This window comes from Bos taurus, chromosome 18, assembly GCF_002263795.3.
Source record: "Bos taurus isolate L1 Dominette 01449 registration number 42190680 breed Hereford chromosome 18, ARS-UCD2.0, whole genome shotgun sequence".
NCBI classification, from domain to species: domain Eukaryota; kingdom Metazoa; phylum Chordata; class Mammalia; order Artiodactyla; family Bovidae; genus Bos; species Bos taurus.
This window is the reverse complement of record NC_037345.1, coordinates 7,345,389-7,633,746: the sequence shown is the minus strand read 5'-3', so window position 1 is coordinate 7,633,746 and position 288,358 is coordinate 7,345,389. Positions and strand designations below refer to the sequence as shown.

The 288,358-nt window shown below is 44.1% G+C and overlaps 1 protein-coding gene and 2 pseudogenes across 2 annotated transcripts; 1 reads left to right on the top strand and 2 right to left on the bottom strand.

Annotated features, from left to right (window-relative positions):
* The first annotated feature begins 80,212 nt into the window (after nucleotides 1-80,212).
* Nucleotides 80,213-250,189, top strand: CDYL2 (chromodomain Y like 2). Of its 2 annotated transcripts, NM_001163785.1 has the most exon segments (7): nucleotides 80,213-80,265; nucleotides 191,585-192,173; nucleotides 222,397-222,614; nucleotides 232,849-233,021; nucleotides 238,871-239,081; nucleotides 240,841-240,984; nucleotides 243,535-244,422. In NM_001163785.1, coding segments are annotated over 7 exon segments (1,518 nt in total). In that variant the 5' UTR covers nucleotides 80,213-80,241; the 3' UTR covers nucleotides 243,694-244,422.
* LOC132342783 (craniofacial development protein 2-like) lies at nucleotides 100,662-102,874 on the bottom strand (annotated as a pseudogene).
* LOC132342782 (EEF1A lysine methyltransferase 2-like) lies at nucleotides 116,053-116,598 on the bottom strand (annotated as a pseudogene).
* Nucleotides 250,190-288,358: the final 38,169 nt, after the last annotated feature.

The following is a 288,358-nucleotide window of genomic DNA, read 5'->3' as shown; positions in this document are numbered from 1 at the left end:
CAGACTTAATTCTGTGTTATAGAATCATGAAGGGCCTGAAAAAGCCACCTGCCCTTTTCAGTTATACTTTTCTCTGTCTTAGGGAGAAAGACTGTATCTTACCCAGGTTTGGAGTTTCATGATATAAAAACCAAGCTTTCAGTTCCTGGTAAATTGCTAACGTGGCCAAAGCAACCCGCCCTTCTGCTTTCTAGATGATCCGGAAAGGTTTTTCAGTCTTTAAAATGTGAATGGAGTGTAGTTGGCTGTGACTGAGTTAATTCTGCCTTAATGATTGATGATGCTTCAAAGCCCCTAACCAACTCCATCTCAGAAGTCGGTCAATAAAACACAAAAGTGTCATAAATGAGAAGGGCCTGGGGAGCGTATTTGGCTCAAGGCCACTGGAGGCTCCTGAGCAGCTCTGGCCTCTCCTCTCTGAGATTCATCATCAAGTCATCCTGCTGCTGACAGTTTGGTTCTGACTGTGGTCCCTTGTTATGGGCTGGATTGTGTCCGTCCCCCACCCCCCGGCCCCCAAATTCAAAAGTCCTAACCCTCAGCACTTCAGAATGTGCCTGTATTTGGAGACAGGTCTTTAAAGAGGTAATTAAGATGAGGCCACTAGGGTGGGTCCTAGTCCAATATGACTGATGCCCCTATAAGAAGAGGAGCTTAGACTCAGATATACACAGAGGGAAGGCCATGTGAAGACTTGGGGCAAGGATGGCCAACTACAGTCCAAGGAGAGGGGCCTCAGAAGATGCTAATCCTGGGGTGTCCTTGGTGGTCCAGTGGTTATGAATCCACCTTCCATGCAGGTTTCCCTGCATTGAACCAGCCATCTGGACCATCATTCTTTTTATTTTTTTAAATAGTATTTTTAAAAAATATCTTGGCTCAATTTATTTTTTTTTCTGCCATACAAAGTCTTTTATTTATTTATTTTTTAACTTTCCCTGGACAGCTTTATTTGTTTATTTTAATTGGAGGCTAATTACTTTATAATATTGTAGTGGTTTTTGCCATACATTGACATGACTCAGCCTTAGGTGTACATGTGTTCCCCATCCTGAATCCCCCTCCCACCTCCCTCCCCATCCCATCCCTCAGGGTCATCCCAGTGCACCATTGGCTCAATTTATTTCAAAATAGGTTTTATCCTTGGGGAACTAAGATCCCACACGCCATGGGGCAATCAGGCCTACACACCACAACGCAAGATCCCACAGCTTGCGACTAAGACCCAATGCAGCCACATAAATAAATATTTTTTAAAAATGGTACAAGGAGTTTGAAAGCTCAGTGAGCATTAAAAAAAAAAGACACTAACCTTGCTGACCCCTTGATTTTGGATTTCCAGCCTCTCTAGCTGTGAGAAAATCAATTGCTGTTGTTTAAGCCACCCAGTCTGGTACTTAGTTATGGCTGCCCTACTTCTGATAGTGGACTGGTACCTCAATCTCTTTCTCTAGGACATACCCCCATCTCCCAGTGCCTACCCCAGTCTGGTCTTTCCAGTTCCTCTTTCTCAGGGGCTGGTGTCATTTGATTGTCGCTTGATTCTCTATATATACTTTTCTGAAGCCAGCTCTCAAGACTTGTGAATATCACAGCTCCTGAATTCCTCGCTGAGATGCTATTGTGGGTTTTGCTTGCCCGTCGTACTTCTTTTGGGAAACCTCCCTTCTCTCATTCCATGTATTTCTAGTAGAACGGTTAGTCATAACATCTGCCTTCTCTCCATTGAACACCCATCTGGACCATCCTTTTTTTAAATGGTATTTTTTTTTAATGTATTTTATTTTTATTTATTTATTTACTTTTGGACTCCAGAGCATGCAGGATCTTAGTTCTCTGACCAGGAATTGAACCCATGCCCCCTGCAGTGGAAGTCAGAGTCTTAACCACTGGACCACCAGGGAAGTCCCTGGAACATTATTCTTGACCAAACATTTCTGAGGGAGAACCTAATGGTCTTGGTGGCCAACTGGATATGAAGAGAGTAGAAGATACCGATACTCTGGTTTGGTCATTTGGATGGGTGTGTGCGGGACTGGGAATGCGGACAGAAAATAAAATTTGGGAAAAGGTGATGAACTTTGACCTTCAATGCCTGAGAAGTGAGCAGATAAAAGTGACGTTTCAGGACGGCTGGTTTTGGACTGATAGGAGTCTGGAGATTGAGAGACCCAGCAAGAGATGATAACTGATCCTAATATGAGAAGAGAAATGATGTCATTAACCAACCACTTCTGCCTAAGGATTGTGGCAATTGCCAGGTTCAGATCAACATGCTTTTCAATAGTGAATCCAATGATATGTTAGGGAGTGGAAACCAGAGAGGGTTCATGATTTTCCAAGATAGAAGGAAGAGAATTTGAAGTTCCCAAGGGTAATCAAGAAGTGAGGAGGTGAGAGAGAAAAATGGAAAGGAGAAGGCAGAAGGAGAACCAGAGATTTGTCTCGGCATGGGGCTCCTGGTGGAGTCATGTTACTGACTTAGGCAAAGGAATCTTAAAAGATATTCCACATTTAATTTTAAGTTCTCTGCTTTGCTCCACCCACCTAAACTTTCATTTCCTCTAAGCACACAAATTTCTTTAGTTTTGCTTTTAAAAGGAGATTGAGGAAGGGTGTGAGTGTGGATACTTTCAGAAAAGCAAGAGCATCTGCAATGTCATAGGACACATGCACTGAGGGTGGTGGAGGAGCTCAGCTGACAGCTGGGTTTCACTTATTACTGTTTGTTATCTGCCTCAAACCTGACCTTACCAGCTGGGCCTGAAACCTTCTTCTAGATTGCTGGGTTCCACTGCACGATGGAGGTCCCTGGCAAGCACTTGTTGCCTCCAAAAGGTTCACCAGTAAGAAGCCTCTGAATGACCCACCTCCCAGTTCCGTCCAGTGGTCTGGCCTGGAGAATACTGCTCCAAAGATAGCACAGAAATTGCCCACTGACACTCTGAGATCACACGGTAAGGGAACTGGCTACACTTGAAGAGGTGAGGTTGACTTTGCAGCTTCAAAAAAAATTTTTTTTTTTCCCAGCCAAGTTTCTGTTCTGCTAGCAGTTCTTGCTTGTGACCCAGAAGCGGCCAGTGCCCCTAGGGAATGATGCTATCTAAACTTCCTCCTGCTTCCTGGCCTCCCCTCCCCCTCCCACTACCCCTAGGCACTTGGGCTTCCCAGCAGCCTCTGTAGACCTTTCCTGCACCCCTCCTCCAGCCACATCCCTGCTTGGAACCCTCATCCTATCAGATGCAGGCCCGCAGCTGGACTGCCGCCAATGGCAGCCATGAATGTTGGCATCGGGCTTAAATCCACACTGGCCTCCCTCCTGCCTGCAGCGGGTCCAGTCTGGTCTTCCTGTGCTGACTTCTCTCTCTGCTCTGGCCAAGGCGCGTGTGCAGAGTTTCTTGGTCCAAATCGCACACTGACAACTGGGATTTGTGTCAGTGCATGCATCCTGAGCTTTGTGGCTGTGAACTCTGGAAATGTTGTCTGTAAGTTCATTTTTCTTTTGTACACTGGTGTTTGTTTGATCCATTAATGAATGCAGCCCTCCACACTTCAGGACATTCTAGAGTCCTCTTTTCCTTGTCTTTGAACGGAAATGATTACTTGTCTGGTTGCCCGGATGTGGCTGGGAGCTGGGCCAAGAATCCCCTTTCATACACACCACTCAGTGCCCACACCCATCCTCAGTCGTCTCAAAAACGCTGACTCATCCCCTCTATCAGCATCATTTGTTCACTTACAAGAATACTGAAACCCACTGGGTGCCAGGGGCTGTGCTAGGTGCTGAGGGCACAATGCCAAAACAAAGCAATGGGAGATACAAATGACCCAACAATTCAGTCCACTGACTTAAGAGGAAAAGATGGGGAACACACCTAAGCCAGCCTTGGAAATTCAGAGACAGTTTTAGGAAGAACTGCCGTATGCATGGACCTATGAAATGCTGGCATTGGGCATTGACAGCTGGCTGATGTCGGCATTGATGGTGGCCTTAAGCCATGCTGTGCATCTCTCATGCCGGAAAATTCCATAATAGCACCACACACAAAGAAACAGGGAAAGACATCCACTCAATGATTTTTCCATTTCTTGGTTCAAAATGTCTTCATCGGCAGCCTCTAAAAGTGTCACGGTAGTTTACTGCTTGTCCCCTTTTCACTTGTAGAATCTGTGCTTTGTAGAGTCAAGACTTGTTCATTGTCCTGACAGATAAACATATTACCCTATGGTAGAGGTCCAATGGGAATGCCACCCGCCCCACCAAGTTCAGCCTCATCTTGAAGCCCTGCTTTCTGGATACTGACCATAAAGTTCCCATCGAATGAGCACTGTGCTGAAGGCAGGCAGACAGGGAAAGGGAACCTATTATTTTACACACACACACATGCAACCAAAGCAGCCAGTAACTTTGGAAAATTTAGTTAAATCTGGAGTTAATTCAGGTAACTAATAGCAGGTGATATTTGTTGAGTGCTTACTATGTGTCGCTTCCCTGGTGGCTCAGCTGGTAAAGAATCCGCCTGCAATGCCGGAGACCTGGGTTTGATCCTTGGGTTGGGAAGATCCCCTGGAGAAGGAAAAGGCTACCCACTCCAGAATTCTGGCCTGGAATTCTGTACATACAGAATTCTGGACTACATAGTCCATGGGGTCGCAAAGAGTAGGACACGACTGAGAGACTTGCATTTACTATGGGTCAGGTTCTAAAAGTTTGATATGTGTGCCCTCGTTTCATCCTCATAACCAGCCAGGGAAACAGGAACCATTAGTGCTCCAGGGTAGAGACAGGAAAACACACAGCCAGGCTGAGTAATCGGCTTCATGTCTCACAGGCAGGGGTGAGAACTCAGGGCTCCTTGCTTTGGAGCTGGGGCTCCTTGCTTTAAAGCCAGGGCTCCTGACCATGCTGACTTTCATGATTTCTCATGCATAGAACAGAGCTCCCTTCAACGGTTTATTCTTCAGGTTGAGAGGATGTTTGGTCCGGGAATCTGAGCAGGAGAAAAGAGCATGGAGAGAGAGTGTATGTGCAGTGGCAGTCCACGGCTGCCTTGTCCTGTGGGCGAAGCTGCAGACCCCCTTCTTACAGAGTCTACAGTGAGCTCAGAGCCACCAGGAGTGGGTGGGTGCATGGGAGCCGAAATCCAGCACCGCTTCCCTCGTTAAGCCCAAAGGGGACGCCCTTCTCCAGTTCCGCAGAGGCGCCAGCTCCCTGGCTCCCCCTCGGTCCTACATGCGCACCTCTTTGGATTATGTCTTTGGCCTCTGGGCCTGTCCCGTGTAGACTGGAGACTTTGTAAGACCAACGCGATTCTGCCCAGGCTCACTCAGCAGCCAGAATCTAACACCAGGAGGTGGATTCAGGTTTCTGACTTTCCTGGGAAGGGAATTCTGACAAGAGCAGGGTCTTAGGGAAGAGAAACAGAAAGAGAAAGAGAGAGGAGAAGAAATAGCAGGGATGATGGATTACTCATTTGATGGATTACTCATCCAATTAGTGATTGGATCACTAATTGAAGCCTTAGGAGAGTGGGACCCCCCACATCCAAGGCCAGGTATAATTCCTAACCCTCTCAGCCCTTCCCAGCTAACAAGGGAGCTGAGTTGGATGAATGGGATCAGCAGACAATTACAAATACATACAGAGCATTTATTGGGTTTCAATCTCCCCTTGTTTACTTGTAAGAAATATTAAAGGGCAAATATGAAACCAGCTAAGTATATCCTTGGAAAGCTAACTTCTCTGGCCAGAATAAGAAATAAAATGTCTATTTCTTTTTAAAAGATTCACTGTGGTTGTTCAGTTGCTCAGTCGTGTTGTGTCCAACTCTTTGCAACTCGATGGACTGCCACACACCAGACTTCCCTGTCCATCACCAACTCCTGGAGCTTGCTCAAACTCACGTCCAACGTCATCAGTGATGCCATCCAACCATCTCATCCTCTGTCGTCCCCTTCTCCCACCTTCAATCTTTCCCAGCATCAGGGTCTTTTCAAATGAGTCAGTTCTTTGTATCAGGTGTCCAAAGTATTGGAGCTTCAGCTTCAGCATCGTCCTTCCAATGAATATTCAGGACTGATTTCCTCTAGGATTGACTGGTTTGACCTCCTTGCAGTCCAAGGGACTCTCAAGAGTCTTCTCCAGCAGCACAACTTTATAATATAGGAGATCGGTGTCTGGATGTGTGCGTGTGTGTTTTTCAGCTGTGCCTGCCTAAGTGTGTCCCCATACTGGTGTGTGACTGTGTTTGCACATGTTCATGTGGGGCTCTCTGCCTGCAGCATCTGTAAGGCACAACATTGCAGTTGCTTTGGAAACAGCATTCTTGCCCTGGCACAGCCGGGGACCACGGGGCGTGGCAGACTGACATGACTGTGCAGCTATGATGCTCTCAGGGAGTTGGAGGCTCTCAGGCAATAGTGCCTTCTCTTGACTCTGTGCATACGCATGGACCACAGGGGGTAGCAAGGTGCAGCAAGGTCTCAAGGAAGTTGTGGAGTGCTCATGTGGAGGCAAATCTGGGAAAGAAGGCCACCTGGCTGTGTAGATGTGCTCTTGGAACCTTATTTTCTGCTCCCTAAGGAATGGCACCACTTCCTCCCGTCAGTGAGATCTCTTTCACAGGAAGCAGCTACTGCTTCTGGCCACCGGGGGACACAATTTAAGGCATCTCAGGGAGCACCCTGAATTTGCTTTACATAATGGAATGTTAGCAGCCACATTGTATTTTGGGGTAAAGAGGTTTTAGGGAATTTCTGCTGGGCAAATGAAATGATTCGGTGAGAAAAAACTTGGTTAGAGTAATGGTCTGTGGGGAAGCTTATAATATAAATATAGATTTATATAGAGCATGTGCTGATACACTTTTTTTATTTTTGGCCTCACTGCATGACTTGTGGGATCTTAGTTCCCCGACTGGGGATTGAACCTGTGCAGTGCTGGTGTACTTTTGAATGAGATGTGTATTCTCACACCTTAGTAAATAATATCATTAAATCATTTAAGGGATGGGAGAGAGGCTCAAGAGGGAGAGGATATATGTTTATGTGGCTCAGTGGTAAAGAATCCACCTGCCGATGCAGGAGATGCAAGAGACGTGGGTGCGAACCCTGGAGAAAGAAATGGCAACCCACTCCAGTATTCTTGCCTGGGAAATCTCAAGGACAGAGGAACCTGGTGGGCTACGGCGCATGGGGTTCCAAAAGAGTCGGACATGACGTAATGAGTGAAAAACAACAAAAACAGCGGGTTCACTTTGGTGTACAGCAGAAACTAACACAGCATCATAAAGCGATTATACACCAATAAAAAATAATAATAGCATTGAATCATTTAAGAAATCTAGGAGCTTAGACAGTGAAGATCCAGGGATGAAAATTCCAGCACGTTCTGACAGAGTTCACAGAGAGTGGAGAAAGTGTTTAACTGGAGAGATAATTGCAACGAAGTGTCATTTGTATGAAAAAAGAAGTAACCAGGTGTGACAGAGCAGGGGAGAGGGAGGCAAAGCAGAGAGAATCAGAGTGGCCAGCTCTCCATCCTCTCCCCAAGCCTGTCCCTTGCTCATACCAGCCTGGGACCGATAAGTCAGGAGAGGACAATGGTGCTAAGAAAGAAATGTCGATGTCAGTGTTACTTGTGTGTGTGGGGGGAAAGAGCCCACAGTAGCAGGCTCTGCTGTATGGTAATGTGACAGATGAAGCACTGACTGCAGATCGGTGTGGCTGTTAGCGACTATGCACATGAATTCGCAAGTGACCACTGTGTGGGCGTGAGAACACGTGTACTAATGATCAGAACACCCGGAGCTGTCGGCTGTTCCTTCTGCAGGATGGCAGGCTCTGTGCAAAGAACTCTGCACCCCTCATCTCATTTAAACCCCACTTATTCTCATCCCATGTTTAGCTGAGAAAATGGCACTTCATGGGGGTTAACAGGCAGCAAAGCTCCAGGTCTTTATGTCTGAGTCGTTTCTACTGTTCCCACCTCAGCCACAGCAACCAGAATGACAGACAGTCTAAGCACATGTGGTTGTAACTGGCCTCTTAGAATAGGACCTCAAGCAGCTTTCTCTCTTTCTCCCCTCTGCCTAGTCAACCCACGTCATGGGACAAGCTCTCTTGTGCCCATGGTGGAAGCTCAGATGGGCCTGCTAGCCTTTCCAGCCATTCGCAAATATTAATACAAAACACCCAGCTCACTTTATGTCCCCAAGATTCTCATCTCAGTAAGGGATGCGTTCAATCCAGGGGAAGGGGCCAAACTCCAGGCCCTCTAACGGTGAAACTTTAGTCCTGGAAGCGGGCCATGGGAGAGGCTGTGTGGTCAGCTTTGCCCCATTTCTCTGCCTTTGCCTCCCTCTGCTGGGTGAGCAGTTTCTGGTCTCTCCTGGGTCCAAGTAATGGAGGAAGGAAGGAAAGGGGTCCCGAAAAGTCTTACCTGCCAGGTCCTGCCTTGAACTTGCTGCTGCTGCTGCTAAGTCGCTTCAGTCGTGTCCGACTCTTAGCGACCCCATGGACTGCAGCCTACCAGGCTCCTCCGTCCATGGGATTATCCAGGCAAGAGTACTGGAGTGGGGTGCCATCACCTTCTCCCACCTTGAACTTGAGGCCACATAAAAATTTCAAATGAAGGGAATAATTTAGCTCAAATAAAAGAAAAAAAAAAAAGAGAGAGAGAGGTAGATTAGTTTTGGAGGAAAGGGGTCCCTGGGAAATAATGATTGTTAATACTATCTGGGCCTCTTTTTCTGGTACCGTGCAAACACATATATAACCAGAGGGGCTACAGTGATTTTTTCCAATTTTATTATCAGGGAAACTGAGGTTCTGAGAAAGAAATAATTTGTGTCAAAGGCAGAGAGCTTGGTAAGTACAAGATCAGGGGTTTGGGCCCAGAGAGTGTGAAGTAAGAACTTGGTCTCTTAACGGCTCTGCTATCTGAAGTTGGAAATCTATCAGGAGAGGAAATTACTACTCCTTACCAACTTGACAATTTTGCCTTCTTTCTTATTCTAGGAAATATTACCAGACTGGATAGCATTTCCTTTTAATAGCTAGTATCAAAGCAAATCTAATGAAAAAGTGTAACCTGAAAAAAAAAACCACTGAAATGGTACTAATTTATGATCATAAAGGGATGTCTTGTGTTTGAAAATAACCAACAACTTCGATGGTATGTAGTGAATTAGGAAAACAAAACAAATCTCAAGAGACTGAATTTGTATAACTAGAAACTATCTCAAGAGAATTATTTCTTGCATTGCATGATACTCGGAGCATATTTCATACGATTGAACTTGCACCCAGAAGTAATTTGTTGTAGGAGATAAGATAGCCTCCCCCGCAACTGGTGACCTGTAGGGAGAGAAGAAGAATGTATCACTGATGATGGCTTTTGCACATCAAGCTGCTATTTCCGTTCTTGGAATTTGTCCCTTTCTCAGTGCTTCAGTTTAGTTGGTGCTCACAGAAGCATTGCAACACTTTCTACATGGTACACTTTCCAAAGCATTTTAGTTCAAGAGACTGAAATTTCTGGGGTGGAAGCGGGCATTTTGGAAGGTGGTGTCTTGCATCTGCCAGTCTTCACCCCTTTGCCCAAGCCGTTCTCTTTGCATAACTTCATTGTCTCTACTTGTTGAACACCTACTCATCACATAAGACCCACAGAGATAGTCACCTCACAGAAGCCTTCCTAACTGCCACAGAAGCTGTCTGCCTTCATTAGACCACAGCGAGTTTTGCAACATTTTACCTTTTACGAGGGGCTTCCCAGGTGGCTCAGTGGTGAAGAATCCGCCTGTCAGGGCGGAAGATATGGGTTCCATCCCTGGGTTGGGAAGATCCCCTGGAAAAGGAAATGGCAACCCACTCCAGTATTCTTGTCTGGAAATTCCATGACAAAGGAGCCTGGAAGGCTACGCAGTCCATGGCGTTGCAAAGAGACGGACATGACTTAGCGCCTGAGCACATACACATCTCGTGTGAGAGCCGCCCATCTTTGTGTCATTATTCTAATTAGAGAGTTCTCTCTTAGTAGGTGGCAGAGTACAGCTGTCGAGCAGAGGTCGCAAGTGATGGCTCACAGCTTGTTTTTGTACAACGCTTGAGGTAAGAATGGTTTTCATAATTTTAATTGGTTGAAAAAAAAAGTCAAAAGACGAATGCTATTTTGTGACACATAAAAATGACATAAAATTCAGATTTCATTGTCCATAATTAAAGTTTTATTGGAGCACAGCCACACTCATTTGCTTGAGTATTGTCTGTGACTGCTTCTGAGCCACAACAACAGAACCGAGTAGTTGGAACACAGACCATCTGGCCCGAAAAGCCTGAAATATTTTCTGTCTGGTCCTTTACAGAAAGCATTTATTGACTTTTGCTCTAGGTCAGATGTCCTCAAATCTTAGTGTGTCTCAGCATATCATGGAGGTGCCTCTGCTGGAACTTGATAGGAATGCAGAGTCTCAGGACCCACCTCAGACTTTCTGAGTCAGAAATTACATGGGTGGGGTCCATAATCTGTGTGTTAACCAGGCCCCCAGTCAATAAATGCTTTCTGTAAAGGACCAGACAGAAAATATCCCATGTAGGATCATCAGTACCATCTTTCTAAATTCCATATATATGCATAATAAACAGTATTTGTCTTTCTCTTTCTGACTTACTTCACTGTATAATAGGCTCCAGGTTCTCCACCTCATTAGAACTGGCTCAAATGCGTTCATTTTTATAGGTGAGTAATATTCCATTGTGTACATGTACCCCCACTTCCTTATCCATTCATCTGCCAATAGACATCTGGGTTGCTTCCATGTCCTAGCTATTGTAAACAGTGCTGCAGTGAACATTGAGGTACATGTGTCTCTTTCAGTTCTGGTTTCCTCGGGGTGTATGCCCAGCCATGGGATTGCTGAGTCGTATGGCAGTTCTTTTCCCAGGTTTTTTTTGAATCTCCACACTGTTCTCCATAGTGGCTGTACCAGTTTGCATTCCCACCAACAGTGCAAGAGGGTTCCCTTTTTTGGAAGGAAATCTTAGTCTAACCTGTGACCTTGCCTTTAGGATGAGCCACACAGATACATCTTTGCTTTATTATCTGTCAAGCCATTAAGCTCTCTCTAAATCTCAGTTTCTTCATCTGTCAAATGGGGCTCATGATAACCAAGTCAGGTTGTCTGAAGGTTCAGAACATGACATTTGTGAAAGTTCCTGAAATATGTTATAGGGCTTCTATAAATGGACATTTCTTTCTCTCCCTCCCTCCCTCTCTCCTTCCTTCTATTCTCTCTCCCTATCCCTCCTCTCTGAAAAGCAACTATACATACTTACTGTCTCACTGCCTCTGAATTGCCTTCCTTCACAAGGCTGCTTGGGACTTTTAGAGCCTTGAACTACTGATTATGTGTCTCCCTCCAGTATGGTGTTTGTCTTATAATTCATGCAAGGCAGGCTGGGAAAACCATTCTTAATTTACTTGAGCACATACTGTGTACAAGCTTCTATACTAATGAATAAAATTAAGATCAAGGACTTAAAAAAAAAAAGAGAGAGGTTGCCTGTCTACCTCTTAGAAGATTTCATGATAAAGGTAGAGGCCAGGGTTTAAAAAATTAATGGTTGCCCTTTAGTTAATTGTAATCAGGTGGATTTTGTCTTCTGTGTCAGGAAGAATGATAAAGGGTGAGTGCTTGAGAAACAAAATCATACAAAATTCTTTTAAGGAACCAGATATGAATACATTTAAAAGAAATACAGCATTTTTTCCCTTGGGTCTGGTTTTAAAACCATGATTAAATTAAGCACACAAAAATATTACATTTTTCTTGGGATTTCTTTCCCTTACAATTTAGCTATTTCTGCTTTACAAAAATTTGTTAGGAGAATCAAATGAGATAATTATTATAATTGTATTGGAAAATTATAAAGTAATGCTTAAATGCAAAGGAGATCAGGTTTCCCACATTAAGTTACAATCTCATTAGAGGAGAAAGTAGTTTATTGGATGAATAGCAAAGGGCACAGAAATTATGTAGAGGCTGGAGGACCCCCTTTATCTCTGAGCCCCTGGGAATCTCTGCACCTTAATTTACCCGTTAAGTTAATTACAGAGAAGACCTTTTAACTTTCTTGCTCTCAGATTTCTTACTGTCTTTCTTTACCTGTGGCAGAACCTGAAAGATGGGGAATAACCTCCCTATGATTCCCTGCACGTTGGGCACAAAATGTGGGGCACAAAATGTTGGTTGTTTACTCTTCCTTGTGGGTTCTCAGTTGCATCTGATACTGTGACCTCATGAACCATAGCCCACCAGGCTTCTCAGTCCATGGGATTTTCCCTGCAAGAATACTGGAGTGGGTTGCCATTTCCTCCTCCAGGGAATCTTTCTGACGGAGGGGTTGAACTCGTGTCTCCTTCATTGCTGTCTCCTTCCTTTCTGTTAACTAGTAAGATGGAAGTGAAATAACCAAAGATATATGTAGGGATGTTGGTCCATGATATGAGCAACTTCTTTGCTGGATTGGATAATAGCTTTTGAATCCTGGGCTAATAAACTCCTGCAAAGAAGCTCAACATCTCTTGTTGCTGCTGCTGCTGCTAAGTCGCTTCAGTCGTGTCTGACTCTGTGCGACCTCATAGACGATTCTTTACCGCTGAGCCACAGGGGAAGTCTTTGACTCTTCTTTACCCCAAGTTAGAAATGGGACTTTTTATCTTTACCTTTTTGCTTTAGCACTCTCCCCCATCAGCTCTTTGGGTTCTTCAGCTGTGGATATACTTACAAGGGCTTGCCTGGTAGCTCAGGCTGTAAAGAATCTGCCTGCAATGCAGGAGACCTGGGTTCCATCCCTGGGTTGGCAAGATTCCCTAGAGAAGGGGATGGCAACCCACTCCAGTATTCTTGCCTGGAGAATTCCATGGACAAAGGAGCCTGGCAGGCTACGGTCCATGGGGTTGCAAAGAGTCACTCACGACTGAGTGATTAACACTAACTATATTTGCAAATCATGTTTATGCTAGTAACTTCTTTCTACCACTGCTTTTAGGCAGTTGGTGTGGTGGTAAATACTTAACAATTGGCTTCCTGGGAAAATGGATGCATATAAGTTTGAACATTATTACTATTACTGACATAAAGGAAGTATAGCATACAGTTTACAAATAAAGATAAAATAAGGAATACTCTTATAAATTCCATAGAGCTGATTGATTTTCGCACAGTGTTTTTGCTGATCTCTGCTGAATGCTTGTATCCGTAGCCAAATTATGGTTGCTACTGATCAGCAAGTGTAGTAAATGTTGGTTGATGTTTTCCTTTCTGTTAACTAGTAATATGGAAGTGAAATAACCAAAGACATATGTAGGGATGTTGGTCCATGATATGAGCAACTTCTTTGCTGGATTGGATAATAGTTTTTGAATCCTGGGCTAATAAACTCATGCAAAGAAGCTCAACATCTCTTGTTGCTGCTGCTGCTGCTAAGTTGATTCAGTTGTGTCCGACTCTATGCGACCTCATAGACGGCAGCCCACCAGGCTCCACCATCCCTGGGATTCTCCAGGCAAGAACACTGGAGTAGGTTGCCATTTCCTTCTCCAATGCATGAAAGTGAAAAGTGAAAGTGAAGTCGCTCAGTCGTGTCCGACTCTTCGCGACCCTATGGACTGCAGCCTACCAGGCTCCTCTGTCCATGGGATTTTCCAGGCAAGAGTACTGGAGTGGGGTGCCATCGCCTTCTCTGAACATCTCCATTTAGAGAAATGCAAATCAAAACTACAATGAGCTATCTATCACCTCACACCCGTCAAGAATGGCCATCAGCAACAAATCTACAAACAATAAATGCTGGAAAGAGTGTGGAGAAAAGGGAACCCTCTTGTATTGTTGGTGGGAATGTAAATTGATACAGCCACTATGGAGAACAGTATGGAAATTCCTTACAAAGCTAGGAATAAAAAAATTACCATATGATCTAGCAATCCCACTATTGGTTCTATACACTGAGGAAACCATAATTGAAAAAGACGCATGTACCCCAATGTTCATTGCAGCACTATTTACAATAGCTGGAGAAAGCAGTGGCACCCCACTTCAGCACTCTTGCCTGGAAAATCCCATGGACAAAGGAGCCTAGTAGGGCTGCAGTCCATGTGGTCTCGAAGAGTCAGACACGACTGAACGACTTCACTTTCACTTTTCACTTTCATGCATTGGAGAAGGAAATGGCAACCCACTCCAGTGTTCCTGCCTGGAGAATCCCAGGGACGGGGGAGCCTGGTGGGCTGCTGTCTATGGGGTCGCACAGAGCACGACTGAGGCAACTCAGCAGCAGCAGCAGGACATGGAAGCAACCTAGATGTCCGTCAACAGATGAATGGATAAAGAAGTTGTGGATGAATAAAGAAGATAAATGGAATATTACTCAGCTGTAAAAAGAATGCATGTAGGTCAGTTCTAATGAGGTGGATGAACCTAGAGCCTATTATACTGAGTGAAATAAGTCAGAAAAACAAATGTCGTATATGAATGCATATATATGGAATCTAGAAAGATGGCACTGATAAACCTATTTGCTGAGCAACAATGGAGATACAGACACAGAGAACAGACTTGTGGACACAATGTGGGAAGGAGAGGGAGGGATGAGTTGAAAAGTAACATTGAAACATATACATTACCATATATAAAATCAGTGGGAATTTGCTGTGTGACGCAGGAAGCTCAAACCCAGTGCTCTGTGACAACTTAGAGGGGTGGGATCCGGTGGGACCTGGGAGGGAGGGTCAAGAGACGTGTATACCTACGGCTGATTCATGTTGATGCATGGCAGAAGCTGGAGAAGGCAATGGCACCCCACTCCAGTACTCTTGCCTGGAAAATCCCATGGACGGAGGAGCCTGGTAGGCTGCAGTCCATGGGGTCGAGAAGAGTCGGACACGACTGAGCGACTTCACTTTCACTTTTCACTTCATCCATTGGAGAAGGAAATGGCAACCCACTCCAGTGTTCTTGCCTGGAGAATCCCAGGGACCGGGGAGCCTGGTGGGCTGCCGTCTGGGGTCGCACAGAGTCGGACATGACTGAAGCGACTTAGCAGCAGCAGCAGCAGCAGCAGCAGCAGCATGGCAGAAGCTAACAATATTGTAAAGCAATTATCCTCCAATTAAAAATAAAGGAAAAAAAGGTAAAACAAATGTCTTTTGAATCCTGGAAGACTATTTCTTAATTTTGAGGGTGATTAGTATAAATATAGGGCTTCCCCAGTGGCTCAGTGGTAAAGAATCTGCCTGCAATGCAAGAGACTCAGGAGAGAGTAAATATCTTCAGTGTTGAAGGTCAAACAGTCTCTATTGCAACTACTCAACTCTGCAATTGCAACACAAAGGCTGCCATGGACAATATGGAAGTGAATAAGTGTGGATGGTTATGTCCTAATAAAACTTTATAAAAACAGGTGGTGGGCCAGGCTTGGTTCATAGGCTACAGTTTGCCAACCTCTGGTACTTAATTTCCTGATTATAATGTTCAGTACTTTCAAAACTTGTTTTTAATCAAGAAAAAGTACTTAAATCTGTAACAAACATCATCTATTTGTTGAATACTTATTATGAGCCAAGCACTGTGGTTAGTTTTGGGAATCACTCACAGAAGATTAACTCTTCCAACTTCCTCTCCACAAAAATGAATCTTAACTGGAACTCGGTATGTAAATAGATAAAAGCTGAACTGTTCAACTTAGAAATATAGAACTCAGAGTCCCATCAACTTAACCACTTTCTGGTCCCACTGGTTTCCCCTGTATTTAACTCTAGGTCTCTACTGGAAACAGCCTGAAAACCATGACCAAATCTTTCAGTTGTACGATATTGACAGTTTTTCTTTATTATGCCACTGCTTTGAATTTTTTTGTACATAAATCTTTGATTTTCTACTTTTCTATACTAGATTTCTAACAGAGAATTTATGAGGCCAAAGGTTATGCCTGTTTTGAAGTCTCTTGCTCTGTTTTGCCAAAACATTTTTCAGTTTGTGCCACCATGAACACTATTATATGAGTTGTGTCCCACCTTTGCCAGCATCCAGTACTGGCATTTAAAAAACATTTGCAAAAAAAAAAAAAATTAAAAAAATCCAACATTTGCAAGTTTGATAGGTAAAAAATATTGCCTTGTTGTTTTAATTTGCATTTCTTTGATTAGTTGAGTGCTGAACATTTTTTCATATTTATTACTCATTTGCATTTTCTCCCTGAATTGATGATAATAGGACATTTTGAACATAATTTAAATGGAGTTTTGAAGAGAGATTAAAAAATCAGTTTTTTATTTTCCTCCCCAGATACCAGACTTTGAATTGAATTGAGGTCATGGTCAAGAAAAGCAGAATTTCCACAGAACTCTCCTAGGTAGCCAAGCCTGTGTTTTATTCTGTATGCATTATTATTCTCAATTTGATAAGATAATATTATTTTTTCAAGTGTTAAAAAACACTCTTTGAAAATGTACAGGCAAAGATTTAAGTGTGAGAGAGAAACAGTAAAGAATAAACAGAAAGGGAAATGAAGCTAGGTCTAATAAAAGAAACTAGATATGTGCTATGGATTGAAAGTTTGTGAATGTGTAAGCCTAACTTGCCAATGTGTTGGGCTTTGGAAGTGGGACGTCTGAGAGACGATTAGGTCACGAGGATGGACTTTCATGAATGCTCTTAGTGTTCTTTTAAGAAGAGATATGAGAGAGATGAGCAACTTCACTTCTCATGAATCAGGCGGTTTGCCACTTCTTGGGGCTTCACTGGTGGCTCAAAGGGTAAAGCGTCTGCCTGCAGTGCAGGAGACCTGGGTTCAATCCCCGGGTTGGGAAGATCCCCTGAAGAAGGAAATGGCAACCCACTCTAGTACTCTTGGCTAAAAAATTCCACAGATGGAGGAGCCTGGTAGGCTACAGTCCATGGGATCACAGAGTCGCACACAACTGAGCAGCTTCACTTCATGAGAGATGATCTCTCTGCCCTCCACTGTGTGAGGATTCTAGATGAAATTCTGCAAAGAAGGAAGAATTCCCTCGCCAGACAATGAATCTGCCCACATCTTTTTTTTTTTTTTTTTTGGCTGTGCTGCATGGCTTGTAGGATCTTAGTTCCTCAAACAGGGATTGAATCCAGGCCCTTGGCAATGAAGGTACAGAGTCCTAACCACCAGGGAATTTCCCTGCCTATATCTTGATCTTAGATTTCTTAACCTCCAGAACTGTATGAAATAAATTTTTGTTGTTTAAGCCATCCTGTTATAGCAACTCAAACTAAGATAGAAATCCATATTTGCCAGGTCCAATCATATATATTACATAGCTTGTAATAAAAACAAAAGCTAAGAAAGAGATTTATTATATTAGCTCACACAATTATGGAGGCTGAGAAGTCCCACAGTCTGTCATGTGCAAACTGGAGACCCAGGAAAGCTGGTGGTGTAAGTTCAAAAGCCTAAGAACCAGAGGGCCAGTGGTATAGATTCCAGCCCAGGTCTGAAGGCCTGAGAACCAGGAGGGCCAAGGGCTGGAGAAGATTGATGTTCTAGCTCAAGTAGTCAGGCAGAGGGCTAATTCAACTTTCCTCTACCTTTTTTTTGGAAATCTATTCCGATCCTCAATGAACTGGATAATGCCCACCTGCCCTGGGGAGGGCTGTCTGTTTCACATGTGCTCACCTTACATGTGCTCACTTTACATGTTTCTGCCTTAGTCTCTCTGCGTGTTTAAATCCTGTTCCTGCTTCAGATTTCTCGAACATCCTCAGGGAGGCCTCACCTGACCCCTGAGGTTAGGCCAGAACTCATATTCTGTGAATCCCTCTACCCTGGGCTTTTCTGGCATCATCACAAAGGTAATTAAATAACTGGTTGTGCAATTCAACCTTTGATATCTGCATTATGGTTGCCATGTCAATTAAGGTAGAAACTACTGGGAGGCAGAATCAGAGCTGTTTTATTGGCCACAAGCCACACCTCACGTTATGCCTGTAAGATGACATCCCAATCCAAGCACGGAGGGAGAGACACTTATGTATATACTTATTTTGAAACTGATTTTTTTTCTTCTCTATTCTCATTAATTCTGCCCGTGATGGTGAAAATGTTATCAAGGCTGGCAGGATACATTATCTTGTGATTGCTACCTTTGCCCTTTGTTCTGGAAGATCCCCTCCACCTCCTTGTGAGCTTTTGGCTCTCTGTCCTCAGCATGTGCTTTGACATGTTGAGGAAGCTGAGATTTAAACATCCTAGTCCTTGATTTCTTTTTCTTGGAGATGGTTTTGATCCCTGTCTCCTGTATAATGTCGTGAACCTCCATCCATAGTTCTTCAGGCACTCTATCAGATCTAATCCCTTGGATCTATTTGTCCCTTCCAATGTATAATCGTAAGGGATTTGATTTAGGTCATACCTGAATGGCCTAGTGGTTTTCCCTACTTTCTTGAATTTAAGTCTAAATTTGGCAATAAGGAGTTCATGATCTGAGCCACAGTCAGCTCCTGGTCTTATTTTTGCTGACTGTATAGAGCATCTCCATCTTTGACTATAAAGAATATAATCAATATGATTTTGGTATTGACCATCTGGTGATGTTCACTGTAAAGTCATCTCTTGTGTTGTTGAAAGAGGGTGTTTGCTATGACCAGTGCGTTCTCTTGGCAAAACTCTATTAGCCTTTGCCCTGCTTCATTTTGTACTCCAAGGCCAAATTTGCCCGTTACTCCAGGTATCTCTTGACTTTCCACTTTTGCGTTCCAGTCCCCTATGATGAAAAGGACATGTGTTTTTTTTTGTGTTAGTTCTAGCAGGTCTTGTAGGTCTTCACAGAACTGTTCAACTTCAGCTTCTTCAGCACTGGTGGTTGGGGCATAGACTTGGACTACTGTGATAGCAAACGGTTTGCCTTGGAAATGAACAGAGACCATTCTGTCATTTTTGAGACAGAAAATTCTTTTCTTTTTAATTCATTTGACTGCACCAGGTCTTCGTTGCAGCATGTGGGATCTAGTTCCCTGACTAGGGATCGAACTCAGGCCCCTTGCCTTGGGAGGCTGGAGTCTTAGGCACTGGACCATCAGGGAAGTCCCGAGACAGAAAATTCTTAAAGAGATGGGAATACCAGACCACCTTTCCTGCCTCCTGAGAAATCTATATGCAGGTCAAGAAGCAACAGTTAGAACCAGACATGGAACAATGGACTGGTTCAAAATTGAGAAAGGAGTATGTCAAGGTGACAAGTATATTGTCACCCTGCTTATTTAACTTATATGCAGAGGACATCATGAGAAATGCCAGGCTGGATGAAGCACAGGCTGGAATCCAGATTGCTAGGAGAAATATCAATAACCTCAAATATGCAGATAACACCACCCTTATGGTAAAAAGTGAAGAGGAACTAAAGAGCCTCTTGATGAAAGTGAACTAGCTGGCTTAAAACTAAACATTCAAAAAATGAAGATCATGGCATCCGGTTCCATCACTTCATGGCAAATAGATGGGGAAACAGTGGAAACAGTGTCAGACTTTATTTTTTTGGGCTCCAAAATCACTGCAGATGGTGACTGCAGCCATGAAATTAAAAGACGCTTACTCCTTGGAAGGAAAGTTATGACCAACCTACATAGCATATTGAAAAGCAGAGACATTACTTTGCCAACAAAGGTCCTTTTAGTCAAAGCTATAGTTTTTCCAGTAGTCATGTATGAATATGAGAGTTGGACCATAAAGAAGGCTGAGCAGTGAAGAATTGATGCTTTTGAACTGTGGTGTTGGAGAAGACTCTTGAGAGTCCCTTGGACTGCAAGGAGATCAAACCAGTCAATCCTAAAAGAAATCAATCCTGAATATTCATTAGAAGAACTGATGCTGAAATGGAAGCTCCAATACTTTGGCCACCTGATGTGAAGAGCTGACTCTTTAGATAAGACCCTGTTGCTGGGAAAGACTGAGGGCAGGAGGAGAAGGAGATAACAGAGGATGAGATGGTTGGATGGCATCACTGACTCAATGGACATGAGTTTGAACAAGCTCCAGGAGATGTGAAGGAGAGCGAGTCCTGGTGTGCTGCAGTCCATGGGGTCACAAAGAGTCGGACGTGACTGAGCAACTGAACAACAGTCCTTGATTTGGCTTCCCAGGTGGCGCTAGTGATAAAGAACCTGCCAGCCAATGCAGGAGACAAAAGACACGGGCTCAATCCTGGAGAATCCCATGGACAGAGGAGCCTGGTAGGCTACAGTCCATGGGGTCACAAATTGTTGGACACAACTGAAGCGACTTAGCACACAGACCTTGATTACCTCCCCACCCACTATTCCTAAAGGTAAGCAGGAAACAACCTGAAGTTTACTGTCATCAAGGGAAAGGTGAAAAGCCAAAGGATTATCACTGGGTAGATCTGTTCACTAGATAAAAGAAATGCAGGTGGAAAGTGAAACATGCTTACCTAATCCTGGAGTTGCTATGGCTGGACCCCTGATACCTAATGTTTCCTTAATTCCACTGAAGTTACCAGCACTTACCATTAAATAACAGCTAGATGGTCAGCCCCACGTGTGGGGAATTCCTGGGGGGTCTTGTTGACTACTCTGTCCTTGCTATGACACAATAATCTAGCTCATAGCCTGAGATGGAGGGATGGAGGCTCAAGAGGGAGGGTTTTATGTATATATAACTATATATATTATATATAATAGAATGGGAAAGACTAGCGATCTCTTCAAGAAAATTAGAGATACCAAGGGAACTTTTCATGCAAAGATGGGCACAATAAAGGACAGAAATGGTATGGACCTGACAGAAGCAGAAGATATTAAGAAGAGGTGGCAAGAATACACAGAAGAACTGTACAAAAAAGATCTTCACAATCCAGTTAATCACGAAGGTGTGATCACTCACCTAGACCCAGACATCCTGGAGTGTGAAGTCAAATGGGCCTTAGGAAGCATCACTACAAACAAAGCTAGTGGAGGTGATGGAATTCCAGTTGAACTATTTCAAATCCTGAAAGATGATGCTGTGAAAGTGCTGCACTCAATATGCCAACAAATTTGGAAAACTCAGCAGTGGCCACAGGACTGGAAAAGGTCAGTTCTCATTCCAATCCCAATGAAAGGGAATGCCAAAGAATGCTCAAACTACTGCACAATTGCACTCATCTCACACGCTAGCAAAGTAGTGCTCAAAATTCTCCAAGCCAGGCTTCAGCAGTACGTGAACGTTGAGCTTCCAGATGTCCAAGCTGGATTTAGAAAAGGCAGAGGAACCAGAGATCAAATTGCCATCTTTTGGATCATCAAAAAAGCAAGAGAGTTCCAGAAAAACATCTACTTCTGCTTTATTGACTGTGCCAAAGCCTTTGACTATGTGGATCACAACAAACTGTGGAAAATTCTTAAAGAGATGGGAATACCAGACTATCTGACCTGCTTCCTGAGAAATCTGTATGCAGGTCAAGAAGCAACATTTTGAACTGGGCATGGAACAACAGACTGGTTCTAAATTGGGAAAGGAGTATGTCAAGGCTGTATATTGTCACCCTGCTTATTTAACTTACATGCAGAGTACATCAAAAGAAGCACTGGGGTGGATGAAGCACAAGCTGGAATCAAGATTGCAGGGAAAAAATCAATAACCTCAAATATGCAGATGACACCACACTTAATGGCAGAAAGCAAAAAACTAAAGAGCCTCTTGATGAAAGTGAAAGAAGAGAGTGAAAAAGTTGGCTTAAAACTCAACATTCAGAAAATTAAGATCATGGCATCTGGTCCCATCACTTCATGGGAAATAGATGGGGAAACAGTGACAGACTTTATTTTTTGGGGCTCCAAAATCACTGCAAATGGTGATTGCAGCCATGAAATTAAAAAACACTTGCTCCTTGGGAGAAAAGTTATGACCAACCTAGACAGCGTATTAAAAAGCAGAGACATTACTTTGCCAACAACGGTCCCTCTAGTCAAAGCTATGGTTTTCCCAGTAGTCATGTATGGATATGTGAGTTGGACTACATAGAAAGCTGAGTGCCGAAGAATTGACGCTTTTGAACTGTGGTGTTGGAGAAGACTCTTGAGAGTCCCTTGGACTGCAAGGGGATCCAACCAGTCTATCCTAAAGGAAATCAGTCCTGGATAGTCATTGGAATGACTGATGCTGAAGCTGAAACTCCAATACTTAGGCCACCTGATGTGAAGAACTGACTCATTTGAAAAGACCCTGATGCTGGGAAAAATTGAAGGCAGGAAGAGAAGGGGATGACAGAGGATGAGATGGTTGAATGACATCACCAACTCAATGGACATGAGTTTAAGTGAACTCCAGGAGTTGGTGATGGATCCGGAGGCCTGGCATGCTGCAGTCCGTGGGGTTGCAAAAAGTCGGACACGACTGAGCAACTGAACTGAACTGAGCTGAATAAACACACACACACACACACACACACACACACATAGCTGACTTATTTTGTTGTATAGCAGAAACTAACACACTGTAAAGCAATTATATTCCAATAAAAATAATTAAAACCAGTGTTTCAGGACTAAAAAGAAATCTAGCTCATAAATTTGTACTTGGTAAAATTTGTCAAATGTATGGAAGAATTAAACTCCTCAATCCATTTAGAATTCATTTTAGTGTAAATTATGATTTAGAGAACTTATTTAAAAATATTTATTTATTTATTTGGCTAGGCTGGGTCTTTGTTGCTGCACGCTCTTTTCTCTCGTTGTGGCGAGTGGGGGCTACTCTCTAGCTGGGGTGCCCGGGCTTCTCATTGCAGTGGCTTCTCTTATTGTGGTGCATAGGCTCTGGGGTGTTTGGGCTTCAGTAACTGCGGCACAGGGGCTCAGTAGTTTTGGCTCACGGACTCCAGAGCATAGGCTCAGTAGGTGTGGTGCACGGGCTGAGGTGCTGCGAATCAAGTGGGCTCTTCCCGGACCAGGGGTTGAACTTGTATGTCCTGCATTGGCAGGCGGATTCTTTACCACTGAGCCACCAGGGAAGTCACTAACTTTATTTTTCCCCCACAAACGATCAGTCTGTAACTTCAACGGCAAATGGCAAATAATTTATCTTTTTCCTATTGACTTGAAACACTGTACTTACAGTATATGAGAATCATGTACATACTTGGTGCTGTTTCTATACTTTCTGTTGTTTATTACTCTGTCTATTTGATCTCATAACCATTCTCTAAGAAATTGTTCTTGATTATTGTTTTTCAAGGACCAGTAAAATATTTACTTATTTTTGTAGAAAGATTTTACTTTCATAAATTGTACAAGAAGACAACACTTGAATATCTTTAAAGCTTAGAGCCAAAGACCACAGAATGTTAAGGCATTCTGTAATACACTTTGGTTAATTTATACAGCACAACTAATCAGTTTATTTCCAATTGTAATGTTCTATTTTAAAAATTAAAAAATAAAAAAATATAAAAAATAGAGAATATATTAAAAGCAAATTCTACTGAAGATGTTTGTTTACTAGGTTAAAGTAATTTAGCAACTTGAGGTAATGTTTTCTCTTTCTCTGGATGATTGTGAGTGAGCTGGGATAAGCTGAATTTCTAGTCTTCTGAAAGGGAGTAAAAGAAATTATGGAGCACATTACACATTTCTGGAATGGCTCCTCCTTCCTCATTACTAATTTTCAAAATCTTCTTGGCTATTTTCACTCATATATTATTCCAGATAAACCTTATAATTATTGTGTCAAATTCTGAAAGGGAAACCCTCCTGATATTTTGCTTAGCACTGAATTACCTTTAAAGATTGGCTTGGAGAATTTTTAGATTTTTGTAATATTGAATGGATTCATCCTGGAATATGATGCCTTTTGAAAAAAGCTCAGTTGTCTTTGATGTCCCTTAACAAACATTTTTAGCTCCCTAAGAGTCCTGCGTATTCCTCCTTTGCACCCTCCATCCTTTGCTCCTTCTTTTCTTCGCTTCTTCTCCTTTCCCCTTCCACCTTCCTGCCTCTCTCCCTCCCTCCCTTCTTTCCTTCCCTCTCTCTTTCTCTCTCCCCCTCATCTGTTGTGAATGCTTGTTTTTTACCCATTAACTTTTAAAAACTAGTTAGGTTGGGAAGATCCCCTGGAGGAGGAAATGGCAACCCATTCCAATATTCTTGCCTGGAGAATCCCATGGACAGAGGAGCCTGGCGGACTAGAGTCCATGGCATTGCAGAGTTGGACATAACTTAGCGACTAAACAACAAACAACAATTTATTAAAAAAATTATCAAGCATTTGTATAGGGCCAGCCTTACTCCAAGTGACTGAAGCCATTGGCATTTTTCTTTTATCATGGTAAAAGATAAATAACACTAAAATTTACCATTTAAAGCATTTTGAAGTATAGAGTTTAGTGGAATTAAGTACACTGACATTGTTGTCCAACATGGATCATCCCAAACTAAAACTATCAGGCCATAGTCACCAGTGTAAACAGACACTTTTGAAAACTTTCCTGTGAGTTTCAATAGCTTTACAATTGATTTGTTGTTTTTGAGATATATATATATATATTTGTGTTGCATGCAAATAAAGAGTCTTGCAGTGGTATATAGAACTTCCACCATGATCTAAAATATCTGAAGCGATTATGGGAATTACTGATTATGGGAATTATTGTTTTGTTGTCTGTTTTAATGAGAATGCCTTTAGTGGCTTTTCGTTTGTTTGTTTTAATGAGCAATATGCTGTTACTTCCTGGCTTGCCAGTTGATACTGATGTGTGCGTGCATACTAAGTCGCTTCAGTCGTGTCTGACTCTGTGCGACCCCATGGACTGTAGCCCGCCAGGCTCCTCTGTCCATGGGGATTCTCCAGGCAAGAATACTTGAGTGGGTTGCCATGCCCTCCTCCAGGGGATCTTCCTAGCCCAGGGATCAAACCGTGTCTCTTACATCTGCTGCATTGGCAGGTGGATTCTTACCACTGGTGCCACCTGGGAAGCCCATATATATATATATGTAAGTACAAATATCTTATTAAACTTGCTAAAATTTGCTTAAGTGGCCATTTCAAAGAACTCATGCTCATATATATCAGTTCTACTTTATTTCCTAGTGTACTAACTTCTCATTTATTGTAATTTCTTACTTCATTTGCTGTAGGTTTATAGCTTCCTGTGTTGGCTGTTTGTTTTTATTATTTCTTATTCAGTAAGAAAAGCATTTAGGGCTATGAATATTCTTCTGAATACAGCTTTGACTGCATACTGTAAAAAGTGCTATTTATTGTTTTGACAGAAATTTTCTAAATTGTCTTGAAATACAGATTTTATTTCCAAACTGAATCAAGAGCTACTTTATAAAGTTTAAAATTCTGCTGGTGATAAAATGGTGATAGCATATGGCCTGTATAAATTCTAGTTTTGAAAAAATCTAGAGATTTTCTTTGGAAACAAATAGATACTGAGTATATATCTTGATATATAGATTTTCCTACTTATTTTATCTTAAAAAAGTATTTTAATCTAACTTTTTGCTCAGTTCTTTCTGAAGATTTTTACAGCAATTCTTATGTATTTTGGTATCAATACATAAAAGATCTTGACTGTGGTTGATTTACTGGTTCTGCCTTTACCAGGTGGTTACATTCTATGTGAGGGAAGTGTTCCCAAAGACTTTGAAAACTGAACACTGATTTTCTAATTGGAATGAGTGTAAAATTTGTATGAGAGGATATTCCTTGGGTGTGTAAACCTTCAACTACTACAATATATCAATATATTTTTGCTTTAATGATTCTTTATTTTTCAGCATTCTTTTGATAGTTTTTTTCCAAAGAGCGTCATGTATCATGAGTTTAAAAAAATTCCCTGTGTAATGTAATATATCTAATTTCTAGTTTAAAGTTATTGATTCAGGGTTACCATGTCAGCAAGGGTGATTGTATTAGAATTTGACATTCTTATAAATATAAAAATAGTTGAAAATGTATATTTAAAAAATTATTGTTTACTACAAATTATTTTTACTGAATAATTTCAAAATTACAAAATCATCTATAGAATGTCTAACATTTAGTGCAGTATGGGTCTCAAAGTAATGACACAGGATAATGGTGTATATTTATTTTCTGCTAACATGGTGCCATCATGTGGCAACTTCAACCATTATCATCATCATTATGATCAGAATGACCATCACCACCAACCATCATTTCATAATAAACACCATGTAATACTTACATATGCAAGGCTGTGTTCTAAATACTTTAAATATGCTATCTCACTTAATACTTGTAACATATAAAGTGGTTATTATTGCTATACAACTTACTTCATTGGAGAGCTCAATAATTTTGCTATGTTTTTCAAGTTTCAAGGATTCTGGGCTTTGCATTATTTCAAATATTGCACAAATATTGCACACAAATTACAATGCTCTTAAGATATTTATATCCCACTACTTAATTCACTTAATTCAAAATGATACAAAATGCAACCTTACTATTTTGCTAGATCACATTACGGAAAGTTTGCATGCATTTATATCTGTATTACAATCTTATTACCATTATTTAAAAGAAATCTTTATCAACAAAGGAAAATGTAAAATGGCGTGTTGTTTTAATTTGCATCTTTTATTGGATTAAAAATGAATTTTTGGACTTTAGTGTCTCTTCTGTTGATTTTCTGCTCATGTCAGTTTTTCATCTGGGGTTTTAGTATTTTGCTCTTTGATTTCTGAAAATTCTTTCTATTTTAAGGAAATCAACTAGTTCTTGAAGTTTAAAGCAACTTGACCAAACAGCTGTGTTTTGTATGATTTTGTGCTTTTTTTTTTTTGAAGTAGAAAAGGAGAGCTTTATTACTTTGCCAGGCAAAGGGGGACACAGTGGGCTCCTGCCTTGAAAATCTACATGTCCCCACTTGGAAAGGATAGTGAGAAGCTTTATAGTAATGGTTCAAAGAGGGTGTGATCAGCTTGTGGACATTTTTCTGAGGGGTTGGTCATGAGGTAAGTGGGAGTCAGCACCATCAACCTTCAGGTTCCAACTGGTCTGGGGTCTACATGCTTGAGGGCAGCATACCATAATTCACTGTTAGCTTCTCCCTCCTGGAGGGGTTTCAGTATCTGTGAGTGTCCAGGAGTCTCTAGCGGAGGGGTGAGGTGCCAGTGGCCTGCTGCAGGGTCGGGGGCACTGAATGCAGCAGTGCGTGCACGAGACCTTTTGAAGGAGGTCGCCATTATCTTCACTACCTCCACCACAGTTTGGTCTCAGGTCAAACCTTGTATGATTTTTAAGTTATGTTTGCTGTAACTTTTCTGCTTGCATTTGCCTCTGAAGTAAGTTTTTATTTAGTTAATAGAGAATTTACATTTTTATCTTATCAAGTCAGTTGCTATTTTCCTTTGTAATTTACTATATAAGCTTTTCTTCTCCATTGAGAGTTGATAAATATTTAATAATACACATTCTATTTTTATGATACAATTTGGTTTTATTTAACTCTTTATTCCACTTAGGATTTCTGTTTGTATATGGTGAAAGGAGAAATTATTAATTCAAAGTGAATCTTTACCCTCCCCTTGCAGTTCTTAGCCTGTTGTGCTAAAACAACTTATTAAAATATCTGTCTGATTTTGAATACACTTATAATTAAATTAATGTACACAATAGATTCTGTTTCTCAGTGATTGGTTTTGTTCCCCTGAGTCCCTTTATCTGTTTTCATATAATATCACACTGTGTATTACACCCCACCCCAGAGATAGCTGTCGGGGCTAGTCTGCCTCCATTCGTGTTTTTCTTTGGTAGCCTTATCTATTTATTTCCCCAGTTTTTATTTTAAAAGACAGTTGCAATGGCATTTAGAACATAGGAACTTCAGGTGGATTTCCGTTCAAATTCAAATCCTGTATTGGCATCTGCCAGCCTTCTAACCTTGGGCAGGTTGCCTCAGCTTCCGCATTTGAGAATAATGGCAATATCTCCCATGAGAACAATAGTAGTATCTTCTCTAAGGACAATAGTATCACCTTCTGCATGGGACCGTGGTGAGGATTAACGGAATTAAAACTCATATGGCACATAGATATATGTGGCATACAGTAAGTTCTAAAGAATACTAGTGATTATCATGAATTTGTCAAGTTCAAAACTCACCCATTTGGGATATTGATTGAAATCGTAGTAAGTGAAACCTAAGCATTGTTTTGGAATGATAACTCCCTCTTCAGGAGCCTTGATTGCTTTATTCAAGTCATACTGAATATTTTACCAATGCATGTGTGCATGCTCAGTCGTGTCTGACAGTTTGTGACCCCATGGACTGTAGCCCACCAGGCTCCTCTGTCCATGGAATTTTCCAGGCACAAATACTGGAGCAGGTTGCCATTTCCTACTCCAGGGCGTCTTCCCAACTCAGGGATCAAATCCACATCTCCTGCATTGGCAGGTGGATTTTATACCACTGCACCACCCGGGAAGCCCCTATTTTATCAACAAGCATTTGTTATTTTACCCACATATAGTGTTCCGGTTGGGTTATTAGTTAACTAGAGAATTTAAGATCCGGGTGGAGAGGGGATTTGGATCATCACCCACCAACATCCTGAAATGAGACCACTGAACTCAGCATTTCCCACCAGTCTCTTAAAAGGATAAGACCCATTTATTGCGTGTGGTTGATAAAGAGGATAGAAGTAGCCTCAGCCATTCCTCTCCCTGATAAGTCTTAACCTAAGGCAAGACCTTAGGCAAGACCTTGCCTTAACCCTAAGGCAAGACCTTCTTTGGTTAGGATGTTCTTTCTGGGGTGAGATGTGGCTGGCTGCAATAGCAATGTGGACTAGGCTTGACCTGGATACTACCAACAGCCTGTTGCTGAGAAGGTCAAGGGTTGAGCACCTCCACCTTCCCACAGAAATGCATTAGAGCTGCACACCTGCTCTAGAGAGATGCAGGAACTCTCACCTTCCCAGTCCTCTGCAAGCTTGTCCCATCAGAAACAGGGATAAACTTGTGCAGATGTTTTACTTCTGGCATCCCCTTATTAGGAATTCTGAAGGGACTCATATCCTTTATGTTACTCAGTTGGTCAAAGTTTGATGCGTTAGAAACTGTAGCTTTCTTGCAGTCAGTCCTTGCAGACCAGTGCAACGTGGTTACTTTTGCTTTCTTATGAAGGACGCGCTTTTCACAAACAAATTCGAAACTCACTCTCCTTTACTTATCTCCCAAGGCTAAATAGCTACATATAAACAGAACTTATTCTACAAATATTTGTAGTTTCCTTCATATGCCACACACATAGTTTTCATTTAGATCTTTAAGTATGCTTAGTTGCTCAGCCGTGTCCCACCCACACTTTGCAACTGCACCAGGCTCCTCTGTCCATGGGGATTCTCCAGGCAAGAATACTGGAGTGGGTTGCCATGCCCTCTTCCAGGGGATCTTCCCAGCCCAGGGATTGAACCCAGGTTTCCCACACTGTAGGTGGATTCTTTACCATCTGAGCCACCAGGGAGGCCCTAGATCTTTTACAGATATTATACTTTTTTTGTTATTATTATGCACTGGATTACTTTTTCCTAGTTCATTCTTACTGATGTTGTAGGAAAGTTATGACTTTTTGAATATATATGTTTTAGCAAGCCACTTTACTGTTTTTTCCTTCTGTAACTTCTATTGAATTAATCAAGTTTTCCTTATTATGTTTCCCCTCTCCTTCTCTGACTTAGAAACTGTACATTTTTTCTATTCTTTTATTATCTTCTTTAAATTTTTAATGACATAGTTGGCTTAAGGTTTAATCAATATCTTTGTCCTCTTTTCAAACATATGAAGACCTCAGAATGATTTAACTCTGATCTTTCCTGCCATCTTCCATATTTTTTATTATTTAGTGATTTCATCTTTTTTTTTTTAAACATTTTCTTTTGAAGTAATTATAGATTCATAGGAAGTTACAAAGATAGTACAGAGCAGTCTCTGTATTCCACCCAGTACCTTCTAAAAGTTAGGGCTTCCCTGATGGTTCAGTGGTAAAGAATTCACCTTCCAATGCAGGAGACACAAGCTCGATCTCTGACTGGGGAAGATCCCACAAGCCACAGAGCAGCTAAGTCTGTGTGTCACAACTATTGAGCCTGTGCTCTAGAGCCTGGGAGCCTCAGCTACTGAGTCTATGGGTTGCAACTACTGAAAGCCTGCATGCCCTGGAGTCTGTGCTCTGTAACAAGAGAAGCCACCACAGTCAGAAACCTGTGCACCGCAACCAGAGAGCAGCCGCCACTCTCTGCAACTAGATAAACGCCCTTGCAGCAGCAAAGAAGACCCAGGACAGCTACAAACAAATAAATGAAATTATTTAAAACGTTGCATCTTAGACAAATAAAGTACAATGTCAAAACCAGGAAGTTGACATCGGCACAATGTTTATTTATAGTTCTACGTCCCTTTATCACGGGTAGGTTTGTATGACAACTACTGTAATCAAGACGCAAAACTGATCAGCCACCATAAAGCTCTCCCTGTGATATTCCTTTATGGTCTCACCCTCTCTTGCTCTCCTACTGTCTCCAACCCCTGGCAATTACTAATCTGTGCTCCATCTCAATAACAGTATCACTTCAGGAATGTCATATAAATGGAATTGTACAGTATGTGACCTTTTGAGACTGGGTCTTTTCACACAGCATAATGTCCTTGAGATCTATCCAAGTTGTTGAGTGTATCAATACTTTGTTCGTTTTTATTGCTAAGTCAGGTCACTGTTATCACCACTGTTTTGTTTTTATTCCCTCCACAAATGTCATTATTATTGCTATTACTCAGATTTATTGATGTGTTTATGAGTTTCTCTACTTACTGTTTCTTGCACGACTCTACTTCCTTCTGAGTTCAACTTCCTACTTCCTGAAAGTACTATAACCTTCAGTAACTCTTGCAGTGAGGGTTTGTTAGTGCTAAATTCTTTCCATCTCTTTTTATTGAAAAGTATCCTTTTTCCCCTTTGCTTTTTTAAAAGAATGAAGTATAAGTTGATTTACAATATTACATTAGTTTCAAGTGTACAGCAAGGTGATTCAGTTATATATGTATACCTATTTTCAGATTATTTTCCATTATAGGTTTTTTATTACAAGGTACTGAATATAGTCCCCTGTGCTCTACAGTAAGTCCTTTTCATCTATTATGTATATAGTAGTGTGTGTCTGTTAATCCTAAATTCCTAATTTGTCCCTCACCTCTCTTTCCCTTTTGGCAATAATAAGTCTGTTTTCTGTGCCTGAGAGTCTGTTTCTGTTTTGTAAATAAGTTCATTTGTATTATTTTTTAGGTTACACATATAAGTGATATTATATATTTGTCTTTACTTAGTATGATAATCTCTAGATCCATAAAGGTTGCTGCAAATGGCAACATTTCATTCTTTTTTATGGCCGAGTAATATTCCATTACATATATATGTAATGGATCACAGCCTTGTCATGGTGAAAGGGCCTGCATAAATTAATTAAGCTCTGAGCCATATCGTGCAGGGCCACCCAAGACGGTCTGATCCCAGTGGAGAGCTCTGAAAAAATGTGACCCACTGGAGAAAGAAATGGCAACTCACTCTGGTATTCTTGCCTGGAAAACCCCTTGGACAGTATGAAAAGGCAAAAAGATATGACAATGGAATATGAGCCTCCCAGGTTGGAAGGTGCCCAGTATGCTACTGGGAAAGAGCAGAGGACAATTACTAATACTCCAGAAATAAAGAAGTGGCTGGGCCAAAGCAGAAATAATGCTCAATTGTGGATGTGTCTGGTGTAGTGGCATCCCACTCCAGGACTCTTGCCTGGAAAATCCCATGGATGGAGGAGCCTGGTGGGCTGCAGTCCACGGGGTCCCTAAGAGTCGGACATGACTGAGTGACTTCACTTTCACTTTTCACTTTCATGCATTGGAGAAGGAAATGGCAACCCACTCCAGTGTTCTTGCCTGGAGAATCCCAGGGACGGGGGAGCCTGGTGGGCTGCCGTCTATGGGGTCGCACAGAGTCGGACATGACTGAAGTGACTTAGCAGTAGCTGGTGTGGAAAGTAACGTCCAATGCTGTAAAGAATAATATTGCATAGGAATCTCCATAAATTGAGGTAAATTAGACGTGGTTGAACAGGAGATTCCAAGAGTGAACATTGACATCTTAAGTATCAGTGAACTAAAATGGACAGGAATGGGTGAATTTAACTCAAATGACCATTATATCTACTATTGTGGGCAAGAATCCCTTAAAAGAAATGGAGTAGCCCTCATAGTCAGCAAAAGAGTCTGAAGTGCAGTATTTGGGTGTAACCCCAAAAATGACAGAATGATTTTGGTTCATTTCCAAGGCAAACAAATCAACATCACAGTATTCCAAGTCTATGCCGCAACCACTGATGCTGAAGAAGCTGAAGTTGATTGGTTCTATGAAGACCCACAAGATCTTCTAGAACTAACAGCAAAAAAAGATGTTCTTTTCATCATAGGGGGTTGGAATGCAAAAGTAGGAAGTCAAGAGACACCTGGAGTTACAGGCAAATTTGGCCTTGGAGTACAAAATGAAGCAGAGGAAAGACTAGCAAAGTTTTGTCGAGAGAGCCTGCTGGTTGTAGCAAACACCCTTTCCCAACAACCCAAGGGACAGTTATACACATGAACATCACCAAATGGTCAATACTGAAATCAGATTGATCATTTTCTTTATAGCCAAAGATGGAAAAGCTCTATATAGTCAGCTAAAACAAGGCCTGGAGCTGACTGTGGCTCAGATCATCAGCTCTTTATTGCAAAATTCAAGCTTAAGTTGAAGAAAGTAGGGAAAACCACTAGGCCATTCAGATATGACCTAAATCAAATTCCTTATGATTATACAGTGGAGGTGACGAGTAGATTCAAGGGATTAAATTGAATTAAAGTTCAAGATCTGGTAGAGAGAGTACCTGAAGAACTAGGGACAGAAGTTCATAACGTTGTCCAGGAGGCAGTGACTGAAACCATCCCAAAGAAAAAGAAATTCAAGAAGCCAAAGGGGTTGCCTGAGGAGGCTTTACAAATAGCTGAGGAAGGAAAAGAAGTGAAAAGCAAGGGAAAAGGGAAAGATACACCCAGTTGAATGCAGAGTTCCAGAGAATAACAAGGAGAGATAAGAAGGTGTTCTTAAATGAACAATGCAAAGAAATAGAGGAAAAGAATAGAATGGGAAAGACTAGACATCTCTAAGAAAATGGAATTTATCAAGGGATGGAATATATGCAAGGATGGGCACAATAAAGGACAGAAATGGTAAGGCTCTAACAGAAGCAGAAGAGATTAAGAAGAGGTGGCAAGAACACACAAAAGAACTATACAAAAAGGGTCTTAATGACCTGTATAACTATGCTTGTGTGGTTACTCATGTAGAGTTGGACATCCTGGAGCGTGAAGTCAAGTGGGCCTTAAGAAGCATTACAATCAACAAAGCTAGTGGAGGTGATAGAATTCCAGCTGAGCTATTTGAAATCCTAAAAGATGTTGCTGTTAAAAGTGCTGCACTCAATATGTCAGCAAATTTGGAAAACTCAGCAGTGACCACCAGACTGGAAAATGTCAGTTTTCACTCCAGTCCCAAAGAAGGGCAATGCCAAAGAATGTTCAAACTACTGTACAACTGCATTCATTTCACATACTATTATAGTAGGATTATGCTCAAAATCCTTCAAGCTAGACTTCAACAGTGTGTGAACTGAGAACTTCCAGATGTACAGCTGGGCTTTAAAAAGGCAGAGAAACCTGAGATCAAATTGCCAACATAGAGAAAGCAAGGGGATTCCAGAAAAATGTCTACTTCATTGACTACACTAAAGTCTTTGTGTGGATCATAACAAACTATGGAAAAGTCTTAAGGAGATGGGAATACCAGATGACCTTACCTGTCTCCTGGGAAACCTGTATGCAGATGTTATGTTAGAAGCAGTGTTAGAACCAGACATGGAACAACTGACTGGTTCAAAATTAGGAAAGGAGTATCCAACCAGTCCATTCTGAAGGAGATCAGCCCTGGGATTTCTTTGGAAGGAATGATGCTAAAGCTGAAACTCCAGTACTTTGGCTACCTCATGCGAAGAGTTGACTCATTGGAAAAGACTCTGATGCTGGGAGGGATTGGAGGCAGGAGGAGAAGGGGACGACAGAGGATGAGATGGCTGGATGGCATCACTGACTTGATGGACGTGAGTCTGGGTGAACTCCGGGAGTTGGTGATGGACAGGGAGGCCTGGAGTGCTGTGATTCATGGGGTCGCAAGAGTCAGACACAACTGAGCGACTGATCTGATCTGATTGCAAGGCTATATATTGTCACCTTGTTTATTTAACTGACATGCAGAGTACATAATGCAAAATGCTGGGCTGAGTGAAGCACAAGCTGAAATCAAGATTGCTGGGAGAAATATCAACAACCTCAGATATGCAGATGATACCACTCTAATGGCAGAAAGTGAAGAGGAATTAAAGAGCCTCTTGATGAAGGTGAAAGAGGAGAACGAAAAAACTTGCTTGAAACTCTGCATTCAAAAAAGTAAGATAATGGCATCTGGTCCCATCACTTCATAGCAAATAGAAGGGGAAAAAGTGGAAGCAATGACAGATTTTATTTTCTTGGGCTCCAAAATCACTGTGGACAGTCACTGAAGTCATGAAATTAAAAGATGCTTGCTCCTTGATAGGAAAGCTATAACAAACCTAGACAGCATATTAAAAAGCAGAGACATCACTTTGCCAACAAAGGTCCATATGGTCAAAGCTATGGTTTTTTTCAGTTGTCATATGCAGATATGAGAGTTGGACCGTGAAGAATGCTGAGAGCCAAAGAGTTAATGCTTTTGAGTTGTGGTGCTAAAGAAGATGCTTTTTTTTTTTTTTTTGACAAGACTCTTGAGAGTTCCTTGGACAGCAAGAAGTCAAACCAGTCAATCTTAAAGGGAATCATTCCTGAACCTTCATTGGAAGGACTGATGCTGAAGCTGAAGCTCAAGTACTTTGGCCACCTGATGCAAAGGGCTGACTCACTGGAAAAGATCTTGATGTTGGGAAAGATTGAAGGCAGGAGGAGAAGGCAATGACAGAGGATGAGATGGTTGGATGGCATTGCTGATTCAATGGACATGAGTTTGAGCAAACTTAGGGAGATAGTGAAGGACAGGGAAGCCTGGCATGCTGCAGTCCATGGGGTCACAAAGAGTCGGATATGACTGAGTGACTGAACACAAATTTGTTTTCTGGCTAAACGAATTTAACCCAACTAAGGAGAGACTCTTCCTTAAGAAAGTGATGACACAAAAGAGGAAGCTTGAATAATGAGTCAGAGTTGGATAGGTTGAGATATAGAAAGTAGGAAGGAAAAAAAATTACAAACAAAGGGAAAATTATATGACAACATGAATTAAGAAATAAGTGTCACATCTGAGGAAGACTGGAGGAGAATCAAGCAGAGGGGAGAATGTTTCCCTAAAGTATGCAGGATCATAGGTTATATAAGATTACTTGAGATTTGATATGTTTTCCAAAAAGCAGAGCCAAAGTGAAAAGTTTAAATAGTTGTAGGTGTTGACATAGGCAACATGATCATTTTTATATTTTAGAAAGACCTCTCTGGTTGCAGAATAGTGAATGAATTTAGATGGGATGCAAGGTGGGTTTCTAGGAAGCCAGATTTGAGGCTCCTATCTCATTCTCAAAAGTTTAATGATGCTTAGCTTGTACAAATTTTCTCTTATTATACTTTTGAGTATTGCTTTGCTATATTTGCTCTTTTTCTGCAAAAGATCCCTTCATTAGTGAAATCTTTGTAATGTGTCCAATTTATCTGCCAACTCCTCTAATATTTTCATTTTCATTCAATATTGCTTAAATAGTTGATTTTTTAAAAGTTCTGTTTAGTGTTTCTCAAATTTGTTCTATCCATCGTTTAATCAAGTTTGGGCAGCATTGTTTGTTTGTTTTCCGTGTCCAATACAGCTGTACTTTTAATTAAAATTTCTTATATCAGTTGGTGGTTTATATCAGTTTGTTCTTGTTTAATAGAAAATATTTCTCTTGTATCCTACTGAACATAAGAGGTGAATCTTTTAATGAATCATCCTTTTACTTCACGAAGTTTGATATAATAAAAGATCATTTATCCAAGAGTCTAAACATGAATATATGATGAAATTATTACATACTTGTTATATCCTTATTTTTTTAAAGAAAAAAACATTTCCCACTTAAAAAAACCATTTATTATAGTAACTGAAGAATGATTTCCTGAAGTGAATGATCCATGGTAACCCTAAGTTCTACTGGGCTGGATCTGTGATGGTGAGATTTGAAATGGGTGGATGAAGAATGTCTTTATCTGATGCCATTTTATACTGTGAAAAACTCATAAATTTCATGGGACAAATGTAATTTATTCCTGAGCAAAAGATGGCTCAGATGTAGAGGCTGAAAGAGAAATCTGAATAAAACAGATTTATTAAAAACAGCAGAGGAAGGAAAAGCAGCTGACGGGTCTTTTCATCAGCACTGTGGCATTGTTCCATTCTCAGTTTTTGTGCTGTTGTGACATCAAACCCTGTTGATAAGAGACTCTAGCCACATCCCCCTCTTCAGATCAAGGAGGATTTCCTGGGAAATAAAAACTTCATTTCAAAGAGTAATTTATCGTTTTTATAAGCCTGTCATTTTTAAAAGGAAATGAGTGTAAAGCAAATTCTCTCTTTGTGTTTGAATTGATAAGTAAAATATGGTTGCTGTGTTCCCATTATTAGATATTAGGTATATGTTATTTTTCCATTTTCAAGTTAATCCAGATGTTTTTCTTGGGTGCAAAGTGATGGCTTCATGTTTAGTATTCTTCCTTTATTTTGCACGAGACATTTATATTAGATAATACTCTCCTAGGATATATAAAACTTTAAAAAATAATTTATTTTTTCTATCCATAGGTGCCATGTAAGATTTTAGGATGCCTTTTAAAAAAATCTTTGTCCAGTCAGAATGTCTGCTATCCAAAACTCTACAAAAAATAAATGCTGGGGAGGGTGTGGAGAAAAGGGAACCCTCTTACGCTGTTGGTGGGAATGCAAACTAGTACAGCCACAATGGAGAACAGTGTGGAGATTCCTTAAAAAACTGGAAATAAAACTGCCATACAACCCAGCAATCCCACTGCTGCTGTGGTACATACACACAATGGAATATTACTCAGCTATTAAAAAGAATGCATTTGAATCAGTTCTCATGAGGTGGATGAAACTGGAGCCTATTATACAGAGTGAAGTAAGTCAGAAAGAAAAACACCAATACAGTATATTAACACATATATATGGAATTTAGAAAGCTGGTAATGATGACCCTATATGCGAGACAGCAAAAGAGACACAGATACAAAGAATAGACTTTTGGACTCTGTGGGAGAAGGCGAGGGTGGGATGATTTGAGAGAATAGCATTGAAACATGTATATTACCATATGTGAAATAGACACCAGTCCAAATTCGATGCATGAGACAGGGCACTCAAAGCCAGTGCCCTGGGACAACCCGGGGGATGGGGAGGAGGAGGGGGGGAGGGGGGTTCAGTATGGGGGAAACATGTACACCCGTGGCGGATTCATGTCAATGCATGGCAAAAGCCACCACAATATTGTAAAATAACTAGCCTCCAATTAAAATAAATAAATTTTTAAAAAATGAAATAAAAAAATCTTTGTACTTGTTTGAAGTTAAGATACTGAAATCTGGATATACCACATTGTTCTGGAAGAGGTCAAATCCTGGACATTCTGGAGAAATGATCTTCCGTTGGAAAAGTCTTTCACAGGAAACTCTTCTTTGAACCTTACTTAGAATTTTACACCTTTCTCTTGAACTTCGGAGCACCTTTTGCTCTCTCTTGATTTCTTATAGCACCTCCAGGTGGACTCGCCATTTAGAGTGTGTAAGTAGCAGCAGAGAGATTGCTGGCTGCCACTATAGCTGGCAGCGCTAGTCAACATTCTGCAACTGTCAGACAAGTAATTTCATCATCTTGTAGATCCAATATTTTCTTCACACAGCACAGTTTTTAAGCAAGAGAGGCAAGTCAACATAGATGGTTTCATGCTTGCAGAGTTGGAATTATCAGGACTGAAAGAGACGGCAGGATGAAACCATATGAAGATGCTCTCAGGCAGATAGGCTCAATATATCCCTTTCAGCCATCCCAAAAGGAGTTTATCACCATCTGTCAGCTACAGAAGCTCCCTCAACTTGCACCCCGCTCTCTCCCCCACCTCTGTCTTCTGTTTACACTTTACTTACACTTTACTTACACTGTTTACACTTTACTTACACTTTTTATCTGGTCCACAGTCTCAAAGTGTTTATCTAATGGAGACCTGATTAAAAAAAGAAAAGAAACAACTGCAATGTTTCTCTAATTCTGATTCAGTAATTCTTTTTCAGTCATCGCAACATTATGTGCTAAATAATCCCATACTTTCATCACTGTATATGGAACATCATACCAAGTCTACTTTCCAAGTGTGATATTTAACCAGATCCAAACATCTTCCTTTGTAAGGTACTGTTTTTCAGTTTGGATCCTTATGACTCATCTGAGCCGACGTGGATTTTTATTTTCTGTCTACTCCTTCTTGAGCGTACCGTAGCATATCACATAGCAATATCTGGTGTTGGGTAGCAATTCGTATTGTTCCTAATCCTCTGAGAGATGTGGTTGCTGGTTGATAGCGTCTCCTGTATCTGAGGTTGACAGTGGCTTTGTGTAGTGTGTCTCACTGTTACTGGTGCACAGCAAATGTTTAATAAAATTTCCTCCAACTCCAAGCAGTTGAGGCAAGATTAAAGGCTTTTGTAAGTAGAGTTATGTTTCAGGAAATGAAGAACTGTGAGACCAATCGGTTTTTAAAAACTGATTTTGAGATGACTGAGGCCCTGCTTCCCAGAAGGGGGAGATGGCTGAGGGAAGAGGGTTCCTCTTTGGAGCAGTGAAAAAATGCTCTCTTAATGGTGGCAATGGACACACAGTGCTTAACAACTGAAAGCCATGAGCCTCGTGGGGCAGAGAAAGGCGAGGAGGGTAAACCAGCAGAGACACGGCGGAATGAAGTTCATGGCATGTTCTGGAAATGGTCATCACTCGATAATCATTTCCTTTGATTAGTAATTTTTTAACTTTGGTTTTTTTTTTTTTTTTTTTGCTGATTTCATTAGATTGCTATTCATTCCATTTTTCATTTCCCCCTCCTTGTTCATTTGAGTATTTTACCAAACTTTTCTGTCTCACTCTGTTCCCTTTTTCTGTGTTCATATGCTGTCTGTATATTGTGATTTGCAAATAAGACTCCAACTCTTTACTCAAGAAAGGCATATTGTTCGCCACCATGGTGTTCTGCTCCCTGCATGTCTCAACCCCATGGGAGACATCTCACTCTTCCTGGAACCTGTCATTTACAATCTCTGTCTCAAGGTCCTCTGACGCTGGCCCCTTGGGTCTCGCTCAGCTCAGAGGGAGGAAACTCAGCAGAGTCTCTGCCTATTGGAACCATTTCCTCCCACCTCCAGTCTGTCCGTGTGAGAAGCTGACAATCTCAAGAGAGGAAGCAGGCAGGAGTGGGAAGGGAAGACAGGTGTGGAACACTCCAAAAGACCTGAAACATTCAATCTGCTCCAGAATGTGACTATCAGATTAGATGTGAGCAAAAGACCTGTAAAAAAAAATTAGGAAAAAATATTAAAATCTAAAAGGATATTTCTCTCCGAACGTGTCACAATTGTTTTTAAATTCTCACTCCATTTTAAGGAAATCAAGAACTGAAAATCAGAGAGGAGGCATGTGGTGTGCTTTATACGGGAAAAATAACACAGAGTCATGCCCTGTGCTGGCTGATACCACACACAGTTATAGCTGTAGCCCTCTGGCTGGTGATAACTGCATTAGGGCAGGCGTAGAACGTTTCCAGCATCACAGAGAGTTCCGCTTCACAGCACTGCTTTCAGGGGTACCCAGTCACAGGTCCGTCTAGTCGAAGCTATGGTTTTTCCAGTGGTCATGTATGGATGTGAGAGTTGGACTATAAAGAAAGCTGAGCACCAAAGGATTGATACTTTCGAACTGTGGTGTTGGAGAAGATTCTTAATAGTCTCTTGGACTGCAAGGAGATCCAACCAGTCTATCCTAAAGGAAATCAATCCTGAGTATTCGTCAGAAGGACTTATGCTGAAACTGAAGTTCCAATACTTTGGCCACCCGATGCAAAGAGCTGACTCATTAGAAAAGACCCTGATGCTGGGAAAGCCTCAAGGCAGGAGGAGAAGGGGAGAACAGAGGATGAGATGGTTGGATGGCATCACCGACTCAATGAACATGAGTTTGAGCAAGCTCTGGGAGTTGGTGATGGACAGGGAGGCCTGGGGTGCTGCAGACTATGGGGTCTCAGACACGACTGAGCGACTGAACAACAGCAACTCACAGAAAAGTTCTCATTTTTCCATTACAAGCATCCGTTAACCAGTGTGCACATGCCTATCTTATATATTTAACATATACGTTGTTTAATGGCATACTGTTTTCATTGACTAAAATTTTTAAGCAATCACTAGTCTCCCAATGTCATCGGAGAATTAGATTCTACCATGGTTATAAGTTGTTATGTATGAAGTGAAACAATTAAATGATTCAGAAGATGGGGGAAAAAGGGAGAATGAACTGTAGGTGGAGTCTGTTTTCTTTACAGAAAAAAAAAATAAGTAAAGGACTTTTTATTTCATTAGAGAGTCCTTACTTTTAGAGTGGACTTCACTGAGGATAGGTGATTCATTCCTTTCCTCCGTGATTCTGGAGGTGAAGGCCCTTGTAGCTGTATAAGCCGGCAGAACAGCAGATTGTGGAGTCTGTCCTGGACAGCCACGCCTGTTCTGTTGCCTGGATGGTCACTCCAGGAAGCCCTCTCAGGATCCCCCAGCAGACTGCACTTTCTATATCAGACTTACTCGTGTTTCTCTTTGACTTGCAGTTTTCTTCCCCCACTGTAAGCTCCATGAGGGGAGGGAGCGTGACTGGCTTTGCTCACCACTGTATCTTTGGTATAAAAGGACATCATTCAGTGTTAGTTGAATGGAAGTGAGATCAACACAAAAGGTTTAAGAGCCTGGTGATCACAGGTGTGCATCAAGTGGGGCTTGTTCCTTTGAGGAATGAGAGGTTGCCCCCCCCACTCTCACCCCAGAGACAAAAGCATATTTCATTGACATTTACACCTTTGACCCCTCACATGTCACCAGATTTTACAACTCATTTACAATAGTGTCTGGGAAAGACTGCAGCCTCATAAATAACTTGGCAAGTTAAGGCTAAAGAAAAACAAAAACAGAAACAGTTGAAGAACTAGTCACTTGTTTTAAAAAACTCATTTCACGATTCATTTTCATTTTTCTTATCAAAGAGGCAGGAAGTTCAGCGTGTATAAATCTTTAATGTTAAGCATACCCCTTCGAAATGAGGACAAGTTCTTAAGCCTCTCCGTGAAGCAATCTCTTCGTGAAAGTTTATGCTGTGTTGGGAATAGCATGTGCTAATGTAAGTGGGATGATACACAGGGAAGAAAGAGCACTGCAGAAGAAAAAACAAACCTTAACCGTAATCTCAAATAATGACTGATGGGTGAATGGCTGGTTTGGGGGTGGAATTCTCAAATGATGACTGATAATTATGCAAGAAATATTAAGCATGTTAAAAAACATAAGCAGTCTTTTACATGTCTATCGACAACTTAACTGTGTACCCTGGCAATCAAAACGTGGTGTTAAAGTTCATTTTCAAGGACTTGAAATAAAAAGGCAAATAGCAAAGCATATGCCAAAACAGGCTGCTTATGAGTAACTTCTCAACCGGGGACTCTGCCTTTGTGAGAGAAATATCAATAAGGAAGCTTCTTACATAAATAAGCTGAAGGAAATATCTTGATTTTTAGAACTGATAGGATTCCAAAACAGGAAAATCTTCAAAGCAGATGCTTTAAAAAAAAAAAAAAAGAGCCAAATATTTCTTCCCAAGGCAATACTCATGCTCTGAAAATAGCTGAGCAATCTCCTTGTTGACCTTTCCCCTCGTTCTGACGACGTTAGTGGTAACTTAGGTGCCATTTTCTCATTCTTTTCTTGAGCAGCTGTGGTGCCTTGAGTTTTGCTCCCTAAATAAAAGTCTATATTTGTAAATTCTCCACCTTGAGAATGAAATATATCTAAATCATAAGAAGGAATGGGCTTCTTATGGTAGCTTTGCATTTTTCTGATTTGTCGAGACCGAAGAATCCTTAAAGCACCAACTATGCACATGAATGCTCAGTTGCTCAGTCTTGTCTGACTCTTTGCAACCCCATGGACTGTAGTCCGCCAGGCTCCTCTGTCCATGCAATTCTCCAGGCAAGAATACTGGAGTGGGTGGCCATTTTCTCCTCCAGGAGATCTTCCCAACACAGAGACTGAACCCCCATCTCTTGTGTCTCCTGCATTGGCAGCAGATTCTTTAGCATTAGCGTCACCTGGGAAGTGTCTATAAACCCCTCATCCTTCCCTTATGGAATCTTGGAGCACTTGAAATACTCAAAGCTATGTAAATGCAATGCACTAGCTGCTGGAGACAGAATAGCCTCTTGTGTTCTTTTTCTTGTTTTTGCACTCTTGGGTTGTGAGCATTTTTAAGTGTGGCCACCTTAAAGTGGAGGTAGAGTGGAAATAAGAATTGCAGTGTAGCAGTTGAGCCTTCTGGCTTCATGTAGCACTGAGCTCTTTTATTCCCATACCTTTCTTTCTCTTAAAAAATCTTTTAAAGAATTGAAGTATAGTTTCTGTCCAATACTACTTAAGTTACAGGTATACAATATAGTGATTCACTATTTTTAAAGGTTATGAATCATTTGTAGTTATTATAAAATATTGGCTACATTCCCCATGTTGTACAATATATTCTTGGTAGCTTATTTTACACCTAATAATTTGTACCCCTTAATTCACCAACCCTATGTTGTCCCTCCCCCTTCTCACTCTCCACTGGTAAATTAGTCTGTTCTGTACACCAGTGAGTCTGCTTCTTTTTGCTATATTCACTAGTCTGTTGTATTTTTTAGATAACACATATAAGTGCTATCTACTTGCACCCCCTGCATTGGAACTCGCACCCACTGCATTGGAAGGCAAAGTCTTAACCACTGGGCAACCAGGAAAGTACCTCCTTGGGCTACTTTTTTGAAATAGATGAATGAATGAGTGTGGAGAGTTAAAAGGAGCAGCCCAGGAAACTGACTAAACAGAAGCAGGGCTGCTCTTGACCAAGGGTGGAAAGAGGCCAATGTATTCCTTGCCCTTATTAGAAGGGATGTCCCTTACTAACACAGAATTCCTGGTGACTCAGAGGATAAAGAGTCTGCCTGCAATGTGGGAAGATCCCCTGGAGAAGCAAATGGCAACCCACTCCAGTATTCTTGCCTGGAAAATCCCATCGATGGAGGAGCCTGGCAGGCTACAGTCCATAGGGTCGCAAAGTGTCAGACTTGACTGAGCGACTTCACTTTCACTTTTATACTAATACTTGCTGGACTGCATTATTCTTCCCATTTTCCTTTCTAGCCACTCTTATTATTATTTTTTTTTAACAAATTCACTGATGTTGTCAAGGCGTGACCCTCCTTCTAGGAGCATTGTACTGGAATATTAAATTTTAAAGATGACCCTGGAAAAAAGAATTTGACCTTCTATATCCCTGTTAGAACCAAGTTTATAGGGAAGTTCATAAAATTTTGTGACCTGCAAAGCTACTCAATGTAGATGTTAAACAGGCTAGTTCCTTCTAATTGTACCTCACTACAACTGTGTCCTCTTGACACAAAGTGTTCCCCAGGGACTGGGCTGTGTTATAAGCTCCCCAAAGAATGAAAGCTGAAAAAAATTCATCCATCATTGGGACTTGCTAGCTTACTGGAAACAGGATAAATTAATGTTCAACCAGATGTTTTGACTTCGGCCAGACAGACGAAGCCAATTTCTATGTTTGAACTGCTTGGCAATCTTCTTCAAGGAGATTTGTTGATGGAACACTTCAAGGACAGCCAGTCTTCACCCAAGTCCATCAGAGGAGTCCTGAGATGCAGCCAACACCTCATCCACATTGCTGTCTTCAGAGATCTGACACTATTGTGAAATGGTTTTTCTTGGTTCCCAGGAGCTCAAAGAACCAGATGACAAGTGAAAATCCTGTTCAGTAGACCAACGGTTGTCCACCTGGGCCATTTTGCCCTCAGGGGATGTTGTCAATGTTGTGGAATGGTTTTGGTTGTCACGGTTGTGAAGAGGTGCTACTGATGTTTCATTGTACTTTGACACGATGCTTTAAAACAAAACAAAACTGACTCAGCAATTAAAGCGGGAGGGAAATTAAATATGGAAGGACCTGAATTCATTGATGGCATTTGTCTTGATATAGCTTTATAGGATCATGAGGCAGTGTGGCAGAAAGAAAAAAATGCACTTCAGTGAAAAAAAAAATGAGTGTCAAGTTTCTGTCATTTAGGGAAAGAACAGCATGAGTATTAGAGATGAAGGACTCTTTGATGGATAAAATACTTTGATGGGGCTGTGTGGTTGGGAAAGGTGAGCCTCTGTCTTGCCTTTTTTTTTTTTTTTTTTTGCCAACTTGCAGGCAAAGCCTAGATTTTTGAGGGTGAAAGAGCTCAACTGCTTCCACGAGCAAAGTAAGGATTTTGTGTGTTGATGGGCAGCCGAGGAAAGAAGGTTTGAGGGCCGCAGCATGTCGGAAGGAACTCTCAGTCCTGTGGCAACAGGCAGTATTTCTGGACAAATTGTGAGAGTGGAAAATTTCCTGTGGGGGAGGAAATATGGAGACCTGTGAAAAAACGACACTGTTTTAAATTGGAGGTTGAGTTTCTCTGGTTGTTAGGAAGTGATTGTGAAGAAACCACACTGGTTGTCCTTAAAAGCCTCAGTGAAAGTGAACCACACACAGCAGACTTGGATACTGTTGCGTGGAGAGAGAGAGGGGAAGAAGGAAGATGAGTGGCGATCACAGGAAGCGGAATGCCCCATTCACTCCTTCCGGTTCCCATCCTCTCCTTCCGGTTCCCATCCTCTCAGACACTAGAAAAGAAACAGGACTTCTTGTGAACTAGGATGGGGCCGTGAGCCACATCGTTCAGATGATATAAGAAGATGTGCCCTCAGCTAGCCAGACAGTCCTGGAGGCATCTGGCTCACAGAACTGAGTGAGTGAGAGGAACCTTCAAGCCATGGTGCCTTTTCACGAGTCACACTGGAGACGTGTGTCCTGTACAGACATCTGTGTATCTGTGGCTTTCTCAAGGCCTTTAGGTGACACACGCAGCTTTCCTAAAGGCCTGAAATCTAGTTCTTTTTGCCCAACCCAGCTATGTGAAGGAGAGGAAGGGAGATGAGATAGGAGGAGATGGTTGTAAGATGGTTTGCCTGGGGTTGGTTGCATGAGTCGGAGCCCAGGCTTTCTGTTGACATCACTTGCTTTGGAAGATGGCTGAAGTCTACGTCGTTTTTCGGAGCATGTTCCCTCAAGATGTCTTGGTTTTGTTGCATCGCAAAGATCATGTCTGCTTTGTCTCCCTGCAGTTCTGGGAGTTCCCAGCTGCCAGATGCAGCATAAGAGGCTGTCGAAGAAGTCGTTTGCCAAAGGTGAAAAGTTAGAGGTGCCAAGGCATTTGCTGCAGTCATTTTTCTTGTCTAATATTTGTCATCTTCCATTAGTCAGGAATACTAATGAGTAGTCAGGGTGTCCAAATGACAATAATTCACCATTTTCCCAGTCATACTGAGACTGTTTAAATGCAGCTATAGGAACTGTAAAGCATTTGCGTGTTACTGCTATGGTCTAGGTCCCATAAAGTTCTTTCTGGAGTTTTGCTCACTAAATCAGCCCTAACGCACTTTCATCTTCTGTGTGCGTGTCTCGGCTTTTCACTAAAGCTTGCTTCTAGATGTTTGCTTGGTTGGTTCCTCATCCCCTTTAATGTCCGTTCAGATGTTAGCGCTCTGGCGAGACCTTCACTGCCCTTCCCCCCAACCACTCTCTGGTTTAGAGTGTTGCTCCTCTGCCTCTCTGCCGTTCTGTAGTAGTTTTTCGTCTTATGCGGCTTTTGTTTTGTTTTAGTGGTACTTATCACTAACTGCCTTGCTTTGTTTAGTCCCTTCTTGGTTATTGCCTTTTTCCTACTAAAATACAGGGCTTCTCCTGTGACTCAGGGGTAAAGAATCCTCCTGCCGATGCAGGAGATGCAGGAGACACAAGTTCGATCCCCGGGTTGGGAAGATCCTCTGGAGGAGGAAGTGGCAACCCACTCCAGTATTCTTGCCTGGAGAATCCCTTGGACAGAGGAGTCTGGAGGGTTATATCCATGGAATCGTAAAGAGTCAGATACAACCTACTAACTGAGCACACACTAGAATACAAGCTCCGTGAAGACCAGGGTCTCATCTAACATGTTGGCCATTTTACGCAATTACTCACACTGTGCCCTGAACCTAGCAGGTTCTCAGTAACTATTTATTTAGACACAGACAAATGAATGAGTGAAACTACTCTTTATGACACATTACTTTATGGTCTTGTCCCAGTTCTCATTCTCTTCAAAGTCTCTGTTGGTTTTCATATCACACTCAGAATTACTTCTTAACTTTCCATGTATACAAGGCCCTACCTAATCATGGGCTGGTCTACTTACCTTTCAGTCTCTTTCCACTTTTTGCTTTACTCCAATCACATTCATTCTTTTCTTTATTTGAACAAGCTAAGTTTACTCTTGATGGTCAAGAGTATGGGCTCTGGCCTTGGCTACATCTGGGTTGGAACCCCAGCTCTGCTTGTTGCTGGCTGTGTAATGCTGAGCAAATTCTTTTCCTTGTCTAACCTTCATTTCTCTCATTTGTAAAGTGCAAGTAATTATAGCACCTACCTCATATGTGGTATGGAGAAGGCAATGGCAACTCACTCCAGTACTCTTGCCTAGAAAATCCCATGGACAGAGGAGCCTGGTAGGCTGCAGTCCATGGGGTCGAAAAGAGTTGGACACGACTGAGTGACTTCACTTTCACTTTTCACTTTCATGCATTGGAGAAGGCAATGGCAACCCACTCCAGTGTTCTTGCCTGGAGAATCCCAGGGACAGTGGAGCCTGGTGGGCTGCCATCTATGGGGTTGCACAGAGTCGGACATGACTGAAGCGACTTAGCAGTAGCAGCAGCAGCATATGTGGTAACTACATGGGGCCACATGCTCAGAGAATTAAGGAAGTCTCAATGAAGAGACTTGTGGACACAGCATGGATTGGGTCAGGGTTGCAGATTTCAGTTTTTTAGGAAAATAAAAAGTTGGTCTTGGGTGTGGGTGAGCTCTCTAGGGAGGTGAGTTCTCTACAGGGAAGAGTGTGAAGAAAGGATGTGGAGGATCAAGGATCAAGCTGTGTGTTGCATCCATAGTAAGATGGGAAAGTCTCAAAGAGAAGGCATCAGAAGGAGGGGAAGCAGATCAGGGTAGCGGTTTGGGGAGCTGGAATAGGCAGGGGTGGCTGGAGAGTGGCTGAAGAAGACGAGATCAGAGATATAAGATGGGGGTAGAGTCTGGAGGTCCTGGAATGTCATTCCTGGAGTCCGGGACATCCTTTGTCCTTACCTATTGAGGATCACAGATCCCTGAGTGGATTGAACAGTGTCCTCCCAAAATCTATGTCCACCCCAAACCTCAGAATGTGACTATGTATGAAAGTAAGATTCTTTTCAGGTTTCCCAGTGACTTAGCAGCAGCAGCAGTGGTAAAGAATCTCTCTGCAATGCAGGAGACACAGGTTCGATCTCTGGGCTGGGAAGATCCCCTGAAGGTGAGCACAGCAATCCACTCCAGCATTCTTGCCTGGAGAATCCCATGGACAGAAGAGCCTGGTGGGCTATAGTCCATGGGGTCTCAAAGAGTCGGACATGACTGACGGGACTGAGCATGCATGTACCAGAGTCTTTGCAGATATAGCAAAAGTAAGGATCAAGATGAAGTCATGCCAGATTAGGGTGAGGCCTAACTCCAAGTGTCTCTATAAGAGACGGAAAAGGCCACAGAGAGACACAGGGAAGAAGGCCCTATGAAGATGGAGACAAAGATTCGAATGATGTGACCATAAGTAAAGGAACACTAGGAGTCCCCAGAAGCTGGAAGCGGTAAGGACACACCCTCCCCTAGAGCCTTTGAAGAGAATGTGATCCCAAGAACATCTTGATCTTAGACTTCTGGCCTCCAGCCTGTGAGAGAGCAATTTCTATTGTTTTAAGCCAGCAAGGTTTTAGTCATTGGTTTTGACTGCTTTAGAAAACTAATCCAGTCTTCTAGAGAATTTGATGAAATCTGTGGATCTTTTCTCCCAAAAAAGATATGTATGTACACACAAGTACAATTTTGCTATCACTTTAATGTATGTGCTAGAGCTCAACTGTAGGTCTCAAGGTTAAGCACCCTTCCTCTAGAAACTGGGGTACCAACTGGGGCTTCCCAGGTGGCCTGGGGTAAAGAATCCTCCTGTCTGTGCAAGACATGCAGGTTCAATCCCTGGGTTGGGAGGCCCCTGAAGGAGAAAATGGCAACCCACTCCAGGATCCTTGCCTGGAAAATCCCTTGGACGGCAGAGCTTGGCAGGCTCCAGTCCAAAGGGTTGCAAAGAGTTGGACAAGATTGTGCATGCACATGCACCATTAACTCAGCTGGGTCTGAGTTTCAGAACACGAGTCACAGAAGCAACGTGGAGATGAGAAGGAACCAAGGGAGATTTTAAATATGAAAGACTTAGAGTGCAGTCACTTCCCTTTTCACACATTTGCAAAATACTTCATTCTTTCCTTCTGGAAATTTTTAAATACAAAAGAAAATCAGTAAGGTTGCTTATCATGTGTCCCAAAGCAGGATTTTTATTAGACAAAAAGGAGCAATGATTTTAATTTCTGCAGCTTGCTCAAAAATGATGAAGAACACCCTGGAGTAAATGCCGTTTTGTCTCGATTCACTGGAATCAGGTAGAGAGCTGAGGGAGACGTGGGTGGAGGAGTTTAATTTTGTGATTTCTGGGGCCAAAGGTGAGGTTGCTGCTGAAAGTGCAATACTTGGGGTGAGACAGATGTCTGATGAAGTTAGAGGCCGTGACCAAGCAGTTCTGGCAAGAGGCAGGACAGTGATGCTACCCTGGAGGCATGGAGATAGGGCAGCAATTTGAGAGGCACTCTTGCCTCCTCCAGCTCAATGGCAGTGGCCACTCCATCTTTACAAATTTGGATAAAGATGAAGATAATGCTTCCTGAAATATTCTTTATGTATTGAAGAACTGATGCTTTCAAACTGTGGTGGTCAATGGACATGAGTTTGAGCAAGCTCTGGGAGATAGTAAAGGACAGGGAAGCCTGGCGTGCTGCACAAAGAGTTGGACACAACTGAGTGGCTGAACAACAACAAATTTGGCAAATAGCTTTATTCTTCCTGCTGGCATATATCTTCTAAATGTGAGTGGTGTTTCCACTGCCATTGTGTGATCATGGAGAGGAAGAACAAGAGGTTCAAATTTAGCCTTGTGTGCGTGTGGACAAGTCGCATAGTAGAGGCTCAGTTTCCCTATCACAATAAGGCAAGTTACTGTTAGGTTAAATGAGGAAATACCTGTCTGGTGTACATTGTCTGTGGATGACTCAGTAGCCTTCCCCACCCATACTTTTTCTATACTTTTTCCCCGATTGCTAACAACATTCCAGTTTATTTCGGGATAATAGAACCCTATCTCAGGGAATTCCTTGGTGGGCCAATGGTTAGGACTCAGTGCTTTCACTGCTATGACCCAGATTCAATCTCTGGTGTGGGAACTAAGGTCTGGCAAACCATAAAGCACAGCCAAAAAGATTAAAATAGAACCTATCTCAGCCCGGGGTGGGGGTGGTGGAGGCCATATGACTTAGATCAGGATAAGGAGATGAAAGGAGAAGTTTGCCAAAGAAGGACAATCTTCCAAATAAAAAGACAAAGTCTCACAGGGATAAAATCTTTGTCCCTTCGTCTTCCTTTTGCTTTGAACATTGTATGTGAAGTCTGGGGCTGCAGCAACCATCTTGTAACCACTAAGATATAGGCAATTTATGAACAATGGCAGAAGAGAACGAGAAAGAGCCCAGATCTCTGACAGTATCGTTGAGAAACTGAATCACAGGCAGCCACCACTAACTCCTAGGCTTTTTGTTAGAAAAGTTAAATAAATTCCTGTTTTATATTGCAGATGAATGAAATCCTAACTGCAATCTTTAATGTAATCTTAAATGTGAAACAGTATGTTCTCATACCAGTACTTGGCAATAGTGAGTGTCAATAAATGCCAAGAACTTCCCCTTCACTCCTCTCTTCTGGTTTGGTTTAAGTTGTGCTTTCCCTGTATTATTTCCCAAGGACTCCATTTATTTCTTTTGCTCGTACCTTCATTACATATTTAATTTTATTCAATAATATCTTATTTGACTGAATGTCACCTATCAACCGAACCTGTCTTTCTTCAACATAGTTGAGAATCCGTTGGGGATTGTGAGGGGGAGAAAAATTAGTGGCGATTGTGCAGAAAATTAGATGTGAAAACCCTCATTTTATAAAGGTAGTATTTATCTAAAGGCAGAATCTAAGAAGAGAGCCTCTTATCTTACTTGTAAGTTTGTATACTTTTACTTTGGATTCGGTTTGTATCAAAACTTGGCTAAATGGTTGCCAGCCTGCTCAAAACAAAAAAAAAAGTGGTGATAACATAGGAGGAGACCGAAAAAACTATAAAAAGTATGAAGTGAGCATTGTAATAGCTCTAAGTCATTTCATATAGCTTCAGGCAGCCTGTACACTTGAAAATTCCCAGGGGGATTTCTATATCACAGCACAGTACGAAAGCTGACATTCCTAATTATCCAGAGACATATAGAAGAGGTTAATCTATGTTTCATATATTCTGCCCAAGGCAGGAAAATGTTTTAGCTTCTTCTGAAAGATTCCCATTAAAAAAAACCCAAACTTTTGCTTGAAAACAGTAAGCTTCTCGTATCTGACACATTTCACTTTAAATATCCGGGTACACATGTTATCTTGTTGCCTAGACATGTCACAGGTTTTTTTTTTTTAGAGATTATCATCCTAAATTCTTAATGTATATCTCTGCTCACACTTCCTACAGCGATAGAGCATGAGAGACAGGTGATAAAGTTCTATTGATTTGACTTATCTTCACATGTAGAAGCTGTTGGGTGTTATAACTTCATTTAATCTTAAAGCTCTTCAGAGTTTGTGTCACACTTAGAAGAATTCAAGTGACACGAGTTCTGGTTTAGTGAGTGATCTCAGGGATGTTCAGAATATCTTGTCCATGAGAGAAAAAAGCACACTCTCAGAGTCCCATGTTACGAAGCATGAACTGGCTAGATAAGGATCCCCCAGGGTTAAGGGTGCTGTAGTCTTGGCATGAAAGGAGGTGATGGGTTTTCAGTTTAGGTCTCAAGCCCTTGTACCCTTTGGTCAAGGAGAGGAACATAGACTCTCCTTCACTCCATCACTAAGGAGAATACGAGAGTGAGAGAACAGCAGGCAAAGCAGACACAGATATAGAACCAAGTTCAGGTGAGGAGGCTGAAGCATCACTTAGCCTGGATAAAGACACAGAGAGCCTAGCATAGGAAATGTGGAACCTCAAACTCAGAAAGAAGATCAGACCACAGCAGTATGTGTTCCTTTATTTCTCTTGGTTGTCCTGGTTAAGGGGATTCACACATTGCTTTGAAAAGACAGGCAGTTAGATCAGGAACCCTGGCTATGCTTCCTAGTGTTGTTCAGCCTCTGCACCCCATGGGCTGCAGCACACCAGGTCTCCTTGTCCTTCAGTATCTCCCAGAGTTGGCTCAAACTCATGTCCATTGAGTCCATGATACCATCCAACCATCTCATCCTCTATTGCCCGCTTCTCTTGCCTTCAATCTTTCCCAACATCAGGGTCTTTTCCAAGGAGTCAGCTCTTCGCGTCCGGTGGCCAAAGTATTGGAGCTTCAGCTTCAGCCTCAGTCCTTCAAATAAATATACTTCCTATATGGTTCTAATGATAGAGGATTAATGATGCCATTTTCATGACAAACTTTGCAATCATTCATTCTCAAAACATGTTTTGTCAACTTAAGAGAACACTAAGTTAAACAATGCCGGAACTTGTTCTTTATAGATACTTGGACTAAGTGGACCCAACTTATGAAATCTGAAGTAGACAGAAATCAGGTGTACAATACTTATTATTCAAGGGTTCTTCACCTAGGTGTCCATGGATTTATACTCAAGAGGAATGAAAGTCACTAGAAATCCATACAAAATTCTGTATCTCCCTGGACCTGTGCATTTTCTTTCCTTTTTTCTTTTTGGACCTGTGCATTTTCAAGGTCAGCCAATCAATAGCTTTTCTTATAGTCTCAGAAATCTGTCACCCTAATGGGGTTTAAGCAGCATAGCTTTTTAGAATACCCTCAAGAATTTATTATCTAATACATAAATAATATGAAGTTTTAGAAAATGCATATGAATGAAAGAAAAAAATATACCAAAACTACATATTTAGCTATTTCTCCAGCTTTAGGTATTAAAAATTATGCATGGATATAAATAAGCACACACAACTGAAATATACATATATACATATTTTTTATACTATATATTCTTAGAATAAAATAATTGGATATAACCAAACATTTGTAAATTGTATTTTGCCTTTTTGAATCACGTATGTCTACATAATCATCCTCAATGATTATATGGAATTCCATTGTATAAATGTATCATAAATTTAAACATTTAAGATTTAAAAATATATTTTCTTATTATAAATTACAGTGATATATATCTATATTTTTACCCATTTATCCAATTAGTTTTAAGGACAGGCTACAAGAAGTTGACTTTCTGAGTCACTTTTTAAGTCTTCTAATATTTTACTCAATTACTTTCCAAAAATTTTACACTCTTAAGAGCAGTATAAGAAAATGCCTCTCTCTCTGTTCATCTGCTGACACTGGGCACAGATCTTTTTTTTTTTTTGTCTCTGTTAATAAGACTGTTAAAAAATGAACCTCAAAGGACTTCCCTGGTGGTCCAGTGGTTAAGACTTCCCTTTCCAATGCAGGAAGTCTGGGTTCAATCCCTTGTCAAGGAGCTAAGATCCAACATGCCTCATAGCCAAAAACCCAAAACATCAAACAGAAGCAATATTGTAACAAATTCAATAAAGACTTTAAAAACGGTTCACATTAAAAAAAAAAAAAAAAAAAACTTTGAAAAAGAAAAAAAAGGAGCCTCAATATTTGTTAGCATGTATTTGGTGATTCTGCTGTTACATATATTTTAATTATTTATATCCTTTCTTTTGAGAATGAACTTTTATTAATATCCTTGGCCTCTTAAAATGTTACTTTTTTCACTTATAAGAACTTTTTCATATGAATCCTTTGACATATGTGTTGTACATAAATTTTCCCAGTGTGTAGTTGGCTGAATATTTTGTAGAAAAGAAATTTTACCTGTTATGTAGCCAAAGCTTTAAATTGTGTTTCATTTAAATATTGTTCCTCCATGTTATATTTAAATAGACATAAGATTATATAAACATTCGTCCATATTTTCCTCTAGAGACTTCATAATCTCTTTTTTACATTTCATCTTTCTATTTCTCTGCCACCCGCATTTTCTTTAGGTTGTTCATGGTAATGAATGATCCCTAAATTTTAATGCCTTCTGATCATAGACGTTTATTTCTCACTCACTTTGTGTATTGGCTGCAGGCCTGATTTGGTACTGGTCCAGACATGCCTCATTCTGGGAGTCCACCTGAACAAGCAGCCTCTGTCTCTGTCTCCTGCCAGAGGGACAAAGAGCCATGGTGGAACCATGCAGTGGCTCACTGAACTTACACCAGGATGTGGCAGAGTCACTGGCCACATCAAGTCATGTGGCCAAGTCTCTGTCATGGTGCACGGAAGCATAGACTCATAGGAAGGGCAGCTGACAATTAAAAACTAAGTATGACATTCCACTTGTTTACTGGAGGGTCTAACTTTTTATTTTTCTAAGTAGTTAGCCAGTTGTTTCAATACCATGTATTAGTAGTCTTATTTTCCATGCTGCTCTGTGATGCTAATTTTATTACAAGCTACTTTCTTTTTATATCCTTCTTTTAGTTCCTGGACATTCTGTTGGGTTTCATTGATCTATTTTTCTCCTCCTGCACAAGGCCCAGTTGTACTTTTAAAGTTACCTAGGGAAGGGCTCACTTTATTTCCTTTATTTAATAAATGTCTTGAGTATGCTCTGTGTTCATTATTTTAGTTGAATTTTTGAAAACCTGCATCATTTATTTTCAAAAAGAAATCCTATTGAAATAATGGTTGAGTTGTGTTATATGTTTGGATTTATTTGGGGAACTTGTTTGTTTGCAATATTAAGTCTTCTCATCCATGAACATAGTATGTTAATTTTATTTGTCCATGCTATGTTTTAAGTTTTCTTAGAGTTTTGTAAATTTTACAAAGTGTGTCTTAAACTTTACATTTGTTTCAAGAAATTTCATAGTTTTTGATACTTTTATAAGATAATTCTCCCCATGATATTTTATAAATGATTGCAACTAGTATATGGGAAAGCCATTGTCTTGGTTTATATTTATTTTCTAATAAAATTAGAACTCTAAACTATTTAATAGTTTTCAATTAATTTTCTTTTTTGGGGACCAAATAGTTACATATGTTTTTGCAATTTATATCTCTTTTGTCTACTTAATTGTACTCACCAAAAGCTCTAAAACAACGCTGAATAATAGTGGTTATTTCAGGCATAATTTTCTTACTGCTATTTTAGGAGAGGAAAATCTTACTGATGTTTATGAATTATTTTTCCAACTCAACTGTTAGGATTGTTTAATTAGACATGCACTTGGATTTTTCAAAGTGTTTTCTTTTTATTCTTAAAGATCCTCATAGAGTTTTTCTCTTTGGATTTATCACCATGGTGAATCAGATTGATGATTTCATATATTGAATTATCCTGTACATCTGGAAATAATGCTCACTGGACACAGTGTGATATTCTTGGCTATATAATTTTATTTGTCTTGTTATAATTTTTAAGCTAACCTTTTCTTCCATATTAAATATTGTAATTTACCTCTAAATTTTCTTTATGGGGGTATTTTTGTCAGTTTTTAATGGTGTTGTAGTTATGCTGATTAATTAATTAGAGATTAATAAATTAATCAGTCTCCCTCTTTTTCTACATTTTGAAACAGTTTCAAGAGTATAGGTACTTTCTTAAAAGAGTTTCACCTGTAATCTCTGGTCCTAAAATATGTTGAGGAAAGCTTTTTTTTTTTTTTAAATATATCTTACATAGTCATTTGTGGTTTTGAATTCACTACTTCCCAAGTCAATTTTAGTGATTTATAATTTCCAACACATTTTCATTTTTCCATTAAGATTTTAAGATTAATTGAGATAGATTATACAGAAAAAGAAACTATCAGCAAAATGGAAAGGCCATTCACTGAATGGTAGAAGATCTTTGCAAACTCTAGGTCTCTTGGGGGTTAATACTAAAACGTACAAAGAAATCATACAATTCAACATTAAAAACAATAACAACCCAATTGTAAAATTGGCAAAGGACCGGAAGAGAAATTTTTCAAAAGAAGACATACATACGGGCCCACAGAAACATCGAAAGATGCTCAACATCACCAATCATCAAAGAAATACAAATCAAAGCCACAATGACACCTCACACCTGTCAGAAAAACTATTGTAAAAAGGCAGTGAATAACAAGATTTGACAAGGATGCAGAGAAAAGGGAACCCTAGCACATAGTTGATGGTAATGTAAATTGGCGCAGCCGCAATGGAAAGCAGTATGAAGAGTCCTTAAAAAATTAAAAAATAGAATTACTATATGATCCAGTAATCTGACTTCTGGGTATTTTCCCAAAGAAAACATCGCAGCCTTATTTACAATAGCCAAGATAATGGAAGCAACCGAAAGTCCATCAATAAGTGTGGTATATATACACAACGGAGTATTGCTCAGTCATAAAAAGAATGAAATTCTGCCATTTGCAACAGTATGGATGGACCTGGAGCATTATCACGCTCAGTGAAATAACCTGGAGAAAGACAAACACCATATGATTTCACTTATATGTGGAAGCTGAAAAACAAAACAAATAAATATAACTGAACAGACTCTTGGATACAGAGAATAAATGTGGTTACCTATCTAGTCAAGGTTATGGTTTTCCCAGTAGTCATGTATGGATGGGAGAGTTGGACTGTGAAGAAAGCTGAGCACCGAAGAATTGATGCTTTTGAACTGTGGTGTTGGAGAAGACTCTTGAGAGTCCCTTGGACTGCAAGGAGATCCAACCATTCCATTCTGAAGGAGATCAGTCCTGAATATTCATTGGAAGGACTCATGTTGAAGCTGAAACTCCGATAGTTTGGCCACCTGATCCAGAGAGCTGACTCATTGGAAAAACCCTGATGCTGGGAAAGATTGAGGGTGGGTGGAGAAGGGGACAAGATGGACAGAGGACAAGATGGTTGGATGCCATCACTGACTCAGTGGACATTAGTTTGAATAAACTTTGGGAGTTGGTGATGGACAGGGAGGCCTCAGGGTGCTGCAGTCCATGGGGTCACAAAGAGTCAGACATGACTGAGCAACTGAACTGAACCAGATGGAAGGGAGTTGGGGAGAATGTGTGAAATAGGTGAAGAGGATTTAGAGGTACAAATCTCCAGTGCCTCTGAGTACTGGAGTCACAAGGCTGAAATGTACAGCTTGCAGAATATAGGCAATGATATTGTAATAGCTTTGTATGGTGACAGATGATAGCTAGACTTACCATGGTGATCATTTTATAATGTATCAGATCAGATCAGATCAGATCAGTCGCTCAGTCGTGTCCGACTCTTTGTGACCCCATGAATCGCAGCACGCCAGGCCTCCCTGTCCATCACCAACTCCCAGAGTTCACTCAGACTCACGTCCATCGAGTCAGTGATGCCATCCAGCCATCTCATCCTCTGTCGTCCCCTTCTCCTCCTGCCCGCAATCCCTCCCAGCATCAGAGTCTTTTCCAACGAGTCAACTCTTCGCATGAGGTGGCCAAAGTACTGGAGTTTCAGCTTTAGCATCATTCCTTCCAAAGAAATCCCAGGGCTGATCTCCTTCAGAATGGACTGGTTGGATCTCCTTGCAGTCCAAGGGACTCTCAAGAGTCTTCTCCAACACCACAGTTCAAAAGCATCAATTCTTCAGCGCTCAGCCTTCTTCACAGTCCAACTCTCACATCCATACATGACCACAGGAAAAACCATAACCTTGACTAGACGAACCTTTGTTGGCAAAGTAATGTCTCTGCTTTTCAATATGCTATCTAGGTTGGTCATAACTTTCCTTCCAAGGAGTAAGCGTCTTTTAATTTCATGGCTGCAGTCACCATCTGTAGTGATTTTGGAGCCCAGAAAAATAAAGTCTGACATTGTTTCCACTGTTTCCCCGTCTATTTCCCATGAAGTGATGGGACCGGATGCCATGATCTTGGTTTTCTGAATGTTGAGCTTTAAGCCAACTTTTTCAACTCTCCACTTTGACCTTCATCAGGAGGCTTTTTAGTTCCTCTTCACTTTCTGCCATAAGGGTGGTGTCATCTGCATATCTGACGTTACTGATATTTCTCCTGGCAATCTTGATTCCAGCTTGTGTTTCTTCCAGTCCAGCATTTCTCATGATGTACTCTGCATGTAAGTTAAATAAACAGGGTGACAATATACAGCCTTGACGTACTCCTTTTCCTATTTGGAACCAGTCTGTTATTCCATGTCCAGTTCTAACTGTTGCTTCCTGACCTGCATACAAATTTCTCAAGAGGCAGATCAGGTGGTCGTAGGAATATTGAATCACTATGTTGTATACCTGGAACCAATATAGTGAAGTAGACCAATTATACCCCAATTTAAAAATATGTAGACATTGAGAGGCAGTGAATCAAAGTGATAATGATGGTTATCTCTGGGGGTGGGGATTATGAGTGATTGCTAATTCTTAATTTATGCCTTTATGTATTTTTAATTGTCTTCAATGAACATGTATTGTTTGCAATATTAGAAATAAAACAATGTCATTAAAACTGAAAAAAATTAACTGTCATAGCATATAAGGTATCTTGTTCCATTTAAAATATTTCAGAAGCTATAAATTTAAAACAGCTTGGAAACTTTGATTTATAAAATTTCTTAAATGGAAACAAAGCCGAACAAGGACATCAACTCTGTCTGCCACCAACAGATGGCGATAGCGGTCACTTTGTATTGTTAATTGCACTTTAAGACCAAATGGACTTTGAAAGTCTTTCAGAACCTAATCTCTACTGAAGGAGACCTTTTTACCATTCCTCCAGTGTTCTTGCCTGGAGAATCCCAGGGACTGGGGAGCCTGGTGGGCTGCCGTCTATGGGGTTGCACAGAGTCAGACACGACTGAAGCGACTTAGCAGCAGCAGCAGCGTTATATAATTGTGCCCTGTTTATTCTATTTTCCCTCTGCTTCCCTTATTTCTTTCTCATTTCATTTCTCTCTCCTTCTCTTTCCCTTCCTCCCTCCCTCTCTCCCTTCCTCCCTTCCTTTTCTTAGCCTTGTGCTTAGTCTTGTCCCACTGTTTGCGACCCCATGGACTGTAGCCTGCCAGACTCCTCTCCCCACCAGGCTCTTCTGTCCATAGAATTTTCCAGACAAGAATACTGGAGTGGGTTGCCATTTCCCACTCCAGCAGATCTTCTTGACCCAGGGGTCAACCTGCATAGACCTACATTTCTCTACATCTGCATTGGCAGGGGCTTCTTTACCATTAGCGCCACCTTGGAATGCCTTGTTCTTTTCAATGAATCAGAGTTTAGATGAATTTATATCTTTAATTCCTTATGTTTAGATTCCATATCTTTTTCCCTGTTTTTTTTTTTAAAGTTAAATGCTTAGTTTATTTATTTTCCGTATTACTTAATAATGGAAGCCGTTAACTCTGTAAATTCCTCCTCTGCTTGACACCTTGACTGTATTCAATTAGGTTTTTAAATTTATTTATTTTTTAATTGGAAGATAATTGCTTTACAGAATTTTGTTGTTTTCTGTCAAACCTCAGCATGATCAATTAGTTTTGATATTATCTATTTTCATTGCAATTAACTTCTAAATAAGCTGTCATTACAATTTTGACATCTTACACATGCTTATGCAGGATGGTTTGTTTTACATTCAAACAGAGGAGACTTCACTGTCTAACTCCCTGAAGTTACGAATTTGTATTAATACATGTGTGTGTGTATACTCAGTCGCTAAGTCGTGTCCTACTCTTTGCGACCTCATGGACTGTAGCCCACCAGGCTCCTCTGTCCGTGGGATTTCCCTAGCAAAAATACTGGAGTAGGTTGTCATTTCCTTCTCCAGGGCACCTTCCCAACCAAGGGCTCAAACCCACGTCTCCTGCGTCTCCTGCATTGGCTGGCAGATACTCTACCACTGAGCCTTCAGGGAACCTGCCATGAAGTTGTATAGGGGAGCAAAACTGTATTCACATGAAATATTCACTGATGAATTAATCATTTATAAAATTGATCTCGTCTTAAAGGTCCTTTTATTGGTAATACAAGGGTCATTACCTGGCCTTTTGGTTGATCATTTTCCTTTAGTCGATTAGTGGATATTTTCCTGACAAAACAAAGCTGGCATGTTATACTTGATGAAAAAGAGAGCCTGAAGATTTTATAAGGTTGAAGGTGATGTTGGAGAACTGTTAGAATCACCCAAATTTAAGTGAAAGAAGAAGAAAATTTCAAGATGATGGTGTGTAGTATCAGAGGAAAGAAAAAGTGTTAGTGATCCAGTCATGTCCGACTTTGCGACTGCATAATCTGTAGCCCACCAGGCTCCTCAGTTCATGGAATTCTCCAGACCGGAATACTGGAGTGGGTAGCCATTCCCTTCTCCAAGGGATTTTCCCTGACCCAGAGATCAAACCCAGGTCTCCTGCGTTGCGGACAGATTCTTTACCATCTGAGCCACCAGGAGGAACAGATATCTAAATACAAAAGCATTGAAACGATCCTTGGGAAACTGATAAAAGTTTTGAGTTTTTTTCAGCAAAATCATTCTAGTAATATTATTCAAACAAAAAGGGTGTTGCATCATGAGATCACAGATTTGTGAGAATATGCCAAAATCAATATTTTTTGTTCTTTGATTTCATTAAATGTGTACTAAAATAAACTTACCTTGATAACTTTTTGTTTCGTTTTTCAAGACAAATGAACTTTTCTTCAGTGCTCGTTGTGAAAATTTGAACTTCCTTTTAAGGGGATTTACTTTAAAAGGTTATTCTCAGGATCAGATATCCTCAAGGAATGTCTGCGATCAATGTGTAATTGTACTGCATTTTTGAATTTTATTTATTATGTGTTTATCCTTGAATTATTATTATACAATATATACAATATATTTATATATTTATTATTATTAGTGAATTTTATTATTATGTGTTTTATGTTTGTAAATTTTCTGTAATTTTCAGGAAATATACTCTCTCCTCACCTCATTTTAAAAATTAAGCTTACTAATTTTATGACTTAAATCCTTTATATTTTTGTTGATTTTTTTTGGCCTAATTTACCTTCCAAAAGCAATAATGTTATGTTGACCTTTCACAAAATTACAGTGGTTCTGTCAGATTTTTTTTTAATTGTATTTCTAATGCATTGTTGTTTTCTTAATATATTAAATGAAATGTTGTACACAACAGAGTAACTCAAGAAAGTTTTAGACATATTTTAAATTGTAGTAGTAGCTAACATTAAATGTTTCATGCATTTTTTGTTCCAAAAAGCTGTGGGAATTGATAAATATTTGCTGAACAATGCACCATGTCTTCATTTCGAATTATGTCCCATATGACTATATAATGTCCACTGTTTTACATTCCGTGTTTTTCCTAGATTTCTTTTAAAATTACTATCGTTTATTTATTTGACTGGCTGGGTCCTAGTTGTGGCCACAGGATCTTCGGTCCTTGTGGCGTGTGGTATCTTTAGTTGCAGCGAGTACTTCCCGGGCCAGAGATGGAACCCTGGCGCCCTGCATTGGGAACGTGGAGCCTTAGCCACTGAGCCACCAGGGAAGCCCCTAGATTTCTGTTTCATCTAATATTAATTTTTCATTTATACCATGTCTTCTCATGTGTGTGTGTTCAGTCACTCAGTTGTGTCCAACTTTTTGTAACCCCATGGACTTGTAGTCCACCAGGCTCTTCTTTTTATGGGATTTTCCAGGCAAGAATACTGGAGTGGGTTTGTAATTTCCTACCCTCGGGGATCTTCCCATCCCAGGGATTGAACCTGCATCTCCTGCTTCTCCTGCATTGGCAGGTGGATTCTTTACCACTAGCACCATGTGGGAAGTCCATGTTTTCTTGTAGTCCTTTGTTTTTTAAACATGTTATATCATTTATATTTTATATTTATATGTGAAAAAAATACAGTTGACCCTTGGAAAATGCATGTTTAAACTGTGGGATATACTTACAGGTGGATTTTTTTTTTCAATAGTAAAAACTATGGTACTAGAGAATTCCTTGTTTGAATTCAAGGATGCAGTGTCTCAGATGTGGAGGTATCTCGGATTCAGAGAAATGATGGATATAGAGATCCAACTTTAGGCCAAAGGGAGATTTCCCACTGCATGCAGAGGGTGAGCACCCCTAAACCTCCACATTGTCTGTTCAAGGCTCATCTGTGGTTTTTGGCCTGACATGCTTTTGCAGCCTAATTTAAGAGTCTTTGCCTCTTTTGGGGGGCATTTATCCCATTTACTTCTGTCACTATTATAACTATTACTCCTGTCATCTTCACTGAAGTTTCCTATTTTTTATCTCTATATTCTCTCTTGCGGTTTGTGGACGATATTAACTTTGTATTTTGGAAGCTAATGCATCATGTAAATTCTATAGAGGTTATCTTTACTGTTTCAGATTTGCCATCTGATTTTTTTTCTAATTGCAGGGTCCGGAGCAAAGGGGAATCTGGGCTTTCCAACCCACCATCTCCCATTCAAGAAAAAGTATTCGCTTCCCCCTTGTTCACGCATTTTAGTCCCCGATATTATTACACTGTTACTTTTACATTCACTTTCAGTAGTAAAAACAGACTGAAAACACATTTAGACCTCACTATTATGACAAGTTTCAGTGTTTTATTACTGATCTCCATAGATAAGTCCATTCCTGAGGCTTTTTTTTTTTTTGGATTGGAATATATAATTAGGTAATTTTTTTCAACAGAAATATATTTTCTGAGTTCATATTCATATTACAATGTTATTGTGTTGTCTTTACATAAAAATGACTACTTTCTTAGTATAAAGTGGTTAACATTTAAAGTTACTTTAAAGTGGTAAGTCTTTTGTTCATCATTGCTTTCTTCTATTATAGCTTCAGACCTTTCTTCATGTTTTTTCTCTTGTTTAGTGGCACTTAAAAAGTCACCTTTTTTCTCCATGTCCCATGACTATCATGCTTTCTGTCTTCATCTCAAGCTCTGTTCTTCTAAGTTCTGAGAACTGCTGTCAGGTTCGCTGTCCATATTACATACCGTCATGTACTGTCTACGATGTTGATTTTGATTCATCTACAATGTTTCAAATTTCCTTGAAATCTTTTGTGTACCTCATCTCTCTTTTAATTTTTTTCTTTTGCTTATTAGTCTTTGTCTTTTCTCAGGACACTCTGATCCTTATTTACAGAACTGATTATTTTTTGTCCTTTGAGAATCCCAATCAGAAAACTTCCTGTTTTCTTCTCAGTTTAGGAGTAGCTCATCTTCTGAGGCAAGTTCTTTCCTGGATTCTTCCTTTTTCCAGGTTTCTTGTTGTTCAGATGTGCCTTTTCCTCAGATGAATTCACTATGTTCTCTTTTACTTTTTGATTCAGTTGAGTGAAATTATAACCTTATGGACGTCTGTATGTTTGGGAAAATGTAATATTTCACTCTTTAATGAAAAGAAAAATACTCCTCCTCTTAGTGCACTTTTTTTAAAAAGCAAAACTGTTAATTGAAATCAATATAATAAAGTTTTTCTCCAGGAAAAACCTTGTCTTTAATGGCCTCCTTTAGAGCCCTGAATAGATAATTTCTGAAAATGCTTTTATTGTATTCTGTTACAGGACTTGCTTTAAAAAAAATTTTTTTTCTTGGAATAGTTTTACATTTACAGACAAATTGTAGAGATAGTACAAAGATTGCTTACATACTCACCTAGTTTCCCCTATTATTAACATTTTAGTAACAGTAGCTAATGTAATTATTAATGCTTTACATTAGTATGATACATTTGTCACAATTAGCAACTAATAGGGCTTCCCTGGTGGCTCAAACAGTAAAGAATCTGCCAGCAACGCAGGAAATCCAGGTTCAGTCCCTGGGTTGGGATGATCCCCTCCAGAAGGGAATGGCAGCCCACTCCAGTGTTCTTGCCTGGAGAATCCCATGGACAGAGGAGCCTGGAGGGCTACAGTCCATTGGGTCACAAAGAGTTGGACATGACTGAGTGACACACACTTTCACTTTTCACTGATACATTACTATTAACTAAAGGCCATACTTTACTTACATGACGTTAATTTTTACCCAGAGTCATTTTTTTTTCCTGTTCTAAGATCCCAACCAAGTTACCACATTGCATTTAATCATCTTTTAATCATCGTACTTCCTTAGACTTTTCTTCATTGTGATGGTTTCTTAGACTTCCCTTGTTTTTGATGAGCTTTTGAGAAGTACTGGGGCTTCCCAGCTGTCTCAGTCCTGAGAAATCCACTTACCAATTCAGGAGATGCAGGAGACGTGGGTTTGATCCCTAGGTGGGGAAGATCCCCTGGAGGAGGAAATGGCAACCCATTCCTGGAAAACTCCATGGACAGAGGTGCCTGGTGGGCAACAGTCCATAGGGTCGCAAAGTGTCGGGCATGACTGAGTACGCCCACATGTTGCATGCACGTTGAGGAGTACTGGTTGGATATTTCATAGAATGTCCCTCAGTGAGGGTTTGTCTGATAGTTTTCTCTTGATTACAATGGGATCTTCAGTTTTTGAGAAGGAGGCTCCAGAAGTAGAGTGCCATTTTCACCACATCATATCAAGGGCGCCTACTATCAGCTTGACTTTCACTATTTGACCTTGGTCTTGATCCTGGCTGAGAATGTGTTTGTCAGGTGTCTCCACTCTAAAATTACTCTCCCCACCCCGCTGCCTGCCTCTTCCCGCCACCTTCCACACTCTTGGAAAGAACTCACTACGGTAGGGAGTTATGCTTCAACTCCTTGAGTGTGGAATATCTGCATAAACTATTTGGAATTCTTTGCACAGGAAAATGTGTCTCTTCTAACCCATTTATTTATTTAGTCATTCATTTATATTAGCTTTTGACTCATGAATATTTATTTCATACTTTGGATATAATCCAATACTACTAAATTTATTTTGTCACTCAAATTGTTCCAGCTTTGGTTCTTCAAAGCTTTTTCACTTGGCTTCTTTGACATACTCTCATCTTTGTGGGTTTATTTATTCATTTTGAGTACTTTTTAATTTTCTGGTACTATAAGAGAGCCTCGGTTCATTTTGTATATTTTCTGCCTTAGTTCTGGAATCAGCCATTTCTCTGAGAAGCTCTGGTTCTTTTTACTGTAGAATGGTGTTAGACACCAAGATCTGGGCATCACGTGTGCTCAGGGCACCTGACAAGCCCTTACTTCTCTGCCCTCTCAGCTGACAGAGCAAGGAGATAACGTGTGTGCACACTAACGTGTGGATATAAAGGTTTATATATGTAACTACTTGCATCTGTGTTAAGCTAAACATGAGTCCATACTGATGTCTCCACCTCCAACCCATTTCCACAGCAATAATTCCAGCTTCCTCTCACATTTCTCTGTAAACTTCCACTTCCAAAACTTGCTTTAGTTTTTTAAAAAAATTATTTTATCTAAGTATAGTTAATTAACAATATTGCATTAATTTCTGGTACACAGCAAAGTGATTCAGTTATACATACAAAAGACGCTTACTCCTTGGAAGGAAAGTTATGACCAACCTAGATAGCATATTCAAAAGCAGAGACATTACTTTGCCAACAAAGGTCCATCTAGTCAAGGCTATGGTTTTTCCTGTGGTCATGTATGGATGTGAGAGTTGGACTGTGAAGAAGGCTGAGCGCCAAAGAATTGATGCTTTTGAACTGTGGTGTTGGAGAAGACTCTTGAGACTCCCTTGGACTGCAAGGAGATCCAACCAGTCCATTCTGCAGGAGATCAGCCCTGGGATTTCTTTGGAAGGAATGATGCTAACGCTGAAACTCCAGTACTTTGGCCACCTCATGAGAAGAGTTGACTCATTGGAAAAGACTCTGATGCTGGGAGGGATTGGGGGCAGGAGGAGAAGGGGACGACAGAGGATGAGATGGCTGGATGGCACCACTGACTCGATGGATGTGAGTCTGAGTGAACCCCGGGAGTTGGTGATGGACAGGGAGGCCTGGGGTGCTGCGATTCATGGGGTCGCCAAGAGTCAGACACGACTGAGTGACTGATCTGATCTGATACATTCTTTTTCATATTATTTTCTATTGTGGTTTGTTACAAGATGTTGAATGTAGTTCCCTGTGCTATATAGTAGGGTCTTATTATCTATCCATTCTATATATAATAGTTTGAACCTTGCTTTACTTTTAAAATACCATTTCCTTAAGCAACATATCCTGAGTCTATAAATGCGTCTGTTTACGTGTATATGGATTTTGCTCGTTTGAATAAAAGTGTAATCATACTAGATATACTATTTTGTAATCTGCCTTTTCCAGTCAACTTTTTCTCATGTTCATAACTATTCTTAAAGATCATGATTTTAATTGCCTAAAGAATATTATCCTTTTAGACATTTACAGTTTAATTATTTTTGGTATTATAAATGACTATAATAAATACTCCTAAACATGTCATTATTTAAATATCTGTTTTTTAATTTAGATTAATTCGTGGAAGTTAAATTACTTAAGGTATGACCATTTTAAGGAGAATGATAAACAATGTCTAATTTCCTTCCAGAAAAGATAGCAACAATTTATTAATAGCTTCCTACCTACATTGTATGTAAACCATTTCTTCTATATCCTTAGCAATCCTAACTATTGGACTAATTTTTAAAAATTATCAATTGATGAATTAAAATGCCAGCTTGCCGTTCTTTTTCATTGAATTTTTTTTTATAAGAAGTATGTTTGAATAGTCTTTTCCTAAGTTAATTGCCCATTCATATTTCTTCATTTCTATATCGCCCACTAATTCCCTTGCCTTGCCCATTTTTTTTTTGTTAGGTATTTTTATTTCTTATTATTTTGAAATAGCATTTTAATATAAAAAATTTAAAAACAAAGAAAATAATTACCCATGATCTCATCACCCCTTCTAAGTCCATTGCTATCATTTCCAATTTGATGTGTCTATCTACACACCAGAAGTCAGTATTTTACATTTTAGACATGGTTAATTAGAAAAATGGCACCCTAGATGCCTTGTTTTGTAGACTGCTTATTAATCACGTAAGGCTCTATCATTAATATTTCCTCAGTCAACACACAATGGTCTTTTTCTGCTCAAAAGAGAAGACCTCTTGCGAGTGAGTGTCTATCCATCTGGGTGCCTTTTCTGTGGCCATCCTTCATCAGGAAGTCTGACTCCACTCAGCAGGTTGATAAGGACCCAAGCCTGGACCGTCTCTTAATTCCATGACCCCACTCTTGGTGCCACAAGGATTTCTACAGGGTTAGCATGAACTGACTTTCCGGAATCACGAGCCACTGTGTTCCCTTTAGCTGCACAGCTGCCACTCTGCTGCCTTGGGGGCAGGGCATAAGGAGAGATGACTACTTTCTGCTTTATCAGTGCATTCCAATCATACATACAGGCTTGACTCTGAATTTCCCATAGCATAACTAAGACAGCGCTGCAACATTTCACAAAACTGAAGACTCTGAGATAAGAGACACTGAACACAGAGAAAGTTCCAACTCATTATTCTGCTATCCTCAGAGAGCACGGATCCAGGTTCCTCTCCCTGAGTGCCCAGCTGGCACTGCCAGGGCCACTCCCTAGACTGAGTGATTCTGGTAGAGGCCCACCTCATTTCACCTTTTCTCCAGTGGCTTCCTCTACTGGCTTTCTCTTTCGTGGGGCCTCAGGTTCCCTCCCCGTTGCAGGTACCCATATGTTACCTCCAGGTTAGTTCCCTGCCATAATGATCGACAGTTGCAGTGAGTACCCTTCTCAGAAGTAAAAATAAACCTAGCGTCCTGTCCACAGGGGTAGGGCTTGCTTTTGGGCACCCTCTCTCCCAACAGATTATAATGGTCAGTACATTTTCTGAAGTCAAGTTTCAAAGAATTGAAATCCTGCTACAGGCAAGCAGATATTCAAAAAGGATACGGGCATAAAGCTAATTACTGCAGTACTATTTGTAACTGCAAAAGGCGGCCGACTGACAATGTCACTACACATCATGGAGTATTATGCAGCTGTAACAATAGTAATTGTAGATAATGCTAAAGAATGAGCTACAGGAGAATGAGAAAAGCAAGGTGGAGAAAAGTGTGCATAGTATACCAATACTTATCTAAGAAATGGGGTATATGAATGTATGTGTGTTTTTATTTGTGTTAAAAAATTCAACCATAAACCATAAAATAAAATGGTTACCTGCAAGTGGAGGGAGGGAACAGACTGGAGGGAAAACGGTAGAAGCTAGACTTGGAGCCGACTCATTGGAAAAGACCCTGCTGCCGGGAAAGATCAGGGACAGGAGGAGAAGAGGGCGACAGAGGATGAGATGGTTGGATGGCTTCATCGACTCAATGGACATGAGTTTGAGCAAACTCCAGGAGATGGTGAAGGACAGGGAAGCCTGGCGTGCTGCAGTCCCTGGGGTTGCAGAGAGTCGGATGTGACTTAGAGACTGAACCACAACAGCAGGTTTCCCTAAATATACTTTGTTTACAGATTTAATTTTGGAATGATGTAAAAATGTAATTTCTAAACATCAAAATCAAGACAAAAACAAATGACTCTAAACGTGTAGTGAGTTGTTGACTTAACCAATCATGGAGAACTTATTCCAAGTGATTTTAAAACAAAGAAATGTGACTGGAAATCCTTTGTGGGATATACCCTAAGGACTAAAAGAACTGTAAAAAGTTTCTAGCTTTATTCATTGAAAAGGTATAGAAGCGATGACCAGCCCACAGCTACAAGTTGGTGTTCATTTTATGGCATCGATCTTTCTCAGTGAGAAGAACCAGGGATCACTGGGGACATGGTGGATTCAAGATCTGGTGCGGGAAGTGGTCATGACACCTGAGTATCTTTTCATACCAGAAATTGAGGATGCATTGAAAGATTCAGGAACCAACTGCAAGAGGCTCCTGCTGGCCAAAAACAGGGGCCATTTGGGCAATAAGAAGAGGAACAATAAGAAGGGGGTGAGATATACTAAATACGATAGAATTCATGAGTTCAACGTGACACTAAGACAAATACCTTATGACCTTTTGGAGGCTGTTGGAGAACCAACTCATAAAGGAAAAAACAAAGCATTTAGCCAGCCTTTCCTGTATAGATATGCCTCAGGGCAATCAAACAGTTGATCAGGGAAGATTTCATACAAGTATCCAGCTGATAAATAACGAAGAGGTGATAGATGATCTTCATTTTGCAACCCCTAATGATATGGATCTAGGCAGAAATCAGTATCTCTGTGGCTGCTAAAATCAGAAAAAGATAAGCAGACCCCATGTGCCTCCTGGTGGGAGTGCACACCAGCTATGAAGTATTCTTTCCTCCCAAACAAAATCAAATCTAGATCTAACGACCCACACAGAGGAGCTACTGGGTACAGAAGCACATGCTGAACAACACTGCTGACAAATGATTTAGTTCCTCCAACACATACATTGGAAGAGAAAAAGGCAGGGACCATGATCTATACAAACCAACTGCGACTAAGTATTTATGAGACAACTGGGGAAATCTGGACATCGACTGAACATTTGATAATATCAAAGAATTAGTGAGATTAAGATTGATATATACACTGCCATGTGTAAAACAGATAGCTAGTGGGGAATCTGTTGTATAGCACAGGGAACTCAGCTCAGTGCTCTGTAATGACCTAGAGGGGTGGGAGGGAGGTCCAAGAGGGAGGAGATATATGTATACATAGAGCTGATTCACTTCGTTGTACAGCAGAAACTAACACAACATTGTAAAGCAATTATACTTCAATTTAAAAAAAAAGAATTAGTGTTAATCTAGGTGCTTGCCTGAAAAATCCCATGGACAGAGGCGCCTGGTGGGCTACAGTCTATTGGGGTCACAGAGTCAGACCTGACTTAGTGACCAAGTAACAACAATAACAACAGCCACGTGCGATGGTGGAGATGCAGTTGCATGATGCCAGTCCTTCTGTGTTAGAGAGGTGTATTGACACGGTTTCAGATAAAGTGATGTAATTCCTTAGACTTGCTTGAAAATAATCTAGTGTTTTGCATGAGGGAATGGGACAGGAGACATGAAATAAGAGTGAGCTCAGGCTGGTGAGCCCAGTACCTCGTGCTGGGTATGTCTATGCAGGCTTACTGCGTTTTTCTCTCTGCTTTTGCATAAGTTTGAAATTTTTCATTAAAAAAAAAAAGATTAAAAAGAGAAGAATGAGAAGGAGAGAAGGAGGAGGTAAAGGGGGAGAAGAGTGAGTAAGAACACGCATGCTCACATCCTAAGATGTAGGAAGCATGCCGTCTAGGTCTATTTAGAAAAGAAACACGTCCGTATAACCCTGGAAGATGCGACCTTCCCCACAACAGATACAGCCTTTTACCTGATCCTGTAGAACTGCAATTCTCAAAGAGTGGTCCAGGTCTCTCAGGGTCTCTGAAAGCATTCCAGGGACTCCCATGGTCAAAACTATCTTCATAATAACACCAAGAAACTTTCGCCTTTTTCACTCTCATTCTCTCACCAGTGCATGCGGTACTTTTCTAGAAGTTTCATGATTCTAGTGGAGAAAGCAATGGCACCCCACTCCAGTACTCTTGCCTGGAAAATCCCATGAACAGAGGAGCCTGGTAGGCTGCAGTCCATGGGGTCACTGAGAGTCAGACACGACTGAGCGACTTCACTTTCACTTTTCACTTACATGCACTGGAGAAGGAAATGGCAACCCACTCCAGTGTTCTTGCCTGGAGAATCCCAGGGAGGGGGGAGCCTGGTGGGCTGTCATCTATGAGGTCACACAGAGTCGGACACGACTGAAGCAACTTAGCAGCATGATTCTAGATAACTGTGTTCCTCTGGAGGCTAACGGAGTGTGTGCTGGTGTCTTATTTTTATGTGTGTAAATTCCTGTTCTAAAAATGTTTTCAACTCAGTTTCCAACAGCAAATAACAGTAGCTATAATCCACATGAGCACAAGCCCTTTTGGCGTTCCCAATCTTGTTGAAGAGCGCCAATAGATCCTGAGACCCAAAGTTGAGAGCCTGTAATAGAGTTTAGTCACTTTAAACAACACTGAGAGACATACCCATATCACAGTAATGTCATTGATTTACTACATACAAAAAATTGCATTTTGATCTTCTTAGACAAAGCAGTGTTTTTTTAAAAAATATTCATTTGGCTGTGCCGGGTTTTAGTTGCTGCATGAGGGATCTTAGTTCCCTGACCAGCGATAGAACCCAGGCCCTCTGCATTGGGAGCTCAGAGCCTTAATCTCTGGACCACCAGGGAAGTCCCAACAAAGTAGTGTTGGGTCAACAAATTTGAGTCCAAGTTCATTCTTCTTACAACACACATACACAGAGACACCCCTAAAAACTGATATTGTTTGCCTCCCAGTATTCACGCATCTCTTACTGCAGGATTTCAAAGTCAGAGGATCAGTTCTTAGTCATGGCTTACAGGCAAACACTTGGGTTTTCTTTCTTGCCTCATGGTCTCTACAAAAATAACTTTTTCTCATGAATATATCCCACAGGGAGTCTGAGCCTACTTCAGGCAACAGAAGGTCTATCTGCCCTTTCTGGAGCATATGATCAGCATCATGATTCTTACATTTATAAAACGGGCCAATGGTTCTTACCTTGTTGAAATGATTAAAATGATACAGCTTGCATGTAGTAGTTGAGTTCTGTACACCATGCCTAGAAGGAAAGGCAGACTCACTCCACCAAAAATCACTGGCGTCCAAAAAGAGCTCAACACATCTTTTCACTTTCCCTTTCAATTAAGGTGATTCAAAGCCTACCTCGGTTGCGATCCTAGGAGGTCTTTTCTTTTCATTATCCTTCTCTCATTTCTCAGTCCCTCTTCTAGCCCCAATATCTGTGGTCTTTTCTGCCCCTCAGGTCTTACCTTGGAGCCACTCTTTGTTCTTAAGGTCATCAAGCTTCTGTACGTGGATCCTGCCTCTGTCTTGCTGGGACAACAACAAGGTCTTTCATTGTGAATAGGGGTAGCAAGAAAGAGGCAAAGGAAACAAAAGATGGTCATACATGGAAAGCATGTGGGGGCTTCCCTGGCATGCCAGTGGTTAGGACCTTGAGCTTCCACTGCAGGGGGCACGGGTTTGATCCCTGGTTGGGGAACTAATCCCACAAGCCCAGCGGCGTAGCCAAAGGAAAAAAAAAAAACAACAGGAAAAAAAACAGGAAAGCATGCAGCTTAAGGTAGTTGTTCAACAGTGGTCCCTGCCAGCACTGACTGCACCATTTCAAGAGCCCTGTTACTTGGTGTAGTCCTTCTCACTTGCACAATCTTTGTTCCAACTCACTGACCAACAATTTTGTTTATATCACCTCTGCCCAGCCCACATGATATCACAGACCTCCTTATCTAGCTTAGGTTCAGTTACCATCATTCTTTCCTTACAGTTACTTCCTTATATATATTCTTAACTCCATTTCCTCTCTCCTTCCACTGAACTCACACGGTGAATCCCACCCTTGGTTAAACCCAATGCCCAGCTTGCCCCTGAACAATGGAATATGATTGGGTAAAGAATAACCAAGCCTACGGGTCTGATTAAATTATGACCACATATCCAGTGGGCCTTCCAGTATCTCCCAGCAACACCACCCTATTTTCCTAGTCAATTTCCTCTTTTCCCCAAGTCAACCTTTTTTTTCCCCACCTCACTGCAGGGCATGCCTGATCTTAGTTCCTCAGCCAGAGATTTTAGTTCCTTGGCTAGGAGTCTTAGTTCCCTGAGCAGGGTTAGAACCTGTGACCTCTGCAGTAGAGGCAGAGAATCCTAACCACTGGACTGCCAGGGAATTCACCTAAGTCATTTTCTCATATTTTAAAATCTGTCTTCATACACTAGAAGAACTACACATGTTCATTTTAAATCTAGATAGCCTGAACAGTGAAAAAGAGGGGTGTTATTAGTTTTGGGAGAAGTATTGTTCCAGGCAAATCAAGTTCCCCTATCTGATACCTTTCCCCTTGCTTTCATTTGATGATTTCATGGCTCATTTCATGGGGAATATAGAAATCACAGAAGAGAGCTCCAAACCTGCCAGTGACTTCATCTGCAGCCACACACTTGGCCTGCCGTGTGTGTGCAGAGAATGGTGTATTAGTTTCCTGTGGCTGCCGTAAGAGCTCACCAGGAACCTGATGGCTGAAAGCAGCAACCATCTATTCTCTCACAGGACTAGGGTCTAAAGGCCTGGAATCAAGGTGTCAGCAGGACCACATTACCTCTGATGGCTCTGGGGAAGAATTCTTCCCTCCTGGCCTCTGGTGATTGCGATCAATCCTTGGCATTCTTTGGCTTCTACACACATTTCTTCCATCACTGTTTCCACTGTCACATGGCATTCCCCCTGTCTGTCTCTATTTTAAGGACACTGGTTATCGGTTCAGGGCCAACCCGAATCCTGTATGACCTCATCTTAACTAATTACATCTGCAAATAAGGTCACCTTCTGGGGTTCCAGGTGGACACGGGTTTTAGGGGGGCACTATTCAACCCGTTGCAGACAGACTCTGTGTTCCTAAGGCTGGGCCCTCTGCCTTGGCCTTCTGTATCCCCTCGCCAGGACCTTTTCAAAGACTCTGTTCCTTCAATTCTTTCTTCTCTTCGCGGTGTGACTATTTCCTCCTCATGACTCTGTCATTCCTATCATTGTTCAGACATGTGGTCATATCATCTGTATTAAAAACCCTTCCGGCATCCGATGCCTGCCTCCATCTACCGACCCACTTCTCTGCTCTTTTATAGAAAAAGGCCTCGAATGAGTCACCTGTGCTCACCATCTGTACTTCCTCTCTGCCCAAGTCTCTTGAACTCACATCAGTCTAGCTTTCAACTTTACTGCTCCAGCAAGATGGGTCTTGTCAGGGTCACCGAAGCTCTCCCCGTTGCTGGATCCTACGATCAGTCCCCTTCTCCCCCGTTCTCCCCCTGAGGTTTCATGAGAGGTCCCCTGTCTCTAAGTTGGCTTTGGGATGCCACACCCTCTTCCTCCCTTCCTATTTCCATCACCCCTTCTCAGACACCTTTGCTGACTCCTCACCGTCTTCCTGACCTTTAACTACTAAACCACTCTAGGGCTCTATCTGACACCCTCTTTCCCACCAGGTCTATGCCTAGTCTTTACCGGCTGTGTGCTGACCACTGCCACTGTGTCCAGCCTGGGTTTCTTTTTTTTAATTTACTTTTTATTTGGCCGCGCTGGGTCTTAGTTTTGGCACATCACTGAACTCAGTTCCAGCATTGGGTTCTAGTTCCCTGAAGGGGGATCGAACCCAGGCCCTATGCACTGGAAGTTGGGAGTCTTAGCCACTGGACCACCAGGGAAGTCCCCTACCTGGGTTTCTGACTCACATATTGACTCTTCCCTCATCTCCATTTGGATGTCTAAACTTACCTCAAAATTAGCATGCTCTAAAATGGAATTATTGATTTCCCCTCACCCAGACCTAATACAAATACAAATAACCTACCAGATACACTTCTCCCCAGGTTTCCACATCTCAGTAAATGGCATCTCCATTCTCCCAGACATTCAGACCAAAAACTTAGGATTCTTGGACTTTCCTGGCTGTCCAGTGGTTAAGACTCTGCTTCCAATGCAGGGGATATGGGTTTGGGCCCTGGTTGGGGAACTAAGATCATGCATGCCCCATGGTGCAGCCAAAATAAATAAATAAAATAAATACAAAATAAAATAAAGACTTTTAAAAATGTAGGATTCTTCTATGTTATTCACAGCCCATGTATCCCCGTAGACACCTCCCATCCAACCACTTCTCTTTGTCTTGACACTTCTGCCTTAGTCCACACCACGAGGATCTCACACCTGGACTTCCAGGATGGTATCCAGCAGCCCGCTTGAGTCCCTTCATTGCAGTCTCTACCCAGGAGCCAAGTGACCCAATCATATCATCCCCTGTTCAAAGCTTCCCCAATGACCTCTCACATCACTGAGCATGGAATCTCGATTCTTTACCTGGCCTCCGAGGCCCTCCATATACCTGGCCCTCGGTCAGGTCTCAGACTGACCTCCACCTGTGCTCTTTCTCGCTCGCTCAGCTTTAGCCACTTTGCTTCACGGCTGGACCTTGAACACACACAGTTTCTTCAACCCCAGGGCTTTGCCTTGACTGTTTTTGGTTTCTGACATTCTCTGCCTTCTGACTGGATTTATGTTCTCACTTTCTTTGGGGTTTCAGCTCAGAAGTCACAACCTCAGTGAGGTCTTATTTTTATCTAAACCAGTACCCTCTCCCAAGCATACACCCATCTCAGTTTTTTGGTTTTTGCCTCTTTACATGGTTTCATTTTTCTCTGTAGTTCTTATGAGCCCATGAAATAATATCACATATATATGTTGTTTTCTTGTTTGATTCACTGTCTCCTCCACTGTACTGTAAGCTCCTAGAGGGCAGGGCATTTTTTGTTTTGTTCAGTGAGAATAGCAACTGACATGCTGTAGACACTGAATAAGTAAGATTTACTTCAATTACTACTGTATTACCATCATCGTCATCATCATCATTGAAATAAAATGTTTTAAAATTAATGCTAAAAATAAGGTTTAATTAGCAACAAGGGTTTCTATATGGCATGAAAACAATATTGTTTGAAGGTTTTATTTAATGCCTTTCTACAGGATCTTGGACATTCAAAGATATTAATGACACATGCAAGTTTAAAACCAGCAGTAGCAGTTGTAATATTAATTATAACAGATACCATTATTCAGCCGTTGTTAGTGGCAGGTGCCTTGCATGGATTATCTTATCTAATTCTCCAAACAACTCTATGGGTTGTCTATCACCTCAATTTACAAATGCAGTATGGTGGTTTTAAATATGTCCACAAAATCTTTGATGGTCCTTCCTTTAGATGGTGGAGGCTAATTCATCTCTCCTTGAGTGTGGACTCAGCTTAGCCGCTTCCAGATCCCTAATGCACAGAAACGGTGAGATAAGAAATGCCTTTCGTTTAAGTTACTAAGTTTTGGGGATAACTTATTATGTAACAATAAATATTTTGGGGAATGAAAGAACAGAGAGGTTAAGTAAAGAGCCTCGTAGCATACACCTAGCAGTGATGATACAAGAATTGGAACCCAGGCAATGTGAACCTAGAACCCAAATGTTCAACCATGCTATATAGGAAGTCAAGATCAGGTCTCAAGCAATGCCAGAAGGAGAAGAGTGTGGCTTTCTAATGCCACTGTCAGGGTGGAGGATACAGTCTATCCTTGGATACTAAACTGTCCATTCTTGCTCTATCACAAGGGCATGTTTCACGCAGCCACTTCCCTTGTTTCTAAGTTCCCTTTCCGCCCCAAGCTTCTTTTAGCATATAGTGAACATCTGTCTTCCCGGCATCCTTTCATTCCCCCATTTCTTTGGGCTTCTGCACATTCTCAATTGGGATCAGGTAATTCTGGCAAAGCAATCAATCATTGCACTCTTCCTGCTGGGATAGGTGGAGATGTGATTTAAACTGGCCAATCATAGAGCATTATTAGTGACTGGCTACAGTAATCTGTCCAACATACCAGCACATGATGTACAGTGGCCAAGCAGAAACATTCCCTAGGATTTTGAAATACTCAGTTGAGATCTCTAAGCTCAGATGTGAGCTGCTGCTGCTAAGTCACGTCAGTCATGTCTGACTCTGTGTGACCCCATAGATGGCAGCCCACTGGGCTCCCATCCCTGGGATTCTTCAGGAAAGAATACTGGAGTGGGTTGTCATTTCCTTCTCTAGTGCATGAAAGTGAAAAGTGAAAGTGAAGTCGCTCAGTCGTGTCCGACTCTTCAAGACCCCATGGACTGCAGCCCACCAGGCTCCTCTGTCCATGGGATTTCCCAGGCAAGAGTACTGGAGTGGGTTGCCATTGCCTTTTCCAGATGTGAGCTGCCAGGTGCCATATTCTTAGCTGCCTGGGGAAGTCTATCTCCAACAGGAAAGAGTGTAGCATGGAGACAGAGGACATCTTACATCCTTAGAGACCTTGAAGCCAGCCAACCTGGAGAGCAACTCCATCCTTTTCTAATCTATGTGAGTCAATAAACTGTGTTTTAAATTAGTTTGAGTTTCTATCAGTTGCCCTTCATTGTGACTAGTATGAAGAGTCTGTCCCATTTTGTGGAAGATGGTAGGTATCTTCCATTCTCCATGAGCAACAGTGGTTCTAAGTCATCCGAAGAACCTGGAGCAGTTCTGTCCATTGGTTGGCCTTTCCTCAGAGGGTGAAGGACTTCCTTTTAATCCTTTAGGAAGCATCTGGCCTTTCTGGAAGCCAGCGATGGTCTGGGGGCAAGCTCAAAATAAAATGGTGCTATGACGGATGGGGAGTTCAGTCACTCAGTTTAAAACCTTAGTCATCTCTGTATCCTTTCTTTCCTTAGTTGCTCACCCCCTCCCTCAATTATGCACACACACATACACACACATACACAGACACACACACATCCTGTTAGTCATCAAGTCCTGTTGATGTGGATCAAATACTTTATGGAAGTAGATGGAGTAACCATAATGAAAGTCTGTGGCTGCCAGGTTCTTCCTTCTGAACATCTTGCAAATCCAGTTTTTCTTCTTCATTTCAACCTCCACCACACTGGACCACTGCGACTGGTCTCCCTACCTCTAACCTCAACCCCTGGAGTCTGTTCTTCATATTTCTTCTAGAATTTGTCTTCTAACACACTTTTGATTGCCACATGCTTTTGATGGATTCAAAAGTCTTCATCCAGTTTCCCCCTGCTGACTGGCTAAATTGCAAGGTGCTTAGCTTGGTGTTCAAGACTCTCCATGAACAGACCCACATTCATTATCCAATGTCCTGTGACTTCCACAAATCAATCTTCTGGTCTTCTCATGCCCATCTCATTGCAGCACTGCCTACCATCTACCCTTGTCTTTTTCTCCAAAGTCCCTCCTTTTCTATGAGTCTTCAGGATCCATTACAATACTATCTCATCCATAAAATATTCCCTGAGCATGCCAATCCACAGTGAACATCTCCTTCTGTGAACTCTGTAAACAATTGTTGTCTAGACTAAGGTTTCTTTTTTTTCAAACTGTGCTCACATTCCCAGGGAGTACTTGGCCAGCACAAGTGAAGTTTTTGGTGTTTTTGTAAAACTACTGATTATATATTCAAATTTGGCTGAGTGTATTATTTCCAAACCCAGTTTCTTTCTTGTCTTCTACTTCCAAATTACATCCTCATGCTATCGTGGTGCATTTATTCCCAAGTACAAATTAAGGATCATTAAAATTTGTTTTCTGACCTACAGATAGAGAACTGCCTATTATTAATATTCTTATTTAAAACCATGACCATGGGGAAAATATCAGTATGAAGAGGGAAGAAAACTGCTATAGCAATTTCCAGTTTCTAAACCAAATACACTTCCTTGTTTATTTCCACCCCTCACCCCTTTCCCCCTTCATCATTTTAATATGGGATTTTAACTAGACATTAGTATAAAATCTGTTGTATTGGTATAGTCTGACAGTCATTGTATACCCACTCTCTGCCAGCAATAGGGATAACGATCACATTGCCATGCTTGTGATACATAGATGAACAAGCCTCGGCAGGAGGAGCTTTCCAGATGGATTCAGTGTGGAAGGACATTCTAGGCACAGGGGACAGCATATAAAAGCCCATGTATTTATTCCTAGAATGAGCCAGACATGAAAACCCTGTGTTCCAGATTCTGTGGGATTTTTTTTTTTAATAGAAAGATGTGATGACTTAAAAAAATTTTGATAATCTATGGATCAAACCTTTCTGTTTGTTATAATTCTCCTTTGCCATCTCCCTCTTCACAAGGGCAGTTCAGGGCCCAAATTCAGACACAAGTAACCTTATGGAATTCTGCTGGAATAGGCCACTTTGTGTATACAGACATCCTCTATTCGATTCTCACATCACCTTAGGGGTGTCCTACCATCTCCAATTTAGAGATAGAGAAAGCAAGCCTCATGAGGTAAAGTGACTTGTCCGAGTCTCTCAAATAGGAAAAGACCGAGGGAGAATATGAGTTAAGTCCACACCACAGCTGGAGAATGACCAACTGGGCATTTCTGGGGCTAGAATGAGGAAGACCTTTCTTCCAAATTCAATAGCCTGCCTTCCCAGGTCCTGAGTTCACTATCTTTAAACAGAATTGGTGTCCACGATGAAGCAGGAAGAGATGACTTAAGAACGAGTTTGGTTTTCAGAGTTCCTCCGGCTCTGGAGCCTGGCACACAGTAGGAGCGCCTTCTGGCTGAGCGACTGAATCCTCCTCCCGTGCGCGTGGTTCCTCACTCCTCTTGGAGTCAAAGTCCCTTGAGGGCAGGGTCCCAGTCGCGCCTACCCGGGGACACGGTGCAGTCGGGTAGACTTTGGAAGATGCTTGTTGAATAATGGATGAGTGGATGAATGGGGGCTGGGGAGGTTGGGCGAAGGCCACGCCCGGCTCCAAAGACTTTTCGGGGTTTGCCGGGGTGCTGTCCTGGCTCTCTCGGCGTCTCTGGAGGGATCCTTTCGTCCCTCTTCCTGTGGCCTCCACATCTCACCACCCAGACTAGAGGGAGGCGCTATGGGCCCGGGGAGGGCCGCGCGGTCCCCAGGGGCTAAGTCTCCCGGGGGCGGCGCCCACTCCCTCCCGGGGGTGCGGGGCAAGAGATGAGGCCCCCGGGAGCTGGCTGAGCCCACCCGGGGCCCCTTCCCCGCCGGGCCTCGTAGCCCTCTACCTGCCTCCCGGCCGCCCCTTCGCAGTCCCGGGCCGGGTACGCCCGGCGGGCACCTGGCCCGCCACCCCCCGGGGAGCCCCACCGGTCGCCTCCGGGGCCGGCCCGGGGCGGCGGGGCGGGCCTGGGCGCTCCTCGGCTCCGGGACCGGTCCCCCGGGGCGCGGCCCGGCAGCCGCCCCCGTTCCCCCCCCGCCCGCCCGCCCGGGGGGCCGGGCCGGGCTCCCGGGGGGCGGGGACTCGCCCAGTGGCAGCAGCGTCCGGGCCGGCGGCGGGCGCGGGGCGGCTTCCTGCAGGCGGCGCCGGGGCGAGCCGTTGCCCGCCGCAGCCACACCGCCGCCGGGTCGCCGGGTCGCGGGGGCCGCGGCGCTCGGGCCGCGTCGGTGCCTCCTGGGCGCGCTGCGCGGCCGTCGCTGCTGCCCGCGCTCGTGCCGCCGCCGCCGCCGCCGCCGCTGCCGGTTACGCCAGCCCCGCCGCCGCCGCCGCCCGCTCTGATTCTGCGCATAGGCAGCCCCCAAGCCTGTCATTCTGCAAAAACACAGTTTACTCAACACACCACACACACACACACACACGCGCGCGCACACACGCGCACACTGGCCCCCCTTGCGCACACGCACGGAGGGCGCGAGCGAGCAGACGCGCACAGCCGGCGAGCCAAGTTCCGCAGCCTGGCATGGCTTCTGGGGACCTTTACGAGGTACGGGGACGCGGGGGCGCGGGCCGGCCCCAGCCCGCGGGCGGGCGGCGGGCGGCGGGGGCCGGGCCGGGGCCGGGGCCGGGCGCAAGCCGGAGTTGCCGAGCCCGTGGCGGCGGCGGCGGCGGCCGGAGGGTGGCGGGGGCCGGGCGCGCCTCCCGCCCGCCGCCCGCCCTCCCGCGGCGCCCGCGCCCGCTCCCTCTTTCTCTTTCTCTCGCGCACACACTCTCTTACTCCATCTACTTTGCGGCCTTGGAGGGGAAGGAGGAAGCCGGGCGGAGCCGGGGCGGGGGAGGTAGCGGTCCCGGGGAGGTGTTTCTCGCCCGACGAGCCGCCTCGAGTGCAGAAAGTACAGGTAAAAGTCGGCGCCGGACGTGCGGGGAATGCGGGAGGCCGCGGGGCGGCCGGCGCGGGTGAGGGGCCGGGGGTGCGCTGCCCCGGGGCCGGGCCGGGGGCGCGGGAGGGGAACCTGGGGGGGTGGCGGGCCGCGATGGAGCGGAGCCGGGCCGGGGCGAGGCGGGGTCCTGGGGGGAGGCGGCCTTGAAAGGGGGCGGCCGGATGGGGGGTTCGGGAGACCCCCGCCAAACCGCTCCCCGGGGCCGCCGGGCCACCCGCCCCCCTCCCCCCACCTGCTGCCCCCGCCGCCGACTCGGGGCCGGGGCGTGGGGGCGGTCCTTGCGGGTGTCGCGCTCACTCGGGGCGAGAGGGGGCGCTGCAGAGGGACTCCGGTGGAAGCCGGAGCACATGGAAGGCGGAGGTGGGTGGTAACACGTTGCTAGAGTACTGGGGATGGAAGCCCGGCTCCCAACGCTCTACGGCACTGACCTCAGGGGATGCCTGTCTCCAGGTCCACAACAGGTAGTGACCAGAAATGGATGTTTTGCAAACGTCTCAAAAAATGGTCAAGGAAGACATTAGTCTGGCACCTTTGAAACAATGGAGAAATAGCCATGGCCACTGGGAGCTGGGTTTTACTAGCTCTGAACAGAACAGTTACTGCTTTTGGATTTGGGACAAGTGGACAAAACAAGAAGCAACTCCCTTTCGCTAGGGAGAATGCCCCCAAAGAGCTGTTGGACCCAAGAGAACGTTCAGGATTAAGGAAGTTAAAGATGCCCCATCTTCAACCTGAAGGGCTGCTGATCCTCCAGAAAACCAGAATCAGAGCTCGGCGTGGACCTGGATTCCCTTGCACATAAATCGATTAACAGTAGCCCTGGTTCTTGACTTTCGGCTAAATTGAGATGAACACCCCAAGGGGTGGAATTCTTGGTGGGAGACTATAGGGGTGATTCACCCACAATGAGCTTTTTTCCCTTTGGGCCTTCTGGAAAGATGTAGCTTTTTCAGTTGGTAGATTTGCTGGCCAGTGTGAGAGAAGAAGAGTGGCGAACAGGCAAGGCAGCATCTTAGCCGCCTGTGCAACCAGGGTCTTTTGGATGCCTCGCCTTGGACCTGGTGAGGCTCAGTCGTGAACCACCAGTGGGCTCAGGTGCCATGGCTTGAGAGGACACTGCAGTCCTATGGAGAGGTCAGTGTCGAGACCTCCTGCCAACAACCAGACCTCGCTTTAGTAAGCTTGTGTGTGAGCCACCTGGCAAACAGGAACTCCAGCCCCAGTCGAGCATTCAGAAGACCACAGCCTCAACAAACATGTTGACTGAAACACCATGATATGTTCTGGGGCAGAACCATCCAGCTAAAATCTTTCTATTATCCTTGAAAGAATGTTGTGGATTGACCTCTTCTCTAGCCTACTGCCTTCCCTGCACTGATAGAGAAGATGAAGCTGGGTAGACCTGGTGAAGAACTTTGGAAGATTGTGTCCAATAGGTCACCCAAGCACTTTTGTCTATTTCAAGATGGTGGAACAATTTCTGAAACCAAAAGAGTTGAAGCACAGTCAAATGGGATGTTTGATTGAGTTTCCCAAAGTATAACCAGCAAAAAAGTGGGCATTGTTCAGGGGCAAAGCTCAGCTCATTGGGAGTATGGATTTTTCTACCTGTTGATAGTGAGTCATCTCAGAGCTTCTGACTTTGCCTGGGAGAAGAGTTGCATTGAGAAGGCATTAAGAGGACATGTTAGGAGCTGTCAGTATACTTTCTTCTTTTAAAGTTTGGAACTTATGAACCTTTTGGGGATAATTTCTTGTTTAATGATTATCTGAAATGCCCTCCTTAACATTGGTAATTATAGTTGCCAGATGAGTCTGTTAAAAGGGGAGTTTTCACACCAGCCTTGGAAGTGTCTTAGCATCTCTCGAGTTCTTCTTGAAGTTTAGTAAACAAGACAATAATAATAATTACTTCTGTGATAGTAGGTAATTGTACTAGATGTAAAATAGTTTTCCCATGGCTGATTATTTGCATAGTTATTACTAAAAAGGGCTAAATTGCATTATGAGAATATAACCAATGTCAGCATTTTTATAGCCAGTGTCTACATTACATAACACATACTGAGGAATTTAATTTGTTGTTCAAATTTAGTTTTAAAAACAGTTAAGAAGTGCTAACTGTACATTTCAAACTGTAAAATTGGGTGTGTAAAAAGCAGGCTGTTGATTTAAGGACACATCTTGGATTATCCAGTACATTTATTGACCTTTAAAGAAAAAAAAAGAATAAAACTGATACCATTCTCAATTTAAATATTATGTTAATTAAATACTATACCCAAGGGTATGTAAAATGGTTTCTTGTAACCTCTGACCAAGAAACCATATTTTGACTGGGCAAGAACTATTATTGAATACATTTGTAATTGGTTTATTTCACCTGTGTGTCTGCTGACACTTTGACCCTCTATGGTGAAGATGCGATTTGGAGTCTAGAGAGTCTTCAACTTCTCTTTGGTGCTTTAGACAATTAAATTGTAAAAAGTAAGCCTTCCCTGAATAGCATCTTTCAAGGAATAGGTGCTAATTTTAAAGAAAAACTTTGTTTATGTAACGGCACTCTTCAGTCACAGTGAAGAAATATGGAATCAAGCTCAGTTACCAAAATTTTGGCTCTTGATAGACAGTTTCTCCTATAGCAGAGTTCTTATCATCATCTGGTGTATTATAGCCATCCACTATACGAAGGTGATCGTAAATATGGGCTGAGCATTTTAAAGTCATATATCTAAATGCAAAATGAAATTTCTTACCCAGATGCTCTGGTCAATATTCTGCTAAACAAAAGAGTCATAAAATGGTAGTCTGTGAGCCAGGTCTAGGCTTTCTATGTTTTTTGCCTTGCCTGGATGGTAGATAAGAAAAATGGACTTGAATACCTTTAGATGGGGCGTGTGATACTTGTGTATAATTGTCCCAGTGCGCCCTCTTACCAGAAACCCTTTCTGCTTCACTCTCACATTACTTGTCTGGCTCCAGTAGGCATTAGAGTTTGCAGCCCCCAGATGGTAGTCAAGCATTCGCTAACATGTTTGGATATCAGGAAGATGTAACCAGTGGAATAAGGAGCCCAGTTGCCTTGTCCATCTCTGTGTCCTCGAACATTCAAATACTTGTTGACTGAATCAGTGAACAGAAGACCAACTTAAGTATAGATAAAGTACCTTGGCTGACCTTTGTTATACTTGTGTGGAGCGCTGCCCTTTGTTCTCCTTTCTCCTTTGACTTGTGGTCTCTCCGTGGTGGTAACACCTTGTTTAGGAGAGTCCCTTCCAGTTCTTTCTGGAAGGAAGTGTGGCTGAGTCCCCTTCCAGAGAGCCAGACTATGTTATTCATTAAAAGGATTGAATGCATTTAAGCTTCAACCGCATGGCTTTCCAAGTGGCTGTTGGGTGGTGTTTTACACCCTCTCCCTTGTGATTAGCTGACAGTATGGAGGAGGGCTCCATTCAGTTGGCAAAAATATTCAAAGAGAATGCTGTATGTCTACACAGAAGGTCAGTGGCCAAGTTGAAATTGATTGAGGCGTTTCTAACAGTGGCAGTTCCTGACATTTGTCAGTGTTCAGTTTACTTACAGTTCCTGGGTATCTTCCCGTAAGATAGTTCTATCTTATGTATTCACGCATCCATATCTAATAAATATGTATACCGTTATGTGTATGTATATATATATAAATACTGCTTTTGTTTCATTCCAAATAAAATAAACGATAATAGGATTTTCGTTTTGTTGAAAGAAATTTACTTTAGTTAAAAATCGATGCTGCTACAGTGATGAACATGGACCTTTCTGCTATAGCGCTACATAGGCACCTTGTGTCCTGCAAAATTATGCACTGAAAATAACAGGGTTTATGGGAAAAAGTGGATTGAGGCCGACTGCAGAAACATTGGAACTTCGTGAAGAAAAACAAAACCAAATCTAATGAAAATACCCCTCAGTTAAATCTCCACCTGGCTGATGTTTGCTCTTACCAGGTCAGTCCATCCTTACAGCCTTCAAATTGGGCTGGTACTTCTTTCTTCTCTCTGTAGCTCGAAGAGGTCATTCACTTCTAATGGAGACCGTTTTCACTGAAATGAAATCTAACCCAGAGCGTAGCCCTCTGCATTCGTCTGTATGAAAAGAAATATTTTGTACCTTCTTCATCTGTAATTTGCAGCTTTGCCAGTCATGTTAGCATACTGGAAAGGTAATAATTCTTGAAGCCACCATGGGCCACTACTCAGATTAAAGGAAGGCACTTGAATGCGTTTCCAGCTTTGTTCTTGATCTTCAAGCATTGTTAAGTCTTTCTCTTTCCTTGTCAGAGCTCTTTCCTGCGATTGCTTCAAAACATTAACAAACTATGAAACTCACATAAGAACCAACACAACTTGTTAATTTGACATATTCCTCTATGTACCACTTGTACCCAAGGTGAAACACGTATAATTCCAGAATGAACAGTCAGTGATAAAACTTCTTGAGTGTCAGTACCAGTATTTGAAGAGGCAAATATTGTCAAAGAGAATACACTGGATGAGCTGAGTTGATTTTTTGGCACATGGTAGACACCTGAAGAATATCGACTGGGTATATGATTCTCTCAGCTTTTGAAAGTTATTTTAAATTATTCCCTGTGGATAGATAGCAGCTTATTTTCAAGCAGTATAGACTTTTATGCGAAGTCATTCCTCATCGAATAAGATTATTTCCTCAGGGGCTTAAACTATCCTTGAAATGAGTTTATACAGCGTCTTGTACCTGAGCAATTGCTAAGGAATGGTTCAGGCATGGTAATTATCAAAAATCTTAAGTGTTGGAGACACACATTTAGATTGCAAAGATGTGAGCCCCTCTACGTCTCTTGGATGGTGAAAAAAGTGGTAGATGTGGCTAAATTCATAACACCATCATTCATTTGCTCATCTCAATTTAAGAGAACACCAAATATATGCCAACCACCGCTCTAGGGAATTGATGAGATTGTACTGCCTGAGCTTATGGTCTAGTATGAGATATAGTTCAGAAAATAGGCAGTTTAGAGTGCAGGAGGAAAAGCGTTAGTACAGGGAAAGATGGGGTTCTCTACCATCATGAGGGGAATCTACCTTGGGGGAATAAATGAAAGCCTTCCAGAGAACGTGATGACTGTGGAGATGTTTGAACTAGGAAATGAGCATGATCAGGTTTGCAGGACTTACTGAGAATATTTATCTTTTCTACTTTTAAAAGCAATTTATGTTTATTGTTGCATCTTGGAAAAATAAAAGCATAAAATTATATATATATGTAGATATATATCAGAGAAAGCAATGGCACCCCACTCTAGTACTCTTTCCTGGAAAATCCCATGGACGGAGGAGCCTGGTGGGCTCTAAGAGTCAGAGTTGCTAAGATTCAGACACGACTGAGCGATTTCACTTTCACGCATTGGAGAAGGAAATGGCAACCCACTCCAGTATTCTTGCTTGGAGAATCCCAGGGATGGCGGAACCTGTTGGGCTGCCATCTATGGGGTTGCACAGAGTCGGACACAACTAAAGCAACTTAGCAGCAGCAGCAGCATAGATATATATATCTAATATATCTAAGATAAATATTATTATACATATATTATACATTTAGCATATACTTGATGTTTATTAAATAGTGATGTGATATCTGAATTAATTAAAGTGTTAGCTTCCTTGGTATAGGTACAAATATGAGTGAAAGTATTTTCTATATCTATATAATTAAAAAATCAAATTAGAACATAGGATATATATTGTTTTATTTTTCTTATACATATATATAATGATTATTTCCTTATGTATCTTAAGATATTATTCTACATCATGATTTTTAATGACAGGTTAATTTTCACTTAAATCGATACACTATTTTGTGTCTAACTGACCCCCTATTGTTGGACATCTAGATTTTTTCCATTTATAAACAACTTAAATATTGCTTTTAACCTCCATAAACATAATTATTTGTATTCCTGTCTTATTATTTTCCTCAAGATAAATTCTGAGAAGTGAAATTTCTAGGTTGAAAAATGCTAACATTTGTAACACTTTTGTTGCATAATCTCAGATTGCCCCTCAGAAATGGACAGTGGATTAGTTTGGAGGAAGATTAGAAGCCATGGTGACCAGTTAATATACTCTTTTGGTAATTGGAAGGAGTGTCAGTTGGTGACTTGAAGCAAAGGAGTGGTAATACAGATGAAGAGAAATGGATGGAATTTGAAAGATTAAAAAAGAATCAACGTAATTTGGTACACTAGTCAAGATTATGGCTGGCTGCTTTTAATAGGAAATGTACAATAACAGTGGCCTAAACTGACGCTAAAGCTGAAACTCCAGTACTTTGGCCACCTCATGCGAAGAGTTGACTCATTGGAAAAGACTCTGATGCTGGGAGGGATTGGGGGCAGAAGGAGAAGGGGGCGACAGAGGATGAGATGGCTGGATGGCATCACTGACTCGATGGACGTGAGTCTGAGTGAACTCCGGGAGTTGGTGATGGACAGGGAGGCCTGGCGTGCTGCGATTCATGGGGTCGCAAAGAGTTGGACACGACTGAGCGACTGAACTGAACTGAAACAAGGTTTATTTTCTTACATGAAATAAACTTGGAGTTAGGCAGTCCAAGATTGGTGTGATGCTCTCCAAAGTTCTCAGGATATCAGGCTTCTTCTTGTCTCTTTCATCTTCAGCTGTGGCTTCTCCCATTAAGGTCACTGCTGGATCCAAGGTGGCCATGGAGCTCTAGCCATCTTTTGTGTGAGAGGATGGAAGAAATAGGCAGAAAAGGAGATGCAAAAGTTGAGTAATCTTCTATAAACAGCTGCTGAAAGTTCCATGCAATCTTGCTTTCCTCTTATTGGCCTGAATAATTATATGGTCATAGCTAGCTGCAAAGGAGGCTAGAAAATGTGATTTTCAGTTATACTCTCTTCATTCCTCTCAAGTAAGACTTGACTGACATTATGTAGGCTTGAGGGAAAGGCAGGAGTTGAGGCGTAACTTGGTGGTTTCTGTTTTGGTCCATTAGGTGGGTGGTGGAACCAGTAGTGGAGATAGAGAATCGAGGAAGAAGCATTGGTTGGAGGAAGTGGGGTCAGTGGAAAGGACAATGAGTTCAGAGTGTTTGTGGGGCACCTAGGTATAGATATTCACAGCAGTAGGTCATGTGAGCATGAGACTCAAAAGCATGATCTGTCATGGAGATAGAGATTGGAAATCATTGGCATATAGATTAGAATGTAAATAGGAGGGGAGTCCAGGAGAGGAGGACTGGAGAAAGTGGACATTTACAGGATGGAAGAAGAGACAGAAGATCAGATTTACAAGGAATAGCAAGAGAGGTAGGAGGCAAAACAAGAGACTTTGCTGTTATGGAAGGTAATGGAAAATTGTATTTCATGAATGGTGTGGTCAACAGAGTCCTTTGGCTGTAATAAACAGTAAGTCATTGGAAACCTTAAGGGGCATGTTTTCTATAGAGTGTTTTGGTGGGAGGGCTTGATTGCAGTGTGATGATGCATGCAGGGGGATGTGGGGAATGTGGATGTAAAGACATATGGGTAACACTCTTGAGAAGCTTGAGTGAGACAGCCATAAAAAAACAATGAAATAATGCTATTTTCAACAACTTGGATAGACCTAGAGATTATCACATTAAGTGAAGTAAGTTAGACAAAGCAAATATCATATGTTATTACTTATATGTGGAATCTAAAAGAATAATACAAATGAACATTTTCACAGAATGGAAACAGACTCACAGACAAAAAAAAAAAAAAAAAAAAAAACAAGCTTATGGTTACCAAAGAGGAAAAGAGGGGAGGGATAAATTAGTAGTTTTGCATTAGACACACACACTACTATATAAAATAGATAAACAACAGGGTCCAACTGTATAGCACAGGGAACTATATACAATATCTTATAATAAACTATAATGGAAAAGAATCTGCCAAAGAATATATCACTTTATCATCAGAAACTAACACAACATTGTAAGCCAACTATGCTTCAGTTAAAAAAACATTGTTTGATAGTGAGGAGAGAGAGAATGTGATATCCAGGGTGAAGTGGGAGAATAGATCAGCCTATTCTCCATGCCCCTAGTTCTACACATGGTCTACTGCTTTGGTGGATAACAAAAATTGTGATACTGACTTTGGTTTATTGGACCCAAGAAGTGATTTTCCATGAACCCTACAAACTCCTCTCCTGCTGAATGGTGACAGTGGGGCCCAACATCTTCAGTAATTTTAGCTGGAGAAAAAAGGTAGAATACGTTTAACGTAGTCACCCAGAACCTTTTTGAATAAAATTTGCTCAGGGAAGAGATCTTGCTGTATTGAGAACAAGGAGATAAAGTTCTTGATTAACGGGTTGTACCAGCAGTTCTCTGAGAGATCAGATCACTGGGGTGCTACTGATAAATGAGTGTGATAGTGTTTTAAGTGTCAGGTAGTCAGTCAAACACTAAAACAGGTGTTGCTGTGAGGTTATTTTGTAGAGGTGATTAAGGTCCATAATCAGTTGACTTTAAATAAGAGAGATTATTCTAGGTAATCTGGGTGAACTTGATTCAGTCTGTTGAAGAGCCTTAAGAATAGAATGGGGGCTTTCCTGAAGAAGAAGAAATGCCATCTGTGGATAGCAGCCTCAGCCTGGAAGATTTCCAGCTTCCCCTTCCTAATGACCTGACTATGGACCTCAGACTTCCCTAGCCAGGTCCATAACCACATGCTCTTTGTTAAATCTCTTAGTATATATCAGTATATCTAGTGGTTCAGCTTCCCTGGCTGAACCCTGATTGATAGTCAGCATCCCCATCAACATACCACCGATTCGTAACACTGTGAAGCTAGACACGTCTTTGAGTCTTTTTGAACCTCGATGGCTTCTACTGTAAAATGAGAGCTCCTCTGTTTTTAAAAAAACTCCTCCTCCTGATGGAGTCTTGTTACTTTTTCATGTGAACACCTTACTTCTTTGTAGCCATCATCGTCTTGTGTGTGAAGAGAGGCAAGCCTAGACCTCCAAGGATGCTGCTGGTTTTGGTCTTCCGTTACCCTGAGCTGTTCCCTGGAGCCATGCTGGGGATGGCAGGTTAGAGGTGGTACTGGGCCCCTGGGGCAGGCCTCCGCTGGGTCTCAAACTCACCCCTGCTTTGAGTCAGCCCCTGCTCTGGTAGTTGAGTGAATGATAGGGGTGGTGAAGTAGCTTTTCTTGGTCCTGAGTCACTCCTTCTTGTCCCTTCTTGTAGCAAAGTGTCTCTTCTGACATTGCCCAGTTAGGCTGAGTCACTTGGTGGAAGCTGCCCCCTCCAAAGTTCCTGTTACTCCAATGACAGGCCCATCAGTTGACCAAGCCTATAGAAAGCTGTGGTCCGTTCCTGGGAAGCCTGGGAGGGCCATCAGTTTGTCATTTTATGTCCTGTTTTCTCTTAATTGTGTGTTTGATAACAGAAAACTGAATGCAATTTATAATCATAAATATTTTAATCAGTAAAATGTTAAATATTAAAAAAATTTGTTCTTTCTTTGCTCCAGTCATCCCATCTCTCCCGGAATCCCCCCAGCATCGTTCCATCACCACATTGCTTTCTAAATGACTTATAGGAGCATTGGTGTGGAGACTGGAGGGACACATGTGTGGGACTGGGGCCCCAGGCCACATTCTGCCATACCAGGAATTCCCCTGCCGAGGGGCCTCCACCCTATTCTCAGATTCTTGATCAGGGAATTTTCCTCTTTGATTTTCATTTCCTTGTCTGAGTTCAGTGTTCTAAAACTTATATCTCAAGGGCACTTGCTAATAAACCATGGATCACATATCCTGGATGTGAATTTTATTTAAAAAGTTACTTTTGTTCAATTAACCATCAATCAAATATTTATTGTATGTTAACTATGTGCCTAGAACTATGCTAAGTGCTGGGGCTGCAGCCATGAATGTCTTTTAAACTGCTGTTCAGAATGTGATCGTGAAGAAAACCTCACGCCCACATATGGTTGTATACCACATTTTTAACACATTGGAGTGTTTTTAGTATGTTAAAAGGGGCAATCAGGTCAACCCTTTCTGTGAGCAGACCTCAGAATACAGCTTTTCCTGCCATCTCTGGATGTGTAAGTGAACTTTCAGTAAATGCACTGTTTTAGCATCATTCTGAGTCTGCAACATTCTTTAAGAATTTCAGGCCTATTCATAGCGCCTCACGTGAATGTGTACAAGCAAACACACTTTAGAGCACAATGCACCCCGTCCATTTAAATAACCGCTTAAGGTTCAGGTGGTGTGACGATGAATGTTCTAGACCTGGCATAATCATCAGTGTCTGGTAGTAACTGAATGTCTAACACTTTGTCTCCTTAAATTGTATAAAAGGTAGTGTGGGTGTTTATTTAGAGTTCTGGGTCCTTCTACCCTGACTTTTATATTTAGGAGAGAGAGTGTGAACTCTTTATGTTAAACGTTCAACTCTGAAACAGACATCAGACTTCAATTAGAGTGAAGGACACCTTGAAATTGCAAGACAAGGTGATGAAACCAACCAAGCCTGGTTAGCACTCACAACTACTTTTCATTGCAAATCGGGGCTTGTTTTCTTATGGACAAGCAAACCAAATGTGGAGATAAATTGCCAAGGCTGTTATAGGAAGAGTAACTTCCTCAGACCTTATTTAAAAACCTTACTCTTAAGCACGATAGGCTTTATTGCTCTCATGAGTTAACGCAGAGATAAGGAAGTGTCTGTAAGTTATAGTTACACCAGACATCTCCACTGGGAAGTTATCACATGTATCTGATTTTATGTGTTAGGTTTCCTGGAACCATTTTGGTGGGGGAAGAGGGTTCCATTGCTGAACTCCAGAATTTTCTGCTGGATTCTGAGCTCTCTGAGAGTACAGGCCATGTCTAGTGTATTTTCCCTGATTGTATTCTTAACTCATGGCATGTTGCTGGGCACACTGTGACCTTTCAATAAATATTTGTTGAATGAGTCATTGAGAATGTTCAAAACCTGTGCTTCTAGGCTACCTCGGGTTTCTCTTGAGTGAGTGTCCTTTATTTTTCCCCTATAGAGTATTACTTTTTACCCTTTCTAAGAAGATTCCTTCAGATTGCCCTAGAAATTCAAGTTTCCCTTTTGCCTTCCACTGGATCTTGTATAGACTTACTAGGTAACAAAAGTCCCTTATGGTGAATTCAAACACCCAAATCATTGTCCTTTATTATGGGTGACAACTGGATTGAGAATGGCTATTCTAGGACAAGAGGGCATCAGAGGATAAGATGGCTGGATGGCATCACCGATGCAGTGAACATGAACTTGGGCAGACTCTGGGAGATGGTGAAGGACAGGAAAGCCTGGCATGCTGCAGTCCATGGGGTTGCAAAGAGTCGGACACGGCTGGGCAACTGAACACCAACACCAGCAACATTCTCTGTTAAGTGCTGCCTGAGACAGAGCCCCCTGTACCTCTTTACACACAAAGACTGCCCTGTGGTTTGCAGCTGCTGTTTTTCTCTACTCAAGCCTCAGTGTCTTGGCCCAGTTTGGTATGCACCATCCATTTTAGGTCAAGCTGCCTAGAACTGGAGAATTGTATCCAGAGGGTTTACTGAAGGATTCTCTTGGGTGCTTGACCTGTAAGGAAGTGAGGCAGGATTGGTTGGTGAAGCAGACCTGCACTGAGTTTCCAGCTGAGGTCTCAGTGGATCCCAAGGAAGGCTTGGGAGCTGGAATGACTCTTCAGAAATGTCTCAACTTGAGGCCAGGGAACCAGACCCCTCATATCCCTACATCAGCCAGCCATTGCTGGTAGGCTGCCCTTGAGAGGGGTGGCGAGAATTATTCTTGGGCAGGACAGCTCCCCTGTGGTGGAAGGCAGTTCCCTTTGAGGCTCACATCTGTGAGTCCTTAGCAGCACGGATATTCCTAGAAGCTGAGAGGACGGGCACATGGACCCTGAAAAGGGGATCTGGGGGGTATCACATTATCCACCACATCAGCAGTTGTTGCTCTTCACTGCTTGGCGAGTCTGTCTGCTGTAGGTCCTCCATAATGAACATCTGTCACCTCACTTGTACTGTAGGTTATTGTTGTTCAGTTTCTTAGTCCTTTCTGACTCCATGTGACCCCATGGACCCAGCGTGCCAGGCTTCCCTGTCCTTCACTATTTCCTGGACTTTGCCCAAACTCATTTCTATTGAGTCAGTGATGCCATCCGACCGTCTCATCCTCTGTCCTCATCCTTTAGGTTATTGTTTCCTCCCAAAGACATCATTTGTCATTTGACAGCTTCTTGGGGGCCGCCCAGGTCTTGAGTACTGACACGCTGGCCATGGCAACCCATGCTTGTGATTCCTTATCTGTCCATACCACGCACAGCACAGATCCACATGTGGGGAGGTGTTTCAGAAGCTGACATTTCCTTTGGGTCTCCACCCCTTCTACTTGAGATGGTTTCTTCCACTGGCTCTCCCACTCTTAAACTGCCCTTGTGTCATCTTCTGCTATTTATTCCTTAAACTTTGAGGCTTCTTGTAGTTTTAACCTGGGGTTCTTCTGTTCTTTCATTGTGCTACAGTGACCAGAAGGGTGATTTCCAAGTCTCTGACACTTTCTTGCTTTGTTTTTTTTCCCCCCCTGAGCTCCAGAGCTAGCCATCTAACTCTCTTGGGCTCTTTAAACTCAAAACAGCCAAAGCTGAACTTACGTTTAACATATATAAGACTTGCTTTTCCTTCTGGGCTCCTAGCTTCAATAGCATCTGTATCCACCTGCTCTGTAGCTAGAAATATGTCCTCCTGTGTTTTGCCTGGACCCCATGTGTCTGATGAATCTGCATCCTGAGTATTTCTTGAACTTGGCCTTTTCTCTTCATACTCACTCTCAGCACTTTAATTCAAGAGACAACTCTCACTGTTTCAGTCAACCCTGATACTTCTCAGCTGGTCTCTCTGAATCTAGTTCAATTTTTTTTTCCATACTGGACTCACAAAGGTCTTTCTAAAATCCCCATTTTTCTATGTCTCTCCCGATGAAGTATTTTTAAGTGATGCCCTTGGGGTTTGACCCTTTTCATCTTCTACTAGCTCTCCACTCACAGCACATATTCCATCCAGAGAAATCTGTTCTCAGTTCTTGGACATCCCATGTGCTCTCCTTTAATCACACCCTCCTAAGGGACAGGGCACTCTTCATTATCATCCCTGCCACATCTTTGCTTCCTTAATTCCTGTTCATCCTTTAGGTCTCAGCTGAGATGTCTTTCTTGGGAAAACTTCCCCGGCTCATCAAGAGTTTCCTTCGGGCTCCTGTAGAACCCTGTTTGTCTCTCATCACAGCACTCACATTAATAGGTTGTAATTTATTATCTTATTTTCTAAATCTCCTACTGGGTTGTAAGTTTTGAGAGAGCAGGGATTCCCTCTGACTTGTTGCATCTTTAGCAGCTCACACAGTGCAAGATTCAGAAAACACTCTAGTGAAAGAATTAATTTATTTAGGTCTTTCATTTACATGAAAGTTGAAATTGTCTCAGATGTTTGCACAGTCTGTTTTGTAGGAAGCTTGAAGGCATTTTTAATCTTTCAGTTTTCCTGAGGGCATATAAGTTTTGAGTCTATTTTCTATGTCTTTATTGGTCAATTAATAATAATTTTGGTTTCTCATAAGTTAAACTCACAGCATTCAACTTTGTGTTATAAGTAAAGTTAATACAGTCTTGTATTCAAGGGATTATTGAATCTTGGAGTGGATGGGAGTTTTGAAGTCTTCTGCTCAGTCTTTCACTAACATCTCCAACAAGTGAACAAAAGCGAGGGACTTTTTTACTTTACTGAAGAAGAGAGGAATGCTTAAGATGTCAAAACTGGCTGTTTGCCTTCACTAAGTCTGAGTGTCATCCACGAGGCAGAGATGGTATCTTCCTAGACTCTTCTGGAGACTTGCCTTGGAAATCTTGACGTCATTATCGCTTTCTTGCACAAGACTTAGTAAAGGAGGCCAGTGAGGCTCAGCCCAGCCTCAGGTCTTGTTTAATTCTCTTGTTGATGAAGAATGGGGTTAAGACATGCCTCAGCGACGGACCTCACAGACCTTGACATTATGGCAGGCACTTGACATCTAAACTTTTCCTGGAAATCCAGACGTGATGATGAACTGTTGGAAGTCAGATCAACTCACGGAATCCAAAGCTCCTGTTGCTTTAAAAAGTGAATGGAAAGTATTTTAGTGTCCTGATATTTACATTGCTGTATTTGTTTGTGTTGCCTTAAAACCATGTTCACTTAGAAAAATACGGTACACAGGGTAGTTTGTGAAACAGACTTTGGTAAGCATCTTGTAGTTAAATATTAACAGAAAGAGGAAGGGAACCACACCATGGCTGCCTTTGGGATGTAAAAACATATGGACTTTCTCCAAATTATATACCTAAGTTTCTTTCCAAAGTGATGTATATTTTAATACCATGTAGGATTGTCAAGGGCTCAATGGTAAAGAATCTGCCTGCCAACGCAGAAGACAAGGGTTCAATCCCTGGGTTGGGAAGATGCCCTGGAGAAGAAAGTGGTAGACAGAAGGGCCTGGCAGGCTATAGTCCATGGAGCTGCAAGAGTCAGACACGACTTAATGGCTAAATAACAACAGCAACAAAAGATTGTCATAGATTGTTTTCTTGTCTGTTTATCAAACATGGCAGTGATTCCAAACTCTTTGCTGTCTTGAGACATTTTATGTTTTATTACCCTCCACTCTCCCACTCTTCTGTGGCTATGTCTATGGGATTGACTTTTTGGGAAGCTAGTATATTTACTTTTGACTTCATGAACTGATATATTTTTTGAAGAAATCTAATCTTTGATCCTGGTTGAGGTACAGAGAGGTTTTAGAATTGTAACTTCCTATGATTTTTATATAAAATGGTCTTATTAAAAATAGTAATAATAGTAATAATAGTGTTTAGTGAGTGTTACTGTATACCAGACATGGTATAAATTTTCACATGCATTCTCTCATTTGGTCCTTCTTGGAGCTGACTGTGGCTCAGATATGAACTCCTTATTGCAAAATTAAGGCTTAAATTGAAGAAAATAGGGAAAACCACTAGGCCATTTAGGTATGACCTAAATCAAATTCCTTATGATTATACAGTGGAGCTGATGAATAGATTCAAGACATTAGATCTAGTAAACAGAATGCCTGAAGAATTATGGATGAAAGTTCATAACATTGTACAGGAGGCGGTGACCAAAACCATCCCAAAGAAAAAGAAATGCAAGAAGGCAAAGTGGTTGTCTGAGGAGGCTTTACACATAGCTGAGGAAAGAAGAGAAGTGAAAGGCAAAGGAGAAGGGGAAAGATATACTGCATTCAGTTGGGTATATAACCCAGAGAATAGCAAGGAGAGGGAAGAATTTTCATTCTTATATGAACAATGCAAAGAATTAGAGGGAAACAGTAGAAGGGGAAAGACTAGAGATCTCTTCAAGAAAATTGGAGATATCAAGGGAACATTTCATGCAAGGATGGGCATGATAAAAGACAGAAACAGTAAGGACCTAACAGAAGCAAAAGAGATTAAGAAGAGGTGGCAAGAATACACAGAAGAATTGTGCAAAAAGGTCTTAATGTTCCCAGTAAACTCAGTGGTATGGTCATTCACCTAGAGCCAGACATCCTGGAGTGTGAAGTCAAGTGGGACTTAGGAAGCACTATTACAAACAAAGCTAGTGGAGGTGACACACTTCCAACCGAGCTATTTAAAATCCTAAAAGATGATGCTGTTAAAGAGCTGCACTCAATATGTCAGCAAATTTGGACAGTGGCCACAAGATGGGAAAAAGTCAGTTTTCATTCCAAACCCAAAGAAGGGCAATGCCAATGAATGTTCAGTCTACTGTATAATTGGACTCATTTAACGTGCCAGCAAGGTTATACTCATAATCCTTCAAGCTAGGCTTCAGCAGTACATGAACTGAGAACTTTCAGATGTATATCTCGATTTCAAAGAGGTAATGGAACCAGAGATCGAATTGGTAACATTCATTGCATCATGGAGAAAGCAAGGGAATTCCAGAAAAACATCCACTTCTGCTTCATTGACTATGTTAAAGCCTTTGATTGTGTGGATCACAACAAACTGGAACATTTTTAAGAAATGGGAATACCAGACTACCTTACCTGTATGCAGGTCAAGAAGCAATAGTTAGAACTGGACATGGAACAACAGACTGGTTCCAAATTGGGAAAGGAGTACGTCAAGGCTGTATATTGTCACCCTACTTTTTTAACTTATATGGAGAGTACATCATGCTAAATGCCAAGCTGGGTGAAGCACAAGCTGGAATCCAGATTGCCAAGAGAAATAGCATCAGCCTCAGATATAGATGATACTGCTCTAATGGAAGAAAGTGAAGAGGAACTAAAGAGCCTCTTGATGAGGGTGAAAGAGGAGAGTGAAAAAACTGACTTGAAACTCAACACTCAAAAAACTAAGATCTTGGCATCTGGTCCCATCACTTCATGGCAAATAGAAAGGGAAAAAGTGGAAGCAGTGACAGATTTTATTTTCTTGGGCTCCAAAATCACTGTGAACAGTGATTGTAGCCATGAAATTAAACAAAACAAAACACTTGCTCCTTGGCAGGAAATGTATGATCAAACCTAGGCAGTGTATTAAAAAGCAGAGACATCACTTTGCTGACAAAGGTCCGAAGAGCCAAAGCTATGGTTTTTCCAGTAGTCATATATGGATGTGAGAGTTGGACCATGAAGAAGACTGAATGATGAAGAATTTAAGGCTTTGAATTGTAGCACTAGAGAAGAGTCTCAAGAGTCCCTTGGACAGCAGGAGTTCAATCCAGTCCATCCTGAAGGAAATCAACCCTGAATATTCATTGGAAGGACTGTTGCTGAAGCTGAAGCTTCAGTACTTTGGCCGCGTGTTGTGAAGAGCTGACTCATTGGAAAAGATCCTGATTCTGGGAAAGATTGAGGGCAGGAGGAGAGGAGGGCAACAGAGGATGAGATGATTCGATAGCATCACCAACTTAATGGACGTGAATTTGAGCAAACTCCAGGAGGTAGTGGAGGACAGAGGAGCCTGGCGTGCTGCAGTCCATGGGGTCGCAAAGAGTCAGACACGACTTAGCGACTGAGCAACAACAGCAATGGGATTCGTACTAGTATTATCCTCACTTTATGATTCAGAAACTGAGGCTTATCAGCTACCAGATGGTTAAAAGCAAGATTCACATGAGGTCATCTGAGGTACTCATCTCTTTGATAAATGATAAAATGCCTGTAGTATTGCTTCTCGCCTCCCTCCTTTTGTTACTCAGTGGTATTCTGCTGTAGCACTTGTATACAGAATCCCAGATGGGATAGGTCAGTGGATGTTGCGCCAAAACTGAGAAAAGGAACAAGAAAACCCTTCTGCTGCTTCATGCTTATAGAATGAAAACGTGGTTGTGTGTGTTCAAGACGGGGATGACACTGGCTGGCCTGTGTGTTGGCCTGTGAAGGAGTTCCTGAGACATGAGTTAATCGGGAAGGGAAATCTTCCTTTTGAGTTCATCTGAGTAGATGTTTTTCAACACTGTTCTAAAGTCCTGCTGCTTCAGAAATTGTGATGCCTCTGCCCACCTAGTAATTTTGATGGAGGGGCTGTTTTCAGTGGCCTTCAGCTGGTTGGCCTCTACTCACCTTTAGCATTGAGGAGAAGACTGGTTTGGAGGGCAGTTGGTAACATTTTTGGGTCAGTGTCCTTTCTTTCAGCATATTTATGAGCCTCTGTGCATTTTTCCACGTTCTTTTTTCTTTGTTGTTTTGGTTTTATTTCTCTTGGCATGGTGTTTGCACCCCGTCATGATTGGAATTGGCAGGATTCTATGTTTGAAATCCTTACTTTACTGCCATATTCTGTACTTAGAGTTTTGGTGCCTGGTGGACAGTGGTGCCCTGATTGTGTGGATTTGTGCTCCAGACAGGTAGGCTTCTCATAGGTGAGGCACATAATCCCAGATTCTAGCAGACAGGTCTGTACACTTGGCTCAGAAAGGAATTAACAGCATACACTTTAAAAAATTGTTATTTTTTATTGAAGTATAGTTGATTTATAATGTTGTGTTAGTTTCAAGTATACAGTAAAGAGATTCCTGTATATATAATTATATACATGTATGTATATATATCATTTTTTCAGATTCTTTTTTCTTATAGGTTATTACAAAATGTTGAGTATAGTTCTTTGTGCTATGCAGTAGGTCCTTGTTGGTTATCTTTTTATATAGAGTAGTGTGTATCTGTTAATCTCCAAATCCTTATTTATCTTTCCCTCCCCTTCCCCCTTTGGTAATCATACTTTGTTTTCCACATGTTTCTAATCTTAATTAAAATTAAGATAATATGTACAAGTAAGTTGAGGCTTTATTTCAATCAGTTCAGTTCAGTTCAGTCACTCAGTTGTGTCCGACTCTTTGCGACCCCATGAATCGCAGCACGCCAGGCCTCCCTGTCCATCATCAACTCCCGGAGTTCACCCAAACTCACGTCCATTGAGTCGGTGATGCCATCCAGTCATCTCATCCTCTGTCATCCCCTTCTCCTCCTGCCCCCAATCCCTCCCAGCGTCAGAGTCTTTTCCAATGAGTCAACTCTTCGCATGAGCTGGCCAAAGTATTGGAGTTTCAGCTTCAGCATCAGTCCTTCCAATGAACACCCAGGACTGATCTCCTTTAGGATGGACTGGTGGGATCTCCTTGCCATCCAAGGGACTCTCAAGAGTCTTCTCCAACACCACAATTCAAAAGCATCAATGCTTCGGTGCTCAGCTTTCTTCACAGTCCAACTCTCACATCCATACATGACCACTGGAAAAACCATAGCCTTGACTAGATGGACTTTTGTTGGCAAAGTGATGTCTCTGCTTTTGAATATGCTATCTAGGTTGGTCATAACTTTCCTTCCAAGGAGTAAGTGTCTTTTAATTTCATGGCTGCAGTCATCATCTGCAGTGATTTTGGAGCCCCAAAAAATAAAGTCTGACACTGTTTCCACTCTTTCCCCATCTATTTCCCATGAAGTGATGGGACCGGATGCCATGATCTTCGTTTTCTGAATGTTGAGCTTTAAGCCAACTTTTTCACTCTCCTCTTTCACTTTCATCAAGAGACTTTTTAGTTCCTCTTCACTTTCTGCCATAAGGGTGGTGTCATCTGCATATCTGAAGTTATTGATATTTCTCCTGGCAATCTTGATTCCAGCTTGTGCTTCTTCCAGCCCAGCGTTTCTCATGATGTTCTCTGTATATAAGTTAAATAAGCAGGGTGACGATATACAGCCTTGACGAAATCCTTTTCCTATTTGGAACCCAGTCTGTTGTTCCATGTCCAGTTCTAACTGTTGCTTCCTGACCTGCATATAGGTTTCTCAAGAGGCAGGTCAGGTGGTCTGGTATTCCCATCTCTTTGAGAATTTTCCACAGTGTATTGTGATCCATACAGTCAAAGGCTTTGGCATAGTCAATAAAGCAGAAATAGATGTTTTTCTGGAACTCTCTTGCTTTTTCAATGATCCAGCGGATGTTGACAATTTGATCTCTGGTTCCTCTGCCTTTTCTAAAACCAGCTTGAACATCTGGAAGTTCACAGTTCACGTGTTGCTGAAGCCTGGCTTGGAGAATTTCGAGCGTTACTTTACTAGCATGTGAGATGAGTGCAACTGTGCGGTAGTTTGAGCATTCTTTGGCATTGCCTTTCTTTGGGATTGGAATGAAAACGGACCTTTTCCAGTCCTGTGGCCACTGCTGAGTTTTCCAAATTTGTTGGCATATTGAGTTCAGCACTTTCACAGCATCATCTTTCAGGATTTGAAATAGCTCAACTGGAATTCCATCACCTCCACTAGCTCTGTTCATAGTGATGCTTTCTAAGTCTCACTTGACTTTACATTCTAGGATGTCTGGCTCTAGGTGAGTGATCACACCATCATGATTATCTGGGTCGTGAAGCTCTTTTTTGTACAGTTCTTTTGTGTATTCTTGCCACCTCTTCTTAATTTCTTCTGCTTCTGTTAGGTCCAAACCATTTCTGTCCTTTATCGAGCCCATCTTTGCATGAAGTGTTCCCTTGGTATCTCTAATTTTTTTGAAGAGATCTCTAGTCTTTTGCATTCTGTTGTTTTCCTCTATTTCTTTGCATTGATCGCAGAGGAAGGCTTTCTTATCTCTTCTTGCTATACTTTGGAACTCTGCATTGAGAGGCTTATATCTTTCCTTTTCTCCTTTGCTTTTGGCTTCTCTTCTTTTCACAGCTATTTGTAAGGCCTCCCCAGACAGCCATTTTGCTTTTTTGCATTTCTTTTCCATGGGGATGGTCTTGATCCCTGTCTCCTGTACAATGTCACGATTCCATAGCTTATCAGGCACTCTATCAGATCTAGGTCCTTAAATCTATTTCTCACTTCCACTGTATAATCATAAGGGATTTGATTTAGGTCATACCTGAATGGTCTAGTGGTTTTCCCTACTTTCTTCAATTTCAGTCTGAATTTGGCAATAAGGAGTTCATGATCTGAGCCACAGTCAGCTCCTGGTCTTGTTTTTGCTGACTGTATAGAGCTTCTCCATCTTTGGCTGCAACGAATATAATCAATCTGATTTCAGTGTTGACCATCTGGTGATGTCCATGTGTAGAGTCTTCTCTTGTGTTGTTGGAAGAGGGTGTTTGTTATGACCAGTGCATTTTCTTGGCAAAACTCTATTAGCCTTTGCCCTGCTTCATTCTGTATTCCAAGGCCAAATTTGCCTGTTACTCCAGGTATTTCTTGACTTCCTATTTTTGCATTCCAGTCCCTATAATGAAAAGGACATCTTTTTTGGGTGTTAGTTCTAAAAGGTCCTGTAGGTCTTCATAGAACCGTTCAACTTCAGCTTCTTCAGTGTTACTGGTTGGGGCATAGACTTGAATTACTGTGATATTGAATGGTTTGCCTTGGAAACGAACAGAGATCATTCTGTCATTTTTGAGATTGCATCCAAGTACTGCATTTCGGACTCTTTTGTTGACCATGGTGGCTACTCCATTTCTTCTAAGGGATTCCTCCCCGCAGTGGTAGATATAATGGTCATCTGAGTTAAATTCACCCATTCCAGTCCATTTCAGTTCGCTGATTCCTAGAATGTCGACATTCACTCTTGCCATCTCTTGTTTGACCACTTCCAGTTTGCCTTGATTCATGGACCTGACATTTCAGGTTCCTATGCAATATTGCTCTTTACAGCATCGGACCTTGCTTCTATCACCAGTCACATCCACAGCTGGGTATTGTTTTTGCTTTGGCTCCATCCCTTCATTCTTTCTGGAGTTATTTCTCCATTGATCTCCAGTAGCATATTGGGCACCTACCGACCTGGGGAGTTTCTCTTTCAGTATCCTATCATTTTGCCTTTTCATACTGTTCATGGGGTTCTCAAGGCAAGAATACTGAAGTGGTTTGCCATTCCCTTCTCCAGTGGACCACATTCTGTCAGCCCTCTCCACCATGACCTGCCTGTCTTGGATGGCCCCATGGGCATGGCTTAGTTTCATTGAGTTAGACAAGGCTGTGGTAACTGTGATCAGATTGGCTAGTTTTCTGTGATTATGGTTTCAGTGTGTCTGCTCTTTGATGCCCTCTCGCAACACCTACCGTCTTACTTGGGTTTCTCTTACCTTGGATGTGGGATATCTCTTCACGGCTGCTCCAGCGAAGTGCAGCCACTGCTCCTTACCTTGTACGAGGTCACCCCTCCTCGACCTTGAACGTGTAGTAGCTCCTCTCTGGCCTCCTGCGCCCCCGCAGCTGCTCCTTGGACGTGGGGTAGCTCCTCTCTGCTGCCCCCCTGTCCTTGGACGTGGGATAGCTCCTCTTGGCCGTGCTTCTATGCGGTCTGTTGCAGCCGCCGCGCTTCTGTATTATATCAATACTTGAATACACAGAACCAGGAAGAGAGACGTAGTATAGTTTTTTCACCATCTGCGTGACAAGCTGTAAAGTACTGACAGTCATTTATCCATGTACTTTTCTATGAGAAAACTCAGTTTGAGTAGATAGGAAAACTGAGATATGAGATGATCCATACACATACACAAACACATGATTTGTATCTTTCCTAGGAGTTTTATATTGGGTTGTCCAGATGGCTTGACATTTCTGTTGATTTTAGCGAAGAGTCTTAGGGAATTCCTGGCAGTACAGTGGTTAGGACTCCACGCTTCCACTGGAGGGAGCCCAGTTTCGATCCCTGGTTGGAGAAGTAAGGGCCCATGTACTCAGCAGGGCAGCCAAAAAACTAAAGCAAAGAGTCTTAGAGGTTGGGGTGTCTTAGATGTCATCTAATCTGATTCCTCAACCAGCATATACACCGTTCATATATGATCACACTGTTTCTTCTAGAAAACTTTCAAAGGAAAGAGGGCACGCTGTCTTAAGGGCAGCCTCTTCCGTTTTGGCATCCTGTGCTAACTGCTGGAAAATGCCTTGTTATAGTGAGCCTGTCTCCCTTCTTGTGCAACTCCTGCATGTTGGTAAGAGCCATGAATTCAGTAACCAGGAAGCTTTCCGTTTCATTTCCGAGGTAGCCCTATTTCCTTGGATGCCCTCCCGGCATCCTAGTCCAAGCCATCCCTCACTCCTTTCTGGAAGAAACAATAGCCTCTTAACTGGACTCCCAACATTTCCTCTTTGGCACTCTCTGTTCTCACTTTCTTCCCAATGTCTTCAGTTGCTCTTGAACAAAAGTTTGAACTACTTCACAGGATCTGAACCTGCCTGCCTTTCCAGGCTCAGCTAAGACTACTTTCCCTTTTCTTCTCTATGTACTACACTCACTACCTCTTTATAGGCATCTGGACGTCTTTTGCCTCAGGACCTTTGCTCGTACTGTTTCCTGTGCCTGGGAACCCCTGATCCTGCCTGGTCTCCTTTTCCACCCCCTTGCAGCTCTAAAGTTGGTTTACCAAAAACACCTCTGACCCGCAGACCAGGGTAGACCTGCTGCTGCTGCTGCTAAGTCGCTTCAGTCATGTCCGACTCTGTGCGACCCCATAGACAGCAGCCCACCAGGCCCTGCCGTCCCTGGAATTCTCCAGGCAAGAACACTGGAGTGGGTTGCCATTTCCTTCTCCAATGCATGAAAGTGAGAAGTGAAAGTGAAGTCGCTCAGTCGTGTCCGACCCTCAGCGACCCCATGGACTGCAGCCTACCAGGCTCCTCCGTCCATGGGATTTTCCAGGCAAGAGTACTGGAGTAGGGTGCCAGTGCCTTCTCCAGGGTAGACCTCCCTGTTGTGTATTCTCTGAGCATCCTGTGGTTCTCTTCCACAGTGTTGGTCTTTGTAATAAGTCTTTATTTTTGTACTTATTTATGTAAGGACTGTCTTCTTGGAGGCATGGTCATGTCTGGCTCAGTGATGTATCTCCAGCACCTAGAGTGTGAGGGGAGCTTGTGGAAGTCTCCCAAGTATTCCAGAAAAGTCTGGGATACTGGAAGTTAGGGCTGTTTTCTCCTCCAGAGTGAGCACCTCTATCTTTTCTTCCTGCTGTTTTTATTTTCTAAGATTATATTTTGTTGTTTTTGTTGTCAACCTTTTTTAAAGAAAAAATTTCAAAATAGCATGAATGAAAATACTAAGTCACAGAACTTCTGTGCAGTGGGTGAACTGGTACTTAAAGGAACATTTATCACCTTAAAAACCAAAAGAATGAACTCAGCATTCATCTCAAAAAGTTAAAAAAGACAGCAAAATGAATGAAAGGAAGTCATAAAGAATGAATAAGTGTAAATAAAGACAAAAAATTAATAAAGTAGAAAAGAGAAAAATAGTAGAATAAGTGTATTGAAGGTTGTACTAGCTTTTTTTGGATGTAAAAGTTATATATATATATATATATACACACACACACACACACACACACATATGCACATATATAACTAATTTTTAATTGTGGTAAAATATTTTCATGCATTGGAGAAGGAAATGGCAACCCACTCCAGTGTTCTTGCCTGGAGAATCCCAGGGACAGGGGAGCCTGGTGGGCTGCTGTCTATGGGGTGGCACAGAGTCCGACACGACTGAAGTGACTTAGCAGCAGCGGCATACACAATTGATGCTTGAATGAAGCTAGGGTTAGAGGCACAGACCCTCCATGCAGCTGAAAATCCATATGTAACTTGAGGTTGGCCCTCTGTCTCCAGGGCTCCTCTTCCTCCGTGTGTGCAATTGCCCATCTGTGGGTCCAACCAACCTTACATTGTGTAGTACTGTAGTACTTGCTGGGCTTCCCTCGTGGCTCAGATGGTGAAGCATCTGCCTGCAATGAGGGGACCTGGGTTTGATCTATTGAAGAAAATCTGTGTATAAGTAGACGTGTGCAGTTTAAACCTGTGTTCAACAATCACCTGTAAAATTTGCCATTTTAATAATTTTTAAGTGTACCTTGGCTTTTAGCATTTTCACATTGTTCTGCACCTATCACCACTGTCTTATTCCAGAACATATGTATATTTTTTTATTATCCAAAAAAGAAACCCTGTACCCCTTTAGTAGTCAAATGGCAGCTTAATAATCTGTTGTCTTTGTGGATTTGCCTATTTTGGTTATTTCACATAAATGGAATTTTATACTACATGGCTTTTCCTATCTGGAGTTTTTCTGTTTCTTACTGTAGTGTTTTCCAGGTTCGTTCCTTTTTTTTTTTTTAATGGCTGAATAATATTCTGTGGTATTTCATGTATATACCACCTGTTTATTCATTCATCTGTTTATGGACACTTTCTGTCTTTTGGCTGTTGTGAATAATGCTGCTGTGAGCTTGGTTTACAAGTACCTTGAGTTCTTTTTTCAGTCCTTCTGGGTGTCTACTCAAGAGTGGAATTGCTGGGTTATGCTATAATTCTTTGTTTAACTTCTTGAGAAACTGCCAAGCTATTGTCCACTACATATACACCACCTTATATTCTCATCAGCAGTGCATTGAGGGTTACAGTTTCTCTGCATCTTTACTTATCCTTGTTCAGATCAGTCGCTCAGTCGTCTCCGACTCTTGGTGACCCCATGAATCACAGCACGCCAGGCCTCCCTGTCCATCACCAACTCCCGGAGTTCACTGAGACTCACGTCCATTGAGTCAGTGATGCCATCCAGCCATCTCATCCTCTGTCATCCCCTTCTCCTCCTGCCCCCAATCCCTCCCAGCATCAGAGTCTTTTCCAATGAGTCAACTCTTCACGAGGTGGCCAAAGTACTGGAGTTTCAGCTTCAGCATCATTCCCTCCAAAGAAATCCCAGGGCTGATCTCCTTCAGAATGGACTGGTTGGATCTCCTGGCAGTCCAAGGGACTCTCAAGAGTCTTCTCTAACACCACAGTTCAAAAGCATCAATTCTTCGGCGCTCAGCCTTCTTCACAGTCCAACTCTCACATCCATACATGACCACAGGAAAAACCATAGCCTTGACTAGACGAACCTTTGTTGGCAAAGTAATGTCTCTGCTTTTCAATATGCTATCTAGGTTGATCATAACTTTCCTTCCAAGGAGTAAGTATCTTTTAATTTCATGGCTGCAGTCACCATCTGTAGTGATTTTGGAGCCCAGAAAAATAAAGTCTGACACTGTTTCCACTCTTTCCCCATCTACTTCCCATGAAGTGGTGGGACCGGATGCCATGATCTTTGTTTTCTGAATGTTGAGCTTTAAGCCAACTTTTTCACTCTCCACTTTCATTTTCATCAAGAGGCTTTTTAGTTCCTCTTCACTTTCTGCCATAAGGGTGATGTCATCTGCATATCTGAGGTTATTGATATTTCTCCCAGCAGTCTTGATTTCAGCCTGTGTTTCTTCCAGTCCAGCGTTTCTCATGATGTACTCTGCATATAAGTTAAACAGGGTGACAATATACAGCCTTGACGAAATCCTTTTCCTATTTGGAACCAGTCTGTTGTTCCATGTCCAGTTCTAACTTTTGCTTCCTGACCTGCATACAAATTTCTCAAGAGGCAGGTCAAGTGGTCTGGTATTCCCATCTCTTTCAGAATTTTCCACAGTTTATTGTGATCCACACAGTCAAAGGCTTTGGCGTAGTCAATAAAGCAGAAATTGATGTTTTTCTGGAACTCTCTTGCTTTTTCCATGATCTAGCGGATGTTGGCAATTTGGTCTCTGGTTCCTCTGCCTTTTCTAAAACCAGCTTGAACATCAGGAAGTTCACAGTTCACATATTGCTGAAGCCTGGCTTGGAGACTTTTGAGCATTACTTTACTAGCATGTGAGATGAGTGCAATTGTGCAGTAGTTTGAGCATTCTTTGGCATTGCCTTTCTTTGGGATTGGAATGAAAACTGACCTTTTCCAGTCCTGTGGCCACTGCTGAGTTTTCCACATTTGCTGGCATATTGAGTGCAGCACTTTCACAGCATCATCTTTCAGGATTCGGAATAGCTCAACTGGAATTCCATCACCTCCACTAGCTTTGTTCGTAGTGATGCTTTCTAAGGCCCACTTGACTTCATATTCCAGGATGTCTGGCTCTAGGTCAGTGATCACACCATCGTGATTATCTGGGTCATGAAGATCTTTTTTGTACAGTTCTTCTGTATATTCTTGCCATCTCTTCTTAATATCTTCTGCTTCTGTTAGGTCCATACCATTTCTGTCCTTTATCGAGCTCATCTTTGCATGAAATGTTCCTTTGGTATCTCTGATTTTCTTGAAGAGATCCCCAGTCTTTCCCATTCTGTTGTTTTCCTCTATTTCTTTGCATTGATCACTGAAGAAGGCTTTCTTATCTCTTCTTGCTATTCTTTGGAACTCTGCATTCAGATGCTTATATCTTGCCTTTTCTCCTTTGCTTTTTGCTTCTCTTCTTTTCACAGCTATTTGTAAGGCCTCTCCAGACAGCCATTTTGCTTTTTTGCATTTCTTTTCTATGGGGATGGTCTTGATCCCTGTCTCCTGTACAATGTCACGAACCTCATTCCATAGCTCATCAGGCACTCTATCAGATCTAGGTCCTTAAATCTATTTCTCACTTCCACTGTATAATCATAAGGGATTTGATTTAGGTCATACCTGAATGGTCTAGTGGTTTTCCCTACTTTCTTCAGTTTCAGTCTGAATTTGGCAATAAGGAGTTCATGATCTGAGCCACAGTCAGCTCCTGGTCTTGTTTTTGCTGACTGTATAGAGCTTGTCCATCTTTGGCTGCAACGAATATAATCAATCTGATTTCAGTGTTGACCATCTGGTGATGTCCATGTATAGAGTCTTCTCTTGTGTTGTTGGAAGAGGGTGTTTGTTATGACCAGTGCATTTTCTTGGCAAAACTCTATTAGCCTTTGCCCTGCTTCATTCTGTATTCCAAGGCCAAATTTGCCTGTTACTCCAGGTGTTTCTTGACTTGCTACTTTTGCATTCCAGTCCCCTATAATGAAAAGGACATCTTTTTTGGGTGTTAGTTCTAAAAGGTCTTGTAGGTCTTCACAAAACCGTTCAACTTCAGCTTCTTCAGTGTTACTGGTTGGGGCATAGACTTGAATTACTGTGATATTGAATGGTTTGCCTTGGAAACGAACAGAGATCATTCTGTCGTTTTTGAGATTGCATCCAAGTACTGCATTTCAGACTCTTTTGTTGACCATGATGGCCACTCCCTTTCTTCTGAAGGATTCCTGCCCGCAGTAGTAGATATAATGGTCATCTGAGTTAAATTCACCCATTCCAGTCCATTTCAGTTCGCTGATTCCTAGAATGTCGACATTCACTCTTGCCATCTCTTGTTTGACCACTTCCAGTTTGCCTTGATTCATGGACCTGACATTCCAGGTTCCTATGCAATATTGTTCTTTACAGCATCGGACCTTGCTTCTATCACCAGTCACATCCACAGCTGGGTATTGTTTTTGCTTTGACTCCATCCCTTCATTCTTTCTGGAGTTATTTCTCCACTGATCTCCAGTAGCATATTGGGCACCTACCGACCTGGGGAGTTTCTCTTTCAGTATCCTATCATTTTGCCTTTTCATACTGTTCATGGGGTTCTCAAGGCAAGAATACTGAAGTGGTTTGCCATTCCCTTCTCCAGTGGACCACATTCTGTCAGATCTCTCCACCATGACCCACCCATCTTGGGTGGCCCCATGGGCATGGCTTAGTTTCACTGAGTTAGACGAGGCTGTGGTCCTAGTGTGATTAGATTGACTAGTTTTCTGTGAGTATGGTTTCAGTGTGTTTGTCCTCTGATGCCCTCTTGTAACACCTACCGTCTTACTTAGGTTTCTCTTACCTTGCGCGTGGGGTATCTCTTCACGGCTGCTCCAGCGAAGCACAGCCATTGCTCCTTACCTTGGATGAGGGGTATCTCCTCACCGCCGCCCTTCCTGATCTTCATCGTGGGATAGCTCCTCTAGGCCCTCCTGTGCCAGTGCTTACTTTACTTAAAAAAAAAATGTAGCCATCTTTGTAGTTAAGAAATGTTATCTCACTGTGGTTTGGATTCGTGTTTCCTTAAATGACTAATGATGTTGAACATATTTTTGTGTGCTTAGTGGTGTTTACTTATCTTTTTTGGAGAAATCTCTATTTAAGTCCTTTGCCCATTTTTGAATTGGATTGTTGGTTGAGTTGTAGGAGTTCTTTTAAATTCTGATTATCAAAACCTTAGCAGATATGTAATTTGAAAACATTTTCTGGCTTTGAATTGTCTTTCACTCTCTTGTCAGTGTCCTTTGATGCACAAAAGTTATAATTTTAATGAAGTATCTAGTTTGCCTTTTGTTGCCTGTGGTTTTGGTCTCATATTTGGGGCAGAACTTCCAGTACTGTGTTGAAAAGCAGTGAAGAAAGTGGGCATTGTTGCCTTATTCCTAATCTTAGGAGACTAAGTTTCAACGTTTCACCACTGAATATGATTTTGGCTGGGGATTTTTCATAAATACTCTTTACCATGTTGAGAAAATTTCCTGGTCCTGGTTTTTTGACATTTTTATTATGAAAGGATGTGGACTTCTGTCAGTGCCTTTTCTGTGTCAGTTGAGATGATCATGTAGTTTTTTTCATTCTGTTAATGTAGTACACTTATTGATTTTTATATGTCGAATCACCCTTGCAGTACTGGGACAAATCCCACTGATCACGATGTGTTATCTTTTTAATAAGTTTCTGGATTTGGTTTGCTAGTATTTTTATACTCCACTTACAATGACAAAATGTTGGCTCTATTCCCTGTGCTGTATAATATGCCTTGTAGCTCATTTATTTTCTACACAGTAGTTTGTACTACTTAATCCCTACTGCTATCTTGCCCCCTGCCTTTTCCTCACTGCCAACCACTAGTGTGCTCTGTGTATCTGTGGGTCTGTTTCTTATTTGTTATAGTCACTAGTTTATTTTTTAGATTTCACACATAAGTAATATCATACAGTATCTGTCTTTATCTGATTATTTCACTAAGGGTAATGGAGTCCAAGTTCATCCATAATGTTGCAAATGGCAAAATAAAAATTTTAATATTTTAAATAGTGATATAACTAAGCTTTCTTCAGAAATCTTTGTATATGTTGGTGATGTTTCCTGAAGATAAATTTCTAGATATGGAAGTTCAGTGAATATGCCTTTTATAAAGACTGTTGCTAATGCTGTCAGATTGCTCTCCAGAAAGGATGTGCTTGCCATCCAGAAAAGATACTGCCAGCAGTAACTAGCCTGTTTGTTTATTTTCACTGGGCTCTCAGCACTACTTGTATAACTGTTAAAAAATGCAAGGTGTTTTTTGAGGTGTTTTCCATTTCTTATTGATATTATATATAAAGATTAAAAAAAAAAACTATTAATGACCTTAATCCTTGTCTAGATGAATCACAAGCTGGAATCAAGATTGCCTCAGATATGCAAATGATACCACTCTAATGGCAGAAAGGAAAGAGGATATAAAGAGCCTCTTGATGAGGGTGAAAGAGGAGAGTGAAAAAGCTGGCTTGAAACTCAACATTAAAAAAATTAAGATCATGGCATCAGGTCCCATCACTTCATGGCAAATAGATGGGGAAAAAGTGGAAACAGTGACAGATTTTATTTTCTTGGGATCCAAAATCACTGCAGACGGTGACTGCAGCCAGGAAATTAAAAGACACTTGCTCCTTGGAAGGAAAGCTATGCCAAACCTAGACAGCATATTAAAAAGCAGAGACATCACTTTGCTGACAAAGGTCCAAATAGTCAAAGCTATGGTTTTTCCAGTGGTCATGTATGAATGTGAGAGTTGGACCGTAAAGAAGGCTGAGTGCCAAAGAATTGATGCTTTTGAACTGTGGTGTTGCAGAAGACTCTTGAGAGTCCCTTGGATAGCAAGGAGATCAAACCAGTCAATCCTAAAGGAAATCAACCCTGAATATCACTGCAAGGATTGAGGCTGAAGCTTTGGCCACCTGATGTGAAGAGCTGACTCACTGGAAAAGACCCTGATGCTGGGAAAGGTTGAGAGTAGGAGAAGGGGGCAGTGGAGGATGAGATGGTTGGATAGCACCATTGACTCAGTGGACATGAATTTGAGTGAATCCCAGGAGACAGTGAAGGACAGGGAAGCCTGGAGTGCTGCAGTCCATGGTGTCACAAAGAGTCGGTCACGACTTAGCAACTGAACAATGAACAACAACAACAATCCTTGTCTAAGCACATACATTAACCAAAATATTTATTTTTCTTTCTGGTTAGTTTTAAATTTCACCTGTTGTAATTTTTTTTTTATAAGGAGAGTAACTTTTATCCTAGATTATATGTTGTAATACTTTTGAACTGTGGTATTGGAGAATCCGACTTGAGAGTCCTTTGGACTGCAAGGAGATCCAACCAGTCTATCCTAAAGAAATCAGTCCTGAATATTCATTGGAAGAACTAATGCTGAGGCTGAAGCTCCAATACTTTGGCCACTTAATGTGAAGAACTGACTGATTAGAAAGGACCCTGATGCTGGGAAAGATTAAAGACAAGAGGAGAAGGGGATGACAGAGGATGAGATGGTTGGGTGGCATCACCGACTTGTTGGACATGAGTTTGAGCAAGCTCCTGGAGTTGGTAATGGACAGGGAAGCCTGGTGTGCTGCAGTCCATGGGGCCGCAAAGAGTCAGACACGACTGAGCATCTGAACTGAACATATTTGTGATTCCTTCTCATCTCTCTATTCTTTCTGCTTCCCTCCTTTTCTTCCTACTTTCCTTCCTTGGAGTAGGGAGAAAGCCGTCCTTGTGCTGAAGTTTATAACCATTGATCTTTAGTCTCTTCTGTTCCTTTTGTGGCAAAACTTATGCACATTTACATGCACATTTAATATAGCTGTGATTTGTTTTACTGTACAGTATGAAGTAGGGATATGGCCACTGGCACTGTTAATCTATTGTTTTAACACTATTTATTGAATAACTCATTATTTTCCCTCTGATTTGAAATGTCAGATTTATCATTGGTGAAATTATTACATATAGTGATATGAGTTTGTTTACAAGCATTCTACTCTCTTCTTCAGTTTTAGTTATTGTTCAGTTGAGTTCAGTCGCTCAGTCGTGTCCGACTCTTTGCGACCCCATGAATCGCAGCACGCCAGGCCTCCCTGTCCATCACCAACTCTCGGAGTTCACTCAAACTCATGTCCATCGAGTTGGTGATGCCATCCAACCAACTCATCCTCTGTCGTCCGCTTCTCCTCCTGCCCCCAATCCCTCCCAGCATCAGAGTCTTTTCCAATGAGTCAACTCTTCGCATGAGGTGGCCAAAGTATTGGAGTTTCAGCTTTAGCATCAGTCCTTCCAATGAATATTCAGGACTGATTTCCTTTAGGATGGACTGGTTGGATCTCCTTGCAGTCCAAGGGACTCTCAAGAGTGTCCATAGTTCATCATTAGTTATTGTACTTTTAGAAAACATATTGTTGTTTGATAACTTGAGTCCACCTTCCTAATTCTTTTCTCAAAATGTTTTTGATTATTTCTATTTATGAAGTTCCAAAATAAAATCCATATGAGGTTCTTCTTTTAATTGCACTCGATTTACAAATCACTTTGTGGAAAGTTGGCATCTTTGTGATTTTGAGTCTTCTCATTCAAGAACATGTTTCTCTACATTTATTAAAACTTCCTTTCATGTGTGTTAGTAAAGTTATCTAGCTCTCTTGATACAGAGTCTGAGTTTGTTACTGGGCAGTTTAAATTTTTGTTTCTTTTGTAAATAGGGTTTTATTTTCAATTTATTACTGTTTATAAGAAGAATAATTTTTGATATTTGTTTTTAATGCTTCACCTTCTGAATTCTTACCAAATATATTTCGTTCAGTTCTTTTTGGAATTTTAGGTGGTCACATCATCCTCAAATTGTATTATCTTGCCTGTCCTTTCTCTTAGTTATACAGATATGTTTTTCTACTCTTACTTTATTTGCCACAATTTTCAGAAAGCACTCACTAATAGCATGACAGCCAGGAGTCATGTCTTGTCATGTCTTGCTTCTGATTTCATCATTAATTAAGGCAGGGGCTACTGGTAAAAGGTAGATGATTTTCCCTGTTAATTAGAGTTCCTGTATCTGTAGTCTTCCTTTTTTTTTTTTTAAATAAGGAGTGCTGTTGTATTTTATTAGGTGCTTCTTTGATAGTTCCTGAGATGATCATATAATCTTCCTCCTTATTATAAACTTGGGTATAATTTAGTAACTGATTTCTTAAGACTAATGTATCATATTGTGAAATAGGCACACTTGGTAATGATGAATTTTTATTTTAATAATTTGCTAGGTTCAGCCAACTGCTCTGTGTGTTTAGAATTTTTGTATTGATATTCATAAATATTGTTGGTCTTTGGTTTTCTTCTGTGTGTACTAATTTAGTAAAACTTTTAATGTTAGAATAGTGTTGGTTTCATGAAAGTGATTGATTAACCTTTTATTTTTCCCCCTGTTTTTAGGAAAAGTTTGTGCAACATGTCAGTTAAGCTTCCTCTTGAATGTTTTTTGAAAGAAATAAGTTGGTTGTGATATTTTCTGCATCTAGAATATTTTTTGAGATACTTTTGATAGCATTTCTAATGGCTGTTGATTTTTTCGTGTTTCACCTTCTGAAGTAATTTTTTGTAATTTATATGTAATAAGAACAACATTCCTAGTATCCCTGTTTTAAAATTCGTTTGAAAAGGTGCAAATAGTTTCCTCCTATATTTTCAAAATATCTCTTTTCTATATTTGATGATGTCTTCTTGTCTTCCTTAAATTGGTAGCTTTGTGATTTCCCTTTTTACCTATTTTTCAGGTTGCCAGCAGTTTGTCTCTTATATTGATTTTTTTTTCATAAAATCAGCTCTTAGCTTTATTTTCCCATTTCACTGTTTTCTTCTCTGTATTAATAAGCTCCTGATTTATCATTATTCATTTCTTCATTTAGTACTTTTTACTCCATCTATTTACTGTTTAACTTTAAATTATAAAATATGAAATGCAAAAATGTACATTTAATAGTAACAATAATAAGTGCACTCACCACATAATTTAAATAATAGAACATGTTTTTAGCCCTCTTGAGCACCTGTCTCAGTATAAGCCCAGCCATCCCTCTTTCTGAGAGGTTACTGTTGTGAATTTCTGGTTAATCATTTCCTTCACTTTCTGTATAATTTCACTTATGGGTCCCTAAAGTTCATGTTGGTTGATTTTTCCTGGTTTTGAAATGTAAAGAAATGGAATTGAATTGCATGAATTCTTCTTCAATCTTGCTTTTTGCTCAGTGTTATGCTTTTGAGATTTATCCATGTTAATGTATACTGGAATATACTGTTTTTACTGGAGTATACTATTTCTTTATAAGAGTATAGTATTTACATATATAAATATACAAAATGTTAAAATATACAGTATGTAATTACAAATAATAGGATATACAAATTATGGAATTTATTAATCTGTTCTAATGTGGGTGGACATTTGGAATTATTTAAGTTTCTTATTTTATTTTCATGCTTTGCTATTACAAACAGTGTAGCTATGAATATGTTTTGTACCTATCTACTGGTACATCCATGCCAGAGACTATCCATGTTAAATATTTAGATATGGAATTCCTGTGTTGTGTACTCATATATTCAGCTTCAGTAGATCATACCAATTTCCTCAAATTATTTCCAAAATATTTATATCTCTTTAGGCTTAATTTACTCTTAATTTTCCAGTTACTTGAGCTGAATACTTATTTCACATTTGATATTTGAAAATAAAAAGGAAAAGATTTATAGTTATTAATTTGTTTCAGAGCATGGTTTATTTACAGTTTTATTATGGAGGCTTCTAATTTAAATAAAAAATTTTATTTTAAAATAATTAAGTTAATGTTATTTTTATTCTTTTAATTGTTTCTGGCTCCAAGTTTTTATGCATTGTGGCCAGAGATCAAAGTGTATATTTAACCCTTTTTTGCAGTGTTACTGAATTTTTTGTGATTTAATGCATGATCAATATTTTATTATTTGAAGACTGAATTGTCTCCAGAGAGCACAGAATGTAGTATCTATATTATATGAGTAAATATATTTTGACAATTAGGATATATACCTATTAAATAAAGCTGACTAATTATATCAAGTACATTCTTAGATCCTTACTGTTTTTTCATAAAGTGAGAGCTAGTTTTAAGTCTCAGGGTCTTCTTGTAGATGTATTGGATAGATTTCCATGTCAATGTGTTTAGGTAATATTATTATGAATATTAGTATGTTTAAAATTATTTATGAAATGATATGTTATATTTTCTGTTTATCATGCTTCCTTTTGATCAACTGATACATTTACCTGACTTTGTTTAATTATATACATAAGGGCTGGGGGATTTTCTCAGGTGTTAAATCATTTATTTTTAAATCCTCATTTAAATCCTCATTTTTAAATCCTCATACTTACTACGTTTTGTGATAGTCTATTCACACCTTAAGAAAGTGTTCTGGCTTATTATTCTGACCCTGGAATAACTTGGTCAAATCTTCATAAATAGCTATATTCAGTTCACCTTTACCAAGGCACAGACCTGAAGAATACATCCTTTCTGTAAATTCATTTACTGCTTTAAAGTTTTAACTGTTCAGCAGTTACAGGATTTTTTTTTAAATCATAAAGAAAAATGTTTGCATCTCAAGTACAGAAGAAAACTTTAAACCGTTCTTGATTGATCTCTAAAACCCAACTACTTACACGCTCATGGTTTTCTCTTCTCTTCTGTTTTTGCCAACTTGTTCCATCTATCCAACATGTGCGTCTTATGTACACCATAATGATTCACACGTGCATCATGTGCGACACGTGCTAAATGTTGATTTGCACTTGCATTTTCTGTGTCGGGTTTACTTTGAAGCAGAGCTTCTTAAAAAACTAACTGAATCTGTCCAGTGAAAAGTCTCATGTCTTTTGAAAAACCAGAGTTCCTACACTGTCTCCAGATCTACCTCCAAAGCTGAACTTGGGTGTTGGCAGCTCTTGGGAAAGTTCAAATCCTTCACTGAATTCATTCATTCTTCTTTGGTCCAATCACATAGGGTTATTAGAAAAAAGCCTTTCTCTTTCAACACCCTGGAGAGAGATTTCACATATTGCTTCCTCTTCTGAATTGCGTTGTCAGGATTAAAGCTTATGGCATCAGACGTTGCTTTATCAGTACAACTATAAAATCCAGACAGCTTTGTGGAAGGATTCAAGAAGTATTCTCCCTTCAACTTAATGTTAGATAAACCTTTCTCTGTAATACTTCCAGAAAGCTGTACTGTAAAAAGGAGAGTAATCAATTCCAATAATATCAGAGAAACCACATTTTGCCTACAAGTTCAACCAGGAAAACACCATTTCCAGCTCTAATATTAAGCACTGAAGCATCCGGTGGAATCTTGTGTTTCTGCATCCACCTTATTAGTTGAGTCATGCTCACCTCTCCAAGCCAGATTTCTCCTGTATCTCCATATTCTTGCAAAGTTTGCAGTTCTAGATATCTCTTAGCATCTCAGCGTTCTGGAGTTCCCCGCGCAAACAGGGCGGAGCCACACACCCTCCGGGACTGCCCCCTGGAACCACGCCTCGGCGCCATCCGGCACCATCTTCTTCATCCTCTCCCGTTTATCGTGTGTTCTTGTTTTCCTTTTCTTGGGATTGATTATTTTATTTTGTGACTTTTTTCCCCCTGGAAGTTATATATATACTTCTTCTTTTTTTTTTGTAATGGGTTGTCCTTAACTTCTTAACAGACGTATTTGAAACTATTCTTTCTGCTAATGCCTTGAGTTAAGCAATTGCTAGAACGTCTCTCTTGAACGTGGGAAGCAACTTAGCTGCTCTTTATTTTCTCTCTCCTGGCCACCTCTCCTGTTTTTTAATTTGATTATTTAAATTTTATATACAGACTTTTGTTACTGTTGTATTTATACTAAACCTACTTTGTTAGGCCTTGAATTTTAACAATTCTTTCCCAAAGTGTAATGAATTGTCAACAGTTATTTAGATTTAAGTGTAAATTTACTTACATAATAATTTGTTGCGCTTCTGTATATTCCACAATTTTCTTGGACTGTGTTCTGTGATGCTGGAGTGTATCCTCAAGTAGCTCATTCAGATAAGGACTATACTTAGAAAACTGATTCCTTGAAATGTTATAATTTTCTAATTTATTAAAGTTTTTTTTTTCTATTGAAATCTTTCTTTTTTGATCAGTTGATACAGTTTTATAAATTTCTTTACAAATTTCTTAATGTTAACCCTCCATATTTTGGAATAAGTCCTTCTTGCTGAGGATTGTATTTTTTTCTGAGAAATTCAGCCAGCTGCTTGTTCCTCTTCTTCCTATTGTGCCCCCTGCCTTTCTAACAACTGACTCTTACCTTTATTTTTTTTGTGCTTTGTCCATTCTGGCCTTCCTATTGACTTTGTACCATGTTTCATTTTGTGAACTATTCAAAATATTCTTCTGTTTTTTGCTTGGAATGCTGTCCTGCTATTAATTCATATTCATTTTCTGACTCTTTTTTTTCAGTGTTTCTTTCTATAAAAAGTCTTCCTTGACGTCTAATACAGTGTAAGATTCCCAGTTTTATTTTTGGTTTGTTGTTTAGTTGCTAAGTTGTGTCGGACTCTGTGACCCCATGGACTATAGCCTGCCATGCTCCGCTGTCTGTGTAATTTCCCAGGCAAGAATACTGAAATAGGTTGCCATTTCCTTCTCCAGGGTGTCTTTCTGACCCGGGGATCAAACTCATGTCTCTTGCATTGGGAGGCAGATTCTTTACCACTGAGCCACCTGGGAAGCCTTTATATTCTATTATTTTAATTTTTTCATTAGAATTTCAGGGTTCCAGTACAAATTCCCAGTAGGTCCAAGCTTTGTGATCATCTCAGCTGACTCTTCTGGGTCAGGAAATACCCTCCCATGGCTCCAGTTTTAGATTAATTCTTGACTTTCCATTACTCCCAGGTCTTGTCTGGGTAATTGGTCAATACCTTTTCAGTTTTTTTGTTCCTCTACTTTTTCTTTGTCAAAAAGGAAACAAAATTTTTAGGGGTGTCTAGTGTGTAAAGCTTTCCCCCAGTTTTTGTTGGAATAATTAAGGAATTTATATTTGTTTTTGTAGGTTTTAAAATATTGTGTCCTCTTTAAGGAAAGATTAATAGCCTTTATATTGTTAGTTGTTAACAATTAGAGATCAAATATACATTTTACTTTTATCTGTTATACTTTATTATGAATTATTTGATGGCGCATCTGCCTCATTTATAAATTTATCATTTTGATACACTTTTTGGTCAGTGGTATACTTTTTGTTTTTGCTCAGGAAGAACATATGTATGGGTGGTATACTTTCTGGCCTGTTGTATATCTGAACATGGAAAATGTTTGTTTTTTTTTTTAATTCTTTCTGCATGAAAGATAGCTTGACTGGTTGTGAAGATTTTATTGCACACTGTTTTTTTGAAAATCATGGTGTGGAGGAGAAGTCTGATGCTAAGATGATTAAAAACTTACTAACTTTTGTTTCTGGTTCTTATAAGATTTGTTCTTTATCTTTTAAATTAATACATTTCAGAAGTAAATATATATCTAGTGTTCAGTTTTCATTAATATAGGTTGGTGCCACATCTTTTGATCAGTCATGGAGGCCTTGAAAGTTATGTTATTGGTTACTAGTTTCTTCCTTATGTTACATTGGTTAATATGTTGTATGTTTTTGGGTATACACTCAATATTTCTATCATTTTTCTCATCATTTGTTCTTCCTAATTTTCAGAGAACTTTTAAGCTAAACTTCTAATTCACTTCTTGTTTTCTGCTAACCATTGTTAACTCCATTTGTTTTGCAAGATAGTTTCCTTATTTTTATAAACCCTGGTACTTTATTATATAAACAGTATAGAAACACTTTAAAGAATACTTTTGCAATTATTTTATTCTTAAACCCGTCTTTCCTTTTCATGGACTAGGTTGCCATTTCCTCCTCCAAGGATGTAGAAGTGACACCCACTGCCCATTCCACACCCCCCTTCCTTACACTCAGCACGTGGCCAGCTTCTCCCAGGCCAGGGACGCCCTCAGGATGGAAGCAGCTGGGCCTGGGTCTTGCCCCTGAATCTCCTTCCCACTTGCTTGTTTTATTTTGTTGGGAGGAGTCATCAGAGTTCTGTCCCAATCAGAGTTGCTTCCCAGAGTGTCCCTCAAGCGAGGTGGGTGCTAAGGCCACCCCCATTCCTGGCAGGGCGTTTATTCTCTCAATGGTGCCTTCTGCTGCCCCCACTGTCCCGACCCCCATGTGTGCCTTCTACCCCAAAGCATCTCACATCTACCCCAGCCTCTTCTCTCTGAATCCAGGGCTGGCTTCTCATTGCCTCACTTCCCAGAGTGAGTTTAGAGAATTGAAGTCAGCATAGAATGCTGATCCCACTTCTTTGTTTCCGGGGGGATCAGAACGTCCTTGTGACTATGACAGAATTATCTCTGCTTCATTGTACATTTAAATGGAAACATACTCTTCCATTATAAAGGTACACAGCATGCTTTGTTTTTATTTTCATTTTTCTATTTTTGAGAGGAAAGAACAATGACAGTAGTTTGTGCTCAGTTCTCTGTTACCAGACTGAATGAATCTGCCCTTTTGCTCACCCCTCTCCAGTGAGATAAAAACCAGAATTATAAGAAATCATTTATGCAATATTGATTTAGTTTTTATTGGCATATAATCAGCATGGAATTAATTTGGACACATTATATGAGGATCTAAATTCATCCTATTTCATGTTTATAACAAGTTGACATAACCCCATTTATTTACTAAACTTCTTTCCCCACTGATGGAGACGACTCCTACACTATGTATCAGAACCCATTTATGTATCAGAGCCCGTTTATGCTACCACATGCAAAAGAATGAAACTGGACAACATCTCACCCCATACACAAGAGTTAACTGACAGTAGATTAAAGGCTTGAAGGTAAGACCAGAAACCATAAAACTTCCAGATGAAAGCATAGGTGTAACTTCCTCGACACTGCTCTTGGCATTGGTTTCTTTCTTGTTTTTTGGATCTGACTCTGAAGGTAATGGTAAAGAAAGCAAAAATAAACACAAGGTACTATATCAAACTAAAAAGCTTTTGCACAGTGAATGAAAAACCATCAACAAAATAAAACAACCTATGATTGGGAAAAAATGTCTGCACATCATATATCTGATGTGTGTATGTGTGTGCTCAGTCATGTCTGACTCTGCGACCCCATGGACTGTAGCCCCCCCAGGCTCCGCTGTCCATGGGATTCTCCAGGCAAGAATGCTGGAGTGGGTTGCCATTTCCTACTCTAGGGGATCTTCCTGACTCAGGGATCAAACCCCCATCTTCTACATTGCAGGTGGATTCTTTACTACTGAGCCATCAGGGAAGCCCCATAAGTTTGATAGGGGGCTAATATCTAAAATATAAAAATAACTCATACAATTCAATAAGAAAAAAGCACAATTTGATTGACAAATGGACAGGGGATCTGAAAAGACTTTTTCCCAAAGAAGATATACTGATGGCCAACAGGCATGTAAAAAAGTGCTCAGGACCTCTAAATATCAGGGAAATGCAAACCAAAAAGAATGCATATTGTCAAAAAGACAGGAAATAGCAAGCGTTGGAGAGGTTGTGGAGAAAAGAGAAGTCTCATACACTGTTGGTGGGAATGTAAATTAGTGCACTTACTATGGAAAGCATTATGAAGTTTCTTCAAAACAATTAAAAATAGAACTACTATGTGATCTAGGTATCCAGCTTCTGGATATTTACTGGAAGAAAATGAAAACATCAATTCAGACAGACATATGCACCTTCATGATCATTGCTACATTATTTACAGGAGCCAAGATATAGAAACAACTGGAATATCCATTGATGGATGAATGGATAAAGAGGATGTGATATATATGTGTGTGTGTGTAATGGAATATTTTTCAGCCTTCAGAATGAATAAAATCCTGCCATTTGCAACAATGTGGATGGACCTAGTGGGTATTATGCTAACTGAAATAAGTCAGAGAACAAAGACAAATACCATATGATTCTACATATATGGGAGATCTAAAAAATTAGATAAATAAAAACCAAACTCATATATATAACGGAGAAGAGATTGGTAAATATCAGAGGGGAAGGGGGTTGATGGGTGAGAAGGGTGAACAAGGGGTCAGTTGTATGATGGTGGTTAATAACTAGACTTAATTCGATGATCACTTTTTAGTGTGTTCAAATGCTGAATTATAATGTACACTTGAAACTAATGTTATATTTAGTTGAACTAATTTTACTTAAAAAAAGAAGACCATTTTTGCTGGTACCTCCCCATAGTACATAAGTCTACACTAGCAAGTTTTTAATCTCTATATTCTTTTCCATAGATCTGTCTGTTCTTGTTCCATAACATACCCTTTTATTCTTATAAATATTTCAGTATCGACAATGCTGGTCTGTTTTAATTACTCATAGTAAAAGATTTTATTTCCTTTTCTCCCATTGGGATAGGGATTGGAATTGTATCAGTAAATTAAATTTAATTTGGGGAGATTTTGGTACTTGAATCTCTTTGGTCTTCCTCTCTGGAATAAAGCTCTTAGCTCCATTGTTCCAAATCTCTTAAGTCTCTCAGAACAGTTTTTCAGTTGTCTCTATAAATGTATTTGCTCAGTCCACTCAGTTGTGTCCAACTCTGCGACTGTATGGACTGCAGCCCATCAGGCTCCTCTGTCCATGAAATTTTCCAGGCAAGAATGCTGGAGCGAGTTACCATTTCCTTCTCCAGGGGATCTTCTCCACCCAGGGATCGAACCTGCATCTCCTGTGTCCCCTGCATTGACAGGCAGGTTCTTTACTACTGAGCCACCTGGGAAGTCCCGTCTTTATACAGGTCATGTGTATTTCTTAAGGCTGTTTTTAAGTATTAGATAGCTTTTGAGGCCACCATGTATAGAATGTTTAAAATCACATTTTATACTATTAATAGTTATTGCTGGAATATAGAAAAGTTTTTTTTTAATTTATTCATCTTATACCAAGCCACTTTATTAAATGCTTATTTTTTATTAAATGCTTGTCTTTCACATGATTCTTTTCTTTTAAGCATGTTAAATCATTCCATATTTAAAAAGATGTGTGTTTTTTTGTCTTGTTCTTTTCAATATTTATAGCTGTCATTGAGTTTTACATCTCTGATTTCCCCATTGCTTTTCCTGGGTGCCCTATTTCATTTTCAGTGCACCTTGTATTTTATAGCTCCTTCTCTATTTTGTCTTTCCTCCTGGTTCTTAACACTCTTTGACATACCATATATTTCTTTTAAAGAAAAACAACTTATTCATGATTTCCCCAGAGGATATAAGCTCCCTGAGGATAGGGATTTTTGTTCATCTTTACCACTGTATCTGTAGGAAGGGCACATGACTCCACAAATATTTGTTGTATGAATGAAGTTTCATTATTTTGGAACTCCAGATTGAGGCTAATTTGAGTTCAGAGATGTGAAACTTTTGAAGTGTCTTGGCTTCCCTTCTCTCTTTTACCTTTTCTTCGTTGAAGATGATGGAAACAAATCAGTTTTTGAATAGCTACCGTTGATTCTCATGTTGTCACAATTGTTAGTCACAAGTTATGTTCTTTCTAAAGTCCCTGTGAACACAGGATTTGCCAGTACTCTTGGGCCCTCCATATCCATGGATTCTGCATCCACAGATTCCAACTGTGGATGGAAAATATTAGAGGGGGGCGGCGGGGGAAATTCCAGCAAGCTTCAGAAAGCAAAACCTGAGTTTGCCAGGTACCAGCAACTATTCATAGAGGATCTACATCATATTTACAACTCTTTGCATTGCACTTACACTGTATTAGGTTTTAGAGGTAACCTAGAGATGACAAGGTATACAGGAGGATGTGCGGTGGTTACATGCAAATACCATGCCATTTTATATAAGGGAAACTTGAGCATCAACAGGTTTTGTTATCCTCAGGGGTCATGGAACCGACTCCGCCCTGCAACCCAGGATATCGAACCATTACCCTAGGGGAAATGTAAGGTTCAGCTTGTGAGACTCTTGTCACATTTTTGTCAGCTGATCAGTACATAACCTCGTTTTATGTGTTCTTCTGTTCAAAGGCACCTTATTTAATACATACTATTGATGCATTAATGTTGAATTGCACAGCTAGCAGCACTATAAACTCACACTGGAAGGAAGCTCATGTAACATATGTATTTTCTGCACAAGGCCCAGCACAACCTTCCCAGTGTAGGGCAGCCAGGCAGCCTTCCAGCACTAAGCTTGGGGTTATTTTAAATAGCAAAATCACCAACAGAAAGCACGAAAATGCAAAAGTGTGGCACTAAATAGACCTGGAAAGGCACACTTGTTTGCATCATGGGAGCTGAAACAGAAAAGGAGAGTCTCTTGTTCAGTCTCATCTGGGGTCATGCCAGTCAGATGACTCAATGGGCCCTGCTCTGTGCATGTTCTTGAATGGCCACAAAGTCTCCTTAGTATTGATTTTGGGGGTTGGAAATAAATTTTAGTGAGTAGAATTCACAAATATGAGACCAGTGAACAATGAGGATCCAGCGTAGTTTCATGTGGTATGGCTGTAACATCTTTTCTAAATGGTGGAACATCCCTCCTGAGTCGGGTTTTGGTCTGAATGAGATGACCGTGGCCAGCAGCTCTGCAGTCGTGAGCTCTGGGTCTTAGCATCACCCAGCATTTTGGACCGTAGTCACCTTCTACTCCTTCCGCCTTCGCTTCATGTCCCCGTGATGTCCAGGCTCTCCCTGAGGTCACGTTTTTCCTTAGGTACTAAATTCTTTCTCTTTCCTGGGATCCTCTGACCCTGCACACTCAGAATTTCACTCTGGGGACTCTTTTGAAGTTTATTTGAGCGGCCCGTCTTCTTAGCATCCCTGGACCACAGATGTAGCCTTTGAATCTCAAAATGTTTTAAATCTACTTTCCTGAAGTTCTGAAATGGAGGCACACACCTACATGACCTGGGGTGGGGGGGTTGGGCTGTAAACTCAGGTCCCCCCAGCCTTGCCCCAGACCCCCCGTGAGTCAGCAGTGGCAAAGGGTAGAAGTTCCACAGGTGAGTCAGATTTGTGCAGGTGAGGGAGCTCTGGTGAAGATGACAACAACTAGAAATGATAACCGTCAAAACCACAACCATAAGCGTTGGGCTCCTTAATAAACTCTTTGTGTTTTAATCTTACACCTCTGTGACATAGATGTATACTATGATGAGACTTCCCTAGTGGCTCAGTGGTAAAGAATCCGCCTGTCAAGGCAGGAGTTGCAGGTTCAGTTCCTGGGTCAGGAAGATGCCCTCGTGAAAGAAAGGACAACCCACTCAGTGTTCTCTCTCTCTCTCTTTTTTTCCTGCTTTTGATTTTTAATTGGGGTATAGCTAATTAACAATGTTGTGATAGTTTCAGGTGAGCAGTGAAGGGACTCAGCCATACGTATACATGTATCTATTCTTCCCTCCCATCCAAGCTGTCACAAAACATTCAGCAGCTCACTCCAGTATTCTTAACTGGGAAATCCCACAGACGGAGGAGCCCATGGGGTCGAAAAAGTCGGACATGACTCAGTGACTAAATAACAACAACATACTGTGTTGCTCAGTCACTGCGTCGTGTCCGGCTCTTGGCAACTCCATGGACTGCAGCACACCAGGCCGCACTGTCCTTTACCATCTCCTGGAGTTTGCTCAAAGTCCTGTCAGTTGAGTTGGTGATGCCATCCAACCATATTATCCTCTGTCACCCCCTTCTCCAGAATGTATTCTGTGCTGTGCTGTGCTTAGTTGCTCAGCCTTGTCCGACTCTTTGCGACCCCATGAACTGTAGTCTGCCAGGCTCCTCTGTCCATGGGGATTCTCCAGGCAAGAATACTGGAGTGGGTTGCCATGCCCTCCTCCAGGGGATCTTCCCAACCCGGGGATTGAACCCAGGTTTCCTGCTTTTCAAGCAGATTCTTTACCAGCTAAGCTACCAGGGAAGCCCAGAACATACTGTGATAAACCCCAAATACGAATGAGAAGACAGATGTTCACAGTGGTCAAGTGACTTCTCCAAAGTCTTAGCTCCTTGGCAAAGAATTGGAACTCAATGGCTACTTCATCAGGAGTGGTTCAACCTGGATTTTGTGCAGGAATTGCCTGGAGGGGCTTGTTAAGACAGATTACCAGCCCCACCCTCTGAATTTCTAATTCTGTAGACTTGGAGTGGGGCCTGGAGGGTCTACGTTTCTAACAAGCTCCATTGTGATGCTGATATCTGTGACATCCTTCTTTTCTCGTTGTTGTTCAGTTGCTCAGTTGTGTCCCACTCTTTGCCACCCCATGGACTGCAGCTTGCCAGGCTTCCCTGTCCTTTACCATCTCCCAGTGACCCCATGGACTACAGAGTCCATGGAGTTCTCCAGGCCAGAATACTGGAGTGGGTAGCCTTTCCCTTCTCCAGGGGATCTTCCCGACCCAGGGATCGAACCCAGGTCTCCCGCATTGCAGGTGGATTCTTTACTGTCTGAGGCACCAGGGCAGCCCAAGAATACTGGAGTGGGTAGCCTATTCCTTCTGCAGGGGATCTTCCCAACCCAAGAATAGAACTGAGGTCTCTTGCATTGCAGGCAGATTCTTTACCAGCTGAGCTATCAGGGACACCACCATCACCGGGAGATTGCTGAAACTCATGTCCATTGAGTCAGTAATGCTGTCCAACCATCTCATCCTCTGTCGTCCCCTTCTCCTCCTGCCTTCAGTCTTTCCCAGCACCAGGGTGTTTTCTAACGAGTTGGCTCTTCGCATCAGGTGGCCAAAGTATTGGAGCTTTAGCTTCAGCATCAGTCCTTCCAATGAATATTCAGGACTGATTTCCTTTAGGATGGGCTGGTTTGATCTCCTTGCAGTCCAAGGGACTCTCAAGAGTCTTTTCCAACACCACAGTTCAAAAGCGTCAATTCTTCGGCGATCAGCCGTTATGATCCAACTCTCACATCCATACATGACTATTGGAAAAACCGTAGCTTTGACTAGACTGACCTTTGTTGGCAAAGTAATGTCTCTGCTTTTTAGTATGCTGTCTAGGTTTGTCATAGCTTTTTTTTTGCAAGGAGCAAGCACCTTTTAATTTCATGGCCGCAGTCACTATCTGCAATGATTTTGGAGCCCGAGAAAATAAAGTCTGTCACTGTTTCCATTGTTTTCCCACTATTTGCCATGGAGTGATGGGACCAGATGCCAGGATCTTCGTTTTGTGAATGTTGAGCTTTAAGCCAGCTTTTCACTGTCCTCTTTTACCTTTGTCAAGAGTCTCTTAAGTTCCTCTTCACTTTCTGCCAAAAGGGTGGTGTCATCTGCATATCTGAGGATATTGATATTTCTCCCAGCAATCTTGATTCCAGCTTGTGCTTCATCCAGCCCAGCATTTTACATGATGTACTCTGCATATAAGTTAAATAAGCAGGCTGACAATATACAGCTTCGACATACTCCTTTCCCAATTTTGAACCAGTCTGTTGTTCTATGTCTGGTTCTAACTGTTGCTTCTTGACCTGCATACAGGTTTCTCAGGAGGCAGGTAAGGTGGTCTGGTATTCCCTCTTTTAAAGAATTTTCCACAATTTGTTTTGATCCACATAGTCAAAGGCTTTAGAGTAGTCAGTAAAGCAGAAGTAGATGTTTTTCTGGAATTCCCTTGCTTTTTTGATGATCCAACGGATGTTAACAATTTGATCTGTTTTCTCTGCCTTTTCTAAATCCAGCTTGAACATCTGGGACTTCTTCTTTTTTTTTTTTTGGACTGAGACACCTCAATTTTACATGAGTTTGAACAAACTTTGGGAGATGGTGAAGGACAGGGAAGCCTGTTGTGCTGCAATCCATGGGGTCACAAAGAGTCAGACATGACTGATTTTTTGTGTCAATTTTAAACAATCTCAATTTTAAAATCTATCAGGTGTGAAGCAAGCTACATTAATATTTTGTGCAATACTGGGGAATATAGCCGATATTTTACAATAACTATAAAGGGAGTATAACCTTTAATACAAGAGACACAAATCCGCATGGCAAGGTCTGTTTGGCTCCCATTACTTTCAACTGCCAAGTTAATCTGCTTTGTCACACTGTGCATTCAGTCCACAGAAGCACTTGTTCTCAATGAGTCTTTTAACCCTTTGAGAGAGAACTTGTCATCGGATTGAGTCCAGCCCTTTGTTTCTATGATTTTGAGAATATGGCTTAGATAACTGGTCCCCTCTGAGTCTTCTTGCTCATCTGTCTTTCTTCCTGCATCTGTTAATAGATGATATACCCAGGGTTGTAGTTTGTGATCTATGCAGCTTGTAAGATTTTTATCCTTCCACCAACAATAGAGCCTAGGTGAGAAGGTGCTTGCAAGGAATACTACTATTTTAACACTTTTTTTTTTAAAAACATACTAGAGGCAATACATTTCCTCTAAGAAAGCAGGCTGCTTTCTTAGGGGCAAATGCTATTAAGTTCTTGCCTTGCTGAGGTGTGTGCCTTGTTTGTACAATAGATGAACACATTTCCAGGTTGGATAATAACATAATTGCACAAGGGCAGCCTGCGATTTTTAAAGGAGCCCTGTAGCAAGCAGTCCGTGTAAAGTGAACAGTGACACCCAATTTATAATTCCAGATTTTCACCTTTTCTTTAACATGAAATATACCTTCACGGTGGACCACTAAATCTCTAAATAGTCTTTGTGTCGCTACGGTCAACTTTCCCGAAGACGGTAATTTCTAGTAATTCTAGTAACTCTAGTAATTTCCAAATCATCTGAGTCATTTCTCGTAGAATTTATGACAGAACTTCAAAGGAAAAAAAAATAGTTCAAGATTTTTCCACATGTTTCAGGGAATCTTAGAATTCCCCTGATAGTTTCCTGGGCTTAGGGAAACTTTTGCAAGTGTGGTTAGACTCGAAGTGCTTTGTGCAGTTCCTGAATTTGTTGTCGTTTTAAATTTGTTTATTTTTTTCCTCAGTGCAATTGCTCTGACGTGACTGCATCTTTCTGGTTACGCATTCGCTTCCGAGAACCGTCTCCCACTCAGGTGTGTGGCCTGCTTTGCCACCTGCAAGAGGAGGGCAGGTTGTAGCTCTCTCTTCCTGTCCACATAAGCAGCAGGCACTGTCCAAAAACCAGATAGAGGAATTTGATTGCTGTGCTCATAACCATTGTCACAGAAGTATGCCACCATTTGTAGTGATCAGTGATTTATTATTTTATTCCTGGCCATCCTTTTAGCGTGTTGTTTTAAAATGAGGTTGTACTCAATTGGTATATGGATCATAACTCTAAACAATGAAAGACATTCAATTAATCTGTGAGTACACATTTGAGGCCAGTTCGTATTGAAGGGCTTGAAAAATCACAGAAAATCACATTATTTAGGACTAAACTTGCTTTGCTTCCTTACTGATTTTTAATATTTATTATACTATTTAATTATATAATATGCTATTTAATTATATATTTATATATTATGTTATTTAATTATATGTGATCAAATATATAAACATTATTTCAGTTCAGTTCAGTTTAGTCACTCAGTCGTGTCCGACTCTTTGTGACCCCATGAATCGCAGCACGCCAGGCCTTCCCTGTCTATCACCAACTCCCGGAGTTCACTGAGACTCACGTCCATCGAGTCCGTGATGCCATCCAGCCATCTCATCCTCTGTCATCCCCTTCTCCTCCTGCCCCCAATCCCTCCCAGCATCAGAGTCTTTTCCAATGAGTCAACTCTTCACATGAGGTGGCCAAAGTACTGGAGTTTCAGCTTTAGCATCATTCCTTCCAAAGAAATCCCAGGGCTGATCTCCTTCAGAATGGACTGGTTGGATCTCCTTGCAGTCCAAGGGACTCTCAAGAGTCTTTTCCAACACCACAGTTCAAAAGCATCAGTTCTTCGGCGCTCAGCCTTCTTCACAGTCCAACTCTCACATCCATACATGACCACTGGCAAAACCATAGTCTTGACTAGACGAACCTTTGTTGGCAAAGTAATGTCTCTGCTTTTGACTATGCTATCTAGGTTGGTCATAACTTTCCTTCCAAGGAGTAAGTGTCTTTTAATTTCATGGCTGCAGTCACCATCTGTAGTGATTTTGGAGTCCAAAAAAATAAAGTCTGACACTGTTTCCACTGTTTCCCCATCTATTTCCCATGAAGTGATGGGACCGGATGCCATGATCTTTGTTTTCTGAATGTTGAGCTTTAAGCCAACTTTTTCACTCTCCACTTTCACTTTCATCAAGAGGCTTTTTAGTTCCTCTTCACTTTCTGCCATAAGGGTGGTGTCATCTGCATATCTGAGGTTATTGATATTTCTCCCGGCAATCTTGATTCCAGCTTGTGCTTCTTCAAGCCCAGCATTTCTCATGATGTACTCTGCATATAATGCTTTTATTCTTTATTTCAAAATTTTATTGACTACACTAGCCCAGTTAGTTTACATATGAATTTACAGAATCAGTTTTCAAGTCAAATAAAATCTTAGTAGCTTGGATTGGAATGGTATTTAATTCATTACTGAGCTTGGGAGGACTTTCTTATTTACAAGCCAATTGGCTTATCTTTGTAACAGGTGCAGGTCTAATTTGTATCTTTCAGTAATTTTTTTTCTTCGTGTGAGTTTTACATATTTCTTGGTACATTTTTCTCTTAGCTATGTTCTGTTCAGTTTTGTTTTTGTTATTATTGAGAGTACATCATTCTCTATAATATTTTTTGTTGTTAATTTTGTAGGGTAAAATGATTGGTTATTGAATACTTATAACCTGGCCATGTTTTTGACTCTCTATTAGTTATTATGGTCTCCTGCTTAATTCTCTTAGGTTTTTTGAGTTCAGTTTTATCTCAAGCAAGTAATGGTCAGTTTCTCTCCTTCCTGATAATAGAAGCCCTTATTTCTTTTGCTTGCTTTGTTCACCAGTGTTGAATACTAGTTGTGATAGGAGCCTGATCCATGATTTTAATGGGAATGCCTGTATTACTTCACTTTGTGTTTCACATTGGCTGGTTGTTTAAGACTAGGAATGTTCTATTTTTGCTGTATTTTAAAAACAGGAAATGACGTATTAGACAAATTTGAAAAATTATTGAGATCATGTGATTTTTTTTTCCACTAATTGATATGATTATATTAGTGCATTTATATTTTGGTGGGGGGCAGGTTCTTGCTGGTAGAGGTATATTTTATTTTATTTGTGAAGTTCAAAAATATTTTATTTAGAATTTTTTAATGTATATTCTGAAGTAATACTGGCTGTAGTTTTAGTGTGTGTGTGTTAAATTTTTCTGTCAAGGTCATTAAATGTCATAAAATGAGTGAGGAAATGTTCCTTTCCTCTTGCATCTGGAGCATTTTATAAAGCTTCAGAGAGTATTCTTTAGTAACATTTTCAAAATCATCTATGGCTTTTGCTTAATTTGATGTTCTTAATTCTTATTAAGTCAATTGTGTTCATTTTAATTTTTTCCAGACAACCTTCTATTTCCTTGAGAATTTTCGAATTTATTAAGTCATATAATTTCTTGTCATTTTTGAAATGCTGCCGTGTTTTTACCCTTTTCATTCTATTCTGTGTCTGTTTTTGTTTTCTCATTATTTTCTTTCATTAGACTGTATAGAGGTTTGTCTGTTGGTGGCAGTTTTGGTTTATAGTAGTGCTTTTTAGAGACCTAGCTCTTGAATTCTACTGCCATTTAGTTTTAATGAATTTATTTCTGCTTTTCACGTTATTAATGCCTTAATTCTATTTTTCTTTGGTTTTATTTTGTTGTTTTTTTTCCCCTAACTTCTTATTAAATTTTATGCTTTCTTATTTAATAATAAACATTGTAATACTTTTCTTATGATTATAGTTTTGGCCATATCTCTTCTCGAGTAGTCTATGTAGTATTATCATCATTGCTATTTTGAACTAATTTGTAATTTTATTTCCTTACCCAATAATTATTTAAAAGTTTTTTTCCCCAAATGACTGAGGTTTTTGTTTATATGTTTGTAATTTCTTTATAACTCTGTGATGAGTATTTTGTATTTCTCTGTATCTCAAATTATAGGATAGGTTTATAGAAGCAGGGTTAGCAGGTCAAAAGTAAACTTATTTTCTAGGCTTTGGATAGATATGGCCAGGTTCTTTTCTGGCCCTTTTGTCCACTGAGGGCAGCTCTGCCTTTTCTGGGTTGTAGGTATCAAAAGTCATCCTCCACAGATGCTGGCTCTCTGTAGACAGTGAAGTGTTGCGTGTGGACTCTGGTTCCCCAGTGATATCTTCTCTTCCTATGTGGGGGCTCTGGGTTGAGGGAACCAGGAAGCCCTTCCTGTCCATCCTCACACAGATCAGAGATGCCCAGACTCCTCAATGCAAGGCATCTCCATGCATCCCAGCTAACACACAGAAGTGTTACTGATGCTCTTTGAGCAACCAGGAAATGTCAGGCCTTTTACATATTTTGCCATCTTAAAATACCTCTATGCATTAAATAGAGTACAGGTGAGGGAACCAAGACTCTGAGAAGTGAGGGCAGAAGCCTGAGCTCCTTACCAACCCCTCCACTCACCAGAAATGCACGTTGTGTTGCTGGGCCACTGCCCATGTTCAGGAGTCAAGTTCTGAGGATTCTTCTCTTGGGAAGTCACATGGGCTTCTCACCTAACCAGCAGTGTACACCTTCTCATCTGAGACCCTGTTCTGCCCTGCTGCAAGTGGGTCTTCTGGGGGCCTATTGATTCCCCAGTTGATTAGCATTTGGGAGAAAAAGGGCCAAACCCCATCACACTCCCAAATGAACTTTAAAACCTCACCAATGTAATATATCGTGCTCAGTCTCCCTGAGGGTGCTTGTCCTCTCTGGTGGGCGGTAAGGGAAGTGAGTCTCAGTAGAAAGGCTAAGTATCTTGTCCAGGAGCCATGTGGGCTGACGCTGGACTGCCCTTCTCTATAGTATTCTTCCTGGCCACCTGAGACCACACTTTGTGGATCATGATGGATGTGATGGCTCTCAGATTCTGCTGGTGTACTTTGCAAACTACATAAAGTTCTCTGCAAAAAATTCTCTAATGGCAGCATCTCCTAACTTCTGATATTGGGGTGGCCTTTGCTCCCGACTTAATCTCCATTTTTTCCTGAATGGGGATGGTTGTTCATGCAGCCCTCAGAATGTGATATCGTCTCTTTCATGGTGGATCTGCCCACGTATTGGTTGCAGCCCCTCCTGCTAGGGACTTCGTATACATCCACCTCCTGCCGGTGCTTCCCAGACTGGCAAAGATTGATTACAGTTTGTGTCTAACCAAGCATCTCTGTCCCCTTCACCATGCATGGGGGTGGCTCTTGGGAGCATGTTGGAGTCTTAAGGTTGTGCTGAGCCTGTCAGATAGGGATTAAAAACTGCACCTGCCTCAAAGGATTACTGTGAAGATCAAATAAGATGTAGCATAAGGCATGCTTCCCTCATCACTGTCCAGTTATAATTCAACTCCCCCTGTCTCCTGCATCTTTTCTTCCCAGAACCCTGGTTTCATACTTTGGGTGTTGACAGCACAGATTATTTTAGAAATAAACTCTTTGTCAGAAATATGTATGTATTCTACATGTCTTCTATGGCTTATCTTTTTATTTTCTTAACTGTGTCTTTTGATAAGTGCAAGTTATATAATTTTAAGGAAGTCCAGTTTGGGCCTTAGTTTAAGAAACTTGGGGCTTCCCTGGTGGCTCAGACAGTAAAGCGTCTGCCTGCAATGTGGGAGACCCGGGTTCAATCCCAGGGTTAGGAAGATCCCCTGGAGAAGGAAATGGCGACCCATTCCAGGACTCTTGCCTGGAAAATTCCATGGATGGAGGAGCCTGATGGGCTACACTCCATGGGGTCACAAAGAGTTGGACCACGACTAAAGCGACTTCACTTTCTTTTCTTTAAGAAACTTTCTGCCTGAAGGTCATAAAGATGTTCTCCTTTGTTATTTGTAGAATATTCATTGTTTGACCTGTTGCATTTAGATGGGTGGTCTTCTGGAGTTGATTTTGTTATATATATATATATCAGGATAGGGTATCAAGATTCTTTTTCTTTTAATTTAATTTATTTTCTTAAGTGTTGGAGGCTTTACTTCAAATATTCTACTAGTAGGGAAATATGTGAAGACATGAGTGATGGAAGAACAGCATTTTGTTCTAATAGTAACTAAATAATCAGTATCCCCCAATAAATAGGTAAATAGTGGCAAGAGGCTTATAGAATAAAAATAAAGCATGCAAATGCTTTTGGGGAATAGATGACACTGTAATGTTACTATAGAGGATGTTCTAATAGGCATATCATACCACAGGTAGTGGGGCTTCCCTGGTAGCTCAGCTGTTAAAAAATCCACCTGCAATGCAGGAGACCCTGGTTCGATTCCTGGTTTGGGAAGATCCACTGGAGAAGGGATAGGCTACCCACTCCAGTATTCTTGGGCTTCTCTGGTGCCTCAGACAGTAAAGAATTCACCTGCAATGCAGGAGACCTGGGTTGGATCCCTGGGTTGGGAAGATCCCCTGGAGGAGGGCCTGGCAGCCCACTTCAGTATTCTTGCCTGGAGAATCCCATGGACAGAGGAGCCTGGCAGACTGCAGTCCATGGTGGGGTGGTAAGCACAGCACAGCATCACATATAGTATTCAAGTTAATATTTTGAAATTAATATAAAAATGCTTTAAAAGTTTCTAATTTAAATTAGGAATTTGGGGTTAATAGCTAGCACTATATATATAAAATATATAGGATAATAACATCAACCTACTGTATAGCACAAGGAACTATATTCAATCTTGTAATTCCTATAATAGAAAATGTGATTTGGTTATATATATGTTCTTTTTTAGATTCTTTTTATTTTTAAAGTTAGGAATCTTCTGTTTCTTGAAAGGACCATTTTTTTTCCCCTATGTCTGTGTTCCCTTTAAAATGTATTGATCAACCATATATGTGTGGTTCTCTTTAGCTTATTAAGTGAAAGTGAAAGTGTTATTCACTCAGTCGTGTCCAGCTCTTTGTGACTCCATGGACTGCCAGGCTCCTCTGTCCATGGAATTCTCCAGGCAAGAATACTGGAGTGGGTAGCCATTCCCTTCTCCAGGGGATCTTCATCACCCCGGGATTGAACCTGTGTCTCCTGCACTGGCAGGTGGATTCTTTAGCACTAAGCCACCAGGGAAGCCCTAAAAGTATGCTGCTGCTGCTGCTAAGTTGCCTCAGTCATATCTGACTCTGTGCGACCCCACAGACCCATCTGAGCCCAGCTTGGCTCAGTTTTATAAATTTTGGAATGTATTGGAGCTGTTACCGATATTTGTAGCCCATGGTTTGTTTGGATTACCTTCCTTAGCTAAGATTTAATTACTGGGATGCTTCGAGGTTTTGTCTGTCTTTTAGATATTGATTTTGCTTTTCATTATTTTAGAGACAGAGAAAATAGCCCGTAAATTTCTGGCTATTTATATTTATTATTTCTAATAATACTTGATGAATTATTTCTAATAATACAAGACTAATACTTGTTCAAATTTTTGTAAGTGTTTCAGGGACATTGTTTTGCTTTTGTTTTGCTTTTGTTTTTTGTGAAAAAACTTAGACTACTGTGGGCAAAGCACTAATTTGCCTTATAAATTTTCAATACTGTATTTGCTTTTCAAACATTTTTTAATGGATTACTTGCCTTAAGTAAAATACTGTGAAGCACTCAATAGAGTTTTAGTTTTTTAAATCAGAAGATAAAATGGGATTACTGGAGAAAATTTGGAAGATAAAAGTATAAATAATGAAAACCACAAGAGTCCCTTATAATCTGGATTTTAAGTGAAGTCTCTGTGTCTGCGCTCAGTTGCTCAGCCGTGTCTGACTCTTTGCCTCCCCGTGGACTGTAGCCCACCAGGCTCCTCTGTCCATGGGATTCTCCAGGCAAGAGTACTGCAGTGGGTTGCCATTTCCTCTTGGAGGGGACCGTCCTAATCCAGGGATTGAACCCTCATTTCTTGCGCCTCTTGCACTGCAGGCAGATTCTTTACCGTTGAGCCACTGGGGAAGCCCTAAGTGAAGTCTACCAGTTTATAAAAAGCAGTTCAGTTTTTAAATGACGCTGAGCCAACAACAGTGGGGTTGTGGGGAGAGCAGTCTCTCGGGGAGTGGTCTCTGTGCTCTGCCATGCTCCCAGAGACGCTCCCGTAAGCGAGGGACCCTGCTGACTCACACGGTGTAGCTCTTTCTGGCCTGCCTGGTGGCCGAGGGAAGACTCTGTGTGAGCCAGGAATCATTCTCAGTCTGTTCAGAACGCTCGACTTCCTGTGCCCTCCATTCTTCGGGTTACTTTTCCTGTCTTCAACACCGATTCAGAGCACTCAGAAGATTCCAGAACATTTGCGAGCACGCAAGGAAAATTGCTTAGAATCCGCACTTCAAAAAACCCTGGCTGTAAGAAGAAAGCACGAGGTCATGATTGGAGTCATGGCCAAATGGAACATTTCAAGCACGTTTAAAGAAGCCCCTTTCTTCCCGTAGCACAATGCAGTCATGAGTTCCTAGTGCTCGGGATTATAAAGTCAGCCCTCCCTGGTCCACAGGGTCGGCTCACTCCCTGTCATTTCACTATGCACCCAGCCCGTGCTTCGGCTCAGATAGACCGAGTGGAATTCAGCCTCTTGTCACTTGCGGGTCTTCAAGGGTGTGGGGAATAATAGCCCCGAAGGCAATGGCACCCCACTCCAGTACTCTTGCCTGGAAAATCCCATGAATGGAGGAGCCTGGTAGGCTGCAGTCCATGGGGTCGCTGAGAGTCGGACAAGACTGAGCGACTTCACTTTCACTTTTCACTTACATGCACTGGAGAAGAAAATGGCAACCCACTCCAGTGTTCTTGCCTGGAGAATCCCAGGGACGGGGAAGCCTGGTGGGCTGCCGTCTATGGGGTCGCACAGAGTCGGACACGACTGAAGCGACTTAGAAGCAGCAGCAGCAGCTTCACCCAGGGGGCGGCCCAGTACCCTGCTATGGTACCTGGTGGGAGGTGCCTCATCCCCAGAGACCAGGATGGAAGGTGGGTCTAGGTGTTACATTTGGTCTTGTGAGTTTCATTCGGTTTCCACTTCACTCTTCCAATTTCAAGGAGTTGGTGCAGGTGATGCCGACAGGGCAGGTCTGCGGCAGGTGCACTGATCAGCAGGAAGAAGGGGTGTGTGTGCTAAGGACCACAGCGCAGTTGAATCAGGTGGTGGTGATGTGTAGCTTGTTCTGGGTGAGCGGTGGTATCATTGGTCCTCCCTGCCTTCTCCCATCCTCTGAGGCAGAGGGCGCAACAAGAAGGGAAGATCAGGGTCGAGACCTTTCCAAGTGAATAAGGACACCATACTGTTTGGTTTAAAAACGCTGGTTTTGGGGTACACGTGTCTCTTTCATTTCTGATTTCCTTGGTGTGTATGCCCAGCAGTGGGATTGCTGGGTCATATGGCAGTCTTAAAAACTGGTCTATTTCCAGTTTTTAAAGAAATCTCCACACTGTTCTCCATAGTGGCTGTACTAGTTTGCATTCCCACCAACAGTGTAAGAGGGTTCCCTTTTCTCCACACCCTCTCCAGCATTTATTGCTTGTAGACTTTTGGATAGCAGCCATTCTGACTGGCGTGAAATGGTACCTCATTGTGGTTTTGATTTGCATTTCTCTGATAATGAGTGATATTGAGCATCTTTTCATGTGTTTGTTAGCCATCTGTATGTCTTCTTTGGAGAAATGTCTGTTTAGTTCTTTGGCCCATTTTTTGATTGGGTCCTTTATTTTTCTGGAATTGAGCTGCAGGAGTTGCTTGTATATTTTTGAGATTAATTCTTTGTCAGTTGCTTCATTTGGTATTATTTTCTCCCATTCTGAAGGCTGTCTTTTCACCTTGCTTAGAGTTTCCTATGTTGTGCAGCACTGTTTATAATAGCCAGGACATGGGAGCAACCTAGATGTCCATCAGCAGATGAAAGGATAAGAAAGCTGTGGTACATGTACACAGTGGAGTATTACTCAGCTGTTAAAAAGAATACATTTGAATCAGTTCTAATGAGGTGGATGAAACTGGAGCCTATTATACAGAGTGAAGTAAGCCAGAAAGAAAAACACCAATACAGTATACTAACACGTATATATGGAATTTAGAATGATGGTAATGATAACCCTGTATGCGAGACAGCAAAAGAGACACAGATGTATAGAACAGTCTTTTGGACTCTGTGGGAGAGGGCGAGGGTGGGATGATTTGGGAGAATAGCATTGAAACATATATAATATCATATGTGAAATGGATCGCCAGTCCAGGTTCGATACATGATACAGGATGCTTGGGCTGGTGCACTGGGATGACCCAGAGGGATGGTACGGGGAGGGAGGTGGGAGGGGGGTTCAGGATGGGGAACACATGTACGCCCATGGTGGATTCATGTTGATGTATGGCAAAACCAGTACAATATTGTAAAGTAAATGACTTCCAATTAAAATCAATAAATTTATATTAAAAAAAAACCTCTGGTCTTGTTTAGGGTTGTTTTCAAATTCCCCATGGACATCAGAGAGTGATGTTAAGTTTTACTCCTCAAAGTCAAATCTAGGAGCAAAAGCACCTTGTGTTACAAGCTGGAAACCTGTAAGTGGTCATTTCTTTGTAACAACAGTAATACTAATAGTAGTAATCGCTAAAGTGTATCGACTTTTTGCATCCTTACAGTAGCAGACATCATCTGAAGTGTTGTATAGATGTTAGCACATATAATCTTCGTACTGATGCTAAGAGGTGGGCACCGTTCTTCTCCTTCTACCGAAGAGAAACTTGAAGCACAGAGAGGTTAGGTGGCTTTCCTGAGGTCAGCCAGCTAGTAAGTGGTCGGGCTGGGATCTGTAGCCCAGGTGCTCTTTATTCCATTCTGACTGCCTTTTGCCTTGGGGTCTTGGGTAGCTGTGACAGGGTTTCATTTGGGCTTCTGGTTTCAGGGTCACTAATGTCCTCGGGAGTGGACATCTGGCTTTCCAGATGTTCAGTTCATGCAAAAGAGGTTGCCTGGTGTTGGGCACAGATCAGGGGAATTGGAATTAGAGAGTCTTGGTTAAAAATCCCAGACCCCATTCTAGCCACAGGACCCTTGGGCAGGTTGTGTGAACTTCTTACCCTGGTTGTTTCAATGGGCAGGATGCCTGTAATACCTGGCTCTTAGAGGTGCTTGTGCAGGGGAAGGAAACAAGTGTTGTGGATGTACTTCGTCCGCCAGAGGGTCTCCAGCAATGACATTTTTTATCGCGCCGTGTCTGTCACTCACCCTAGAGGCCAGGGGTTTTGCACGTCTGTGGCACCCAAAGGCCTCCTGGGTGCAGAGCTTTCCTGAGAGCAGGAGAGGCAGGTGGCTGTTGTATCACTCCCTGCTGAGCTTGTATAACTCACAGCAGGAGGGGAATGGTCCAAGACCGTCACCTCTCTGATTATGCGTGAATGTGCTGCTTGTTGTCACAAGGATAGAATTACTGCTTTGCTACTCTGTCCACCAAGAAGAGAGCCTGCCGGAGCTCAGTTAACCAGAAGTCCCTTGGCGGTGTTGAGGCATGCTTTCAAAGCTTAGTTTGCTCTAGATCCCCACGTGGACTTTGACTGTAGATCTTGGTGGCGCTAGTGGTAAAGAACCCGCCTGCCAGTGCAGGAGACACAAGAGACCTGGGTTTGATCCCTGGGTCAGGAAGATCCCCTGGAGGAAGAAAAGGCAACCCACTGCAGTATTCTTGCCTGGAGAATCCCATGGACAGAGGGGCCTGGCAGGCTACAGTCCATGGGGTCACAGAGTCGGACATGACTGAGCACACACAGGTGTAAAATATGTGTATGACACAGTCGCACCGGATGTACCCTTTTCATTTAGGGGCCAGCAGAGCCAGTATCAATGGTGTAATCCACCACCACCCCAGCCACTTCCTCTGATGTCGTAAGCGCATGGTAGATGCCACTCCTGTGTTCAGAGACCTCATCTTTCTTTTGGTTTATTCTGTTTATCCTTCTCCCGGGCTGTTGCCTTCTGTGGTCACTTGTCTTCATCCTTAATTGTATATGAAGAGGTTGAATGTTAAAAAAATTGTTTTTAATTTCCAATGAATGTGTTTATTATAGGAAATAATCTTACTTGGTTAGAGATGATAACAAATAATGGAACACGAGGCTCAGGTGTCATGGTTTTGGGGCTCACTGCCAAGCCCTTTTCAGTGGATGGAGGTGAGACCCAGTCCCCGCACAGCCGTGTAGGGAACATCTCTCCCGACTTGTTCAGACTCCTCTTCTCTCGTCCTCACTTCCACAGCATCCTTGGTAATCCTCTGTCCCAGATATCCCGGCGTACATTGGGGTGCTGCCTCCTTCTGTCAGAGCTACCGTATCAGTGCAGACAACTGTCAGGTCTCTTGTCTGTGGTTCTTGGAGACCCAGATTTTAATGAAAGACGTTCATAGTCTCCGAATTCTTTTCACCTCTCTCTCTTTTATGAAACGAAGAAGTGTTTAAGAACTTTGGGAAGAGAACATCTTCAGGTTTGGGGGCAGCCTCACACTCTCTTTGTTCACCGTTTACTCCTGGGAGCAGAAGTCTTGTTTAATTGTTGCATGCCTGTTTTGGTGAGGGCCAAAATGGTACCTGAATACTTGCCTGCCGTGAAGTTGACGTTCAATACATGTGAGTGGAAATAAAACCAAGGATAGATTTTGAAACATGCTTTGTGATTTCAGCCATTCATTCATTCACCCACCCATCCGCCCACCTACCCCTCATCTCGCCACCCATCCATCTACCCTTTAATTCTGTTATGTGCATGTGCTGGAATGTACTTCCATCCGTCCCTTTTGTTGGACATTAGGTAGTAGTCAAGTTCTGCTATTGGTATCGGTGCTCCCCTGATGGCTTCTAGTCTGGGTCAAGGCAGTCACACTTGCCTGGGTTTCAATCCAGGCTCTATTACATGCTAGCTGTATGATGTTGAATGACTTCCTTGGTCTCTCTGTGCATCAGTGTCCTCCTCTGTAAAAGTGGAGATTTATCAGAATCTAGAGAGTACCTTCCTGAGGATTAAGTCACACAGTCCATTTAAAGCACAGAACTGTGTCTAGTAAGTAAGTACGCGTGCTGCCCATAACATATGATGATGTTGAAACTGTGCACATAGTTCTGGTTATTCCCTTAGGCTATTTTCTGGAAGTGGAATTACTGATCAAAAGCTGTGACCATTTCACAAAGGTGTTTCATGCGCATTGCCAAATGGCCCTCCAGGAGTGGTGTAAATTAGCCAGCAGTGTACAAGAGTGCCCGTCTACCTGAACACCTGCCAATGATGGTCAGTTGTTTTAACTCTTGCCAGTGTTGCGAAAAATGTCAATTCATTGCTTTATTTTTCAAGCTTATATTTCTGGTGAGTTTAAGTATCTTGTATTTATTTCCTGGTCATTTCACTTTTGTTTTCCTTCTACACCTTTTCCCCCTCGCCTTTTCCATTGATGTGCTCATCTGTTTCTTATTGAATCATTTCAGTAAAAAATAATAAATGTTTCTCTACCATTTATGTCAAGAGTCTTTCCCTCACAATATTTTTTCAAATTTAGATTGTGACACTCTTTGATATAAGAATTTTTAAATGTTTATGTAATTAAAGCTTTAAAAATTTCCTGTAAACTTAGAAAGACCTTCTCTATCCCTAAATCACATATGTGTGTGAAGTGTTTATTTATACCTGTGACTGAATTAAACTGTACTCATGTTGGTTGTTTGGAGGTAGATATCTCATAATGTTTTCTTTTTTTAATAATTTTTTTCTTTTAAACCAGTTATATAAACTCACTTGCTTTACTGAATTTAGAATCTAAATGACATTTTTATTATATATAAAATTCTAATAAACGTGTACATATATATATATATGTGTATATATATATACACAGGTATATTTTTGACCTTTTTATGCAATTTCAATTTTTATCTCTGCTTATATCAGTTGCTTCTTTGTTATAGCTTTGTGTTTTAATAAATGGTAGTGCAAGTCCTGAATTCATTTTTCTTCTTGTTTCAAAAATTTCTAGGCTATTCCTGCTCTTATTTACTTGAAATAAATTTGTCAGGTTTAAGAAATCCAGATGGGATTTTGATTGAAATTGCTTTAAATTTAAAGTTAATCTTGAGAAAATTGACATTTTTATAGTAATGAAACTTCCCATCCACAAATATAGAAGTGTCTTCATTTGGTAAAATCATTTTTTTTTTATGTATCACAGTTGTTTTGTGGATTTATTCATTTAATCCTGCACATTTTTGCTAAGTTTATTTCTAGGCATTTTATATTTTTTCTGCCTCCATAAATACGGCATGGGTTTTTTTTTTTTTTTTTTTTTTCTTACTATAGTTCCTAACCAGTTATTGCTGAATGTTAATTAGATCTTTATTTTGTTCAGACATCTTTCTGAATTTTCTTATTCTGAATTCTTTCAATTTATCTCTCTTGAGCTATTTAAATGTATGATGATTTATGCAAATGATTTTTTTAAAGATTCTTTCCTATAGATTACCTCTCTATTTTTGTTTCCTGCCTTATTGCATTGGCTGGAAGTTCTAAAACAATATTTAAAGCAATGATTTTAGGAATCAAGGCTTCATTTTTAATGGTGCAGATTTGTGTATTACAAAGCTCCAAAGGGTGGGTGTCATAGTTGTACCTCTGGATCAGTCTTTCCGGATACTTGTGCCCATGCTTACATTTGGCTGCCCATGCTTACATTTGGCTGTTTCTGTAGTCCTTCCTTCTTTCCCCCAGCCTCTACCACTTTAGACTTAAAAGATACAAAGAAAAAGTATACCTGCAGGATCTTGGGCCTTGGAAGGATGAGGGTTGCAGTAGGGTATATAAGTAGCAAATTTCAGGCACCTTGGTTTTTGCTGTATCTTCCCAGACTTGCCTTTTCCACAGGCTGCACCAGGTTTGAGAAGGGACACTAAAGAGACAAACTTGTTGTGTGGATGTCAACCCTGCCTAGTTTAGTCTCTCTCTCTCTTTTTGTTTTTCTGAGTTGGAGACCTATAAGAAACTCTCCTGTGTTGTATAATTTCTCCTTGGCCCTCACCCCTCCCCTCGAGGTGCTCCTCACCCCTCCCCTCGAGGTGCTCCTCACCCCTCCCCTCGAGGTGCTCCTCACCCCTCCCCTCGAGGTGCTCCTCATCCCTCCCCTCGAGGTGTTCCTTCAGTCTGCCCTGATGATGCCTTAGCTCCCAGGCCTTTAGTCCTATGAGGTCTTCTCCAAATTTCTCCTCTCCTCCCCATAGTGTTCCTTGCTCCAGCCCTTATATCCCCCCATTTTTAATTTTTTAAAGTTATGATCAAACACACATAACATAAAATTTATTGTCTTAGCCATTTTTAAACGTACAGTTCTGTGGCATGGTTGTAGGACCATCACCACTCTCCCATCTCCAGAACTCTCTTCATCTTGCAAGACTGAATTGTGTGAGTTGTCTCATTAAATACTGACTTCCCAGCCCCACTCCCCCATCTGTTGATAACTACCTTCTACTTTCTGTCTCTGTGAATCAGACTCCTCTAAGCATCTCGTGTGTGTGTATATACCTCATTTTGCTTATCCATTCATCCACTGATGGACACTTGGGTTGCTTCCACCTTCTGCCTGGTGTGACTGATCCTCTGATTATAGCTGATAATGATATGGGTCAAACTGAGTGCTTTTTACAGTGTTATCCTTCTGAATTTTCCAGTTATTTTAAGTTTGCCATTATTATCATCTCTATTCTGTAGAGGAAGAAATGGAAGGTTGGTGAAGCTCCTAATTTCCCCCAGTTTACTTTGTTTTAATACAACTTTATTTGGACTTCCCTGGTAGTCTAGTGTTTAAGAATCCACCTTCCAATATCGGGGGGGGGCGTGGATTCCATCTCTCTTGGGGGAGCTAAGACCTCACATGCCTTGGGGGACCCAAGCCCGAACACTCTAGAGCCTGTGCTCTGCAAATAGAGAAAGCCTGAGAGCCACAGTGAAGACCCAGGGCAGCCAAAAAAGACAAAGAACAGCTTTATTGAGATATAATTCACCTACCTTATAGCTCCCCCACTTAAAGATTCAAGTTAGAGGTTTTTAGTGCATTCATCACACTCTGTGCAACCATGACCACAGTCAATTTTAGAACATTTTTGTCAGCTCAGAAAGGTAACTGGTACCCATTAGCAGTCACTCTCACATCCCTTTTCCCCCTAGCCCCTTGGCAACTATGGATCCACTTTGCTTCTCTGTGGATGCGCCTGTTTTGGACGTTTCCTGCAGATGGAGTCGTATAGTCTGGGGATTTGGGGGATGGGCTTCTTTCACTTGGCACAGTGGTTTCAAGGCTCACCCAGTTATGGCATGCATTAGTGCCTCAAGTCCACGGTTACTTGCTGTGTGTTCCTAGCTCCTCACATCACAAAGTGGAGATTTAGCTTCAAACTTATGTTGTCCACTGCTATGGTGGCACATGGTGAGTGCTTAGTAAATTCAAAATCAGCTATTTAAAAATAAGCGCTTAGTTTCCTAAATGCTGTGTGTTGGACAGTTTTGCACACTAAACTTACGCAAGGGGTTATTCGTATTTTAGTGTTCTGTGTGGGACAGTTACATGTCATGTTTTGCCATTAGAAATGAGAACAGACGAATGAGACATATCCGTTGAAGGGGCTCCGAAACAATGTGAATTATAAATGCACTGACGGTGGGGATGTGTCACCATTTGCAATTAGATTGAGGAGCTGATGAACGGCCTGCAAGATGGAGGTTTGCACACGCTGCCCTGGGCTTGTGGCCAGCTGTCACAGCTGGGTTTTCCACAGTCTCAAGGTCACTGGCTGGGTGTTACACAGTCTCAACCAAGGTCACTGGCCGGGTGTTCCACAGTCTCAACCAAGGTCACTGGCCCTTGCCATAAAGGGCTGGTGACTGAGGGCAAGCTGGCTAGCTGACCCTTAGCCCAGAGGCTGGAGCTGACTGAGGTCGAGAGTGGTTGTTGACCTGCTCGAGACCCCTCAGCCAGCAAGTGCTGATCCAGACCTTGGGTGATCCCAAAGTCCCTCCTGTATCTTGGCTCTCTAGCCTCTCTTATGGACAGGCAATGTCTGAGGCTGGCAGACGACAAATGTCTGAAAGTCAGAGTTGATCAAAGCTCCTCAACTGACTTAAGATTCTTTTGGAGACAGTGCACGTGAACGGTGTGGTCTGAAGGCAGCACCATGGCTCGCAGAGCATTCTGCAGAGAGCCCAGGGATTATTTCTAGGAGGGCCCTGAGAAAAATGTCCAGGAGCAAAATTTCTAGGGTGCTCTTCTAGGCCTCTAGTTGGACTGTGGGGGGCAGTCCTCTGGGTCTGGCTGCCTCTGAGAACCCCCTTGGCACCTTGTCACATCAGGCATGGTGATCACTGCCATTCAGTGAGTGCCTGTTCTGGGCAGACAGAGCTAACTGCTGACATGACCTCACGGGTTTCTTTCTGATCATGAGGTGGTCATTATTAACCCCATTTTACAGATGAGAACACTGATGCACAGACCTGGGGAAACTTGCCAGAGCCTGTAAAGATGTGATCAGACTGTGCTTTGTTTAGAATTTCTGTAAGCAGCATCGCTTCCTCTCATGTATCTTTGTAATCTATGTATGGTGGTGGTTTAGTCACTAAGTCGTGTCTGACTCTTGCGACCCCGTGGACTGTAGCCCACCGGGCTCCTCTGTCCATGGGATTTTCCAGGCAAGAATACTGGAGTGGATTGCCATTTCCTTCTCCAGGGGATCTTCCTGACCCAGGAATTGAACCTAGGTCTTCTGCATTACAGGCAGATTCTTTACCGACTGAGCTATGAGGGAAGCCCAATCTATGTATAGACCCGTTATACAGAAGAGTGCAGTTAATATATACATCTTCTTTGTGCTTATTGGCAAGTTCAGTAGCTTGAGCACCATTTGTCTTCCTGGCTGGCAGGTTCTAGCACGTCCCTTGCTTGTGAGGAACATCTCGGTCTGTTTGCTTCACTGGGGCTCTTTTTCTTGCTCCTGATGATGGAGAGCAGGCAAACCAGGTGCATGGCTGGAAGAACCAACCAAGTGCCAGGAAAGGGTTGGGCTGGGTGGTAAGTGCTCGTTTTGTGGTGACTTGAGGCTGGCACACCTCACTGAGTGGGCAAAGGATACAGAGTAAACTTGGGGATCGCCAAGAAGGCTGTGAGTGGAGGGACATCAACAGTATCACCAGAGCCTGGGGGTTCCAGTAACTGTCAGTAGTTAGAACACGTTGTGGTGGGAGATCCTTCATCACCTCCATCAGCTTCAATTGAAGAAACAATAGTGCTGGGTTGCAAAATTGAGGACAAACTTTGTAGTGAATGTGCAGATGGCAGAGTCACTCAACACCTCCATTTCCCAGAATACATCCTTAAACTCAAAGGGGTGCATCTGTACCCCCAGGGCCCAACACAGTGTCTTTCACATAGTGAGTGCTGATGCAATAAACCTCATCAAATGAGAAGGTCCAAACCCCATGCTTCTAATAGCCAAATAGATGGACTTCTTATGAGAAGGCCTTCCTCTTTTCTCCTTCCCAAGCCTAATTTTCTTTTCTGAGTTTCTGTGCAGTTGCTTTCTACCTGAGTGTCCTGCCTCAGTTCCTCTCGATCCACAGTGCATCTGCCTCCCAACTGTTCCTTCACCCCTCGCCCCTACCCAGGGCACCTCCAGCATCCTCTTGTTTTCATGACCACATCCCAAGCATCTCAGCAGCATGCCCAGTTAGCATGCCCCTCTAAAGCTCCATGGTACAAACACATAAGGGGTCCCCAGAGTTCTCCTCTGCGTAGCCTGGTTCTTGTTGGTCTAACTTGAAAGCTTTTTTCCACCCCCAGTAGATTCAGCAAGATTTACACATTGGCCAAGTAAAGTCTCAAAATTACACTCTTGTAATACCAAACTTTGAGCGATGGTATTTCGTAATATAGTCTATGAGAACACAACTGTGTTAACAGTGTCACTCAGGTATCTGTATGAGGTATGGTGGCTTGCTGTTAAGTTCATTGAGCCTAACCTTTTGTATATCCTAGTTTATCTGTTACTTTTATTCTTAATAATAAGAATAAAATGGACTTTCTTTCTTTTACCAACTTTTTACTAAAATGGACCTTCTACTACTAACTTTTACTAACTTCAAGTTAGTAAAGCCAGTCTCCCTTTCTAATTTTGGGAACTTCATATATCTTTTACCTTCAGGATGGGACTTAGTCCTATTGGGAAGCCATTCATATTTTTAAGATGGAGATGCGGCAGTGAGGGGCTTCTCTGATGGCTCAAGTGGCAAAGAATCTGCCTGCAATGCAGGAGACACAGGTTCAATCCTTGGGTCAGGAAGATCCCCTGGAGGAGGAAGTGGCAACCCACTCTAGTATACTTGCCCAGAAAAATCCCATGGACAGAGGAGCCTCGTGGGCTACGGTCCATGAGGTGGCAAAGAGTTGGACGTGATTGAAGCATCTGAGCACACACACACATGCACACACAAGGCAGTAAGATTTATATATTAGAAAGCTCAACTTGGTGTCTAAGTGGAGACTGGGGGAAGGAGTCTGAAGCAGAAATCAGTTAGGAGCCACTGAACAGTTCTGGTCCAAGGTGGTCGTGCCTGTGATCTGTTATGCAAACGTCTAAAGTCCTTGACAGGCTCCTTGTTGCATCACTGTATCCTCAGGGCTGTTTCCTTTGTAGTGAGGATGGCTTCACTTGGGCTTATCCACACTTCACTGGGGACGAGGCACCTCCACGATCCTCTGTTTGCTGTTGGACAGGCGCTTCTCTATCCTGGCATAGTGGTGATGTCCCCAGAGGGATGGGAGTTCAGACACTGCCATGTCCTTCTGGCTGTGAAGTGAGGTCACAGATGCCTTCCAGGAAGCTGCAGTCAACCTGTCCAGGGAGGCTTGGATCCAGAATTTTCACATTTTCAGAATCTTGGAATAGGGTGAGGCCAGCGCATAGCCAAGATGGCATTATGAAACTATTTACTGTGCTTCCAACAGATAGAGAAATGGGTTTCCTACCTCTTCCATCCCTGCCCATTCTCCAACCAGGATGCAACGATGGCCCTTTTGAGGTTCTCAGGGTATCTTAAACACTATGCAGCAGATTCTAGAATAACTTTTTTGTTTTGGATAACTGATTTTTATGACTCCTACTTCCTAAATTTCCTTCTAACTCCATACTCCTCCCAGTAAGCTACCTGCACCCCCAGACAAGAGGCCAAGTGCTTAGGGGGTGACTGTGGGAACGTAGAGATTTGGGATACATTGGTTTGGCTGCAACCTTCACGCTTTCCTGCAGGTGCCTCTGAGTCTGTGTTGGTCACATCTCTTCATAGACTGCATAGACCATGATACCTTGATGCAGGCAACAGAATTAGGGTGTGCATGCGTATGTGTTTCCCATTCCTCAAAGGTCCCAACTTAACTCTTGTTTAGGAAGGGCTATCACAGGTCCAAAGGAAGTGCACAGGTCAAAACAAATGGAACCAAAGGAAGTCGTTACACCACGGTCTGAAAGTTCAGAGTCAGTTTCATCACCCCTGAGGCCTGGATTCTTAGACTTCTAAATATTTTTTAAATTTTTATTTATTTTTGGTTGCTCTAGGTCTTATATTTATTTATTTTTTTTTGCAACATTGTTATTTAAGGAAATGCACAGTCTGTCCTCATTTTTGATAGACATTAAAATACAAATTAGCTAATAATTATTAACCCATTTATACTCCCTTTGGAGTCTTTGTGTGAAAGTATTAGTCACTCAGTCATGTCTACCTCTTTGAGATCCTGTGGACTGTGCCCTCCAGGCTCCTCTGCCCATGGAATTCTCCAGGGAAGAATAGTGGAGTGGGTAGCCATGCCCTTCTCCAGGGGATCTTCCCGACCCAGGGATTGAACCTGGGTCTCCTTCATTGTTGGCAGATTCTTTACCATCTGAGCCACAAGGGAAGCTCAAAATAATGGGGGTATAGGGGATTGAACCCAGGGTCTCATGCTTGCTAAGCATACTCTGCCACTGAGTCATACCCCTTTAGCAGGCTATAAACTTCATGAAATAAAAGACTGCTTGTATATTTATATATTTCATAGTTTTAAAATTTAGTGTTTTTTATATATGTAAAAAAATTGTAAAAACTTAGAAGTACGTATTTTATTTTATTTTTTTTTGCTGAGCGCAGAAGAATTGATGTTTTTGTTTTTGTTTTTATAGAAATGACAAACATGAGTTCAATTTATTTTTTCAAACTCATAGTCAACAAAAGATTTTTTTTTTCCACTTATGAGTAGGGAAACTGGCTGATTCCCTATGTGAGAGAAACATAGGTCTTATATTTAAAGTGCAAAATTTTGTACATTTTGACATAGTAGGTACCTGTGAAACTATCACCTCAGGCCATCTAATGAATATATATCTATTCCTTCCAGATGTTTCCTCTTGCCTCCTTGTAATTTCTTCTACCTCTTCCACTGTCTCCCCACCCCACTCAACTACTGATCTATTTTCTGTCACTACAGAGTATTTTTGTTTCCACAATTTTATATAAAGGGAATCATACAGTATGTACTCTCTTTTGTCTGGCTTCTTTCACTTCATAATTATTTTGAGATTCATCCAAGTTCTTGAGTGTACTGATGGTTCACTCCCTTTATTTCTAAGTAATATCCCATTGCATAGCTACACTAGAGTTTATTCATCCATTCAGTTATTGCTGGACATGGGGATTGCTTTCAGGTTTTGGCTATTACAAATAAAGCTGCTATGAATATTCATGCACAAGACTTTTAAAGATGTATGCTTTTATTTCTTTTGGTTAAATGCATACGAGTGGAATAGAGGAATCATATAGAAGGTGTATGTTTAAGTTTTTGAGAAACTGCCAAACTTTTTTCCAAAGTGATTTTACCATTTTATATTCCCACCAGCAATGTATGAGAGTTCTAGTTTCTCCATATCTAACATTTGATATGCTAAATATTTTAGCCATTTTTGGATGTGTAATGGTATTTCCCTTATGGCAGAAAGTGAAGAGGAGCTAAAGAGCCTCTTGATGAAAGTGAAAGAGGAGAGTGAAAAAGTTGGCTTAAAGCTCAACATTCAGAAAACGAAGATCATGGCATCTGGTCCCATCACTTCATGGGAAATAGATGGGGAAACAGTGGAAACAGTGTCAGACTTTATTTTTGGGGGCTCCAAAATCACTGCAGATGGTGACTGCAGCCATGAAATTAAAAGACGCTTACTCTTGGAAGGAAAGTTACGACCAACCTAGATAGCATATTCAAAAGCAGAGACATTACTTTGCCAACAAAGGTCTGTCTAGTCAAGGCTATGGTTTTTCCAGTGGTCATGTATGGATGTGAGAGTTGGACTGTGAAGAAAGCTGAGAGCTGAAGAACTGATGCTTTTGAACTGTGGTGTTGGAGAAGACTCTTGAGAGTCCCTTGGACTGCAAGGAGATCCAACCAGTCCATTCTAAAGGAGATCAGTCCTGGGTGTTCATTGGAGGGACTGATGCTGAAGATGAAACTCCAATACTTTGGCCACCTCATGCGAAGAGCAGACTCATTGGAAAAGACCCTGATGCTGGGAGGGATTGGGGACAGGAGGAGAAGGGGACGACAGAGGATGAGATGGCTGGATGGCATCACTGACTTGATGGACATGAGTTTGAGTAAACTCTGGGAGTTGGTGATGGACAGGCAGGCCTGGCATGCTGCAATTCACGGGGTCGCAAAGAGTCAGACACGACTGAGTGACCGAACTGAACTGAACTGAATGGTTTTTCATTATAGTTATAATTTGCATTTTCTTTTTTTTAATTTAAAAAAAATTTTTGTAATTTTTTAGCTTTTTTTTTTTTTTGCATTTTCTTAATGACTAATGGTGTTGAGTCTTATGTGCTTATTTACCATCTGCATACTTTTTTTTGATGACTCAAGTCTTTTACCCATTAAAAAAATTGGACTGTTTTGTTATTATTGATATTTATGAATTCTTTATTCTGGACACAAATCCTTTATCAGATATATGTTTCAAAATATTTTTTCTCAGTCCATAACTTGTCTTTGCAATCTCTTAATGGTTTCTTTCAAAGAGCAAAAGTTTTAACTTTGATAAAGTCCAGTGTTTTCCTTTTTTCCCTTTTATGGACTGTACTTTTGGTGTTCCATTTAAGAACACCAAAATCTTCGTCTAATCTAAGTTCACAGGGATTTTCTCATGTAAGTTTTATAGTTCTAGGTTTTACATTTAGGTCTGTGATCTATTTTGAGTTAACTTCTGTATGTAGTGTGAAGTGTGATTTGAAGTTCTCTTTTGCACTGATGGTTTTGTTGCTAAGTCATGTCCGACTCTTGGGACTCAATGGACTGTAGCCTGCCAGGCTCCTCTGTCCATAAGATTTCCAAGACAAGAATACTGGAGCAGGCTGCCATTTCCTTCTTCAGGGGATCTTCCTGACCCAGGGACAGAAGCTGAGTCTCCTGTGTTGCAGGTGGATTCTTTACTGATTGAGCCAGCGTGTGCCGTGCCGTGCTTAGTCACTCAGTTGTGGCTGACTCTTTGTGACCCCTGGGCCTGTAGCCCGCCAGTCCATGAGGATTCTCTAGGCAAGAATACCAGAGTGGGCTGCCATGCCCTCCTCCAGGGCATCTTCCCAACCCAGGGATCTAACCCGGATCACCCGGGTCTCCCGGATTGCAGGTGGATTCTTTACCTTCTCAGCCACCAGGGAAGCCCAAGAAGACTGGAGTGGGTAGCCTGTCCCTTCTGCAGGGGATATTCCTGGCCTAGGGACTGAACCGGGGTCTCCTATATTGCAGGCGAATTCTTTACCAGCTGAGCTACCAGGGAAGTTGTGAGCCATCATACGGCTCTCCAACTGTTTCAGTGCTATATGTTGAAAAGACTATATATATATATATATGTATATGTATATGTGTGTGTGTGTGTGTGTGTATATATATATATATATATATATATTTCTCTACTCAGTTGCTTATGCCTCTTTGTCAAAAGTCAGTTGTTGATTTATGTGTGTGGGTCTATTTCTGGACTCTTAAGAAGACTTAAAAGAGAGTCCTCTTAAATTTTTCTCTATAATGCAGTTTCTAGTGTTTAAGTCTAACAATCTTTTATCAGATTGATTCCTAAGTATTTCATATATTTTGATGCTATTGTGAATGGTATTTTTCAAAAAGATTAAATTTTTGATTGTTCATTGCTAGCATATAGCAATCTGATTGATGTTTGCATATTCATCTTATATCATGCAGCTTTGATAAATTCACTTGTTCTAGTAGCTTTTTTGGATGACTCAATTCAGTTATCTCCTAGATAATCGTGACTTCTGAGAAGGAAACCAGTGTTGCTTCTTTGTTTCCCACCTGGATGACATTTATTTATTTTTTTTCTGAATAGAACCTCCAATAAATGTTAAGTGGAAGTAGTGAGAGAAGACATCTTTGTCTTGTTTGTTCATGATGTAAGGGGGCGAGCGCTCATTCTTTCACTATTAGGTGCAATGCTAGCTAAATTTAGTCCTTTTTTTGTTGTTTTTGTTTGTTTGTTTGTAGATGCACTTCATCAAGTTGAAGAAATCTTCTGTCCTTAATGTGCTGAAATTTAAAATTCAAGAGTGGATATTAGACTTTTTCAAATGTTTTTTTTCTGGATCATTGAATTTTTGTATGGTTTTTGTTTGTTTTATTTGGAAATATGGTGAATTATGTTGATTTATTTGAATGCTAAATCAACTTGTATCCTGAGGATAAAATTTCATTTGGTCATGATATATAATATATAATTGTCAGGATGTATTTACTAAAATTGTTGAACTTTTGCGTTTATGTGCATAGTGGAGACTGACTTTAGTTTGTTTTTTTTCTTGTGCTATCTTCATGTAGTTTTGGTGGCAGGATAAGATTGCCCTTATAGAACAAGATGGGAATTATTCTGTCCTCTTCAGTTTCTGGAGAGTTTGTACTGAAGTACTACTGCTGGTAGGAGTAAATGATTGGTAAAACTGGAGTTTCTGTTCTGAAAAGATCTTAGGCTACAAAATCAATTTATTTAGTAGACATAGAGCTATTTAGGTTATCTGAGAAATGTAAGAGTTTTGTCTTTGCAGAATCTGTAGTATGTCACCTCCCTTGTTATGGATATTATGAATTTGTATCTCTTTTGTTTTCTCTATCAGTCTGGATAGAGGTTTGTCAATTTTTTTTCTCATTGAACCATCTTTTGGGTTCATTGATTTTTCTCTTATTTTTCTGTTTTCTTTCATTAATTTCACTTCTTCTTTCCTTTATTTTGCTTCTTTTGGTTTAATTTGTTCTCTGTTTTAATTTTTAGAGAAAGAACATAAGGTTAACTTGAGGCCTTATGTCTTTACCAATAGAGTTCTTAGCATCATGCCACACATTTGATATATTTTGTTTTAATTTTTATTTAGTTTAAAATGCTAATTTCCTTTGTGTTTCTTCCTTGACCTATGTATTGTTTAGAAGTATATTTCTTAATTTAAAAATATTTAGAGATTTTTCCAGATATCCTTCCGTTATTAATTTGTAATTTAATTCCGCTTTGGTTAGAGATCATTCTTTGTGTGACTTTAGTGTTATTAACCTGAGACTTGTTTTTGGCCCAGTCTATGGGCCTTATTATCAAGTGTTCTGTATGCATTTGGAAAGAATGTTTATTATGGTGTTATAGGGCTGAGTGTACTAGTCAGGTCACAAGTAATGATGGAGTGTCAACTAGGTCAGATTGATTGATAGCAGTGTTCAGATTTTTCTAAATTCTGATTTTCTATGTGTACTGATTTACTGTGTACTTGTTCCATTAAGTTTTAAGAGAACTCTATTTAAGCTTTCGACAGTAATTGTGGATATGTGTCCTTCCACTTCTTTTTTTGTGTTTTGAAGTTTGAATGCTAAGTGTATGTGCTTTTGAAGAAGTGACCCTTTTTATCATCATGGAATGATTTTTCCCTGGTGTGTCTCTATTAAAACTAAAATGTTCCATGTCGTCAGCATGTAGTTAGTTCTTGATTTTTTTAATCCAATTTGATGATCTCTTTTATTTGGGGTATTTAGATTATTTATATGAAATGTTGTTATTGGTATGAGTAGGCTTACTTCTCAGAGAAGGCACTGGCACCCCACTCCAGTTCTCTTGCTTGGAAAATCCCATGGACGGAGGAGCCTGGTGGGCTGCAGTCCATGGGGTCACTGAGGGTCAGACACGACTGAGCAACTTCACTTTCACTTTCATGCATTGGAGAAGGAAATGGCAACCCACTCCAGTGTTCTTGCCTGGAGAATCCCAGGGATGGGGGAGCCTGGTGGGCTGCCGTTTATGGGGTCGCACAGAGTCGGACACGACTGAAGCGACTTAGCAGCAGCAGCAGGCTTACTTCTATCACCGTAATGTTTGTTTTCTATTTGTCGTATTTATACATTGTTCCTTTCTTCCACCTTCATTTATATTAATTGAATAATTAAAAATTAAAATCTCTTTTATTGGAGTGTTAGTTATATATCTTATATATGTTTTCTTAGTTTAGTTATTTATCTTTACAACATATATTTTCAGGTTCTGTTTGTCTTGGAATGTCCTTACTCTGCCTTTGATTTTTTTTAAGTTATCTTTTCTAGATATCGGATTCTTGGTTGACAGTTTTTTCTTTTAGCACTTTGACTATGTTACCCCACTGCCCTCTGGTCTCCATTGTTTCTGATGAGAAGTTTGCTGTTAATCTTTTTATAATTCCTTTGTATGTGATGAGTCATTTTTTTCTTACTGCCTTAAAGACTTTCTCCTTGTCTTCACCTTTCAGTATTTGACTATAATGTACTGGGTGTGATATCTTTGTTCTTATTCTACTTGGAGTTTTTTTTAGCTTCTTGGATTTGTAGACTAGTGTTCCTCATCAAATTTGAGATATTTTCAGCTATTATTTATTTTAATAATATTTTCTCATCCTCTCCTTGTATTTCCATTATGCGTATATCTGTTTTTAATGGTATTTCATATTTCTCTAAAGTTCTGTTCTTTTTTTTTTCTTTCTGTTTTCAGTTTGCATAATCTCTACTGATTTATCTTGAAGTTTATGGACTCTTTCTTCTACCAACACAAATCTGTTTTTGAGCCTTGTTAATGACGTCTTCATTTGGTTATTTTACTTTTCAACTTCAAGAATTCCATTTGGTTGTTTTTAAGAAATGATTTTCATCTCTTAATTGATATTTTCTATTTTATGTGTTATAGTCATCAAACGTTCCTTTAAACATGGTTTCCTTTAATTCTTTGAACACTGTTATAGCAGTTGTTTCAAATTCTTTGTCTGCTATATCCAATATCTGGGACCCTTCAAAGACAGATTCTGTTGTTTGCTTTTCTGCCCTGTTATTCATCACACTTTCACATTTCTTCACAAGTCTCATAATTCTTTTTTGTTGTTGAAAACTAGGCATTTTAGAACATATATTGTAGCAAACGCAGATACTGATTCTCTCCCTGCACTCTGTTGTTGTTTATATTTGGTCATTATGTATTTAATGCCTAGGCTGAACTAATTCTCTGTGGTTCTTTTATGTAGCACAGGATCCTATCTAGGATAACACGTTGCATTTAATTTTCATGTCTTCTTGGCCTCCTCTGATCTGTGACAGTTTCTCCTCATTTCTAATGCCCTTGATTGGTTTGAGGAATACCAAGTAGGCATTTTGTTGAATGTCCTTCAGTTTGGGTTTGTTTAATGTTTTTCTCATGATTAGTTTGGGTTATAGGTTTTTACCAGGAAGATCCTAGGGAGAAAGTACCATTCTTTTCTCATCCTATCAAGGAGGCATGCCATCAACACGACTTACCACTGCTGATGCTGGCCTTGACCATGGGACTGAGGCCATGTCTGATTTTCCACTGTAAAGTTACCCCTTCCTCTTGTTATCCTATGTTCTTTGGAATTAAATCACTAAGCTCAGCCCACACCTAAGGGTGGGGAGTTAAGTCACCTTCTTGAGGGGAGCATATCCACATGAATTATTTGGAGTTCTTCTGTGTGGTAGATTTGTCTCTTCTCCCTAATTTGTTTAATTACTTAAGTACTAATTTCCATGATTGGACTTGTGAGCATTTATTTTGTAATTTGGGATATAATCCACTACTACATTACTTATTTTATTTACTCCAATTTTTCCAGTTTTGGCCACTGGAAGCTCTTTCAGGTTGGCTCGTGATATGGCTTTGACATATCTCCATTTTTTTTTTTTTCTATCACTTCCTTACTTTCTGGCAGCACAAGATGCTCCAGGCTTATTTTGTATATTACCTGTCCTAACCCTAGTATCAGCTGTTTTTTCAAGGAGTCCTTGTACTTTTTCTTGGAGAATGATATTGGAACCAAGATCTGAACCCTAGTCATTCTTAATCCTTTTTGTGCTTAATCTAAAAATAGTTACTCTTTGAGAAAGATGCCTCAGCTGGTCTTTTATTGAGTAAATACATAATGAATGTCAAGTTCTGTACTTGTGGTCATGTTTTTAGTTATTTTAAACTTGCTTTAAATAGAATTTCACTTATTTTCACACATACAAATTGGAAATTCATTCATAATTTGTTGTTATTTTAGTAAAGGGTTATAATTAAATTGGAGATAGGGTCATAATATAATTATTGTTTGTTGTGGTAAAATCAGTCTCTTTATTTTACAAATGCCTTCATTCCATTGCCAGTTTTAAAACCAAGTGTTTATTATTGGGAGCAAATATATGGATGAATATTTCTTTGAGTCACTAAATGCTCATCAAATAATTTTTCAGTGTTCATGTGGAAAATTTCAAACACACATGATAATACAGAGAACAATATCCCAAACTTCCAAGGACCCATCGATCAGCTTCAATAATTGGAACTCATGGTCAATCTTAATTCATCTGAACTTGACTTTTTTTTTTTGGATTAGCAAATAATTTTGAACTTGAAATAGATACCACTGCTTCTTTGTGACTCACAGATATATAATGGAAGAAGTTTGAGTATATGCTAAAGAACATTTCACAGTTGGCCTTTTAAGAGCCAATGAGTAACTAATTGTCATCCCACCTTAGAAGATAAAAGAGCTTAGAAGCCTGTGGGTAGAGTGACACCAAGAATGTTCAGGACAAGTGAGAATTTGAACAAATGAAGGTTCACTCATCTAGAACTCAGATCTCACTCTTCTTAAATAGCAGTGCACGTGCTTGTCACAAAAGCATGCCACTCACACTGGGGCTGGCAGGCTTTTGGGAACAAAATATGCCAAGCATTTTGCAGTTCAGCCTGAGTTCAGGTTTCTCAGGTCAGTCTAACACACCCGTTGCCAGAATTTCTTGTGGACTGCTAGAACTTCAGATCTAGTTTAGGCTCCAGTGACTGAGTGTAATTCCTAGACATTTCAAATTCATGAGAATTTGAAATTTGTGGGTTGAGGTCTGCAGACTGTAGAAGGAGAGTTTGTTGACTCAGCCATTCAACAAATGTTTCCTGAGTACCTGCTGTGGGCCAGAGGTTGTGCTGGGAACACAGTGGTGGGTGGGACATGCATAGACCCTGCTACATGGGGCTTGCCACCTTGGAGTATAAGGGGACAGTCACCATGAATCTTACAAATCACTAATGACATTGTGATGTGTTGCAAAGGATGGAAAAGAATGTTAAGAGTATACATCCCTGATTTTGTCTGGGATATCAGGGAAGATGTTCTGAGGAAGTCTTATTAAACTAGGTGAGGCAAGGCATGTGTGTGTGTGTGCACATGCATGTGTGTTAAAGGTGAGTGTATGGGAATTAAGAATATTCAAGGTAAAACATTTACTTAATTAAGCCTAATTCAACCCCAGTATCCAAGGGGATAATGCCCACAAAGAGACGCTGCGATGAAAAAGAGCTGAAGCTGGCCAAGGACCCCATAGGAGGCAGTGAGACTGGAGGTGGGTACAGGAGAGGGGCAGGCTGGCCACAGACCGTGCTTGTCTATAGGCTGTGGTGAGAAGCCTGGATGTTATTCCTCAGGCAGTGGGAAAGCACCTTAGGGTTTCAGAATGGGGCCTTTCAGAGCTGACCACCATGTGCAGAATGCACGGCGAGGGTGAGGACTGGAAGCAGGAGGAGCAGGTGTCTGCAGCGCAGGTCTGGGTGAGAGGTTTTGTGACCTGGTGATGCAGAGAAGTGGGTAGATCTGAGAGTGAATTCATATATGTGTGTATATATATACATGTGAACAAAAGCTTCATAAAACAACGTCTTTACTATAGCTAAGGTACACTGCAGTATTTCATGGTGTGTGTGTGTGAGTGTGTGTGTGTTTGAAATAGGCAGAGAGAGGGTGTTATGGGGCTGTATGGGCCATACTAATAAATCTGGATCTTCATCCAGTATGAAGTGGGATATCACCAAGGTGTTTTTTTTTTTTTTTTTTTTTAATTCGCCATGGTTTTAAAACAGATTTGTTCTTTGAGAGAAATAACCCTAATAATAATAGAAAATAACAGTCAAGAAAAGAGTCTTATGACAGGAGCACATAAATAATTTCTTTAAGTTTCCTCCTCCTTTTATTCTTTTTCGTTTTGTTAAGAGTTGGAAAAAGGGCCAGAGGAAGAATATTTCTGGCTTTTTGGGCCATTTTATCTCTGTCCACTACTCAGGTCTGCTCTCAAGACTGGCAAGTAGCCGCAGGAAGACAATATGTAAAAAATGGGTGTGGTGGTGTTATCAATAAAATTTTATTTATAAGAACAAATAGTGGGCCAGATTGGCAGGCTGTGGCTTGCTGACCCCTGTCCCAAGGAAGGGATGGGAATGACTTGTGGGATTTGTGAGGAAGGAGGATTTGTTGAGATAAAGTCAGTGTGGGGGATGATACTTGTCCCACATGGTCCTCCAGGGGGATCAGAGCAGCTGGAGCATGGTGGCCCTTCTGAGGAAGTTCTGCTGGGACCACATTGCATTCTTACACTCAGGGTTTGCATGTAGGAAGTCTGGGTTGCAGAAGCAGTTGAAGTTAAGGTCTATCTCCCAGCCTCAGAGTCAGCCACACACAGAATGCAAACTGTAAACTGGATGTTCGGCTTAGTTTCTTGGGGCTGTGAGGCCAAAGCTGGACTTGACACCAGGCCAGGGATTAATTAATACAACCCTTCTGGGCAGAGTTCCCTGCTGTCCGGCCATGCGCAGGGAATGCAGCCTTTGTGTAGAGAGAAACAGCTCTTAAGAGGAGATGGCCTGAGATGGCTCTCCAGGCCACTTTTCCGCTCTCTAGGAATTCCTGGACCCATGCCACACACCTAAATGCGCTGAGGCAGACAGTAAGTCTAAGCAGGTACCTGAAACGGGTACCATGATGCACAGGGCCAGAGGATGGATATACAGTGCTCCTGCTGACCCTGGCAGGTCAGAGGTCCTTGCCCTGTGACAGGATGGGGTCACGGCACCCTTGATTTTAATCCTGGTTGCAGAAACGATAGCATGGAAAATTGTGTGTGTTTTAGACTCAGTGAAATATAGTGGGTTATATGTGCTTAGTTGCTCAGTCATATCTGACTCTCTGCGACCTCATGGACCATAGCCTGCTAGCCTCCTCTGTCCGTGAGATTCTCTAGGCAAGAATACTGGAGTGGGTTGCCATGCCCTCCTCCAAGTGGGTTGTATGTTAGATGATAAACCTGCCTAGCAGAAGGGGGCCACAGATGCACAGGCTGAGTGTGAGCCTCTTGGACAAGGAAGAGCTCACAGCTGTAGGAGCAGTGTGGCCAGTCCTCACCACCACCTACCCTGGCAGCCCCGACAGAAGGACTCTCCTGCAGGGCAGCGTTTCTCCACTCAGACTTGCTCAGGGTCTTGGGAAGGAGCTCAGATAGTTTTGGGTTCAAATCCAGGCTCCAGCAAGTGTTAGCTCTATGACTTTGGGCAGATGCCTTGATTTTCCTGAGCCTCAGTTTGCTCACCTGTCAAATGGGAACAGCAGGGAGTTGATGCATTATCATAGGTGCAGTGTTTTTCAGGGGCCTGGCAGGCACGAGAGACAGCTGGAGAACAGCAGCGATGGGTCATCTGGGTGCTGTTGTCCTGGGGGCTTCTTCTCGTGTTCATGTACTGTCCCTCCTTGTCTTGGCCATGCGTGGGAGACACTGCGTGGGGTTTAGAGGAAGCCCCAGACTGCTTGGGAGGAGGTGACACTTCCCGGGGGTCTCAGCGGAAGTGTGCTCACCATGTTTAGAGTCTCTTCAGGCTGAAGCATCATCTCTGTAGCCACTTCCCCGTAATGATGTGATGTGGGTTCTCTCTGGCTATTTTAGTCCATTTTCTTATTTAAGATAAGTTACCCCACTGGTGACTCTAAAGAAAGCCTTTAAGCAACCACACACACTCAATTTCTGAAGTGGTTGGGCCCTTGGGGTTTAATTTTAAACCAGAAACCATATCACAAGTTGGATTCCCAGGCCAGCCCACCGAAGTCTGCCTCCAGCTAAAGCTGCAGGGTTACTCTACTCATCAGAGCAGCGAGTCGGCCTCCCACATTTGTATAATACATTGGTCCCGGAGAAGAATGCGTCCTGAGTCTCAGGTAGAAATACCAGAAGTGTGTTCCCCACAGCAACAACTGTTTCAGAAGCCAGGTTGAAGGTTTGGGTAGAGAGTAGGGCCCCACCAAGCAAAGTCCCTCAGAGTCTCAAGACCGCCAGCAGGGCATCATGCTCCTTGCTTTGTCAGAAGAGTGCACACTCATTGCCAGGGTGCTTCCTGTTGTTGGGATCAGATGAAAATGACAAGGTTCATCGGGGGTGTTGTGCACGGGTAAATTTGCACTGCCTGGTCATTGGGCACTCAGTGGGGGTCTTTCATGAACGTGGTGGGAATTGGCATCGCCTCTGCACGGGCAAGCCTCGTTCCTTGTTTCTGTCTCCTTGCTTCTTTTGGTCTCTGGCATTAAGAGTTCAGGTGACTGTGGTGTACAGGGTCCAACGTGGAATCCGGTATGTCCACAGGGAGGGTAAGTGGCAGGTCGAGGTGGGAATATTGCATAGCTTCAGAGCCCTTGGGGAAAACCTGAATTCCCCTTTCTTTACACCCTCATTCGTGACCTGCCTGTTTCTGCCTGTGTGTTGTTTTGCTCTGTAATAGCTTTAAAATGTCAGGGTGTGGGAAGCAGGGACGTTGTTGGGAGATGACCCAGCACAGGGAATATCTGTGATGCTCTTGAAACGCCTCGTGAATCCATGGGGCTTCACCGCAGTGATGCCAGGGGAGGCGGGCTGGGGCCAGAAAGAGGTGGCCAGGGCAGACTCGGAGACTCCTCGGGTTCCCCCGGCCCAAGTCACCGTCTCTGCGCAGACAGACGCAAGCTGAGAGCAAGGTGCTTCCTGTCCCCGTGACTGCACAGCGTGAAGCTGGCCGGTGACGGCCTCCCTGGCTTCCTGTCACTGTGTCTGGGCTCCTAGGAGAGACAGCAGCACGCAGGGGCTCAGAACTGGGGTCCCCAGGTGACCTTGTTTTCCTCCATGTGGTCTCCAGTGCAGATACTTGTTTGTCTCAATTTTGGGTTGTTGGCTGGTCCCCATCTTGGAAAAGCAGGAACTGCCTGCAGAGCTGAAAACAATGCGGAGATTCTTGAAATTTAGCGCATGCCAGTGACTAGTGGTCTTGTTCAAATGAAGTCTCGTAGACTGTATTCCGAGACGGTGATGCCGAAGGTGTCAGTGATGGTCCTGGTGATCCTGGCTTGTGTTAAATCCCTACTGTATGCTGAATACATTTAATACAGCAACCCGCGAGCCAGGCTTATTTCCCAGTTACTAATGGGGAACCTGAGGCTCTAAGAAGTTAGATGGCTTACTCAAGGCCACACAGGCTCCTGCTTCTAACCTCCTTCTGGGGTATGGCCCAGGAATCTGCATTTTTTTAAACCAAAGACCCCAGAGGGTCCCCAGACTCTAGTTTGAGAAACACTGCCTAGACTTCAAGTTCACAGGAGGCAAGAGCTGTGTCTGTCTTGTTCAGGGCTCCATTTTTAGGGCCAGGCCTGGGCCAGAGACACGTCACGTGCTCCATCAGTACTTATCAGAAGGATGGATGAGTGTTGTTCTCGTCCAAGCAGTCCCTTGGGAGCCCCAGGGACTCCTGCCTAGTTCCCAGGGAGCATTGCGGCATCAAGGCCAGGGCTCATGCCCTAGCTCTGACAACTCTGGTCTTGTTGCCAAGAGCACTGTGCCTGGACTGCTGCCTTCTTCCCTGGCCCTAAGTCCTTCATCCTTCCCTGTTTGTCCAGGTCCAGGCCTTCCCTGCCTCTGGTCAGTTCCTGGCTTCTGTCTCCCACCAAGGCCTGGCTGCTGGGACCCTCTAACCTGAGCAGGCTTTCCTGAGGCTCCTGCCAGTGCCCTGTTCTGGATTTTCCATCCTGTGACCCCCACCCCCCGACCCCCCACCACACCTGCCACTGGAGCCTGGGGTGTCAGGTCACGTTGGCCAGACTGGATGTCCAGCTCCTTTGGCTGCGTCCTTTCCCCATAGTGACCAGTCCTATTCCCGAGTCTGGCCACCATCCTGGCCGGCTTGCCTGGGAGCAGTAAGTCAGTGCTGGTCAAGATGGTCAGGTGATATTAGGCCCTGGAGAGGATAGGCTCAAGTTCAACTCTCGACCCTTAAGTAAGCACTGTAGCTCTGAAAGCCTCAGTTCCCACATCTATAAATCAGGTACGATGGTCTCTCCCAGGGGGTGATGTGAGGATTAAATGGAATCATGCGTATGAGGTGCTCAGTGTCGTGGTAGCCACAGGTTATCACTGTTGTATCTATTATGTGAGTTTACCATCTATCTTTAAACAGGTTGTGAGTTTTCCTTGCAGATCATATTAACAATGAGTGCTATATATTCCATTTTATTTAAAATTAGGTCCCTTAATTTTATGCAATGACAAAGCAAAGCCCACTACTTACTCTCCACGTGGCCAGTAAAGCAGTGAGATTGACTTGGGGTGCATTCTTGTGTCAGCTTTGTGACCAGCTCATCTCACCCCTCTGAGCCTCAGTTGCTGCATCTGTGAAGTGGAGATAATCGCCTGTTGTGGGTTCGTCTGAGTGGTTTAGCGGCAGAGGTGGGGAAAGCACCCAGCAGGCGCCAAACAGCAGACGCTTTTGTTTGTGCAGAGCCAGGTACCTTGTGCATCTCTGTGGGTCCTAGCCTGCACCACTGGCCTTTCCAGTGAGAAGCTTATTAGGAGTAGATCTGCTCAGCACAGGCCTCCTTTGTCTCCACAGATCACATGGAAACACTGTTCCAAGAGCCATGCCATATTTTGCATGCCAGGGAATTTCGGGTGTATGAGAGAGAGTCACCCTGCCCTGTACTGCGCACCCCTCCCCCCCACCGCCAAATATACATGCACGTCCTCTTCTTTGCACACTTGCAATCAATCATTTAGTTTAAATGCTTATCTGCAGTCTGTCTTCTGTGTGTCCTGGCTAACCCTCAAGATCAGGGCCTTGTCTGCCCTCTTCACCGTTCCCTGTCCCCAGCGGGTCTCTTGAATACTTGTCGCTTCCCTGACCACGGTGGATGCTCTGATTGTTGGAATAGCTACTCCCCTTGCGCAGCTGCTTAGTTTGGGTGTTGAGGGTGGCTGTAGTCTTCCCAAGTCATGGGTCCCTGGTGATTGTGCAGAGCTTGTGACTTGGGGTCCCGCAAGGATTCCTGTGTTCTCAGGCCAGGGCCAAGATGCAGGGGCATGGTGTGTGTGAGTCCCTCCTTCCTCAGGGCCTGGGTCAGACACAGCACCTCCTCTTCTCTGCTGCCTGCTCTCTGCAACCACTGTGCCCGTGGTGTGAACCAAGGTCCCGGTTGGGTCTGTGTGTTGTGCTTCGGTTACGCTCACTCTGGCCTCACCTCCGTTGGTCCTCTAGGTGAGTCAGATGTAACCACTCATTTGCGTGAGCTTAACCACCCACTCTGCATCTGCTGATGTTTCTGTCTCAGGGTTTTGTCTCAAGTGCCTTTAGGCCTGCTCTGAGCTTCTGGCTACCTCCTACCTGGTGGGATTGATTGATACGCCGTATCCATGCTGCTCTGTGGAATCTGTCTGTCCACTGAAGGAACATTACAAATGTTCACGTTTCATCTCATCTGTGAAGTCGGAGCTTAGATCCAATGCAGTGGTAACCTACTTTTGGCTAATTTACCTTTCCCTGGGCAACCCTGGGTGAGCCTCAGAGTTAGTTGATTGAATGTAGAAAGCGAGATGGTATTTTTTCTTGGGGTTCCCAGGTTGGCGTGTGTGTGATGTATGCTGGGATTTATGAAGCAGAACAGTGGGGTGAACAGAGAGAGCTGGGGTCAGAGATAGGGTAACAGACTCTATTGAAGCAGCCAGAATCACGGCAGGTCCAAGGAAGTCTGATCTAGTGCATGAGCCACAGAACAGATGTGTACATGGTGGGTGACGAGCCAGATGGGCAGCAGTCTCTTGACTTATTTACTTTATTGATGATATGCAGTAAGACCCCTAAAAGTATCTAAGACTACAGGAGGAAAGGGCCCTCCTGCAGTTTAGGGGCTCACAGGATTGAGGTTCAGTGTCAAGGCTTGAGCTAAGTGGTCTGGGTTTGGGGTTAATATTTCAGGTCTGGTCTTCCAATTAACATGGCTGTAAAACAAACCACCCCATAAATTCATGATGTAAAGCATTTAAAAAATGCTCATGGATTCTGCAGTCAGAAATTCAAGCAGGGAAACTAGGAATGGCTTGTCTCCTCTCCCCAGTGTCTGGGGCCTCCACTGGGAAGACCTGAGGGTTTGGGTGACTTGATGGCCAGGGACTGGAATCATCTGAAGCATCTTTGCTTGCATGTCTGGTTGGCTGGGACCTGAGCTGTGTTGTCACCTGTAACACCCACGTGTGGTCTCTCCATATGGCCTCTCTTGGGCTTCCTCACAGCATGGCTGCTGGGTTCCAGGAATGCGTGTCCCAGGAGAGCACGGTGGAGGTGAATGGCGCTTTCATGGTCTAGGCGTAGAAGGGTCACTTCCATAAATTTTATTGATAGAGGCAGGGTGGTGGAGCAAATGTCAAGGTCTTGGTCATCCTCCACTGACTGAAGCTAATCAGAGGTTTAGAGGGATCTTTTGAGCTCTGGGTTAAACCTCAATATGGTTCAAATGGCACATCTTAAATAGTGACCCATGGCAACTGAATGGCCATTTGATTTAATTAAAAAATGCTGCCCATCTCCTGGATGTTTCCAGATGACAATCTGATTGAGTCACCTGAACAATTTCAGAATTTCCCCCCAGTGTGGTATACTCACAGCCCCTCCTGGCTTCTCTTAAAACCCTAGCCTGTCCCCGGTGGCTCAGCAGTCAAAGAATCTACCTGCCATGCAGGAGGCGCAGGAGACTCAGGTTCAGTCCTTGAGTCAGGAAGATCCTCTGGAGGAGGGCATAGCAACCCACTCCAGTATTCTTGCTTGAAAAAGCCCATGGATAGAGCAGTCTGGCAGGCCACAGTTGATGGTGTTGCAAAGAGGCGAACACAACTGAAGCGACTGAGTTCGGCCCGGCAGCTCTCCATCCACCCATGGTTCCATCCACATTTCTGCCCACCCTTGCACCATCTCCCATCCTCCTAGCACTTATTAAGCATCTACTGTGTGCAGTGAATTGCATAGGGCATTACGAGCCACAGGAGGAGAAGAAGAGAAGACAGAGTCTAGTAGATCACCGGCTGCACCTTCAAGGAACACGCTGCCTGGAAGAGGTAGTCTTGCAGTAGTGAGTAGGGCTGCTGGGGGCTGTGGAGAGGTTCTAGCCTGTAGCTGAGCCCTTTATTAATGCTGGCACACCCACCAGACCTCAGGGCCCTCGGCTTCCAGTATCCAGTGGCCTCCCGGGCTCGTCCCTCATTTGGGTATTGGCAGAAAGTCCACATTTTCTACCAAGGAGGCCAGTGCCCCTGGGCTGGATGTCACTGAGCTTGTGGCACCCAGAGGATAGCAAACTGACAGAGCCAGCTGTGCATCCCACATAAATCAGATGAAGGGCAACAGATGTGTCTGGTAGCAACTGCATTTTCTTTTCACTGCCCGTTTCCCTTTGCTCCCAGAGCTGGGCACGGCAGCTCAGGGCTGCCTTACCATACACACCTTTCAAGGAGGGTATTATGCATTATGATTTTTCACTCCAAGCATCTGCTCAGGCTTCAAGAGTCCTCCTCCCCCACTCTTCCTGGCCACCCACCTTCTCCCATGCGGTGGGGAGGAGGCACGGCTGCCCCTGGGCCACTGCTGCTCGGGGTGGAATTGTTTTTCCCGTGTTCACGTCCACGAGTATTCAGTTTCTTGCTGCCGTGGTGAGGCATTGGGACACATGAGGGGCTAGCTGATATGTAGAGGAGCCAGCAACCTGCATCGCAGTGATGCTGATGAATGAGTCAGAGAGAATTTCAAGGGCAGACAGAGGACACCAGGCAGCGATCGCTCACACTGGTGGTTTTGTGCACAGTCGCCAGGTGGCCAAGTGGTTATTTTGGAAGAACTTTGGGGGCATTATTTTAAAACAGACACAACATAATTGCATGCAGTTGAATCACAGTGGTTTGGATATTTTCTTTCTTTTTTTTTAAAGTGTGAAGAATAATTCTTTGCACTCAGTCTCCCCTTAACCTTCCAGCCTCATCATCCCCCACACGCTTGGCTTGGGCGATCGAGTGAGTGAAGATGGTTGATCCAATCTGGCGTTGGTTGGATGAATGATAATTCAAGATCCTGTTGTGGTGTTCATCTCTCGGTACCATATTGAATATGGTCAGGGCATTTTGTTCTTTCTGGGGACATCAGGCATGGGGTCAAGTTGAAGAGTAGAGGCAGTCTGAATGTCTCTTGAAATATCAGGTTTCAGGTTTAATGACTATTGGCTTGGTTCCTCTTAGGGCCAGCGTGCCGATGTGTGCTCCGTCGCTCAGTCATGTCCAGCTCTTTGTGACCCCATGGACTGTAGCCAGCAACGTTCCTCTGTCCATGGGATTCTCCAGGCAAGAACACTGGAGTGGGTTGCCATTTCTTTCTCCATCTGCCATTTCCTTCTTCCTGACCAAAGGGATCAAACATGAATCTCCTGCATTGGCAGGTGGATTCTTTACAACCAGTCCACCTGGGAAGCCCTCTCAGAGCCAGGGGGTGTTGCTTTATAAAACATTCAATCCTCAGAACAAACATTTGAGAGAGAAACTGTTATCTCTACATTTCTGAAGAGGAAAGGGAGGCTCAGAGAAGTCAAGCAGATGGGTCATGCAACAAGCAGATGGGATTAAACCCCACAGTTCTTAGGACCCAAAGCGTGAGTGCTGTCTTCTACTCTGCATCCCAGGTGGTCAGAAGAGGAGAGAGCTTTTTGGTATGGGAAAGCCAACTCATGAAATGTTAATAAAAACAGAACTTTCTGTTAAACACACAAAGTATTCCCATCTCTGCTCCTCCCAGGTATGCACACAGGCATGTTGACCCACCTCCCTCCACGTCGTCAGCGTCTGGTTCCCAGCATGAGAATTTTTACTGATTCAGAGATTCTGACATGAATGGTTCCAGATACAGACTTTATAGTTTGCGGAACCCATTGAGTGGTTCCTTCTGTGCTAAACGTGAGAAACCCTCACTTCCCGTTGTGCCATCTGCTGTGTCCAGAAAATTGTCTTCTTGGTAAGGACCCTGCTTGATCAAACCCTCCCACCTCTTCTTCTCCCATTAGCACAGTCGGCCTGAGAGCCTTGTACAACTGGCCAGCCTTTCAGCAAAACCTTTCCTTTCTCTTGGTATGTTTTGCCCTGTGTGTTTGCGTGTTGCGAAGGGACCATTGTTTCCGTATTTACAGCAAGCAGCGGGCTGCAAATTAGTTTTAGTGACAGACTGAAGATAACCAGCTGTAGTTCAGGATTCAGACTGGTGCTCGTACAAAAATATGTATTCACAAAACTAAAATTTCAAATTACTTTCTTCACGTCTAGAAATAAATAGGGTGCTGGGTATGTGATATGCAGTGAAGAACTAGTTCTGATTTTTTAGCAAAACTGAAAAATTAGCCTATTGAAAACCCTTCTTGGTGACTTCGCTTTTTAAAAATGTAAAACACAGCTCTGTGTGCCTGTGTGTATACTTGTGTAAACAAATATTATTGTTTTCCCAGCCTTTGTTTTGATCCTGTTAATCAGTTTACATACATTTGTTTTCCTTTTTCATTTAACAGGCAATATATTAAAGTCATTTACTATTAATTTTTGGTTACATATTGTCTGTAATTCTAATGTTCCAAGGCTTTGCATTCACACACGTGTGCACACACAGACATAGCACACACACACGCTGCTTTCACAATGAACATCTTAAATGCATGCTTTGGTCTCCTTTTTCCTCTTAAATTATGTCTGTAATTCTTGTTGAACGTGCTTAATGTTTCCTCGAATGGGATTACTTGGTCAAAAGACATGGGCATAATGGTATATATTGCCAGATGACCACAAGAAGGGCTGGGCCAGTTTATTAATATAATGCTGTGTATCTCCTTTAAAAATTAAATCAACCATGGAAGAACATTTTTCCATGTACAGCAAGTTCTGTTAGAGTGTGACTTTGGTGTCCCTAAAAATCACTGTGCTATCCAGAATCAAAAAACTCACAGGGTTTATAGAAGTGGGCACAAAACTCAAAAACTTTGTCAGTGACACAGTCAAAAAAAAGAAGGCAGCAGAGTTCTGCACATGTTAAATGGTTAAGAAACACACGGGTGCATGCGTGCTCAGTGGCTTAGTCATGTCCGACTCTTTGCAGCCACATGGACTGTAGCCCGCCAGGCTCCTCTGTCCATGGGATTCTCCAGGCAAGAATACTGGAGTGGGTTGCCATTTCCTCCTCCAGGGGATCTTCCCAACCCAGGGATCCAACCCGTGTACCCTGCGGCTCCTGCATTGGCAGGCAGATTCTTTACCACTGTGCCACCTGGAGAGCCCTAAGAAACTCGTACCTTAGACAGTACATGTGATTGGAAATTGGCCTGCAGAAGTGGGTTTGAGAGGGTCTGCAGCTGAAGAGGGGTTGTGAATTTGGAAGGAGGTCATCTGAATGGAGGAAGCTTGAGGATCGCTGTGTCTCATAACACACATGGTGAGCTGAGGCTGCTGGTAGATGCATGAGGGGTGTGTGTGTGTGTGTGCACACGCATACGTGTGTATACATATTTTATGTGGGATTCTGCATTCATCTAGTGTGTTTCTAATGGGTAAAGCTTGTGCACATGCGAACACAAAATTTGCATTCTGTTCAAATTGTACCTTCAAATCAGTCACATTGGAACAAATTTGTGTTTTCAAAACAAGTTATAAGCAGAACTCACTGTGCTTTTTTCTGTTTGTATTTCCTCTTGTTGGGCTGGTGTCTTATGCGTCTGTTCAATTTGCAAACAGGCGCTGTGTTTCCTGAAGAGAGTTTTTATCTTTGTATTTAAAAATAGGAATGTAGATAGGTAATTGCCTCATTTTGCTTTATAATAAATAAGGATTGCATCAATTTTACTTTACTAGGTTCTTTACTAGAATCATTACTAGGTTCTTCTCTGCTCTGTCTTCATACTTTGGAGCCGGGAACAATTTGAACTACAAAATAAGTGTCTTGTATTTTCCATTTCTAAGTTTAGAAAAAAGGACCATGCCTCTTATTTTTTGTTCATTTTTAAGAGGAGGGCTGACTAACAGCTAATATTTATTGATTGCCTCCTGGGTACAGTGATGCCCTTTGCGTTCTCAAGGAACAGGTTGTTTTCTTCTTGATGTGGATCTTCTCTGAGCCTCATCCTCAAAATGGGATGGTGTTGGTGTCCTCATAAGGGAGTACTGAGGCTGTACCAAGATAAGAAGTGTGTCTTTTCCATTTCCTATTGGGTGAAGGAGCATTTCCCCTCATCCTTCCATCCCATGTTGGTTTTTCCAATGACCTAACATCCCCTACAACCTTCCTAAGGAACATGGGGGAGGGAAAGGCTCCATCTTTGCCCCACCAATGAGGAATTTGGTCTTCTGAGCCCTTCTGCAGAAGAGGAACCACTGGCCTTGCTTTCTGGATAATCGCAAGGTGACCTAGACACTCTCAGCACCCTGACACTGTATTGGAATAGAAAACACTTGTGGCAAAAGAGACATCAGTGGTCTCTCTCTGGAATTTCCCCAGTAAATGGCAATGAAACAACTGTGCCGTGCATGACAGCCCCCTTGACGTACCAGTCCTTGACCTGTGAGTCCCCTAACTGAACAGGGCTATCTCTCTGGAGGGCTAGGTGTGGCCATTCTGTTGCAAATGGGTTATTTTGTATAAACACCAAAGCTGATAAAAACAAGGAAAAGATTATGACTTCAGTGTAGGTTTAGGTATTAGATTGACACCACTGAAGTATCTGTAGTTTGGTGAAGCTAACCTGGGGAAACTGTGTTCTGGCTTCTATGAGACTACTTCTCTGATAAAGTGTTTAAAATCATAGAACCAGGGAGACTTCCCTGGCGGTCCAGTGGTTAAGAATCCACCTCCTGATGCAGGGGTTGTGGCTTTGATCCCTGGACAGGGAACTAAGGGGGCTTCCCTGGTGATTCAGATGGTAAAGAATCTACCTGCAATGTGGGAGACCTGGGTTCCATCTCTGGGTTGGGAAGGTCCCCTGAGAAGGGAATGGCTACCCACTGCAGTATTCTTGCCTGGAGAATTCCATGGACAGAGGAGCCTGGTGGGCTACAGTCCATGGGGTTGCAAAGAGTTGGACACGACTGAGCGTGTTTTCCTCCCTGCAGCCTCAGCCCTTGATTCCTCCTCTTCCTTTTTCCTGTCTACGCTGTAGACCTCAACCTCATTCTTCTCCATATTTTCTGTAACCCAAAGCTTTCTTGTCACCCGTGCGAATTACTTGTGGAATGGGGATGGTTTCCTGTGGGGCTGTCCCATGTTCCAGGTTGATAATTCAGTGATAGCTCATTGTTTTCTGGAAGCTAGGATCAGCAGGGAATTCTTTCCAGACATTTAGTGCACTTACCTGTGTGTCATTATGAGTTGATTGGTGATGCTGTTGACTAGTATCTGTCTCCCACTAGACTATAAGCTCAAGAGAAAGGGCCACATTTGACTTTACTCACTGCTGAACCTCTGGTGTCTACCACAGTGCCTGGCATGTGATAGTGAAGGGCACTCAGTCGTGTCCGACTCTTTGTGACCCCATGGACTATGGAGTCCATGGAATTCTACAGGCCAGAATACTGAAGTGGGTAGCCTTTGCCTTCTCCAAGGGGATCGTCCCAACCCAGGGATTGAAGCCAGGTCTCCTGCATTGCAGGCAGATTCTTTACAAGTTGAGCCACAAGGGAAACCCAGGAATACTGAAGTGGGTAGCCTATTCCTTCTCCAGCGGATCTTCCCAACCCAGAAATCAAACTGGGTGGATTGCAGTGTATCCGCATTGCAGCGGATTCTTGAGCTATAAGGGAAGGCATGTGATAAGCACTCAATAAAGTGTTTGTTGAGTGAACAAGTTAGTATTATCTTTAGTATTGGCTGCCTGGAGTGTTTCACTGAAATAATAATAATGGTAATTATTATATGGTTATTCTGTAAATGATATGATAAAACAGGGTAACCAGAACAGTCCTTAGAGGACCCCACAAGAGGGCCCTTTGGCCTGAGCCAGGGCAGGGTGGCCAGGAGACCTACCATTGGGCAACTTGATCGGGTGGTCATTAACCCCTGGGCACCAGATCTGGTCCAGTGGACATTAGGAGCAATCCAGGGAGCAAGACAATTTGGAACTGCAGCCCAGTCTTGAATCAGGGAAGCCCTGGTGCTCCATGTTTTCATGTTTCAAACATTTGTTGTTCACCTGCTCTGTGACAAGCCTTGGGGTTCCCAGTTGAAAAACACAGTCTTTACTTAGCGTCAGGGAGTTCACAATCTAGTCTGGGGAAATAAATGAATTTTTAAGACACAATTCTATGTACATATGGTTTCCTGTGCATGAAAGGAAATTCATAAATATAAAGGGTGTAAACTCAAATCCTACTCCCTGGACATAGCCTTAACAGCCTTTTTTCTTTTTGCCCAAGTGTATGTATTCTATATGTTAAGGTTTTATCTTTCTATTAATATTTCCTTCTTGTCTTTTTGTCTAAGTTCCCATGTGTCCTATGCTACATGATTGAGCTATTTCTCTAATACAATTTTATATTATGGTACATCAGCTACAGACTTAGTGGCTGAAAATGACAGCTGATTGTTTCTCATGATTCAGTGGGTGGGTTGGGTGGTTCTCTGTTGGTATCTTAGGCTCATTCATGCAGCTGAGATGGAAGGTCCAAGGTGGCTTCACCCACCTTTCCGGCATGTGGTGCTGGCAGCTGGCTGGGCACCTCTGGTCTTTTCACTCTCTGTAGGCTGGACCTGGTGGTCTCAGGGCAGTGGACCAAGGAGGTGAAATTAGATGCTCCAGTGTCTCTTAAGGCTTATTAGAGTTTGGAGTTGAATGACATCGCTTCTATCACATTCTGATGATTAAAGCAAGTCACAAGCCTATTCTGGATTCCAGGGCTGGAAAATACACTCCACCCTTTGATAAGAAGAGGGGTGAGATCCCATTGCAAAGTGGGGTGGGAACAGAAAGATGTTATTTATTAAGGGCCATAACTGGAACAATCTAGGATTCCCTGAAGCTATGAAAAATCTTTGTTTTCCATTTAATAGTTCATCACTTTCCCACATCATTAAAACCTATTTGTAGATGCAGTGTTTTTTTTTTTTTTTTTTTTTTTAGAGAGTCCAGGTTTCATTTTAACCTGTTTGTTAGAGGCTTAGATTTCAACCTGCTTCCATGTACACATACTTCACGCACACTTCCATGTGTGGTGCTTTGCCAACTTTTTGGAGTCCTTGAAGAGGCATGACTGGGTCAAAGATGTGGATGCTTTAAGGCTCTTAATACATACTGTAAAAATCTCTTCTGAAAGTTGTAACGCTTCACAACAGTACATCCAGGGGTCCATCCCCTTGTCAGCATTAAGCATTATTGATTTTCAGAAAAAAGCTTTAATTTGACGGATCAAAAACCAGAATCCCACTCTTGTTTTTGTTTACATGATTTGCTCATTCATTAAAGTGTTTTTACATACTTAATAGCCATTTGTATATACTATCTGTGAATAGTTCTTCATGCCCTTTGCTTATTTATGTACCTTTCTTAATGATGTTCCTGAGCTTTTCATGTGGTAATTATTTAAGCTTTCATCTGACGTGTTTCTTGCATGTCTCTTGATTTTTTTCCGTTTTATTGTGTACCTTTTGACTTTTTTTTCTATTTTTATAAACAGTTTTTTTCAGAGTAAAAAACTATTCTTTTAAAATATACAATGTCTTTCGACTAAAACTCAGATGGCTGTCCATGTCCATTTTATTCTAGGTTTTCGGCTGTGTATGTGGTGTGTGTGTGTGTCTTTCAGCTTTCTGACTCTTGGAAGCACCTGGAATTAGTTTTTAAAGAAACACCAACCTCTGATCCCTCTGTTGTGAAGTGAGGAGCTGTTTCTCACCTCGTGTCTATTGAATTGTCCCACTTATCCAAAAATTCTTCTTTCCGGCACTCATTTTATTCATTCATCTGTTGACCGCGCTGGGTCTTAGCTGCAGCGTGCGGAGTCGTCCGTCTTGGTGTGACGTGCGAATTCCTAGTCGTGGCACGTGGGATCTAGTTCCCTGGCCAGGGGTCCAGCCTGAGCTTCTTGCATTGCAAGGGGGGGAGCCTTAACCACTGGACCACCAGGAGAAGTTCCTCTTTTGGCATTAATTTTTGATGCACCTTTTTCCCCCCTTCAGATTCTATTTCCTAATAATAAGGATTGTTTCTGGGCTTCCTCCCTTATTCACTTGATTTTTTTTTTCTTGCCCAAATACTTGGCTCACAGTGATTGTGACTTTATATTGGGTTTTATTTTATAATTGTGGAAAGAACCTCATTATTCTTCTTTTTCAAAATCTCTTGACTATTTTTGTTTAATTCTCCCAGAGATACTTGAGAATCCTTTTGAACAGTTCTGTAAATAGACTTACTGGGATTTAGACTGTAACCGCATTATTTTTATCGATCAGTTTGTTATGATCTGACATCTTTAATATATTAAGACTTTCCACCCAGAAACATTGTACATATAGCTCCATTCATTTGAGCCCTTTAAAATACCTCAGCAGGATTTTGTGGTTTTTCCTCTTATGGTTTCTCAATATTTCTTGTAAAAGTTAACCTCTGCTATTTAATCTTTCTGGTTGCTTTTTGGAATAGGCTGTTTTCCCATTATATCTTCTGACTGGTCATTTAGATTGTATAGGAAATGCATTAATTTAAAAATATTTTTATTGATTTAACAGTGGCACAGATACTATATAAATAGCGTGCATTGAAAAAAGTTAAGCAGTGCAGAAGACTATTGAATAAAAGGGGAAGAACCCCTTAATGCCTCTTCCCTGATCCCACTCCCAGCCTGAGAGCCAAGCATGGTTAAGGATTAGACAATAGTTAGAGACAGTTAACAGTGAAATAGTCTAGCTCTGTCTTCATTTGCATATGCATATTTTAACATGAATGGAATCATACTATTATATCAAAGCATACAGCTCTATTTTAATTTATTTGATCATTGTTGTATAGTCAGGATGGGTACCCAGAAGCCAAATTGCTGGGTCAAGGGTTTGTGCAGTTTTTATTTCCAGTGGTTTGATGCAACAAAGGGTTATTTCTCATTCATGCTTCAAGTGCAGGGTGGGTTGGTGGGGGCGATCAGCTCCACCCAGTCCCATGGGGGCCCAGGCTGATGATGGAGTCTAGTTATTAACTATCCTAGCTGTACCAAAAATATTTGATACTTCCATGGTTACTATCATGGAGTAGACAAAGCGGGAAATGATGTGTTTTTGTTCAGAGGGGACACACAGTTCTGCTCATGGCTATTGGCCTGAGCTAGTGGATACGACCCTAAATATAAATACTCTGTGTGTGTGCAGTTAATAAATTTTAAGATATCTGTTATTTGTGCATTTAAAGTTTTTATAGGTATCTATTAAATTACTCTTAAGGGTATTACAAAAACTTCCTTGGTGGCTCAGTGGTAAAGAATCCACCTGCCAATTCAGGAGATGCAAGTTCAATTACTGGGTTGGGATGATCCCCTGGAGAAGGAAGTTGTCTGGGAAATCCCATGGACAGAGGAGCCAGGTGGGCTACAGTCCATGGGGTCGCAAAAGAGTCGAACACGACTTAGAAACTAACAACTAAGGGTGTTACACTCTGATAAAAGACGTACGTGGCTGTTCATTTCCCCACGCTCTTGCTAATGAATATTATCAACCTTATTTCTGTCCATTTTCTTCATTGTTCCATTGCTACTTTCCCTGATTAGTGATGAGATTGATCATGTTTTTGCATGTTATATCCATTTTTATTTCTTTGAATGTTTTATTCTGATTCTTTACCCATTTTTATTGTTTTAAATTTTTTTGTTGTTGGTTTCAAAGTTTTGAAAAAGGATTTGGACATTAACAGTTTTGTCATAAATGTCACTATTTTGTCATTCTGTCATTTGTCTTTTTTTAATTGATATATCACTGTCACATTGTTTACATTTTGGTGCTGTACATGCTTTGAGTTTGAAGACATGTACAGTGACATATATCCATCATCATACACAGTAGTTTCGCTGCCCTGAAAGTTCTCTGTGTGCCACCTGTTCATTTTTCCCTCCCCAACCCTTGGCAACCGTGGATCATCATGCAAGTAGTGAGAGTGTTAGCTGCTCAGTCGTGTCCAACTCTTTGTGACCCCGTGTACCCACCAGGCTCCTCTGTCCATGGGATTCTCCAGGCAAGAATAATGGAGTGGGTAGCCATCCCTTCTCCAGGGGATCTTCCCAACTCAGGGATTGAACCTGGGTCTCCCACATTGCAGGCAGAGTCTTTACCATCTGAGCCACCAGGGAAGTCCCTAAATGTTGGGGTATGTAGTCTGCCGGGCTCCTCTGTCCCTGGACTTATCCATGCAAGAATACTGCAGAGGTATGGTAGCCAGTCATTCCCTCCTCCAGGGTATCTTCCTGACCTAGGGATCGAACCTGGGACCTCGTGGATTGTCAGCAGATTCTTTACCATCTGAGCCATCAGGGCAGCTCTAAATGTTTATCTGAGGGTCTCAGTATGTCCACTCTTTTATTCCTATTATAGGTTACTTGAGTTTTCATGTTCTTTGCTGTTATGTCTGGCTAGAAGTTTATCAATCTTATCATTCTCTAAAAGAATCAGCTTTTGATTTTATTAATACTGTCTGTATTGTTACTGTTTTTAATTTCCTTTATTTCTATTCCTACCTTTATTATTATTATTTTTCCTTATGTTAGCTGTGAGTTTAATTTGCTTTTCTTTCTAGTTTCTTAAGGTGTAAGCTTAGGTTATTTATTTTAGATCTTTATTTTCTTCTTATAACAGCTTGTAATGGTGTGAATTGCCTTTTGAACACTATTTTACCTGCTTCCTGCAAATTTTGATACGTGGTATTAAAATTTTTCATGTTTATTTAATTTGCAATATTTTATAACTTCTCTTGAGACTTATTTGACCCATGAAATAATTTAGAAGTGGGTGCTTTCATTTCCAAATATTAGGGGTGAGATTTTCCAGATATATTTTAGTTAATTTGTGGTTTAATTTTGTTATGAGGACATAGTTTGCATGATTTTCATTCTTTTGAACTTTTTAGGGTTTGCTTTATGGCCTAAAGTATGGTAAATGTTCCATGTGCCCTTGAAAGGAATGTATATTTTGTGTGTTTTTTTAAATAAATGTCAATTAAGTCAAAGTGATTCATAGTGTTTTTAAGGAGTTTGGTATCCCATAGTGTTTTTAAGGAGTTTGGTATCCATGTTGATTTCATCTTTTCTTATTGTTAATTACTGAGAGTAATATTGAGGTCTCCCACTATAATTGTGTATTTGTCTACTTCTTCCAGTTTTCTGTTTTTGCTTTACATATTTGTAACTGTTGTTAAGTGTATAAATCTTTTGTATTGTTGTATATTCTTGGAGAATTGACTCTTATGTGATGTTCCTGTTTGTCTCTAGTAATATTCTTTGTTTGGCACTCTACTTGTTTGATATTAATATAACTCTCAAGCCTTGTTAATTTTTTCATAGTATATATTCTTATCATTTAACTTTTAACCTATGTCTTTAGATTGAAAGTAGATTACTTAGAAACAACATATAGTGGAGTCTTACTTTTTAAGATCAAATTGAATACTATCTTTTAATTTGATGTTTATGCCCTTTGCACTAATGTAATTACTTATATAATTGTATTAAAATATTGTTATTTTATGTTCACCTAATCCATTGTTTCACTTTTCTGCCTTCTTTTGGGTTAAAATTTTCAAAAAAGTTTTAGCATTTCTCATGATTCTTTTTATCTCTGCACTTATTTATCAGTTCAGTTCAGTCACTCAGTCGTGTCCAACTCTTTGTGACCCCATGGACTGCAGCACGCCAGGCCTCCTTGTCCATCACCAACTCCTGGAGTTTACTCAAACTCATGTCCATTGAGTTGGTGATGCCATTTAACCATCTCATCCTCTGTCATCCACTTCTTCTCCTGCCCTCAATCTTTCTCAGCATCAGGGTCTTTTCTAATGAGTCAGTTCTTCGCATCAGGTGGCCAAAGTATTGGAGTTTCAGCTTCAGCATCAGTCCTTCTAATGAATATTCAGGACTGATTTCCTTTAGGATGGACTGGTTGGATCTCCTTGCAGTCCAAGGGACTCTCAAGAGTCTTCTCCCACACCACAGTTCAAAAGCATCAATTCTTTGGCAATTATTTATATCTCTTGTTTATTTATAAAACTACTTGCACTAAAGTTTGCATTCCATGTCTTTACTCAGTTTACTTTTATATAACTTACCCTGCTTCATTGCAGTTTAATGACCTTACAATAAGATATTCTTATTTTCCTTCTGCCTTTGTCCTATCGTTGTCATACATATTACTTGTACATATGCCATGAACACACAGTGCATTGCTGCTCTTTTTACTTGAGATAGTCATTTAACTTTAGAGCAATTCAAGGTAAGGAATTTACTTTCATGTATCCTATTTCCAGGGCTCTGTATTTCTTTGCGTAGATCCAAGTTTCTGTCTAGTGATTATATTCCTTCTATCTGAGAAAGTCCTTTAACATTTTTTGTAGAATAGGTCTGCTGGAGATTCATTCCCTAGTTTTTTTCTGATAAATTCTTCCTTTTTCATCTTTGAAAGACACTTTGGCTGGGTATCAAGTTCTTGATTGACCATCATTTTTTTTTCCATCACCTTTAAGATGTTATTTTACTGTGCTCTCATGCATGGTTTTTGATAAGAAGTCTGAAATGGCTCAGATGGTAAAGAATTTGCCTGCAGTGCAAGAGACCCAGGTTGAATCCTGGGTTGGGAAGATTTCCTGGAGAAGGAAATGCAATCTATTCCAGTATTCTGGAAAGTCCTGTGGACAAAGGAGCCTGGTGGGCTACAGTCCATGGGGTCACAAAGAGTTGGACATAACCGAGCAACTAACACTTTACTTTTTTCACTGTAATGCTTATTTTTGTTCCTTGGTATGAAATATGTCTCTTTTGTACTGAGTGAAAGATTTTCTGATTGTATTTTTTTGCAGTTTCAATATGATACAAGTTGGTATATTGCTTTGTATTATATCGCTTTCTTTTGGGTACGGAGGGGGTAGTATTTATGTTGCTCAGTGTTTTCTGAACTGTTGGATTAGTGGTTGGATACTCTCGTCAAGTTTGATAAGCTTTGGCTATTCGTTTTTCAAATATTTCTTCTGCCTATTTCCCCTTTCTTTTCCTCCGGGATCCCACTGACATGTGTGTCAGACTATTTTATATCATTCTTAGATGCCCTGTTTTTTTCCCTTATTTTTTTTCTTTGTGTTCCAATTTTGTTAATTTCTATTGACTTACCTTCAAGTTTTCTGATTTCCTCCCTCAGCTTTGTTAAATCTACTGATCAGTCTATCTGATCTCTTATTATTTTGTTGATTTCTAGCACTTTTGCTTGATTATTTCCTTCTATCCTTGCTTGTAATTTCCTTGTATCCACTGAGTTTTTCTCTCTGATTCTGCATTGTTCATCTTTTCCATTAGAGCTGGTGACTAGTGGCATCACTTGAGGTGATCAAATTCAGTCTCTGATTCATCACTGATCAAATTCAGTCTCCTTCTACAAACACCTGAGATTTGGGGCTAAGTTGTTTTTCCCTCAATATCTATTGTGTGGCGAGTTCTAGGCAAGTTATGAACATGGGTTTGTCTGGATTTTTGTTGTTCTTCTTGTTGTAAAGCAGTGAGCTGGAATTTCCTTATGGAACTCCCGTTATGTGTGTATATTATTACTCTTAATTGTGTTACACAGGTTCCTTGGGCTCTGTTTATTTTCCTTTATTTTTTTCATTTGTGCTTCTCAGACTGGACAGTTTAAGTTGAATTATCTTCAAATTTGCCAACTATTTCTTCTGCTTGTGCACATTCTCTACTGAAACTCTCTAATGAATTTTTCATTTATGTCGTTGTGCTTTTTGTCTCCCACATTTCTTAGGTTCTTTTTTATAATTTCTGTGTCTTTTTTGATTTTTCTATTTGTTAAGCCATTGCTGTCCTAGCTTAGTTTAACTCTTTGTCCATAGTTTTCTCTACCTCTTTGAGCCTACTTAAGACTGTTGATGCAAAGCCTTTGTCTAGTGAGTCCAATATCTTTCCTTCCTTAGGGAAGATTTCTGTTAATTTATTTTGTGAATGGTCATATTTCTTGTTTCTTTGAATGTTTCATAATTTTTGTTGAAGAATAGACAGTTTGAATGTTATAATGTGGTAACTCTGGAAAGTAGGCTTTCCTCACTTCTAAGGATTTGTTTTGTTGCTCATTGTGGACTCTTGCTAGTTGTTTAGAGGCTTTTCTAAACAGTTTTTATAAAGTCTGTATTCTTCATCATGGATGGTCTATGAAATCTGTTCCTTTAGCATATGTTAAGGCAGTTGTGACAGATTTCCTTGCATGCCAGGAGAAGTTAACAAAGAACAGAAATAAAAGAAGAAGAGAGGAATTGAGGGAGGGAGGGAGGGAAGAAAGAAGGAAGAAAGGAAGCCTCAGATTGGCTCTGTATTGGGACATTCTTTCAATACTCAGCCAGGCCATTTACAACTCTGCCTTAGTCTTCACTTCCTGCATGCATGAACGCTAGAGATTAGCCAGAGGCGAAAGTTGTAGGGCCATCTTTGGTCTTTTCTGAGCATGCAGCCTGCCTTGGGAATGTGTGTAGCTTTCTAAATTTCTTGGTACAGTCAGGGTTTTTTGAGTGCCTTACCTTCCCAAGAAAACTCTCCATCTTTTCTTCCCAGGACTTTGTACTTTGTCTTCTCAACTGTATTCTTTTGTCGCAGTTGGCAGCCGATGTTGCGATCTTACATTGTTCTGAAAGAATTAGTCTGCATAAATGTTTTACCAACCTGAATAAGTTTCAAGCAAAATAAAAACAAGTGCTTATGTCGGTTCTTCATGTAGCCCCTAGACAGGTTAGAACAAACACAGTTCTTTGAAGGAAAGGTTTGCTCTGCTCCTTCCAGAACCAAGGACCATGGTTCTATATTGGGAATGTGGGCTGCTTTATTTAAGACCGCTGCTGAGCTGGGGAATGGGTGGGGCAAGGGTAAGGTAAAAAAATGACAAAAAAACCTTTCCTACTTTTTGAGTTGGGTTTTTCTTGATTCACCATTCAGTTTGGTTGTTACAAACCGTGTTTTCCAGAATTCTAGAAAAATTGATTCTGATGTTTTGCTTGATTTTTTCAGTGTTTCTGTAGAGAAACAAGCCCTCAGGGCTGCCTACTCTTCCATTTTTTGCTCTTTATTTCAGGAATCAGTTTCTGAATATCAATGAGTGCAGCCTTTTTACATTTTCTGGTTTACTAATTTCTACTTTGATATTTATGCCTTTCTCTTTCTTCCCAGGAGAGTGTGTTTCTCTCCCTGATTACTTAGGGCAGATGTCTAACTCCTTCCTTCTTTCCTTCTGCTGCCCAACTGTTGATTTTCTGTGTCCCCATTTTTTTGATTTTTAAAAAAATTGTTACTGTAGTTATTTTCTTAGCTCTTTATTTGATGGTTACTTAGGGCCATTGTTTCACTTATAAGTGATTGGGACTTATTTTTTAAATGTGTTATCTAGTATATTAGCATTTTGTGTATTTACAGATCATAGTTCATAAATACCTTCTTTTTTGACATTCATTAGAGGATTTTTCCTCTGATATTTTAGTATTTAATTGATTTTGATGTGTTCTATGGATGATTTTCTTGAAATTTTGTCGTTTATTTTGTTTACAAATTATGCAGCTAAAAGTTTGTGTTCATTCAAATATATGCAATATTTACTTGATCAACCATCATATTTATACATCAGATTCTTTATGTCCATGTTTTTCATCTGCTTGATCTATTTTAGCCTGAAAGTATTGAGTTTAAGTTTTTCAGTTCAGATTATTTCTACCAATTTTCTGTTGAATTTTTAAAAGTTACTTTTTGATCTGCTATCTGACACAGAAAAATTCATGACTATTATGTATTTAGTATTTTTTAATTAAAAAAAACTTCCTTCCTATTTAATGTGTTTTTGCTCCTCACATTTTACTTTGATATTCTTTACAAAATTTGATCTTGCCTAATATATTTTTGTTATTTCTTTTAACTTTTCTCACTAAGTGAATAAGTGTATATAATGAGTACTTGAAATTGTTAGGTTTTATGATTGTTGTTACCATTATTTGGATGCTTTTTAAAGTTTTAGTGTAACCTGCAACTGTACTTAAAAACAGGCTTGAAATAATTATAGATTTTCACAAATCTATAGTACAGAGTTTCCATATACCCCTTAACCAGTTTTCATAATTATTTACATCTTACACCATGTGCATTTATAACAACTAAGAAATGAGCATTGGTGTTACACTGTAAACTAACCTTCAGACTCTCAGGATTTCACTAGTTTAGGGATAGGTTACTCACTCCAGTATTCTTGGGCTTCCCTGGTGGCTCAGATGGTAAAGACTCTACCTGCAAAGCGGGAGACCTGGGTTCGATTCCTGGGTTGAGAAGATCCCCTGGAGGAGGGAATGGTTACCCACTCCAGTATTCTTTCCTGGAGAATCCCCGTGGACAGAAGAGCCAAGAGGGCTACAGTCCATGAGGTCGCAGAGTCGGACACGACTGAGCAACTAAGCACAGCACAGCCGTGTTTTCCATGAGTGTCTTTTTCTGTTTCAGGATCCAGTCCAGGATACCACGTTGTACTTAGTTACTGCTCTCCCTCAGTCACATCCATCTAAGGCCATATTTTGGTCTTTTTATATTTTGTAACCTTGACACTTCTCTAGGATACTGGTCAAGTATGTTGTAGAGTTCCCTCAGGTTGGATTTGTCTGCTGTTTAATCAATAGGTTATGGGTTTTGGGGGATTATTCCACAGAGAATAAGTGGAATTCTTCTCAGTGAATCAGATCAGACTTATGTGGCATCAACATGATTTATCACAGGTGATGTAACCTTGATCACTGATGTGGGCCAGGTTTCTGCACTGTATAGTTACTCTTTTTTCTTTGCATGCTTTTTTTTGGGGGGTGGTTTAATTGGAGGGCTGTTAAAACTGCTGTGGTAGTTGGGGGAAATATTTTCAGGCTATGCAGATATCCTGTTTCTCTTTAAAATTTTACCCACTAATTTTAGCATCCATCTGTGGATCTTGTTTGTAGCAATTATTACTGTGGTGCTCTAATGATGATTTTTCTATTTCCCTTATTCTTTTTACATTTATTATTTCAAATTGTTCTATGAGGAATATTTGTCCCTTATCCTCCACTTGTTTAGTTCAGAATCAGCAAACATTTTGTGCAGTGGACCAGATAGCAATTATTTGGGGCTTTGTGGGCCACACAGTTTCTGTTAGACAACTAACTGCCCTTGTAGCATGAAGCAGCCATAGTTAATACATAAATGAGTGGGTGTGGTATGTTCTTAAAAACAGACCCTGGACCAGATTTGGCCTGCGACCAATTCTGATAATTAATTCACTTATTTATTTCAGGTGGCCTCATGGGTATTTATTTCATTCTTTTAGGTTATGAATGTAGTACTACCACTATTTGCTTTTTTCAAACTGTTCCAGCCACTGGGCACTCTTTCAGTTTCAGTTGGCTTCTTTGGCATTTCCTCATCAGTTGGGCTTTATTGATTGATTAAACCCTATCTTATTTTCTGGCATTATGAGATCCTCCAGACTCTTTTTAAAAAAAATGGTTTATTTTTTATTTTGTGCCCTAACGAACAAGATGTCTTCTTCCTTTCTTCTCAGCTGAAGGTCCACTTGACTGGTGTTAGACTTCTTAAGTTCACATTATTTATGCTTTCAACTTGTGTACCATTTTGGATGGGGGAAGGCTGGGGTGTGAGTTGGGGAGTTTAACTTTTTGAAATCAAGAAAGTTTGCAAAAATAGAAATTAAGCTGATTTATTCTCAACCTTTGCTTCCCCTAAAAGAGATCTTTTTTTGACATGCAGACTCAAGATACAGAGATGTCTCTTGTTATTCCTTGTTAGTGTTCTTGTCTTATTTTGATTTTTTTCTCTTTGCCAGGCTTACATTTCTTGGATCTCTGTTAACCCTCCTATATGTCTACTCTCATTTTCCTCAATATTTTCTTTAAAAAAGCTCTGTGTCCTTTTCTTCTGCATTCTTGGAGAGTGTTTCGAGTATGTTGCCTACATCACTGATTTGATTTTCTGCTTGTTGGCTCTGTCCTTTCCTGGTTCCAGTGGGAATTTTATTTCTTTGCTGGCATTTTTTTCCTTTGGCTTCCTTACATTCTTTCTTATGTAAATGAGTCTTCTTTCATTTCAGTTCCCTTCTCAACCTATTGATTTCATCATCATCATTTATCTTTTTTCCTTTTTCCTTACTCTTTTTAAAAAAGAGGTCATATTTTCTATAGTCTTTGAAATCACAGCACAAATGCTATCCAAAAATATACAGTAGTACTTCTAGTGTAATGTTCCTGAGAATTTTTAGTTATGATCGTGTTCTGATTGGTTTTAGAGGTTTTTATAAATACATTACCAGTTTTTGTGTGTGTGCTCTTGATCAAAGAGGAGTCTCTGGTTTAGTGTTTTCCAACAGAGTGGGTGTGGGAATTCCTCTTGGTCCTCTCCTCACTTAGATGCTGTTGAGTCCCCCATTCTGACCCTCACCCAGAAGCCAGCTTGAACTGTATGGCTCTGAGCTGAACTTCTGCCTCTGTTTCCTTAGTGTAGTTCAGCTGCAGGACATGCTGCCTGTTGGTACTGCCTTATTCACTGATGAGATCATCTGAAACAACCACAGTCTTCTAAACCTGGTACAGTCCATACCTAGTAGTTTGCAGAACTTACTCCATCTTAATTCTTCCTGAGGACTTCACGTGTGCTCGTGTGCTCCGTCACTTCAGTCATGACCAACTCTCTGTGACCCTATAGACTGTAGCCCACCAAGCTCCTTTGTCCGTGGGGTTCTCCAGGCAAGAATACTGGAGTGGGTTGCCATGCCCTTCTCCAGGGGATCTTCCTGACTCAGGGATCGAACCCGGGTCTCCTGCATTGCAGGCAGATTCTTTACCGCTGATCCACCAGGGAAACCCAAGGACTTCATCCCTCATGTCAGATGATGGGCGCCTGTGCCATTCTACCTCCAAGGCAGTTGTCCCAGGATACTGAAAGGGTGCAGATGGAGAGACCCTTGTAGTTGTTGAGTCTGAGGTCCAGGATTCTGGAAATGTCCAGGGATGGCTGCTCTGGTGCATGTGTGGGCAGAGAGCCCAAGTGGACATCACCTTCCTTTATTCCTTTTTGGCCTGGCTCTTTGCGTTCAGAGGTCAAGATGTACTAGTAACCCACAGTTTCTCAATCCAACCCCATCTGGCGTTCCTTTAAGAGTCTGGAAAGGTGAGAAGGAGGGGGCATAAGGGGCGTCTCTTTAGAAGTCTGGACAATCTGATCCTGTATTCCTGAGCAGTTGTCATTTTATGTCCTCTTTTGGTTTGGTGGGAAGCTGGGAGAGGGAAGATGACTGATAATTGTTTTATTTCCCTTTGAGTTGATGGAGCATGGGAGCAGGAAGGGAGGGAGTCCCACATGGCGTGCTGGGGACCCCAGGAGAGACAAACTCAGGAGGCCACTACTCTTTATTGAGGTACAGTTGATTTACAATGTTGTGTTAGTTTCAGGTGTGCAGCAAGGTGATTCACTTATATGTATATATCCTTTTTCAGATTCTTTTCCACTATAGGTTATTATGAGATATCAAATATAGTTTCTTGTGCTATATAGTAGGACCTTGTTGTTTATCTGTTTTATTTATAGTAGTGTGTATCTGCTAATTCCAAACTCTGAATTTATCCCTCCTTCCCACCTTTCCCCTTCAGTTCAGTTCAGTCGCTCAGTCATGTCTGACTCTTTGCGACCCCATGAATCGCAGCACGCCAGGCCTCCCTGTGCATCACCAACTCCCGGAGTATACCTAAACTCACGTCCATCGAGTCGGTGATGCCATCCAGCCATCTCATCCTCTGTCATCCCCTTCTCCTCCTGCCCCCAATCCCTCCCAGCATCAGAGTCTTTTCCAATGAGTCAACTCTTCGCATGAGGTGGCCAAAGTATTGGAGTTTCAGCTTCAGCATCAGTCCTTCCAATGAACACTCAGGACTGATCTCCTTTAGAATGGACTGGTTGGATCTCCTTGCAATCCAAAGAACTCTCAAGAGTCTTCTCCAACACCACAGTTCAAAAGTATCAATTCTTCGGTGCTCAGCTTTCTTCACAGTCCAACTCTCACATCCATACATGACCACTGGAAAAACCATAGCCTTGACTAGACGGACCTTTGTTGGCAAAGTGGTGTCTCTGCTTTTGAATATGCTATCTAGGTTGGTCATAACTTTCCTTCCGAGGAGTAAGCGTCTTTTAATTTCATGGCTGCAGTCACTGTAACCATAAATTTGTTTTTTATGTCTGTGAGTCTGTTTTTGTTTTGTAAATAAATTAATTTGTGTTATTAATGTTAGATTCCACATATAATTGATATCATTTGATATTTGTCTTGGTGTGACTTTCTTCTCTTAGGGTGGTAATCTTGACGTCCATCCATGTTGCTGCAAATGGCATTCTTTCTTTTTTATGGATGAGTAATATTCCATTGTGTGTGTGTGTGTGTGTGTGTGTCTCCGTCTACTTTATCCATTCATCTGTTGATGGACATTTGTTTCCATGTCTTGGCTATTGTAAACAGTGCAGCCATGAATACGTGCTGCCTGTATCTTTTCAAATTAGAGTTCTCTTTAGAAGGCCGCTTTTAAGCCATGTACAGCTGCTGTAAGTTTTCTGGGACCTGGCAGGAGTTGGGGGAGCATCAGCAGCTACAGACACAGCATCAGCCTCAGTCAGGTTGGGCTCACTGAGTAAGGGTGGGGAGTGGATATGGTGTCATCACTGAAAGCAGGGGGTCTGGAGCCCAGACGTTCCGGACCAAGTCTTAGCTGTCCACTGCTTGACAGAGGTGGGGTCTTGGTCAAAGTCTTTAACCTCTGGGTGCCTCAGTTTTTCCTTTTATAAAAAAGAGGATAAAGTTACCTACCTCGTTTGGATATTTTGACGATGAAATGAGTTAATACATACAGTGTTAATCTGCTATGCAACGATCGCGTATGACAGTGGCTGGCGCTTGGTCACTGCTGAGTGAATGTTAGGTGCTGCTGCTGTGATTTGGTCCACCTGCCCGTGGGCAGCAACTGTCCTGCTGCCGGGAGAGGCCTCTCAGTGTCCAGATTTTCTCCGTCTCTGAAGGTCCCTTTCCTTCTTGGAGGAGCCTCCCTGCCCATCCGATTTGAAGTAGCCATTCTTGTCACAGCCCCTTTCTCTCCACCGTCAGAGCACTTTTCATAGTTATTACCCCTGAGACTCTGTGCCGCCCGCTGAAGCGCTCTCCTTCCCGCAGCCTGTGGGCACCGTCCTGGCGGTCTGCGGGTTCGCCAGGGCCTGCGGGGCCTTGTGTGTGGACTCATTAGAGTGTGGGGTGAGCGACTTCACGACGCCGCCTTCTTCCTCAGTGCCCATCACTTTGCTTTGCTGGCCCACATGCTTGGCAACTTGCTTGCTTGGTTCCAGGGGCTTCCCACCAGTGAGGTGTAGCCAGTGGCCAAGAACTCCTGCTGAGGAGTCGGACAAACTATGGTTCCAGTCTTGGCTGACTGCCTGCTGACCGTGTGATGGAGGGAAAGTTATCTATACCTGCTGAGCCTCAACTTCCTCAGCTGTCAGTGGCGAGAATGCTCCTTAGGGGAAAGCTCTGGTGGAAAGGTGAAATCTAACGCCTTTTAGGTTCTTAGTACAGCCTGGCATGTTCACTTAGCATGTACCACTGAAGGTGACTGGCATCCTCCTGTTCCTAATGTCATTGCAGTGCTGGTAATAACTGCCTCAAAATTTCCCTGCCCCCACCTGCAGTAGAATATCATTTGTATCAGCTGGGATCACAGAGGGGAAATGTTAATTAATGATTTGGTTGAACTCCAAGGAATCGTTCAGGGCCTCAGATTGTTTACCTTTGAAAAGAGAGGGTGGCAGGTGTGTGGGTACGCGCTTTTTTAATAGTGTTCATGCACTTGTAGGTAGGGCTTCCCCTGTGGCTCAGCTGGTAAAGAATCTGCCTGCAATGTGGGACACCTGGGATTGATGCCTGGGTTGGGAAGGTCCCCTGGAGACGGGAAAGGCTACCCACTCCAGTATTCTGGCCTGGAGAATTCCAGGGACTGTATAGTCCATGGGGTCACAAAGAGTCGGACACGACTGAGTGACTTTAACATGCATTGGTAGGTAACTGCAGGTTCAGGGAATTGACAATTGTGTCCATTTAGAAGGTGAGCTTCAGCTAGTACAGGAGGGCTGTGCAGGTAGGCTGGGGATTCAGGAGCAGAGCTGCCAGCACCTGAGGGCTCAGGTTTCTGTTTTCAACAGGTGCAAGGAGTCAGGGACAGTGGAGGAGGCTGGGGGATCTTCAGGGAAAGAGATTTTCCAGAGAGAATGTTGCAGTCATTTAACACTCAAGTCCTAAATAACGTGGGCTTTTGTTATCCACAGAACAGATTAGCTTTCTGGTTGTATTTGAGGCTTTCCTGAGAAGAAGAGGAAAAGAGGGTCAGAAAACCTGTACGGGGATGTAAAGAAGGAGATTAGGTCCCAGAAGATGGTGCATTCAAAGTCTCAGGGGGTGTCTGGGGGCCAGATTTCCTATGAGCGCCTCGTGGGCATTTTGGGCTTTTAGAAAAAGCAGTTGCTTCTCTAAACCTGGGGAAAAAAAACTGGTTTTTTTTTTTTTTTTTTTTTACAAAGTGTGTAAACTGTGGAACTCTTGTCACCTGAAGCTTTGTACTTCTCAGAGCAGTTCCACTCATCTTGAAGTGCTTTGTGATTGATGTTCAAGACACTTTACTTTCTCATCACACCTCATTCCTTTTAATTCTCCCAACAACCTTGCGGGAAGCTCTTCTTATTTCTATTTCCGTTTAACGGATGGGGACAGGGAGGCACAGAGAGGTTAGGCAACTTGCCCAGGGTCACGTATATACAAAGTGGAAGAGCCAATAGTTTTTTTCCTGCACATCAGGCTAGTAATGATCCCGCTAATACTGCTCATTGTTGGTACTGGGTTAAGGTAAGTAGAAATGACTTTCAAGTCACCCAGTAGCTTTCTGGATAGGACCAGAGGTGGAAGCAGTGGCCTTTCTGTCCCCCATAAATTAGCCAACTGTGACTGAATCCTCCAGTAACCAGGAGGGAAGGAAACCAGCTGCTCTCCCAGTGTGGCCGCAAGTAGGCGTGTAGACACTGCACCCTTGCTCACTAAAGGCTTCTTGAGCCTCTCTCCTCTGCACGGCATCTCCTCTACTCAGAAGGACTTACCTAAGAGGTGGACTCTCCTAGGGAGGAGTTGAATACCCCCAGGATGTCTATTCTGCTGGGTGGGGACACATTGTCTTTAGCTACTACCCAGGTTTGCATTCACAGGAGGATATGCAAGGTGAAGTGACCTTTACCCTGGAATGCTAAACACCTTATTTGTATATTCTCCACGGTTGCCCTAGGTGGTGGGTGCTGTTATTTCCCTCTTGCTAGGCAAGTCATCTGAGGCCCAAAGAGATTTAGTAACTTGATCAAGAACACATAACTCCTTAGAAGCTTTAAACCAGATAGTCTTGCTCCATAGCCTGTATTCTTAAGTACTATACTAAGCTCATCTGATGAGTGTGAGCCATCCATTCATCCACCCATTTATTCCTGAACTCACCTCTCTACCTGCCCTTTCACCCATCCCCCATCCCCCATCCATCTAGTCATTTGTCCATTTATATATCTTTCCATCACCTGCCCATCTCACTATCCTCCCATCTGTCTATCTATCCATCCATCCATCCATCCATCCACTCATCCATCCCACTATCCACCCATCCATTCATTCATTCAAGCATCCATTTTTCCATCCATCCCATTATCCACCCATCTGTTCATTCATCCATTCAACCATCCATCCATCCATCCATCCATCCATCCACCTACCTACCAACCATTGTATTGGCTGTTTGTCTAGCATGGTTTTTCTGCTTCATCCTGGGGAAGAAGTTTCTCCATCCTGGAGGTCAAGCATATGCTTTCTGAAGCTGGAGACCTCCATGCCCACACAAATGCCTTAACTCATAGCCCTTAGACATATCTGGGCTTCCTCCTGACACCCCTAGGCTGGCCTTCTCCAGAATGCTGCTCTTTCCAGCAGTGCCATTCTGCTTGTGCACTTTCCTCCCTCTGTAAACTTGCAGAGGATTTCCCCTTCAAAGTCCTACAAATGTGTAAAGCTGCAGGCTCCTCCACAAACACTCCCAACTTTCTGCAACATTATCACAAATGAATACCCAGCTAGCCCCATTCCTTGACTCAGAGATTGAAAGTTTGATTAGTTTGGCATGATTTTACTTTTTCAAGCTATTATAGAGTTTGTGTGATACTTCTAAAAATTATATAATCAATCCAAAACAGATGTTCACAGCGCATTTTAGAAGGAAACAAATTTTAATAGAAATAGGCCAATTTGATTTGAGATGAATCAATTAAGGAAACAATTTAAATTGTCTATGAAGAAGCAGTATTATAAAGAGGCAATATGGTCTAGCTATTAAGATATTTATTAAGTGCAAAGCAATGAAAGTCATTTAATTATTTTGCATAGCTTCTGTTACACCCAGATATTGGGAAACAATCTCACTTTTCAGAAATTTTCACTTCTTATTATGGAAAATTTTAAACATAAAAATTCTAATATGCAAACATAAACAGTTGAAAATGAACCCACATTTACCTATTACCCATCTTTAACAGTTACCAGCTCTAAGTGTAACCACTTTCCCCCTCTCATATTGTTGGGTTTTTTTTCCTATGAGTTCCGAGAGCACACCCTCACTTATTACTTTCTTTGGGTCAAAGTTCCATCCTATAAAATTACATTGACATTGAAATATAATAAACATTTGAATGTAATAATTTACTTTTCCTTTGAAATTTAGCTCTTTTTGGTAGAGCAATGGAAAATTTTTTTTTTTTAGTTAAAAAATTTCAAACCTATAAAGTTGAGAGAATAATAAATAAACCCTCGTATACCCTTCACCTCGTTCACCAGTTATGAGCCTTGGGACTGGCGTTTTGTAAGTGTGCTTTCCCATGATAATACTTGAAGACAGAGATTCCCTTACCTTTGATGGTAAATAGAGAGAGTAGTACATGACTTGAAAACCAGATCTACGTTCGGATCTCACCTCCACCATCCCTAGCCCTGTGTTGCAGGCCGGTTGCCTCATACTTAATTCCTCATCTATCAAATGGAGCAGTAATAATGTACATTCTGGGGGGTTATGCAAGGTACATACCGTCACTTTGCTTGGCAGTTGTACCTGTTATGTTGCAGCTAGGGGAGCCAGCTAGGGGGACATTGGGTGTCACTGACTCCAGGCAGTTTTGGTCAATGTGGAAGATTTTTATAGTTGAGAGATTTGGTACGGCCTAGTGAGTAAGAAGATAAATCTGGGCTGAGAGTGGTTCATATTCCCAGTTCTGCTCTTACCAGCTTGGAACTTAGTTGACTGACTTAATCTCTCAGCCCCATTTTCCTCTCTGTAAAGTGGGGATAGGAGGAACACCTACAGCATTGGGTTATTGTTCGGAGAAAATGAAATGAAAGCATCCATGCCCAGCAGTTAGCAGCGTCTGCCTCCTCGCACATGCCCAGCAAACATTACTAATCATTAGTATTATGATAAGTAAGGACACATTAGCAGAGTGAGTGGAAAACCCACACCAAATTGGTCTTTAAAAGTCTGATTCCAGTTGTGTGCCACGAAAAGAATAAAGACCTTCCGTGAATGCTCACAAGGCGATTTTGAGCTAGGGTAAGCCTTGGGGACTTCCTGGGTGGTCCAGTGGTTAAGACTTTGCCTTCCAATTCAGGGGGTGCATGTTCGATCCCTGCCTGGGAGTTGAGATCTCACATGTCTCAGGGCCAAAAAACCCGAAAACGTAAAACAGAAGCAGTATTGTAACAAATTCAATGAAGATTTAAAAATGGTCCACACCCAATCTTTAAAAAAGAAAAAGAGCAAGCCTTGGACAGACAGGTAGAGGCAACCAGCCAGGCGTGGCATCATGCAGTTGTCATGGGAAACAACCGCACGTGTGCCTTTGGTTCCCTTCAGCGATCTCCTGAAATGAACCAGCCTTCTTGAAGGCTCCTGGGAGGGTCAGCCTCCTGGCCCCCCTAGCCAGGATGGACACCTCTGTCCTTGTGTTGTTCTTGTGACCTAGCAATGATTTGATTTTTTTTTTTTTCCTTCTCTCTCTCTCTTTCCTGATTCTCCTCCCGCATCCCAGGTCGAAAGGATTGTAGACAAGAGGAAGAACAAGAAGGGAAAATGGGAGTACCTGATCCGGTGGAAAGGCTACGGGAGCACGGAGGACACTTGGGAGCCCGAGCACCACCTGCTGCACTGTGAGGAGTTCATCGATGAGTTCAACGGGCTGCACCTGGCCAAGGACAAGAGGCTCAAGTCGGGGAAGCAGCCCGGCGCCTCCAAGCTCCTGCGGGACGGCCGAGGACCCTCGGTCGAGAAGCTCCCCCACAGGCCCTCGGACGCCGGCAAGAGCAAAGGGACTTCCCACAAACGGAAGCGGGTCAACCCTTCCCTGTCCAAGCCCAAGAAAGGCTATTCAGCCAAGCCCCCAGCGAGCGGGGACCGGGCCGCCAAGACGGTGTCTTACAGGACTACCCCCAGTGGCCTGCAAATCATGCCACTGAAAAAGGCACAGAATGGCATGGAGAATGGGGATGCTGGCTCCGAGAAGGACGAGAGGCCCTTTGGAGACGGGTCCCACCAGCCTGACCTGGATCTGAACGACGTGGGCGAGCAGGACCTGGGCGACTGCGATGGGAGCCCCGCGGTGCTGGCGGAGAACGGGCTGGGTATGTGGCTGCTCCTCCTCTCTGATGGGACTTTGCGGGCAGCCTGGGGAAACACAGGACCCCTGCCCTGGCTATCTTACCTGGGGCCCTGCAGGCTCAATCCCTTGCCCTTCCCGGACGCCTATGTAGGTGGGGGAGGCCAAGCCACTGACGCTCCGGCCAAGGCCAGTCCCAGGTCCAGCATCCCCAGCTGCCCTCGGGGACACCCGAGGCCATGGTAACTGCTCTGGAGGCCCTGCCCTGAGGGCAGCTCAGAGTCCCTAACCCCCAGAACCTGAGATTCATTTACCCCAGGGCCAGTGTCTCTCTGGGGCTCACATGCCTCCCAGGGCCCTTGCTTTCAATCTCATTGTGAACCCAGCACCATAGCCCAGAGAGGTGGAGTCTGGGCCAGGGGCTGCTCCTCCTTCTCAGACCCAGTTTGGACTTGGAATTCCCCAAACTGGCCCTTCAGCTGGAACTCCCTGCCCCCATCTCTCGCTAATATGCATGATCAGCTCCCCGGTCTGTATTAGGTCCCAGAGGCTGCCTGGACCCCTGCCTAGGCTCCTTTGGCTTGGTGCCTTCTTGCCCTTCTTGGTGCCTGACTTGCCTCTTGCAAGTCACCCAGCAAAGATGCTGGAATCCCCCCTCCCTCTGACCAAGGCCCCATAGGCACAACTGGGGAAAGAGGAGACAATGACCCAGGTTTTTCAAGCTCTCGAGTCTGACATTCCCCCAGTAATCAGATGGTTTCCCAACTGAGTCCTCAGTGGCCATGTCTTCCAGGTGAGCTGTCTGCACTTGTTACCTGCCTTGCTTCATTTCTCAGATATCTGTGTGTCCACGTGGTGAATTTTTGTCTTTAGCCACCAGGACTCCAGGCCTTAGGACGTCAGGAAATCCTGCAACGGGTGTGGACAACCTGCGCCCAACACAGTAGGGCCCTCTGATGCCCCGGGTGGAACTGGAGTGCGGGTGGGCAGAGGGTGTCAGGAGGCAGGTGGGATAGGCTGGGAGAGTTCCCAGAAGGATGTGGTGACAAGGCACGTTACGGGGATAGTGATGTCAGAGTTCAGGACGCTCAGGGTGTTCGTGGCTGGGAAGAGCGTCCTCAGGGACTCTCCGCAGGGGGGAATCCAAGCAATCCGCTTTTGAGGTCCCTGTTTGTCCAGAGAGAGGAATTTCACCCAAACAGGATTGATTTAGCAGTCTCTGCCCCAGATTGACTCACGTTTCCGTCTGGGGATCCCTGATGCTGACATGACTCTGTCTGCTAGCATATGGAAAAGCTGTTTGTTTTAAAAAATCCATCTCTCGGGGAGGAGTGGGCTCGTGTGAATGAGGCCTGGCACAAACACCGGTGTTTGACGTTCCCGTGACAGTCGCCAGCAGTGGAGGGATTCCCCGTCTCGGGCAGGGGAGCCTTGGCGGCTCCTCGGCTGGAGGCCCAGGGGCTTGGCAGTGACTGCCGGCGCCCTGGCTGGTAGCGGCACCCCGCCCCCCCGCCCCCCTGCCCTGCTCAGGAGGGGGCCGCCCTGAGAGCAGGGTAGGGGGGCAGCGTCAGGGAGGGCTGTATACTGACTCCAGCCGCCAGACCACAAGGTGGAGGGACTCCAGGCCTGTGGAGGTTGTGATAAAGGCTTGCTTCTCCTTCAGCACCCCTTTCCAGAGGCGACGTGGCTGCCAGCTGTATGCACTCCGTCCTCGGGTCTGGTTGATACCACTTGATTCAGGATGGGGCACGGTACCCCGCCACCGGGGGAGACAGACGAGGACAAGCCTGCCGGCCCTACTGGTGGCCTCGTTGATGCTGAGTGCCTCTCTGGGCCTTTCTTGTTTCTGATCCCTTCTTGGCCTTATTTATTCCCAGTGTTGAACATTCTGTACTCCACTCGGGCCCATGCCTGCATAGAGAGGAGGAAGTCACTTGCCTTTCTCTTGTTTGGTTTTGAGTGTTCCCAAAAGGTCCTTTGGCTTGATCGCATCCTATAATATTGATGTCCTTCGGGTTCACGTAAGGCTGGGGCAGTGGTCCTCAAAGTCACGTGTGTAAGATTCCCTGGCACTTTCTTAAAAGGCAGGTCCCATAGAGTCTGATTTCCTAAGTCTGGGGTGGAGCCCAGAAGGTGGGTCTTTAACAAGCACCTCCTGGTGGCTCTCCTGCATTTTGGGGACCTGCTTTGTGGTAAAATGGGGTGGCAGTTATGTTTCACATCAGCTGTCAATTTACTTTTTGTTCTTCACAAGAGTTGGTCACTGTGCTAGGTGCTTGGAGGTTAGGGCTGTGCCTTTTGAAACTTAGAGCCTGCTCTCCAGTAAGTTGAAACTGGGTATCTCTAGGTCGTTGTTGAGAAGACTCCTGAGGCTGACATGCTGGTAGGAATAGCACGTTTGTTACATAGATGGTGTGCCTTTCTGTACCTGGGTTGATATCTCCAGTGGTCAGTGGGGTGATAAATGCCCAAGCCCTGGTCAGCTGTTAACACTCTAGTTAGAGATAGCATCATATCCAGGTTTTGGAGTAACTGGGAAGAGGAAAAGACTGAGAATCCTCACCAGAGAGAGAGAGAGAAATTGCGAGGTTTGGAGTTCTTGAAGAAGACCCGAGACAGGAGGTTGTGTGGTTCCAGAACTTTCCAGCCAGGGGTCAGAGGTATAGTCAAGCAAAACATGAGTCCACTTATGTTTTCAGGCAGAGGGAAGCCTTGGTACAGCCAGTGTCCATGCCCACATGGACCCTGAATGTTCTTCTTCCTCCTCTTCCCCAGCCCCGCCTTCTCTGACCACATCCACCACTGACCCAGAACCCCAGGGGCACAAAGAGGGGGCAACAGGGTTTTCAGCACAGAGGGGCCTCATATTTGCCTGGCAGAAGATGGGGAGATCCTGGCCATGCTTTCCCAGCATTTGTTTTGGGGGAGGGCTGTTGCTTTTTATATGATTTCAACTTCTCTTTGGTGAATTAAGGTTTTGCATACAGAAAAGCAACTTATGTAACACGTTACTCATTTACTGCTGACTTCCCCGATCTGAGCTGTGGGAACAAGTGCTAAATTGGGGCTCTAGCGGGTGGTGCTTTGGTTTCAGACAGCATTTTCCCCAGCAATGTTTGTGAAGTACATGCAGGGGCCCAGGACAGCTTTTGCTTCTGATTTTTTTCCCGTAATGACAAATGGCTCTGTGGTCCAGATACCATCTGCCTCAGTGTCCCTTTGGGAGCTTGTTAAAAATGGTCTCTACGCCCATCAATGAATCTCAGGGGGCGGAGTGTGGATTGTGTCTTTTAAATGCTGCATTTTCACAGCCATGGTGTATACAGCAGTTCTCACAGAAGCGTTTGGTTGTAGTGATGAATGGTTCATAGTCCACGTCCTTTGTTGGTAGATTCAGAATTACTCCTTGAATTTTAAGCTTGTAAGTAGGAATGTGATTTAGTTCTTTAAAGGTTTAAAACCTGAAATAACGTCTCCTTCTTGCTCATACACTCTTTACCAGGCATCTCTCTCTCTCTTTTTCACTCTTTTTTCTCCTAAAACAAACCTGTTTCATCCATACGGAAAAGCTGTTGGATTAGTGAACTCCCCCTGTAGTCTGGTCCAGAATTAGTTAGCACAGTTTCATCAAAATACGCCAAAGCATCAATTGTGTCAGATTCTTTGAGACCCCGTGGACTATAGCCTACCAGGCTCCTCCTCCTTGCCAGGTTTTTCCAGGCAGGAATACTGGAGTGGGTAGCAATCCCCTTCTTCAGGGGATCTTCCTGACCCAGGGATTGAACCCCAGTCTCCTGCATTGCAGGCAGATTCTTTACCACCTAAGCCACCAGGGAAGCCCAAAGCATTAATACTTGACAGATTCAGATGAGCCTGTAACCTGTGGACACATCCCTGACTCTGAGCCCGAAGCACAGCACACAGGTGCCTGGTGTTCCCCGAATTTCCGTGAAGCCAGTGAGTTTTCACTGTTGATGCTGACCCCATGGCCCCGTGTTCACGTTTCTCTGAATTTTGGGGATCACCGTCCTCGCTTCCTGATGACTGTCTTCTGTAGCACAGGCGCTGCGTCTCAGATGCCGCCTGATTCAGTGTTTGCAGAACTGTTCCCATCATTGAATGAGTCATCCCACACAAACGCACAACATTTGCCGTCTCTTCTCCATTGATCTTGTAAAATTATCTCAGCTTTCACTTCTACCGTGTTTGTTTATCTCTCCCTACTCACTCTCTCACCACGATTATCGTTTTTCCTTTTATTGATCCTCGTGGAGTGACTGTGCTTTAAAAGCACTTCAGAACTAAACTCGAACAGAGGAAGTGCCCGGTGACTTTCAAGAACCCTGGGCTCTCAGGTGTGGAGCTGGCATCGGGATCCACTGGCTGCTGCTATTGCTGCTAAGTCGCTTCAGTCGTGTCCGACTCTCTGCGACCCCATAGACAGCAGCCCACCAGGCTCCCCTGTCCCTGGGATTCTCCAGGCAAGAACACTGGAGTGGGTTGCCATTTCCTTCTCCAGTGCAGGAAAGTGAAAAGTGAAAGTGAAGTCGCTCAGTCTTGTCTGACTCCTAGTGACCCCATGGGCTGCAGCCTACCAGGCTCGTCCGTCCATGGGATTTTCCAGGCAAGAGTACTGGAGTGGGGTGCCATTGCCTTCTCTGAAAATCCACTGGAGGGCGTATTAAAACACGATTACGGCACCTACCCCTACTGACGTAGCCGCTGTGGCAGAGAGCCTGAGACTCTGCATTTCTAGCAAGTTCACAGATCCTGTGGCTGGCTCAGGGACCCTGCTTTCAGAACCACCGGTCTGAACGAGTAAGCACCGAGACGACTGGGAACGCCAGCTGGTGGTACCGGGAAGCTGAAGCGCTTTTGCTCTGGACCTCGAGTTTGCCTTCGTGAGAATTCATAAGGTGAAAGTTTGTGGAACAAAGTTGTTGAGTCGAAAGTCTTACCATGTGGGAACTTCCCTGTCTGGCCTCGGAGTGTACGAAGTCCTTTCTGTGGTCCTCACAGCAGCCCTGAGTGGCAGCTGTGGTTAATCTACCCATTTTTCGGAGGAGGAGACTGAGGTTACAAGTGCTCAGGTTGGCACTAGGAGAGAAATCCAAGCAGGCCGACTCCAGAGCTAGTCCCTAGATCACCGCTCAACTGGCTCCCAGGCAGTACAAGGCAGTTCCTGGTCACTGATAAAAATACGCTCTGACGGGGGGCCCTGGAATGTTGGTGGGGCAGAAGCCACTTGGACTCATCCTTGTTGTTTACTCATGGATGGATGTAATCCTTCTAAGCCTAAGAAACTGAGGTTAACTATGTGCCATTCAACTTGAAGAGCTTCCCTGGTAGTTCAGCTGTGAAGAGTCCACCGGGCAACACCTGAGCCGTGGGTTTGATCGCTGAGTCGAGAAGATCCCCTGGAGAAGGAAATGGCAACCCACTTTGATATTCTTGCCTGGGAAAGCCGGTGGACAGAGGAGCCTGATGGGCTACAGTGCATGGGGTCTGCATAGAATTGGACACGATTTAGCAACTAAATGGCAGGAGCAAGTGGTCAATTTCTTTAAAAAGATACAACTTAAGCAAACAGACTCACAGATGACTAGAAAACCTGAATAAGGGGAATGACTTTTAAATTCCAGTATTAAATCAGTCATTCCACGTCCCTCACAAAAAGAGAGAAGAAGGCACACAGGACTCAGGTGGTTTTACAGGCAAGCCTACAATGGCACCCCACTCCAGTACTCTTGCCTGGAAAATCCCATGGATGGAGGAGCCTGGTGGGCTGCGGTCCATGGGGTTTCGAAGAGTCGGACACGACTGAGTGACTTCACTTTCACTTTTCACTTCCATGCATTGGAGAAGGAAATGGCAACCCACTCCAGTGTTCTTGCCTGGAGAATCCCAGGGACAGGGGAGCCTGGTGGGTTGCCGTCTACGGGGTCGCACAGAGTCGGTCATGACTGGAGTGACTGAGCAGCAGCAGCAGCAGCAGCAGCAGCTTCCCAATATTCTACAACAGAAGCATCTCTCTCATACCCAAATGGTTGCAGAGAAAACAGAAAAATAGGAAACACCCCAGCTCCTTTGATGAGGCCGGCATAACCTGGGTTTCCAAAGGGACAAGGAAGGGAGGAACAAGGAAAAGTAGAGGCCAGTTTCACTTAAGGATATAGTGATAAAGTCCTGAATAACGCCCCCACCCTGGGCTTGTCACGGTTCCCTGATACTTCCTCAAAGTTGTGACTGTTCCAGAAAGTCCTCACTCCATGCTCTGAACTCGACCCCAGTTCATGACCTTTAGAATCACCACCGCTTCTGGAGGTGCCCAGCTTGTCCCGAGATCCTGAGTGTCAGAGGCAGAGGCCCCGAGCCATCTCAGTGAATCACAGGAAGTCCGAAGAGGGTGTCCACACGGGGCCTCTTGTGAAGGCAGGTATCCGTTTTCCTGGGCACAGCTGTTCCTTTAACATACTTCAGACACCCACTCCCAGGCCAGCAGACTTTGACCAGCCTTGTTGTTTTTACAAAAGTGGGTCATTTTCCAGACATATAGCAGCCACTAGAGCCTAAGGGATTCTTACGTTTTGTCTTTCAAAGCGTGGCAAGTGAGCGACTTGTGCGAATGAATGAACTTAAAACCCTTTTATGGGTAATGTGTGCAGACCCGTCCAACTTGGCCACTGCCTCTGAGTGGAAAGTGCCTGACTGTGATGGAAAATCTGACTGTCGGCTTGACCCACGGCAGATCCAAGGGGGAAATCGACTCTCCCGGTTGGCTCCCCAATCCCGGGTTTGATTTTGGCATCCAGAGGAGGCCGATGGAATCTTGACCACTGTCAAGACTTGGAAATCGACTAATCACTTTCACTGCCAGCTCAGATGTTTTCCTCTCTCAACCACCTCAAAAAAGAGTCCTTAGAATTGTTTCCGAGTCCTATTTATCAGTGGTGAACCAAAGAGGGTGGGGTGGGGTGGGGACTGGAAGTCCCCTGCTGCCCCGCCAGGCACAAGCTGTGAGGGGTACCTTGTTGGCAAAGGGTCTCAAAACAGTGGTAAAATTTGGTTTGCAGATGTTGGTGAAAAGCTAGTAGACCCCCAGGGACCAGGGCTGCAGCTCCACCCATCCCCCCAGCTGGCCCTACAAAGACCATCCTGATGATGCAGTGCTGGGCTCCACGGTAGTAGAAGCCTTACTGTTTGTGTTTGATGAGTGCCTGTCATTTAATCCCCTCATTGGCTCCCTGACTTAGCAACTGGACAACATAGCAACATAACAAGCTTAGCTATCATCAGCCTTGCTTATAGATGGGGAAACTGAGGCTTGGAGGGGTGCAGACATGGAGTGCCAATGGGAGGGGCTGGGTGGGGCCTTAGTGCCAGGTCTGGCAATGCTGAAGTCCTCAGAGGTCTGTGACCCATTTTTACAAAAAGGCATTACAGGGATTTAGGTTCAAACCAGCAAGCTTCCCCAGGGTCTTAGGGCAGTGTTCTGGCCAGCATCCCTGGGCCTTCCTATGAGACATCTTCAGTGGTTCCAAAGATGCTGGCTCAGCATTCCAGGGGGATGGAATTGTCAGTCCTGCATGAGGATTTTCCACTAGGCTTAATTTTTTTTAAATTTTATTGGAGTATAGTTGATTTGCCGTGTTGTGTTAGTATCAGGTATACAGCACAGTAATTCAGTTATACATATATTTATTCTTTTTCAGGTTCTTTTCCCATATAGGTTTTTACAGAATATTGAATAGAGCTCCCCGTGCTATACAGCGGGTCCTTGTTGGTTATCTGTTTTATATATAGTACTGTGTGTTTGTTAATCCCAGGCTCCTAATTTATTATTTCCCTCCACATTTCCCCTTTGGTAACCATGAGTTTGTCTTTGAACTCTCTAAGTCTGTTTCTGTTTTGTAAATAAGTTCATTTATGTCTTTTTTTTTTTTAAACCTCTATTCTTTATAGTAAAAGACACACACATACATACTCACAGCTCTTCTAGGGAATTCCCTTAATTATCAAAGTTCATTTCAGGGCTAGAAGAATTGGCATAAAATGAAAGTTAACAGTGTCCATCAGCTGATGAAAGGGTAAACAAAACTTTTTATGTTCAGACAATGAAATGTTATTCAGTCATAAAAGGGAATGAAGTGCTGACATGGTTACAAGGTGGATGACTCTTGAGAACACGAGGCTGAGTGAGAGAAGCCGGTCCCAGAAGATGACTTACTGTAGGACTATTTGCTAGGTCCAGAACAGGCAAATCTATACAGACAGAAAGCAAATTAGTGGTTGCCAGAGGCTGAGGAAATGAAAGGGAGGGGAAATGCCTGCCAATGGGTACAGGGCTTCTTTTGGGGGCGATCCACATGTTCTCGAATTCGATTGAAATGATGGTTGTGCAACTCAGCAAGTGAACTTAGGAATCACTAAATTGTATACTTTGGATGGGTGAATTTTATAGTATGTAAATGATATCTCAAAACAGCTAGTGCTGACCACGTGCCTGGGAGCCCTGAGTGCTGTCTGCAGAGACATGCCCCTTTGCCACCCCAGGAAACTGGGGCTAAAGCGCAGCTCTCAGGCATGTCCAGGTGGAGCTGCAGCACAGCCACAGCGCGACTCCCAGACCCCAGACCCCACCTACGAAATGCAGGTGCTCTTAGTGGAGCAACAGCCCGAATGATTTTCCTGTGGCTGCTGTAACACGCTGAGTGGTTTAAAGCAACACACATTTACACTCTTGGAGTCCTGGACGTCTGAAGTCTACAGGGAACTGGCAGGGCTGTGTTCCTAGGGGGCTCTCGGGGAGGACCGGTTTTCTTGTCTTCTTCGGTTTCCAGAGGTCGCCCGCATTCCTTGGCCCGTGGCCCTGCATCTCCCTGCTTCCACCATCTCATCTCCTTCTCTGCCTCTCCTGCCTCTCTCTCAAGGACCCTTGTGGTGATATCAGGGCTGTCCTGTGTGATCTAGCATGGCCTCCTCTGACAAAGCTCCTTTTGCAACATCAGGTCGCGTATCCCAGGGTTCTGGGCATGAGGATGGGGACATCTTTGGGGGTGCATTATCCAGCAGACCACTCCCACATAGCAGAGTCAGGAGGGAAGACAGTCCAGACACATGGGTTTATATTCCTGTATGGGCAGAAGCCAGCTAGTAACAAGGAGGCATGGCTTTTGTCCTCTGGGTTAGACAATACGTGTAAATGGAATCATCTGTTTGGTGTGGACTTGTGAACAACTGGCAGGCCTTGAACTTGGCTTAAGTTTCCTTGTTGATTTTAGAGATAGAAGGCCAGCACTTTCCAAATTCCACGACACCTTTCCACGTGGCAAATCTCACATCCGCGTTTATTGGAGAGGAGCTGACTCAAGCCCTCTAAAGGCTGGAGCCTTACTAGTGATAATGATAACAGCAATGGCATCAATAACAGACACTGAAGACGTCCTTGCTATGGTTGGGTATGGCGCTAAGGACTGTACGTGCAATAGCTCAGCCAATCCTGACAACTCTGTGGAGCAGGGTGTCTTTTTCATCTCTAGTTTACAGGTGAGGAAACTGAGCCTTTAAGAAGTTAGGACTCCCCAGAGGGTAACATGCCAGAGTCAGAATTCTGACCCCCGCTTTTTGCTTTTTTTTGTTTTTAAACATTTATTTATTTGGCTGCTTTGGGTTTTAGCTGCGGTGCACGGAGTCTTTTAATTGTGGCCTGTGAACTCTTGGCTGCAGCATGTGGGATCTAGTTCCCCGACTGCAGACTGAGCCGGGGAGCCCTGCCTTGGAGTGTGTGATCTTAGTCACCGGACTGCCAGGGAAGTCCCCTGACCAGCTTTTTACTTTTGAGATTCAGGGCTTTTAAAAACTTCTCTGTCACACTGTCTTGCTGTGTGATATCTAACTTTCTTTGCAGACCCTAATCACACAGTGGGAAAAAGCCTGTTCTGCTCGTGTGTGTATGTGTGTGTGCACGCATGTACACACCCGTGTGTATCTATATTTGTGTCTGTGTGTATGGAAAACATTTTGTATGACAACATTTGCATCTTGATTTTTCTGCTCAACATAGCATATGCCTATTTCCATATTGGGCAGGTCTTCATGTTTATAATTTTAGTCATGCCATTTTATATATATAAGAAAACATACATTTGACCTAGTTTCCTGTCGCTAGACACAGGTTGGGTCTAAACTTCCATGGAATCGTAGAGAGTCAGACATGACTGAGCAACTGAACTGAAAACTTCTTTGGTTTTGTCTTGCGTTATTTCTGAATTGCTTTCTTAGAATAAATTCCCAGAGGCGTTTATTCTAGGATTGTACTGGCGATTTTGCCCCTCTCCCCAGCAAACAAAGTAACGAACGAGGTGATGAGTTTTACTTTTGCCATTGTCTTGTCAGCATTATTTGTGGGAACAAAAAAGAGGAACTTCAGTGTCTCTCTGATTTGCATTTCTTAACTCATCACTGAGGCTGAGTCTTTTCTGCACATGCTCATCGAGTCTTTGGGCTTGTCTGCTCTTGTCTTTGAACCTGGGGAGAAGGTAGACTCATACAGAGGGGTGGCAGGCTGGGGAGGAGGTGGGCTTGTGTTGAGGGGAAGACTCAGGGAGACTTCTGAAGGCTGGCAGGGCCAGGGCAGGAGATGCCGGGGTACTCGGGGACCCAACCCTAGTTATGATTACAGGACCAGTTGCTTTGGGGGGGCGGTCATGAATGGAAGGACTGATCCTACTTTTCTGATTTAGGGTTTCCTGATGACTTTCTGATCTTGTATTATGGATGAGCTGTCAGAAAAGACCGAAATAGCAAAATCTCCTCCCGGCTTATATGTCAGCAGTAAAAGTGAGAAGGGAATTGTGACCACCCTCCGCTGTGGTCACACGTCCACTTCTGGCTGCCCGGCCAGCACCCTCCCCAGTGCACTCAGCCCAGATGCCCAGTCTCAGGTGGCCTCCCGCAGTTCTGACTCAGTTCCGGGCCCCCCCACCCTCTGGTTTCCATGGCTGGGCAGGGCTGCTCTCCTTGGTCCTTGGCACCTGCGAGTCCTGAGCTGTAAAGGCTTTTGGGGGGTGGCCCCCATCTCAGCCACCCCCTCTCAGGCACTTGGTGGAAACTTTAGGGCATGACCTCAGCCCTGCCTTGTCCCATTTCCCGTCCACGTGGTGAAAAGCTGTATCCACTCTTGTCCCTTCTTGCTCTTTTTCTTGTGAGTTTTATTTATACCTTTTAGAAAATTGATTCCTTCATACTGTTTCAGGGTGGTTTTCATGAGAGAAATGGTCTGGGATGGAGGCCTGTCTAACTGCAGTCCCCAAAATGTCCCCTGCCTTTCGTGCCCCCAGACTTCTTTCCTTCCTTCCTCCTTCCCTCCCTTCCTTCTTAAAGTTAAAAAGTAATTTAGTTCAAAAAATTGAAACACTATGGAAAGTGTAAGCTTTTTAAACATTCAAGTTCCCTCCGTTTTTCCCCCTGAATCCTATTTTGAGGTGACTGATGTTCACATTTCCCTATGGCTCATTCAGGACTACTCTCTCAGCTTATGCAACTTGTATATATATTTATGTATATTTATTACACATTATATGTTGCATGTGTAAAAACGTTCTGTTTGCTCAAAGATCTGTTGAAGGGATGATGAACAAGGATAGTCCCACCTCTGTGGGCGTGCGCACATGTAAGAAACCGGGGCCTCACTGAGAAGGTGGCATCTGGGTAGAGACTGGAGGTGGTGAGAACACTGTGTTTTAAATCTGAAACTCCATCTGTGTCAGGGGAGTAGATGTGCCCCCCCTTTCTGGCTGCCCGGGCTCTCACGGCTTGCAGGGACTTAGCTGGCCTCTCTGATGGGCGTCCAGGCGGCTTCCCGAGACACACACCCTCGCCAGCTCTGGCTGTTGCCAGTCTTTGTCACGCTTTCCCAAGCTCTGCGGTTCTGATTTTAGTGCTGGTGAGCGTCTTCTCACGTTCCCAACACTTGTGCGTCCTCCCCTGGGAGGGGCCTGAGCCTCGTCATGCCAAGCAGAGCAGGGGATGATGCTCAGTAGGGTGGGTGGACCAGGCATTCGGCCACGTGGCTTCAGGCAAATCGCTCAGCTTCTCTGGGCCAGAGGCTTCATTCATAAAATGTAGATGTAATCATGCCTCATGGGGTTGTTCTAAAGAATAAGGGAATTCATTCACAGAAAGCCTTTAGAATATTAGGTGGCACATAGTAGACATTTGATAAATATTAGCTATGTTATTTCAATCCTCTGCCCATTTCTCTTGCATGCGTGCATGCTGAATTGCTTCAGTCGTGTTTGACTCTTTCCCAACCCAGGGATCGCACCCAAGTCTCTTGCATCTCTTGCATCGCAGATGGATTCTTTACCCACTGAGCCACCTGGGAAGCTTTTTTTTGTTTGTTTTTAGAGCATTTTATATATTGTATACTCTAATCCCTTGTTATATTTGTTAACTGTACTCACTGAGTGACTGCTGTGTACCAGGAACTGTCGAGTGGCAGTCCCTCATAGCATGATGGAGAGAGACGCAGAAGACATTGAGGGAATTACAAGCAGGGGTGCCAAGGCCAGCCTGGGAAAGGAGTTAGGAGAGGGCTTCTTGGAGGAGTTGACACGCAAACTGAGTCTGATAGAATGAGGCGGAATGAGCAAGGAAAAAGGCAGGGCTGGTGGGAGAAGATGACAGCACCCCCAGAAGCACAAAGCCAAGGATCGGCGTGTGGGCACACAACACCACATCACAAAGAACATTCTGGACAACCCTGCAGGGAAGGCTGAAGCTGCAGGGTTGGCTTAAGAGCCAGGTGGCTTGGAGCCTGCAGTGGGAGGGCATCTGGGAGTCTTTCTGGAAGGAACGGAGGCATCCCTCTGTGCAGCCCACACTCCGCAGACCTGCAAAGCCTCCCCGGTCAGACCTGCCTTGCCTCCTTCCCCACGAGGTCTCTGTGTGCTGTGTACGCATGGGCACCCTCCCTGCCAGCCCTCAGGTGGGTGTTTAACCCACCTGCTCATGCTTCGTGGCTCTGCTCAACAGCAGCCCTCCCTCAGAAGCTCCCCCTGACTCCGCGGGTAGGTGAGCCTCCCTTCTGCTTGCACACCTAGACCCGAGTTTCCTCACTGACAGCACGGACCTCGGCTTGTCGCGGTCACAGCCCGACTTCTCAGAAAGCCTCTGCCTCCCTCCCTGGGTTGTCAGCTCCAGAGAGCACCGATGGGCTCTGGTTTTGCTCCCACTTGTAGATCCAGCACCTAGCACTGCTCAGCACCGAGGAAGTGCTTCAGAAATACCTGCCGAATGAGGGAGTGAATGAACTAATGGAGCAGAGAGAAGCAGGGAGCCTCTTCTGCTTGGAGCCGTGGGCTCTGAGCCCTGTGAATCTTCGCATGTCTGTCAGGCGCCCCCATCCCTCGTCTCAGCAGCACCTCCCATCCTGGGCTGTCTCCATTTCTCAACATTGTGCTCCTGCAGCGTGGCCCAGAGGACCGCTGATGTTTGGTCAGGGCTCTCTTCATCAGCTGAAGGGTTCCCTTTCAGCATCTTGCCTGACAGTTGTTCGCATCACCACCCGCCAACAGCCCTGCTGGCTGCACTTCTTTCTCCGCCCTTAATATTCACGTAGACGCCCAGCTCTTATTGAAGCCGCAGGGCTGAGACCCCGCCCGTCCCCCGTCCAGGGCTCTGCGTGTTCTTTTACAGCAGAGTGCATTTCATTCGAGTCACGTGTTCCGTGTCACGTGTAGTCCTTCGCTGTGGCAGAGAAAATGCAAGCAGACTTCTTAATGTAAGTCCTGTTTCCAGAAAGGACTTTGGGATTTCTCCTTTAAACTTGCTGTGAATTCTGGAGGCAGCAGTGGTGAGGAAGAGACTAGAACGAGTGAGCAGGGGCTTTGGAGGCACAGGGTCCATGAGTTCAAGTGCAAACTGCCTCTTGTCGAGCCAGTGACTCTAGGCGGGTGCTTGCAGCTTTGGAGCCTTGGCGGTCTTCCCCTCTGTCCCGGGGCGATGACAGAACCCCCTGCAGAGGGTTAGGTGATGGGCCCGCACGCTCAGTGCCGTGGGTGTTGATTTCTCTTCTCCCCTTTCTCAGACGGCATGGCCTCCGGTGGGGTTTCTTCCTCTGCTCGGAGGCACGCTTTCCTCCCTGCCGCCACGTGCCCTGCTGCTCGCTCACTGATGCTAGGATCTTCATGGCTATTCCATTCACATCAAACAGCAGGCAAACTCAAGAGGCCCTATTTCTGAGTGGTGGGATGACTGGCCCGTCACTTGTGTCCTCAGAGTTGGTAGTCAGAGTCAACCCTTCCGCCTGCGCCATGGTGACAGTGATCCCAAGTCCTTCCTTCTCCAGCACACTAGCGCTCTGTGGTTTCCCCGCCCTCTGCCTGCTTCTCCACATGGGAGGAAAGTGGGTCCATGCTGAGCCCCCAGAGTCTAAGCAAGGCGTCTTACTACTGGCCTGGCTTCCCACCAGCAGCTCCTAGCATTGTTTGGTGGCGAGACAGAAACATCTGACGGCAGGAGCACCCGCGTGTGCCAGGTGTGGGATGGGGGGCCAAGGCCACGGCTGTATGTGAGATGGTTGCTGTCTTCACCCAGCTCATGTTCTCATGGGAAAACCTGAGGAAGCAGCTCAGCATGCCAGCGCACAGGATATGGGGGTGTTCTGAGTGAGTGAGGAGCCCACCGGGGTTAGGAGATGAGAGGAGGGTCTTCCAGGTGGGAGAGCATCGAATCTGAGACCTGAAGGACCTGTAGAGTGTAGTCAGGCAAAGGGGAAAAGGGAGAATGTTCTGGACAAGTAGGAACTGCATTTTATTGAGAAGATTTCTAGGAAATAGGTAACAGTGACCTCTGACACCATCGGTCAACTTCATTTATGCTTTCTTCATCCAACATTTAGTGACTGCCACGAGCCCTCACGTGTACCTAGGAGCGGGTCACTCCGTGCCTTGTTCTCCAAGTATATTGATGAGCAAGGTGCTCACAGTTAAGGGGAGAAAGCAACTGATGGGGAAAAGACAAATTGGCGGTTTCCATTGTTGCTGTTCAGTGCTAAGGTGTGTCCGACTCTTTGCCACCCCTTGGACTGTAGCATGACAGGCTTTCCTGTCCTCCACTATCTCCCAGAGATTGCTCAAGTTCATGCCTATTGAGTCGGTGATGCCATCTAACCTTCTCACCCCATTCTCCTTTTTCCTTCAGTCTTTCCCAGCATCTGGTCAGTTTCCATACCGTGCCCAAAATACCCAATATTTATTTGTTGAGCCCATGCCGTGCACCATGCCCAGTTCTAAGCAGTGTAATATGTGGTGACTAATTTAATTCGGGTGGGGGGTGGTCTGTTTCTCTCCTCCATTTACAGATAGGGCTTCCCTGGTGGCTCAGCTGGTAAAGAATCCTTTACAGATAAGGAAACTGAGGTATGTGGAAAAGTAACTGATCCATCAGAAGGTGGCTGCCCCAAGATTCAGATTCAGTGGGTCAGTCTCCAGATCCATGTTCTTTTTTTTTTTTTTTTTTAATTTTTTAAGTTTATTTTTTGTTGTTTTCTTTAAAAAATACTTTTTGTTATTTTGTGTTATTGTTTATTTTAAAAACTGTAAAATTTTATATTTTAGTTTTTCTTGCTCCAGACCCATGTTCTTAACTTTAGCTGTTCAACTTCCTGAGGGGTGGGGTTGTCTGTAAGCACAGAGAATACTTCTTTGTCGAAAACCCATCCCTTAGCCTTCCGATACCATCATTTTTTCTACAACCCAGTTAAAGAGACATTTATTTTATGCCCACTGCGCGCTGGGAGCTGGGGATTAGAGACGACAAGCCTGGACTTCCAAAGAACTCATTAAACTAATTAAGCAATCAGATGCTCCCAAGTGGCCAGCCACAAAGCCGAGTGTGCTGAGCGTTCAGGAAGGGCCTAGACAGACCGCTGTGGGGGCCCCCAGGGAGTGGCTGTTCCTGGGAGGAAGTCAGCTGCCTGGGAGGGAAGCGTTTCAGGTGGCCCCGAGGACTCCAGGTGTGAAGGTGGACGGAAGTGGCATTCGGGGCAGGGGGACAGCTGAAGATGGCCCGGAAGCAGGAAACTTGACATTGTCTTGGAGGTTGGGGCGTTTAAGGGGCAGGGGTGGGAGCTGAGGTTGGAAACTAGAGTGAGGCCAGAAGGTAGAGTTTGTGAGCCAGAGGGGTGACAAGAACAGATGAGAAAGCGGCTTTCCAGTGGAGTCATTTTCTGCTTTGGAGACCGTAGGGCTGAATTCAGTAGCAAATTCAGCTGTTGGGTATAGCTGAATAGGGTATCCTTCTCTGGGTGCCAGGATTCTGGTCAAATATTTGAGCATCACCATGGCCATGGGGTGTTTAACACAGGAGATGTGATTTCACCTCTAGAAACAATTTCATCAGGTTATTCTGCATTTTGAATTCATGCTCTGCTGTTAAAAAACATTTAGAACTGGCAACAGACATCGTAAGATATATGCCCATCACTCTCAATGGTTTGAAGTAACCTGGGAGCCTTAAGCTTTCTTGAAATCCCTAGTGTATTTATCAGGCATGATTATAACATGCCAGATGATGGCTAACGAGGCTAAAGAAAATTTTTTTTTAATTTGGTTATTTATTTGTTAATGCAATTTTAAATGTTACAGTCCATTTACAATTATTACAGAATATTGGCTATGTTCCCCGTGTTGTACCATACATCCCAGAGCCTGTCTTATATGCAATAATTTGTATACCTTTCTCACCCCCACCCCGTACTGCCTCTCCCCTCCGCACTGGTGACCATTGATTTGCTCTTTATGTCTGTGTGTCTGCTGGGTTTTTTTTTGTTGTTGTTGTTTGTTCTATTTTGTTGTTTTATTTTATTTTTTTAGTTTTCACAGTAAACAATATCATACAGGGCCTATCTTTGACTTGTGTCACTTAGCATACTGCCTAAAGGAAGAGTCTTGTTTTTTGAACGTACCTCTAAACTTGAGCTTTGCTGTTGAATTCGGCCCTGAGATCAGGGATTCCGTCCATGGTGACGGTTAGGGGCTGGGACGAGGACCAGCTGCGAGATGACTGTACAAGTATTGACTATATGTTGGGCTCTTTGAACTCTTTGACATGAGAGGATGGGAAGATTGGAGGGTGTTTTCAACTTCAGCACCACCGCCAACTCCTATACCCCACCCAGCTCCAAACACCTGACCCCCAGCCCCGTTTCTGCGGAAAGAAGCTGCTGCCCCCACTGTGGAGTCTGCGGGCAGCAGCCCGTTCCTCCCCGGCTGAGACAGAAGAGGACCGGGCGTGTTAGCCCTGCACCCTGTACTTCCCCTCCCAGCGCGCCCTCAGACCCGGCCACACTTTGGGGATCTTTGGTGCATCAACCACAGACCAGGAAACGGTTCTCAAGTGTAAGAACTATCACTTTCTCTTCTAAGAACTGCAGCTGGAAAGCCCTCACCCCGCCGTCAACAAAGGACGGTTTCCCTCAACTGCGGAACTGATGAGTCTTCTCTCTTGTCTATTTTAAGCCTCCCCTTCGCCCAGCCCGCTCCACAGCTTGCAGGCCATGGAGCTCGGGTGCAGTGCCCTCCGGCTGCTCGCAGGCCTCCCTCGCCTCCGTGAGTGGTATCTGCTTCCCGGGAGATCTGGGAGAAAAGGAGCCGGGGGAAAGGCCTCACACTCGCGCCTTCGTGGGTGGGGGGATGTGGGTGGGACGGGGCAGGTCCCTCACCGTGCTCTGGTCCTGCTCTCCAGCCTCTCGCTCTCCCGGTTTGGGTCAGGAGACAGAAACTTCTCTAGGCCTTCTGCTGTGTGTGGCACGACTCATTTATGCACGCATTCATTTGTTCAGCATGACTGAGCCACTTCTGCCTGCCGGCTGCACTGGTTTTAAAGCTCAGTCATGTCCGACTCTTTATGACCCCATGGACTGTAGCTCCGCCAGGCTCCTCTGTCCGTGGGATTTTCCAGGCAAGCATACTGGAGAGGGTTGCCATTTCCTCCTCCAGGGGATCTTCCCGACTTAGGGATCGAACCCTCACCTCTTGCATCTCCTTCACTGGCAGGTGGATTTTTTTACCACTGTGGTGTAAAGACACAGGAATGGCCGGCACTGCCCTTGCCTTTAAGAATCTGTGCATGGGTGAAGAGGGCCTCTGGTGGCGCAGAGGTTAAAGTGTCTGCCTGCAGTGCAGGAGACCTGGGTTTGATCCCTGGGTCAGGAAGATCCCCTGGAGAAGGAAATGGCAATCCACTCCAGTATTCTTGCCTGGAGAATCCCATGGATGGAGGAGCCTGGTGGGCTATAGTCCATGGGGTTGCAAAGAGTCGGACACGACTGAGTGACTTCACTATGGGTAAAGAGGGAGCCAGATGTGCCTGTGCTATGTCAGGGTTTGCAAGGCACACAAGGTAATTCTCCTGCAGCATGATTACCTACACTGTCCAACATGGCACTACCAGCCTCATGTGGCTAAAGTTAGATTTCAGTTTATTAAAATTAGACCTTTTTTTTTTAGTTTCAATAGCCCTATGTGGCTGTGCCAGAGAAGGCAATGGCACCCCACTCCAATACTCTTGCCTGGAGAATTCCATGGATGGAGGAGCCTGGTAGGTTGCAGTCCATGAGGTTGAGAAGAGTCGGACACAACTGAGTGACTTCACTTTCCCTTTTCACTTTCATGCACTGGAGAAGGAAATGAAAACCCACTCCAGTGTTCTTGCCTGGACAATCGCAGAGACGGCAGAGCCTGGTGGGCTGCCGTCTATGGGGTCGCACAGAGTCAGACACGACTGAAGCGACTGAGCATCGGTGGCAGCATGTGGCTGTGCAGATAGCAAATATCTCCAGCATGGCAGGGGGTTCTTCTGGATATCGTTGAATCGGGCTGTGAGTTCGTATTTGACATGTATTTATTTATGTGGCTGTGCCTCATCATGAGGGATCTTTAGTTGCAGCATGAAAACTCTAAGTTGTGCCATGTGGGATCTAGTTCCCTGACCAGTGATCGAACCCAGGCCCCCCACACTGGGAGTGCAGAGTCTTATCCACTAGGCCACCAGGGAAGTCCCCAGACTGTAAGTTCTTCAGCGCAGGCTCCATCTCTGTTTCTGCCCATCAGTGATTCCCAGGAGCCAGGTTTGCCCTGGACATTCTTTAATTGCATGCTGAATGAATGAAGGGAGGGGCAGTAAAGAAAGTTAAAAAAAAAAGGAAAAGGATGTTCCAGCAGACTCTAGACGAGGGATGAACTGCCCTGGAAGAATTAGAGAGCAGGTCCCAGAAGAGCTGCATTGAGAAGGATGAGACCTTTACCAGGAGGGCACAGGGGGAAGGGCGTTCTGGGAAACAGTGTCTCTGGTCTGGAGACGCCTTCCTTCTGTGTCCTGATGGCTTGCACCCCAAGAAGGTGCTACTACTTTCTTTGCAAGGGGAGGAAACTTCATAGCACTCACACCATATTCTTTTCCCCGGGCGTTTCTGAGAGGTGAGGTCTCGCCCGGCTGACGTGAAGCAGAAGGGCCAAGTGTGATGTAAGTACAAGTTAGTCATTGAGGTGTGAGTGCAGCCTGGTTTCAGGAAACCATTGTTTTTTTCCATGCATGAGACTCATACCAAGGTTCGGAAGTATGACCAGTGTGTCGAGAGGTGAGCGTGGAACGTGTCTCCAAACGGAGAGCGCTGAATACGAGGTTGGCATGTGGTGCAAGGAGGCTGCTCCGGTTAGTTTCCACCGTTTGTTTTCCACCCCTCCATTTGATGCCACCGCTGCCTTCCAGGCACTGTGCTCCGTCCTGCGGACACAGAGCAAGTGAGTGGCTTGTGCCTGAAGAGCCTGCTGGCAGGTGGAGACATCAGGTGGGTGCAGAGATGACGAGGATGCAGCGAAATGAGCTCAGCTTGGAAACAGCTCCACAGGACACTGGAGCCATGTGCTGTACCCAGATTTTCCTTCTGATGTTGTTCAGTGGTCTGTCAGGGGAAAAAAAATGCAGAAGGTCCCTCAGAGCCAGCCACCAGCAGGAGGGCCCAGGACCAGTTTTAGGCTTCCGAGTCTTGTTGCTTGAGTCAAGTGTCATGTTTAATGTCAGGATGTTCAGAGTTTGAACTGTATTCTGGCCCTTCTCAGGGGCATGACTTGGGATTTTCTTTTCTCACCTGTGAAATGTGGATGAAATGATGCCTTACAGGATCAGGCATCTGTGGATCACATAAGCATTCAACAAAATAGGATGATTGTGTTAACAGTGGGCAATCGAGAGAAAGGACTTTGAGGACGATGCTGGACTGATAGTGGAAGGAGCCCTCTCAGACTGTTCTGGGCAGATGTAGGTGGCTCTGAGCCCAGTTGCCCAAGATAATCAAAGGACTGCCCTTATTGTTGTTGTTCAGTCACTAAGTCGTGTCTGGCTCTGTGATCCCATGGACCACAGGGAGGGACGTGACTTCCCTGTCCTTTTCTATCTCTCGGAGTTTGCTCAAACTCACGTCCATTGAGTTGGATGCCATCCAACCATCTTGTCCTCTGTCATCCCTTCTCCTCTTGCTACTGCTAAGTCACTTCAGTCATGTCCGACTCTGTGCGACCCCATAGACGGCAGCCCACCAGGCTCCCCTGTCCCTGGGATTCTCCAGGCAAGAACACTGGAGTGGGTTGCCATTTCCTTCTCCAGTGCATGAAAGTGAAAAGTGAAAAGGAAGTCGCTTAGTCATGTCCGACCCTCGGTGACCCCATGGACTGCAGCCCTCCAGGCTCCTCCATCCATGGGATTTTCCAGGCAGGAGTACTGGAGTGGGGTGCCATTGCCTTCTCCGCCTTCTCTTCCTACCTTCAGTCTTTTCCATTGAGTCAACTCTTCACATCAGGTGGGCAAGTATTGGAGCTGCAGCTTCAGTGTCAGTCCTTCCAATGAATATTCAGAGTTGATCTCCTTTAGGATTGACTGGTTTGATCTTCTTGCTGTCAAGGGACTCTCTAGAGCTGCCCTAGATCCTGAGTAAGAGTTAAGTGTGAAGCCAACATAGAAGACGCACCCCTCACCTGGGGATGGCATCCTCTGGTGTCCTGTCTGAACTCCTTCCCTTCTTGCTCTCTGGAGGGAGCTCGGTGCTCTCCAGGGCTGGGATATGCCATGTTCCTGGTGGAGAACATGGACATGGATGCCGAGCCCTGCCCAGAGTGGCTGATGCTGCACACAGTCGTGTCCTGCAGTCTGTCCCTCATCCATCCAGTCCTCTGTGGCTTCCCCTAGACCTTTACCCTCTGTCCTCCCTGAAAACTTACCCCTCACCTGTCCAGGGCAGCTGCTCCCTTACCTTTCACATCCCAGCTTTCTGTTTGCCTTTGTGTATGTTACAAACAGCGATGCATTTCCCGACACACCTCTTCCTGCCGCACAGTGACAACTATGCACCGTTTCTTGACACTTTGAATTATTTCCACTATTTCTCAGTTGACCCGACAGGTTTCCTTCTCCCACTAGCTGAGTTGAGATGCTTTTTTCCCGTCTTTAAGAGTCTGTCCTTAGGGAGGCTTCCTCACATCTGGATTCTGGATTCTTTTCTCCAGTCAGATCATCTCTGTCTTCTAATATATGAGCCTAACCTGCTCACAAATTAATGTGACTGTTAACATCATTTATGTCTTTTCTTCTAATTTATTTTGCATTTTCACTTTGTAACTCTGTCTCTCTGCTCCCTCTCTCATCCCCATCCACGGCCCTTTTTGTACTTTCTAATTGAGCTTATACATTTTATATATTTCCTCTCTGGGCTGATTTGGATGCTAGCCATAGGCTATACTTGTGCTCTTAAATTTTAGCATGCATATTCAACTACACATTTTTTCTAACAGATATGCTGTCCTCCTATTGATGCAGCAAGGAGGACCTTACTTGGTTTTGACTTCTCAAGGAGCCTCATGTTTTTGTTTTGTTCACTCACTCAGTGTTGTTAAACAGCAAAAATTGTTTTTGTTATTTTTGCAGCCAGGAATTACATTTCAGTTCAGTTCAGTTCAGTCACTCAGTCGTGTCTGACTCTTTGCGACCCCATGAATTGCAGCACGCCAGGCCTCCCTGTCCATCACCAACTCCCGGAGTTCACTCAGAGTCACGTCCATCGAGTCAGTAATGCCATCCAGCCATCTCATCCTCTGTCATTCCCTTCTCCTCTTGCCCCCAATCCCTCCCAGCATCAGAGTCTTTTCCAATGAGTCAACTCTTCGCATGAGGTGGCCAAAGTATTGGAGTTTCAGCTTCAGCATCATTCCCTCCAAAGAAATCCCAGGGCTGATCTCCTTCAGAATGGACTGGTTGGATCTCCTTGCAGTCCAAGGGACTCTCAAGAGTCTTCTCCAACACCACAGTTCAAAAGCATCAATTCTTCAGTGCTCAGCCTTCTTCACAGTCCAACTCTCACATCCATACATGACCACAGGAAAAACCATAGCCTTGACTAGATGGACCTTTGTTGGCAAAGTAATGTCTCTGCTTTTCAATATAGAAAACCATCAGCTGTGTTTCTTGTGTCTCTTGTCTTCTTACAAATTAACTTTTTGATTTGCTTAAGTTTCTATTTATAATTATTTTCGAATCTGTGATAAACTCTTTTAGTTTTGGGATATCTAAAAACGCCCATTTAACTGGTCCTTTAAATGTGGTTTTAGCTGGGTATAAAATTCTTGGCTGAGAGTTATTCTCTGTCAGCATTTTGAGGGAAGTTCTTTTTTTTCAGGCCTCTGTTACTGCTTTTACTGTCAATCTGATATTCCTTTTTGAGAATGTGTTCTTTTCTCTCCATGCTATATTTTAAGATTTTTTTCTTTCTCTGGGACATTCTGCAGTTTCATTATTATTTGTCTGTTTATCCTATTTCATACTGAGTGCTCTTTCAAAGTAAGAATTTGTCTTTTTTCTTAAGTTCTTAAAAACATTCAACCATTATTTCTTCAAATATTTCTTCCCTAGAGGTAGTCCTTGTATGGAATTTTAATTTGATTCTTATTTTCAGAATATATATATATATATACTATATAATTTTAATTTTCAATGGACATGGGTTTGGGTGAATTCTGGGAGTTGGTGATAGGGAGGCCTGGCGTGCTGCACTTCATGGGGTCACAAAGAGTTGGACATGACTGAGCAACTGAACTGAACATTTTACCATGCTCTCTCTTTGTGTATATATCTGTGTGTATGTACATGTATAGGTAATTATATAGACTCACACATATATACACACTTAGAACTTATGTACAAATGATTATACAGATTATATACAAATTATTTTTCTTTTTCTGAACCATTTAAGTGTAGATTGCATACATCATGCCTCTTTACCCAGTAATATTTTCTGTGGGTTTTGTTTGTTTTTATTGAAGTATAGTTAATTTACAATGTTGTATTAGTTTTAGGTGCACAGCAAAGTGATCAGTTATTTATATATACTCCTTCTCCATCCCTTCTACTCTGTTCTCTCTGCCAACCATTGTGGGTAACCAATTTAATCATTTTCTGATTTACCCTTCCTCTGTTTCTTTTTGCAAAATAAGCAAATTTATCTATTTCCCCTTCTTTCTTACACTAAAGGTAAAATACTTTTATACCTTGCCTGTCTTCACTTGAAGACATGCTTTGGAAATCACTCATTAGTTCCTAGAAGTAGTTTTCATTCTTTTTACAGTTGCATTAGCATCCCATGTGTGCATGCACCGTAGTTTAATCTCCCCAGTCTGTGCTTGGGTGTGTAGATAGTTATGCTGCTGCTGCTAAGTCGCTTCATTCATGTCCGACTCTGCGACCCCATAGATGGAAGCCCACCAGGCTCCCCCGTCCCTGGGATTCTCCAGGCAAGAACACTGGAGTGGGTTGCCATTTCCTTCTCCAAAGCGTGAAAGTGAAAAGTGAAAGGGAAGTCGCTCAGTCGTGTCCGACTCTTAGCGACCCCATGGACTGCAGCCCACCAGGCTCCTCCGTCCATGGGATTTTCCAGGCAAGAGTACTAGAGTGGGTGCCATTGCCTTCTCTGCACATCTTCTCTAGAAGGGTATATTGTCAAGATTCTAAACTTTTGCCAAGTGAATGGGTAAGAAATGGTTTCTCAGTGTAGTTTTAATGTTCATTTCTTTCATTCTGAATTTTAGTTTGCATTATTCTTTTGAATGAAGTTGAATTCTTATACATAAGAGCGGTTTTATGTAATATTTGTGGATTATCTGTGCATATCTTCCGTCTGTTTTTCTCCCCCTGGAGGAATTTTGGTCTTTTTGTCCTCAGTGTTTAAATTTTCTTTAGTCTGGGGATCTTTTATCCGTGGCCTGCAATTTTTTTCCTCTTTGTCATTCGCTTTTTAATTAGTTCTTTACCTTACCCCTGTGCTCTTTTCCTTTCTGTCTGCTTTTGTCTGAGAATTTATTTTAAATGACTGTTTCCCTCACATCTATCACTTGGAGCATTCTAAGCATTCCTATTTTAAAGTCCGTGTCATATTGTCTCATAATATTTATTTGATTTGATTTGGAGCTGTTCGTTTCACCAGCGTTGATTTTATCAGCTAGAATCCTAAGCATTAGATATCTTCCTGTTTTGGAATTTTGGCAGACAGGCTCATTTCAAGAGGGAAGTTGGTTTTGTCTTTCTTTGCTTCCTCTCTCTCCCTCTACCCGACCCAGAGGTCCCAATAAAGCCTTGGCTGTGGGCAGCATATGGCTTTGTTGTCGCTGTTCTGTCTTCGTGGAGGACATCACGCCGTCCCCTGGTTTCCACCCCCCATCTCCATCCTCCCACCTCGTGTGGGAGACATGAGTCCTGCTGCCCCCACGTCCCCTTCCTGCCCATCACTCCCAGTGCCAACCCCCATGGCGAGCTTTGTGTTGATGCTCTACCTCTCACACACAGAGATGATTATCTTGTTTGGAGCCCAGCATTGTATCCATCACTTCTGCATGTCTGGAGCAGAGGGGCTGTGTGAGAGTGAGATTCTGTGGGGCCTTCTTAATGGGAAATACTCCTTTGTACTTGGAAGGAAGGAGCATGAGAAGGCTTGATGGGAGTGGAAGGAAAGAAACCAGCCTGATCATCCTGGGAGGCAGGGATGGCATCTCCCATTCCATGTGTGGAAAGTGGGGGTGCAGAGGGAGTAGTGAACCCCCAGCCTGAGAAGGGGGGTGTGGGCTTTGAAACCTGGTCCATCCCTGGGTTTCACTCTGGCCTCTGCCTCATCAGGCGGTCAGTCCCTCTCCCCCTGGAACACCCCATCTCCCCTGGACCTGTGTCCTGGGCTTGGAGCAGGAGAGCTGGGGCTACACGGACTCACCAACTGATTCCTCAGCTTTGGAGTGACGTGGCGTCCTTCAGCTAATGTTTCTGAAAGTGCCTAGAATGAGCCACGCCCTTGTGAATCCCATGTCGGTTCCTTAATTAAATTTACACAGAACAACCCTCAAAAACAGGTACCACTGACCCCAGCTTATATCGAAGGAGACGCCGCTGGAGAGCTCATGGGTTTCCAGCTTCTCCCGATGAGCAGACACAGTGCTGGGATTCCCATGCTGTCTGGCCGCAAAGCCCCGGACTTCCCTGCTTCCTGCATACTCTGTCCCCTATGGTGCCTTCCCCGCCAGCCTCCCCTGTCTCTCTGGAGGCATGGTGCCCCAGAAGGGTAGCAGCTTTGAGAGCAGCTCTGTAGGAGGGTGGAGTGGGGCTCAGAAAGGTGACTTAACGCTACTGTATGTGAGTGAATCCAGGCCCTCACGGAGGCTTCCTGCCTTCCTTGGCCCAGAGATGGCGTGTCCTCCAAGTTAGCATTCATGATGTGAGCCCTGTGTCCTGGTAGATAATAGACATACGGGTCTATTTTCTTATATAGTTTTATGGATTATTTGGTCAGATGGTCCCTTAGGGGCCGCTTCCCCTTATGCTTTAACAGAAAGACCATGGGCTCCTTCACCGAGAACCCCCTGTATTCTTTATCACGTCACCCTATCTTTTCCCATTTATCATTATTTTGATGATTAGTCTATTTGTTTTCTTTCTGTCTCCCACCCTCTGGGAGGGCATGAAGCAAGCTCCAGGAGGGCATGGGCCTTATTTCTCTGATTTTTGTTGGACCTCTAACATCTAGTGTGATGGCTGACACAGAGGAGGTGATAACTCATTAGATTCTGAATGAAGAGAAGGAGGGGCAGTTGCCTCTAATCCTGGCTCTGCCATTTAAAACCTTTGTGGCTTCCTGCAAGCGCCTCACTTTTCCTATCTGCAAAATGGACTAAGAAGGGCGGTTTTGTAGGACTGTTGAGCAATTTACAGGCAGCTTACGGAGCTGCTCAGAAAAGGTAACCCTCAGGTCCTCCTCCTTGATGTAAAAGTAAACCAGCACCTTGACTTGGTTGCAGGGCAGGAGAGGTGAAGTCAGACCTCTCCCAGCCCCAGGGAAAACACTGCTGTTCCGGAGCCCTCGGCTTCTGACTTCTTGCGGGTGAGCCGGGTGGCCGCCGCTGAGAGCAGCTCCATGATGCGCTAACCTCTGCCAGCAGGTCCCCAGCATGCATCTGCCGGCTCCAATTAGGAAGGCTTTCTCAGGAGCTGGAGGTTTTGAGCTTGACCCTGAAGAAACAGCTCCCTTTCCACGAGCCTTTTAATTAAATGCTCACGCTTGCTTTCCGGAGTTCATTGAATCGTTTACCTGCATTGTGGTGTTTGACAAAGCCCTGTCGCTTTGGGTAATGGAAAGGGACAAAATGAGGAGGCTTCTCAGAGTCTGTCTGATGACACGGCGGCTGGTGCTTCTGTGCCCTTTTGGGGCTGGGCGCTCATCTCGGTGGGGTAGGAGAGGGCTCCAGAGCAGCCTTTCCTGGTCTCTGCCTTTGGCTTGCTTCTTGCGATTCCAAGGCCCACCCCAACCCCCGTGCTCATTAAGAATCTGAGTCCACCTTGACAGCTGTCCTGAGCCTGGTTCTCACAGTCCAGTCCCTGGGGCAGGGGCAACAGTCTGGGGTGCGCCCAGCTGGCTGGTCGAACCTTCTCCAGGGGATCCAGGTGTCTGCTCAAGTGCAAAAACCACTGGTCTAGGGACTCAAACCCACCTGCATGTCAGAATCACCTGGGGTGTCGTTTTCTTTTTTTAAAAGTTAACTTTATTTTAATATATGTTCTTTAAAGGAAACTTTATTTTCTAAATAGTTTTAGATTTCCAGGAAATTTGGAAAGAAAATACAGAGAGTTCCTGTGTGTTCCCTGTAGTCAGCCTCTCCTGTTTTTATGACATCTTAAACTAGCATGGTCCATGTGTTACAATCAATGAACTGCTAATCCATACAGTATTATCAACTAAAGTCCAGACCTTATCCTACCATCTATCCTACGATCCTATCCAGGATCCCACACCCCTTTTCGTTGTCATGTCTCCTTAGGATCCTCTGCCCTGAGACAATTTCTCCGATTTTCCCGGGTTTTGATGACCTTCACATTCTTGCAGTACAATGATTAGGTATTTTGTAGAATGCCCCTCAACTGGGATTTGTCTGTGTGTTTCTCATGATTAGACTGGGGTTGTAGGGTTTTGAGAGGAGACCCCAGAGGTCCAGTGCCTTCTCCCTCACATTATACCAGGAGTGCAGGCCACGCCATGACTTATCCCTGTCAGTGCTGGTCTTCATCTCGGGGCTTTGGCTTCTCCATCTGCCCCAGTCAGGTTTCTCCACTGTTCCTCTTCTCCCACTAAGCCCCTTCCCCCACTTTCTACATCGTTTGGAAGGTATGAAGCACACCCTTAAAGAAGCTATGTTCTACCTCCTTGAGAACAGAGCATCTACCTGAACTATTTGGAATTCTTCTCCATGGAAGATTTGTCTCTTGTTGTTGAGTCACTAAGTCGTGTCCGACTCTTTGCGACCTCCTGGACTACAGCACACCAGGCTTCCCTGTCCTTCCCTATCTCCTGGAGTTTGCTCAGATTCATGTCTCTTTTCTCCTGTTTATCCAGTCATTTGATTATACCAGTCTAGACGCATGGATATTTATTTTTTACTTTCAGTTATAACACAGTATGTGCTTTTAATACTTGCTCAAATTCCTGCATCTTTGGCCATTGAGAGCTCCGTCAGTCGACGCCTGTGTCCTTTGACATGTGTCACCATTGTGAAGGTTGTTACTTGTTTTGGTCTTGGTTTCACTACTCCCTTCCTTTCAGTCTCTACAAGCTTATCTTGCATGTTTCCTGCCCCAGTCCTGAAATCACCTATTTCTCCAGAGAGCCCCTGTTCCTTTTGTTGAGAATGGTTATCAGAAACCAAGACCTGGACTCCTGGGGTGCCCACTGCTATTGGGATGCCAGACTCTGGGCCTTCTCAGCCGACAGAGCGAGGAAATACATTGTGTATACGAACCTGCGTAGACACGCTTATCTAGAAATATTTCTGTATGTAACCATCTGTACCTGTGTTAAGTTCATACTGATGTCTTCAGTGTTCATCCATCAACACATGGATCATTCTAGCTCCCTCCCTTTTTCTCTATAAACTCCCACTCAAACAGAGAAACCTCCACTCCCACTTGCTATGTATTTACATAATTGTTCAACTCCAGCATGCATGTAGGATGTCAGAATTGTTAACTCCTAGTTACCTCCACTTACCTCCACGGGCTTCTCAGGTGAAAGTGAAAGTGGCTCAGTTGTGTCCAACTTTTTGCTACTCCATGGACTGTAGTCCACCAGGCTCCTCTGTCCGTGGGATTCTTCAGGCTAGAATACTGGAATGGATTGCCATTCCCTTCTCAGGGGATCTTCCCAACTCAGGGGGCAAACCCAGGTCTCCTCCATTGCAGGCAGATTCTTCACCATCTGAGCCACCAGGGAAGCCCAGGTGGGTTATTGGTAAAGAATCTGCCTGTGGTGCAGAAGGTTGTGGGTTCCATCCCTGAGTTAGGAAGATCCCCTGGAGAAGGCAGTGACACACCAGCCCAGTATTCTTGCCTGGGAAGTCCTGTGGACAGAGGAGCCTGTGGGCTACAGTCCATGGGGTGGCCAAGAGTCAGACATGACCTAGTGACTAAACACCAACAGTTTACCTCTGTAGGAACCAACTTCATCAACTGGACTACAGTGCTTCCATGCAGGTTGTTTTTAGTTTTACAGACTCCACTCCTTCCTAAAATTACTTCGGTCAGGACCTTTCCCCTGTCCTCCTTCAGGGAGGTGGTTTCATATGCGTGTCATACAGTTAGGTCCTTTTTATCACATCCTGCGTTCCATCCTTGGGTGGACACGAATCTGAGCAAACTCCGGGAGATAGTGAAGGACAGGGAAGCCTGGCATGCTGCAGTTCACGGGGTCGCAAAGAGTCGGATGCGACTTAACGACCGAACAACAGCAGCAAAGGAGTCTATGCTGTAAAGTTCCGCAGGTTTCGGCAAATGTTCAGTGTCTCATATTCGCCATCATATCTTGCAGAGTAGTTTCACGGCCCTAAAAATGTCCCCTGCATTTCACCAGTTCTGCCCTCTTCTTACTCCACCTGACCCCCTGGCCACCAACGATCTGTTTACTTTTTCTACACTTTTGCCTTTTCTGAGATGTCATATAATTGGAATCATACAGTATGTGTTGCCTTTTCAGACTGGCTTCTTTCACTTAGTGATATGCATTAAAGAGTCACTCATGTATTTTTGTGGCTTGACAGTGGACTTCTTTTTATGCCAAATAATATTCTACTGTGTGAATGAATCAGAGTTGAAAATGAAAGTCACTCAGTTGTGTCTGACTTTTTGTGACCCCATATATAGTCCATGGAATTCTCCAGGCCAGAGTACTGGCGTGGGTAGCCTTTTCCTCTCCAAGAGATCTTCCCAACCCAGGGATCAAACCTAGGTCTCCTGCATTGTGGGCAGATTCTTTACCAGCTGAACCACAAGGGAAGCTCAGGGGCATATCGGTTGCTTCCAGTTTTTGATTATGAGTAAAGCTGCAGTATTTTTGGTTTGTGGTTTGTTTTATTTAGGGACCGTTCCTGGATCCGTCATTGCTGAAGGGTGGATGTGTGGGAGAGGGAACCAAGGATCTCACGGGGCCCTTCACAGAGAGTGCTGTCTGTGCTCTTACATGTTTGGAGATGTAGCCTTTCACCACCCAGAACAGAGGCTGCCCGCAGGTCCCAGCCACATCCAACCCTTCCCGCGACAATCTGAGTGTTCTCCCGCTGTGCTCCTGTGTGGCTGTTCTGCGGTCAGCTTCTCACTCTGTGTTCTGATTTTGGAAGGCTCTGCTCTGACCAACGGGGGCCTCAACCTACACAGCCCGGTGAAGAGGAAGCTGGAAGCTGAGAAGGACTACGTCTTCGACAAAAGGCTCAGGTACAGCGTCCGCCAGAACGAAAGCAACTGTCGGTTTCGGGACATTGTCGTGCGGAAGGAAGAGGGCTTCACGCACATCCTGCTGTCCAGCCAGACCTCGGACAACAACGCGCTGACCCCCGAGGTGAGAGGGATGGGATGGCGGGTGGGTGCTGGCTCTCTGAGCCCTCCGGAGTCAGTGGAGACCACCCACCCTCAGGCAGACTTGACCTGGGGACCCAATTTGCTGATCTCACTACATCCGTCATCTGTCTGATCTTTATGATCTGTGACTACAGTATCCCATTTTGAAAACGAAGACCCCGGAAAACAGAGAGATTCAATAAGCTGATCATGGTCACAGAATTAGTCAGTATTGGCTCCAGAAACCAAACATCACATCTTGGGCTTCTCCAGCAAAACTGAATGGTAGTCAGCATGTCTAATATAGATGGAATTATATTCGCTCAGCTCACTTACAGTTTTTTTGATTGAGATATAATTCACATACCATAAACTTTATCCTTTTAAAATGTACAGTTCGGTGGTATTTAGTGTATTCACAAAGTTGTGTGGCCATCAGCATTAATTCCAGAACATTTCCATCACCCCCAGAGGAAACCCTGTGCCTGTTAGCAGTCACCCCCATTTCCTCCCCACGTCCCTGGCAACCACGAATGGTCTTCCTGTCTCTACGGATTTGCCTCTTCTGGGTGTTTCACAGATGTAGAATTGTGCAATGCATGGCCTTCCGTGGCTGGCTTATTTTACTCAGCACAGTATTTGAGGGGTTTATCCATGTGGTAGCATGATCAGTGCCTCATACCTCTCCCATGTATGGGTAGGCCACACTTTGTCTATTAGTTCTCCAGTTGAGGGACATTTGGGTTGGCTCTACTTTTGGTGCAGACTTCCCTAGTGGCTCAAAGAATCTGCCTGCAATGGAGGAGACCTGGGTTCAATCCCTGGGTCGGGAAGATCCTCTGGAGCAGGAAATGGCAACCCACTCCAGTATTCTTGGCTGGAGAATCCCATGGAAAGAGGAGCCTGGGGGGCTACACCCCACAGGGTCGCAAAGAGTTGGACACGACTGATCGACTAACACTTTCACTTTCCACTTTTGACCATCTTGCATAATATTGCTATGAACATTTGTGTATATGTTTTTGTGTGAACATAAGGTTTTCTTGGTTATATTCCTAATTATGGAATTGCTGGGTCATAAAGAGCCAACTCATTGGAATAGACCCTCTTACTGGCAAAGATTGAAGGCAGGAGGAGAAGGGGATGGCAGAGGATGAGATGGTTGGGTGGCATCACCAACTCAATGGACATGAGTTTGAGGAAATTCTGGGAGACAGTGAAGGACAGGGGAGCCTGGTGTGCTGCAGGCCATGGGGTCCCAAAGAGTCGACTGAGCTACAGTAACAATGGTAACTGCATAGTTGAACTACCAAACTATTTACCCCAGTGGCTGGGCCACTTTACATCCCCAACAGCGGTGTATGACGGTCGCCATTCTTCTGCTTCCTCGCCAGCACTTGTTATTGTCTGTCTTTTTTTTATTACAGCCGTTTTGGTGGGCGTGAGGTGCTATCTCATTTTGGTTCTGGTTTGCATTTTCCTAATGATGGATGATGTTGGGCATCTCCTCTGGTGGCTGTTGGCCATTTGTCTGTCTTCTTCAGAGAGATGTCTGTCCAAATCCTTTGCCAATTTTTAAAATTGGGAATTTTTTAGAGTTGAGTTTTAAGCATTCTCTGTGTGTTCTGAATATCACACCCTTGTCAGAACTATGATTTGAAAATCCTGCCATTCTGAGTTGTCTTTTTCCTTTCTAGATAACATTCTTTGACATTCAATTCAAAAGTTTTTGACGTCCAGTTTATCTTTTTTCTCTCTGAATTTCTTTTTTCTTTTTGACTGTGGCTCACGGCGGCTTGCGGGATCCTAGTTCCCCAAGCAGGGATTGAGCCCAAGGCCCCATCAGCGAGAGTACCAAGCCCTCACCCCTGGGCCGCCAGGGGATTCCGTCTCTATTACTTTTTAAAATGCTAATTCTACTTATGTCTAGATGAGCAGAACCGTGAAGCAGTGAATACATAATGCATTTACATGGACAACACCATTCAAAAGAGGGGGTGCTTAGCAGATGGCAGGGAAGAGATTGTTGATAGTACCCGTGTGAGAAGACTCACATCCGAGCCGTCTTCTCCTGCTGGACCAACCCGGGAGGGCACAGAGTGATGAGTGACCATCTGCACACCGTGTCCTACTTGCCCCTCTTCATCCCGCCTTCTGGTGTAGGGTTATTACAATTCACGTCTTCCAGGTGAGACAGCGTATGCCTAGAGAATGGAATAGGGCTGGGCTCCCATGGCTTCAGAGAGGGTGGCCCTCAGCCCAGCGCCTGGGCATCGAAGGCAGTTCAGTGCAGACCCCCGTTCCCATGGTACCCTGCACTCCGGTGTCCACAGCAGCAATGCAGACCTGGAGGGTGAACCACGGGATGGGTTTGGGGTGGGGGGGGACACAGTCAGGGAGCGGCTGTGTCACTGGTGACCCACCCAGACAGGAGGTGCAGATGGTCTGGCACTGCCCGGCGTGTCCAGTGCAATTCAGGGGGGGCCCGGAAGTGGGTGGAATGGGAAGTGCTGTGTCCTTGAACTTATTATTATCACACATTCCCTATATGCTCTGGATCCCGGATCCTTGTCAGAGCTATCATTTGAAAATACTGCCGTTTTGTGGGTTGTCTTATTCTTTTCTAGATAGCACTCTTTGATATTCAATTCAAAATTCTTTGAAATCCAATTTATCTTTTTTTCTCTATTACATTTTCCCCCTTGTCACTATGATTTACATAGACTGTGGTTCTTTTTGGGGACTGTGGGGGTAACAGGCAGGAATGTTTGTCAGCCTGTGAGGGAAGAGAGTGGCCAGGGCTGTGGAGGTGGGGGGCTGCTGGTGACTCATCACCCCTCTTCTAAGCACGGGTGTTTGGGGTCGCTCCCTCCTCCGCCTTCAGTGGAACCACCTCTAGGTTCTCTGCTGTGTAGACCTCTGCAGAGATCTCAGAGTCCAGGGCCTGTGGTTTACCCCAAAGGCCGCCATTCACATGTTGATACACCTGGAAACGTTGTTATTTTAAGCTCCTCACAAAACATTCCCAAGAGACCAATTCTTCTCAGATTTTTTCTACTTCACTACTTTTAAAAAGCATGCTTGAAAAAGGCACGGTATTTTCCTTTGATAAACCGAATAGATGTGGAGCCTCCCAGTTCATCCTCTCTCTTCGCAGCAGCTCTGTGTATGAACTGTTGCCTTCTCATCACAGAAGTGTGTGGCATCTGACTAGTTTCAGGCGCCCGGGTTCTCACCTCCTGAGACTCGGGTTTGGTTGATTAGCAAGGTTTACTCCTAATTGGTGTCTGTCAGTAACAGAACAGGAGGAAGATGGAAAAACAATTATTGATCTGGTGTTTTCAGCTCTCCCAGCAACCAGAGTGGATTGATGCCGTGGATGAATTGGCTAACTGGGTAGAGCAGCCGTGGAAGTATGTGACATGGTGATAGTGAAGGAATACCGCTCCCCAGGCAGCGCTCGTGCTGAAGAACCCACCTGCCAGTGTAGGAAACGGAAGATCCACGTGTTCGATTCCTGGGTTGGGAAGATGCCCTGGAGGAGGGCATAGCAATCCCCTCCAGCATTCTTACCTGGAGAATCCCATGGTTAAGAGGAGCCTGGTGAGCTATGGTCCATGGGGTCACAGCGAGTCAGACACAGCTGAGCGACTTAGCACGCACAGAGTTAGCAGAGGAGCCCTGCCCCTCCCGGCAGAACTGGGATCAGATCCCACCTCCAACACTTTTCCTTTTCTGCTACCTTGGGATTACTTTGCCTCTCTGAGTGTTCTCATTTATAGGAATCATACAGTGTATTCCCTGTGGGATTAGAGATAATGTCTGCAAAAGAGGCTCTCAGAGTCCCTGACACCTAGGAAGCATTCAGTGAATGTTCCTATTGTTGTTAAGATGAAACAGAGGTGTGACAGTGGCCGCCGGCAGCAGCCCTGCTCCTTCAGGGAGGGACTGGAAAGAGGCCGCTCTCAGGGTCACAGCTGGACTCTTTTCCTGGCTGTGTACGTGGTGTTGGCGGGATTGGCCCCATGGGCGGAAATCCATACGTTACTGGGTGTGTTAACCGGATTCTGAGGCTAGCATGCGTGTTGTCATATTTCTCCTTGTCTGGAATATAGCAAAGAGCCAGGAAAATAATGGAAATGCCCCTGCAGGAAAGAGTCGGCAAAATAGACGGTCCAAAGTCTTGGGGATTAAAAACTCATCCACTTTCTCTTCAGGAGAGGACCTCAGGCCCTCACTGTGTTTCTGGGGTTTTCTTTGTAGCCCCCAGCCTCAGTCCACAGACCACCACCTTCCACGGGGGCCCCCAGACCCGCTGGAGGCATCTTCACACCCTCTGGGGTGTATCTGCCGTGTCCACGCCATCCTCAAGCCAGTCACGTTTCTTTCTATTTCCATCATAACTCTGAGAGGCCACACTGCTGGCTGTTTTGTCTGCACGATTGTTATCAATCATAACCTACCAACAGGTCTGCCCACTTCCGTGTTTCCTGCCCTGTTGTCTGTTCCTCAGAAGGCAGAGTGATCTGCCGGAAATGCAAATATGATCAAGTCACTCCTCATACACACACACACACACACTTACTTCAGACACATCAGTGGCTCCTCCAGCCTTACCTGAAGACTCGCTTGGGGAACCTGCACTTCCATGCTCCTTCTAGTGACTGTTGGAAGGTCCTAGGTCCCTGCTGGCCACAGGCATCCGTTTCTTGCCATTGGCTTCCCACCATGGACTATGGCATAGCATCTCCATAGGGCTGCTCATGGTGTGGCAGCTTGCTTCCCCCAGACTGAGAGCTCTAAGGAAGAGAGAGAACGAAAGAGGACGACTCAGGGGATTTCCTGACTTAGGGACTTGATGCTTTCACTACCAGGGCCCAGGTTCAATCCCTGGTTGGGGAACTGAGATACTGAAAGCCTTGGATTGTGGCCAGGAAAAGCTGAGACAAGTTTAGTCATCCTGTATCTTAATCACCTCTTGAAAGGAACATCCCATGACTTCACCATATTCTCTTAGAAGTGAGTCACTAGGGACTTCACGCAGGTGTGAATACCAGCTACCTGGAGGCCGCCTGTCCCAGGGATTTAAGCTAGGAGAGGGCAGGATAAAGTAAGGACACACACATTCTGCCAGGGAGCTGGTAGAAGTGTCACGGGAGGGGATTAAAGCACTTGGGGTGTCAGGAGAAGGAGGAGGTGGCATTTCGTGGGGAATATTTGAGAAGGCCTTCACGAGGGTGGTCTCAGTGCATATGGGCCCTGGGTGACTGGATTCAGCAAGTAGAGATGAAGGAGAGAGAGGGACCCTGGTCTGCTCCCATTTAATACCATTTTTAATGGATTTGGTTATCTGGTTCCAGCCCCTGGCAGCTCAGAAGGTAGAAGCTGCAGAGGAGGGGTGTGTTTTTTCCAGCAGACACTCACGCAGGAGCAGGCGGTGGCCACCAAGTGCAGAGCAGGGCAGTGGGCGTCAAGAAGGGACCCAGGGTTTCCACACGCACGGTGGTCCGGCACCGTTTGTTAGCAGAGGTGCGCCCGGGAGCCTCTGAGGGGACTAGCATGTGACGTGGAGAGGCAGTGACTCGTGTGCAGCATGCTCTGTTTTAGAAGACAGAGGAGTGTGTAAGAATTTTAGAACGACGATTCAGTTACATTATATGACTGGTGGGGGTCCTTCAAGAAGCGGGAACCTCAGCCTTCCATCCAAGTTGGATTATCAACACGAGAAAGGCCAAGGAAAAGTACACTAACTAGATACACACATTTTCATTTTTATTTATTTTTTTGGCCACACCTCTGGAGAAGGCAATGGCACCCCACTCCAGTACTCTTGCCTGGAAAATCCCATGGACGGAGGAGCCTGGTAGGCTGCAGTCCATGGGGCCGCTACGTTGGACACGACTGAGCGACTTCACTTTCGCTTTTTACTTTCATGCATTGGAGAAGGAAATGGCAACCCACTCCAGTGGTCTTGCCTGGAGAATCCCAGGGATGGGGGAGCCTGGTGGCTGCCGTCTATGGGGTCACACAGAGTTGGACACGACTGAGGTGACTTAGCAGCAGCAGCAAGACAGGTGGGAGCTTAGTTTCCCTGGGATCAAACCCACACCCCCTGCATTGAAAGTGCAGAGTCTTAACGACTAGACCACCAGGGAAGTCCCCAGGATATATACACTTTAAAAATTAAAAACTGAGTTTGTTCTTTCGTCGCATGAACAAAACACGAACCTGCTTTCCATCTCACTCATAGAGGAGGTGGCCGTTTTGTTCGACTTTATTCTACTAGTTGACCAGCGCGCAGGCCCTCAGGTGGGGAGTCACGTGAAGAATTACAACTCACGTCCCCAGGGCAGGGTTTTCCTTTCTTTGCCTCTCGGAGAAGCAGAGCTCATGTATAGGTGAGAGCCTGCCTATTTCTGGAGGCAGATGGATTAAAGGACCCACACGATAGTGACCTGTTAGCTTTTCTGATGTTTTAAATGAATATCTATGGCTTATCCCCGTTAGAATGGAAAGCACTTCTCGCGTCCTTCTCATGGAGCTCAAGCCCCAAGGGTTGTGATTCAGACTGACGTCTTGGCATGTGTTTTTTTTCCCCCACAAAGACTCACCCATTTGTTTAAGTCATCCTACAGTGTGCAGTAGTGGGCAGAGAAGGGAGGTGAGATTTGTATCCCGGTTCTGCCTCTTGCTGGTGACCTTGAACCCCTGACTTTGTTTTTCTGAGTCTCCCTTGCTTCATCTGCAAGACTGGGATAGCATACCCTCCATCACTGAAGTTTTGTTTCAGGTAAAATATTATGTGGAAATTCATGGATGCAATCCTGGCACCTCTATGCTTAATAAAAGGGCATGGTCACTTAAAGTACAATCTATAAAACAGTGGTCTCGTAAAGTGTCCCCACGGTACTCTACGATTCTGCCTTTTGAATATTTAGTAACAATCATTCAAAAGCCTGTTCCTTTACTGTCTCCTCTATTGGACTCTCAGCTCCACTCAGGCAAGTACATGCCTTGTTTTTTCTTTTCATGCACTTTCTGCACTTACTTTTCCTGCTTCCCTAAGTTCTGTTGGATCGAGTGAGCTTTTTTAAATTTTACACCCTCCGCCATCCATTCTTTGTAACTCATGTACTTTTGAGATGTTTTCCTTAAGCTGTGTCCACATGAAAGGGAAAAAGTTAAAGTGTTAGTTGGTCAGTGATATCTGACTCTTTGTGACCCCGCCAGGCTACTTTATCCATGGAATTCTCCAGGCAAGAATCCTAGAGTGGGTAGCCATTCCCTTCTCCAGGAGATCTTCCCGACCCAGGGATTGAACCCAGGTCTCTTATATTGCAGTCAGATTCTTTACTATCTGAGCTATCGGGGAAGCCCATTATGTACATACACATAGTGATGCCTAATGTGACAGTTTCAGCAATACGTGAACCATGAACTTCCAGATGTTCAAGCTGGTTTTAGAAAAGGCAGAGGAACCAGATCAGATTGCCAACATCCGCTGGATCATCGAGAAAGCAAGAGAGTTCCAGAAAAACATCTGTTTCTGCTTTATTGAATGCCAAAGCCTTTGACTGTGTGGATCACAATAAACTGTGGAAAATTCTCAAAGAGATGGGAATACCAGATCACCTGACCTGCCTCTTGAGAAACCTGTATGCAGGTCAGGAAGCAACAGTTAAAACTGGACATGGAACAACAGACTGGTTCCAAATAGGAAAAGGAGTACGTCAAGGCTGTATATTGTCACCCTGCTTATTTAACTTATATGCAGAGTACATCATGAGAAATGCAGGGCTGGAAGAAACACAAGCTGGAATCAAGATTGCTGGGAGAAATATCAATAACCTCAGATATGCAGATGACATCACCCTTATGGCAGAAAGTGAAGAGGAACTAAAAAGCCTCTTGATGAAAGTGAAAGAGGAGAGTGAAAAAGTTGGCTTAAAGCTCAACATTCAGAAAACCAAGATCATGGCATCTGGTCCCATCCCTTCATGGGAAGTAGATGGGGAAACAGTGGAAAGTGTCAGACTTTATTTTTCTGGGCTCCCAAATCACTGCAGATGGTGACTGCAGCCATGAAATTAAAAGACGCTTACTCCTTGGAAGAAAAGTTATGACCAACCTAGATAGCATATTCAAAAGCAGAGACATTACTTTGCCAACAAAGGTCTGTCTAGTCAAGGCTATGGTTTTTCCAGTGGTCATGTGTGGATGTGAGAGTTGGACTGTGAAGAAAGCTGAGCGCCGAAGAATTGATGCTTTTGAACTGTGGTGTTGGAGAAGACTCTTGAGAGTCCCTTGGACTGCCAGGAGATCCAACCAGTCCATTCTGAAGGAGATCAGCGCTGGGATTTCTTTGGAAGGAATGATGCTAAAGCTGAAACTCCAGTACTTTGGCCACCTCATGCGAAGAGTTGACTCATTGGAAAAGACTCTGATGCTAGGAGGGATTGGAGGCAGGAGGAGAAGGGGACGACAGAGGATGAGATGGCTGGATGGCCTCACTGACTCGATGGATGTGAGTCTGGGTGAACTCCAGGAGTTGGTGATGGACAGGGAGGCCTGGCGTGCTGCAGTTCATGGGGTTGCAGAGAATCGGACATGACTGAGCGACTGAACTGAACTGAACTGAATGTGACAGTGGCCTCTGCACCGTCTCCAGACACAGCCTCACATGCCCCAACTCTGGCCTCTCACCCGTGCAAACTCCAGCCTTCAGTCAGCCTCTATAAGTTTGATGATGATTTCATAGTCAATTCTTACATTGATTTACTGACACATTTTCTCCTTTCTTTGCTGGCTGCTTTTCTTTGCAAGTCAGTTTTTCTTTGTGAATATAGTTTTCTTTTTCTTGAAGTGCATCCTTTTTTAGTTCTTCCAGTGAGGGCCTAAGGGTAGTAAGCATTCTTTTACTGAAAATTCTTAATCTTTTTTTTTTTTTTTAACCTTTTTAGTTTATATTGGAGCATAGCCAATTAACAATGTTGGGATAGTTTCAGGTGAACGGTGAAGGTACTCAGCCATACATATACACGCATCCATTATCCCCCAGACTCCCCTCCCATCCAGGCTCCCACATAACATTGAGCAGAGTCCCCTGTGGTGTACAGTAGGTCCTTGTTGGTTATCCATTTTAAATACAGCAGTGCGTGCATGTCCATCCCAAACTCCCTAACCATCCCTTCTCCCCATCCTTCCCTCCTTGAAAATGCCTGATCTTTACCCTTGCCTCTGAATGATGGTTTAGCTGGATATAGAATTTGTGTTTAATGGTTATTTTCCTTGGCACCTGGAAAATGTTACAGGTCAGTCTGGTGCCAAAGCCCACTTCCCACTTGACCTCTGAGCCGTGTGAGCATCTTAGTGGAATTAAGGATAAACAAGATAGCATTGTTATTACTGGATATATGGAACTGCTCAATTCAACACATATTAAACTGGAGAAGAGAACTGTGACGGACAGGATTGCATCTTGGGACCAAAAGATGCAACCTGATCCTAGGTAGCAACGTTTATATAAATGAGTGTGGGTTTTTGGTGTATGCTATGGTATTAGCACTTTGTATCCTCAGCAGCATTGATATGTATTTTTTTGAAATCTGAATTTGAAAGTCGCTCAGTCGTGTCTGACTCTTTGTGACCCCATGGACTATACAGTCCAGGCCAGAATACTGGAGTGGGTAACCTTTCCCTTTTCCAGGGGATCTTCCCAACCCAGGGATCAAACCCAGGTCTCCCACATTGCAGGCGGATTCTTTGCCAGTTGAGCCACAAGAGAAGCCCAACATATATCAATGACTGCTGCTATGAAAACAAAAAGGATAAGCAGGAGCATAGTTAAACTGGGACTTCTGGCGACAGCTGACATACCTTGCCTGAGCTGTGCACAAGAATATTTCCCCACACCTTGGAAAGGGCCAAATAAGCAATGCTGGCGGAGGACGTGCTGAGATTTAGCAGGCTTAGACAGCTTCACACCCGGCTTCCGAGCCTGCGGCCACTGACCCCACTGGCACCTCCTTGGCGCTCTGTGCTGCTTCGGAGATGGTACAGGGAGTTGGGTTTGGGTTTCTTTCTTTGGTCTGGGTGTGGCGTGTATGCAGGGGAGGCTCCCTGCACGGGAAGAGCAGATTCACTCTCCTCTACGCCCAGGGCTCTGCACAGGCCTGGAGGTGCTCTGCTTTTAGAGGGACCACTCACCATTCCCACAAATCCATCTCTGCCCTCAGATCATGAAGGAAGTGCGGCGTGCGCTCTGCAATGCAGCCACAGATGACAGCAAACTGCTGCTCCTCAGCGCTGTGGGCAGCGTGTTCTGCAGTGGCCTGGATTACTCCTACCTGATTGGCAGGTTGTCCAGCGACCGGAGGAAGGAGAGCACCCGGATCGCGGAGGCCATCAGGTGAGCCTTGCTGGAGTTCAGACACGTGGGGGGATATGCCTAGGTTTAGCACGTGAAAATACAGGCTGCTTAGTTAAATTTGAATTTCCAACAAGGAAACATTTTTAAAAGCATAAGTATATCCCATCCTATGCAGCACTTGGGATACACTTATACTAAAAATTTTTTCAGTTGCTCAGTCGTGTCCAACTCTTTGCAACCCCATGGACTACAGCACGCCAGGCTCCTCTGTCCTCTATCTCCTGGAGTTTGCTCAAGCTCATGTCCACGGAGTCAGTGATGCCTTCCAACCATCTCATCCTCTGCCACCCTCTTATCCTTTTGTCTTCAATCTTTCCCAGCATCAGCGTCTTTTCCACGAGTCAGCTCTTCACATCGGGTGGCCAAAGTATTGGAGCTTCAGCTTCATCATCAATCCTTCCAATGAATATTCAGAACTGATTTCCTTTAGGATTGACTGGCTTGATCTCCTAGCAGTACAAAGGGTCTCTCAAGAGTCTTCTCCAGCACCACAATTCAAAAGCATCAGTTCTTGGTGCTCAGCCTTCTTTATGGTCCAATTCTCATATCTGTATGTGACTATTGGAAAATTGTTTTATGTTTATCTGAAATTCAGAGTTCAATTGGACATCCGATATTTTCCTGCTAAAATTAGAGATGCTTTTACACTGTAGGTTATAATCCACTTTATTTTTTTTTATCATAAAGAGATTTTATTTCCTCATGTTAAACCCAGCCTCTGGTAATGCCCAAGTATTATACACACTAATCCCACCCTCTGCCTGATGGTGAAATCTTTGCTTTTCTGGGCGTCCCAGCCTCATGGAGCTGACAAGCCTCAGCCATGAGGAGGAGGAGGGATGTGCAGCTCTGTATATGCAGACCCTTGGGTGGGGAGCATTTCCCCCTCTTGCATTATCTTTGGGGCAAAAGCTGGGATCCTGGGGAGGACATCCACTCCCATAGATCAGTATCTCTTTTGGGAAAGCAAAGGGTGGTTACAACCTCATTCTTTACAGATTTGTCAGAAGCAAGTGAGTGTGACTTCCAGCACGGCTGTCACTGGTCCTGCACCCTGGGAGGGGCACACACCCGCTGCTCCACCGTATGTGGACTAAGTGCTCCTTCTCCAGGGACCAGGAGGCACCACCGAACCATGACTTGTCTGGGACCACACTCCCCCGGACCACTGGTTCTCAGCCCGGGAGCTTTTCCAAAACCCAGCATCTCGGCAGCATCTCCAGGAGCTTTGGGCTTAATGAGTGAGGGGAGCGCTGGGGGAGCATGCCTTGGGTTTCAAAATTTCTTTGGTGATTCTAATATGAAAGCAAGATCAGGAACCCCTGCCGCGTGCCAACCAAGAGGCTTCTCCACATTGACAGTGCACCAGAAATCGGGAAGATCCCCTGGACGAGGGCATGGCAACCCTCTCCATTATTCTTGCCTGGAGAATCCCATGGATAGAGGAGCCTGGCGGCTTATAAGTCCATGAGGTCACAAAGAGTCAGACATGACTGAAAGTGACTTAACACACATGTCCCAGAAGTTTTAGAACCACAGTGTTGTAGAGAAGCATTTCCCGGAAAACTTGCTGCAGCTTTCCAGAGAAGCATCGTGAATGAGGGACCCTGCTGATAAATGAGGTCTGTCCCCTCGTCTGTGGATTTTCCAGGCATGTTAAGAAATTTACAGTCTGAGAGGTCTCTTGTGAAAGAACTTCGTTCAGAGTCTAGCAAGGCCGATACGTATTTTGGCCACAGAACCTTGTAAGCTGCTGGCGTCCCTTGCAGTTCTTAAGCACGATCTCAGCTGGGCTGAGCCCAGGATCTGGGCCAGACACGCGGCCGTGGCACCCCCGCCGTGGTCCCTCCCCATCCTGATAGTTTCCTAAAGAAAACACGCCTGCACCTGGCCCGGGAAGCTGCCTGCCCTCTGCAGATGTTTGCTGAATGAACTAGCAGATGTGGGAAGAGCTCGGATGACTCATTCCGCAGAAGCCTCTATCCAGGACCCAAAAAAAGCTATGTGCTCTATCCAGGCCAGCCTCACCTGAACCCCTCACGGGAGACCATGGCCTGCTGGCTGGATGCTGGGACAAGAAGGAGTGAGATTACCTGTGTGCAGTACTTGGTCCATTCCTGGCCCATAATGAGTACTTAGGACTGGTGTAAAGAATGATTTTCACTGTTCTTCCCGTTACTTCCAGCCATGAGGTCTAGCTAAAAGCCTGGATCTGACGATGGAACGGGCTTCTAGTGGGGGGCCCAGGGTGGCTGTCACTGTGTGTGTGCCTGGTGCCCACATGCCCCATCTCAGCCGACTTGGCTCCGAATGTTGGCAGTCGGGGGCTGCACCCCACAGCTCCTGTTAAAGGGAACGGGCAGCAGGGTCACAGTTGCCAAGTGCTCCGGGTGGACTTTGGACACTCCTGATGCAGGATTTTGCTCCGAGTCTCCTGTGGGCCAGGAGAGGAGCTCACGGACCACTGGGAACAGCATGAAAGCTGTGTCTGCCCTCCCCGGCCGATGTGCTGACCGTGATGACAGAGACCCACGTGCCAGGCACTGAGCTGGTACTGGGTGGACCCTCACATTGAAGCCTCTGCTCTCATCTCAGGACATACCACTGGCTTTCCCGTTTTAAGAGAAGCCAAATAAGGTTCCAGAGACTAGGTGACTTGCCCCAGGTCTCCCCACTCGTTAGCGGCAGTGTTGAAGCTGGAGGCCAAGTCCTCTAGCCCCCAAAGTTCCTGATCCTCCTGCCACGTCAGCCCAGCCTGCAGCTCCCGGCACAGGCTCAGGTTGAGTGGAGGCAGCGATGAGGGCTGGCGTGAGCCCGAGGGGCTCTGACATGGGGGGAGACGCCAGCCATCTTCCCAGCGCTGCCCTGCCATCCAGGCCAGGATCAGATATCTGAGCGGCAGCATCTGTAATGCAATATCCTGTTTGCTGTCTGGCTTGCACGTCCAGCGGGCCCTTGTGATAGAGATCTCCTACTCGAGGTGAGAGGAAAAGGAAGGGGAGTGTGGTCTGCTCACCGCGTTTTTATATCAAGGAAATGAATTTGCAAGTCTGCTGGATTGAATGGAGAAGGGAATGGCAACCCACTTCAGAATTCTTGCCTGAAAAGTCCCATGGACAGAGGAGCCTGGCAGACTATAGTCCATGGGATTGCAAAGAGTCGGACACAACCGAAGCAACAGCACTCGGCACGCTGGACTGAAATGGAAGGGTGGGTTGAAGGGTCAGAGGGTCGGAGCTGAGCGTGCTTGGGCCCCTCTGCCCTCCTCGGGGTCCTTGGTGCCTATGTACAGAGCTCAGGTTGGAAACAACAGCATGAAAGTTTCTGGGGTCTGGAAGAGGAAGCTCCTGGAGAGTCAGGAGTGCCCAAGTGACTTTCTGGAAGGACTGTCGTGTGGATGGTGAAGCAGAGGGAATAGGAGTATCAGAGGGGCCACAGCAGGGGGGGCGTCCTGATAAGGGTGTGCCCCCTTTACTGAGAGTGTGCAACAGAGGCTGTGATGCATCCTCAGGAGGTGATTCTATGCCAAGTGGAAGATTTGGTTCCCTGCCTCTCTCTTAACGTCCTTCCCAATTGTGAGATCCAAGGTCCTGGAGTTGTACCAGGGGGTTTAGGAATGGGACATCTGCTGAAAATCCCAAACCCAAACCCCGTGGTTCCAAGGACCCTGCAAAGAAGCCCCACGTCCCCCTGCAGATTCCAAATTGCATTTGGCAAAAACCTCCTGTTAAAACCAGTGACTGGGGCCATGAAGTTAGGAAGTCAAGCTAGGAAACAGGCCACTGGAAAACCAGGACTCAGAAGGCATAGGGCCACATCTCCCTCTGTGCAGCAGTGTACTCTGGGGTCAGCTGCACTGGGACAACAGTGGCTGAGGTGCGTCACAAAGAGTCTACGCACAGAGTCGTACAGAAGTCAGGAAATCCAACGGCTCAAGCCTGGGTGCATACTTTTGTGACAGCACGTAGGTCCCAAGATAACCCCCATGTCAGGAGCCATGATGTTAAGCCATCTTCTCACAGTTCAGTCCAATCCCGGCGTATCACTGTGATACCCAGATCTTTTGAGATGAATTTGGGGGAGTAGTATCAATTGAGAAGAGATAAATCAGCTTGATGTTTGTATAAGTTAAGTATTTGCTGCTGTAACAAATGAACCCCCAACATACATAATGGCTCAGCTGTGAAAGAAATTTACTTCTTGCGTATGTAATCTCAGAGTAGATATTACCAGTCAACCCATGGCTGTCCCCCAAGGGCTGAGTCAGGAACCCAAACACCTGCCATTTTGTGATTCAACAAATGTGTTCCAAGATTGCTGAGCTTGTTAAGCTGAGAGGGCTGGGAGGGCTGTGTGGTGGGAGATTTTCTTGTACCAGGCCCAGAAGTGTGTATCTGGTTTCTACTCATGTCCCATCGGCCGGCACCTGGTTACTTGGGCATAGCCAGTTGCCAGGGAGACTGAGAACCATGTTCCAACAGTAACCCTAGGAAGAAGAGGGAAGGGAAAGCAGGTCTGATGACCAGCCAGTGCCTCCCTACTGCACATCTACCATCCTTGCTCTCTTTCTGGGAGCTGATTTACCAAGTGTTCATCCCGATGTGCTTGGAGACCAAGCACTGCATGAGGCAGACCTGTGAGTTTCCTTAAGGAACTGGAAGAGGAGGAGAGTTCAAGCAAGCAGCAAATAATTGGGATAATTGCAAATCCCGATCACGGAGTGTTCCAAGAACTCTCAGAGGGCCGAGGCAGCCCCTGCACAGTGAGCAGAGATGAGAGAGACAGGAGATGAGTCTGGAGAGGGAAGCGGAGGCAGACCAAGGTCACAGTTTGGAGTCTGGATTTTATTCTTGCGAGTTCCTGTTAGTTTCCAGTCTTCCGCCTGAAAATAATGAGGGATGCAGGCTTTACTAGACATCCTGGGTTTTTCCTCCATGTCCGATAACATTAATGTTTTATGGACCTTATAAAGCAGCTAGGGGAAAGGTGAAGAGTGTCCTAAGGCAGAGGACCGGAGGTTGTTGTAGGTGTCCCTATTTAATATTCAAGATGCATGTTGTAAGCTTGCTCGGTGCAGGACAGGGAGGCGACATTGCCTGATCCGAAGCCACGGAGCCAGATGCCTCATGCCCCCAGGGGAGCCCAGCATCTTTCCCCAGTTTTGGCCAAAGCCACCCAAACATACAGACCTTCATCAACATTCTAGAACCACACTCAGTGAGTCTGGTATGCCTGTAGGTAATTCAAAATCAGACAGTCCTGAGACTGAAAGAACTCTTTAGAGGTCATCAGTCCCCACCTGTGCCCATGGTCTAACGCTCACTCAGGGTGATCATCGGGCCAAACTTGGGGTACCTCCAGTACCAAGGGGTTCATGCCACCAAAGGCGCCCACTCCACCCTCAACACTACCCTTAGAACATTCCTTCTCTCCTTGAGTTCAAATACCCCTCCTTATAAAACCCTCCTTTAGGTCCGTTCTGAACGTTAACATTCAGGGTGTCCTCCTTAAGGGTATTTGCTCTTCATTACTATCTTGGAGGTGGGAGGGCAGGGTAGCCAGGTGCAGTGCTGGGACCATGGGTTGACCTGGGGTCTTCTGGGCAAACTGTGGTCACTCCATGAGTTTTCCCCTGAAAATCTGATGCCAAGCACTGTGCCATTTCTGTGCCTGTGGCTCCGGGGCTCGCCATCTGGGAGGTCCCCTGATGACCCGTGGGTGCTTTCCAGCACCTGGGAAGGCTTATTCCCACCTCGACAGAATCAAGCTTGTCTGTGGGTCTTGGCAAATCCACTCACCTGCTAAAGAGGGTCCTGTCTTTTCCCCAGGGACTTTGTGAAGGCCTTTATCCAGTTCAAGAAGCCCATCGTGGTGGCGATCAATGGGCCTGCTCTGGGCCTGGGTGCCTCCATCCTGCCCCTCTGTGACATCGTGTGGGCCAGCGAGAAGGCCTGGTTCCAGACCCCGTACGCCACCATCCGCCTCACGCCCGCCGGCTGCTCCTCCTACACCTTCCCCCAGATCCTAGGCGTCGCCCTGGTAAGCCTCCTCGTCTCTGCAGCACATTTGGGGTGCCAGAGCACCCCTCCTCTGTCCTGGTGTTTAGGACGTGGCCCTTCACGTGGGTAGAGTCCCAGGGCTGCTCCCTCCCTGTGCAGTCTGCAGGTCATCTCAGCTTCTTCTGCCTCCCTGGGGTTGCTGCCCGCGGGTGTCTACGCAGCAGCCCAGCAGGTGGATTGCAAGGTGGTTTGGACTCAGGAGCTGGGGCCGCTTTCTTGTGGCTCACAGCCTCAGCGGTGGTGGGCAGATGAGGCAGGCACGTTCCCCTGTGATCTCAGCCTCTGCGCTCTGCCCCGTTCCTCCCGGCCTTGGTGGTCACAAACATATTAACATTGCAGAGCCTGGTCTCTTTCTTTCATTTCAGTCATTTCTGAAACTCCAAGAATGTTCCCAATTGAGACCTGTTTTTGCCAACTGACTGCGTCCCGTTTGGCTTCTTCCACTGGGCTCCTTCCTCGCATTTCTTCTTCCTGAGACGGCGTCTCTTGTCTCTAAATACGTACAGCGTGTGTTTGTCTTCAAACCTCCAACCAGATGCATCCATTAGCCTGTTATCGACCTGACAAATTTTGCTCCTCGGCCGTGAAAGATTGTCCTTTGGGTCATCATGACCCCCCCAGAGGGGAAGCGGGTGCACAGATCCAGAGGCTGGGAGAGCTTGGCATTTCAACATCTGCCTAAGAGCAGCTAAAGTGTGCAGAGCCAGGAAGGGGATGGGAGGGGAGGCCGGTAGACAGCAGTCAGGGAGGGGATTGCACGGTCCTCTGTGGGAAGGAGGCAGGGACTTGTCCTGAGGAGGGAGGGGCTACGACCCTCTTGCCCTGAGTGTCAGTGGGACAGCCGCTCGGTGTCAGTGGTGGCTGCACTGTGCCCCGCTGCTGCCTAGGACCTTGTCCACGTAGCTCCTCCCAGAACACGGATCACAGCTGAGAGAAGTTCTTGGGGGAGCAGAGTACAGAGGACTCTGCAGAAGGTAGGAGGGGTTTCTGCCCTTGGCTGCTGGGCAGCGTTTGCGTCCAACTCTGGGCCCCTGGAAAGGATGCATTTTCTGTGTCGGGATCATGTGGTTACTCAGGACCTTTTGGGCAGTCGGTGAGGGAGACACCTGAAGTGGCTTAAAGGGTGGTGTGGACAGAGAGTTTAACGGTTCCCGTAACTGGCAGGTCCAGCAGTAGAGCCCCTGTTCGGGGTGCCAGGCCCCAGAATCCCAGCAGCAGCAGGGCTCTTGTTCTCCACCTGTCCTGTCTTTGCAGCTCCTCGTCTCCATGGAGCAGGGACAGACACAGCAGTGGGTGGCCTTGGGCTGAGTGACTTAAGCCACCAGAGAAGGAGAAAGATTCTTCCCCATGCTCTCCAGCTTGGAGACCTCACAGAGAGCTTTAATGTCTAGGGTGGCTCTTCTGCTTATTCCCATATCAGCCATCAAGGACGGGGTGTCAACTCTGAACTGTCCCCTGTCCCTCCTGGGGCATCTGCCACCAGACACGGGGAGGGGTATTGGGCAGACGAAGCTCCTGTAGGTACATGACTTCTTTCGGGAATTTAACAGAAGCTGGGGCCCTCGGCTCAGAAAGATGCATACAGATACAAGCGTTGGCAAATAGTTCCCCCAGCATCTTTGGTCTCCAGTTAAGGATGCCGCCTCTGAGAGCTGGGACCATCACCCACAGCATGCTCACTCATTAACAGGCTCGCAGGCATACCGGCTCTCAGCTTTCTCCTGCCTTTGCTTTTTCAGGCCAATGAGATGCTCTTCTGTGGGCGGAAGCTCACCGCCCAGGAGGCATGCAGCAGAGGCCTGGTGTCCCAGGTCTTCTGGCCGACCACGTTCAGCCAGGAGGTCATGCTGCGGGTCAAGGAGATGGCCTCCTGCAGCGCGGTGGTGAGTTCCGCGTCTCTGTGCGTTGTTCTCGCAGGTGGGGGCAGCGAGACCGGAAGGGAGTGTCTGACTTGCCAGAGGTCACGCAGGGAGTCCATGGGAGGCCCTGTGTGATTTCGCAGAGGCCGAGTCTTGGTGCTGAGAGCTTAAATCCAGAGGGAGACGGTGAGCACCATTAGGTGTTCCCACGTCAGCTCCAGTGCAGAAACCTCAGAAGAGATTTATAGCCTGGGGTAGAAGTGATGCTTTAAAGTTCCTAAACTTGCACAGACACACAAATCATCTATGGTTTTCAAAGAAAGGGGAAGCAAAAGCGAATAAGGGCAGGGTATGAGCCAGCTGAGAGATGAGAAACACCAGTTCCTGCCGCCCTGGTACCTCATTTCTCCTGCCCGCCCAGCGCGCAGCACATTTAGAGTCTATAGTTCAACTCCTTGAAAACGGGATAAGTGAATAACACCTCCATGGAGGTACTGGGTTTTAACTGTCGATTTTATCTCCTAAAAGTCGCTCTGAGCACTGCGTGGGAATACCCTGGGAAGGGGGAGAAAGGGCAGGGCAGGAGAAAAGGCTCTCTGAGAGCAGAAGGTCTGGCCGCTCACTGTGCTGCAGCGTCATGGGGCACTGGGCTGGACTGTGGGGGCCGAGCGGTCCCCACAACTTCTCCCCGTCTACCCTGAGTCCCCACCCGCAGTCACTCACCTCCTGATTGCCCCCGCCAGCCTTTACAGACACCCACTGTGCAGCGCTGCCCCCAGGAAGCCTGTGGTCCCAGGGACGGTGGCAGGGTGGGGACAGCCCTGGCTTCTTGGTGGTCGTTTGTCGTGGGCCGAGCCCTTTGCTCAGCTCTTTCTGTGGATTCTCTTTTAATCTTCCTGATGACTCTGGCGGCCAACTCTTTGCCCAGGACTCTCTCCTGTGGTTTTAACCCCAAAGATCTCAGGTCCCAGGAAACTGCATGAGCCTAGGTAGACAGGGGTGGTTGGTGCCATAGGGGCCACTGCCTGCAGGAGTGGGTAGACGTTCTCAGTGGGGTAAACAGTGTGAGTGAGGGCACGTGGGGTTCAGGCAGTGGTTCCTGGTGGTGTGAGCTGGCGCACAGCATGTTTGGGGGCCATGAGGCTGAAAAGGCAGGAGGACAAAGACTCCAAAGCTCCCCTGAGGAGTCTGACCTCTGGGGGTGCTCAGAAACGGCTTTTGAAGAAGTCCTGCAAGGAAGACTCTCCTGTCCACAGATAGGAGTTCAGGAGCTTCGGGGTGATTCACCTGAGACAGGAATCTCCCCCATAACCCCCAGAGATGGTGGTCCTCAGAGAAATTTGGGGGAGGGAAGAGGTGTCCTTCGTCAGCTGATCCCTTCTTACCACCCGTGAGCCTCCAGCCCAAGCTGAAGGATATGGTTCCAGCCTGCTTGAGCAAGGGAGCTCTTGTCTTGCTTTTTTCTGTTTGAAAGCGCTTGGTAAGACTGAGAACTGAAGTTCCCACGTCCACAGAGAATGGGGAGGCAGAAGGATGCTCAGACACTTTGCTGCCAGCAGTGCCTCTGCCAGACTGAGGCAGCCGTGGGGCCTATAGAATCAGCCAGGGGTTTGCAGGGCATGTCCACCAGGCAGCCGTGGGCACCTCCACTTCCCTGAGCTCTTCATCTTCCCTTCATCTGTAATGCAGAGATAAACATACTGCCTGTCTGTGAACTTGAGGTGGAAATTAACGACTGCACGGAGAGTGCCTGTCATAGAGCCGACAGCTAACGGTGGTTGTAGTGGCTTTGCTGTCGCTGTGATTGCTGCGATTGTTCTTACTCATGATCATGATTATTATTGCTATTTTTACCACGCTGGCTACTGTATTACTAATATTCCAATCATTAATACTGCTGTAATATAGTACTATCGTATTGCTATCACTGGCATTACTATGATTGCTGCTGTAATACTATAGCTCTGTTACTACTGTTACCGTTATTACCACCCCTAACATTACTGTTATCACAGCTATAATACTATAGTATTACTGTTGTCTCTATTATTGCTCGTTACTGCCATTTACTGCCATTGTTATTACTTGCTATTGCAAGGATTGCTACTTTTATTACCACTGCTTACTGCTAAGCCTGAACAAGGGACATTGCTGTCGAGGCGGGTCCTGTGGGTACCTTGGCAACCCATTAGTTCATTTCATTATCTTACTCTGCGGTCCCAGCCATTCTTGAGTTAGGTAGCACACGGAGGTTAAAGCAGTGTTTCCCCAAGTTTTTTCCTGACATCCATAGAAAGTGAAACTGAGTATCGGTCACCCTTGGGTAAAAGACCAAGTCCTTGCAGTTGGGCTTAACACAGGTCCCACTCAGCCATCCCAGGGACTGAGGGCTTGACATCTGGGCACACGTGCAACCTGTTCCTGGTGTTGCTAAGGGGCAGAGGCCTGGGAAGCCCAGGACCACAGGAGGCGCCTCCTCTGGCTGTGGACATCAAAAGGTTACCCAGGCCAAGTATGTCCCTCGGGAGCAGGTCCCCGGTGCCTGACTAACGAGGCTTGTGCATTTCCCTGCAGGTGCTGGAGGAGTCAAAATGCCTCGTGCGGAGCTTCCTGAGGTCGGTGCTTGAAGATGTGAACGAGAAAGAATGCATCATGCTCAAGCAGCTCTGGAGCTCCTCCAAAGGCCTGGATTCCCTCTTCAGCTACCTGCAGGACAAAATTTACGAAGTGTGAGGGCCCAGCACTGCGGGGCCCCTGACTTCCAGCTCCGCCCCTGTGTTTCAGAGATCAGAGCCCAGTGTATGCCTGGCCGAGGGGTCTGTCCAGGTGTTTCTCTGTCCCTAGGGTTGTGTCCATTTCCTTGTGTCCTTTGGTTGCTCCTCATTGGTTTGGTTTTGTGTAATGATGGGAAACGCAGTGTGCTTGGCCTCCTGCCCCGTGTCCGCACCTCAAACCCCAACTGGCTGGAGGGCCATCGAGGGCTATCTCTTCCCAGGCCTTTGCCAGCGCCCTTGTCCCGCCCCACTTGCTGAGATCCACCATCCTTGTCCAGGAAGGAAGACCAGTCCCCTCGCCCCACCAGTCCTTCTGACGCAGGCTGTGTCTACACAGTGCCTCTGACGTGGGGACTCAGCTGCCATGCCCTCTGTGGCTAAGGGCAGATCCAGTGACTGGGGGACGACCAGTCTTAGGGGATTTTCCAGAGCAATGAGCAGAACACTTGTGTGGAGCCGGCCTCAGTCTCCTCTCTGATGCACGTCTGTGTGACTTTTAGGGCTTGGTCTTAACAACCCAACCAAGTGATTTACAAAACCCAGATATTGTACATTTAGGAGCGTTTTGTTAAATATATATTTTTTAAAACGATGTAAGTGGAAATTCTGATAATTTATGTGTATAATATGTAAAGCTAGTTTTGCAAAACACGTAAACTACTAGGAAAGTGGTTTTTCCCCCCTTTAATCAGACTTATTTAATTTATTTATTTCTGTTTATACGTCACGGTGTCTGTTGTTCACACAGATACTACTTTCATGCTGCCCTAGAGCAAATCCCATACAGGGTCCGAGCTGTTTGGTGCATTCTAGCAATGAACCACGTAGATGTAAAATTCAGAGGGATGGAAATGGGATTGCTAGAATTAGAAGGAATGGCTCTGCACCAGGTTCTCTGCGTATGAAACAGCTCTGTGGTCATTGAATACTTGTTCTAGGAGAAATCATGGAAGGGTCTTCTCTTCGCTCTCCTGCCTTTAAGGACATAAAGGGGCCTCCCGCCTGAATGGTCCTGAGACACAGCCAGTCCCTAATCCCTGGATGTCAGGCAGGTGGGGGCTGGGCCCCCTGGGGGTTGCATACTGCTGAGGGACACTTCTTCCTTTGGGGCTTGACTTTCAGAGTCCCTTTTCTCATAGGGCAGTGGTATCTGGTTGGGGCCTTCCAGAGAGACAGGGGACAGTCCCCACTCTGTGGAGCTGTCAGCAGCAGGTCTAAGTCTTTCTGCCTCCAGAAGTCCTGTTTTCAGGCTCTTTACTCCCATGAGGGAGCAGTAACCAGGGATTAGGCCTCTGCCCGTAGGCCACAGAGGGCCCCAGCCTTTGTGTTCAGGCTGTCGCCCAGAGTCCCCGGATCGGCCATGGAGGGGAGAGGTTTTGGTTTGGGGCCTTGGTTTTGGTTTCAGAGGCCATCAGCATCGGGGTTCAAGCAGAGAAGTTACAGGGCCATGTTCTTCCGCGTGGGGGTCACACACCAGAGGAAGTTTGGTTCTCAGCGTGGCAGGATCTTTCCATTTCCACCCCAGCCCCCGAGTGTTCTCAAGGACCTCCGCTCACCCATCTCCTCTGCCCTCTGTCAGTCCCCAGCCCCTCCTGGCCCTTCCTTGGAGAGAGTGGAGAGGAGCGGTGAGAGTTGGGCACAGCTGAGGGAGGGGAGGGCGGCTGAGGGAGGGTCATTGCTGTAGTTCCCTCTCCCTCTCTGGTCCTCTTCCCTCCTCTGGAGGCAGCTGGACACCCTGGGCCGGGCAGGTGGAGAGGACTCGTGGTGCTGAGCTTTGCATTTCGGAGGACAGGTGGAGTCTCTGCACTTGAACTAGAGACTTAACCTGGGTTCTCCATCCTTCAGATGGTCTTGGCTCCATCTGCAGAAAGCCCCATTCCTTTTCCTGTGACCTCAAGAGAATCAGGGAAGAGCACACGTCTCACTTGCTTCTTCCTTCGGCAGGGAGACAGCTGCCTTGGCTAAATCCATCCACGGGACGATGGGTTGAAGTCCTGTGTACACCACCCCCACCCCCTGCCAACCACCGTGGTCCACGTGGGATCCTGTAGGAACTGTTACCATAGGGAAGCACCTCCCCTTGCCCAGATACCTGTGGTCACATCTTTATTTGGGTTTGTCTCCTCCTTTGAGAAAGCCAATGTGTGCTCTGCCAGAGCCCCTGGACGGCCTTGTTATTGGCAGGTAATCTCTCTCCCATCACTAAGTCGTCTAAAGAAAGAGCACCTGGCTTTCTGTTTACCTTCTAAGGACAACCACTTCATCGTCTCTAGAAGCAGAGTTAGGATTCCTGTTGGAGATGGAAGACAATGTTTGGAAATTTCTTTGGCTCAATGCCCATCTTTGTCCCCTGCCAGAAAAACCAGAAGTGTTTTAGCTTTGGACTAAAATGTAGCTTTGGATCATCAAATCCAAACTTCTAAACACCTCCAGGATCTCTGATGATAAGGTAGGAACGTGAAACCATCATTCAGGTGGAATGCCTGGGCAGGTTCCACGTATAAGAGGAGATGTTTTACCCGACAGTCTGTGTTTCGGCTGTTTCCATACAGTCAGTTCAAGAAGGATGTTCCACAAATTGGGCAAAAGTCAGTTTAATCTGTTGGCTACAGGGTAGACCAAACCACTGAGTTTTTCACTTTCTGAATAATTGCTTTGATAATGCAGAGATGAGATCCAGGTAACTTATGGCCAACTTACGACATGGGTTGTCGACTTATGGCCGACATGGGTTGAAATTCGCCAAACCTGTGGCTGTGTCACGGTTTGTCCTCCATAGCCTTCTTGAGATGGGGCCCAGGTTTTCATTTCTTATCTTCTACCCCAGAACCTTCTCTCCATCCATACGATCCTTTCTACCCTCTCTCTACTCTGTCTCACCCGCTCCCCACCCAGTCGCTCATGTCCCAGAGCCTGGGCAGGTCTTAGAGGAACTGTACGTGGTCTAGGCAGCCCCGTCCTGGGTTGCCTTTGGGGAAGATGAGGGCACTTCTTTAGTCAAGAAGTCTTCTGGACAGTACCTCCTGTGCCATCCTGTGAGGCATGCGTTAGGACCCCCCTCTCCTCCAGCCCCTGGTGATTAGCATCCAGGGCCTTGCAGTGGAAGCACCTGAGTTAACAGCATGGTTCAGGAGGGCTTTTTGGAGAACGTTGCAAAGATGGTCAGAGCTCCAATGGCTCAGCCTAAGGCTGATATACCCATGTATCCCTTCCTGCTCTGAAATAATGCCTGTGGGTGAAAACCATGAAAAATGACCCTCTAGGAAATGAAGGTGGATAACTCTAAGAAGCTAGTAGAGAATTGATTTAAAATATTATTCTTGTTTGGTATAAAGCAAACTGGGAAGTGTTCTCACTGAAGCATGAAAATAGGTTTTTCCCATGTGGAGTTTAGTATAAGGATGGAAAAATGATAATCACACTAGACTTTGACCAATGCAACTCTATTTCCTGATATCCATGTTGAAAAATAGCCTCCACTGGATGCGGAATTGCATTTCCCATGATTAACTGTTGGTTTAAAAAATTTTGTACACTTTTTTAATTTGAAATTTAGTCACATTCATATAATTTTTCAAGCCAGTTTCTGTGGAAATTTTTTTAACAAAGAAAAAATATAGAAACACCTTCAGATCTTCCTAAGTGAATATTTAAAATGCAGAACTGCTTCTCTTCTGTGTTTCTGTATTCAGATACTGAGATCTGTTGTATATATTAGTTTAGACATCCTCACTAATATACACAGTATTTAAGACTCTAAATGAGATTTCTTAAGTATTTTATTTTATTCTCTGTAAATGGTTTTGTATGATCTTTAAAAATCTACACTTTGCTTTTGTAGATATTTAAGGGAAACCATTTGGGGGTTGTCTTGCATGTATATTTTTGTTGTAGATAAGTATTGCTTAGTTATTTCTGCAAATTTTGGTTGAAATGCGTACAGACTTTAATACAGTATATATATTTTCAGAATATAAACTTTTATATTTCTGTGGTAAGTTAGGATCTGCGTTTTAGGCAATCTTTTCCATTAATATCACTTGTTCTTTCAAGAAATAGCATTCTGGTTTGGTGCCAATGGTTTTCTGTTTTTTTTTTCCCGTTAAAATCGAGTGCTCCTAAATTGTTAGAGAGCCGGTTAATTTTCTTTTTTTCAAAGTAATTGAGTTTGAAAAAATGTATTGAATTTGTGAATAAGCCTTACCATTAGGATCAGTAAAATTTTCCAACCTTTGCAACTAGGTATGTAGTTGAGGATCTCCCCATAAATTCTCACTGTGTGGCAGTTGATGGAGTTTGTGAACAGAGCCTTAAGCTTGTTGCAAAAAAAAAAAAAAAGGTAATACGGGTTGTTTTTTTTTAAGCAGCATAAGCCATGTGGATGGACTCTGTGCAGTCTGTACAGCATGGCTAATCTGGAGAGTGCGGTTGAGTTGACGGCAGCAGGGACCAGTTAGACACCTTGGCGATTGTCTTGGCCATACGAAGGGGCCCTGGACAGGTGTTCTGGAGCCCCCTGCGTACTGTTCATGTGGTGTAGACACGGCCACAGGGAGGGCCGCTGGTCCATTGTTTGTTTTGAACCAATGGCATTTCCTGCTGCTGACCTTGGCGGTTGACCCCAGGTTCCTTGCAGGTGACCTGGGAATGTCCAGCCTGGCTGCGGTCAGCACTCCTTGAGAGATGTTAACAAAGTTTACATGTGAGTCTTACTGTGTAGACAATCTGAAGTCGATTTCAGTTATGTCATCCGCATTCCCACATGTGCTGAGTGTCTTGTCAGTGAAGTAGGTGTATTAAGCCATACTGAACCTGAGTGTAGCAGGGCAGAGGCAACCTAGGTGTGCAACACACGCATCAGCTGAGCCGGTCTCAGCCCACTCTGGGCTGTTTGAATGGCGCATAAGTCGTGGAGCTCACTGGACGGGCGTCCACCAGGGTCTGATAAAACCAAGTAAACTCTGAAAATTAAACTTAAAAAAAATGATTCTTTCTCATTGGCCCTGCTTCTGCAGTTACCTCCTGGTTCTCCTTATCAAGGTTTCAAAGATGATCTTGAGACCAGGGCCATAGAATGGCTAAAGTCAAGTTATTCGGTTCATCTCAAAATACGTGTTCATAAAGCCAACCTGTCTCCCACTAGGATGGAGACTGGCTTCAAATATTTGCAGTGTGTGTGTCAATCAGAAAAACTGACATCTAGATTTTAGCCTCTGCTCTGACCTCTCTGTGGGTTGACCCTGCCTCGTTGGCCCAGCACCTGGCCTCGCTCTGGAGCTCGTTAAGGTGACTCTGGGCAGTTTGGAGGGTGTGGAATTTTCCGTATAGTATTTAATGTGTCCCTGTGCCATCAGTCCCAGCCTGAAGTCATTGCTGATGCCCGTGTTGACAGGACTGTGAAAATATTGCCTTTCATAAAACCAAGGACCAAAGAATTCCATTATTCCAGCAAAGCACGAGTTCCATAGATTGTGGGCACATTTAGGCAGAGGTGTGCATGCTTCATGGCACAGAGAAGCTGCCCCCGTCCACCAACCGTATGCTCCCCCCGGCTGGCCCTACAGAGGGATTTGCCGTCCCCTCTCGAAGGCTCTGGAAGATGAGTTTCTTAGATTGAAACGCGCTGTCCCAGGCGGGTGTTTCTGCTGTGTAGTCCAGCCTTTATCCATGTCGGTACCGTAGAGAGTGGAGGTCCGGCATCCTTCAGGGTCCCTGATCAGCGTGTGATTTGTCCATCCGTGTAGACACCTCCAGCGCGCGTTCTTCAGATGTGTGTCTACACTGAGCAGCCAGATCCTACAGTTGCCAAATTTCCACCTCCTTTTTGTTCTCCATCAACCCATTCCGCTTCCTGTTTAGTCCTGGAAGAAATCTCTTCACTTCTCACACTAGGTAGATGCTCCATGCTCATCCACAATGAAACCATTCATCCATCGGCCGGCTGAGAAATGATCTGATACTGAAGAAGTGGGATTCTAGTGGTAAGGCTTATTACCAAACCTCTGATAATGAAGCAGGCTACCAAAAAATGTATCCGGCCCGCCCCGGGAGTGTTCAGATTTGATCATGGATCTAGCACACACACCAAAATCCAAGGAGACCTTTGCAAATTAGGCTACTCGTTTTCTTTCGCCAGGTTATCATGGGAAAGTCTTTAACTAGTTCTGAATATCTGTAAGTATGAGTACTTCATAGACTTATAAAGCAGGTACAGTGCCCCTTTCTCACCACGCTGTAAATATTACCCGAGACTGGGTGCGGTACTGAGGGATAATAACCTTCTGATTTATCAAACGCTGACTGTCTAGAGCAAATTGTACACTCTCTTTGTGAATGGTCCTGTAACGTGTATGAACACATTTCTGGGTGCCTTAGAAGTTGTATTTTTCATGTGTGCTAATATGCAGTATTTATACATCGTGAGAAGCTGCTTTGAATAAAAAGGTTGAAACTTGGTCTGCGTTCACTCGTGTCCTCCCTTTGGCAGCCTGGCAGGTGAAGTTCACAGACGAGTTCTGTGGTTTCCAAACAGAGATGTTTCTGGGGTCTCCAGGGGGTTGCAACAGCTGAGGCTTCTAGGTTGAGTCTGAGTTCCTAGGGAGCAAAGGTGCCTCCCACCCACATCTACCTTGAGCTTCAGTAATTCAGGCCGGTGGATCGCTGCGGGGCAATGGGTTGGTAACAGAAGACCTGGAAATGGAGAGGGGTGCAGGTAGGATTTGTCAGAAATTGGTAGGAGCATCCACTCCTTCCCTGACCCAGCCAGCATGTTTCTTTGCATAGCTATCCCTCCTCACTGGAGATAAACCTCTGCAGAGCTTGGTTTTATACAATCCCAGCTGCACACGTGACTCACAGGCATGTTTGTCACTATGGAATTATACGAAGTCTGTTCTCTTTGCTTTGGTCGTCATGTCGTGGCTCTCAGGAGAAGCATGCTGCTGAGGACGCCTGGCTCTGGAGACAACACGGAGGCCACAGGAAAGAGGAAGAAGAAGTCTGTCAGGGGCTTGCGGCAGCAGGGAACTCTGTGGAAGGAACTTGCATAAGGTCACGTCTACCTGTCTGTCCGTCCAGCGGCGGTGTTGAGCCCCCAGCTCTGCCTCGAGGCCACACCAGTGCTGACAGGCACAGATTACTCAGTCCCTGTCATGCAGAATCTTGGGGTCCAGAAGTGTGAGAAAGACATGTCATCCTGCCTTAATTCTCAGACTGCCCACAATGTGGTACTGGAAAGAAGAGCTTACATAATCTCCAACACCCCTAGAATCTAGAAGATGGTGTGGTGGTGTTAGCTTTCCATCAAATCCCCATCCGGTGGTGTGGACCAGCCAGCCTAGGCTGGAGCCCAGGATCGTCCCGCTGATGGTCCCCTTTCCTTTCTCTTGTTCTTGGTGTCCTCAGTATTGTCTTGTGTGCCTCTCTGCCCTTTCTCTGAAGTCCTGACTCCATCCTGAGTAGTCAAGATCAAACCTGGAAACTCCTTTGCTCCTGACTGTGTCTGGTCCTTCCAGAAGACTAGATGAAGCCTTTCAGATGTTTCAGGGTGAAGCGTCTGTAAGACTAACCCTCTTCTTCTGACTGTCTCTCCCAGGCTACCTTTGATGCGATGTGATACTTGAAGGAAGCCCTCACCCAGTGGTGAGAACTGAGCTGAGGGTCTCACGTGGTCAGACACATCAACAATTAAAGGGACCGCCACTATGTTGGATGAACAGTAATGGAGTGTAATCCCCAAATTTTGCCTCTCACTGTTTCTTTAAGTTGGATTAACTGAATAATCATCTCCTAGATGAAAACACAGGTAGGCTGTCAGTTCAGTCCACTCAGTCGTGTCCGACTCTATGCGACCCTATGGACTGCAGCACGCCAGGCTTCCCTGTCCATCATCAACTCCCAGAGCTTGCTCAAACTCAGTGTCCATCGAGTCAGTGATGCCATCCAACCATCTCATCCTCTGTCATCTCCTCCTCCTGCCTTCAGTCTTTCAGCAAATAATACAGTGTCACAAACACAATGTCAGTTCAGTTGTCAAAGGTGGTTATGTTCCATTTAAGCATCAATGCTTCCAATTTCATTCAATGTCAAGACTTCACTCATTCTTACCGACTCTCATTTCCTTTCCTGGTTGGATTAGGGAGCGCTTGAAAGATTTTATAAGGACCAAGTGGTGCTCTTGTCACATGGGGACTCTCCTTCTCTGGGCCCAATAAATGTTTATACTGACTCTCTTTCAGGGAACCCATATGGGTTTCTTGGTGATTTCTTCAGTTGATGGTGGCCAGTCTCTTACAGTTGCCAAGTAAACTCTGCATCATCAGCACATCACTCCCTCCTCAGTCCCTAGGAGTCTGGGGTCCACTGCCAGCTTCTTCAGTGGGCGTCTGTTTGTCCCTGTAGGGTAAGATGATGCCTAGACCCCATCTGGCTCAGGGGAGCATTCATGCAACCTCTGTTCACACAGACCAGGGATCACAGGCTGAATCCCAAACAGCAGCGACTGCCTCCCTGGTGGGCAAACTAGTCAGCTAGTCGGCCTCTCGTTCACTGAATTTCTCAGGCACGAGTCAGATGCCAATCTGCTGTGTTCCCTAAGGTTTAGGGGATGCATATAAATTGCTAAAGCCTCGTTTCCTTTGACTTCAGATGAAAGGGGAGGCCTTCTCACTCACTCTGGGGTGTGTATACGTGTGTGTGTGTGTGAAGGGGTGGTAGGTAGCATAGTTCTCACCAAAGAAATTCTTACAAACCCTCCTTAATAGATGTTAGATTCATACATTACATCCCAAAATGATTCAGGCTCTTGCGAGTGGTGGTTTCAACATGCTGGCAGGTCTTTGTATGGGAGACATGTGCTGTACGGCCTCGTGGGTTGTGCTGAGGATTCAAGTTTCCACTCTAAGGGAGGTTGGAGGGCTTAGGAAGGAGCAGCCAGAACTGACTTGTGCTTTTAGCATATTTGCTAGTTTGGGGCAAAAGGGAGCTGAGGGCAAGGGGACCCAAAGGAGACCCTGGTAGTTGTCTGTCTGCCCTCGATGAAGGCTTGAATTGGGGATGGGGCAGTTGAGGTAATAGGAAGGAGTGACATCCTGAGTGTATGTTTAAGGCAGACTTAAAACGAGTCAAGTTTGGTCCTGGGATTTGGGGTTGCCCCCTAACTGAGGCAGGGACAGCTCTGGGGTTTAGGGGGGCAGATCTGAGTTGGAGTGCTTGGAGCTCACCTGAGTCCTGGTATCACATGGACAGGGTGTTTGAACTTGCTTAGCCTTTGGGGATTACAACTGTGCTCGCCTTCTAGGGAGTTTTTAAATGATTAAATGAGATTTATAAAAACATATGTATATATGTGACTGTATGAATATGTGACAGTTTATATATATGAGATTTATTTAAATATACAAAGGACATTAATTATAAAATTAGATTATGTATATTTATAAGAGTTGGCATGAAGTCTTTTTTAATGATTAAATGAGATTTGCATAATTATATAGAGTCTCTAGAACAGTTGCTAACATAGTCCATATTTAATGGTTAAGTGAGATTTTCTTATATATGCAAAATTTATATAAATGAGATTTATATATAAGTATCATATATAAGATGGAGAAGGCAATGGCACCCCACTCCAGTACTCTTGCCTGGAAAATCCCATGGAGGGAGGAGCCTGGTAGGCTGCAGTCCATGGGGTCGCTAGGAGTCGGGCATGACTGAGTGACTCCATTTTCACTTTTCACTTTCCTGCATTGGAGAAGGAAATGGCAACCCACTCCAGTGTTCTTGCCTGGAGAATCCCAGGGATGGCGGAGCCTGGTGGGCTGCCGTCTATGGGGTCGCACAGAGTCAGACACGACTGAAGTGACTTAGCAGCAGCAGCATCATATATAAATTTTAGAGATTATATATAATTATCATTATATGTGGACTCAGATAGTAAAGAATCCGTCTGCAATGTGGGAGACCTGTGTTTTATCCCTGGTTGGGAAGATCCGAATGGCAGCCCACTCCAGTATTCTTGCCTGGAGGATCCCATGGACAGAGCAGCCTGGAGGGCTACAGTCCATGGAGTCACAAAGAGTCAGACACGACTGAGTGGCTAATATACACACACACATACATATGTAATTGAGGTTTTATCTATGTACAAAATGTTTAGAACAGCTGTTGGCACACAGTCACTTTCTAAAACTGAAATACAGTTGAATTACAGTGTTGTGTTAATTAACGCTGTGCAGCAAAGCGACTCCGTTGTACATAGACATCCTTTTGTGATACTCTTTCCATTATCGCAGGACACTGAATGTAGTTCCCTGTGCTCTACAGTAGGACTCTATTGTTACGCATTCCATATACAATGTCTGCATCCGCTAATCCCAGATTCCCAGTCCGTTCCTCCCCATCACCCCTCCTCCCTGGCAATCACCAGTCTGTTCTCCATGTCCACGAGCCTGTTTCTGTTTCATAGGTAAGCTCCTTTTTGTCATATCTTAGATTCCACATATAAGCAATATCATATGGTATTTGTCTTTCTGTTTCTGACTTAATTCATTTAGGATGATAATCTGTAGTCGCATCCATGTTGCTGCATAGGGCCTTATTTTGTCCTTTTTTAGCTGAGTAACATTCCTCCTTCTATATCCATTCATCTGTTGATGGATATTTTGTCTCCATGTCTTGTCTATGTGCATAACCACTCTTTAGTGATGAAATGAACTTTACATATATATGCATGAGTTTATATATATATATATATATATATATATATTCAGTCAGTTCAGTCACTCAGTCATGTCTGACTCTTTGCGACCCCATGAATCGCAGCACGCCAGGCCTCCCTGTCCATCACCAACTCCCGGAGTTCACTCAGACTCACGTCCATCGAGTCGGTGATGCCATCCAGCCATCTCATCTTCTGTTGTCCCCTTCTCTTCCTGCCCCCAATCCCTCCCAGCATTAGAGTCTTTTCAAATGAGTCAACTCTTCGCATGAGGTGGCCAAAGTACTGGAGTTTCAGCTTCAGCATCATTCCTTCCAAAGAAATCCCAGGGCTGATCTCCTTCAGAATGGACTGGTTGGATCTCCTTGCAGTCCAAGGCACTCTCAAGAGTCTTCTCCAACACCACAGTTCAAAAGCATCAATTCTTCGGCACTCAGCTTTCTTCACAGTCCAACTCTCACATCCATACATGACCACTGGAAAAACCATAGCCTTGACTAGATGGACCTTTGTTGGCAAAGTAATGTCTCTACTTTTGACTATGCTATCTAGGTTGGTCATAACTTTCCTTCCAAGGAGTAAGCGTCTTTTAATTTCATGGCTGCAGTCACCATCTGCAGTGATTTTGGAGCCCCCAAAAATAAAGTCTGACACTGTTTCCACTGTTTACCCATCTATTTCCCAAGAAGTGATGGGACCAGATGCCATGATCTTCATTTTCTGAATGTTGAGCTTTAAGCCAACCTTTTCACTCTCCACTTTCATCAAGAGGCTTTTTAGTTCCTCATCACTTTCTGCCATAAGGGTGGTGTCATCTGCATATCTGAGGTTATTGATATTTCTCTGGCAATCTTGATTCCAGCTTGTGCTTCTTCCAGCCCAGCGTTTCTCATGATATACTCTGCATATAAGTTAAATAAGCAGGGTGACAATATACAGCCTTGACATACTCCTTTTCCTATTTGGAACCAGTCTGTTGTTCCATGTCCAGTTCTAACTTTTGCTTCCTGACCTGCATATAGGTTTCTCAAGAGGCAGGTCAGGTGGTCTGGTATTCCCATCTCTTTCAGAATTTTCCACAGTTTATTGTGATCCACACAGTCAAAGGCTTTGGCATAGTCAATAAAGCAGAAATTGATGTTTTTCTGGAACTCTCTTGCTTTTTCCATGATCCAGTGGATGTTGGCAATTTGATCTCTGGTTCCTCTGCCTTTTCTAAAACCAGCTTGAACATCAGGAAGTTCACGGTTCACATATTGTTGGAGCCTGGCTTGGAGAATTTTGAGCATTACTTTACTAGTGTGTGAGATGAGTGCAATTGTGCAGTAGTTTGAGCATTCTTTGGCATTGCCTTTCTTTGGGATTGGAATGAAAACTGACCTTTCCAGTCCTGTGGCCACTGCTGAGTTTTCCACATTTGCTGACATATTGAGTGCAGCACTTTCACAGCATCATCTTTCAGGATTTGAAAGAGCTCAACTGGAATTCCATCACCTCCACTAGCTTTGTTCGTAGTGATGCTTTCTAAGGCCCACTTGACTTCACATTCCAGGATGTCTGGCTCTAGGTGAGTGATCACACCATCGTGATTATCTTGGTCGTGAAGATCTTTTTTGTACAGTTCTTCTGTGTATTCTTGCCACCTCTTCTTAATATCTTCTGCTTCTGTTAGGTCCATACCATTTCTGTCCTTTATTGAGCCCATCGTTGCATGAAATGTTCCCTTGGAATCTCTAATTTTCTTGAAGAGATCTCTAGTCTTTCCCATTCTGTTGTTTTCCTCTATTTCTTTGCATTGATCGCTGAGGAAGGCTTTCTTATCTCTTTTTGCTATTCTTTGGAACTCTGCAATCAGATGCTTATATCTTTCCTTTTCTCCTTTTCTTTTCGCTTCTCTTCTTTTCACAGCTATTTGTAAGGCCTCAGACAGCCATTTTGCTTTTTTGCATTTCTTTTATATGGGGATGGTCTTGATCCCTGTCTCCCGTACAATGTCACGAACCTCCGTCCATAGTTCATCAGGCACTCTATCAGATCTAGTCCCTTAAATCGATTTCTCACTTCCACTGTATAATTAAGGGATTTGATTATATTAGATTTATTTAAAGTGTGAGATTAAGTGGGTACTTACCTGCATACATATACAAACACACTCTCATCTTTAGGACCATTGTTGGCAAAGCATTGCTACTGAATCAAGAGTAGCCTTATCAGTACTTACGCTGGTGGAGGCCGGGGCGAGAGACTGGGTCACATCAGTCAGGGACTCGGGTATGTCTGTTAGACGAGAGCAAATGCAGGTCTGGGCTCAGGCAGAAGCTGGGTAGGAAAGTAATGTCTCTCTGCTCTCCCAGGTGAGAACTAGTCTCTGCTGGTGGCTGAATGGACACTTCCCCAGAGAAGGCCCCTGGCTGTGACACCGTGGCACACCCTTTTCCTCACTGGCCTCTGTGTCCTCCTGCATGTGGGGCTCATGCTGCTGCCTCTCTTAAGGTTATTGGGAGGATTCAATGAGAATGTGTGCGAGGCCTGCTGCCCTTTTCCTTGGGGATTCCCTAAGGCGGCCCTGTCAGAAGCTCTTGGATTCTGAGGTTTCCAGTGAGGTCTGTACTTCTCCATCCTCTAAACCCCTTCCTGGAAATGCGGATGCAGAGGCTTGGGCCCAAGGATGGTCCAGGAGCCTTCCCAAGCTGGGGGTGAGGACAAGAGCCCTTTGGGCACCGAGGCAAGTTGAGAAATCAGCGTCCAGGAGCTGACAGGCATCATGGGGGCACAAATCTGGAATGGCTGGGAGGTTCAGGGCAGAGAGTGGGAGGGGGACACTTTATAGGGCAGCTGCTGTTTTGTTCAGGGATCAGGAGGAGACTGTCCAGGGCACCAGGCAGGCGGGCAGCACCCATATGTGTATGAACGTCAGTGATAATTCCTCCTCCAAGGCTGTCAGTTTGTGAGAAATGTGGAGAGATCTTGCTGACAAGTGACTGGAGAGATCAACAGCAACAATGTCAATGGAAAGAGCATGATGTATATGATTGTTATATGGGCAGAAAGCCTTGCATTTACGTCTCTGATCTGACTTCATTGAATGGCAGTCTTCATTTCCTAATCTGTGCAATGGGCACAATAACTCTCACTACAGGTCATTATAATGCTCATGCAAGCTGAAGGCAGAAAGTGCCCGCAGTAGAGTGGCACGTAGTAGGTGTCCTATACATGTTGATCGCCTGATACCTACCTCCTCCCCTTCCCCGTCTTTAAAGCAGTGGAAACCTGTCTGGAGCACAGGGGCGGAGCAGATGATGCAGACTGGGAGGCAGCAAGGGTCTCCGCGAGTCAGTCATCAGGGACTGACATTCAAGCTGGTGTAATTCAAGAAGTGCCAGGAGACCCCACCCACGTGGGAACCCCCCAGCCAGATGGTGACTTGTGGGGTGTAACTTAACCTCCTGGATTAAGGGCCTTAAAAATGATTTGTGGCTGTAGGACAGTTGGGGTCCACGGGCTTAGCCACCACGTGCAGAACACACACACACACACACACACACACACATGCTAACAGAACACTTGTGGACTTGCCCGGGGGGCAGAGGTGGGGGACGCGTGTCCTTGGGATTTTCCATCTATTGTCAAACATGGAGCCTGGGCTCTACCAGGACAGATGGCAAATGAGCTGTCTCACGGTGCCAGGGGGCCCCGATGGGTTCTAGCTTCAGGCCACACTCCATGTCCCAAGACGCCTCCTTGTCTCGCGCAGACACACTTGTTTACACTTTCACTTCCAAAGAGGGGCCCGCAGGCTGCTCTCACAGCCATTTGGATGGTAACAAGCAGTTACTGACAAAAGAAGAGAAAACTCAGACGTTGTGGGCCAGTTCCTGGCAGAAGAGATCTGTGGTTGACAATTATTTTTTTTTTAAAGGAGTCTTGCGGTTGTGTCTTTAAGATTGTATCTCCTCTTGGCCACATTTCCTGTTTGATTGCGGAGTCTTTTCCTCCCCCTTCTGCTCCTCCCTGTGTCTTGCATTGGTTGTAGTATTATCATCACAGCAATGGCCAAGAGGAAGCCGGAAGCGCCTGGCGTTTGGCGTCAAATGGAGCTGAGTTCACGTTCTCCCTCCATCGTGGTGTGATGTCATGTGATGACTCAGCTCCTTTTGCCTTCGGTACCTCTTCTAGGTTTTGTTTGTTTGTTTTAAGAATTAAGAAATATCGTAGGCAGACGCTTTACTGTCTGAGCCACCAGGGAAGTTCGTATGCAGACATACAACTGAAAAACGTGTACTCATTTTGTGCCCAATTTCTTTGCCTGCCTCAGTCTAATAGGAGAGAAAAACTGGGGCTCAGAGAGGTGAAATGACTTGCCCAAGGACACACAGTAGTAAGCAGTGAGTGGGAATTCCAGAGCGTCTTTCTGTCCTTTCATTCTAAAATAATTTGACTTACAAGAAAGTTGCAAAAATTGTATACCCCCAAATTACACATACCCTTCACCCAGATCCCCCAAACGATAACATCTTGCATAAACATGGCATGGTTTTAAAAATAGGAAATTAACATTAACAACAATACTATGATCTAATTATTCAGACTTCACTGACTGTCCCATGATTGTCCTTTTTCTGGTCCCGAATCCAATCCAAGGTGATGCGTCACATTTAGTTCTCCTGTTCCTCTTTAACCTGGAGCAGTTCCTTCACCTTTCTGAGATTTTCTTGACCTTGACAGTTGGAAGAGAATATAAGAAGCTAGTTACATTTTGCAGTTTTGGGTTTGTCTCATCTTTCCCCGTTATTAGATTCAGGTTATGCATTTTGGGAGGAGGATCACAGAAGCCATGTCATGTCTCTCTGAGTGCATCGCATCAGGGCCATTTGTTCTCTTACCGATGATGTCAACTTGATCATTTGGGTTTAGATTCCAAGGCTTCTTTTCTTTTGACTGCACCATGCTACCAACAATCTGATTTCTATATACTGGACTCAAGCTGTCAGAACTGATCCTGCCGTTAAAGCTGTTGAAAATAATATTAAATGATACCACAACTCAAGATGTTGCTTTTATACTGTGAGTTTCCTTGAGGGCAAAAACTGATTTTGAATCTTCGGTGCTTTTGTGCCTTGCACAGAGAGAAAGCCAAGATGCTGTTTGTTGAATGAAAATAAGTAAAATCATGAACATATGAGTGAATGGGGTTCTCAGTTCAAGTTGAGGGCAGGAATATATACCTTATATATCCCTTTGCTTTCTATATTGCCTACAAACAGTGGATACTCAATAATGTGAGTGAATGAAACTAACACTTCCAAGTGGATATTTCCTGACTTACAAGAAGAAGGGGAAAATATCTATTTTGTATTTTAAAAAATGAAAAATATTTATTTTTTTCACAGCTCTTTCTTATTAAACAAAGGTATTTCTGCTTTGATTCTGGGTGTGTAAAAATAACTTTCTTATCTTTGGTTGTTTGTGGTATTTCCACAGATGGAGACCATAACTGTTTAGTTTAAGAAAGCTGGTTAATTATTTGGGCCCGTGATAGGCAGAATACTGAGATGGCTTCAAGATTGCCACCCGATATAATCCCCTATTCTTGAGTGAGGTGGGCCTGCTCTAATCGGTTCAACCATTAGGAGACTAGAGGTCAGAGATGGAGTATTCAGAGATTCAGACTTGAGAGACCAAAGGGAGAGAGTCACATGGTAGGGAATGGGAGGAGGGTTCTAGGAGCTGAGATCAGCCACCAGTCAGGGGCTTGTAGCAAGAAAACAGGGACCTCAGTCCACAGACACAAGGCACTGAATTCTACCAACACCCTGAGTGAGATTGGAAGGGGACCTGAGCCTCAGATGGGACCGAAACCCATTGACACCTTAATTTTGCCTCATGAGACCTTGAGCAAAGAACTCAGCTATACTGTGCCCCAACTCCCAGACCCATGGAAACAGATGATACATTTGTGTTGTTGTAAGTGGCTAAGTTTGTGATGCATTGTTACGCAGCAATAGTTTGGCCTTTTCTGAACGTCACATAGTTGGAGTTATGCAGTGTGTGGAGAAGGCAGCGGCACCCACTCCAGTACTCTCGCCTGGAAAATCCCATGGACGGAGGAGCCTGGTAGGCTGAGTCCATGGTGTTGCGAAGAGTTGAACTCGACTGAGTGACTTCACTTTCACTTTTCACTTTCATGCATTGGAGCAGGAAATGGCAACCCACTCCAGTGTTCTTGCCTGGAGAATCCCAGGGGCGATGGAGCCTGCTGGGCTGCTGTCTATGGGGTCGCACAGAGTCGGACACGATTGAAGCGACTTAGCAGCAGCAGCAGCAGCAGCTTTTTCAAACGGGCTAATTTCACTTAAGTTTCCTCCATGTCTTCTTTGTGACTTGACAGCCAATTTTTTTTTTTACTGCTGAATCAACTTGAGGCTCTAAGAGTCACATGGCCAGGAAATGGCAGAATCATACTTTGAACCTAGCTCTAGTTGAGTCATAAACACACCTTATTTCTTCTGGAGGTCACAGCATGGGGTAGTCCCTGTGCCTCAGAAGAGGCGAGCGTGGTTTCTTTTGTCTCTCTTCAGTCTGCCATTTTCCTCGGGTCTCACTCAGAATGGTTTTCCCTATCGGCTTGTAGATTAGGTTGTTATCAAGGGAGGGGGATAATTATTGATTACTTTCCATACCCTGGGTACCTTACATTGCCTTAAATTTTTTTTTAATACAATTTTAAAGGTTACTTTCCATTTACAAAATATTGGCTATATTCCCCGTGTTGTACAATAAATCCTCACACTCAGCAGTTTGTACCGCCCCTCCTTTTCACCCTCTGCCTCTGCTGATAACCACTAGTTTATTCTCTGTATCTGTGAGTCTGCTTCTTTCCTGTTGTATTCACTAGTTTGTCATATTTTTTTAGATTCCGCACATTAGTGGTATCATACAGTATTTGTCTTTCTCTGTCTGACTCACTTGACTTAACATAATTCCCTCCAAGCCTATCCATGCTGCTGCAGATGGCAAAAATGCATTCTTTTTGTGAGTAACATTCCACTGTGTGTATGTGTATACCACATCTTTATGCATCCATCTGTTGATGGACGGTTAGGCTACTTCCATCTTGACTATAGTAAATAATGCTGCTATGGACGTTGGAGAAGGCAATGGCACCCCACTCCAGTGCTCTTTCCTGGAAAATCCCATGGATGGAGGAGCCTAGTGGGCTACAGTCCATGGGGTCGCTAAGAGTCGGACACGACTGAGTGACTTCACTTTCACTTTTCACTCTCATGCATTGGAGAAGGAAATGGCAACCCAATCCAGTGTTCTTGCCTGGAGAATCCCAGGGACGGGGGAGCCTGGTGGGCTGCCGTCTATGGGGTCTCACAGAGTCGGACATGACTGAAGTGACTTAGCAGCAGCAGCAGCAGCAGCATGGACATTGGGGTGCATGTATCTTTTCAAGTGAGTAGTTTTGGGTTGTTTTGTATGTATACCCAGGAGTGGCATTGCTGAGTCATGTAGCTGCTCCGTTTTTAGGTTCTTGAGGAAACTCCATACAGTTTCCCACCAGCTGCACAAATTTACATTTCCACCAACAGTGTATAAGGGTTCTGTTTTCTCCACGTCCTCGCAAACATTTGCTATTTGTGTTCTTTTTGATAGTAGCCATTCTGACAGGTATGAGGTGATATCTCACCGTGGTTTTGGTCAGCATTTCCCTGATGATTAGTGATGTTGACATCTTTTCATGTGCCTGTTGATCATATGCATTTCCATTTTGAAAAGTGTCTGTTCAGTTCTTCTGCCCATTCTTAAGTAGAGTTATTTGTTTTTCTGATGTTTGTATGAGTTGCTTACTTATGTTGGATTTTAACCCCTTATCAGTCACATCATTTGCAAATAAATATTTTCTCCCATTCAGTCTTTTCATTTTGTCGATGGTTTCCTTTGCTGTGCAAAACTTGTAAGTTTAATTAGCCCCTTTTGTTTATTTTTGCTTTTATTTAGTTTAGGAGATGGATCCGAAAACATTGCTGTGATTTATGCCAAAGAGTGTTTTGTCTGTTTTCTCCTAGGTGTTTTATAATATATAGTCTTACATTTAAGTGTTTAATCCATTTTGAATTTATTTTTGTATATGGTAGTATAGCATATAATTTTATTCTTTTCCACGTAGTTCTCCAGTTTTCCCAGCACCGCTTATTGAAGAGCCTGTCTTTTCTCTATTGTATACTCTTGGCTCCCATGTTATGGATTAATTGACCACAAGTGCGTGGGCTTAGTTCCGGGCTTCCTGTCTTGTTCCACTGATTTATGTTTCTATTTTTGGCCGGTACCACACTGTTTTCATTATTGTCACTTTTTAGTTTAGTCTGAGCTCAGGGCATGTGTTTCCTCAACTTCTCATGCACTGCCTTTTATATCTGCTGTTTAACCCTTACAGCAAACCAGGTGGGTAATATTATGATCTTCTTATTTTACAGATGAAGAAAATGAGCCTCAAAGTCATTAAGTCACTTTTCCAAGTCACAATTAGTCCCAACTAGTAAATGGCAGCTGCTGGTTTGGAATGTGGAGTGGTCTTGTTTTAAGCTTTATGACCTGTACTCTGTGCTGATGGCCCTCATTCTTCTTAGTCTTAGGCACCTCTCTTTCTCTTAAAAGAGATTGGGCTGCAGCCCCTCATGAGTTATTACATTTAGCTAATTAATGATTGCCATTCCTAGTAATTTCACCAAAAGGGAGTCAACTGGACATTATTTTTCTCCTCATGGAAAGACATAATACCACCTGCCTCTAAATTGGGCTTGCAATGTCCAGGAACTGTATGCGAGAGGATATGTTAAGCAAAACTCTATCAATGCAATTAGTCAAATCTAGAATGCAGAAAAGTGCAGAAAAAAAACTATGTCAGCATTTGGTTCCTTTACCAGATGACTTTCAAAGGAGAAAATATCAATGGGAGAAGGGAACCTAGGAGAGACATATGTACCAAACATCATATGTAGATTGTGTCAGATCTTGATTTGAACAAAAAAAACTGTGTGCATGTGTATGTGTGAATAATATTAAGGAATTGCTGGTAGTTTTTTGATAGGATACTGACACTGTAGTTAGCCTTTTTAAAAATGTTCTTCTGGACCTCCTTGATGGTTCAGTGGTAAAGAATCCACCTGTCAATGCAGGAGACACAGGTTCGATCCCTGATCCGGGAAGATCCCACATGCCACGGAGCAACTAAACCTGTGCACTACAGCTGTGGAGCCACAAGTACTGAGCCCAGGAGCTGCAAGTACTGAAGCCTGCGTGTCCTAGAGCCTGTGCTCTGCAACACCAGAAGCCACCACGCTGAGAAGCCCATGCCCTGCAACTCCAGAGTAGCCCCAGCTCGCTGCAGCTAGAGAAAAGAAAGCCTTCACAAAGCCCACCGAGCACAGCCAACATCAGTAATAAATAAATCAAATTATTTTTTAAATGTTCTTCCATTTAAAACATGTGTAGTTAACTTCTAAGTGCTTTACTTATATCACTTCCACCATTTTTTTTAGACAAAGTTAGAGGAGCCCCTGGAAGCTGTTTGTCAGCTTCACACCTGGGACGTGGCAGAGCTGGGCCTGAGGGCGGGAGACGCAGGGAAGTCTGTCTAGGTACAGCTTGTTGCCGTGCCTTTAGTCTCTGGTCAACCTTTCTCGGTGTGGATACACGTCAAACCATGTGACAAGTGTGCCAGTCGAGGAATTTCAAGCTGTGGCTTTCACGGGATGCACTTTAGAGGTTTTTCTGTGGAAGTCCCTAGGTACAAATTTGAAAAATACTCAGAATCAGCTCCATACCAGGAAAGGTAGTTGCCAAAAGCAGCCTGATTGAGACCGAAACTCCAGATGTCATCAACTTTGCAGACACCCGCAGTTCCGTGGTGAGCAGTGAGCGGCAGTGGAGGCTGCTGACTCACAGGCTGGGAGCCACGGGGCTGGGGCTGTTCCTTCAAGGACGTTTTGTAAGCCAGCTGCCATCTTGGCACCACCAAGTGGGCTGGGCTGTCCTCAGAGTTGATGGTGGTCCTTCCACATTTGGGGGTCCTTCTTCATTCCAAACATGCACGGAGTTCAGCGAGCGCATCTTGCTTTGGAATTTCCGGTTGACAGCTCAGAACCTCATCTTCCTTACGATTAGCCCATGGGGTCGGGACGTGGACTTGAAGAGGTGAAGTGATGAGTCTGACCTCCCACGAACACTTGACCTTCCTGATGAGATGAGTGCAAGGAGACAGGAAGGAGGTTTGGCTCAAATAACTGAGCGCTTACCACGAACTGAGAAGCACTCGTACTGCCAAGCACTTATCTCAACAGTGCACAGGGTTTCTTACAACAGCAGAGGGAGACTGTGGATGAGTCAGGATGAAACCGACCCAGAAGGTAACCGAAAGACATGGCTGTTCAGCAGCTCAGTCCCAGCCGGACAGCACCAACCCTTGTTTCACTCAGAAGGCAGCAGAGTCCAGCAAGTCTAAGGGATGATGGGATGGCCTCGTGGGGTTATTCACCCAAGGCTTCTGGAAAGAAATGTTCTGAGGGAAGAAATGTTCCTGGCTTCTAACCAGGAACAGGGGCATGTGAGGACCTGCCATAAAGCTCTGAGCATAAAATCAGAAGCCTGCTATCCATCCAAACTTGGAAAGGCGTCGAGAGCCCACGGCTGTGGTGTTCTGTAACCAGGGAAACAGGATGTAGCACAAATGGGGATGGGTACTTTCACAGTTGGGGTGGCTGTTGGAGCACAGAATGAGGTCATGCTAGAGGGTCTCATGCTGGGCAGTGGGGCTTTGGGGACAGCAGTGACCCTCCCATAGAGAAATGGAGCCAGAGCTGGCCAGGAGGGCCATAGGACAGACAGATTACATGGGGTGTCCAAGAGAGGCGTGTTCTTGGGTTTATGCATGGCACCCTGTGTACTCAAGCAGGGAGCTGAGGTAATGTGGCATGTGTCATAGGGTCAACATGGGAATTAAATGAAAGAATAAGAAAAGCATTGGTATTGTTATTGCTGTTTCATAATTTTAATTGTTATGTCAAATAAACCTCAGTTCTGATATATATATATATATATATATATATATATATATATACACACACATACATACACACACAGAGGAACCTGGTGGGCTCCAGTCCATGGGGTCACAAGAGTCAGACATGACTGAGCGACTAACACACACGCGCACACACACACACACATATACATGCCTGCATGTGGGCTCAGTCGTGTCCAACTCTTTGTGACCCCATGAACTGTAGCCTGCCAGACTCCTTTGGTCCATGGAATTTTCCAGGCAAGAATACTGGAGTGAGTTGCCATTTCCTGCTCCAGGGGAATCTTCCCGACTCAGGGATCAAATCTTCTACTCTCGAGTCTTCTGCATTGGCAGGTGGGTTCTTTACCACTGTGCCACCTGGGAAGACCCTAGAGTTGGGCCATAAAGAAGGCTGAGTGCTGAAGAATTGATGCTTTTGAACTGTGGTGTTGGAGAAGACTCTTGAGAGTCCCTGGACAGCAAGGAGATCAAACCAGTCCATCCTAAAGGAAATCAACCCTGAATACTCACTGGAAGGACTGATGCTGAAGCTCCAATACTATGGCCACCTGATGCGAAGAGCTAACTCATTGGGAAAGACCCTGATGCAGGGAAAGACTGAGGGCAGGAGAAAAAGGGGATGACAGAGGATGAGATGGTTGGATGGCACCACTGACTCAATGGACATGAGTTTGAGCAAAGTCAGGAAGATGGTGAAGGACAGGGAAGGCTGGTGTGCTGCAGTCCATGGGGTCACAAAAAGTCAGATACACCTTAGTGACTGAACAACAATGTACTATTAATAATTTAATTAAATTATATAAATTACCAATGTCTGTACGTAGTAAGTGCTACGTACAGCTGCTAATTGCTTTTGTTATTTTTATGATTATGATTATCAGTGGAGATGATGGTCCTAGAATAGCAGGAGGACTTTAAAGATGGGGAAATACATTTTGATTATAATTACCATGATGCCTGTTTTTAATCCTGGGACTAAAAACGGAGCCTGGAACTCATGGGTAATATTGAAATAAATGTGTTGAACTCAGTCAAAGAGAAGGAGAGAGAGACTCAGAACAGGGACTTTCAGGCTCCAGCTTCCGTCTTGGTTCAGCCGCAGGGGTTGGGTGCCCACCCTACGCTGCCGGGTTAGGTTTGCTCGTGGTCCAGATGAATATGACACTGTCGGAGTAGACAGTAGGAGGCTGGAGATGCTTGTCTAAGATCTCCAACTGGTTGGCGTCAGCAACCAGCACAAACATGGGAACTCCCACCTCTGACTTCAGATCCCTTCCTCCTGCACTGCTGTCTCAGGTGTGGGAGAGGCCCCCGGGGTCCTGGCTGTCCTTGCTCATGGGGACGAGCATGGAGACAAAGCGGGTTGGGATCTGGGCTCCCATCCGTGTGGCTGCCTCTCAGAAGAACGCCGTGGTCCAGCCCAGGGGAGAGATGCGGGGTGAGCTGGAGAACTGGTTTGGCAGAATGTTCTAAATTTAGAAGGGGACTTGGATGCGCCCTCTGTGGCTTTCGACTGGTGCCCAAGCTCGGAGCGTGTTGGTGTTTTTCCTCTTTGGTTTCCCCGTGGGGTGGGGAAGCTGCCGCCCTCTCAGGTTCCTGAGGGCTCAGGCACCGGCGCCAGGTTTATAAATACCCTCTCTCTTCCCTGGCCAGTTGTCAGTGATTCCAGGGTTTCTCACAGGAGCCTCTGCGCTTCATTCGCTGGGACAAGAATCCAGGGTGGTGGGTCACCCCCAGCCCTGGGGAGGGTCTGCGGCAGAGGCTGCGGTGGATGCGTCCTGGGCTGCCTCCCTACTCCCTGTGCCTCGCCAGGCAGTCAAAAGCCTTGTGGGGAATAACACTTTCCTTTGTCCCATTCAGATAAAACCACTTGGAGGTTTGTGCTGTCATCATGGGGGTGGGGACGTGAAGACAAGGTTGGGCCTGGGGCATTTGGAGACTGTGTGCCAGGCTTATGCCCGGTGATTTAATGCTGGTTGAAAACGTGAGCTAATAATGCGTGTTCTATCTGTGAAAGCTCCATGCAGCTGTTTTTATGCGGACTGTCTTATTTATTCACCTGTGTGATCCTTTAACATCTGTAGAGTGTTTTGTGGCTGAGGCACCTGAGGATCTGAGAAGTGATGGGACTGACCCAAGTCACACTTCACTTTCTTTCTTTCCACAAGCGCCATGTTGAGAACCCCTATCATCTCTAATTTGTATTTAATAGCATCCTGGGCAGTTAAGCAACTTAAAACATTTTGAAGACATAGTATAGTGCGCGCACGCGCATGTGTGTGTGTGTGTGTGTGCGTGTGCTCTGTCGTGTCCGACTCTTTGTGACCCCATGGACTGCAGCCCACCAGGCTCCTCTGTCCATGGGATTCTCCAGAAAAGAACACTGGAGTGGGTTGCCATTTTCTCCTCCAGGGGATCATCCCGGTCTAGGGATTGAACTCCCATCTCTTGCATTGCGGGCGGATTCTTTACCACTGCACCATCTGGGAAGCCCAAAAACATGTAGACCGGGGCTCAGATCACAGCACTGCCACTTGCTCTAAGAATCCTCAAATCCTTTAACCTTATCTGAGCCTCAGTTATCTTACCTGTCAAATGGGAAGGAGAATAGAGTCAGTGTGAGGACCAACTGAGACTGTGTAAAACAACCTGGGAAAGAGTGTGCCCTGAATCAGTGATAATGAATAATTGTAATAATAATAAAATGTTAATTCAGTTGGTCCTCCCTATGTGTTAGGCTATTCTGTGCACATTATATTTTTTTATTTAATGCTCTCAACCATCTTAGGAAGACATACTTTGTTAACCTCAGTTTTCAAAAGATCTGAGGGTTAAAGAGGCCAAATGACCTGCTCATGATCTCATAGCCGGGAAATGGTAGAATGTGGATTTGAATCCAGAGAGACTCCGAGTCCATATTCTTACCTCATACGTACTGCCTTTGTCATCATTAGCGTCGTCATTTACCGTCACCATCATCGTCATTCACCATCATCGTCATTCACCATCACTATCTTTCTCCATCACTGTTATCACCGTCGTCAGTATCCTCACCACCATCATCACCATCACACTATTCACTGTCAGCATGGTACCACCCTCACCACCATCACCACTCTCATCACCACCATCCTCATCAGCATCGCTGTGATGATGTCATCATTATCATTATTCCTAACTGTGTCTGTGACTCTGGAGCTCCTCTTGGATGGGGATGGTGCCCACACGAGCAGTAGGATCTCAGCACGTGTCTGTGGATTGGAAGCATGAGTGAGATGACCCTTCGTGAGCTCAGCTCATCCAAGAGGTTTCTCATACATGTGCCCAGAGCAGTCGAGGGCTGCTGCTGCTAAGTCGTTTCAGTCATGCATGTCCTCTAGCGACCCAAGACGCAGCCCCAGGCCCCCACCCTGGATCTCCAGGCAAACACTGGAGTGGTTCATTTCTTCTCCAATGCATGAAAAAAGTGAAAGTAAGTCGCTCAGTGTCTGACTTCGGACCCATGGACTGCAGCCAACCGCTCCCGCCATGGATTCCAGCAAGGACTGGGGGGTGCATCGCCTCCGGCAGTCGAGGGCTGCTGCTGCTGCTGCTGCTAAGTCTCTTCAGTCATGTCCGACTCTGTGCAACCCCATAGACAGCAGCCCAGGGCTAGTGGATCTTAAACCTGAAATTCTTGTGGAAGGGTGCTCTGAGAAGCACATTGTTGCCAAAAACGCTCAGAAGCTGAGGATTCTCTGTTTTCCCTGCACTGTCCAACCAAAATGGAAGCCACTAGTGACTAAATTTTAAAAGTCAATTATTTAAAATAGAATAAAATGTTAAATTGAGTCCCATAGTTATGCTAGCCACGTTGCATCACTTGTGGCTGGTGGCTACCATGTTGGCTATGCAGCCATTGACTGTTGAGTGTTTCATTGCTAAAAGTTCTCTCAGTACTGTCCTAGAAGGCCCTGATTCTCAGTCCCCATGTGGCCTCTGAGTACATTAATCTTTTCAGATAAGGAGGCTGGGCTCGGGCTTGGAGCCTGTGGTCACTGTGGCCAGCGTGCATCAGTGGGATGGGGAGATGAGCCAGAGAGAGGCTCCTGGCGGACTCGTCAGTCTTGCCGCCATCCTGCCTAAGCTCAAAGGTGGTTGAAGTCACCAGCATTGGAGTCAGGGCTCAGATCTCCAGTTTTCAGCTATGCAACTTTGAGAAAATTAATAAACCTCCCTGGGCCTCAGTTTCCCCAACTGTGAAATGTGTGTGCCACAACTTCATAGGGACTTGTGGGAAGACTGGAAGCGCTGTGTCAAAAGCACTTGCACACAGCAGGTTATGAAGTGTTAGTTCTCTTCCCCTCCGTCAGAGAGGGCCAGGGTGGGTGAGGTTCAAAGCCAGGTGACTTTACAAACTGCAGGGAAGTTCCCCTGCCCTCGCCTCAGCCTGCTTCTCTGGACCTGCTTAGTCCTGCTTGGAACCTTATATATTTGGGCATTTGGTGAGACAGAGAATTGTTACATTTTGCTACCATCACCAGTAAACAAAATACAAGGCTTTCCCCAAAGGAAGCCATACACAGGGGACTTAGTAAAGAGTTCTGGCAGCCCGAGGAATCAACTCCCTTCACCCACTCAATGCCCCTCCCCTTCCCCCCATACTTGCCCCACAAGACCCCATTTCCCTACAAAAAATCAGCACCTCTGTGGCTCTGAATTTCAAATTCACTAGTAGCAATCACACTCATAGCTATTGATTGTTGAGGTCCTTGATGTGCTGGGCGATGTTCAAAGGTATTTACACACAGTATCATGGAAACCCTCTGATGGGCCATATCAACCCATTTTACAGATGATGAAACTGAGGTCCAGAGAGTTTGACTAGCACACCCATAACCTGTTAGTTCAGTTCAGTTCAGTTCAGTGACTCAGTCGTGTCCGACTCTTTGTGACCCCGTGAATTGCAGCATGCCAGGCCTCCCTGTCCATCACCATCTCCCGGGGTTCACTCAAACTCACGTCCATCGAGTCAGTGATGCCATCCAGCCATCTCATCCTCTGTCGTCCCCTTTTCCTCCTGCCCCCCATCCCTCCCAGGATCATAGTCTTTTCCAATGAGTCAACTCTTTGCATTGGAGGTAGCCAAAGTACTGGAGTTTCAGCTTTAACATCATTCCTTCCAAAGAACACCAAGGGCTGATCTCCTTTAGAATGGACTGGTTGGATCTCCTCACAGTCCAAGGGACTCTCAAGAGTCTTCTCCAACACCCCAGTTCAAAAGCATCAATTCTTGGGCGCTCAGCTTTCTTCACAGTCCAACTCTCACATCCATACATGACCACTGGAAAAACCATAGCCTTGACTAGAAGGACCTTTGTTGGCAAAGTAATGTCTCTGCTTTTGAATATGCTATCTAGGTTGGTCATAACTTTCCTTCCAAGGAGTAAGTGTCTTAATTTCATGGCTGCAGTCACCATCTGCAGTGATTTTGGAGCCCCCCAAAATAAAGTCTGACACTGTTTTCACTGTTTCCCCATCTATTTCCCATGACGTGATGGGACCAGATGCCATGATCTTCGTTTTCTGAATGTTGAACTTTAAGCCAACTTTTTCACTCTCCTCTTTCACTTTTTACCTGTTGCGTGGCAGGTAAAAAAATGGCAGAGCAGGACATTGAATGCAGGTCCACAGGAAGCCTAAGTCCCTGCTATTCCCACCATTTCACGTTTCCCATGGGGTCAAGAAGATGCTTATGTAAGAGTGACCAGCATAGAGTTTTATAACCATGATGGTCCAGCTTGGAGGGCAGAGCTCAGGCTTTGTGGCACCAGTCCAGCTTTGAGATCCGGCTCTGTGTTGACTGCCAGGGCGATCGTGGGCAAGCTGCCCCCTTTTATTAATAAAAACCACTTTAAGTTTCAGTTTCCCTAACTGTAGAATGAGGATGGTGATTAAACCTCATAGTGACGTTTTGAGGATTCAGGGATCGCGAGCTGTGTTTGACCAGGTGTTTGACCAGCAGTGGGTGTTTGGAGCGCCTTAGAAGCTTCTGCCCCTGCAGGCTTCTCCCCACCCTGGACCAGAGTTTCTCACCCTCAGTGCTCCTGACCCTCTGAGCTGACAATTCTTTGGTGCAGAGGCCGTCCATGTTACAGGATGTTTAACAGCATCCTTTGCCTCTACCCACTAAGTGCCAGTTGGAACAACCAAAAAGGCTTTGCTGAAACTGTCCCTGAAGTGGCAGAATCCCCCTCACACCCTCGGGGACACCTGCTGGAGCACCATCTCCAGTGCCACGCCAGACGGGAGGCTGCGATCAGCCTGGGGTGGCCGGTGCTGGCGCCTTTTGAGAATTGGCACCACGCTCACTTTTTCAGCTGGCAATTATCTTAACAGAAGTATTCTAATTGCCTGAAGATCAGGTTTCCTCTGGGGGTCATTTCTTTGAAGGCTCCTGCTGCTGTTTATTTATACTCATCCCCATAAAAAACATGTGCTCAGCTGCAGGGGGTATTAACGATGGGAGGGTCGCTCCAGACGGTGCCCAGGGAGGCTCCTGAAGATCTCTCCTCCAGAGGTTTCTCATTTGCTGGATCTGCCTGGCAGGGCCCTGGTGGGAGTGAGGTGGGGAGTGTGTGTGCGTGTGTCTGTGCACCAAGAGCGGGTGCTTGTTGCCTCTCTGAGTTAGCATATATAATAACACAAATACCTCCCCCAAGGAAGCTTCTGCCCTCACATCTGGCCACCAGACTGGGCCTCTGCCAGTCTGGACTTCCTGCACCCATCACAGGCCCCTGTGGCTTCCAGTTTGACTCCTGGGGGTGATGCTGAGCCCCAAAGCTAACCCAGCTGGTTATCCCCCTGGAGGGGAACTAATGAAGTAATGAGGATGCCATACATGTGAGGGCTCCGTTATTAGCAACAAGCTTTCTCACGGTGATCGTCACAATGTGGATATTAAATAAACAGCCTTTTCTGAGCACTGACTGTGTACCAACCACTGCACTGTCCGTCCGTTCCTTCATTCACTCACTCATTCATTCACACAGACATTGAAACAGACATGTTTTGAGTACCACTAACCCCAGGCATCATTATAATGCCAGAGCAGTGAGAACCAATCAGATAAGCAATTAGCTCCCATGGAGCTGACAATTCAGGGAAGGTAGAGGGGAGACAGAAGCTCCTCCTCCCCTGCAATTATAACGTTGTAAACAAAAAAAATTAAAAAATGAACAGGATTATTTCAGTTACTGATAAATACTCAAAAGGAAGTAAAATGGAGGAAGAGGGCAGAAATTTGTTAAGGCGAGAGGGGCCTCTTGAACAGGACGGAGCCATCAGAGGAGACCTCAGGCCAGGCCCTTGATGATAAATGACGGGAGTGTTCTTAGAAGAGAAACAGCGGAACAAATGCCTTGAGGTGGCAACAAGCTGGAATTACTCATGGAGCAGAAAGGTATCCTAGGAGGCTAGAGCCAGGAGAGGGAGGAGGTGGTTGGCGAGACTGGCAGGGGCCAGAAGTCAAGGAATGTCTTCGGCCGCAAAATTCGAGTCTAAGTACTGGGTTGGCCAAAAAGTTCATTCTTACTTTGGACTGATTATTCCATTTCTGCTCCACAAACAGCCCAATGAGGGCATCTTATTGTCTCCATTTTACAGTTGGGAAAAGTGAGGCTGAGAAGTGGGGCCACCTGACCAAGACTCCACGGGTGGAAGGTGGGTCGGGGACCCAGGTCTGCGTGACTCCAAAGCCACTGCTCCTAATACCTCCGCACCCAACCCTAGCAGCATGGTGCTCAGCAGAGAGGCTTTAGTTGAGTGGGTTATGTATTCGACCTATCTCTTACCTTCCATACCACAAGCCCTTGGGAGACTGGGGGCTGTCATCTTGTTGAGGCCTTTTCCCATTGACCCCCCAGCTGGGGGACTGGCTGTGTCCCTAGCTGGCTGTCCTCTCACCCTGATGCCCCCACAGGCTCGGGGTGCTGTCACGCAGATAGGAAGGGGCTTGGATAAGAGTCAGTGCGGTTGCGCTCCGTTGTGTGAGGTCGGAGGGAGACGGAGACAAAATCCCATCTTCTCCTCCAGCTAAGCAGAATTCTTCCCCACCCCACCACAGCCGTGGGGGCACCTTCTCAGCTTTGGGGGTGGCTGCAGGGCCAGTGGACGCACCCCTATGAGCTGGGACCCTGAGAACCCAGGTCCCCATGCTGCCAGCCTGCTCCGTGCCTCCAGGCCCTTAGAGTCTTCCAAGGGCTGGAACCGAGAAGGGCAAAACCATCGATTCTTCATGCTGGAAGGTGTATCCTCCTTTAAAAGGCTGCTTGCCCTCCCTTGCCTTCCTTCCTTCTCTCCTTTACCTCCTCCCTCCCTCCCTCCCTCCTCTATCTCCTTCATCTCCCTCCTTCCCTCCCTTAGGCCCTGGGGCGCACAGTGGGGCAGGAAGCCGACCTCATCGCTGCCATCCTGAGGCTGAGGGCCCGGCCCAGTGATTCTCCTTCCCCTTGGGAAGCCACAATCTTAGAAGAACAGAACTGGAATAGGTGGGAGGTGGGGGTTACAGTCGAGTGGCAGGCAGTCAGCCTTCTGCAGTTTTGGAAATGTCTCTAGTTGATCCTAACTCCCGGGGGGGCACTGAGAAGTCCTGGTCTGGAAGTCTCCTGGATTAACCCAGTAACTCTCTAAGTAGCACAGAGCTGCAGCCCTGAAGCGCTATGGGGGTGAGGAGTGTGGTCCAGAGGGGTTATTTGGGAGGTTGGACTTGGCTCAGGAAGTTAAGGAAGGCTTCCTAGATGAAGTGACTTTGGGTTGAGTTCTGAAGGGCAGATGGTAGGAGTGAACGAGGTAAAAAGGTGAAGGGAGAGGGTGTGCAAAGTCCCTGTGCAAGCAGGAGTGTGGTAAGGACACTGACCATGCACTTGGAAGAACGGGTGGGTCTGGAGTTGTGAGGAGGGGTAGGAGGGGAGGAGGAAGGGGGAAGAGACTTCAGTGGGGGGTGGGCTCAAGGTGAGGAGGGGCAGGACAGGGGGGCAGGGGTCACACCCCTCTGGCTTTGTGCGCCCATCATCCCGGGGCAGAAGCTATGTCTTCATCCAGAGATCAAAGGGAAGTGTGGAGGTGTTGAGCAAGGGCTGGCATGCCCACACTCACAAATTTGCCATGGGCTGTGCACGGAATGTGCAAAGAGGGAGTTCCAGGGTGCATCTTGGGGAGACCAGTCAGCAAGTCGAGCCCCAGTCCAGAACGGAGGCCAGGGACAAGGGATCACGGTATTAGCAGTTAGGAAAAGTGGCCAGACGCCAGACACTAAGTCACTTGGCTGGGTTCTGCAGCCAGCCAGTTCAAACCCAGTTCAACTGCACAGCGCCCGTGTGGCAAGTCATTCTGAGCGCAGGTGTCCCCCTCATGGATGCGTGACATCATTTTTGTGGGTTACAACCAGCATTTGCAAATATATATATATGTGTGTGTGTGTGTGTGTGTGTGTGTGTAAAAGGAAAAGGAATGGAATGGAATAAAGTCCAGAGTACTGCAGGTGGTAAGGGTGAGGATTCCCTCATGCAGATGTGTTCTGTTTTGTATTCGGATCTACCAGGATGTGATGCGGCCAGTCGTGGCCAAACAGGTCTGGAGAATGCTGCTCTGCGAGGTTTGGGGGTTCCCCCTCCACCCGCTCTCTCCTGCTGAGCCTGGATCCTAGTAAATGAGTCAGAGGAGAGACCGTCCCCCACTCTCTGAGCATCTCATGCTTTCTCATAATGCAGTACTGTGAACTGGGGGCCAGAGGGGCCAGATGCACGCCCTGAGCCTCCATGGCGGGGATGTCCAGGGCTGAGGGGAAGGCCACCTGAATTCCCCACAACTCAGGGTCTAGCTCAGTCCAGACCCCTGCTGGCCGAGAGCTGGGTGCTCCGCCCCACCCCTCCTTCCCCGTCTGATCTGCCGCAGCATTCAGGGCTGCCAGCCCCTGCTGATGAGTCTGAGTCCCCGTGGCCCCAGCATCAGCCCCCCGTCCCTGGCCTGTGAGGCAGGAGCAGGGCTGAGAGGCCTTTAATTTGTTTGATGTAAGACTTTGTCTGCAGATGGTGTGCATCGCCAGGAAGGCTTGGCTTGGACTGGACCCTGAGAACGCTCCCCCACACATCCCACAGGCCCGATCCTGGAGGGCAGGAGGGTGAGGGGCATGCCCTGGCCACCCTCTGCCCAGGCCCCGAGAATCCCACTGGCCCGGCCCAGGGAGGAAACAGAGGGTGCTGGGCTTCCAAGTCCCCACTGGTGGGTTCTGAGTCCCAGCTGTGGACCTTCAGACATCTTAACTCCCGTGTGGTTTGCACGTGGCTGGCCAGCTTTCCCAACACCGCTTGCTAATAAGAGGAGCCTGGATGCCTCTCTGAGACTTCTGTTTTCATTGAGATACAGGACTTCTCACTTGGCTCAGTGGTAAAGAACCCGCCTGCCAATGCAGGAGACACAAGAGACTCCGCTTCCTTCCCCAGGTCGGGAAGATCCCTGGAGGAGGAAATGGCAGCCCATCCCAGTATTCTTGTCTGGGAAATCCCACAGACAGAGGAACCTGGTGGACTACAGTCTGTGGGGTTGCAAAGAGTCAGACACGACTAAAGTGCCTAAACGCACACTCATGCATAGTTCACACGTACATACACGTCACTCTCTCAAAGTATATAATTCAGTTGTGCAGTTATCACCACTAGTTCCAGAACATTGTCCTCACTTCAAAAAAGAAACCCTGCACCCTTGAGTACCTTCACCTCCCCCCTCCCCCAACCTGTGGCAATCTCTAATCTACTTTCTGCCGTCTCTGTCTTACCTTCGCTCCTGGATAAGCAGGTCTAATCTTCCCTTAGAGCTATTTTTCATTATTTGCTCAACATTTGAACCTCCTTCCTATGTGTGGAATTCCATAGTGTACGGCTAATTGTCGGAGGCCTTCTATTTTTTTTTTTTTTTTAAGATTTATTTATTTTTGGCTGCACTGGGTCTTCATTGCTGCTCGTGGACTTTCTCTGCTTTCAGCAAGCAGGGTCTACTCTCTGTTGCAGTGCACGGGCTTCTCATTGTGGTGGTTTTCTTATTGCAGAGCAGAGGCTTTAGGTGCTTGGGCTCTAGAGCTCTGGCTCAGTAGTTGTGGCACACAGGTTTAGTTGCTGTACGACATGTAGGATCTTCCTGGACCAGGGATCGAACTCGTGTCCCTTACATTTAGTTCAGTTGCTCAGTCATGTCCAACTCTTTGCAACCCCATGGACTGCAGCATGCTAGGCTTCCCTGTCCATCACCAACTCCTGGAGCTTGCTCAAACTCACGTCCATCGAGTTGGTGATGCCATTCAACTGTCTCATCTTCTGTCGTCCCCTTTTCCTCCTGCCTTCAATCTTGTCCAGCATCAGGGTCTTTACCAATGAGTCAGTTCTTGGCATCAGGTGGCCAAAGTATTGGAGCTTCAGCTTCAGCATCAGTCCTTCCAATGAATATTCAGGACTGATTTCCTTTAGGATTGACTGGTTGGATCTCCTTGCGGTCCAAGGGACTCTCAAGAGTCTTCTCCAGCACCACAGTTTGAAAGTGTTAATTCTTCGGCGCTCAGCCTTCTTTATGGTCCAACTCTCACATCCGTACATGACTACTGGAAAAACCATAGCTTTGACTGGATGGACCTTTGTTGGTAAAGTAATGTCTCTGCTTTTTAATATGCTGTCTAGGTTGGTCATAACTTTTCTTCCAAGGATTAAGCTTCTTTTAAATTTCATGCTGCAATCACCATCTGCAGTGATTTTGGAGCCCCCAAAATAAAGTCTCTCACTGTTTCCATTGTTTCCCCATCTATTTGCCATGGAGTGATGGGACGGGATTCCATGATCTTAGTTTTTTGAATGTTGAGTTTTAAGCCAACTTTTCCACTCTCCTCTTTCTTTCAAGAGGCTCTTAGGTCCCCTTACATTGGCAGGCAGATTCTCAACCACTGGACACCAGGAAAGCCTAGCCCTGTATTAAAGCTTTAAAAAAAAGCTGAATACATGTTTTCCCAGACTCCCTTGCTGCTGGATCCCTGATGTGGGAGGCTTAGCCAATGATTTTAGCCAATCGTTAACCGATGATTTAATGATCAACCAGTTAATCTTAACCAGTCTGGAGTTAGTGGCCCCTGAAGTCAGGGGCAGTGGGGAATCTCTTCTGGGAGCTGTGTGGCCTCAGCGATTGTGTCCAAGCCTATGGGCAGCTATGGTGACGGGGCTGGGGCCATGCTCAGTGGTAAGGGTGTCCCACTGGGCTGGTTGGGGTTCTGACTGTGGTTCTGGCTGTCAGACTCCCGCATTCCTGGCCATCGTTTCAGCTGGGTCCTGCAGCCTTCCTGGCTCCTGTGTGAACCAGACCCTCTCTTTAGAATAGACTCCCTTTCAGCTAAAACCATCTCGAGTTTGTTTCCATGCATGCAACTGAGAACCCTATCTCAGTTTCATGAGACATGTTTTATAAGACTAAAGTCTGAACAAAACAGCTTTGTAGAGGTTGTCCCCTAGAACACTGCATTTGGAGGGTGCCACATTTTAAAGACTGGCCCTCCCTCCTTCTGTGTTCTTTCTTATTCCTGCTGCGGTGCAGTGGTGAGCAGGCTTCTTCCTCTGGGAACATCCCCTAAGTAGCAAGTGAGCAGAGATGGAGATCGAGACTCAAGATCAAAGGTGTTAAGTGGTCACCTGGGGGTCCCTCAGTCGGGGAGGAGGCCAGGTCTCTCCTCATCCTCTCTGAATCTCATTTAGAAAGTTAGAGTTTCTGGTTCTGGCTGCTTGTCCTCTGTTACAGGTTGAACTGAGTTTTCCGGAAAGATACATTGAAGTACTAACCTCACAGTATAAGAATGGGACCTTATTGGATAATGGGCTTCCCTGGTGGCTCAGACAGTAAAGAATCCACCTGCAATGCAGGAGACTCAGGTTTGATCCCTGGGTTGGGAAGATCCCCTGGAGAAGGGCATGGCAACCAACTCCAGTACTCTTGCCTCAGAGGAGCCTGGCAGGCTGCAGTCCATAGCGTTGCAAAGAGTCAGACATGACTTAGTGACTGAACAACAACAGGAAGTTAAACCACAGTTTGAACCCAAATCCCTGGCAAAAGCTCTGCTTGAGAATCTAGCCCTAGAGGTAGGCAGAACCGGGCGTGGGGCTTAACTTATCACTACCAGACATGTGGGTCGAGGTCAGCCATTCACCTTTTGGAGTCTCCATTTCCTCACCTGTGAATCAAAGATGAACGGACCTCTTTCAAAGACTGTTAAACTCCGGAACTTCTGTGCTGTCCAGTCTTCTAGTGCAGGGGGTGTGGGTTTGATCTCTGGTTGGGGAACTAAGATCCTGCATGCCAAAAAAAAAAAAAGACTGTTAAACATTGGACATAGTGCCTGGCACATAAGTGGCAACTATTGATGTTAACCAAGTGCTCCCTGTCGTTCTGAGGCCCCCATGATCTCTTCCTGTTGGGGGGAAGACGTCAAAGCCTGCTCTTCGAATACAGATCAATGCCACGAATTATTCACAGACAGTGAATTTTCTTTTCAAAAGAGAGGATAACTTCGTGCATGCTGTGTCCCCCAGTCTCACCATCTTTTAATATCTTTTTGTACTTCTGAGCTTATGTTGCAGGAAGACCCCCTTCTCAGGAAGGGTGGGTGCTAACAAGCAGGGGAGGGCCTGTGGCCCAAGGACAGAGCCCTCCTCCCTGCCAGCCGAGCAGGGTCGAGGGGTGCAAAGGCGGCTCGGAACGGCTGGTGGGGAATCTGGCCTCCGATCTGGGGAGGCTGGGCGCGGCAGGTGGCTTTAATATCCGCTCTCCACAGCTTCATCTCCACTTGAGATGGCTGCTGATTGTGGCGCAATAAAGCTGGAGTGATGGTGGGGGTGGCTCGGCTGTCTGGGTTATTTCACTCAAAAGCTGCTGTAATCCCTTCAGGGAGAAGTGGGCGTGATTCAAGGTGTTTCAGGAGCTCAGGGCTCCAGGACGTGTATGGTTCCCTCTAGCCCGGGGGATCTCCTGAGTCGAGGCTTGCAGCCCCGCAGGAGGGCCATCCTGACTGCAGACATGGGAACAAATTTAAAGGTGCATGGGTGGCTTATACAGCAATTATCCACGACCCTGTCTGAGGGCAGTTTCCTTAGAAGTGGGCCCTGCCCGCGGAGTCCTGTGCATGGGACTAGGTCAGGAGCAGGGCAGGGCAGAGGAAGGAGGCGGCAGAGCTGTGACTCCAGGCTGAGACCCGTGGAAGGGAGCTGTAGGCTGCTCCCGCAGGGGCTCTGAGTGGTACCCTGTGCCTCTCCTGGGTTTAGGGGAAACTGATTCTACACCCTAACCCCAGCACCCACTGGCTGAGGGCCCCTGTGAGCTGGTGCTGCCAGAAACCTGTTTGCACTGGGTGCTGTGGAATCCTCGATTCTCTGAGTGCAAGAATCATCTGAGTATAGAATGGAGTCAGGACCCAGGAAGGGTCCCTGTGTGTAAAAACTGAAAGATGGGCTTCACAAGGAGCCCAGGCAGAAGGAGGAGGGGGACGTTTCCTTCCTCGTGGGCGGCAGTTGTACCAGCACGGTAAGGGATGGTGGTCACAGATGAGGGATTGGTCCCCAGAGGCTATCCGTGATGTTTGGAGCCCTGTGGCTCTGGTAGGAGCTCCAAGAGGGTTGGAGCAGTGAAGGCAAAGGTCATGAAGATGCTGCTTTAAAACTGCTGGCCTGACACATGGGCAGCTGAGGTGCCCCAGGGACCCCCCAATGCCTGTGTGTGAAACCTGGCTGGGGAATCAGCTTTGCCTGGATTTTCCAGGTCATCTCCTTCCTCTTTTTTTCTTTTTTTTTGGTCAGGATTGGGGCATAAGTTGACTGCCATATGGCATCCTTTTTCTTGTTTCTCTAGCTCTTACTATTAGCCCAGGCTTTGGGGGGCCTGTGCTTGACAGTGGAGGGAGATTTCAAGAGAACAAGGGTGGGCTGGCGGTGTTCATAAACTCCCATCCTAACCCCTCTCCCGGGGACGCTTGTTGGCGGAAACATAGGTTTCCTCATCCAACTTCAATGGGAAGAACACAGGTCCTTGGGAGTCTTTCTAAACCCAGAAGCAGGTTTAGTCTTTCTGAACCCTGGTTCAGCAGGTCTGGGGTGGGGTCCCTGAAGAATTGCTGTGTGTAAGTGTGGTGGGGCGGGGCGAAGTGCAGGGCAGGGCAGAATGGAAGCCCACCCCCCGCAACTTCGAGGAGAGCGATTCCTAAAGCGAGATCGAAAGACCGCTGACCTAGAATGTGCCTCACTTTACACACCCTTAGCCCAGGTTGCTCTTTATCTCCCCCTAACTTTGTAAACTCCTGTTCGGCCTTCAGCCTCCAGCTCAGGGATATTTGCTTACAAGCCACTTTCCTTAAACACCAAGCCTTGGTCAGGGTCCTTTATCTGCGTGGTGTTGGCACCTGCCCTCACACAGACTTCTTTTTCACCATCATCTCACTGTGTCGAAAGTGCATTCTTTGCACGCCTCTCCTCTTTCTACGCCCAGAGCCCTTTGAGGGCGGGGATGACGTCAGTCATGTCCCCTCCTGGGCAGGCTGTTTCGAACGAGACACCACCTGGTTCATACTTCCCTGACTAAGAAGCACACCTCCTTTCATTTCTCAGATGGAGCCAGTGTTTTTAATTCATTTGTAGTTTCATAAATGGCTATTCATCTCCGCCTGCATCTCCCGGAAATTACCTGGCTTGGGAAAGAGCAGGTAAACACGTTCAGATAACAGCCTCTCTCCTGTCCTCCTGACATCACAGACGGTGTTGTGTGTGCTTTTTTTTTTTTTTTCCTTTCCTGGAGACACTAGATGTTCACGTTCCCCCTCTGTCCCTGAGATATGATCAAATACCCAGCCAAAAGGTTCAGGGTTTGTGAACAACTTAAAGTTCATGTTGGATAAAGGATCTGGCTGACAGCACCGTTCAGGGCATTGTAATCTGATGAGGCTGGCGCCAGCCCATTCCTGGGAGGTCTGGGACTTGCTGACACAGGCCTCCCATCCACACTTCACAGAGGGTGCAGCTGTGAATACTGGACCTCTGCTGAGAAGCTGGGCCTTCTGCTCTCCTGGCATTGATGGGGAGGCCCCAGTATTTCCTGGGAGCCATTCAAGAAGCAGGAAGTTGTGCAGGAACAGATGCAGAAGGAGGCCCGTGGCACTCAATGAGCTGCTTTAATTCATTCTGCAATCTGAATTGAGACATTCTAAAGCTTCTAATTGGCACTAGTGGTAAAGAACCTGCCTGCCAATGCAGGAGATGTAAGAGACGCGGGTTCAATCCCTGGGTTGGGAAGATGCCCTGGAGGCATGGCAACCCACTCTAGTATTCTTGCCTGGAGCATCCCCAAGGACAGAGGAGTCCCCAGGCTACAAGTCCATAGGGTCACAAAGAGTCAGCATGCCTGAAGTGACTTAGCCTGCCAGTGCAAACCTTCCAATTGGTCAGAATCCTGTCTTGAGTATTCTTGGAGGATGCGCACTTCAGAGGTGCTCAATAACTTGGTGAGCCCCTTTTCAACCAGGCCCATGATCCAGTGAACAGTGTTTCTAAAATAGGGCCTGAGTGGGAATAGAGATCTTGACTATTTACCCTAAGGACTGAGCACCCATCCTGTGCCAGGGTTTCAGCCAGATGCTGGGGTAGGGGTAAGGACAAGGCAGAGTCTGCATCCTTAAGCCTCACAGGCGGCCAAGTGCACAATGTCTCTTGATTGGATTGGTGAAGCAATGCAGCCAGTTAATACGGATCAGAAAATCGGTCTGATGGATTGAATTGATCCATCAATCCAGACTGAATAAGAAAGCTGGTGATGTGCGTACACAGGGTAGGGAGAGGGAAGGAAAGAACAGTTCAAACAGGTTACAAATGTGGATGGTATGGGAGGCGGATTAAGCATGGTACAAATTAGTTTTTGTACTGGGAGGGGTAAAACATAGGCTTGGTCAGCATATTAAACAGTAGATGCCTTCTTTTTTATTTCTGATTGGAGGATAATTGCTTTATAATACTGTGTTGGCTTTTGCCATACGACATTGTGGATCAGCCACAAGTACACAAGTGTCCCCTGCCTCCTGAAGCTCCCCCACCCCTCTAGTTGTCACAGAGCACCAGGCGGAGCTCCCTGCACCCCTGCAGCAGCTTCCTGCTAGCTGCGTATTTCACACACGGGAGTGTTCATGTGTCAACGCCACTCTCTCAGTTCGCCCCACCTTCCCTTTCCCCCGCTGTGTCAAGTCTGTTCTCTCTGTCTGCATCTCTATTCCTGCCCTGCAAATAGGTTCATCAGCACCATTTTTTCTAGATTCCATATGTATGTGTTAATATACACAATTTGTTCTTCTCTTTCCGACTTACTTCACTCTGTATAACAGGCTCTTGGTTCCTCCACCTCACTAGAACTGACTCAAATTCATTTCTCGATGGGGAGATTTGTCCTAAGAGCAGTCCCTGATATAATGACATTGCATGAATGGAGTGGTGGTTTGACATCCTGGAGACCCAGATGGATGGTTGATTGCTGGAGTTTGATGAAAGGATTAGCAGTAATTGTTCTACGTGATGAACCCCACAGAATACTGTCAAATGTCGACGTTGTGACACTGATCATATCTCTAATGATGATGTAATTGCTGTGATGGTCATCTCCTGGCTCTTGCTGCTTCTCTAGAGAGTACTGATGATCATAGCAACTCCCCTTTGTTGAACATCTCCTCAGTATCAAGGGCTTTATGTAATTTCTTCTTGTCTCCCGACAACCTACATTGTAGGAATTATGGCCTATATATATTTTTTCAGGTAAGGATGCTAAGGCTCAGGCTCCCCTGGTGGCTCATGCAGTAAGAGTCTGCCTGCAATGCAGGAGACCACTCCAGTGCAGGAGACCCAGGTTCGATCCCTGGGTTGGAAAGATCCCCTGGAGGAGGGCCTGGCAACCAGCTCCAGTATTCTTGCCTGGAGAGTCCCATGGACAGAGGAGCCTGACAGACTACAGTCCATGGGGTCTCAAAGAATCAGACATGACTTAGAATCTAAACAACATCAGGCTAAAGTTCAGAGAAGTTTGGATACTGCCTATAAGTAAGTAGTAGAGTCAGACTGTTGGTCTTATGATGTTTCAACTGCCCCATATTTATATCTCATGGGGTTTAATTGACCAGAGAAAGAGACTTTGAAAATCATTTCTGCCTATAGCAGGAATGTTCATGGTTGAGGGCGGCAAGAGAGGCAGTCCTGAGGTCATGTATGGTGAGGGGAAGAAGGAGGGGAGTTTCCCAAAGTCAGAATCCAGGAGGAAGTCTTTTTTTCTGTGTCCAAGACATGGCTGAGCACATGGCCAATCCAACCTCTAGGTTAAATCTTGCCTAAGAAATATGGAGCAAAGTGTTATTCAGCTCAGTTCAGTTCAGTCACTCAGTCATGTCTAACTCTTTGCAACCCCATGAATCGCAGCACGCCAGGCCTCCCTGTCCATCACCAACTCCCGGAGTTCACCCAGACTCACGTCCATCAAGTCAGTGATGCCATCCAGCCATCTCATCCTCTGTCGTCCCCTTCTCCTCCTGCCCCCAGTCCCTCCCAGCATCAGAGTCTTTTCCAATGAGTCAACTCTTCGCATGAGGTGGCCAAAGTATTGGGGTTTCAGCTTCAGCATCATTCCCTCCAAAGAAATCCCAGGGCTGATCTCCTTCAGAATGGACTGGTTGGATCTCCTTGCAGTCCAAGGGACTCTCAAGAGTCTTCTCCAACACCACAGTTCAAAAGCATCAATTCTTGGGTGCTCAGCTTTCTTCACTGTCCAACTCTTACATCCATACATGACCACTGGAAAAACCATAGCCTTGACTAGATGGACCTTTGTTGGCAAAGTGATATCTCTGCTTTTCAATATGCTATCTAGGTTGCTCATAACTTTTCTTCCAAGGAGTAAGCATCTTTTAATTTCATCCTGCAATCACCATCTGCAGTGATTTGGAGCCCCCCAAAATAAAGTCTGACACTGTTTCCACTGTTTCCCCATCTATTTCCCATGAGGTGATGCGACCAGATGCCATGATCTTCATTTTCTGAATGTTGAGCTTTAAGCCAACTTTTTCACTCTCCTCTTTCACTTTCATCAAGAGGCTTTTTAGTTCCTCATCACTTTCTGCCATAAGGGTGGTGTCATCTGTATATCTGAGGTTTTTGATATTTCACTCACCTAAAATATTCAAGATCCTAAAAGTAATCCAGACTTCCCTGGGGATGCAGAGTGTCCATTATTAGAGATGGTTTTGTATTAGGGGGGCATTCCAGACCCATGATTCCCAGGATTTGAAATACTGGTTTGTCTTTTGTAAGACTCCTGATTGGAGGTGTTACCATCACTCTGAAAGGTCTGCTGTGGCCCAAAACATGATCTACTTTTTTCTTAAAACAGGAACTGTAAGACCAAATATTGGTTGATTGACTACCTATGGCTGTATTATTCAAGGGCATATATTATTACACATTTTCTAAATGCAGAAGAATAAGGGTATTTCCCCCCATGTCAAAGACATATTGAGGATTGTGGTTTATTGAAGGCCAAGAAAAGAGTGGGGCAGAATCCAAGTCTTAATCTATGGCAATTTTTGCTTTTGAAGAGGTGAAAAAAAAAGTGAAAATTGTTAGTTGCTCGGTCATTTTGACTCTTTGCGACCCCATGGACTGTAGCCCACCAGGCTCCTCTGTCTGTGGGATTCTCTGGGCAAGAATATTGGAGTGAGTTGCCATGCCCTTCTCTAGGGGATCTTTCTGACCCAGGGATCGAACCTGGGTCTCCTACACTGCAGGCAGATTTTTTATCATCTGAGCCACCAGACCTACCCCTTTGAAGAGGTGATCTAGCTCAAAAGCCAGAACGTACACAGTGAAAGTGGCTTTGAGAGGCAGACACTCTCTGGATCTTTGGGCAGTTTTCTGACCATCCTCTCTGAAATGGGCTGGCTGTTCAGTGATGAAAATTTGGGAGCTCATCATGCTAATGATGTGTAAATGCATTTTAGCTATTTTATTAAGCTGGTCTTCCCAGGTTCATTCTCATTAATATTGATGGTTGGGATATGTTCCTCCAGAGAGTCTGTGAATAGCTCTCCTATTGTTCAGATAAAATTTATAGCAAGTTGGACTAAAGGGAGGCCCCAGTGAGTCCAGGCTTGTACTTCTCACAGGAAATGAAAACTCTATCCGTGGTTTTGTATGAATGTGGACCTTGAGTCTATAGATACAGACATCTTGTGATATTTTTTTAAATGAGCTAATTTACTCTGCTGTTAGGAATCCGAGGGGAGTGTGAGTGTCTCTCTGCTGAGGCAGAGAGATGTGGCACAGATTTCCTAATATCACATCCTCCTCCACTGTCACTGGGTTTGGCAAATTCTCTACCACAGTCTCTGCCTCCAGCAAAGGGTTACAGTTTCCCTTGGAAATGTGCAGGCAGGACAGCAGCAGAGTTCCCTGCCCGGTGGAATGGAGGGAGGCTCTTGCTCAGAAGAGCCCACACAGAGTCCTGGCATGCGAAGTGGTGGCACCTGCGCCTGCCAGAGGTTTCCCACTGCTGCATCTCAAATGGGGCTTGAAATTTCTGGCCTGGCCCGGAGGGAGGAAGTGGCTTTCCCACTCAGCCGTGCATCTGCTGTTGAGCTCTGGGTGGGCTGGGAAACGATGGGGAGAGGACAGATTAGGGGATTGCAATCAAACGTTGCCTCTGGTACATTGTATAACAGTGAGATATATTTTTTCTGGGGGGTATGGAGGGGGTCTCACAAGAGCATGAACCCTCTGATGAGATCATGAGCCCCAATTCCAAAAAAGTGAAAAGTGAAGTGAAAGTGTTACTCGCTTAGTCGCGTCTGACTCTTTGTGGCCCCATGGACTGTAGCCCACTAGGCTCCTCTGTTCATGGGATTCTCCAGGCAGGATTACTGGAGTGGGTAGCCATTCCCTTCTCCAGATCTTCCCGACCCAGGGATCGAACCCCCTGTCACACTGCAGGCAGATTCTTTACCGTCTGAGCCACCAGGGAAGCCCATAACATGACCAGTTCAGTACAAACTCACATATTTGATTCCTGAAAGACATTGCACACCGGGCTCAGGTGAAACCTTCACCCCTAACACCAAGGACTGAGAGAGACGGTGTCAGTGATCCTCTCTGTCAATAGTGCATTTCCTTGCTGCTCGGCTTCTCACGAGATGCTCTTTATGTTGGAGATGGTCAGCACACGTAGACGTGTCCCCTGGACCACTGGGTATTATTATGGTACCCAGCCCTCTTTGGGTTGAAGGGTGAGGTTGGGTCCGTGGTACTATGTCTGGCCTCTGAGTCATGACAGAGGCAGGGGAAGCAGTCACCAGTAATGAAGACCCGCCCTAGGGCTGAATTTCCTCTACTCTTACTGGCAGCCCCTGGGTCCAATCAGGAGGCACTCAAGGGGCATGGGGAGCAGATGGCATGGGGGATTCGAGGGAGAACAAGCACAAATTTGATACCACCTCAAAGTGGAGAATAGAAAACAGGGGTTCTGAAAACAGCTGAAAAGCAAGAGACATGACTACCCAATGTAACATGCTATGCTTGATAGAACGCAGGATTAAAACTTAGCTATGAAGGACAGGAGGGGACCATTGCGGAAATTTGAATATGACTATATATTAGATAATATTGTTATATCAATTAATACATTTCTTAAGTGTGATATTGAGGCCATAGGTATATAATATACCCATATAGTCTATATATGGAGAGAGAGATGAAGAACTGTTGTAAAATATTGAGTCAGTAAATGTGATGAAACTTATGTGGGTGTTGATTCTTCTTCTGCAATGCTGAAATTTTTTAAAATAAAAAGTGTGGGGGGAAAATGCTTGAAAGTCAAAGATGTGCTATAGTATACAGGTTCTCTATTCTGCAATCTGTCTCTTCTGTGTTTATTTATCCCCTTTTAGGAAGAACTCACTTCTGCTGTAATTTAAGCTCATTTCCTCATTTGTTCTGTTCTCTCCAGAGACAGAGTCAGCAACCTCTTTGTAAATCTAGGGCTCAGCTGGCTGGACGATGCGGGGGAACTGCAGGGCTGTTCCCAGGCTGGAACTGGTATAATATTTATCTGTTGTCTTGGGCTCCTCTCCTCACTACCCCAGTAAGACCCATTGTTGAGTAACAGCAATGGCTCTCAGCCTGGAGCCATACTGCAAATATCTGGAGAGCATTTTCAGAGTATATGCATGTTGGTCTTGCTTTCCAGGGGGCGCTGAGATCTGCAGTGGGGTGCAGACTTCTGTTGTGTGGATAGACTTAACTGTTTGGCTTCAGCCACCATGGTCTCTCTCAGCCTTGACCTGCCTCCTCTCACGTCATCACGTGCTGAGTAAACCCCTTTCATCTGAGGGCTTTGCCTAGGCCCTTGCTTGCTGCTCAGGTTACACTATGGTCTGCTTGAGTGGGGGCTTCCCTCAAAGCTCAGATGGTAAAGAATCTTCCTGGAGTGTAGGAGACCCAGGTTTGATCCCTGGGTTGAGAAGATCCCCTGGAGAAGGAAATGGCAACCCACTCCAGCGTTCTTGCCTGGGAAATCCCACAGACAGAGGAGCCTGGTAGGATGCAGTCCATGGGGTTGCAAAGAGTCGGGCATGACTGAGTGACTAACACATTGCTTGAGTGGGGCCATGGTAGCCCCCCAGGATGCCAGCTGGCACTGCGGCAGTGTGGAACTAGACTTGTCCTGCGCTGTCCCTCACCATTGGCGTGCCTT

Bases quoted from the DNA above. Each gene is read 5' to 3' on its own strand.
- CDYL2 (XM_059876849.1), top strand. From the start codon at position 209,709: ATGGAGCTCGGGTGCAGTGCCCTCCGGCTGCTCGCAGGCCTCCCTCGC. The intron at 222,615-232,848 runs GTGAGAGGGATG...CTCTGCCCTCAG, and splicing joins ACAACGCGCTGACCCCCGAG to ATCATGAAGGAAGTGCGGCG. The intron at 233,022-238,870 runs GTGAGCCTTGCT...TCTTTTCCCCAG, and splicing joins CGGATCGCGGAGGCCATCAG to GGACTTTGTGAAGGCCTTTA.